This window comes from Monodelphis domestica, chromosome 3 (genome assembly GCF_027887165.1).
Source record: "Monodelphis domestica isolate mMonDom1 chromosome 3, mMonDom1.pri, whole genome shotgun sequence".
NCBI lineage: Eukaryota > Metazoa > Chordata > Mammalia > Didelphimorphia > Didelphidae > Monodelphis > Monodelphis domestica.
Window position 1 is genome coordinate 267,729,713 of NC_077229.1, and position 288,358 is coordinate 268,018,070.

The following is a 288,358-nucleotide window of genomic DNA, read 5'->3' on the forward strand; positions in this document are numbered from 1 at the left end:
TGACTGCTAAAGGGAAATGCTGCCACACAGGAGAACTGCTCTGGGGAATGCTCTGGGGTCTGCCTACTGATCCCTATTCATGGCTGATGGATCAGTCTCTTTCCTAATCTCCTCCCCTCTTTAATCCCTCCCTTCTCCAACCCTCTCCTTCCTGCCTCCCTCACCTCCCAATTCATCTTGAAGACTTTGGCTTCTTCCCGCCCCAGCCCCCCCCCCCCCTTGAGTAAACTAAGATACCCTTTTCTTTTCCTCTTTCAAGTCAAAGGGTTTATTGGGATAACAGGATGGGAAACTGAGGTAAGAGGAATGAGGATTTCCCTAATCTAAAACGAGGGAGAATTTGAAGGTTTGAGAAAGTAGTCCAGTCACAAACTGTGACTCTAAAATAGTTAGAGAGATGGAGGACAATAGCTATTTAAAATCTTCTTTCTTCTTCACGAAGTCAGCAAAATCTCTCAACTTAATTTCTGAAGCCCCCCACCCCCCCCAAGGGTCCTTCAGTCTGAGATAACTGCCTCAAGAGAGAAAATAAAGTCCAAAATCTCTCCTTCAGCCTGGCTTGTCTCCAACTCTTGATCAGTCAAAATCTCAGAAAGAACAGAGGTTTCCCCTTGATTAGAGAACTCCCCCCAAAACAAGTCAGTCCCAGAAGGGTCTTTCAGCCAGCCTCAACCTCCAGAGAGAGTGACTCCAAGTCCCCTCCCCCTGGTCAGCTCAACTGCCAACTCCTGGGAACCCTTTGGAACCTTCTTTTTGATTGACAGGCAAGTCCCCAGCGTTGGTTCTTGCACCTTGGCTTCCAAGTCCTCTCTCTCTCTCCATGCCTCTACCATAGAAAGGAATCTGCCCAACTTCTTCTGGAATGTTTGTAGTGTATTTTAAAATGTAGCTTTTATTTAAAAAGCTAAATATAGTAAGCAATAAACAGTAAAGTAAATAATTCTTTTTTTAAAAAGCGTTTTTCCATGGTTACATGATTCACGTTCTCTTCCTTTCTTCTTCCATCCCTACTTCTGGAGTTGACAAGCAATTCTACTGGGTTATACATGTATTATTATTCAATACCCATTTTCATGTTATTCATTTTTATAAAAGAGTAATCTTTTAAAACCAAAACCCCAAATCATATACCTATATAAACAAGTGATAGATCGTGTGTTTTTCTTCTGCATTTCCACTCCCACAGTTTTTTCTCTCAATTTGGATAGCATTCTTTCTCATAAGTCCCTTAGAATTGCCCTAGATCATTGCATTGCTGCTAGTAGAGAAGTCAGTTACATTTGATTGTCTCACAATGTTTCAATTACTGTGTACAATGTTCTCCTAGTTCTACTCATTTCATTCCACATGGAAGTCTTTCCAGTTCTTATAGAAATCAAGCAGCTCATCATTCCTAATAGCACAATAGTATTTCATCACCATCATAAAACACAATTTGTTCATTCATCTCCCAATCGAGAGACATCTCATTTTCCAATTTTTTACCACCACAAATAGTGGGGCTAAAAGTATTTTTGTACAAATATTTTTTATCTCTTTGAGGTACAAACCTAGTAGTGGTATTGCTGAATCAAAGGGCATGCAGTCTTTTAAAACCCTTTGGGCATCATTCCAAAATGCCTTCCAGAATGGTTGGATCAATTCATAACTCCACCAACAATGCACTAATGTCCCAATTTTGCCACATCCCCTCCAATATTTATTATATTCCTTTATTGTCATATTGGCCAATCTAATGGGTATGAGGTGATACCTAAGAGTTGTTTTGATTTTCATTTCTCTAATCAGGAGGGATTTAGAACACTTTATCATGTGATTATTGATAGTTTTTATTTCATCCTGCAAAAACTGCCTTTTCATGTTCCTTGACCATTTGTCAATTGGGGAATGGCTTGATTTCTTGTACATTTGCCTTAGTTCTTTATATATTTGGAAAATTAGACTTTTGCCAAAGAATTTTGTTATAAAAATGTTTTCCCAGTTTGTTGCTTCCCTTCTAATTTTAGTTGCATTACTTTTCTTTGTACAAAACCTTTTTAGTTTAATATAATTGTAATCATTCATTTTACACCTTATAATGTTCTATAAGTCTTGCTTAGTCTTAAATTTTTCCCTTTCCCATACATCTGATAGGCATACTAATCTATGCTCACCTAATTTACTTACAATTTCCCTCTTTAAGTCATTTACCCATTTTGAATTTATCTTGGTACAGGGTGAACAATGTTGATCTAAACCTAATCTCTCCCATTACTGTTTTCTAATTCTCCCATCAGTTTTTGTCAAATAGTGGGTTCTTGTCACAAAAGCTGGGATCTTTGGGTTTATCAGACATTAGCTTCCTGAGGTCATTTACCCCATCTATTCCACTGATCCACCCTTCTATTTCTTAGCCAGTACCTTATTGTTGTGATGACAACTGCTTTATAATACAGTTTATGGTTTGGTACTGCTAGGCCACCATCCTTCACATTTTTTTCATTAGTTCCCTTGATATTCTTGATCTTTTGTTCTTCCAGATGAACTTTGTTATAATTTTTTCTAATTCTATATAGACATTTTTTGGTAGTTTGATACGTATGGCATTGAATAAGTAAATTAATTTAGATAGGATTGTCATTTTTATTATATTAGCTCATCCTACCCATGAGCAACTAATATTTTTCCAATTGTTTACATCTAGTTTTATTTGTGTGAAAAATATTTTGTAGTTGTGTTCATATAATTCCTGAGTTTTTCTTGGCAAACAGATTCCCAAATATTTTATATTGTCTAGAGTGATTTAAAAGGAGTTTCTCTTTCTAACTCTTGCTGTTGAGATGTGTTGGAAATATATAGAAATGCTGATGATTTGTGTGGGTTTATTTTGTATCCTGCAACTTTGCTAAAGTTATTCATTATTTCCACTAACTTTTTAGTTGATTTTCTAGGATTCATTACGTGTATTGTCATATCATCTGCAACGAGTGATAGTTTAGTTTCCTCCTTGCCTACTTTAATCCCCTCAATTTCTTTTTCTTCTCTAATTGCTACTGCTACCATTTTTTTTTAAATATTTTATTTGATCATTTCCAAGCATTATTCATTAAAGACATAGATCATTTTCTTTTCCTCCCCCACCCCCACCCCCCATAGCCGATGCGTAAATCCACTGGGCATTACATGTTTTCTTGATTTGAACCCATTGCTATGTTGATAATATTTGCACTAGAGTGTTCATTTAGAGTCTCTCCTCTGTCATGTCCCCTCAACCACTTTATTCAGGCAGTTGCTTTTCCTCGGTGTTTCTATTCCCACAGTTTATCCTCTGCTTATGAATGGTGTTTTTTTCTCCTAGATCCCTGCAGATTGTTCAGGGACATTACACCACCACTAATGGAGAAGTCCATTACATTCGATTATACCACAGTGCATTAGTCTCTGTGTACAATGTTCTCCCGGTTCTGCTCCTCTCGCTCAGCATCACTTCTTGGAGGTTGTTCCAGTCTCCATGGAATTCCTCCACTTTATTATTCCTTTTAGCACAATAATATTCCATCACTAACATATACCACAATTTGCTCAGCCATTCCCCAATTGATGGGCATCCCCTCGTTTTCCAGTTTTTGGCCACCACAAAGAGCGTACTGCTACCATTTCTAATACAATATTAAATAATAGTGGTGATAATGGGCATCCTTGCTTCATTCCTGATCTTATTGGGAAGGCTTCTAACTTATCCCCATTGCAGATTATACTTGCTGATGGTAAAGCAAATAATTCTTATGCCAATATAGTAGTAATCATCTGGTAATACCCTGATTTGCTAACCTGAAACACTTGCCACATCCTTGGACATAGAAGTTAGAGTACATCTTGAAGGCTTATTTGGGATGTGAGGGTTTTTTTAATCAATCCCAAATATTTTATATCATTAGAAGATCCTCACACTTTTGACATTTATCTAACTTTCTTTGACTTCTCTTTTCTTTTTTTTTTTTAAACCTTTACCCTCTGTCTTAGTTTCAATTCTAAGACAGAAGAGAGATGAGAACCAGGCAATTGGAGTTAAGTGACTTGCCTAGGGTCATCCAGCTGGGAAGTGTCTGAGGCCAGGGATTGAATTCTTTTCAAATGAGTCTGCTTGTTCAAGAGCTTGGACCTTCATTTTGAATGTAACAGAGATCCACTGAGAAATTTTGCTTTTCTATTTGTACTTTAAGGACCCATTGGAAAAATGTTTTGTCTAGTCCTTGATCTGAATTGTCCTGTGTATAACATGGATCTTCTAGAGAAATTCATGGTTTACCCTATGTACTGAAGGTATCTACTGGAGTAATTCTCACTTTGAGGTGGGTGGGGCCAAGGTGGCAGCTTAGTAGTAGCAGAAAGCTAGAACCTCTCCAGGAATCCTCCCAAACCAGGAATTTGGTTTCTCACCTAGGGATAAATAGGAGTTTTTGACTTGATTCCAGTTCCCCAGTCCCTGCTATGAGAGCTCTATGTGCTTTGGAAGTTCATCACAAACTAGACTTTCCCACTGAGGGTTGTTTATTTAACATTTCTTTTTCATCTTTATTTATTTATTTGCTATTACTACTTGTTTTGTTTTGAATTTTATTCATGACTAATAGTTTTAGGTTGGGACAGTCCCTTATAAGCACCAAGACCTAAAGTAAATTCTAGGACTTTTATAGAATATTCTTCATTTTGTGAATTTGTTTAAGTATGTATTTGGTAATAAGTACTCTTTAGACCCATCGACTTTTTTTCTTAAACCCTTACCTTCCATCTTAGAATCAATACTATGTATTGGTTCCAAGGCAAAAGAATATTAAGAGATAGGCAATGGGATTAAATGACTTGCCCAGAGTCACAGCTAGGAAGTGTGTGAGGTCAGATTTGAACCCAGGACCTCTGGTGTCTAGGCCTGGCTCTCAGTCCACTGAGCCACCTAACAGCCCTGTTAACTATTAGATCTGAGCCTTCAAAAGAGACCTAATTTAGGGAGTGTCTGAGAATTATGTTCAATAGACTTTGTAGATACGATTTGCCTGGCACACACAGTCCTTCTTGGTCTTCTTTGCTGGTTCTTCATTCAGTTCATGCCCACTAACTGTGGGTATCCCCTGGGCCCTCTTTTCTATGTTCTCTCCCAAATTGACTTCATCAGTTCCCATGAGTTCAATTAACATCTCTATGTAGATAATTTTCACAACAACCTGCCCATCCCTAACCTTTCTTCTGATTTCCTGTCTCACTTCTTTAAGTACTCATTAGACCCCTCAGACTAGATGCCCCAAAGATATCTTGAACTTGACATGTTTAAAACTGCACTCATTATCTTTCCCCCACAAATCTTCCCTCTTCCCAACTTCCCTATCACTGTCAAGGGCATCACCATGCTCCCAATCATTCACATCCGTGATATTTAGACTCCATATTCTCAATCCACCAACCCTATCTGTTGCCAAGCATTGTTGCCACTTTCAATGCATCTCTCCAATACATCCTTTCCTCTCTACCTACATAGCAACTGCCCTGGGACAGGCTCTCATCCCCTCACAACTGGATGATGGTGATAATCTTCTGGTTCCATATTCGGCTTCAAATCCCCCCTCCCACCTACCCCCCATGCCAATCTATTCTGTTGCTAGCTGACAAAGTCATCTTCCTAAAGTACAAAACTAATAATGGCATGCCCCTACTCAAGAGACTCCAGTGGCTCACTATTACCCTCAAGCTTTTCAGACCTTCCTCCCATCCCAATCTTCTTACACTTTATTTACTTCCATGTACCTTCTAAAAATAAGTCTTCTTGCTAATCTTAGATGGCGCTCCTTCTTTTCACTGATGATGCCACACAACTGAAATATTCTCCTTCCTCAGCTCCTCCCCTAGATTCTCCAGCTTCCTTCAAATTTCAGCTCCAATCCCATATTCTGCAAAAGGCCTTCCCACCTCTCATGTCCTTCCTGTGCTAATGCCTAACCTCTAATATTAGCTCTCATTTGTATTGTATGTGTCAGTGTATGTACATATACTTTATATATATATATATACATGCATATGCATATATATAATGTTCATAATTATTTATATATTGGTTTCCCTGTTATAATGTGAGCCCCTTGAGGGCAAGGAGCTTGTCTTTGCAGGGAAGGGAATAAATTTTTATATAGTACCTCCTCTATATCAGGAGCCCCCCCTTTTTTTAAACCCTTACCTTCCATCTTGGAGTTAATACTGTGTATTGGCTCCCAGGCAGAAGAGTGGTAAGGGCTAGGCAATGGGGGTCAAGTGACTTGCCCAGGGTCACAGAGCTGGGAGGCTGAGGCCAGATTTGAACCCAGGACCTCCTGTCTCTTGACCTAGCTCTCAATCCACTGTGCCACCCAGTTGCCCCCCCCCCTTTTTAAAGCTAATATTATCTCATTTAATTCTCACAACTCTAGAAGGTAGGTGCTATTATCACCATTTTACAGTTGAGGAAATTGGGGCAGACAGAGGTAAAGTGACTTGCCCAGAGTCACTGTGGTAGAGGCATGGAGAGAGAGAGACAACCAACTCCAAAAGCCAAGTTTCTGCTCCTTCTCCTCTCTCTGTGGCCAGAAACATTCCCTTTGGAACCTTCCTCTTGATTGACAGGCAGGTTAGGTCCCCAGCTTATTTCTTGCATCAGGAGTGGCAATTGGGGGTTTCTGGCCACAGAGAGAGAAGCAGAAACTTGGCTTTTGGAGTTGGTTGTCTCTCTCTCCATGCCTCTACCACATCACCCTGCTAGTAAATGTTTGAAATTGGATTTGAACTCTCCTCTTCCTGACTCCTGGCCCAGTACTCTATTGGCTATGCCCCTCAGCTGCCTCTTTGGCTTTCTCTGTATCTTAGATCTTAGCACAAGCCATGGGACATTGTAAATATTTAACAAATGATGATTGATTGATTAAGAACTGCATCAGGTAGATTTGCCTGAGACTGTTTAGTATGAGACGGTGAGCAGGAGATACTACAAAGGACAATACTTCTGCCTCCACAGGTCCCCAGAGAACTATCCAGAATTGGAGCTGTGAACAAATGTGCCCACGGCATCCTAGTTTGATTTCCTCGAGAGCAAATATTTAATTGGAGAAGGGAGTGTAGAAGGAGTAATAAGCTGAACCACTTAATTGTGGGACTGGGATACCTCCTAAGAAACTAGGCTTTTAAAAAAATTGCACAGACCATATGCTTTTATTTCATGTGAAGGCACAGCTAACATTCTGACTCTTCAAATGCATGTTAATTATTTCTGTTGTACTTCTTTGTACCAGCTCATAAAAAATACATATGCAAGCATTACAAAAGACAAATTAGTACCTTTCTAAGGAATACATGCCTGGCTGCGATGACACAGGGAACTCCTGATTAGTCCTCAGTGACTAGAGCTGTACTTTGAATATCAATGATGAACACTTGTCAGGAGACGCTTCTTCTTCACTACTCTCTATGAGGAATAATAAGAAACAATCCTCCTTTCTCTTGAGACTTTTTTCCCATCTTTTTTCCTTTCTCTCCCTTTGATTTCCAGCAAAGGAAAGGGGGGTATTAATTTTTTTTCCATGACCCCCTAGTTGGAATAATGACTTGCAGTTTAAAAATATGGTGGTGGCATCTGTGTACTTGCCTGGGTGAAGTCCAAATTTCACACATCTTCCATCAGATGTGTCCAGAAAATTAGGGGTTCTCTTGATGACCCCTACTGCATGAACCTTTAAAGTAAATCCATCAGAGGTATAGCTAAGTGTTTATAAGTTCCACCCTCAATTTTTTAAAACTGTTATAAGGAGGCAGAGTGTTACAGGGGAAAGAAGCCTGAACTGAGTTAGAAGGCCAGAATTTTAGCTGGGTTTCTGCAACTAACCGGCTGTGCGACACAGGGGAAATCACTTTGAACCTCAATTTCCTCATCTTTAAAATGTAGATATTATGTAGTATAGCAAAAAATGCACCGGACTTAAGAGTCAAGAGGGGTGCCTTTAAATCTTGACTCTGGCTCTTGCTAGATGTGTGTCACTTAATTCTCTGAGCTTCAGTTTCCTACTCTGTAAAATAAGGATTATACTACCTTCCTTAGAGGGTTGTTGTGAGGGAAAGGCTCTGTAAACTTTAAAGTGTTTTATAAATATGAATTAGTATTTCTTTTTTTAAAAACACTTCCTTCTGTCTTAGAATTAATACTAAGTTCCAAGGCAGAAGAACAGTAAGAGTTAGGAGGGAAGGAGGATGGACCTTAATCACTTAAGGCCCAGGGTCACAAGTATCGAAGGTCACATTTGAAGCCAAGACCTCCCATGTCTGAGCCTGATGAGCTTACCCAGGTGTCCCCTACTGTTATGTTGAAGCCATTCCATCTCTGAAGTTCTATAGTTCCATTAATCATATTTTAATCTAACTTGTTTTATGCCTATATGTTCCTTTTAAACCTGTCTTTGACTGTAAGGGTCACAGGACTTCTGATACAGGCAAACCTACAAGACTAGAGAAGGTTTCAGAGGTGTTGTCAATGATACATCTATCCCTAACCCCATGAGGTAGCTTTTTCCTTCCTCCAGAGGCTCTTACGTGTTTTCAGTGTCTAAGATTTCAAGCAGCATCTCACCTAGCTCAGACTATGAGATTTTCCTAGGAGTCCATACGTGGGAATTCCAGCAAAGATGAAGAGGCACCTTGGAACAGCAGGCTTATGGGTTGCCCTCCATATCTACAAAGAGGCAGCATCTCTAGGCTCTCACTCACACAATCAGCTTTATTTACTACAGTGAAAGGTCAAGTAAGGACCCCCAGCCCAGAGGTGCTGTGGCTCTCTGACCTTATCTCCAATCTGCAGGCAGCCCCAGAGCCAGAGAAGGAACCTTGTTCTCTTCATTAGAGAATATTGTCAACAACTTTCCTCCCATAGCTCAAGCATGCTGCCTAACAAAAGTTAGGTTGTGCTAAGGGACTATTTCCTAGATTATTAGAGGGCTCTTGGGCTTTGAGACAGATTGATGTCAACAGACTTCTCCAAGTGAATTTTATCAGCTAAAGACAACTTTGTTTTCTCTAATAAATATGATTCAAGGAGGCAGCTAGTTGGCTCAGTGGTTAAAGAGCTAATCCTAGAGAGAAGAGGTCCTGGTTTCAAATGTCACCCTAGTTGTGTGACCCTGGACAAGTCACTTATCCCAAATGCCTAGCCCTTCCTGCTTTTCTGTCTTGGAACCAACACTTACTATCAATTCTAAGACAGAAAGTAAGGGGTTTTAAAAACATAGTAAAAATAAATATTATTCTTTCTGTCTAAGACTTCTTTCTGTTAATTACAAGAAAGCCCTTAGTTTACCATCCCTAGCAGTTGACTCCTGAGTTATCGTCTCTTTCTGTATAAATGTAGAAGAGCAATTAATCAACAAAAATTTATTAAACATTTACTATGTGCTGGGCGTTATGCGGGGTGCTAGAAATAAGTGAGAAAACGAAATAGTCATTGCCTTCAAAGAGCTTACATTCTAATTAAATCTGTTTTCATGGATGGAGGTAATAGATCCATATATACAAAAAAAAAGGTAATTGTTTTTTCAAACTACAAAAAGAGAGAAACAAGGCTGTCCCTTACACTGAAAACATAAAACCCTCACAACTGGATTCTTTCTACTCAGAAGACAGTGTTCTGTCACTAAAGGGAAGCAGTTTCTTCCTATGAGCTACTTCTCTATCCAGAAATATGTACTTCATTTAAACCCAGATGTCTTAGCAAAGGCCTAGCAGACATGTAGCAAGTGGCAGCATTTATAGACTATCTTCAGTTAGGGTTTTTCTGAAACTTTTTTCTGAAATTACTCTTACAAAGAATGTTTTTGAAAAACACATTTGAATGGAAATTAAGCAAGGGGATTAAAAAATTTAGGTGCAGTTAGGAGGTTCAGTGGATCAGTCCTGGAGTAAGGAAGACCTGGGTTCAAATGTGGCCTCAGAAACATCCTATTGGTGTGACCCTGGGCAAGTCACTTAAAACTAATTGCTTTAGCCTTTAACACTCTTCTGCCTTGGAACCAATGTTTAGTATTGAGTCTAAGACAGAAAGAAGGTAAGGATTAAAAAAAAATTACTAGTTTTTTGATAACATGGAGGAAGTCAAATGGTTAGAATAGAAGACTGAGTTAAAAGACTTTATTTTAACAGGTAAACACATCATAATTCACAAATACTATAGCATTTACTAGGTAATTTTAATTTCATTCTTCACTACAAAAGTCATTTTCTGACATAATAATATATAGGGTATTCCCCAGATGGTTTTACTGTCTCAGGGAGGGTGGAAAGGAAGGAGAGGATCTAGAGTTCAACATTTTTAAAAAATGAATGTCAAAAAAATTTTACATGTAATTGGGGAAAAATAAAATATTATTTTTTTAAATATAGAATAACAAAATATTTAAGTTATGTAGAATAAATGTATTTAAATGTAAATATATTATTTAAATTATTCTTTAAAATTCATATATAGTGTGCCCCAAAAGTTTTCATTTTAATAATTTAAATTTAATGCTTTGAAACTGCATTAAGACTTTTGGGACACTGTGTCTAGGGGCATCTAAGTGACCAACGGATAAAGCATTAGACGCATTCAAATTAGTTCAAACTAGTTCAAGTCTGGCCTCAGATACTTATTAGCTGTGTGACCCTGGGCAAGTCATTCAACCCTATTTGCTTCACTTCTTCATCTGTAAAATGAGCTGGAGAAGGAAATGGCAAACCAATCTGGTGCCAAGTACAAGGAATTAAATTTTATAGTTGGACTAAATATGTGACAATTTTAAGATAATACTGTGGTCATCATTTTTTAAAATTAATACAGCCCAAGTCAAAATGACTTTCAGTAGCTTTATTTACAAAGAAGTAGAACAAGTGAAAGTAGAGAAATGTGATAGAGGGTAGAGTAAGAAATCTAACTTATCACCCTAAATGTTGCTCTGGTTCCCAATTCAGTCCACATAGGGATCATTAACCCTTCAGCCAGAGGACTTAAGCAAGGGTTCAATCCATGCGGCCTCCTCCAAGAAGGGGAGGCCTCTCTAGAACTAATCTCTTCAGAAGCCAGGAAAGGAAGGTCAGCTTTTCACTCACCAGGAGAAGATCCAAAGGGAAAAAAGATCCAGGAGCAGTCTTACCAGAAGCAATCCAAGAGCCAAGTCCCAGTCCAAGCTCCTTCAACCTGAAAATTCAGGACAAAGACTTGTTGGACAGGAAGTTCATCACCTTTTATAGTCCTTTTCTTACATCATTTCCTGTCCCTTCCTCCACTTTACAGGGACCAATTGCAGTCTAAATTTGCTTAGCACTGCCCAGGGGGTGGTCAGTCATTTCTGAGTTGTCACCCACTTTAGCAAGTGGCTTGCAAACCTCCCCTACTTAGTGTCTCTTTTGATTGATTAAATTGAAAAGCAGGCAAGGGGAGAGTCAATCCCATCTTCACACAAGAAAACCCAAAATGGGATCATGAAGAATCATATGAAACAGAACATTAACAACAGTGTAGTACATACTTTGAAATCTGCAAAATTCTTTTAAATTATTCCTTCCCAAATTCATTAAAGTAACAAATTCTCTATTAAAATCTCAAATTTCACAGTTCAAATTTCACCTCTTGTCTGACTGGCACTGTGTTAGATGCTGAGTGTACAAAAACAAAAATGAAAGTCCCTGGCCTCAAAAAATTTACAATCTAATAGGGATCTACAACATGTACATACAGAGAGGGATAATTCAGGTGAACACCAAAGTATCAGTCTCTCTAACATAGACATAAGTACATGTAAGGTAATTTGAGAACAGGAAAAGCATTAAGCTGAGCAGATCTTGGAAGAAGAAAAGGATTCTAACAAGTAGAGTTGAGAAAGTGGTGCATTCCAGACATATCAGACAGCCAGAATAAATACGTGGAGGCAAGAAGTGGCAGGTCAGACTTGGAGAAGAGCTAGTCATCCAGGATGAATTAAATATAGGGTCCATGAAAAGGAATAATATTAAACATGGCTAAAAAGGCATGGTGGAGTCAGCTTGTGGAGAGTCTAAAATGTCAAGCTGAGAAATTGGAGGTTTTATAAACCTCCTAAAGACATTAGGAAGCCACTGAAGATTCTTGAGCAGGGTAGTATAGTGATATAGCCAGATTTGTGCCCTAGAAAGATGACTTTGACAGCTCTGTCAAGAATAAATTGGAATGAGAGAAGTTGAAGACAGGGAGACCAATTATGAAAATATTATAGTAGTTGTGGGGGTGATGATGGCCTAAATTCGCAGTATGCATGAATGCTGGGAAGGGAATCAGATTGTAAACTCCATGAGGGAGGAACTGTCTTTTGTCTCTTTTTGTATCCTCACATAGTGTCTGGCACATAGTAGGTGTTTATAAATGTATTGAACTGAATGGGAACAAGTGTTTTTGAAGTAGAATCAACAAAGTGGGTAACTGCCTGGGTATAAGGAATGAGGGAGAATGAGAATCAAAGACCAGCCTGCAGAACTGAACCAGGGTAACTGGGAAGATGGCAATACCCTCAAAGATGTTCAAGACTATTCTGAGGATACTAAGGAGGGAAAAAATAAACTATCTCTGCCCCCAAGGGACTCACATACTACTAAAGAAACAAAACAAGCACACAAGTCCATAAAAACAAAATACAAAAAGGTTTGGGGATGAGAAAATCATCAATTACACTTTGGCCAAATCTAGCAAAAAAAGATATCCAGTGTTATATTTAACTAGTCCTTTTTCTACGTCACAGAGAATTTGCTACATTTAATTTCTATTACATCATATAGTTTCCATAGATGTTTTCTAATCCTTTTCTTCTTAATTACATAAAGATAAATTTAAAATCTAGTTTCCATTTTCGAACAATGCTGGGGTAACTTTTTTCCCATGAGAAATGTAGGTCATGATTTTCCACTGACTTCCACAAGTACGGTTTTCAATCTCTATCAAAGGTTTTCAACCCAGCTCTTAGTACACAGGAACCAAAGTCCATGCCAACTGGTTTTTGTTGTTTGACAAAGACGGGCTCCCCTTTGCTCTATACTTTGCCTTTACTCCTACCCCCTCCAATTGACATAATCAGGACTTTTGCAAAGACAGAATAGAACCATAGAAATCACAAATAATGAACAAAACCCCATTTTGAGCATTTGGGTATCTGAACTCAAGGTATTAGCATTTTAAAGCTCTACTCTTTTGACCTCCCAAGGTCAATATGTGATTTTCCAAGGAAGCAAAGTCAGAAAAATCTTTAAATGGGAAAGGCTGAAATATGTAAAACATGAAGCTTTCCCTCTATTCTTTCCAGGCTCAACACTTTATATGTGGGAAATAGAGGTACAGCTGCTTCTTGTTTTCTGTAACATTGTACATATGTTCCTGAAGCTATTTGCAGATATAAATAAAGACACAAACAAATAAACAAAATGGTAGTTTGAATCATTTTAGTTGCACTAAAAGAAATCACTATTTGATGGCATTGCTATGGATCCCTTTATAAAGCAAAGATTCTGTTCAAAGTCAATACAGTCATTCATTAACTTAGTCTGTTTTTTGAGTTCTTTCTTTTTTGTTCTGGGTTAAATGAAAACCACATTTTATTTTTAGGAGTTCACAACACTGTACATACAATAATCTGGCTGTGATTTTTGCCAAGGTTTTATAATATCCCTCCCCTTGATTTTTTGGCGATAATGGCAGCATCTTTGAATTCTTGTAGCATTTCCAAAATAATTCATAGGCTGAGGAAAATGCAAACTTTTGGAGAAGCAGTACATTTTTCTTAAACCCTTATCTTCTTTTTTAGAATCAATACTAAGTATTGATACCAAGGCAGAAAAGTGGTAAGGGTTGGGCAACTGGGGTCAAGTGATTTGACCAGGGTCACATAGCCAAGAAGGGTCAGGTCAGATTTGAACCTTGGATCTCCTATCTATCTACCTAGTTGTCCCAGTACAATTATTTCTACTACAAACTTCAAACTGGGAGAAATGAGAGAGGAAAGGATGAAGGCAAATTCTGATATGTTGGTAAATGTAATAATCAGCTCCCTAAAAAATAAGAATTAAAAATATGCCCTATACCCTTAAGTCTGCATTATTAACATTTTCTCTATTACTTTCTTAAATCTAGACAATTAGCAAAACAATAAATCAAACCCCAATTGTAACATGTGTTGATTTGGGAGGCTTAAATGCTCACACTGAAAATTTTAAGAATTAGCTCTTCAGAATCTGAACAAGTTGTTTCCAGTACTTCTGCATCCAACCTGCCCCTTTGGTAAGTTTTTGGCAGCACAGGGGATGTCTGTGAGTGGTCATAGCCCTGTCATACCATCATCAGAATGAAAGATGTTGATAGGAACAATAACCTTTTGTCATCAGCCAAGGCATAAATATTTCCTGAATGCCTTTTACCTGTGGGAGATTGAGCTATGTGGTATTGATTATCATTTAATTCAACAAATATTTTTAAATTTATTTATTAATTTGATTAATTCAACAAATATTTATTAAGTATCTGCTAGGTACCAGGCCACTTGAAAAGACATAATCATTGGAAAAGACCCTGATGTAGGGAAAGATTGAAGACAAAAGAAGAAGGGGATGGCAGAGGATGGAGAGAGATGGTATCATGGAAGCAACAAATATGAATTTGGAGAGACTTCCAGAGACAGTGGAATTTAGAAAGTCTTGATAGGCTATCTATGGGGTCACAAAGAGTTAGAATGACTGAACAACAAAAACAACACAATGTAACAGCTGCCATAGAAGCTTCTGAGGTTACAAAGACAAAAATTGAAATAGTTCTGTCCTCAGGAAGTTTCCATTTTACTGAGAGATATGACATGAACACAAGTAAAATACACAAGGTAAATAGAAAATCATACCAAATAATTTCCAGGGGGACAATTGGAAGGGTGACACCTGGGATTCATTTAAGAGATGTTACCTGAGATGTTTTTTTTAAGAAAACTGGGGACTTGGTGAGGAGACAAGCCATTTTGGGGAGCCATTTTTTCAAAGATGCAGAGGAAGAAGATAGAAAACTAATCCATCAACTAACAATGTATCTGGAACTGGAAATACAACAACCTTGATACATTTTAAAGAGCTTACAGTTAAGATGTGGGGGATAACATGTGCATATATACATATGTACAAAATATACAAAATAGATACAAGATAATGGGAGAGAGGGGCAGCAGCTGGGTGGCTAATTGGATTGAAAGCCAGGCCAGGAGACAGGAGATCCAGGGTCAAAAGATATTTCCTGTCTATGTGACCTTGGGCAAGTCACTTGACTCTCATTGCCTAGCCATTACCATTTTTCTGCTTTGGTACTGATACTGAGTATTGATTCTAAGACAGAAGAAAAGGGTTAAATAATAATAATAACAACAACAATAATAATAAAGAGGAATGGTAAGTACCAATAATGTGGATATCAGGAAAGGCTTGATGTAAAAGATGGTACTGGAGCTGAGTCTAACACTGTAATAAGTATCTCAAATGCTAACTTCAGAGAAGGCTGGAGAACCTGCTTCTGGGAGAGTAATGAAAAGCGTAAGAAAGTGCCTTTAGAGAGATTTTTGGGTCATATGTAGACATTTTGTATCTGATTTTCCTTTACAAATCACAGAGTTAGGACCAGTCTTTTTGATTGTTTTTATAGCAAGAACTGGAGATGCCTTCAAAGGGTACTGGCTAAGTAGAGCCTCAGGCACTTTCTGGCTGCTCCTTGTTTTATTCCTTCACTGACAACATCTGGTAAGAGACAAAATTCTAAGGGAAGAAGTCTTGGGTCTTCTCTGTCTGAGCCAACATGAAAATGAGCTGTGGTCCTTTAATTAGATGTTGTTCTTTTGTTTGGGTAAAGGAGGTTGGTCTGGGAGGCTCCAACCTTGTCAATTTTGAAAGTCAAGAGAATGAGCCATTGGGAGTTTTGTGGCCAGCCTGCATCAATGTCCTGAGGACTAAGGAACAACCTTTGGGAGATGAGGTCTCATCTGGCAGCCATATTATAGCTATGTCTACACTCTCCACAGAAATCAAGGTGCTTTAGGAGAGAGTATAATCCTGAAGTATTCAGAGGAAATGTTTGTTCTTTTGACATTATAATATCTTTCAAGTTCATATTACTTTTAAAAAGTTAATTGATGTTAGTCTGATAAATGGAACTGAGATGCTAGTTATCATTTAATAGGCTCAAGGGTTAGTATAGTGAATAGAATGCCTAACCCAAAGTCAGTACAAATCTGGCCTCAGAAACTTACTAGCTGGATGATCCTGGGCAAGTCACTTAACCTCACTTGCCTCAGTTTCCCTATTTGCAAAACAAACTGGATAAGGAAATGGCAAACCACTCTAGCATCTTTGTGAAGAAAACCCAACTAGGATTAGATATGATTGAACAACAACAAACATGTTTAAGATGATTTAAGATAAGAGACACCACAAATCTTCCAGGTTAGGATAGAATCTAGACACTTGGCTCTGTGAGAATGAGCAAACATATATTTGCTAAGGAGGAAACTAGAGAACTAGTCTGTATTCTAGGTATGGGAGACAGTCAGTACAGAAGCTGAGACAATAGCAAGTAAGCTGGCAAAGGGCTATAAATGTCAAAAAAGAAATTTAGATTTGATCCTAGAAGAAATGGGAGTTACTGAGGTTGATTGGATAAGGGAATGAAATGGTCAGAAATGAACTTTGGGACAATCACTTTGGCAACTGTGTGCAGGACAGACTAGAGTGGGAAGAGACTTAAGGCAGGCAGGCAGAAAGACCAATTTAGAGTCAATTGCAATCCTACAGGTGACAGATGATGAGGGCCTGAATGAGCTCCAGTGGTAACTATGTGAGGAGAGAGAAAGGGACACATTGAAGAAAAGATAATTATAGAGACAGAAATGACAAGATTTGGCAACTTCTTGGATATGTGGGATGAAATTAAATGAGGAGTCAAATGCAACTCAGATGTTGTAAATTTGGCCTAGAAGGATGATGGTGCCCACAATGTAAATAAGAATGCTTGGGGGGGGGGATGAATTTGGGAGCAAAGACAACGAATTCTGCTTTGGATGTGTCAAGTTTGAGGTTCTTGTGCAACATACAGATAGATCAACATGTCTAATAGGGCAATTAGGGCAATTCAGTGGTGCAGTGGATAGGATACCTGACAGGGAGTCAAGAAAGACCTGAATTCAAATCTGGTCTCATATACTTCCTAATTGTATGACCTTGGGCAAGTCATTTAACCCTGTTTGCTTCAGTTCCCTCATTGGCAAAATGAACTGAAGAAGGAAATGGCAAATCACTCCAGTATTTTTGCCAAGAAAACCTCAAACTGGATTATGAATGAGTCAGACACAGATAAACAACAACAAAGAGGATGATTCCTGACACAGGACTGGAACTCAGCAGAAAAATAGTTTGGATATATAAGCCTGAGAATCATTAGCAGAGATGATAATTCCACTCCTTTGTTGAGAAAGAATGTAGAAAGAGAAGAGAGCACAGCACAGAGCTTTGTAATATACCCAAAGTCTGAAGACATGATGTGAATGATGATACAACAAAGGAGAATGAGAAGAACAATTAGATAGATAGGAAGAAAACCAAGAGAGACCATTTCCATTTTCTTTTTTTTTAATCTTCTGTCTTAGAATCAGTACTAAGTATCAGTTCTTAGAAGAATGTTAAGGGTTAACTGATTGTGACTTGCCCAGGGCCACACAACTAAGAAGTCTCTGAGTTCAGATTTTACTCCTGGTCCTCCTGACTCCAAGCCTGGCACTTTATCCACTGAGCCATCTAGCTGCCCTAATGTCACTTCCCAGAGTGAGAAAAATTGAAGTCTACATCAGAGGTGTCAAAAACTTACATGTTGCCCAAAACAGATTAAAATGCACTTGGGAAATATTTCTCAAAAAAATTAAAATGTAATAAAATATAGATAGCACTACATTTTAAAACAAAGTCAATATGCAGCCCACAGGAATCCATATGTACAGATGAGTGGGCCCCCATTTCTATCTGAGTTTAACTCTACTGTTGTCGGTGATGGAAGAGGGGAGAAGGTACAGACATGTGAAGTGACTTTTTTCAAGGCTATGCAGATGGTAAGGCTTAGTTGTTGGGGGAGCAGGACCCATAGATAAAACCAAAATTAATTTAACAGAAGTGCAAAATTAAAAGTAGAAAAATTAAGTGATACAGAACTTTAGAAAAGGTAATGATTACCAAAGACTGGCAGAGTGAGAAAATGATTTAAGGAAGAAAGAGAACTAGAATTGGGCCTTGATGGAAGATGAGGACTTAGACAAACAGAGAATAAGAGGATGTCACTCTAGGGAAAAGGGAGGACATAATTAAAGGTTAGAAGGCAGGACTGAGAAAGGCATGTTCATGAAGCAACACGCTGATCAGCTTGACTAACCAGAGAGCTCATATAGGAAAGGAGGGGAGGAATGTTTGATAACTCTGGCAAGCTGGGTATTCCTTGTACCTTGGTAGTGTCCGAAGTACATTCTGGAGCAATTAACCTCCTCTCCCCACCTTCTTTTTCTTCGCTTGGTCTGCCTGTTATGTCACTGGTGTCTAAATTTATCTTTGATCAAGATAAAGGGAAGCTGCAAGGTCAACAGTACAGATGATACTGTTTTTTTGCTACGTGTATATAGCAGCTTTATCATTGTTTCTCCTAAAGTCAGTCTTGCTAGAGGACATTAGGTGGGTTAGTGGATAAAAAGTAAAGTCTGGAGACAGGAGGTCCTGGGTTCAAATCTGTCCTCAAACTCTTCCTAATTGTGTGTCCCTGGGCAAGTCACTTAATTCCACTTTCCTAGCCCCTACCATTCTTCTGCCTTATAATTGATACTTCTAAAATGGAAGGTATGGGTTAAAAAAAAAAAAAATCAGTCTTGTCATTCATTGGCATTTGCCCACAGAATTGCTGCTTGATAGATCTTTGGATCACTAATAATTTGTTTGATATTCAATATCATAACAATAGTTCACTTTTAATAGTAGCTTAGTGTTTATTTATTACAAATAACATATTATAACAGATTTCCACAAAAGTTTTCTGAAGTTATATGATCCAAATTGTCACCCTTCCTTCTTCCCTCCCCTCTCCCAGAGCTGACAAGCAATTCAATCTGGATTATACATGTATTATCACACAAAACATTTCCATATTGTTCATTTTCGTAAGTGAATAATTTTATATGAAATCAAAACCCCCAAAATATACCCAAATAAACAAGTGATAAACACTGCAGGGACTTTGTACTGAACAGAGCCTTAGAAATTACTTAGTTAACCTGAGCAGAAAGTAAGCAGGGAATACACCATTTTTTTCTTTGTATCCCATATGACAAGACCTGTATCCAATGAAAAGACGCCCAGGAGACTCTTCTCCCTCCCTCCAACGCAACATAAGTTAGGCTAAGTTTTTTCTCTAAAAGAACAAAAGAAAATTCCCAAGAATTTTAATGATTCAGTGGTGGGGCTTCATTCAAGTCCCATCTGCCTTGATTCCGCTTCCTTGTAGTCTCTGGTTATATAGATGGAGCTTCCTACTTATCTAAGGGCATAAAATACCTAATCACCTGGAATTGGAGTCTTTCAGACTTGATAAATGTCTGAAAACCATTTGAGTTACTGAAACTTACCCTGCTGATCAGATGTGTTTCTATATGTGCTAGGAAATCCTTGTTGACTACTCTTTCTATACTATGGTTATGTTCTCCTCCTTTTTTTAATGGCTGAATGCTTGAGAGGGTGTTATCCTGAGTCAGGCCTGCCCCCTAACATATCCCCAACGCTTGGCATGGTACCTTTCTTATAGCAAGTGACAGACTGGTTGAATTGAGCTTCATTTTATAGATGAGTAAACTAGGTCATGGACAAGTACAATGAATTGCTTAAGCTCAAGCAGGTAAGAAGTAGCAAATCTGGGCTTCAGACCCAGGAACCTGATTGCAAAATCCAGTACAGTCCAAATGAACAATGAAGAACTGGAGAATAGATAATGAAATGTGAATGGCTGAGAGGGAAGGGAGGGGAGCAGTATGCCAAAACATTGTATACATTCTCAGATACTGTCTTTGTAAATGATGTTTTTCCATAATTATTTTTCTTTGTCACAAGAGAAACTTCTGTCTAGGGGACTGGGACGGGAAATTGATGTGGTGATAGGACAAAAGTCATCAATAAAATGTATTTTTTAAAAGTGTTGGAAATATGTTAAATTTGAAATGTACATGTTTTCAAAGCTGTATAATTGGAGATTATCAATTTTAGATGTGGTCCTCTTTTTTCTGTTCTTTCAATGTAGAAATACACATGTTTATTAATGCTTATCAAATTTGTAGTAATGAAAGACAAAAAAGTTTAAAGAACCCCCAAATAAATTCAGCATCATTTCTGCCATACCATAATGCTATATACTTAAGAGATAATGCCAATGTTAATACCTCTTATTTTTGTAGGAGAGGAACCAAAGAAGTGGAGATGTCACATATGATGCTCCTCCCTGTCTATCCCCTTGCTTAGAATACCTTACCTCCACCCCTCCTCCTCAGAATCCTTGCTGTTCTTGTTCAGTCATGTCTGACTCTTATTGTCCTGTTAGGGATTTTCTTGGCAAAAATACTGGAATGATTTGCCATTTTCTTTTCCAGCTCTTTTTTTTTTAGAAATTAAGAAATGGAAGTAAACAGGTTTAAGTGACTTGCCTGGAGTTGTACAGCTAAGGGTCTGAGGCCAGATTTGAACTCAGCAAGATGAGCCTTCCTGACTCCAGGCCATGCACTCTATTACTGCCCCAACTAGCTGCCTTAGTTTCTTTCAAAACTCACCTAAAGAGCCACCTTCAACATGAAGCCCTTCTGATTTGCTAATGCCTTTCTCATAAAATTACCTTGAGGGCTTCTAGGTGGCTCACTGGATTGAAGGTCAGGTCCAGAGGTGGGAGGTCCTGGGTTCAAATCTAGCCTCAAATACTTCCTACATTTGTAACCTTGGCTGAGTCAACTTAGCCCCCATTGCCTAGCCCAGTGATGGCAAACCTTTTAGAGATTGAGTGCCAGACCCCACCCCCAACCCACCCTCAGACCACATGCCACACCTCTCCCCTCTACTCCACACAGGGGAGGGAGGAAGTGCTCCCATTGGGCTGCTGGGTAGAGGGATGGGTGAAGTAAGGAATGTCCTCAGCCAGTGTAGAGAGGGGAAAGGAAGCAGAGCACTCAGGCTCCCCTCTAGCTCTTCTGCCTGTGAGCCACCCACCTTACCCACTGTGCACTCCCATTGGACTGCTGGGTGGAGGGATGGGGGATGTGAAAAAAATGTCCTCAGACATGATGGAGAGGGGGAATGGAGCAGTTCTGCCAGAGTCCCTCTGCATTTCTAGTAATGACCTCTGGGGGTGGGGGTGGGAGGGAGGGTGGCCACATTCCTAAAGAGAGTGCTCTATGTGCTATCTTTAGCACCCGTTCCATAGGTTTGCCATCATTGCCTAGCCCTTATTGCTCTTCTGCCTTCGAACCAATACTCAGTATTGATTTTAAGAAGGAAGATAAGGGTCTAAAAAAAGTATCTTGTCCTTATTTTGCACATATTTTACATATATTTACTATACATATGTATATGTTGTTTCATCTGATAAAATGTAAGCTTCAGAGACTTTTGTCTTTGAATCCCAAGCCATAAATATCTGTTGTATTTATGTATATTTCTGACATATGTATAATTCTGACAACATTATCTCTGAACTAAGTACCTGACTTTTCAGATGCCTAGAATTGCAAAACATAATCTTACTCCTTCAGGCAAAAATAGACTAGCTTAATGTTGCCACTTAAAATGTCAGGAAAGGCTTTTCAGTCCCTTTATAGTTAGTATATAGCATGATCTAACTTTAGACTTACTTCTGAAAATAGGATGGTAGACTAAGCTATCATTTCCCTTCCGAAGTCCTCATTAAAGCCTCCAGCAATCCATGTTTTCTTAGCTTCTTGAGTTACTAGAAAGACTTTCACACCCTAGCAGGCAAACATATTCTTCTGTTGCCACGTAGTGAACAGTCATGAAATAGTATTTGCCAAAAAGGGGGTCATGGGGAAGTTCTAAGAGTGGTGAAAAGGCTGAGTAGGAGAGTTCTGGAGGGCAGAACAGCTGTTGGATGGTAATAGCACTGACCTCTTGGGAAAATCTTCTATTCCACAGATTATCTTCTGCTTTCCTTTTTCAATAGCTCAGAAGTCAGCAAACAAAATAAAAAAATCCTGATTAGTTTCTAGCTGGGTGGCAGAGGTCTGTTACCCCTTTATTTTATCCACTATTACCTTTGGAGTCTGCCTTTTCTTACTTTTAGTCCTCTTTCCTCTGGGTTAAAATAGGACAAATATTACTCTCTTTTTTTTTTCTTGATGAAAGCCCAACCATGGCTTTCTTGTGTATGTGCATGTGTGTTCACATGTATGTGTATTCACTCATGTTTTGGAGAAAGATCAAAGATCAAAGGAGTCCGTGTTAAAGAACCTGTATTCCAATATTTTCTCCTTGACCTTTTTGGATCTACAACCTATTATAATGACAGCTCCTAGCCATCAAGTCCTTCAAAGGTTGCGAGATCCTTCCTCCCCATATCTAACTTCAGTGTTAGGTAGCACAAATAGGGGTACTACATCTCTTACAGCTTCGGTATCAAGGAGACCTGGATTCAGTCTTAAGGGAGCCTAACTCCCTCCTCATCTCTGCCAACTGGCTTCCTTTAAATTCCAACTGCAATCCCATCTTCTAAAGGAAGATTTTCCCAATTCCTCTTAATTCTAATGCCTTCCGTCTCTTAGTTGTTTTCCTATTTTTCCCATAGTTAGCTTGTCTGTCTGTACTTTTTTGTTGGTTTGTTGTTTTCCTCCATCAGCTTGTGAGCTCCTTGAGGGCAGGAATTTTATTTTGTCTCTTCTTGTATTGAAACTGCTTAGCATAGTGCCTTAGCACAGAACAGGGGATTAATGAATAATTATTGTCTGACTGGCAGAAAGAGAAATGGAGATTTTCAGCCTCTCCTTGACATCTACAGAGTGGAAGGCTGCTCCTGGCTCTGTCAAAAGTCTTCTTTGGCAGAGCTCCCATTCTCATCACAGGAATAAGGGCCTAACCTGGAAGCTCTGGTCATGCATGCCCTTTAGCAGGAGATCAGAGCACCATTTGTTTTCTCATGGAGCCGACGTATGAAGCATGCATGCCTGCTTCCATGGGCATTGTTCCAATAACACCCTCCCTACAGTCTCACCTTTTACACTGATAAAGAAACTGAAGCTTTAAACCGTTAAGTGGCTGGCCCTCCATCACATAGCCTGCAAAGGTCAGAAGCAGCGGGACACTCAGAACCCGGGTCATCTCCCTCTAAGTCCATTATGATTCCACTGGTGCTATAGCAATCCTCAATACCACCTACACGGAAATTCGATTCTTTCTCGGGTCATTCCAGAGTCAATAAGCACTCTCTTCCTGGGGAGGAATGAGATAATGCTAATATAGTTATCTCTTCTAGAAATGAAGTCATTAATTACCCTGTGGCATTCTGAAACTTTTAAGCAATTCATAAATCTTGAGATATATTATTTAGGGAAAGGAAAATTGTCATATTGTAAACATAGCAATCCTAGTGGTAAAAGTGGCACTTAACCAATTTCTCTGACAATGGGAACCTAAAATTAGAAAAGGATAAAGGGGGACAAAGAAGAAAATGCCTCTTGAGACCAAGAAAATTTGTTTGGTTAAGAAAGCTCTCATTAGGGGAAAGATGGAGATGCGGGGGAGGAGAAGAAGAGATTATTAGAGAAAATACTTTGGGCTCTGCTGAAACAGAATCACTGCCCTAAAATGATTTAGCTAATCATGGCATCTAGCCAAAGAAAAACATCCCAAAGGGGAAAGCCTATAGAAGAGTGTTACAAAAAAGCAGAGAAAGAAAAGAGCAGAGTTTTTGAGTATTTCAGTCCTTGATGACAGATGAGACATGCCCTGTTTAATAGTCCAGACATTCCTTTTCAAATGAGAGGCTGTTCTGAAAGCAAAAAACTAAAACAACAGTAGGTGCTAAAATAACCCATTCTGGAAGCTGGGGAAGTTAAAATTCACATATGGGAAAATTTCCAACCACTGTATTGTGAAAGATACAGATTACTGAGGACTTCCTAAATAGAATGAGAGACACAGACAGAGGCAGAGAAGGAGAAAAGTAAAGAGAGAACTTCCTACAAACTACCCAAACCAACAACTACTACTCACTTATGGCTGTTGTGTGGGCACCATTGATAACACCACTAAGAACCTCAAAAATCACTAAAGATTTTGAAGTCTTAGCAAAAAACTGAAAAATATATGGGCACAGATTGTGTTTTCCTCATCACTACTTACTGAAGGGGTTCAATAAAGAAAAGCACTTTTAGGAATAAATAGTGGGTTTGGAAAATGCTGTCTGAAGTTAAGATTGAGGTTTTGGGATTCCAGATTAAACACAAGGATGACAGGCTCCTGGCCTGGGACAGGGTATACCTCACAAGGGGTGGTAAATATGTATTTAATTGAAATCTTGCAAATCTAAGCAAAAGGGCCTTATATTAAAAGAGAAAGGGAAGGAGAAAGCTGACTATGTTTATCTACCAAATTAGATGCAATAGCATAATTAAAATGTAGGAATTATAACAAAAGAGAAATTCAAAGGAGACTGAGTCAAAGAAAGGAGCAAGTAAATAAAACTCCTGTGACCTAAACTCAAACGAACAAAGACAGGATAGCAAACAGGATATAGTGACCCTAATGCAAGGAGGCAAATGTGATCTTGTAGCTAATTAATACTGAGTGTGGTGGAATGATGGGATTGAAAATCCCTAAAAATACCTTAGAAATAGGACAAGTAAAAAGTAGGTAAGGGAGTAGAATTATATTGAGAAGCTATGGAAAGAACTAGAAACAAAGTCGCCATCATTTGGGGAATGGTGAGAAACGTAGTATACAAATGTAATATTATTCTGCTATAAAAAATTATGAATACAGAAAAGAAAGAGAAGACAGATGGATGGATGCAAAGTGAAGTAGAACCCTTAGTTCTTAAGAACCAGAAGAGTTTAAATAGAACCAGGAAAATGGTATACAAAACATCTACAATAATATAAATAGGAAAAAAACAATAAAAATGGATGCCATGAACTCAACCTAGTCCTAGTGAAGAGATGTGAGAATGCAGCACTTTCATTTTGTAGGCATTGGGTACTCTGAGGGCAGAATTCTGCATATATGCTAAATTTCATTGTTCTTTTTTTTTTTAACCCTTACCTTCCGTATTGGAGTCAATACTGTGTATTGGCTCCAAGGCAGAAGAGTGGTAAGGGCTAGACAATGGGGGTCAAGTGACTTGCCCAGGGTCACACAGCTGGGAAGTATCTGAGGACAGATTTGAACCTAGGACCTCCTGTCTCTAGGCCTGGCTCTCAATCCACTGAGTTATCCAGCTGCTCCCTAAATTTCAATGTTCTAACCAAACCTTCAGTCTGGAAAATAACAAAACTCAGAGCCACAACCCTAAGGGAGTCAGAGAGAAGAGGTTTCTGCCAACCCCTTGCTGAAAGAACAGTCATTGTCCAGTTGACAGAAGTATGGTACTACATAGACAATCAAATAGATGTGGGTAGTAAATTAATGTGGCTAGCCAGTGATAAAGACACCCAAGGAATTCAATGGATCGACAGATGATCAAGTGTGACAAGGAAATCACTTTTAAAAGACTGATATATATTAATTTAAGGTCGCCAAGGAATTCAGCTATGTAATTCCTAAATGAAAACTCAAGTCAGCCGTCAACCTTTTATAGAGTTTAATTACAAACAGGAGGAAGAAAGGAATTGGAGATAGAGAGAGAGAGGGAGAGAGAAAGGGGAGAGAAGGGAATAGGGCTTAAATACCCCTTCTGTTTAGGCTGGGCCAAAGGGCCCAAGCCCTTAGATAGCTGGGGCAAAGAAAAGAGATCAGTCCCTATTACTCACGTGACCAAATTGGAGAAACAGTCTCAGAGGCCCCCACCTTCAGCTTCCTTCAGAGCAAGCTTCTCAGAGCACCTCTCCAACCACTCAGAGCCAAAACTCTCCAACCCCCCCCTCAGTCCTCAGACCCCCCTATCTTTAAGGAAACCATCCAAGTTCCCTCCCCTCAGTTCTCACATCTACCAATCACTGTCCATCAATTTCCCTGTGCCAATGGTGGCTCTAGCTTAACCCAGGACCGCCCAGAGGTCTGTGGCTTTGCACATGTCTGTTGGAGGTCATATTCTCAAATAATTAAATTTTGATCTATCCTGTAGCCCTTCCTAAATCCTGTTAGGACTGAGTGGGGTGGAAATTGTATTTTCCAAGACCTGATTCTGTCATTCCAAGTATCTCTATTGTATCAATTCTAAAATCAATCATGACTCAAAGAAATTCCTGTTCTGTGCTTAAGCATAGGTCAAAGCCCTTTCCATTGTTCAGCAAAAGGTTTCTGTCCTAAAGTAATCTTAAGAAGGGAGGAGAAGGAACCTCCCAAGCCAATGGGGTTCACATTCCAATAGACTATCAGTAAGAAATTTTCCAAGTATGAAATTTCCCAATGGTGAAATTTCCAACATTTATAAGTCTAAGAAATTTTAAGGTTTACACAAGATGTATCCTGGGAATAACCCCATAGCCAAGTTAACCAGGCTGACAGCATCTCAACAACATAGCCCACTCCAGTAGTGAACTGACCTGAAGTACTACTCCCTATGAGGTTGCTGCCTGAGCAACAAAATGAGTCATCTTTTACTGAAGCTATGTCCAACAGAAAACTTTGTGAGGATTCTACAAAGAAAGAAAAGAAACCAGGGTCTTACAGTTCCAGGTCTAGGAGTTGCCTTGGTCATGTGTACTCCCTACATGTTACTTCCACTTGCTTGTTTAGTAGTTTTAGTCATGTCTGATTTTTCATGACCCCATTTGGGATTTTCTTGGCAGATATATTAGAGTGGTTTGCCATTCCCTTCTCCAGCTCATTTTACAAATGAGGCAACTGAGGCAAAAAGGATTAATTTACTTGCCCAGGGTCACATAGCTAGTTCATGTCTGAGGCCAGATTTGAACTAGATATTCCAGATTCCAGACTGGGAACCCTAGCCACTGTGCCAGCCAGCTGCCCTAGGCTTGTTGTAATTCAATCCTTCAGTTGTGTATAACTCTTTGTGACCCCATGGACCATAGTTATCCATGGAGTTTTCTTGGCAAGGGTACTGGAGTGGTTTACCATTTCCTTCTCCAGTGGACCCAGCTGCCCTAGGTACTATTTTACTAAATGCTTGTGTCCTTTCTTCCCTCCACAGAATCTATGTGTTGTTGAAGAATGTAGCCAAGGTTTTGTTTTGGGGCTTTTTTTTAAGGGAAATTTGTTTGAACTACCTCTCTTCTTTGATAATTATATTATTACAATTCTTAATAACACCAAATAAGATAATCATTTTCATATATGAAATAGAACAAAAGAGGATTATAAGTGACATCATTAATCTCTTCTTTGCTGCTTACTTTTCCTCTTAAGTATATAATAAGTTCAATATGGATTTTTCAAAGTTGTTCTGCTTATTTGTGATTCTGGACTTTTTCTCTGTTCAGTTCTCTGCATTTTAAAAATGGTTGAATGGCCCTCTTTTCTTTTTTGGGAGGCAATCCTATTTCTCCTTCCTACCTTACTATTCCAAAATTTAAAGAGAAATCATACCCCTTTAAACAACAATACATAGTCAAGCGAAACCACATTGACTGTTAGAGAAAATATATGTCTCATTCTGCACCTTGAATCCATTACATCTGCCAGAAATCAAATAGTACACTCCATCAGTCCTCTGAAAGTATTATTCCCTCAGACCTCCCTCAGAGGTGCTAGTCTTCCCTGAACTGCATTTACTTTTGGTGTCCTCCTTTCACCCAACTCTTACCTCTGGTTCCAAGAAACTGTAGCATGCACATTGGCTACAACTTGGTAAAATCATCTTGACAAATGAACTAAATCAAGTTGAGAGTAACCCACAGGCCTCAAACCCGTTGACAGGTGGGGGGGATGTTTATCCCAAGATCCCAAGCATTTGAAGAATTCTCCTGGCAGAATGGGCAGATGAGAATAATTTGTTCCATGGGCCATGATAGTGGCTGAAGGAGGCATAATGGAGCGCTTAGAGTTTGGTCAGACATCAAAGATACCAAGATCGTCCACCACATCCCAGGTCATTACAAATCATCCTGACTTTTATCTTACAACTGGACTTGTATGACTGGAAGAGATACTAAGCTTGATGACTGTGTAACTCTGCCTTACTTAAATCCAATTCAGGTACAAGTCAAGACAGTGCTTCAGGATGTCATTGGTCCTCTTTGAAAATGAAGGACAAAAATTTACAAAGAGTTAAATCAATTGTACAAAAAATCAAGCCATTCTCCAATTGATAAATGGGCAAGGGACATGAACAGGCAGTTCTCAGCCAAAGAAATCAAAACTATTAATAAGCACATGAAAAAGTGTTCTACATCTCTTATAATCAGAGAGATGCAAATCAAAACAACTCTGAGGTATCACCTCACACCTAGCAGATTGGCTAACATGACAGCTATGGAAAGTAATGAATGCTGGAGGGGATGTGGCAAAGTAGGGACACTAATTCATTGCTGGTGGAGTTGTGAATTAATCCAACCATTCTGGAGGGCAATTTGGAACTATGCCCAAAGGGCGATAAAAGACTGTCTGTCCTTTGATCCAGCCATAGCACTGCTGGGTTTGTACCCCAAAGAGATAATAAGGAAAAAGACTTGTACAAGAATATTCATAGCTGCACTCTTTGTGGTGGCCAAAAACTGGAAAATGAGGGGATGCCCGTCAATTGGGGAATGGCTGAACAAATTGTGGTATATGTTGGTGATGGAATACTATTGTGCTAAAAGGAATAATAAAGTAGAGGAATTCCATGGGAACTGGAACGACCTCCAAGAACTGATGCAGAGAGAAAGGAGCAGAACCAGGAAAACATTGTACACAGAGACTGATACATTGTGGTACAATCGAAGGTGATGGACTTCTCCATTAGTGTCAATGCAATGTCCCTGAACAATCTGCAGGGATCTAAAAAACACTATCCACAAGCAGAGGATAAACTGTGGGAGTAAAAATACCGATGAAAAGCAACTGCTTGACTACAGGGGTGGAGGGGATAAGACTGAGAAGAGACTCTAAATGAACACTCTAATGCAAATACCAACAACATGGAAATGGGTTTGAATCAAGAACACATGTGATACCCAGTGGAATTGTGCATCGGCTGTGGGAGAGGTGGTGGGAGGGGGGGAGGGAAGAAAAGAAAATGATCTTTGTTTCCAATGAATAATGTTTGAAAATGACCAAATAAAAATTAAAAAAAAAGGAAAAAAATGAAGGACAAGCATCAGAATTGTTATTGGTCATTTCACTGAACCGTGTTCTTAGGTCTTTCAAAGTTGTTTTTAATGACAATTTTGTTGTTTGCCTTGAATTTTATATTCCGAATCTGTTTTGGTAAATAACTTTACTATTTTTTGACAAGTACCAAATATTTTCAGTACTGTTGTTACTAGGCCCTCTTCTTTCCCATTTCTGCCTTTCTCCCTACCTCTCTCATTATTTTCCTCAAGATTCTTGATTTTTTGTCCTCTACACCCAACCTCCTATATTCATCTTGGCAGAAATCAAAGTCTGTCTTGGAGAAGGGGAGGAGGAGGAGATGCTCGAGATTTCTATTTTTGTCTCTCTGAAAGCCAAGTTTAAACAGACCTATGTGGACAAACTAAATAGAACTTTCTTCATTCTTTTTTTTCTTTAGAATATTTTTCCATGGTTACATGATTCATGATCCCCCTCGTTTTCCCCAAAACCCCAGAGCTGACAAGCAGTTCAACTGGGTTTTACCTGTATCATTGTTCAAAACCTATTTTCACGTTATTCATATTTGTAATAGAGCGATCTTTTGACATTAAAACCCTAATCATAGCCATATCAAACTACATGATCAATCATATGTTTTTCTTATGCATTTCTGCTCCCACAGTTTTCTCTGAATGTGGATAGCATCTTTCTCATGAATTCCTCTGGATTGTCCTGGGTCATTGCATTGCTGCTAGTAGAGAAGTCTGTTATATTCGATTGTGCCATAACGTATCAGTCTCTGTATTCAACATTCTCCTGGTTCTGCTCCTTTTGTTCTGCATCAATTCCTCCAGTTCATTATCCCTTTCAGCCCAATAGTATTCCATAACCATCAAATACCACAATTTATTCAGCCATTCCTCAATTGAAGGGCATCCCCTCATTTTCCATAAATAGAACTTTCAGCAAATTGCTATGTTGTATTCAATATTTTAATTTCAATATCCCTTGTGAATATTGACCAAAGGTTTTATTTCCCTATCATTTCACTTCCTAGTTTAGGCATCTAAACCACATTTTTATCTCTTAGGATATGTGGAAAGATTCTTTCTTTTACTATTTTTGCAGATAAGTAATATAATATTAGGATTAATTGTTCTTTAAATATTTTATAGAAGTAAATTGTAAGTCCATCCAGTTGAGCTTTATTTTCCTTTGGAGTTTATTTAGAGCTGTTTCAAATTTTCTTTCAAGTAAGCAAGCACTTTTTAAAATGTTGACTATGTAGGAAACATTGGGCTAAACGCTGGGAATGCAAATAAAAGCAGAAAGAAAAATAATCCCCGTCTTCAAGGAACTTATACTTTGAGGGGGAGGGGGGGAGGGGAGAGAACAAGACAATATAAAAGGAAGCAAGAAAGCTAAAAAGCAAAAAGAGTGGGGAAAGGTACCCATGTAGGTGTATGAAACATGGTAGAGACAATCCAGCGAGTACAGAACTGAGCCAAGAACAAAATGATGTGCCTGACCTGGGCATTTTCTTTAAAAGGGAGGTTCGGGGAAGAATCAGCCAATTAGAGGAAGGACCACAGAGGTGGAATCTACCTCTAATTCCAGGATTAGAGTGAACTTCTACAGTAAGGAGGTTTCTGTGGCATGGTAGAAAACAGGCAAAGAGTCAGGATTGCCTGAATTGTTTCAAATTTGCTATTTCTTATTCTGTTAATTGAAGTCTTTTATATTTTTGTAAATAGTCATCCATTTCACTTAAATTATATGTCATTTCTATATAACTGGGCAAAGTAATTTCTATTAATTTCTTACATTTGCTGTGAATTTCTCATTTGTTCATTTTTGATGTTGGTAGTTTGGTTTTTTCTCAGTTTTATGAGATGAATTAATAACATAAATTTTATTAGTTTTCTATCCTTTCTTTGATATTCAAAATACACATTTTTGTAGTTATGTGGGTTTCATGATTTGTTGCTCTTCCAGGGTTTCTTCAGTTACTTTCTCATTTTATTAATCAGTCTTTTTTTCTCCTTCTTTTATGAAAGTAGTTAGGGATATAAAATTTCCCCTAATAACTGCTTTAGTTATATCCCAAAGGTACTTGTATGGTAACTTACTGCTATCATTTTCTTTGGTGAAATAATCTATTATTTCTCTGGTTTCTTTGACTCATCAATTCTTTTTTTTTATTTTATTTTTAATTTCATACATTGTTCCTTGGATACAAACATCATTTTATTTCCCTCCCTCCCCTCTCACATCCCTCCCATAGCCGATGCGGAGTTTGACTGGATATCACCTATGCTCTTGATCAGAGCCTCTTTCCATGATGTTGGTATTTGCAATAGGGTATTCATTTGGAGTATTTTTCTCCATTCATATCTCCTTTGACCCATGTCATTAAGCTGTAGTTTTTCTTTAGTGTTTTTAAGCCTACAGTTTTTCCTCTGAATGTGAATAGTGTTTTTTCTCCTGTGCCCCTCTAGGTTGTTCAGGGTCATTGCATTACCACCAGTGGAGGAGTCCATTACATTCGATTGTACCACAGTGTATCAGTCTCTGTGTACAATGTTCCCCTGGTTCGGTTCCTCTCACTCTGCATCACTTCCTAGAGGTTGTTCCAGTCGCCATGGAATTCCTCCACTTTATTATTCCTTTGAGCACAATAATATTCCATCACCAACAGATACCACAATTTGTTCAGTCATTCCCCAATTGAAGGGCATCCACTCCTTTTCCAATTTTTTGCCACCACAAAGAGTGCAGCTATGAATATTCTTGTACATGTCTTTTTCCTTATTATCTCTTTGGGGTACAAACCCAGCAGTGCTATGGCTGGATCAAAGGACAGACAGTCTTTAAGTGCCCTTTGGGTATAGTTCCAGATTGCCCTCCAGAATGGTTGGATCAATTCACAACTCCACCAGCAATGAATTAATGTCCCCACTTTACCACATCCCCGCCAGCATTAATTTCTTTCCTTTACTGTCATGTTAGCCAATCTGCTAGGTGTGAGGTGATACCTCAGAGATGTTTTGATTTGCATCTCTCTGATTATAAGAGATGTAGAACATTTTTTCATGTGTTTATTAATAGTTTTGATTTCTTTAACTGAAAATTGCCTATTCATGTCCCTTGCCTATTTATCAATTGGAGAATGGCTTGATTTTTTTGTACAATTGGTTTAGCTCTTCATAAATTTGAGTAATTAGACCTTTGTCAGAGTTTTTTGTTATGAAGATTGTTTCCCAGTTTGTTATTTCCCTTCTGATTTTGGTTACATTGGTTTTGTTTGTACAGAAACTTTTTAATTTGATGTAGTCAAAATTATTTATTTTACATTTTGTGACTCTAAGTCTTGCTTGGTTTTAAAATTATTCCCTTCCCACAGGTCTGACAAATATATTATTCTGTGTTCACCTAATTTACTTATAGTTTCCTTCTTTATGTTCAGGTCATTCACCCATTCTGAGTTTATCTTGGTGTAGGGTGTGAGGTGTTGGTCCAAGCCTAATCTCTCCCACACTATCTTCTAATTTTCCCAGCAATTTTTATCAAATAGTGGATTTTTGTCCCAAAAGTTGGTGTCTTTAGATTTGTCATAGACTGTTTTGCTGAGGTCCCTTACCCCAAGTCTATTCTACTGATCCTTCTTTCTGTCTCTTAGCCAGTACCAAATTGTTTTGATGACCACTGCTTTATAGTATAGTTTGAGATCTGGGATTGCAAGGCCACCTTCCTTCGCATTTTTTAAAAATTATTTCCCTAGATTTCCTTGATCTTTTGTTCTTCCAAGTGAACTTTGTTATGCTTTTTTCTAATTCCTAATTCCATAAAGAAGTTTTTTTTTTGTGTGATATTATTTAAGTGGGCTGTAACTCCTCTCATGCTCTCTTTACTCTTGACTGGGCTGAGTTCAGGTACTTGCTTTGATTTTAGTTATAATTAATAAAACCTTTTAAATATAATACTTCATTATTGAATATTAATTTAAAAACCCACATTTATGGCTTACCATGAAGAGATACAAATTCTAAAATTTTTTAATTCAGATAGCCTTGCAGTAAAGATAGGAAATTTGCCTAGTCTCTGCCCATCAGGAGGGCTGGTGGCTGGGTCTCCCTGTGTTCCTGCCCATCCCCTTGGTTTTTCTACCACCTACTTGAACTCCTCCTGCTACTGCTGATGCTGCTGCCACCACCAACCACAAGAGCCTGGGGGTGGTTTCTCATTCCCTTGTGTGCTCTTGGGGAAAGCTGCTCTGCTGCTGTCTCCCAGTGCTATCTCTGAATCCAGTCTCTGCTAGAGGGTGAGATATCCCCAATCCTTTTGGCCACCCCTCAACAACCCCCCCCCAATTCCACATGGGTTTTGTAGCCTGCCATAGCCATTTTTTAGTGTGTAGAAAAGAAACGTTATCCCTTCTAATTTTCAAGCAGATTTTTTTAAAAAATTTTAAACAATATTTTATTTGGTCTTTTCCATACATTATTCACTGGAAACAAAGATCATTTTCTTTTCCTCCCCTCCCCCACCACCTTTCCCTCTCCCATAGCCGACGCACAATTCCACTGGTTATCACATGTGTTCTTGACTCTAACCCATTTCCCTGTTGTTGGAATTTGCATTACAGTGTTCATTTAGAGTCTCTCCTCAGTCTTATCCCCTCCAACCCTATAGTCAAGCAGTTGCTTTTCATCGGTGTTTTTACTCCCACAGTTTATCCTCTGCTTGTGGGTAGTATTTTTTAGATCCCTGCAGATTGTTCAGGGACATTGCATTGACACTAATGGAGAAGTCCATCACCTTCGATTGTACCACAATGTATCAGTCTCTGTGTACAATGTTTTCCTGGTTCTGCTCCTTTCGCTCTGCATCACTTCCTGAAGGTTGTCCCAGTCTCCATGGAATTCCTCTACTTTATTATTCCTTTTAGCACAATAGTATTCCATTACCAACATATACCACAATTTGTTCAGCCATTCCCCAATTGACGGGCATCCCCTCGTTTTCCAATTTTTGGCCACCACAAAGAGTGCAGCTATGAATATTCTTGTACAAGTCTTTTTCCTTATTATCTCTTTGGGGTACAAACCCAGCAGTGCTATGGCTGGATCAAAGGGCAGACAGTCTTTTATCACCCTTTGGGCATAGTTCCAAATTGCCCTCCAGAATGGTTGGATTAATTCACAACTCCACCAGAAATGAATTAATGTCCGCACTTTGCCAAATCCCCTCCAGCATTCATTACTTTCCATAGCTGTCATGTTAGCCAATCGGCTAGGTGTGAGGTGATACCTCAGAGTTGTTTTGACTTGCATCTCTCTGATTATAAGAGATGTAGAGCACTTTTTCATGTGCTTATTAATAGTTTTGATTTCTTTGGCTGAGAACTGCCTGTTCATGTCCCTTGCCCATTTGTCAATTGGAGAATGGCTTGATTTTTCGTACAATTGATTTAGTTCTTTGTAAATTTGAGTAATTAAACCTTTGTCAGAGGTTTTTATGAAGATTGTTTCCCAATTTGTTGCTACCCTTCTGATTTTGGTTACATTGGTTTTGTTTGTACAAAACCTTTTTAATTTGATGTAATCCAGATTATTTATTTTGCATTTTGTAACTCTTTCTAATTCTTGCTTGGTTTTGAAGTATTTCCCTTCCCAAAGGTCTGACATGTATACTATTCTGTGTTTGCCTAATTTTCTTATAGTTTCCTTCTTTATGTCAAGTCATTCACCCATTTTGAATTTATCTTGGTGTAGTGTGTGAGGTGTTGATCTAAACCTAATCTCTCTCACACTGTCTTCCAATTTTCCCAGCAGTTTTTATGAAATAGTGGATTTTTGTCCCAAAAGCTGGGATCTTTGGGTTTGTCATATACTGTCTTGCTGAGGTTGCTTGCCCCCAGTCTATTCCACTGATCCTCCTTTCTGTCTCTTAGCCAAATTGTTTTGATGACCGCTGCTTTATAATATAGTCTGAGATCTGGGACTGCAAGACCCCCTTCCTTTGTATTTTTTTTTTCATTATTTCCCTGGATATCCTTGATCTTTTGTTCTTCCAAATGAACTTTGTTATGGTATTTTCTAAATCAGGAAAAAAATTTTTTGGAAGTTCCATGGGTATGGCACTAAATAGATAGATGAGTTTGGGTAGGATGGCCATTTTTATTATATTGTCTCGTCCTACCCATGAGCAGTTAATGTTCTTCCAATTGTTCAAGTCTAGTTTTAGTTGTGTGGAAAGTGTTTTGTAGTTGTGTTCATATAGATCATGTGTTTGTCTCGGGAGATAGATTCCTAAGTATTTTATTTTGTCTAAGGTAATTTTGAATGGGATTTCTCTTTCTAGTTCTTGCTGCTGAGCTCTGTTGGAATTATATAGAAATGCTGATGACTTGTGTGGGTTTATTTTGTATCCTGCAACTTTGCTAAAGTTGTTGATTATTTCGATTAGCTTTTTGGTTGAATCTCTAGTCATCTGCAAAGAGCGATAATTTGGTCTCCTTGCCTATTTTAATGCCTTCAATTTCTTTTTCTTCTCTAATTGCTACTGCTAGTGTTTCTAATACAATGTCAAATAATAGAGGTGATAATGGGCATCCTTGTTTCACTCCTGATCTTAATGGGAATGGATTTAGTTTATCCCCATTGCAGATGATATTAGTGGGTGGTTTTAGATATATACTGTTTATTATTTTTAGGAATGACCCTTCTATTCCTATGCTTTCTAGTGTTTTTAGTAGGAATGGGTGTTGTATTTTATCAAAGGCTTTTTCTGCATCTATTGAGATAATCATGTGGTTCTTGTTGGTTTGCTTGTTGATGTGGTCAATTATGTGGATAGTTTTCCTAATATTGAACCAGCCCTGCATCCCTGGTATAAATCCTACTTGATCATGGTGGATGACCCTTCTGATCACTTGCTGGAGTCTTTTTGCTAGTATCCTATTTAAGATTTTTGCATCTATATTCATTAGGGAGATTGGTCTATAATTTTCTTTCTCCATTTTTGACCTGCCTGACTTTGGAATTAGTACCATGTTTGTGTCATAAAAGGAGTTTGGTAGAACTCCCTCTTTGCTTATTATGTCAAATAGTTTATATAGTATTGGGATTAACTGTTCTCTGAATGTTTGATAGAATTCACTGGTGAATCCGTCAGGCCCTAGGGATTTTTCCTTGGAAGTTCTTTGATGGCCTGTTGGATTTCTTTTTCTGATATGGGATTATTTAAGAAAACTATTTCTTCTTCTGTTAGTCTAGGCAATTTATATTTTTGTAAATATTCATCCATATCACCTAGGTTGGTATATTTATTGCCATATAGTTGGGCAAAGTAGTTTTTAATGATTGCCTTAATTTCCTCTTCATTGGAGGTGATATCCCCCTATTCATCCTTGATGCTGTTAATTTGCCTTTCTTCTTTCCTTTTTTTAATTAGATTAATCAGTACTTTGTCTATTTTGTCTGTTTTTTCAAAGTACCAGCTTCTAGTCTTGTTTATTAGCTCAATAGTTCTGTCACTTTCGATTTTATTAATTTCTCCCTTAATTTTTAGGATCTCTAGTATGGTTTTCTTCTGGGGGTTTTTAATTTGTTCGTTTTCAAGTTTTTTGATTTGCATTTCCAATTCCTTGATCTCTGTCCTCCCTAATTTGGTAATATATGCACTCAGGGATATGAATTTTCCTCTAAGTACTGTAAGTAAGGTTTGAAAGGATGTTTCGCCGTTGTCATTTTCTTCAACGAAATTATTAATTGTTTCTATGATTTCTTCTCTAACTATCCGAATTTGGAGTATCATGTTATTTAATTTCCAATTAATTTTTGATTTGGCTCTCCATGTACCCTTGCCGATCAATATTTTTATTGCCTTGTGATCTGAAAAGGCTGCAGTTATTATTTCTGCTTTTCTGCATTTGAGTGCCATGTTTCTATGACCTAGTGTATGATCTATTTTTGTGAATGTGCCATGTGGTACTGAAAAGAAGGTGTATTCTTTTTTGTCCCTATTTATTTTTCTCCATATGTCTATTAACTCTAATTTTTCCAAGATTTCATTCACCTCTTTTACCTCTTTCTTGTTTATTTTTTGGTTTGATTTATCTAAATTTGATAGTGGTTGGTTCAAGTCTCCCACTAATATGGTTTTACAGTCTGTTTCCTCCTTCAATTCTCCTAGTTTCTCTATTAAAAATTTGGATGCTATACCATTTGTTGCATACATGTTGATTAGTGATATTTCCTCATTGTCTATACTCCTTTTTAGCAGAATATATTTACCTTCCCTATCCCTTTTGATCAGGTTTATTTGTGCTTTGGCTTTGTCAGATATCATGATTGCAACTCCTGCCTTCTTTCTATCAGTTGAGGCCCAAAAGGTCTTACTCCAACCTTTAATTCTAACCTTGTGAGTGTCAACCCATCTCATATGTGTTTCTTGAAGACAACATATGGTAGGATTTTGGGTTCTAATCCAATCTGCTATTTGTCTACGTGAGTTCATCCCATTCACGTTCAAAGTTATGATTGTCATTTGTGGATTTGCTGACATTTTGATATCTTCCCCTAGTTCTGACCTTTCTTCTTTAGCTTTCTCCTTTTGAACCGGTGATTTACTTTAGGTCAGTCCCCCTAGTCCCCTCCCTTGAGATGCTTCCCTTTCTAGCCCCTCCCTTTTTATGCTCCCTTCCCCTCCCCCCTCTCCTTCCCTCCCTTTTTATACTCCCTCCCCCCTCCCCCTCCTTAATTTTCCTTTCTTTCTTGCCCTAATGGATAAGATAGAATTCAGGATCCCACTGGATCTAGATGTTCTTCCCTCTCAGATTTGATTTCACTGAGAGTAAGGTTTAAGTACTTCCACTTCACGTTCTCTTCCTCTCCTTCTCATATGAGAGTTCTTCCCCTCCCCTTCCCATGTGTATCTTTATATGGGAAAGTTTATTCTATTGATTCCCCCCCTATTTCTTGAAGTTAATCTTAGTATTATCACGGTTCCCCCCTCCCTTTTCCTTTTTTTGCCCCAACTTTCCCCAAATCTTCTTGATTCCCCAATCTTTCCCTATGCATGTTTCTTCTAACTACTCTTATGATGCTACAATTTATGAGAGTTACACAAAACATTTTCCCCACATATTAATATATATAATTTGATGTAAATGTAGTCCTTATAGAAGAGAGTTTGACTTAAAGAGAAAGATAAGATTTATCTCCTTTTCCCTTTCTTTCATATTTACCTTTTCATGTTTCTCTTGCTTTCTGTGCTTGGATATCGAACTTTCCACAGAGCTCTCGTCTTTTCTTAGCAAATGCTTGGAAATATTCTATTTTGTTGAATGCACATACTTTCCCCTGGAAGTATATAGTCAGTTTTGCTGGGTAGTTGATTCTTGGTTGGAGACCCAGCTCTCTTGCCTTTCTAAATATCGTGTTCCATGCTTTGCGGTCTCTTAGTGTGTTAGCCGCTAAGTCGTGTGTGATCCTTATGGGATCCCCCTTATATCTGAAGCTCCTCTTCTTGGCTTCTTGTAGGATTTTCTCCTTTTCTTGGAAGCTCTTGAATTTGGCAATTACATTCCTAGGGGTTGTCTTTTGGGGATTTAGTATAGAAAGTGTTCTATGAATCCTTTCTATTTCTATTTTGCCCCCTTGCTCCAGAACGTGGGGGCAATTTTCTTTTATAATCTCCTGTAGAATAATATCAAGTTTATTGTTTATCTCTGGTTTTTCTGGGAGACCAATAATTTGGAGGTTTTCTCTTCTCCCTCTGTTTTCGAGATTGGTGACCTTCTCAGTGAGATATTTTATGTTTTCTTCTAATTCATTAATTTTTTGTGTTTGCTTTATTGATTCTTGCTGTTTTATCATCTCGCTTTCTTCGAGTTGCTTGATTCTGGTCGTTAGGGACTGGTTTTGCTTTTCAGCTTTGTCTGCCCTTCTATTGGATGCTTCGAGTTCTTTTTCCAATTGAGCAGTCTTATCTGTCAGATTGCTGATCTCTTTCTCCCATTTTTCTTTCCAGGTTTCCATCTTTTGGATAAGTTCCAGTTTGAGATCTTCCAGAGCTTGTTGATAGTTTTCATTTTGGGAGGCATGTTCTGATTTTTTTTGGATTTCCTCCCCATTCTCCTCTTTTCCTTGGGTACTTCCACCATAAAAGTTTTCAATAGTCACTTTTTTCCCTTTCTTCCTGGAGGCTTGATTTTGGGCCATGTGAGCCATCCCTTTGTTGGTTTTATTCCCCTTTCCTTTTTGGTCTGGGGTCTAGGTTATATGGGTGGTTTTTCTGTGAATTTAGGTTGCTTCAGACTAGTTCTTCCCAGCCTCTGAGGTTTCTTAGAGCACTGGGTCCCTGATCACAGCCACACTGCCCAGGTGTTCAGCTCCGCCCAGATAATCAGCGTGTGGTCCACCCCTGGTGTTTAGCTCCAAGGAGATGTTCAGTGCAGCCACCCCAAGTATAGCTCCTTGTGCTCAGGGCCGGGTTCTCCAGTGAAACCGCCCTGAGATATTTTTTCCTGGCAGTCCCCAGATCCCAAGGACCCTGGAGTGCCCCCCCTCCCCCAGACAGAGACGTTCCCCACTCACTCGCTGTCCTGGTGAGCACTCAGGTAGCTCACTCTGGTTTGGTGGGGGAGGTGAGGTGGGGGAAGGGCGGCTCAGTTCACTTTTCTGTGCAAGCTTTTCCTCCTTCTTATTATAGTGTGGAAATGTTCAAGCCCCACGTACCTTCGCCTCTGTGGAGTACTGGGAGTACTGGGGTGTCCGTCTGTTCCTCCAAAGGTGATTTTTATGCTCCTTTGATGTAGTCTATTTCGTTCGGTGCCGGGAAGAGGAAGCGTATGGTGTCTAGATTGCAGCCATGATTACCTGGAAGTCCCAAGCAGATTTTTTTTTAAGCTGACCCTGGACTCCTAGTTTAGAAGGCTATTACTAAATGTTTTTTACAGGTAGGGCAAATAGTCCAAATCAGTGAATTTAAAGTCAATTTTGGGAATTAAGCCTGTTTTTTCCTTCTCTCTCTCTCTTGACTCAAAGCACCAAACCAAACCACCATTTCTCTCATATGCAAATAGGCTACTGTTTTCCCTCAAAGTATTGCTTCTTTCTGTTTACTCTGTAAACAGCCCACATTCAGTGTCTCTCTCTCTCTCTTTTGAAGAATAATGCTATTTAAAAGCATAACTCAGTTTCTTGCCCACCTCAAATAGCTTCCATTTCCACAGAGCTTTATAGAGCTCATCCACCTTATGACTTTAGACTGTGTTTTCTTACTTCTGATCCTGAAGGTTTTTGTGTTGATTTGATACCTTGCAGTCAAGAGTTTGACTAATCTTAAGATCTGAGGGGGAGATGCATCTCCCTATATCCCATTGTCATTTTGGCGTGTCCAGTTTCTGCATCACATCCCATATGGGATTTCTTTACATTCTGTACAGTACTTCTATAAGAAAATTCAGAGCTCTGACAAAAGAAATCTAAATTAATAATAAATATGGGAATAGGGGAAGAACCTTACTGATATTTGGTGGTGAATTTTAAACCTTTTCCATTATTTTATTTGCCAACCCTTTTCAGTCTGTTCACCTCAAGATAGTAAACAAGTCTATTTGGGATTGGTGAAAAGAATTTTAACTGCACAGCCTGCCTGTACCTTGTCATTTGCTCATATTATTGTATTTACTGATTGCTTTAAGGTTTAAATTTTTTTAAGTTTATCTGTATTAATCTAATCTATATATTTCTGTTATACTGAATCATTTTAATCTATTATGTTGTGCCTATATTGATCTTTATTTTGTACCTCTGCTGAAGAACAAAATATCATTGTATAAGCCCATAACATCTTGCCCAAACTCTTGTCACTAGTTTCATTGAAGATCACATGTTGCCTTTGTTACTTGTCACATAGATGATCATGGATAGACTTCATTGAAACTGGTTACAACTTGTTTATGATCTTTAGAGAATTTAATAAGCTAAAAATTCAATTGAAATTTTAAGAGGTCTTCAATATAATTTTAGATAACTAGTGGTTTCTGAATGGATTTTTAAAAATATTATAAAGAATGTTGTATTAAAGGTAGAGAACCAAATAGATGTTCCTACCAAGAGTTTATATAAAGCTGGAAGTCAAAAATAGCTTCTGTGCATACATAATAATTTAACTCTTCAGTTTAATTTGCTTCCACCAGAACAATCTAGATTTCTTGGTGATGTTCTAGACCCCAATAATTTTTATTTTGTTTAAAAATATCTTTGCCAAAGTTGAAAGATTTGCTACATCTGTTAAAATTGTGACAAATATGCATCAGTTCATAGGTTTTTAAAAAATGTCACATAGCAACTCATGTAAAATATGATACTGTATTTGTTTTCTATTATCATTAACTGGACTACTGTGAATTTTGGGGACTTTGGTACTTCTTTGAATGTGCATTACCTATTGTATTACTGTTTTATTCTGAAAACCATTTGTACTCACACAGTGGCTCATGGCCAAGTTAAAAAGGAAATGTATCTCATTGTTTTGGTGAGAAACATTTGTATTCTACCTCTCCTTGGCTGAAACAGTGTGTCACTGATTGTAAGCTATATATTTTTGATTTTTAAAACTTTTTTATTATTGTTTTTCCTTGCATGTGCAATATAGTATTTCAGTTTTAATTTTTCTCTCCTTTTTGAATTTGAAGCCCATGTCAACAGTATTGAGGTGATTCTTCTTTTTAACTTTTTTGATTTTACAGTAATATAAGTTTAAAATATATTTGCTCTAATGTCAATGCATGCCCAAAAAGCTTTAGACTGTAAAAATGAAGCCATTGGTTGTTTAAAAATTATGGGAATTTGCTTAATGATTCTATCTGATTCCAGAAGGAGGGAATAACAAAAGAGCCATTATACAGTGCCAAGGAGCACAAGCTCAAAAAAAAAAAAGGACCAAACCAATACAGGTAAGATTGATGAACTTCTAAGCCAATATGAAATGACTTGAACCTAGTGTGAGACTCAAGGTTGCAGTGCTTGACATACATTAAGACGCAGGATGCCTTGTACCCACACTCCTTATGAAATACTCCCAGACAAGTACCGCAGTTTCGCTGCCATCCTGGCTCCCATTTGCTCCTGAAATCTAGTCCCTTCTCTGTCTTTCATGGTGTGGCAAACTTTTTGTAGTCTTGGCTACTGATTGGGTAAGTGCATAATTGCTTAAATCTTTTTAATTGGGTCCTGATTCAAGGACCTGTTATAGGTTTGTTTTCACCTTTACTTAGATTTTTTTAGACACGAGACAGATATTTTATATTTTATCCACAAGTTATTTTTTCTTTTTTGTTTGGATTTTTTATATTTTGAATTTTCTTTTGCAAATTGATTCATATACCTCATAACTCAGCCATGTATCCCTGTGTGATTCCTATGTGTATCCCTGTATCCTCCTCAAGGGGGAATGTATTATTATTCACCTCTAGGGGGTCTGTGTTATTGTTTGAACTTTGATTTAAATTTGAGCAATTTTAGGATAAGAAACTTGCTACCTCCCAGTGTACAGAATATGCTATGAAGAAGCCTGCAAAGACCACATGCTGCACAAGAAGATCCAGAGTGAACTTTGGGATGTAAATTGAACTATGGAGGGTTGAAATGCCTTTGTTTTGAATGTATACTCTCATGCCAAAGGGGACTGCCCCCAAATTTTTTTCTTTTTTGTCAAGCTAGTAATCATTGTTTTTGTTCTTTTTTTTCCTTTTCATCCACAAATTATTGCAATTTATAAGTTAGTTATATTTCCATGATCCTGCTGGGGAGACTAGTCTCCCCAGCAGGATCACAGGGGGGGAATGTATAGTTAGAAATTCTTGAACCCCTAAAACTACATTACTCAAAGTTGCTTTCTGTATTACCTCGAATCCTTTTCCTTTTTCCTGCATCCTTGCATTTTGTGTGATGGTGTTTAAGTGGGCTGTAACTCCTCCCATGATCTCTTTACTCACAACTGGGCTGAGTTCAGGTACTTCATTTTACTTTAGTTATTATTAATAAAACTTTTTAAATATAATAGTTATTGAACATTAATTTTAAAACCCACACTTCCCTCCCTTGGAGTCCATTAAAGATAGTAGTATTAGAAAGGAATCAATGCCTCTTCTCTGCCTATTAGACTATAAGAAGTTCATTATTATTTACCTCGTTCCAATTGTTGAAATGTTTTTATTTTTCTAGGTTTCTCTGTGTTGCATTTTACAGTTTTTACTTACCCTTGATTCTTTAAAAAATTTTTAATGAAATTTTCAGTTTCAGACCCTAGAGACAGGTAGTTTTTTCCATGCTCTCCTAGGGTAATTATGACATCATTCTTTTTGTCTAAATCATTTCCTCATTTTGAGCTTATCTTGGTATATGGTGTGAGATGTTGATCTATGCCTATTTTCTTCCAGATAGCTTTCAAATTTTACCAGTAGTTTTTAAAACTGAATTCTTGTCTCAGTATTTGAGATCTTTAGGTTTATCAAACATTAGATTGCTATTCTAATTTGTTGTATTATGTACCTATTGTATTCCACTGAACAATTACTCTATTTCTAATCAAGTAGCATATATTGTTTTAATGATTACTGTTTGGTAGTATTGTTTCAGATTTGGAACTGCTGGACCCTCTTTCACATTTTTTCATTGATTTTCTTGATAGTCTTGATCTTTTGGTCCTTCAGATGAATTTTATTATTTTTTTCTAGCTCAATAAAATAATTCTTGGGTAGTTTAATTGCTATGGCACTGAATAAGTAAATTAATTTAGGCAGTATTGCCATATTTTTCTTTTTTGTTGTTGTTCTCCTTAGTTTAGGTTTCAAAATCGTATTTGTGTTAGAGGAATTTGGTAACATTCTTACTTTGCCTATTTTAAAAAACAATTTTAATACTGGAATTAATTGTTCTTTAAATGTTTGGTAGAATTTGCTTACAAATCCATCTGATATTGGGAGTTTTCTTTTAGGGAGAAGGAAGAGATTTTGACACTAAAATAAAATTTAGTAATTCATTTTTAGAAAAAGAAGAGAAAGAATAATTTTCTTTTTTCCCATTTGAATTAGATTATTTAGTCAATTTAGAACATTATTCCTTGGTTACAATAATCACATTATTTCCCTTCCTCCCCTCTACCCACCCTTCCCACAGCCAACGTGAAATTTCATTGGGTATTACTTGTGTCTTTGATCAGAACCTATTTCCATGTTGTTGATGTTTGCACTAGGATATTCATTTAGAGTCTACATGCCCAACCATATCCCTTCGATCCATGTATTCAAGCAGTTGTTTTCCTTTGGTGTTTTTACTCCCACAATTTTTCCTTTGAATGTGGATAGTGGTTTTTCTCATAGATTCCTCCAAGTTTTTCAGGGTCACTGCATTGCCACTAATGGAGAAGTCCATTACATTTGATTGTGCCACAGTGTATTAGTCTCTGAGTACAATGTTTTCCTAGCTCTGTTCCTCTCATTCTGCATCATTTCCTGGAGGTTGTTCCAGTCCCCGAGGAATTCCTCCACTTTATTATTCCTTTGAGCACAATAGTATTCCATCACCAACATATATCACAATTTGTTCAGCCATTCCCCAATTGAAGGGGAATTTTCCATTTTTTTGCCACCACAAAGAGTACAGGCATGAATATTCTTGTACATGTCTTTTTCCTTATAATCTCTTTGGGGTACAAACCCAGCAGTGCAATGGATGGATAAAAAGGCAGACAGTCTTTTATCACCCTTTGGGTATAGTTCCAGATTGCCCTCCAGAATGGTTGGATCAATTCACAACTCCACCAGCAATGAATTAATGTCCCCACTTTACCACATCCCTGCCAGCATTAATTTCTTTCCTTTACTGTCATGTTAGCCAATCTGCTAGGTGTGAGGTGATACCTCAGAGTTGTTTTAATTTGCATTTCTCTGATTATAAGAGATTTAGAACACTTTTTCATGTGCTTATTAATAGTTTTGATTTCTTTAACTGAAAATTGCCTATTCATGTCCCTTGCCCATTTATCAGTTGGAGAATGGCTTGATTTTTTATACAATTGGTTTAGCTCTTTATAAATTTGAGTAATTAGACCTTTGTCAGAGGTTTTGTAATGAAGATTGTTTCCCAATTTGTTGCTTCCCTTCTACTTTTGGATGCATTAGTTTTGTTTATTCAAAACCTTTTTAATTTGATGTAATCAAAATTATTGATTTTACATTTTGTGATTTTTTCCTGGCTCTTGCTTGGTTTTAACGTCTTTCCTTTCCCAAAGATCTGACAAATATACTATTTAGTCTGTGGGGGAGGGGTGTTGGAGTTCGAGCTTCCCAGTCCTCTGGAGCCTTTTGGTTGGATTAAAGTCCAGCAGTCTGTGAGGGAGGGGTGTTGGAGCTTGAGCTTCCCTGAGCTCTGAAGACTTTTGATGGGATTAAGTTCAGCTGCTTTGGGCTGGATGTGCTCTGAGACCAAAACCTCCTGTAAGGCTGGAGCAATATGGAGGGTTTCCACTGCTCTGACCTGGCTGCCCACTCTGTGCTCCCTCTCCAGCTCCTTCCCCACTACCAGTGTTCGATGCTCTGAGCCTAGCACAACCCTGCCCCCAAGGTACACCTTCCAGACCAGCGTGTTTGTCCTCCCAGAGGTACCCGCTGCCACTGGAGGCTTAGCACTCTAGGTGTGGGGGGAGGGATCCTGGGACCTTCCTTTTACCTTCCCTTTAAACCCGAGTGTTCTTGGATTCCGGCTTTTGGCAGGGTGTACCTTTTGAACTGAGTCCAGCAGGAGGGTTCCTTGGCTCTGTCTTTTTGTTAGGTTTGATTTTCAGTCCTCTAGGAGCATTCAGTTTGTGATCAGTAAGGAAGGGTATTCAGAGGTCTGAACTTTTGCTGCTTCTATGCTGCCATCTTGACTCCACCTCCCAGGACTGCCAAAAGAATAATTTTCCATAGAAGTTATAACCTGATTTGAGCCTTGAAGTACACTAAGGATTCTGAAGTGGAGTATGAGGAGATAGTTCATTCCAGGCAATACATGGAGGTAGGATCTAAAATGCTGAGCTTGGAGAACCACTACTAGGCTAGTTTTGCTGCAATATAGAGTTTATGAAATATAGTAATGTGCACTGGGCATCATGATACAAAGAAAAGAACAATAGACCTTGAGTCAGAAGACCTGATTTCAAATTCCATTCTTGGAATTTGACTCATCCATTTAATTATCCATTTAAAAAACTCCAGGTTTTAATAGTGGTGAGGGAAAAGTGATTGAGGAGGCACTGCTCTTCCAGTCCCAATTCAAGTCCCATTCTTAGAACTTACTACCTGTATAATATTGATCATCATTATTTCTGGGCCTCAGATTCATCTGTAAAATGAAGTTAGTGTAGACCAGTGATGGTGAGCCTATGGCACATGTGCCAAAAAGGGCATGCAGAGTCTTCTCTGTGGACACACATACAGTGTGCTGTCAGTTCCTTACTAGAACTAGAGAGACTTGGGGGGAGCTGTTCCCCTTCCCTTCTTCCTACACCTGAGGACATTCCTTACCAGCCCCTCTGTCCAATAGCCCAATGGGAGCATTTCCTCCCTCCCCCGTCTGGGGTAAAGGTGGGGGGTGGGCTGTGTCACTCTGTCTCTGGGGGGGATGAGATGTGACACTCAGGCTGAGGGGGCAGGCACAGTGTGGGGGGGGTCTCTCACTCCATCTCTAAAAAGTTTTCCATCACTGGTATAGACAGTTTTTAATGTCCCTTCCTAGTCTCAGACTATGAATTCTTCTTTTTTTTTTAATCCTGAAATAACAAATCTAAAAGTAATCTGGGCCTAGTCTCAGACTATGAATTCTTTTTTTTAAAATCCTGAAATAACAAATCTAAATGTAATCTGGAGACAGGGAGCAAAAGGTTTTAAATGCTAAATTGACAAAATTTATATTTTGTCACAGAGGAACTAGTCACTGAAAACTGTTAAGCAGGGAGGTGGCATGATCAAACTTGTGCTTCCCTAAGATTAGTTTGGCATATGGGTAGGGAATACAGATTATATATGTGGATTATTCAGATAAATACTGTAGGATACTTGTATCATTAACCTATAATATAGAGGTGATTTACTGAAGATTTTTCATTCATAATCTTAAAAATTATAGAGCTGGTTGTAAAAAGAATTCAATTTCTTCCTTCAGCAAAAGTACTAATTTCTTCTGACAGGCACAGTGTTAGATAGTGGGAAAAGAAACGAAAAGACTGTCTGTGTCCTCAAGCTTATATTCTACTGAAGGGAAATTGTGTACATAGACAAATAAGTAAATGCAAAGCAATATGTATGGGAGAACGCCAAAAACTCTGGGAAGGGGAATCAGAAAAGGCTTCCTGTAGATAGTAGCATCTGAAGTGAGCATTGAAGGTAAATAAGGATTTTTTAGAGGCAGAGGTAAGGAGGGAATGTTTTCTATGCCTAAAGAAAGAACCTGGCACTTTTCAAAAGGGGGAGGGGAAAGGGAACAGTAGGACCAGTTTTAATATTTGGATTAGTCTTGATTTTTGTAAGTACTCCCTCAATTTAGACATATCAAAACCCTATTATTACTTAGTAGATGCCTATGTTGCTCCAGCTGAAATTCATCATTAGTCACCCTGGTGATAAACCTATAAGATTCATCCATTTAATTATCCATTTAAAAAGAAACACTCCAGATTGTAATAGTGGTGAAGGAAAAATGACCCAAAAGGAGGCACTACTCTTCCAGTCCCAAGGCTTGCATTCAAATTACATGTCATTTATTAGTTGTGGTGTGATCTTAGGCAAGCAACATTCCCCTCATTTTTCTCATCTATAAATGGACACAATAATGCTTGCACAACCTACCCTTCGGGTTGTGAAGGACATGTCCCATGAATATGGGTTAGATGACACAGGTAAGATAGGGGCTTGGAGGAGAGGAGGTAAAAACTTTGCCCTTTTTTCTTCCTTCCATTTTACGCACTACTTCTCAGTAGGGTTGCTATGGGTACCAAGGCACTAAGAGCTTTAAAAAAAAAAACACACTTTTTTTTTTTTTTAAAGTAACGCGTAGGCTGCCGTAGACCCAACCAGGCACCGACACCGTAGCCACTTTTGACCACCAGGAGTCTGCCGAGCCAGGAGCCCAGGAAGCAACTGGCCTGACCCCACAAGAGATAAGCAGCAGCAAAAGAAGAAAAAAAAAGTGCTCCTGCAGCCGCCCTACATAGCCTGGGCCGCTGGCTGCTTTTACCTATTAGTCCCGGGGTTCTATAGGCACGTCACAGGAGAGGCTTGGGGAGCCGAGAAGCCTCCCAGCCAAGCAGCAGCAGCTACCGACAGAGCTCCGGGTGTCAGAAGGCGGAGGGAAGCAGGGGAGGAGGAAGACGAGGAGGAGGAGGGAGAGAGATCACGTGCTTGCGGCGGCTAGGCTGAGCAGGAGGAGCAAGAGGAGGAGGTCGAGAAGGAGGGGACAGCGGGAACCTCTGGGCTCCACGATCGCTAGCGAGCCCTAGCCCAGGGCTGCGTTCCATTCATGAAAGCCGCCTTGGCAGCCGCGGCGGCTCCAGAGGCGGCGGCGGCAGCAGCAACAGCAGCAAACGCCTGCTCCCCTCGCTGCAGCAGCTCAGCTAGGGGCCCCTCCTCCTCCCGAGCTACCCCCCACCTCCTCCTTTCACCTTCATCTCTCGCCCGAAGCTAGACGAAGGTAGACCAAGGTAAGCAAGCTAGGGCGCACGAGCGCTCTTGTGCTGGTGGTTTGGAATTTTTGTGCCCTCGCCCTTTACGTTCGTAAGTTTGGCTCTTTCTCCCCACCCCTCTCCTCCCAGCCTGCTGCCCCCGCCCCTTTTCTGTTCCCCCAGGTCTGTCTCCCACCGACTGGCTCGCCACGGTTGCTCACTTTTCGGGCTCGGTGCATATCTCGCCTCTTTTCTCCTAGGTGGGGGGCCAAGGATAGAGAGGGGATAGCCTCAGTCCAGCCTCTGGCTCTCTTCTGCCCTGCGGGAGGCCATCTGGCCTGGGGGGCCCTGCGGTGACTCTGGGGGGCGGGAAAAGGAAGGGAAGCTACTGCTTAAAAGGCTGGGCGTGTGTGTGTGTACGTATATGTATGTGTGTATACACGCTCGTGACAGAGGGCGAGAGGGCTTCCGTGACCACTGGTCATCTGTATCTCGAATTGAGAGCTCAATAGCCGCGGTGGGGGGAGCGCCCTGCCGGTTGCTTGGGCTCCTGAAGAAACCCGGGGCTCTGACTGAGAGCTCCTTCCCGAGGAGCCTGCCACCTCACCAGCAGAAGCAGCCGGCTTATCCCGGCTCCGGCCCCGGCCTCGGCCCCGGCCCGGCTGGAGCGCGGAGGCAGCATCAGCAGCGGCGGCGGCGGCGGAGGCAGCAACAGCAGCAGCAGAGGCGGTGGCGGTGGGTGGGTTTTTCAGACTGCTGCGCCGGTGTTTACGGGAAAAGGGTTTTCAAAATTGTCCTGGGGGTGGGAGAGTGAAGGTTTTCCATTTCAAACCCTCCTCTCTGGGATTTCCGGGGACCAGAGGCTTGAATGGTGGCTGACTCTTTGCCAAGCAGGTCACGAAAGAGGAAAGAGCTGCTGGCAGACCAGACCCTGGAAGCGCTCTCCCGCCTCCCTCCTTTTATTCTCTGTCCAACGAGGGTACGGGCATGTGATGGCAATTGAAACGCTAGTACCCGAAGTTCTGGCTACTTGGGGCCACTTGCCTCTCAGTGCTGCTTTGGTCATCTCCCAATACTACTATCCCCTCCCTATTTTAACCTTGGGAGGAAGGAACGTGGTGGGGCGGCAGTTTGAGGATTAAAAATACCCTTGCTAACCAACAGGTCTCATGGACCAACCATTCCCTCCCACTCCCAGGGCTTCTGCCTCCTGTGGAAAAACTTAGTTCTATTAGATATCTAGTTTCAGAAAGGAAGAACTGTAAAATAAGCAATAGTAATTTTGGGGGGAGGGAACAGGAGAGGTAGGTAATCTCCAAACTGCCTCAAATCTCCAAACTGCCTCAAATTCTTCATTTTGTTACTTTTAATTACATTTGAAGATGTATTATATTATAAACTTCCTCCTCCCCCTTCCCGGAAAGGAGCTATTGAGGTTGTAGGGACTACAGAGTTATAGGGACTCTGAATGGGTCCAGCCTCCTTGTGGACTGTTTCCTACTTAAAGGATCTGTGATTTCATTCATGTATATACCGACTCTCTCCACCAGTCCCAACTCTTCCATCCTTCATAGATAACTGAGTGATTTTATTGTGGCTTTAAACACAAAATCATCAGGTGCCCATCCTTCTTAGCTGTGAAGGTCCAGGATGAGGCAAATGGGCAAGATTTTAATTAAATTTAGGTCTAGATTATTGCAAACAAATGTGGCCTATATACTAGTGGAGTCATCTGGGGCTAGGTGTGAATGTATCCACACCTTCAAGATCATCTCTATATTCCACTTTCCTCTTTAGGTCTGCAGCATACTTTCCCACCTCCACCTCCATTTTAAACTGATATCCACAGACTGAAGTTAACTGTGGAGAGAACTGAAAGTTACTAGAGGCAACCAGATAATCAAAGATTGTGTATAAAGTAAAATTAGTTTTGCTTCACTGAGGGTCCCTGAATTAGACTATGACTTGAAAAATGGAGATGCAAAGCTTATTATTGAGAAAGAGCTCGTTCTCACCAACTACCTCCTTTTATCCCAATTCCTGACATCACCAATTAAGAGTTTCTTTTGGGTAATAGCCAGCTTTGAATCTTAAAATGTAAATGCTCCCTTAATCTCAGTCATTGAATAGTGTCTGAATACCTGGGTTTTGGTTCCAAAATAATTGTATGTATGTATGACCTTGCTCAAATTCATTTCTAACCAGTTTCTATCTCTATTATATCAGAGCATTGAGCTTGAAGAATCTCTTAAGGATTTGTCCAGTACCACACTTTAATAATCAATATTTAGTCAATAAGATAGTCCTAGGAGATGGATAGGTACCAAAAATATAACTTATTTTGAAATTTTGCCTGGAGCCAGCTCTATCAGGAAAAAAGAAGGAAATTCTTATTCCTCATTCCTATAATATATGAGTGTCTATTCTCAGAATTTAGACCACTATAATTAGTATTATAGCTCAGCAACATTATTCACAAGATGATGGGATCATGGATTTAAAACTGAAAAGAACTTTAGAGGCCATCTAGTACAAACCTTTCTTTTTTAAAAATGAAAAAATTGAAGCCCAGAGAGGTTTTGACACTTAAGATCACACAGCTATTAAGTGGTAGAACTGCTTCAAAATTCAGTGCTCTTTCTATGCTGCATTTAATTTAGTTTAACAAATTAAGTGCCTACCACATGCAAGATACTATTAGTATTAGGTGTACAGATTATTCTTCCTTCTCTGGTGTCAAACCAGATCCCTGTTGGGAAGTAGTCAGCTCATTGACATTATTGGAAAAGTAGAGTTTTGATTATTTATAAACAGTTCATTGTAAATATGAATTTTAAAATACATAATTTTCACATTTATTGCTACATAGTCTTGTAGTTTCTCTGGCACCTATGGGGGCACTGATTTTTCTCTTAATTGATTAGAAAATAAGACATAGTCTTAAAGAATTCATGCTCTCAACCTATGGCATTAAACCAAGGAATAGTTCTTAACTAGAAACAGGATTGTGAATATTGATAATTTGAATTTTCAGTCAAGTAATTCAACAAATATTCATGTGACTATTAAGTTCCAGGGATTTTATGGGAGATAACAAAGAAGGTTGATCTGGTTCAAGCACCCAAGGAATATAAGTGGCTTCATTATTTTGTTTGAAATGTGATTTTTCTAGAGTATATTCAAATAAAGTAGGAAAGGATCGGTCTAAGCTAAGTTTATTATCTATCATCACTTGTCCCTTCCACTGACACAGTTGATTAGTGGGCTTTAGGAAAGAAAATTAAACTAATATTCTGACCTAAAGTTACCAGAAAATAAAAAATAGTATCATTTAAATGGTAGATTTTGTTTTAATATTAGGTCAGTACAAACTAAACTTAATTCTTTTAGTGTTGGAAAAAAGTACATTGGGAAATGGTCCATTTTAAAGTAGGCCACACTTAAACAGAAAATGGAAGATCAACTTGGTTCCTTATAGATTTCTGAAGTTCCTCTTGTTGACCTTCCAAAATTTCAGGAGATAAGATAATTTAAGAGTTAATTAAGAGGAGAGGGCAGCTAAGTGGCTCAGTGGATTAAGAGCCAGGCTTACAGATGGGAGATCCTGGGTTCAAATTTGACTTCTTAGCTGTGTGACCCTAGGAGTCTAAAATTGATTGATTTTAAAATGGAAAGATTTTTTTTTGAGAGTTAATTAAGGAAGGTAAATTATTCTTTGGATTTCCTTGTATGGTTCCATTCAGGTTTCTTGAATTTATAAATTTTCAAATACTCATGGCAATGTCAAACCCTAATAATTTGAGTTGCTCTCATAAAAAAAGGTAAAATTGAGACTGTAACAAAATTCACTGTGAATTACTCTATATTTTTTAAACTATTGTATTTCATTAAAATTTTTCACAGTCATTTCAGGTTATGTCAATATCAACCTTTTCTGATATATTTTTGTACACATTTCCTCAAATAGCAATATCAAAATCACATAACTGGAAGAAATTTCTAGAATCTATGCAGTTCTGCTGCTTCCAGGCAAACTTAGCCTAAATTATTCAAGATAGACCACTTTGGTTGATAAATTATCACAATGTTTAAAAATCCCTGAGCATTAGAAAGGTTTTGCTGTTATTTAAGCATTTAATAAATTTCTACTAAATGCTCAAGATGATACAAAGATATTAATAAAACAAACCAGCCTTCCAACTTGGTTCTTAAAGTCTAGAGTTAAATCTAACAATTTCCTTCTGCTGTAGTTTAAACTTTTTTATGTGTTTGGTTGTTGTAGTTAGTTATGACCTATTCTGTATTCTTGGCAAAGATATTGGAGTGGTTTGCTATTTCCTTCTCCAGCTCATTTTGCAATTGAGGAGGAAACTGAGGCAAATAGGGTTAAGTGACTTGCCCAGGGTCATACAGCCAGGAAGTGGCTGAGGCTGGATTTGAACTCAGGAAGAGGAGTCTTCCATACTACACTGTGTCACTGTATTTGGTACTTAGTTGAAATAGATTGCTTTCTTTTGCCTTCCTCTAAGTGTGTGTACACATTCACATATGGTTGTATGTTTTCCCTGGGCATACCTAGCTCTAGTGACTTTATACCCTGATTTTGGTTTTACATGTATATTCTTTACTTAATAAGTTCATAGCTAAGCCATTTTAAAAGGAAGTCTGTGTGTTTATGAAGTAACTAACTCATTAATGAGAAACAAGCTTTCTCCTGGACAGAAAACTACATACTCATGAATATTTTTTTATTAAAACATTTGAGAAGATTTTCCAGATTCAGTGGTTTTGATACAATGTTTGACTTTGTGGCTTTTTCTTTGCATTCTATCAAAAAAGAAGGCAGTTACTTCTATTTAATTAATTTATTCTGCTACTGACTCAAGTGTAGGATCTTGACTGTTCATTTAATGGTGCCGATATTGAGTTTTTTCACCTCTAAAATGAGAGAATTTGAACTAGATGATCTCCCAAGGTCTTTTCCAGCTACAAAAAAAAAAAATTTGTTTCATTTTTTCCCAATTTACAAAGGGAGAGGGAAAGAACTAAAAGACAGACAAGAAGTAATATTGCTCAAAAAGATGTTACCTTTTTGTCTTATTTTTAATAGATTTTATTAATAGCTTTTGCTCTTACATTACCTAGATTTTCCCCTAGTTTCCCCTTCCTTCCCCTTTGAGAGACCTATAACTTATAACAGCAAATTTAAAACAGAAAAAGAGGAAGAAGAAAAAATGGACAGCAAAGCCAATCAATATATTGAGAAAAAAATCTGATGTTATGCATGATGTTACACATCTGTGGTACTTCACTGCACAAAGGATCAGTGGGGTGGGGGAGAAGAGATGTCTTCTATCTCTAATTTGGGGCCAAGCTTAACTTTTATAGGTTTGCAACACATTTTAAAAATTATTATTTTGTCATTATTATTCTTGGTCCTTTAATATATTGTTCTCCTGACTTTGCTTACTTCACTTGGGATTAGTTTCCATCTTTCCATACTTCTCTTTTATCTTATAGCACAGTAATATTCCATTCTATTCTTGTACCATGACCATTCTTATTTCCCTATTACTCTCGTTCATACTCTCTATTCATTCTCACTGGCCTTCTAGCTGTTTCCAGTGCACAGAATTGCAGAGGTGGTCTTCAATGTTTATAATGCTCTTCTGTGGTACTTCTGCCTCTTAGATACTCTAGCCTTCTTCAGAGTACAGCTTGGTACAACTTCATACATGAAATCTTTTCTTGATTACCCAACCTGTGATTGTTAGCAGTCCTTCCCTTTTGACACTACATGTACTTTGTATTTACTTATGTATTGTATAGGTTGTATCTGCCCTCTCCCTCAGTAAAATGCAATCTCTTTTAGGATAGAGATTATTTAAGGCTTGGCTTTTTTGTTTTCTTTTTTATTTTGTCCTTCCATCCCTGGCACCAAACACTGTTTCTTGCCCTTAGAATGTGCATAATAAATTTTTGTTGAATTGAATAGAAATCCTTAATGGGACTAATATGTGGGGAAAAGGAAATGTTCATTTTTTTCCTAAGTAGACTCAATGGCCACAATTTAGAAGCTGAAAAAAAAGAAAGAAAAAAGGGAACAGAGGTGCTGCCTTTGTTTTATATTCAAACTGTTGTGAAAAGGGAAAAAGCCAGAAAGCTACTGAACAGAATTAACTTAACTGTGCAGCTGCCTGACAAACTGGTTACATCATCAATGTCTTTTCTGCCTTTTATTTTTAGATTCAGTACAGTGAGAATAAGAGCAGGAAAACTGACAATGTACATGGTTATTGGCAGACCTTTTAGAATCTATAAGTCTCATATCATTTTGGAAACTGCAGCCTCTGTGATATATGAAAAAAAAGAATAGCTCAAAAGTGGGAGAAAAATGTCACTTTAAAAGGTTCTGTTTTATAATACTTTTGTAAAGTCTAGAAAGATTACCTAGAATTTATAACTGGATATATTTTATATAGCATATTTTATAGTTTCCAGTTTTTTCCTATTCATTTAATTTTCAACATCTCTATAAAATTTGACCACAATATCCTCTCTACTTTAAAGGAAAGTAATTACCTTTGTAAAAACAAAACAAAAATCATGGCATGTGTATAGGTGTATTTCTGTGTGGGGTGTGTGTGTATTCATGTATTCATCTGTTTCTTAGCCTATCTATCTTATGCTTAATAGTCAGATCTAAGGGGTTTAAAAAGTCATTTATTGCTATAATTAATATTATAAAGTTATTGAAAACAAATGTATTGTTACAATATATAAGTAAATATAATGCATTTTAATTATGTTGCATATACTTTTAAAAATTTTGTCACTTCTGTGATAAAAACTTGAAGCTAATAATGTTGCTTATTATCAAATTGAAATTCCTTCTCTCAATAGGTCAAATTCAACTGCTTCTACTCCCTGTACTTATCTAATGATACCTCCATTTACTGTGCTCCAACTAGGCTAATTTGTTTGCTTTCTCAAATTTCTTCCTCTCTTCTTTTTCTTTTCATTTCTCCCTAATGGTTTCTCTTCTCTTGCCTCCAGATAATCAACATTAATCATCTCCTTTGGGATTGACTTATTTTGACTACCTTTTTCTCACCATTTTTATTCTTTTATTCTGTAGGCTGTCAGCAGTTGAGAATTGTTTGTCATATAGTTTTGTCCTTGGTTTGATGCTTTATATTTGTTTTGAAGTAATGAACAAGCAGCTTACACTTGATAAATACTGAATGTATGAATGTCTTCCAAATTAGGTAAACAACTTTATGAGTCAGGAATCATATTTTGCAATTTCTTTTATTTATTTCATCTCCTAGTTTCTCCAGCTCTTCTAGGCTTACCTACCTTGGTACTCTCCAGACTCTTGGTATATGTTTTCTGAAAGGAGGAATAAATGATGATGGCAACACAATGGGGATGGGTTAAATAGTCCAACAGAAAAGGCAGGCAATATTAATCAGAAATTACCTTGGAAAATTCTTTTCTGTTTTGGAGAATGTCTAGTAGAAGTGAATTTGAAGATGTATTCACCAATCCTACCCTTCCTCCAGATTTTCCTCAGTTGGTTGATAAATTTACCATTGAGAGATGATAAAGGGTATGAAGAGGGAGGGAAGACAAGGAAAGTTCTTCATCTGACTGTTGTATTGAATAAGAAATAGAGGCAAAGTGTTCTTTGTAGGGGATCACAGACACTTAAATATGACCTTGAAAATGGAGAAAAACTTGACACTTGAAAAAAAAGTTTCAAGGACCACATAAATTCTGTAGAAACTAGAATAGTAAGGAGGTGTTAAAGAGGGGAAAGGTAATAGTTAACTCTGAAAAACTTCAGGGACTCATTTTGAAGGGAGAAGATAGGCATTAGGTTCCAGGTAGACTTCATAAACTGTGTAAACTTTTTATCAATGTTTTCTTTGATGACATCAAATAATTAGATCTTGGAGGTCTCTTCATTCACTCTGAATTGGTTTAACTTTATTTTTTGTATGTTATCTTTTTTGAAGTATCTTTGAAAAAAAATACTCTGTCTTGGTAACAATTCTTAAGAAAGAAGGGTAACGGCTAGGCAAACAGGGCTAAGTGACTTGCCTAGGGTCACCTAGCTAGTAAGTATCTGAGACCAGATTTGAACCCTAGTCCTCCCAACTCCAGGCCTGATGCTTTATCCTCTGTGCCAATTAGCTGCCCTTTTGAAGTATCTTTTAGTTCAAGTATACAAATAACTCTCAGATCAATGTATTCAGCCCTATTTTCTTTCCTAAACTATTTTCTACAACTACCAGTTAGATATGTCACACTGTATTTCTCACAGGTGTCTCAAATCTGACATACTGAAGACAGAACTCATCTTCACACCAACAAACTCATGATCTCTAAACTTTCCTGTTCCTGTTAAAGGTTCCTTGATCCTTCAAGTTACTCTGGTCTACAACCTTGTAGTCAATTTTGACTCTTCCCCTTTCTTCAGTTCCCACATCCAATCAGTTACCAAATCTTGCTGAGTCTCAAATTCATCTTTCCACTCAGATGATCACCACCCTAGTTTAAGTCATCACTTCTTGCCTGGATTGTTGCAATAGTCATATAATTGTATTCCCAGTTACCACTTGCCCCACATCATCCTCCACCAAAAATAATCTTCCTAAAGCACACATTTGACCTTCCTTGGTGAAGAACCTCCAGATGACTCTATTGCCTAGTAAGATAAAATACAAATTCTTCCATCACAATGTGTCTCCAGCCTATGCTTCTGGGTGTTACACATTATTCTCTGTCATGAACTTTGTGTTCTAGTTGCACCAACCCAGTTGTTGTTCCACAAAGTTGGCATTCTATTTCCTACTTCCATATGCTTCTTCGCCTCCCTGGAATGTGCTCTCTCATTTATACCTCTTAGAATCTCTCATTTCCTTCACAGCTTAAATTCATCTACCACCACTTCCCATACAAAGCCTTTTCTGATCCCCACTTGTTAGTACTCTCTTCCCTCCTTCAGTAATCATGTCTACATTTATGTTTGAGAGGCAGAGGCAGTAGGGTAGGATAGAAGAGAGCTATGAATATGTGTGTGTATATTTCTAGCTTAGCATATTTTGTGAAGGGTAGTGCTTAATAAATATTTGTTTATAATTATAAATAAAATGATACATATCACAGGTACACCAACATGAGTAAAGTTAACTTTTTACCTAAAGCAAACATAAGCACTGTGTGTATGTATGTAGGTGTATACATACAGACATAATTATGTGTATAACTAGATACACATGCACATGCATGTATATTGTGCATATATATATTTGGAGAAGGAAATTGCAAGCCACTCTAGTATCTTTGCCAAGAAAACCCCAAATTGGATCATGAACAGTCAGACATACCTGAAAAGACTCAATCACAACAACATATATGTAGATATAGAGACTGATATATATAAAATTGAAACCTGGTTTGAGTTTTTCTCTCTCAGTTTAGAAACATTTAGAAACTTTCATGGCTTGCTAATGAGGCTATTGTAGTAGAAGTGTTTCCTCATAAAAAGGAAAACACAAGTTAACTGCTAGACATCAGGTTAGTATTGAGACTTTCTCTTACTCTAAATTTATTTTTATTTCCCAAGAAGTGTTTATTCTAATGTCTAGCTCAATATCTAGTACCTCCTAGGTATTTATTTAATAAGTGCTGCTGAATTAAATTTGTGAATTAAAGGAACTGACTTTTTTTGTTTGAGGTTTCACCAGTGCCTTTACTCTGGATCTGACTATGCTTGAGTCTTATTGAAAGACTGTGAGTGATTTCTGAAAGTCAAAAAAAGTCAATAAGTTTAAGATGAAAACTGAAGACTTGCAGTTTGACCCTGGGTGGCCTTACTGCTTTCTCAATTTTTTATTTTAGCTTGGTATCTGAAAATAGTGCAGTGCAATGTTCTTAAGCTCAGATTTTCATGTATAGAGGGTGGTGCTTGTGACTGTAGAAAAATAACTGAAATGTTTTGTGATTAATTCAATATTAAGTATTATCTATGCAGAACTATCTATTGGTTATCAGCAACTGTATATAATCTTCTGGGTAGATCTTCAAATGTATGATTTCCTGGTAAAGATTTCCTGTTCCTCCCTACTTGGCCTAACTGATTTTCTTTTCAAATTGCACATGCAATTCTTGAGATAATTTTCTCTCTTTTTTATTTTAGTCCAAAGAACCTAATCAAAAAAGACATGAATTTTTGCATAATGGAAGTACCTTGACAAAGTCCTAAGGACAAATATAATGGTAAATCTGTTGTTAAGCAAAGTTTTCTTTACACAGAAAAAAACGAATACTTGTTTAATAATTTTGAATGATGAAATAGCTTTCAATCAATCAGTAAACATTTATTAAGAACCTATGGGCTACTGTGTAAAGAACTATGGAAACAAAGAGTCAAAGATAGTGTCTGCTCTCAAAGAGATTATAATCTGATGAGGGATGCAATATACAAATGAATCTGTACAAATAAGCTATATACAGGATAAATAGGAAATTAGTAAAAGAGAGAAAGGTGGCAGCAAGATAGGACAATGTATAGGGCACCAGGCCTGAAATCAGGAAGAGACCTGAGTTCAAATCAGATACTTATTAGCTGGATGACTCTGGGCAAGTCACTTATCCCTGTTTGCCTCAGATTCCTCATCTGTAAAATGAGCTAGAGAAGGAAATGGCCAAGCACTCTAGTATCTTAACCAAGAAAACCCCAAATGGGCTCTGGAAGAGTTGGATGTGACTGAAACAACTGAGCAACAATAAAAAAAAGAAAACCCTGGAAATTAAGAGGGGTTAGGGAAGCCTTCTTACAAAAGATAGGATTTTAGTTTTCGGGAATTAAAGAAAGCCAAGGAGGTGAGTAATTGAAGTAGAGGAGGGGAAGTGTTCCATGTATGAGGACTGGTCAAGAGAAAAAGTCTGGAATAGAGAGAATGTCTTGTTCGTGGAATAGCCAGAAGGCTAGTATCACTGGATCAACAAGTACATGTTGAGAAGTTATTGTAAGAAGACTGGAAAAAGGTTGGGGGAGGGAGGTTAAAAAAGGGTTTCAAATACCAAAATGCCAAGCAAAGCATTTTGCATTTGCATCTGGAGGCAATAGAAAGCCACTAGAGTTTATTAAGTAGGAGGTGTCATGATTGGACTTGCATTTTAGGAAAATCACTTTAGTGGCTGAATGGAGGATGAATCAGAGTGGAGAGAGACTTGAAGCAGGTGACCCACAGCAAGCTATTGTGGTAATCAAGGTCCTGCACTAGAGGGGTAGCCATGGCAGAGAATAAAAGGGGAGATGCTGTGAAGATGAAATTGACAGTCCATGGCAACAGCTTAGATATGCGGGATGAGAGACTGAAGAATCCAAGATGACTCCTAGGTTTTGAGTCTGAGGGACTAAGAGCCCTCTTTGGTATTAGGGAAGGTGGGGAGGGAGGGAAGGATAACAAGTTCCATTTTCATCAATGATTTTAGACTATCTACTGGACATCCAGTTCAGGATGTCTGAAATTGGGCTGAAAGGTAGTTGGAAATGGGGAATTGAAAGTCAGCAAAGAGATTGGGGAAGGAAAGATAAAAAGGTCAATACTCTAATGAGTATTAGGGGAGAGTAAATATTATACAACTGTTGAGGGAAGAAGGTGGTGGCTATTGCCACTACTGTTGGCTTACCTTTATTGTGCTGAATTTATTTCACTCTTTACCTAAAAGCCTTCCCAAAGAGAATGGGGAAGGTTCTTCTGTTTCCTCTAAATGTTGAATGGGCTGTACTGTTGCTATGTAGTGGGGTCTTTCCTCCACAAAAATAAAATAGAATATGAAACTAGGTTTTATTTTATTTTATTTTATCATTAGAGATGGATAGATTTATTTTTTTCTCAATTTACATATTCACACCTTACGGGCAACTATGTCCATTTACAAGAGGAGTAATTGGAATTAAGAAATATAGTCAGCTGAGATGAAACTACCCTTTGTGGGAATTTGAACCCCATGACCTTGGCCTCATTATCATATGGCTCTATTTACTTGTGATTACCAGCCAGTGACAGCAACTCCAGTGAAGAGAGAAGTCATTTGGAAATTTATACTGGCCACTTGTTGCAGCATGCTTCCTTAGTGGCTTTTTGATTGCTTTGAATCTGGGTGCCATCTTTTTGAGGACCGAAATATGGTGACCATGGTATGTAAGATGAGCTGCTCTTAGGAGGTTGAATGTATACAAGAAAATTGGGAGGCTTTTCTGCTAAGGTCTTTATGGAAATCTTGCTTTACAAACAGGTCCATAGTTGTTCTATTTGCATTGTCTTGGGTTGTTTTAAATTAGGCTATATCTACTAATTCCTCCCCTGCTTTCAGGCTTCTGGTTGACCAACAAGACTGCAGAGATCAGGGTTTCTTCAGGTTTGGGGACTGGAGTCTTAATCAATTATAGGTGCACTTTATTTTGTGTTTGGACCATACCCTACATTTGCTCACTATTGTTTCTGTTCTTGCTCTTCTTTCTTTTTGGGTTTTTTTTGTTGTTGTTATATTTAGTGGAGGGTAAAAATCTGCTAAGTAATGGCAGATCATTGTTAAAATGTCCTGCCATACAATCAAAAGTTCCCAGAACTTGGAAAACTGTTCCACTAACAGGGTCTTTGTAGAGAGATCTTTGCTATACATAAGCCATGATATCCTGAGATATGACAGACTAGGTAAGTAGGTCTTCCCTCTTGCTGCTGTAATATTTATTGGGAAAGGAAATAAGAAGATTGGAAAATGGGGATAAATGGGACGTTTGTATGGGGGTAGGGAGGAGTTAAGGGGAGAGAGGGAACACTGCTTGATGAGGCAAGGGAGGGAGATGCCCCCTGCTGAGAGGAAACAGCAGTGGTCCAATAAGGACGGTTTGTCTTTGAATGACCGAAACTGAAGTTCAGCTCCCTCTATGACCATAAAAGATAGTCCACTTATCTGACTGCGAATTCAAATAATATAAAGTTTAATAATTCAGTTGGAATTGGAGTTTTTCCATAGCTTCAGAGTATAGGGCCAGGCCCTAGAGGCTGGCAGAGAGTTTGTCCCACTCCCGTCTACTCTCGTTGTTCTAATTCAGAATCTTAGCAGTACACAGAAAGCAAACAAGAACAATTCTAACCTTTAGAAGCCTGTGTCTTTGGGCTGAACCAAGAAGAGCATGCCACTCCAGACTGGGCTGAACAAGCTCCTCTCTCCTCCAACATCCGGAAGCCCATCCCCAGCCGGCAGGAAGGAAGAGCTAGTCACAAGACCCAACTGCCACACCCGGCAGGAAGGAAGTGCTAGTCACAAGACCCAACTGCCACTCCCAGTTGGCCCCTTCCCCCACAAACTGTCAGTCTTACTTCCTTTCCACACTGCATTATCCCTTAGTCATTTGGAATTTTTGAGATAAAAAGTTATTAAGAAGATGAGAAATGCAAATCTTTATTATAAAAGATTGCTGACAGCCTACTTAGTTTTAATTCTCATTTTTTCCTATATTCATTCATTCCTATATTTCCTATATTCATGAATAGAAAGGATTGGAAATATTATACTAGTATAATACTCCCTTTATAAAGGCATAGAGAAATATGAAGAGTGAAGAAAATGTATATACTGTATAAGTGACTATAAAGTAAGGTGCTTTTAAAACCAACACATCCAAATAAATCTTGTATCTTTCACATTACTCACCTTAGGAGGATCTGCTCTTGGTTGTTCCAGTGATGCTGATGTTACTCAAAACACATTCAGAATTTCTCGTTGGTAATTGCCTTTAGAGCCTTTGGCTTATAATTTTTGGCATCATTAGTGGCAGCAAATTGTCCTTTGGGGTGGCTTGATCTTTGGAAATTACCAAAATACACTTGGACTTAAGCCAAGTCTGGTTTAAAAAGATGAGTTGGGCAATACCATTTAGTTTTTATTATAAATTAATGCAAAGAAGCAAAGAAGGTGGTATAACAGATTGAGTGCTGAGACTGGAATCAGGAAGATTTATCTTTGCGATACAAATTCAGCCTCAGATACTTCCTACCTGTGTGACTCTGGGCAAGTCACTTAACCCTGTTTACCTGAGGTCCTTATCTGTAAAATGAGCTGGAGAGGGAACTAGCAAACCACTAGAGTAGCTTTACCAGAGTGGGGTCAGAGAGAGTCAGACGCTATTGAAATGACTGAATAACATTAGTGAAACTGATTTTTCTTGCATTAGTTATAAACTTGCTATGCGGATACTGCTAAAAAAAGAGTTCCCAATTTCTCTATGACCTATGGCCACTTTAGGCCATATTTTTTTCAGCTATCAAATGAGGTATTAATAGCATCCCTTCTAACTCTTAACTTCTAACTCCTATGATTTGCTCAGTGTAGGAATTTAAACATTAAAGTAGGATCATACATCTTTGGAAATAACTTATCTGCAAAAAAAGAATCAGTAACTTTCTTGTGCCTAAATTCATTTGACCCTAGATAAGGGGCAAGATTCTTTTTGCGTTCATACCCACATCAAAATGAAATCGGGGAAGGGGCAGCTGGGTGGCTCATAGGATTGAGAGCCAGGCCTAGAGGCGGGAGGTCCTGGGTTTAAATCTGGTCTCAGACACTTCCTAGCTGTGTGACCTTGGGCAAGTCACTTAACCCCTATTGCCTAGCCCATACCACTCTTCTTCCTTGGAGCCAATACACAGAATTGACTCCAAGACGGAAGGTAGGAGTTTAAAAAAAAATGAAATTGGGATAGAACCTTTAGTTTTTTCCTGAACGGTTGTTAGAACACTCACTTGCCTAGTGAAAGCTGTGTCACAGGAAAAAATTTCCTTTTTATAATTTCAAGGTATAATGTATGTATGTTTGTGTTTAGTATGAAATAATTGGATTTGAGAGCTAGAAAGGGCCTTAGAAATAATTTAATCCAATACTTTTATCATATAGATTAGAAAACTGTATCTCAGTAAAGCCAAACATTCTGCTCCAAGTAAGATAGCTGTTGACTGCGATAGTGTTCTTCCCACTGTATCATACTGTCAGACAGACTCATGATTTGGGCAAAGAACATGTCATTTCTTTTTTTTTTTTCAGTTTTGTATTTCACTATAATTACAACTGTGCCCATTAGGCTGGCTGTTCAGTTGTTTTTCAATTGTTTCAGTAGTGTTTGACTCCCACTAGGGACAAATTGAATCCACAAGGCTGATTGAATCCCAAATTTGAATTGTAAGTTGCAAAATAAAACTTCTTGTGAATATTTAATTTACTTTAGCTTTGCTAAAAGAAAATCCTTAGGTTGCAACTACAGATTAAATTTAAAATATGTAAAATTAATTTGCTATTCCATGGGAGGGTGGTTTTCCATCCAAATTAAATATGAAGACACTAAACCTGGGAATGAGGGGCAAAGGAATTACAACATTACAACTATGAGGGAACCTTTTGTTTCTCATTAATATTGTTATCTCTTAGGAGATGGAAACATTTCTTCAAATATTTCAAGAGTTGCTCTCATTCTTCAGAGACTAAATATATCCTATCCAGCTAAAATTCAGACATTGTAAACATTTAACCATTAAGAGTAACATAAATAACTTTTCTTTACCCTCACATATGCTATTGTGTGATTTTTGTTTTTGTCTTTTTCCCAGGTAAAGAGGTGATAGAGAAATAGTGGGTAGAGTATTGGAATTGGAAGTACCAAGCCTTGATTCTGCCTCAGATACTTACTTTGCGACCCTGGGCACTCTGCTTCAGTTTCCTCATCAGTAAAATGGGGACAACAATAGTACATTCCTCCCAGGTTGGGACAGCTAGATGTTAAAGTGGATTGAGTGCCGGGCCTGAAGTCAGGAAGACTAATCTTCCTGAGTTCAAATGTGACCTCAGACACTTAATAGCTCGGTGACCCTGGACAAGTCACTTAACTTTTGTTTGCTTAGATTTTCTCAAATGTAAAATGAGTTGGAGAAGAAATGGCAAACCACTCTAGTATCTTTGCCAAGAAAACCCTAAATGGGGTCATGAAGAGTTGGACAACAATGCCTTCACCTCTCAGGGTAGACATAAGATTAAAATTATATAATGTTAATGCTTTGCAACCCAATGATAAAAATTATTAGTGACCATTATTGTAATTATGTGCTTATTATTTTATTAAATTAAATATTAAATTTGCTTTTATTAAAACTTGTCAAATGGCAACCTCTGCCCCATTATAGGATGATAGATTTAGAGCTGGAAGAGACCATAGAAACCATCTCATCCAACCCCCTCACATGTTTCAGATGAAGAACTGAGGCCCAGAAATGTGAAGGGTCTTGTACAAGGTTACACAGATAGTAAATGGCAGAACTATAACGCCAAATCTGGTGTTCTTTCCACTGGGCACACTGCTTTTAAAAAATGAATTAATGTGTTGTTACATGAAAATTCCCAGATCTCTCCCACCTTCTCTCCCCTCTCTCTACTAGAGAAAGCATCGTTTAACAAACAGTTATATGCATATTTGACACACAGTAGACACTTATTTAATAAATGCTTCTTTCTGGGCATCTAGGTGCTTAGTGGATAGAGCCTAGAGACATCTGATACACTTATTAGTGATTCTAAGACAGAAGGTACTGAGTTAAATAAATAAATACATAAATAAGTAAATGCTTGTTTCCTTCCTTCCTTCTGTTATTAGACATTCTAGCACTTAGGTTCTTCTGGCCTGGAATGAAAGTAATATCATCCCTAGGTCATAGAAAGACTCTAAAAAATATCTTTAGAACTGCATCCAGGAATGTGAGATATTTAACATTCTAAAAGAGATAATGTGATTTTTAGGAGACTATGAGTGCATTTCTGGCTCTGGATAGTTAATAAAAATAGGGTTTTCAAGAGTCAGAATGGTTTTATTTTTATCTCTGTAAAGTAAAGGAGAAGATCACCAGCTTCTTAATTACAAATAGTCCCAATCTTTCTGAGGTTCTCCTTACTCCTCAAGTATAATACCCTTGAGCATCAGGTAGCTAACTGGAAGATATGCTCTTTCTTGCCATCTGATTTGGATTTTTTTCCCTCCTCTATCCCCTTTCCTTTGCCAACTTGATATCTAAAACTGCTTTTGCATCCTCAACAACTCACTCAACTGTTCCCAGCCTCTTGACACAGGGCTGGTGCAATATGACAATGTCATAGTGGGAGTATAAATAGTGCCCAGTCTTTACTTCTTTGTAATTTCCATGACTTTGGGGGCCAAGGAGAACAAATCTAATCCTTCTTTTCTATATGGTAAGTTCAATCAGGGTCCTTTCCAAAATGTAATATACTAGACCAAAGGTTCTTAAAGTGGGGCCTGCAAATTTGTTTTTGTTTTTTTTTTTAAACCCTTACCTTTCATTTTAGCATCAATAGTGCATATTAGTTCCAAGGCAGGAGAGCAATAAGGGCTAGGCAATGGGGGAGAGGGGTATTAAGTGACTTACCCAGGGTCACACATCTAAGAAATGTTTGAGGCCATACTTGAACCCACCAGGCCTGGCTCTCAATCCACTGAGCCACCTATCTGCCCCTTGCAAATTTGTTTTTAAATACATATTTTGGATAATTTTTTTCAATACATTTGGTTTTCATTATAATTCTATGTATCTTGTGCCTTTAAAAGCTGTATTCTAAGAAGAAATCTGTAGGCTTCACCAGACTGCCCAACAGGTGTAGGTTAAAAAACAAAAAAGTTTAGAATCCCAGCTTTAAACTGAGGTGCCCCATGAGTAGCTTGGAGCTTAGAATTGTCTCTATTCCCACTGGGGAATCCAGAGTTTAGTTCCTTGCCTCTGAAGGTGAAACTCTGAGCTCATTTTCAAATAGTAACATTGTTACATGGAATAGTTAAGTTCTATAAGACTAATAATATACTATTTTATTTCAGGCCTCTATGGGTTGAATAGACTTTTGTGGTCAGGCCTGGGAATCATCTGCTTAACATTGTTTCCATGAGAAAATTGAGTTTTATAACTGATTTACAAATAAGCTTCACTATGTTGGGAACTCCCTGTATTCGTGAAACCATACTTTTTACGTGCTTCCCAGCGCAAAGTAATTATTGGAAGAAGATAACTACAAGAAAGTTTTGCTCTAGGCTTGTATCACCAACTGCCTGTTAGATATTTAGAACTAGAATACCAGAGGCATGTCAAATTCAGCATGTCCACAACAGATCTCAGTGCCTTTTCCCTAGTCTCTCCCCTTCTGAATTTTCAGATTCCTGATAAGGGCACCACCATTTTTTCAAGGCACTCCTATTCATAAGTTTCTTTCATTGATCACTTTCACTTATTTTATATATCAAATCAGATGACAAGTATCGTTTCTTTCTCCATGAGATCTTTCCCATTTCTCTACTTACAGTCACTGTCACTGTTCAAGCTCTCATCGCCTCTCACCTTGGACTCTTTCAGTAGCTTCCTAATTGGTCTTTCTGCTTCAACTGTCTCCACACAACAGGCAAAGTGCTTTTTCCAAAAGCTCAGGTCTGACTGTGCTACCCTCTCTCCCAAATTCAGAACACCTATAGTTCCCTCTTATCTCTGGCTTTGAATATAAATTCAGGCATTGAAAGTAATTTGAAATCTGGCCTCTTCCTGCCTCTCCAGTCTTCTTATATGTTATTCTCCACCAGACACACTACTGTCCATCCCTACTATCAGATGAGATATTTGTAAAGCACTTGGCTCATAGCAAGTAGGTGCTTAATAAATGTTTATTCTTTCCTTCCTTCTCCCTCATTGCTACTTGCTCTTTCTTCTGACCAATGCTCCATCTTGGTGCCCTTGCCCTGGCGATTTTCCATGCCCGGAAGGGCTTTTTTTAAGAAGATGCCCCTTAGATGCTTTGGCTTATTTCAAATCTCAGCTTAGTAGTGGCTGTTATTATTATAATTATGTGCTCCTATCATTATCAAAATTTGCATTTATTGAAACTTGTCAAATGTAGATCTCTACCCTGTTTTAGGATGATAAATTTAGAGCTGCCCCACCCCAAGTTGATAGTGCCTTCCTCTCTAATGTTATCTTGGGTCTACTCTATGTATTTTTGTTATAAACATGTATTTTTTAAAATAATATTTTATTTTCCCCCAATTGTACATAAAACAATTTTTAACATTTGTTTTTTTAAAAATTTGAGAGGCAAATTCTCTCCCTCTCTCTCCCTTCCTCCCTAACTCAGCCCCTCCCTGAGACAGAGAGCAATCTGATATAGATTTTACATGTAAAACATTTTTCCATATTAGTCATTTTGTATGTATTCATTTATGTATATGATCATTTCCTCCATTAGTACATTAGCTTCTTGAAGGCAGGAACTATTTTTACTTTGTGCACAATACTTAGCATTTAGGGATAGATATAGGGAGGGAATTTCTGATTTCACTAGTTTAAAGATCTCCCTCCATATTGGCACCTTCTCCATGAATTAGTCTTATAGAATGCTTAGAGCATTGAGAGATTAAGAGCCACTCCCAGACAGGAGCTGGTAGGTGACTTAGTTGATAAGAGCCAGGCTAGGAAATGGAAGGTCTGGGTTCAAAGCTGGCCAGATACTTCCTAGCTATGTGACCCTGGGTAAGTTACCTAACCCCCATCCCCTAGCCCTTAGCACTCTTCTGCCTTGGAACCAACACATAGTATTGATTCTAAGACAGAAGGTAAGGGTTTAAAGAGAGAGAGGTAGACAGACAGACAGACAGACATGCCTAGGTTCACACAACCAATATTTTCAGAAGGTAGAACTTTTGAATCCAGATTTCCTGACTTTAAGGTTAGCTCACTCTTTGCTTTGCTTTGTCTTTAGGGGGCCTACCATATAGGAAGTGCTCACTGTTGGTGGATTGATTTTGTGTTTCTCAAATAGGCCAGAAAACAAATTTTTTTTTCACTCCGAATAAAACAGAAATAAGGATGCCTTACTATAGGGAAGTGAAATTCATTTTGAGTTGTCATTCCTTGGATAGTTATGAAGTATGAGAAGCTTAATTGTCTACAGTTTTGTATACTTTGTAGTTTGCATACTATATATAGTATATAGTTTGAGTATAGTTTGTAACTATCTTTAGGAGGTTCTTTTCTTTGACTTGCCCTGGTGATAAAATCATTCATGATTATGTCTTTGCATCTTATCTACTTGGGGATATCTCTGGCAAGTTTTCATCCTTCATACTGACTTTACAACTTATTGTTGAAACCCTAAAATACTTTGGCATTTTATTCTCAAGAAGAACTCTAACCTTTTTCTTATCACAGATTCTCAGGAAAGTTTTTTTTTTTTTCCCAGACCCTTACTTTCTGTCTTAGAATCAATGCTGTGTTTTGGTTCCAAGGCAGAAGAGCTGTAAAGCCTGGGCAATGGGGGGTTCAGTGACTTGCCCAGGATCACACAGCTAGGAAGTATCAGAGGGAAGATTTGAGGTCAGGGCCTTCCTTCTTTAGGCCTGGCTCTCAATCCACTGAGCCACCTACTTGTCCCCTCTCTTGGAAAGACTTTAAACAGAAACAATTATATGTGTAATCCCTTCCTTTAGAGAAAGGACAAACTAGAAATCTTCATCAAATTCTTAACCAGGATAGCTTGGCTCAGGATATTGGGTCAAGATTTGATGGGTAATTCCTTTTATACTCTAGTGCAAAACTTCTTAACTTTTTGTGTGCCATATAGGTCTTTGGCAATCTGTTGAACTCAACGAACCCCTTCTCAGAATAATATTTGTAAATAAAGGAAACATTAAATTAAAAATGATTAAAGGAAATGCTAAATTTCAGTTAAAGCGTGGTGAAATAAAGGTGTATTTTTTCTCTTCCCTGTTCATGAACCCCTTGAAATCTATCCCTAGATCCTTTAGGGGTTTGTGGACCCCAGCTTAAGAACTTCCACTCTAGGTCTCACTCAGTGATAGCCAGCAGCATTTTTAGGTTACATTGGATGTTTCCCCTTTTTTTTGCTTCCTTCCTTTCCTCTGCCCTCCCCCACAAAAAGAACTTCCTCTCTTAACAGTTGGGGAGAATAGAAGAATTCTGAGGTAAGAGATAGAATGGAGGAAGCTGTATAACTTATTAGTGTGACTTTTTTATGGATGCTTTTGGAAATATCACAGGATAACTAAGTAAAATTTAGAATAGGTTTTAATCCCAAGGTGATAGTTTAAATGTTCTTGGTCATCTCTTGATCATTGTTTCAAGTTGACAGATATTTCTTAAAGTGTTAAGATGCTTCATTAGGTACTAGAAATACAAAGATTAAAAAATTGAAACTAGTTCCTGTCTTTGTGAACATTGTTTTCCTGGGAGGTATTGCTGGCATGTTGATAAGTAAAAACATACTAAATTTTGGAATAAACACTCACTATAGGGAACTTGGAAGAGAGTCATGTGCAGATGAAAAAGGCTTTCTGTTAGAGGTAGTCTATGAGTTTTGAAGTAAGTTAAGAATTCTGAGAAACCTAGGCAAGGAGGTACTATCGAATTGGGGGGCAGCCTATATAAAGCCTCCCTCCTTTGGATTAGGGGGAAAGAAAGAGTTTTATTTTGGAGAGCATATGAGATTGGGATAAGATTTCCAGGTGGAGATGTCCAAAAAGCAGATAGTATAACAGGCTTGGAAGCTGAGAGAAATTTGGGATTTAATTTATACTTGAGGAGTTATCTACATAGAGGTGGTAATGGGCGTCAATGAACTTACCAAAAGAAATGGTACAAAGGAGAGGCAAAAAAAAGACCTAGAACAAAGATTTGAGGGAAACTATGGTTGGGAACTTTCAGATGGGTGATGATCCTATGAAGAAGAATGAAAAGGAGCAGTCAGGCAAGTTAAAGGAGAATTTGGAGAAAACAGTATCAGGTGTAAAATCTTTACACAGGGAAGCTAAGAGAGGAGAGTGTCTGTCCACTACTGTCTCTTCCTGGACAGTGTCAGAAACTCCTGTGAGGTCGACTATGAGGAGAACTGAGAAAAAAACTATCCATCTTCATAGTTGAAATACCTTTGATAAGCCTATAGATCATATGCAAGGAGTTGAGAAGTAAATGGGAGATGAGTAAATTGGATGTAGCAGTAGCAAGGATAAACTTTTCTATGAGTTTGGTTGTGATAGGAAATAGAAATAAAGGCACTTGAGTGTTTGTCATGTTCAAATGCTTTTCATTTAACTTTCTTTCCCTGTGATCTCATCCTACCTTGACAAGATCCAGTTCTCCATTTCACTTCTTGGCCATCTCCACACCTCTTTTTCCCCTTTAGTTGTTGCCATTCCTCATTAGAATGTAAGGTTCTTAAAGGCAAGAACTATCTTGCTTGCTCATACTTGTATCTTTAGAACGTAGCATAATGCCTGGCACATAGAAAGTCTCTAATGAACTATGTGATTTATTTATCAGTTGTCCAGCAGATGGACAAGATTATTCTTAACTCTACCTCTGCTGACTTTCCATTAAATATGATGAAAAATAGCTCGAAAAGTTTGGGTGGATTATAGAAGGACCTTAAAGAGTTATCAAGCCCAATCTTTTCATTTTACATGCAAGGAAACTGAGATTAAGTTACTTGCCCAAATTGTATAGTAGATTACTCATAGGGAATGAAACCTTAATCTCTCTTATACTGTGCTATGAATCTAACAAGAGTGGTTTCTGGAAAAATATCAGACCATGACTTATTGATAGTTCATCAGCTAGTGCCATCTTATACATACAGGGAACTAAAAATTATTACAAAAACACATCAAAGTATTATAATAGGATTATCTTTGAATCAGAAATGTTCAATGTAACCACAGGTCAGATGAAATAACATGGCTGCTAGTCGTTCTGATAGACAATAATAGGTTTCCTATATGCTGTGACATCTTAAACTTGGATAAAAACAGGATAAACTGGTAAGGTGTTCTCCCATCAGCTGGTGGATGAGTGCTTTAAGGACACATAAATTTAGTAGTATGAAACATTTTCTTTTAGCTTTGGAGAACATTTTTCATCTTTTTAGGAAAAAAATCAAATTAGTTATATATTTTTTGAGTTTAGAGATCGCTTTCCATCTGTTCTCTCTTTTTCTTTTTAATCATGCTTGCAATTTAATCAGCATAGGACATCTTAGTAAAGAACTCTCACTACCAGTTCAAATCTGCATTTTCTCTGAAACTTCTATTCTTAGAACAATGCCTGAGGCATTGAAAGGTGAAGTGATTTGTTATAGGACACACTGTCAATATGTGTCAGAAATGGGATTTAAACCCCAGGCCTTCTGATTTTGAGGCTAGCTCTTTCCCCCCCCAATATCTTACTGCCTCTCACTCAATTGTTATGAAGGATAAATAATTTTATCCTCCTTCACAAAGATTTTGGAGATACAATTTGACAGGAGATCCATTTTAGTAATAAAAGAAAACTCTGGTACTAGAACTGTGTCCTTTTTATCCCTCCAGAGTGGAATAGGAAAAATATGTCTAGATAATTCCTTCACTGTTGGGTGAGCATGGGTATCTCAGAATCACTAATGTTTTGGTTTATGGTCCGGGATGGGAGAAGGAAGCCTTGGGGAGAAACCTTGGAGTCTAAAACACTAGGTTTCTTGGGAGAAAAGAGCCCTTGGTATCTTGGGCTAGAGGAAAGTGAGAAGAAGCTCACTGAGGGTTGGAATGGAGAAGCCTTTCGTCAGGTAAATTCCTTTTTTTTTCTTCTCTTCCTCTTATTTTTCCTTCTCTCTTTCTCTGTCTCTCTGTCTGTCACTGTCTCTCTTGGTACCCTGAACAAAGCTCTGATCACTCCATTCCATTCTATTTATGACTGCCTCTCAGTTCAGGACTATTCCTATTAGGTGATTAAAAAAAAAAAGTCTAACTGAATTTTAAAAAATATACCATAGTAACTTGTAATGTCTCCACCTGAGCACTTATTCTTATCTAAACCAATTCATATTTTTGTGAAAATCTAGTATATGCTATTTTTCTTTAATAAAATTGGTGCAAACTCCAGAGAATACAAGTATAATGGGACACTCCTTACATCAAATGAGACAGTAATTATAGAGTACTTAGCACTGTTCCAGGCACATAATAAATTATATATGATAGCTATTATTACATTTAGAAGGACTTGAACCATAGTGGACAAAAAGATAGAAGGATTGGGAAGAGTTAACCACAAGTGACTTTTCTTCCAATGAAGCTTATCATTTCTCATCTAACTTCCTCCTCCTTTCTTTCTCATTCCTAACCTGTCCAGTTGTAGTGGTGGTGTTCATGTATTTGAACATAAGATTATAGACTAGGGGACCCTCTACTACTGGGTGACTTGGGCCCAACATTTAACTCATCTGGGCTTCAGTTTCCTTATCTGTAAATTGAGGTAGTTAGCCTAGGTGACCTTTAAATTACATTTAAGTCTATACACTTACTTCCCTTTCATAAATGCTAAAATTCTAAGATCTATTCCATTTTCTTACCTTTGTTTCACTTTCCTCCTTTTGTATTTTTATACTTTCTCTTTAGCATTTTCTTAGAATCAATAGTGTGTATTGGTTCCTAGCATTAAGGGCTAAGCAATGGGGGTTAAGTGACTTGTCCAGGATCATTCTAGGATCAAGGGGGTAAGTGACACTCCCAGGATCAGCTAGGAAGTACCTGACATCAGGTTTGAACCCTGGACCTCCTGGCTCTGGACTTGGTTCTCAATCCACTGAGCCACCTAGTTACCTCCCCAATTCTCTTTTATTCTAGCTATCTATCCTTCAGATTTTTCCTTTCTTCTTTAATTCTTTTTTCATACAATCATAATTTAAAGTTGTAAAGGACCTTTGAAATCTTCAGATTCAACCCTTTCATCTAGTGTAAACAAAGAAACCAAGGCTCCTAGAGTTTAAATAACTCCCCAAAAATCTTGCAAACGGAAAGAATCAGAATCAGAATTTGTTTTCTGACTCCAAATTCACAATACTGTTTTTGTCCCTAATATACCTTTGGTTATATTTTCTCTTCTTATCACTAATTTCTCTTCCCTGTTTCCCTTTATGTCCATCCCCCCCCATCATTCAGTGGATTACTGCCACCTTATTCCTTATGTCCTTTTTAATTTTCTTTCTTTTCCAAAGAAATTTTTTGCCCTCAATACCCCAAATTGGGTTTTCTGTTACTGCCATCTAATGTTAGAGATAAAAACTACAGCATTGCACAAAGAAAGAATTTCAACTGTTTTTAAAAAAAAATTTAGTGTATAATCATTTATTTTTAATGATCATCTTTTCTTCATGTGAGTGAGATTTTTATGCTTTCTATTTTTCCTTTGCTATATATTCAACTAGATTGCAATTTTCTAGAGGGAACGTTTGCGTCTACTCTTTATCGCCTACATGTAGTAATTCTTAAAATATGCAGGATAAAATGAGACCTCAGCAGATATTTTTGATTGACTTTTTGATAATTTTCCTCATATTGACTTGTTTTTAGTAGTGATTTGTTGATGTCAGAACTGTATGCTTTATTCTATAATTCATCCTCTTGGTGTTTGTGATATTAGGGGCAAAAATTTTTACTACTTATTTCCCTTCCAAATATTTAGTATTTAATAGTAATAATAGCTAACACTTATATAGCACCTGCTATGTGTCAGACACTGTGCTAGATATTTTACAATTATGATGTTATTTGAGCCTCACAACAACCCTGGGAGGAAGGAAGGTACTATTATTACTTTCATTTTACAGATGAAAATGAGGTACACAGAAGCTAAGTGACTTACCTAGGATCACAAAGCTAGGAAGTATCTTAGGTTGGATTTAAACTCCAATTTTCCTGACTGCACGTTCTATTCACTGTGGCCACTTAGTTGCCCTAATTTTGTCTGTCTACAAAAATGTATTGGGATATATTAATAGAATTCTTATGATGTGTCAAGTAAAAATGAGGCAGTGCCTCCATTATAGAATGTTGTGGGTTGTTTTTTGTTTGTTTGTTTTTTTAAGAAAATGGATAGATGGTAGATGGTAGATCCATAGTTACTTACTAACTTACTTACCTTGGGTGAGTTAAACTAAGTTCTCTCAAGCCCTTAAGTTTCTTCATCTGCAAAATGAGAAATTTGGTCTTCAAGATTTCAAAATCCCTTCCTAGCTCTAAAGTTGTATGATTCTTTAAGTCTTATATTATCATTAACTCTATGCTAGCTGGAGCTTTTCTGTAAAATTCACTTTTTTATCTTAGTATGGAATCTACATCTAACCTCATTATACTGTCCTCTGTGAATACTGAGTGACTACTGATAAGGCATAGATTTCATTGGAGTTTGAGTTTGCTTGAGTTACATTATTTTAAGTTATTTTTCTTCATTGGGTTATCCTTTTTAAAGACATAGATCCATTTTTTCAAAGTCAGAATTGAAAAAAAAATCCACTTAAGAGTTTAAAAAAGAAAATCAAGGAGTTTTTTCCTCTAAAAAACATAACCTGTTTACTAGATGTGTGACCCTTGACAAGTAACTTTGCTTCAGTTCCCATACTTGAAAATCAAAGGTTTCAGATCTGATGACTTTTAAGTTCCCTTTGAGCTCTAAATCTCTGATCCTATGGTCTACTCATCAGACTCAAACTCGTTTCCTGCCGTATTTGCAGGAACGAGTGGCCGCAAAGCTCTCATTCATAATTTAGACTAGATTTTGGACCGTAATGACATGACACATGTAAATGGTTCTGTTTGTTGTTAAATACATCTTTATTGGGCATATGTAAACATTGCTCAGCTCTTTGGAAACCCAGCCCTGTTCAGAAAGTGGCTGCTAATCATTTTTTTCCCCTTAGATAATTCATTTGTTTATTTCTTCACTTATGTAGGGTATTTTTTAAAGAGTACATGATAAGTTTAAAGAATTATTAACTAAATCCCTGTTAGCTTAATGGAGGTACCAGTGGATGTCATGTGATTGGGTAGGACTGAGTACCTATCAGTATAAACATGTGGCAAAGTCTATCCCATGCCACTGCTTATCTTCTACTGAGGGAGAACGGCTGAAGCAATTTAAGCAAATCTTATTGGTGAAGAAGTCTCATGTATTGACTTTTTTAAAGAGCCATTTCCTTTCAGTTTTAAGCATATCATTGTGTCTGCAGGGCAACAACCTTCTTCCAATCTGGATAATAGCTGCAAGTTTCTGTATTTCTGATTCAGACTTGTGTTTTCATCAATGTAAAAGACATGGTTGAAGAGCTAGTTTAATTTTAAAATGTTCTACTTAGAAGATAATAATGAGGAGGAGGAGGAGGAGGAGAATGTTAATGATGAAGGCACATTAAATAAACCTGAAAATATTTCTCTTGGGAAAACCCCTTCTGGTATCCTGGTAAGTTATCTCTTCACAGGTATCTCTGTGTGTGTGTGTGTGTCTCCTTTGTCTAGTGATTCAAACTGTGAATGATACAGGGAGAAAAATAATGTTTTTCTCTTGAAGTTTTATGTTGAGGGGGTTTTGTTTGGTTGATTTTACTTTATAAATGTCAACAATTCAAAAAAATTCTTTAGGAATATATAATTTATGTGGTACTTTGCCTAGGTAATCTTAAAGACCTCTTCTTTTTCTTGGTTGATACCTTGATCTCTAAGCTTTTGAATTATGTCAGAGCAATATTTAGCCATTGATCTTTCCTTCTCTTTTCAGTATGACCTTTCTTTCCTTCATCATCTATACTTCTTTGTTACTTCTTTGATTATCTTACCAATTCTTAATTCCTTACATATACTACAGTTCTCCCCAATTAGCAAAAAATCGTATGTACTGTAGTTGTGTTAAACTTTGTGATTCTTAAAAAACCTTTTGAAGGAAGTTTGAAACAATACTAGTTTCACATTCAGTTTAGTTCTCAGTCAGTAGTTGAGGTGTGGGTAAAAAGACATAAACTTGTGTGGGAAGTTAGAATGTGGAAGGAGGACACAAAGTATATTTAACTTAGACCTCAGGCTCTAAGTGGGGCTAAAATTTACCAGCCTGGGAATATTAGAATGATGTGTCTAGGTTTACTATCAATTTTGACATTGCATGGAAACTAGACTTTTCTTCAGTAAAGATAATTTTTGCAAGAAAAAACTGAGGAAAATATTTGTTAAATAAATCCTATCTGCCCTTTCCAAGTATATTTTCTTTGTTTTTTTTTAAATGTATCCTTATGTTTAAAATTATGACTAAGGACCTCAAAAACTGTTAGTGGCCTGGGCCCTTATGTGCCTAAGAGAAAGACCGTCTTATTGACTTAAGTAAACTTTAAGTGTTTATAAGGCAAATCAGTGTTTTGAAATTGAGTTTCATTGAATTATATATTGTAGTGAAGTGTGAAAGGTATTGACTACTTTTTTCCTTTTTCTATGATTCAGAACAGAAAGTGTTATTAGTTTAAAACATGCAAGTGAAGTGTTTAAATTTGTTTCTCTTTTGCTATTATTGTTATAATATATGACTAATATAAGTTATAGCAGGAAGCTAATTAGCATTCCAGAAGTCTACATTAATTAATATAGGATACCTTAACACTTAGAAGAACTAGGCAATCATCAATCAAAGTAAACATTTTAATACAATTTCATTTTGAAATAAAAATTTTCATTCTGTTTTTTGCTTTATGAATTTTTTTTGAAAATGTACTTCCTCAATCAACTCAGCTTGATTCTTTGAGATATTGTCAGCTATTGGATATACCAGTGTTAACTCTACTTGGGTACATATACTTCTTTAAGTAAAATGAAATGCTATTCCCTTTAAACTTAAAAAGACAGAGATCTAAGTTGGCATGCGACCTTTCTTTAAAAACAACAAGCAGACAAACAAAAAAGCAACCATTCCTGAGTCCTTTGTTTAATAGCCAAGTTGACTTTAGTTTTAATGTTAGTTTTAGTTTAGTGAGTGCTTTCATAGAAGTTTTATTGCTCCTATAAACCTGCTATCACATTGGCATCAAGATTTAGACACTTCTTAATTTCAAATCCTTTGGTCCAAAGGCATACTTGGTTTAGTGTTTTCTTACTAAATTAGATGCTTCTTATCTATGTGTGAGCCCAATTTGGGAACAACAAAGAGGGATATTTTGTTTCTGGAATATCCTTTAACAAAGTAAAAATAAAGATTATAAGGAAATATAACAGTATGCTAGTTGGTTACTTTATATGTAATTAAAAAAAATTTTTTTTAAACACTTACCTTCCATCTTGGAGTCAATACTATGTATTGGTTCCAAGGCAGAAGAGTGGTAAGGGCTAGGCAATGGGGGTCAAGTGACTTTCCCAGGGTCACACAGCTGGGAAGTGTCTGAGGTCAGATTTGAATCTAGGACCTCTCGTCTCTAGGCCTGGCTCTCAATCTACTGAGCCGCCCCCCCATTTTATATGTAATTTTTTTAAAAGCTTTCCCTTCTGTCTTAGCATCAATACTAAATATCAATTCCAAGGCAGAAGAGTAGTAATGGCTAGGCAACTGGCGTTAAATGACTTGCTCAGGGTCATATACCTAGGAAGTGTCAGAGTTCAGATTTGAACCCAGGACTTCCCATCTCTAGGACTGGCTCTCTGTCCACTAAGCCACCTAGTTGTCCCTTAATATGTAATTTTTGCTTATGCAGTAAATAGTACATCTATACATATAAATGCACAGATATATGTAAATAAGCAACGAATAGCAAAAACCAACCACAGGAACTTCTTCCTCTTGCTGTTGATATTTTCTGAGTTGTCAGGTGATATCTGGTTAGAGAATTCTACCAGAGTTCGCTCTTATATCCTTTATGTAATATGCAGTTTGGAATCATGTGATTCCCCCTCTCAAAAATAGTGAGGAACTTGTGATTTTTGAATGGCTTAGAGGTATAGTAAAGGTATTAATAGATGTTCTGCTTATAAATTAAAATTTTTTATAGATATTTATAGATTTTGTAGTCCTTGTGTATTACATAAACATTGTTCAAATCAACTAACATGCCTTCAGAATCTAGATAACGCATGCTCCTTCTGTCTTTTGCCTCATCATACACAGGTGGAAATGTAATCACAGTATCATCTAACCATCAAATTCTTATGTAATTCAAGAATGAAAAGAGCTTAGACTTTTTTCTTAAAAATTATTTCAAGATATAATAAAGATCACATGGTAAAATAAAACATGAATTAACCCAGTCATTTTTTTAAATTGGGGAATTTTAAGAAGATAATTCTTCGGGGGCAGCTGGGTAGCTCAGTGTATTGAGAGCCAGGCCTAGAGATTGGAGGTCTTGGGTTCAAATCTGACCTCAGCCACTTCCCAGCTGTGTGACCCTGGGCAAGTCACTTGACCTCCATTGCCTAGCCCTTACCACTCTTCTGCCTTGGAGCCAATATACAGTATTGACTCTAAGATGGAAGGTAAGGGTTTTAATTAAAAAAGAAAAAAGAAGAAGAAGATAATTCTTCATACCTTTGACAATGAAACTCCTTTGCTCCAATGACCAATTAATGTAATATTCAAATGAAAATATGACTTGCGTAGGTCCCCATCAATAGCCACCACAATGCCTTGCCACATAGTAGATGTTCAATCAGTATTTCTTGAGGAATCATAGGAAATGACTAATGGAATCATACAATGTTAGAGCTGGACATCTTATTCAGGATAATAGAATTTCACTTGAAAGTGACCTTAAAGGCAATCTAGTCTAACCTTCTCATTTTACAGATAATGAGACTGAAACTAAGACATCATCAAACTTGCTTGCTTAAAGTCATACAGGTTGTAAATGGCAAATCCAAGATTTGACCCCAGGTATTCTGATTTCAAGTTCAGCACTCTTTCCACAGTCATCTTACAAAATGAGAGGTGAGGTATTTATCTATGCAAAGTCAAAATTAGATGGGCAGAATCTACGATAGTCCAGACCTTTCTCCCAATCAGATTGCAGAAATCCTGTCAATTTGCTCTGGACAATGATGCTGACCAGCCACTTATCCCAGGGGGAGTCCAGTTGCTCCACTTCCCATTGAACAGCCACTGCCTTGTTTCATCTTCTCCTCAGCTCCTGCCTACAACTCAAGCCCCCCTTTTTCTTCCTCAGGCTCTACACACTGTCCAGTCTTGAATCTCCAATTCCAAGTTGGATGTTTTGTTTCCTCTATCTTTTCCCAGGATAATGTGATGAAAGGAAACCACAATTCCCAAAATGACTGGCTATCATTCAAAACATTTTCCCTAGGAGGTCCACAGCCCTGACTGTCCCTGTGGACAATGGACAGTTTTACAGTTTAAAAGCTTCACATTTTTTTTCTCTATAACATTTAGTGGTAAGATTTCTGGAAAGGGAATGGTGACACTAACCTGGCTATTTATATCTGGGATTCTCTATATCACCAGACATTTGGAAACAGTTATTTAAGGACTTGTGTTTATTGATGTAAAACTTGGATATATATACTGTTGGTACTAGAGGTTATGGCTTAGAATTGTGTCTTTTAATGATATAATAGAATAAAAATTTTGGCCTAGGGAAAATTACTGTTAGTATCTGAACTTTTGTTTACATTAATTTAAACTTTGCTGGTGCCCTAATTCCTGGCCATTCCCTTGCCTTGGTCTGTTCATTTTGATAGAATGTAGTATGAAGGAAGCCAAGGATATATATTGTTCAGGTATCAGTTAGCTTTGAATAGGACTTGGGTGCTTTTGGGTGGATTCAGCAAGATTAGTGTGCTGTCACAAACTTTGCCCTTAATCCCAGTTAAACTTATTGCTTGTCAGTGTAAGGGGATAGAGTGTGAAAGGTCTGAGTAAGTCATGAAAGGTAGAGCTGTACCAATTATTAGAAACTCTTCATTCTACTTTTTATTAGCATCAATACCATCCTCTTCATCTATGATAGTAATACTCTTTTCATTTATATTGTGCTTTGTATTTTGAAATCTATTGTTGTTGTTGTTGAGGCATTTCAGTAATGCCCAACTCTTTATGATTGCATTTAAAGTTTTCTTGGCAGAGATACTAGAGTGGTTTGTCATTTCCTCCCCCAGCTCATTTTATAGATAAGGAAACTGAGGCAAAGTGTGGGTAAGTGACTTGCCCAAGATCACCTGGTTAGTGAATATCTGAGGCCAGATTTGAACTCAGGAGGATGTCTTCCTATCTCAGGTCTGCCACTATCTACTACACCCTCTTACTGCCCATCTATTAGCAATCCTTTCAGTTTTCATTTATATACAAACACTGTTCAGAGAAAGTCATTCACGGAAAGAAAATTGGAAGCACAAAATCTTAAGTTCTTTGATCAGTGACTTAAAAATAAAGTATTTTCACTCTTTTTAACTCAGTGGGAAATGAAGAAAAAATGTTATTTTTTGTCTTACATTCTTTACTTCTGACCAGGAGTTTTCTCTTTTTTTTCCTTGACTTCTCTTTTTTTTTAAAACCCTTACCTTCCATCTTAGAGTTAATACTGTGTATTGGCTCCAAGGCAGAAGAGTGGTAAGGGCTAGGCAATGGGGTTCAAGTGACTTGCCCAGGGTCACACAGCTAGGAAGTGGCTGAGGCCAGATTTGAACCTAGGACCTCCCATCTCTAGGCCTGGTTCTCAATCCACTGAGCTACCCAGCTGCCCCCTCCTTTCCTTGACTTCTTAAAGCCAATGCTATTCCATAAAATTGAAATAATTTCCAAATACTCTGATTTTTGAAACCCCATTTGTGAAATATCAGTTTTGCTGAAATAGAAAAGAAAGCAGTAAACCAATCTTACCTTGATAAAAGAAATTTTTTACTTGAAACACAGGTAAAGAGAAGAATCTTGTAGAGCTCATGTTTATGAGAATTTAACTTGAGCTCAGACCTAAAAGGAAAAAACTTGCAAAAAATGGAAGCATTTGCTATTGCTTGAGCCAAGAAGCAAGAGCTCTAGAGTTTTTTAAATTGTATTTTTATTGTCATGAAAACATACTTACATATTGGTCATTGCTGTAAGAGCACACTCATACATAACCAAAACCCCCAAATAAAACCATAAATATGCTGATGTGAAAGAGGACTACAGCAGTTCTTTCTCTGGAGGTGGAGAGCATTCCCTGTCACAAGTCTTTCTAGATTGTCCAAGATCATTGCATTGCTGAGAGTAGCCACATTTTCACAGATAATCATCATCCAATATTGCTGTTATTGTGTACAATGCTCTCCTAGTTCTGCTTATTTTGAAGAGAATCTTTAGGTGTTTATCCTTTTCTTTGAGCTTTCCAGAACTCTCTTTTAAACACAGATAGATAATACTCAGAGTTTATGGATTATGAGATTGTGAGAACTATTTTGATCACTTTTACATATGGCACATAGTAGGTACCTAATAAATGTTTATTGATTCATTATAGAATAAATTAATATTTCATCATGTGACTTAAAAGCTGATTTAAGCAAATAATCTTTGCAAGGAAGTTGGACAGGAGAGGGACAGTTAAGTAACAGGAAATACACTCCACCTAAATTCTGTGGTCTTTTTTTCCCTGCCTTTAGACTTGCCTCTGGAAAAAACCTTCGAGTACATCATAAGTAAAATAACAGCCTGACTAGAATCAGATGAACAAATTGCTTTTACAAAAGTTTGCAAATTGTTTTCTCTTTCAAAGGGAAACTTGCAAACAGAAGAATTTTTCTCTGAAGTCAGTGTGAGCTCCAGTCTAAGCATTGGAAATGACTAAACTAAGCTTGGGGTCAGAAAGTAGACTTGAGTTCTACCTCTTGAGATTTTTCTTCTTTCATACTTAATATGTGTAAAGCCATACAGCATGGTAGAAATGTCAGTGAATATCGTAAAGCACAGGAATAAGAGATAAAAGATCAGTTATGCGAATATATGTTTATTGGTTTACATGCACAGGAAGACTGGAAAGTATTTAATTTCTTTAAAAAAAAACTTCTAAACTCTAGAATTTTACCTTCATATTCCATTTTTGTCTTTTTTTAGGATCTGTTGGATGCTCAGCATCATTTTTCTCATATATAGTTCCTTTCTAAGGCAGATAAAAGTTTAGACTTAAGGATTTCTTCCCTTTCCCTCAACTGCTACCTTTCCCCTACTTTCCTTCATAATAAATACTTCACTCTGAGTGCCCTTGGTAGCTAGACTAAGCTTTTGACTGGTATGTCCTTGTTAGCCAAGGTTAATAAGGTGGGAGTGGGAATCCCTGTGACCCTTTAAACAGTGATCAGATTGGCCTTTTCTAAGCTGAAGTTCTTCAGGAACTATGAACTGAAAGTTTGAACACCCACCTGCTGTTTGGAGACTCCAGGCTACTAAGGAAAAGTTTAACATTCCAGCCTAGCTTATTTTTGTTGGGGAATTTAGTGATGCTTGGGGAGGAGGTAGGGAGGAGAATAACTTTCAATATATGTTTCCTGTTCCCACAGCCTGTCACATTAATGTGAGGGTTGCTTCCCTTTGTAGAGAAATGGTAGTCTCAGAGATCTATTTCATCTTACACCCTGGCTTTTGTTTCTTTTGCTGGATTGTCACAAGTTACCATCTGTACTATCCCTAAATAGGTAGGAAAAGCTCCCACAGCTTAACATGTTCCAAAGAAATTATATTCTAGTAATTTCTATGCCCCAATAAATACTAGTTGCTAAAATTGTATACTGGTTTATTAAAAACTTGCCAAAAGTGCATCATCCTTGTGTGAATAATTTGATGCTATCATCATATTTCCTGGTACAAACTAAAAGTTCCTTACTAGTATTCTAGATTATATTAAGTGTGCTAGACATCTAGTGTATAAGAGTAGAAAATATACAAATACACTTGATTGAGCATGTTAGTGAAATTTTCATCAGAAGAAGCTTGTCTTCTCAAAATCCCAAAGTAAATAGTTACATTTGGTTTGTTTCAAATATTAGTGATTTCATCTCTGTGAGTACTTCCTCTTCCAGTGAAGAATGCAACACTCTTCACATCATGGTATGTGTGCTATGACACAATTAAATAAAATAAAGTCACTCCTCCATGTTTGAAGCTCTTTGTCAGTGAGTTAAGACTAGCAAGAAAAACTGACCACACTGTCAGGGACTGCCTACTTCTCATGGAAATTATAAAAAGGAGCACAAATTACCTTCAGATCTTTTCACCAGTTCTAGGCATAGACATTTCTTTGTAATGCCAAGCTGTTTCATAGGTGGCCATAGTAAAAAATAATTCTTTAAGAAATGATTCATCACTAGCCTGCTGTACTTAGTTAGGAAAGCTGGTCCTTGGAAATTTGACATAATGTATTACAATGACAGCACTCAAAGCAAAAGGCACTTTATTAGAATTACAGAATCTCGTAGTTGAAAGGAATGTCAGACCTAGTGTTATATGTATCATGGAAGACCTCTAGTTATGGGGACCTCAGAGCCCTTAAAGGTTATTCCTCTTGGAGAATTATTAATGTTAGGAAGTTTTTCCTCATATCAGGTGGGAATCTGCCTCCCTGAAACTTCCACCCATTGTTCCTAGTTCTTCAAACAAGTTTAATACTGTTTCCAAGTGACAGAACTTCACATACTTGAAAGTTTCATCTCCTCCACCTTTTCTAGATAAACATCCCCAGCTCCTCCAACTAGTCTTTGTATGTTATGGTTTCTATACCCCTTACATCCTAATGGCTCTCTAGTCATCTAACATCCTTGCTAAAATAAGGTTCTTAGAAATGAATATAATAGTCTTCATGTGATGTAACCAGGGCAAGGTACAGAAGGACTATTTATATAACTTCCTTCTTTCTGGTCACTGCTTCTAGTAATGTAGCCTGAGATCAGAGTAGCCATCTTAAACTATTGGTTCCTACAGATCTTGGAATCAACTAAAATAAAAGCTCAAGATCTTTCGTATATGAACTATTATTTAGCCATAAAAACCTTTCCTTTTTTTAAAAAACAAAATCTAGTAATTTACAAGTCTTTATTTTATATGTTATCTTAGTAGATTCAACCTATTCTTCTACCTTGTCATATAATCAATACCCAGTATTAATTCTAAGAAGGAAATTAAGGGTTTAGAAAAAAAAGATGATGATGATGATGATGATGATGATGATAACATTTAACAGTTTTCAGAGTGCTTTATTTCATGAAAAATTTCATGAAAAATACTCAATAATATATCTTATTTAAATGTGTTTTTTTCCTCTACCACTGAGCACAGTGCTCTATGTATCATGGGCACTTATTAAATGTTTATTGAATTCACTTTGTTGGATTGAAAGATATTCTAAGAGACTTTGACTAATTCTTTGTTGCTATGGGCTCAGTTTTGTGTGACCTGCCTTTAATGTATCCATAATGGTTTGTGGTAATCACCACTTCCCTTTCTAAATGCTCAGTTTTTAATAACTTGTTCTCAAATATTTCCAGGTTCACTGAATCACAGTTTGGAATAGAACTTTCTTACTTTAAAAATTACAATATTTGTCCATCTCCAGGCCTTTGGTACCCATGTGGTTTCACCAAGATTTTTTGTAGGCAACAATTCAGCATCATCCTTGCGGGTTCTTTCATTGGCCTGGAATAATAGCTTGACCAGACCTCTGGTAATGTGAACTCACTGAGGTTGGCTAGATGTTCTCTTATCATCTCATTACAGTCTCAATTTTCTGTCAACCAGTTTTTGTTATTTTCTTCCTCATCTGAAGGCCATTTTTGCTGATAGAGAAAAGAAAGTAGAAATTGAGTAATTCCACCTTTCTGCCTATTATCATATGACCCATCCTAACCTATCCTTTCATTTGTTATTTTAATAATAGAATAATAATAGCTGACATGTAAGTAACATTTCAAGGCTTTCAAAGCACTTTGCCTATATTATTACTTGAGCCTCACAAGAACTCTGTGTTCGTTATATAAATAGAACTCTTCATCTCTGCTAAGCAAAGGCCAGCCTGTATTTTCTACATTTAAAAAAATCACCATTTTCACAATGATTTTTCCTTGCATAGGCAGTATATCACTTAGCCATAGCATTTTAAAATACCTTGAATGAACATAAGGAATTTTAACAATCTTAATGAAAGATCCAGTGTGCCTCATATTCATGTTATATACATTATTTATGTCCTTAGAAACTCATATTTTCTTGTCCATTAGGATGTAAGCTCCTTGAAGGCACTTTTGTCTGTATCCCAGTGCTTAGCACAGTGCCTGACATTTGCTAAGCATTCACATATGATCAGTGACTTGATTAAATACTTAATAGACTTGGAATGTTCTTGCAGTTCTAATTGTTGCAGATCAGTAAAAAATTGTGATCTAACTCCTGCTTCTTCAAGCAGGGCCTCCTCTGCAGGTGATTACATGCCTTTCCCTCAAATATGTCCAAGAGCAAAGCTCTCCTTTCTGCCTTATTTGTATTTTGCCAGAGTTATTTGTTTTTCATCATTACAATATAGTATATATTTTTGTATGTCTGCCATTACATTTGTTCTTTCATTGTTCATTATATAAACAGAGCTCTTCATATCTTCTCAGTGAAGGCCAGTGATTTGACAGCCTATATTTTTCTGTATTTAGAAACCCACTTACACAATAGTTTTTCCTTCCATAGGCAGCACATCACTGAACCATAGTAATTAAAAGTATCTTGAATGAACATAAATGCTCCTAATTAGGGACCTAATGTGCCATTTTCACTGGGATCCTGTCTCCCAAAGCTTGTATCTTTTGACTTAAAAGAAGAAAGTAAATTCACAATGTTAAGAGATTCACTAATAATTCAGCTCCCTAAGCTTATAGATGAGGAAACGAGAGAGGATGTGATCTGCTGATATGCCTACAGTCACCTAACTAATTGGGGCAAAATGGGCATTGGAATCTAGCTCTACTGATCCAACTCTGATGTTCTTTTTTTTTTCATTTTATTTTATTTTTAAATTTTATTTAATTAGATGATTTAGAATATTTTTCCATGGTTACAAGACTCGTGTTCTTTGCCTCCCCTCTCCCCACCTCCTTCCCGTATCTGAGGCACAATTCCACTGGTTTAACATGTGTCATTGATCCACACCCATTTTCATATTATTAATATTTGCACTTGGGTGATCGTTTAGAGTCCACTTTCCCAGTCATAGCCCCATCAACCAATGTGATCAAGCAGTTGTTTTTCTTCTGTGTTTCTTTTCCCACAGTTCTTCCTCTGGATGTGGATAGTCTTCTTTCTCATAAGTCCCTCAGAATTGTCCTGGATCATTGCATTGCTGCTAGCAGAGAAGTCCATTACATTCGATTGTGCCACAGTGTATCAGTCTCTGTGTACAATGTGCTCCTGGTTCTGCTTCTCTCACTCTGCATCACTTCCTGGAGGTTGTTCCAGTCTCCATGGAATTCCTCCACTTTATTATTCCTTTTAGCACAATAGTATTCCATCACCAACATATACCACAATTTGTTCAGCCATTCCCCAATTGATGGGCATCCCCTCGTTTTCCAATTTTTGGCCACCACAAAGAGCGCAGCTATGAATATTTTTGTACAAGTCTTTTTGTCCATTATCTCTTTGGGGTACAGACCTAGCAGTGCTATGGCTGGGTCAAAGGGTAGATATTCTTTTGTCGCCCTTTGTAGCCACTATATTATATTGTCTGTCTGTAGTACTAAATTTACTTTTTCTGTTTCAAAAGAGCTTTTCTAGAAGTAAATAATAAGTGAGTTGATCCCTTATAAAGATCAGAATGCTTTTTAAAAATGCTCCCATTATATGATTTGGGATTTTGATTTTAAAAGATCACTCTGTCACAAAAAGAACAATATGGAAATAGGTTTTGAATGATAATACATGTAAAACCCAGTGGAATTGCTTATCAGTTACAGTTACAGGAGGGAAACAACATGAATCATGTAACCTTGGAAAACTTATGTGTAGATTTGTTACTGGAATAAAATAAAGAAAATTTAAAAAAATTAAAATAAAAACAAAAAAAGCTCCTATTGATCAAGCATCAATTAAAGCAGACTACTTGGCAGATGCCTATTTAATTAATAGATTTATAATCTGCTGAGAATGAAAATTTAAAAGATAGTATAATATAATTGAAAAACACCAGTTTTGTATTTAGGAACCTTTACATTTCATATCTTTCACTAGCTGAGAATTTGACTAAGGTGTTTCTTCTAACCCTGCCCTGATCTCCTAGAATATAGGCCTTAAATACAATTTATTTACATGGGAAATCTTGTTGCTTCATTTTTCTGTTTTAGGAGACTAGAACAGATTTTTGTGGCCCACACAATTTTGTGACACAAAAGTAAAAAACTTAGGAATCATTAATGAATTTGTATTTGTTTGCTTTTTTACTGTTTTTCAAGATGCAGATTCAACAGAAGTTAAACTTGTCAAATTAACTACCTTTTGAGTTAATGTAATGGAATGTATAAAACTTAAATTCTCCCTGTAAACTAGACTGGAAACTTACTAAGGGCAGGTACCTTATTTTATCTAATCTTTGTATCTCACTGATCATTTAGTATATTGTTCTGTTATACAGTTGGCCTTTAGTTAATATTTGTTGAATTTATTGCTCTTGAATGAAAAACTGTTATCTGATGCCATAAAACTCTTAATAAATAACAACCCTTTCTTCTAAGTAATTGGCATTTAGAACAGCAAGGCAAAGAAACTCAGGTTCAGGTGACCTGGGTTCTTTTACTCATTTTCCCAACAATTTCTGCTGAGTTTTCCACATCTGTGAATTTGTTGTGATGATCTTAATCAGCTAAGTGTTAAGCTGCTCCCAATTCTTTTTTCTTTTTCTGTAACCCTAAATGAGTCTTTCAGATCTAAAAGAGAACTAATTAGGTGATATTTATTTTAAAGATCCATGGCATACAGAAAGAGTATTTTTTAGACTGAGACATTTTAAGACATTGAGACATTTTCCCCATCTGCCTGTAAGTTAACTGGGCCCTAGCTACAGTCATGTCACAATGACTGTGTGGAGAGGCAATGAGTCACTCATTGAGGGGGAGGGTAATAGGGAGGAGAGTCAGTGTTTACCCATTAAAGCCAATCACTCCTAGCTGGAACAATGGGGCACTTCTTAAGGATTGAGGAATCCATTTGGGGTGGGAACAAGGAAACTATAGCCAAATTAAGGTCCCCCCCCATCTTTATCACAGATTTTCTGGATATAGTCCACTTTAGCTAGCTTCTGGAGACCTCCATCACTCTTAACCTCCACAAAATCCTTTGAGACTTTTCTGTAGTCATTTAGGGATCCCCTTTTGGGTAATGATCTCAGGTTGGAAAACCAGTAAGAGGAGAACCCTTATGTATTTTAAAATGATTTACATTAAATGTCTTTTCTTAAGGAAGGTACTGAGAAAGAAAACATGTGCTAATTTCATTTAGTTTATGAAACATAAATATGTCATCCCCAGAAGAATCAATTAAATTTCAAAACTGTTTGCCAGTTTGTTGTTTTGGAACTTGGAATGCCTTTTCCCATAGAAACAATGTTATAAAAATAGTATCAATATTATAAGAGTGTTTAGGTTTTTAGACCAACTGGTAAAGGACTTTTAAAATTGTGTTGTAGCTAAATTATGTTACACTCCCTCATATTTAGACCTTACTATGGAATCTAACCACCATGTATAATATTGTTTCTATGGGAAAACTTATTCCAAGTTCTATTTTAGGACTCTAGGCAGTAGAAGAAGGGACATCTCCCTCTTCCCTCTCCAGTACTGGCTACAGTAACTAAAGTAGGATTTCTAGGGGTCTGAGGATAACAGGGAAAGGGGATCCAGGCAGGAGGAAGCATGGAAGGTGGGGAGGGAGGGAGGGAGGGATTGTTTCTGAGGTCAGTTGATGACAGTGAGGGATCTAGGACTTCAGTGAGTGTTGGCCACATCTAGGGGCAAACCAAAGCCATGTAGGGTCTCAGCCTTAAGGGGGTAGTGGTTGTGGTCCAGATCTTTGGCAGTGGTAGCAGTGAGGAGCTGGTACTTTGTGGTGGGGGGAAGGAGGAATATCACGTGGGACTTGAATGGCAAGTATTTTGAGGGTCCTGATCTTTGGTGGTGGGGTGGGTATTCTAATGTACATCATATATGTAAGTTATAGACTTCTGGGTATTAGAGAATAGGCATTGCCAATGGCCAAATAAGGGGAGAGGGAGAGAAAGGAAGAGAAAATACTGACAGTTGGTTCAGGGAGAAAAGAAGTAGATCTATAGATATAATGGAAGAGGCAGAGGCCTTTATAGCAACAGTCAGTCGTAAATAAAGCTTTTTAGTGGGCTTTCCAAGTTAGGGAATCCTGGAAAAATTTGGCAAATTATAAAATCTTGTTACCTGGAGTAGCACCTCCATTCAAACTAGATTATACTTATGAATTTTGTTATTAACAGTTCACTTAATTTCTATTTTTTCCCCTTTTTTTCAGTCTCAAACCATGAATTATGTGGGACAGCTGGCTGGGCAAGTCTTTGTCACTGTGAAGGAGTTATATAAGGGCATTAATCAAGCCACACTCTCTGGATGTATTGATGTCGTTGTGGTCCGGCAACAGGATGGCACCTATCAGTGTTCTCCATTTCATGTTCGGTTCGGGAAGTTAGGAGTCCTCAGATCAAAAGAAAAAGTGGTAAGCATCACTAGCAACCAATTTTTTTAAATAACATTTTAATTTTCCCCAATTACATAGAAAAACAATTTAAACATTCTTTTTATTATTTTGAGTTCTAAATTCTCTCCCTCCCTCTCACCTTCCTTCTATCCCCCCAGATGGTGAGTAATTTGATATAGATTTTACATCTGTATGTAATCATATAAGACATTTTTTCATATTAGTTTGTTTGTGAAAGAGATCTCAAACAAAAAAAGAAAGAAAGAAAGAAAGAAAGAAAGAAAGAAAGAAAGAAAGAAAGAAAGAAAGAAAGAAAGAAAGAAAGAAAGAAAGAAAGAAAACGTGAAGCATAGTATGTTTTGGTCTGTATTCAGACTCCCATCAGTTCTTTCTCTGGAAGCAGATAGCAGTTTTCATCATGAGTCTTTGGGATTGTCTTAGATCCCTGTATTACTGAGAATAGCTAAGTCATTCACAGTTGTTCTTGTATGATATTGCTGTAACAATGTACAGTGTTCTTCTAGTTCTCCTCAATTCATTTTGCATCAGTTCATATGTCTAAATTTTTCTGAAATCATCCTGCTTATAGCCAAATAATATTCCTTTACACATCATATACCACAACATCTTTAACCATTCCCCAGTGGATGGACTTCCCCTAAATTTCCAATTCTTTGGAACCATATATTTGAAAGGAATAAAAAAGAGGGCTAATTGTCAAGTATTTATTTTCTTCTAGATTTCCCTCTACATAAGCTAAATTAATGACAGTGGTGTGACTAGGCAAAGTTAACGTTAAAGTTTTGAGGGGTTACAGAGTGCTTGTTTACATACCTTATCTCATTTGGTCCTCATAATTAACATGTAAATTAGGCACTATAGCTATTATTAACATTCTTCCACACATTTAAAAACTGAGACTCAGATACACAGATTGAAATATCTCTTAATCACCTTACAGATGTTGTAAGTGTGATGTAAGCTCAGTTCTCTACTGACTTTAAGACTAGTATCATACTGTCTCCTTAAAATGTTTTCATTCAGAAAAAAGTAATATTTGAAAGTGACTGACCTTCATAGTGTGAATATTGTGTAAGAGGGGATATGCCTGATTTTTGCCTTTAAGCTGAAAATTCTCCCTGCCTTTTTCAACTTACTGTATTCTGAAGGAAACAAAGAGGAGGGGACTACTGGCTTTGCCAATCAAGGATTTTTTTTTTTCAAACATGTGATTTTATTTCAAGGTGGTGGTGTAACAAAGTTAAGTTTCAATTCAATTCCCCTTCCATTTTCCAGAGGCAGCAGGATTAATGTGGTCTGGCATCTATTCACTGCTATGTTAAGCTAAAGGTTTAGCAATTGGAAACCAAAAAGCAGTGTTATTTACTTGCTGACTGAGAAACTTTCTGTTTTTGCAAAAGTGGCATTTGACCAAACACAGTTTTCCTACTCTTTGTTTTTTTGGTTTTATTCCCGGTAATACTAACCCTTGGCTCTTATTTTGGAATTTCCATGGTGACTGTGACACAGTAACCTGCCCTACTTTTACAAATTTCATTTTTTTTAAGTTGTTGGCTATGAAAGTATATGTGGAGGATAATTTTTTGCATAAAACATTTTACTTTTTTAAAACTCCTTTTGTATAAAGACTTAAAACATGAAGATGGGATATATCAGTCACCAAAGTATATACTTATATACAAATACTTTTGAATGACTCAAACAATAACAAAAAAAAGAACAAATTGGCATCTCATCTGTTGCTTAATTAATGGTGAATATATTCTACTGGCCAAGAAGAATGTAGTAATAAGCACATTATATATATAACATGAACTCTTCAAAGAATAGCATTTCTGGATCTCTGGGTTGCCCAAAAATGTTGAAGGGAAGTAGAGAGTGCAAATACAAAAGACTGAAAATCTTACTCATTCTGGCTTCTGTATCTAGTCAGGAGTTTCCCTACTTCAATTTTAGTTTCTGACTAGAAAGTTTCATTAGTCTTCATGCCAAAAGAAAAAGCTTTTTTATTTCAAGATGTAGTCTGTTGCTTGAGATTCCATTTGTTGGCCTGTTATAACATGCTAATAGGTAGATAACATTCCATTTCCAAAAAGGAAGGATAATGTGGGAGAGAACGCATGAGGATGTTAATGATGAAACATCCTCCCACACAAGATTATGCCTGTAATTAAATTGTTCTTGTTATTCTCTATCTTGGGATAAGGCAACTAATAAGATTTTTGTATAGGGGTTCAGAGACCATGCTAAGTACTCATATATATTTGGTATCATTACCATACTAAGGCTTCGATTAAAATCCTTTCTTAGTGTCAATAATAGAAAGCAAACGAGGGAGATAATCCTAATGATGTTTGGGGAGGTATTGATTTCCCAAACCACTGGCATTCATTTGTGTAGAACTAATTAGGGCTGACCTGGTACATTTTTGAGAATGTTCTTCATAAATGTAATTTCAGCCTGTTGATTCCAAACTTCCAAATATTGCTATTCTTGTGAAGAGTGAACTCAAATCAAACCATTGAATAGAAGCACTAATTAAACTGCACAGTAGAAACATATAGCTTTCCCCTTTAGATTGTGAATTTATTGAAGGCAAGGACAATTTTTTGCCTATCTTTATAACTCCAGAACTTAGCAAATAGCCTGGTACCCAACACAGTTTGGGGCTTAATAAATGTTTATTGCATTATTAATTGACATTTCTGTCTTAGTAATCTTTCTAATGCAAAGGCAAGATTATATCACTCTTTTCTGCAGAAAGTTTTCATAGGGATTCTTATCTGTGCACCGACTTTTCCACTTAAATCTCTTTCATGCACAAGTATCTTTGTGCACACATGCACAAAGACAATCGTCATTCTCGGCTTCCGAGAGACTACTACCACCACCACCACCACCATAAAGTCTTGCCTATTAAGGCACTTCACAATCTCATTCCAACCTTCCCAGTCTTTTTTTTTTTCTTTAGGCATTTAACTTCACACAATAAACAGCTTGACATATCAACAAAGAGTTGGCCTTGGAGTCAAGAAGACTAGGGTTCAGTTTCTAGCTGACACACATGCTAGCATCATTACCCTGAACAAGTTACATAACTATTCAGTTATTTAACCAAATCTTTAAGACTTTCAGGTGCAGAGAAATGGTTGACCTACATTATTAGAAGGAATTTCCTCTTTTTTCTTTTAAAACCCTTACTTTCTCTCTCAGTTACAACTCTTAAGACAGAAGGGCCAGGGCTATGCAAACAGGGTTAAGTGACTTGCCCAAGGGTCACACAGCTTAGAAGTGCCTGAAGTAAAATTTAAACCCAAGTCCTCTGGTCTCCAGGCCTGGCATTTTATCCACTGAGCCACCTTGCTGTCCGAGAAATTTCCATCCACTAATGAAATATCACAGTTTCAGTCCCTTTCTCTATCCCATCTTTATGCAACCTATTTTAGTCAAACTAAACTTCTTATTGCTCCCTTAATGAGTATTTTCCTGATTTATTCCCTTTCTTGAGATTGGTCCTATAGTTTGAGAAAAGTTCTTCTTTCTCCCTCTGCCTTAATTTGCCTTTTGACATCTTCTCTTCCTTCAAAACCCAGTTTAGTTTTTCCCTTTTCCGTGAAAGTACTCCACAAAGCTCCCCCCCCCACAAGAAGTCATATATCAGTCTCTCAGAATACATTATTTTTCTCATATATCAGATAGTGATTTGAGTTATTTCACCTCCCCATTATCTTATAAGCTCATTGAAGATAGGGACTGGGGTGTTCTTAGCCTTGGATCTGGTAGACCACTTAATAAATGAATTTTTATTGTATCAAAAGCCAAACTATTACTTTTTTTAAAGAAAACAAAAAGTTTACACATTCAAGGCATCTTTGTTCAGCAAATATAATTATTCAACAAAAAAAGAATATCTACTTTTGAATGTTTAATGATTCTGGTCCCAAATATGGAATATAAATGAAAATTGAATAGATTATTTTAGGTCAACACAAGAAACTAAAACTCTTAGATGAAGCTACTTTTATAGTCTTTTTTCTTAAACTTCTTGATTAGAATTTTTTTGTCTAAAATTTCAAAGTATTTCTCATTTTAAAATAAGTATTACTAAGGAAGAAAACATTCTTTAGCCAAAGAAACCACTATTAAGAACTCAGTTATTTCATGAGTGTATAATAGACTCTGGTGAATTGTTTGTTCACTCTTGGTATCTTCTTTGATTCTTATCAGCAGATATATTTCATAAATGGTTCACTCTTGGGTCTAGAATGTATTCATGTATTTAATATTAAAAAGAATGACTGCCACATGCTAATAACATGCCTAGTCCTTGAGTCTCTATCTACTCTAAGCAATCTTTTATTCAGTTTTCTGATTAATTTCCAAAAGCACAAGTTTGATCATGTCAGCACTCCCCTCACACACACACACACACACACACATATACAATTATTCAACTTCAGCAGCTTCCTTTTGTCTCTAGAATCAAATATAAAATCCTCTGTTGGGTGTATAAAGGCCTTTCTAATCTGGTACTTTCCTACCTTTTCCACACACACATACTCTGATGCAGTAACACTGACCTCACTTTTCTTTACACACAACACTCCATCTCCTACCCTCCAGAGCATTTGCTGGCTATCCCCCAGGTCTGGAACTCTCTTCCCTTTCATCTCTTCCTCCCAGTTTTCCTGTTTTCCTTCAAGTTACTTTTCCTGATCTCCCTGAAATTCTTGTGCCTTCTATCAATTGTCTCCAATTTATGCTGACTCTTCTTTGTTCAGATGTTGTTTGCATGTTGTCTCCCTAATTAGACTGAACAGTTTGTGAATGAAGACTGTCTTTTGCCTCTATATCCCCAGCATTTTAGTACAGTGCTTAGCACCTAGCAGGCCCTTAATAAATACTAGTTGACTGACTTCAGGAAATACAGAAAAGCCCCTCTACAAAATGTTAGTGCTGCCAAGAGAATGAACTAGAGCTAGCCAATGATCTATTTATAGAATGCTTCTAAAAATTATCTATATCTGTTTTAAATATTGTTGTTCAGTCATGTCCAACCCCATTTGGAGTTTTCTTGGTAAAGATATTGGAGTGGTTTACCATTTCCTTCTTCAGCTCATTTTGTAGATGAGGAAACTGAGGCAAACAGAGTTTAGTAACTTGCTGAGGGGTTACACAACTAGGAAGTGTCTGAGGGCAGATTTGAATTGAGGAATCCCTAACTCCAAGTCCAGCACTAGACTACCTAGCTTCCCCTGGTCACTTAGCTATATGTCTGTAATACATAGAAATCATTAGCATAAAACAAGATTGTTTCATATGTTTAAATTGAGTTCTTAACCATGGGGTCAATAAACTTTTTTACCAAAATATTTTGTTTGTTGTATTTAAATATAATTGATTTTTCTTATACTCCTATTTTCTGCCAGAAGGACTTAAGACAAAGGGGAAAAAAAAGGTTAAGAACTCCTGTTTTAACATAATATAAACTTTTAGTGTAGTTATTTAGAATACTTTAACAAAAATGATTTAAACTCTGATTTTTTTTTAATTTAAATTTAATATGCCTTTTCAATTAAAAAAACAACAACTTTAGGGTGTTTTCACCACCTAGTCATTGCCTGTCTGTAAGCAGTACTTGAATAAATGCTTTACTTAAAACCCTCTTAGGGTGCCTCCTGGTGGTGTAGAAGTGACCTTGGTTTTTAAATGACTGGGGTGTAGAAGTTCTTTGAGAACCAGAAAAACTTTCCAGGTACAGATCCAGCAGCAGATTATGGCTTTTGTGTGAAGACCAGCCAAACCAAAATCAGAGGGACTTCTCATTTCTCAGATGATGTCTCTTTCTGTCTTTAGTATCTCATGAAAACAGTCTCTTAAGATGTGGGGAAAGGGTGGCTCAGTGGATTGAAAGCCAGGCTTAGAGATTGGGAGGTCCTGGTTTCATATCTAGCTTTAGTCTCCTCCTAGCTATGTGACACTGGGCAAGTCACTTAACCCCTATTGCCTAGACCTTTTGGTTCTTCTGCCTTAGATCCAATATCCAATATTGATTCTAAGATGGAAGATAAGGGTTTAAAAAAAAAGTAGGTCATCATTTGGCATGTAGGAAGGTGTTTCTATATCTACAAAAACATGGGTTCCTCAAACTGTAGTTTGGACTGCAGATCTATTTCAGTCCAATTTTGGAACACCCAGAACTGGTCTTGGATTTATCCAGGAACTATGGTATAAGCCAGCCTTTTAAAGCATAGCTTTTTAGGGGATTTGGATTCATCTAGAGATATGATAGGGTTAGGAGAAAGAAAGTTACTGTCAAGGAAACATTTGCACACTTCCATGGCATTCCAAGGTTTATGAAACTTCATGATTGTGGATATGGTTACATATAATTTTCACATAGATTTAATTTTTATCCGTCTTTGAACATTCATGGTCACAACCCTGGTAAATTCACTGATGAAAATCTGTTTCTATTGCAGATAGATATAGAAATCAATGGCGATGCTGTGGATCTCCATATGAAGCTGGGGGATAATGGAGAAGCCTTCTTTGTTGAGGAGACTGAAGAGGAATATGTAAGTTTTCAGAACTTCAGTGTCACAGTAGTGAAACTGCTATCTGCCTCATCCAAGTCATCACCTAGTATCAGTGTCTGAGGTTCCCTTCTTCCTGAAACTAAAATGACAAACGCTTAGCAGTTTTTAGAACTAACAGAATTTTTTAAAATTTTATGATAGAATTTTTGCTGATTAAAGAACCTTTAGGTTTCACTGCTTATATCTGAGGTAGTGACCTTGGCAGCTTACCCAGCCAGTAGAAATCTTTTCTATTGATGAATCTCTGTTGTATCTTTGTTATACAGAGATTTGGGAAAGAGTTTTTGCACTCTTTCCTTCCTGTGAAGGCAGGCACACATATTTCCTTTTAACTCAGTTGAACTTTATTTATAGTTCATCCCAGGTAAACTTGATCATCAAGGCAATACAGTTCCATTTAGGTAGTAAAGCTTATCTCTTTATGGTGTTGACCTCTGGACTTAGAAAACATGTTTACCATTTTGCTTAGGGACATTAAATCTTTAACCTCAAACGTGTATCAGCAACTAAATTCTCATGATCTGATTCAAGAAAGTAAAATAGTGGCCCGAGCTCATTCAGCAAACAGGTATTATGTATATAATATGTACCAAGCATTGTATTCAGTGCTGGAGCATACAACAAAAACACTGCCTGTCCTCTGCAAAGGATGGAGGGGACTACAATGTGTATGGATAAAGAAATACAAAATATATACTTAGTAAATATAGATATGATACAAATGGAAGGAGAGCTCTAACTGCTGATGAGATCAGGAAAGTCATTGTATAGGAGCTACCATTGAACGAAGCCAGAGATTGATTCTAAAAGGGAGGGTTGAGGAGTGGGTGTGTTCCAGGCAAAGTCACAGGGATACAAGATGGAATGTTCTGTGTGATGGACATTAAGGAGATCAATTTGGCTGTATGTAACCTATGAAGAGGACGTATGTGCAATAAGCTTGAAAGGGAAACTAAAACCACATTGTTAAGAACTTTTATATTCTAAACAAGTGGTCCTTGAGGCGATAGGGAACCCCTGGAATATGTTGAGCTCTCATGATTCTTGGTTTTATTCTTCCCTTATAAAAACCTATAATATTTTAGACCTCTGTGAAGACTTTTATGTCATTACAAACACATGTCAGTTGATAAACAAGCATTTATTAAACACAATGCTAGGAGAGTTAGGGCTGTTAGATGGCACAGTAGATAGAGTGCCAGGCTAGGAGTCAGAGTTCTCTTCCTGAGTTCAAATCTGACCTCAGACACTTTCCAGCTGTGTGACCCTAGATGAATCACTTAACCCTCACTGCTTCTTCTTCCTCTCATCTGTCAAATGAGCTAGAGAAGGAAAAGACCCACTACTCCGGTATCTCTGCCAAGAAAACCCCAACTGGGGTCACAGAGAATCAAAATGTTACTGAAAATGAATGAACAGTAACAAATGATGTGCTAAGAACTATATGCTAAGCACAAAGAAAGCAAAAACACAGTCTCTGTTGCAAAAGTGCGCTTGTGGTACTTTATTTGATTATTCCAGCAACTGTACAAATTAGTTACTATGAATATTGCTAATATTGCCCTCATTTTAAGGATGATAAAACTGGGCCTCAATTAAGTTGTGATATGGTTACACAGTTAAATGTCAGTGTGAGAATTACTTTCTTGACTCTTAAGTGTTAAGTGCCATTCTACAGAATGCTATTGGTGAAGACAATCTATAATTTCATTTTACCTGCAGCTTTGCAAGCTTTTTGTATCTATTAGTGGATTAGCTTTATCTGGAACTAGTGTTTTCTTAGCTCTATGAGTACCCCCCCCCTTCCTGATTTATTTTCTTCTACAAAAAAACTAATTTTTCATTTGGCAAAAACAGTAGGTGCACAAATAATTTTCCAAATGCTATACAGGGCTTGTTTCATATTTTGCCTTTCCAGTGCCTAAATTGCTTTCTCTTCAGAGAACTCACTTTTCACTATGATGAATTAGAAGAAAAATTGACACAGAAAAAGAAATTGAGAGGTACAGCACAGAGTTCTAGTACTGTGTTCTAGTTCTAGCACTGCCACTTACTAGCCCATGTGACTGGGAAAAAACATCTAACCTCTCTTGAGTCTTTTTCCTCAGTCATAAAACATCAAATTTGGATGAAATTATCACCAAATTCTGTGAATGATGTAGGAAAATTGACATTTCTCTTTCTGGGGTTAAAGAAAGTCAGTAACTTTGTTCACAATATCCAGTGTTACATAAAAATCAGTTTTTCAAAGAGAGCCTCACCAGATCAAGAGAATTCCTTGTACTTTATCTACGTGCTCATGTTACGTCACCATGACTTATGTTTATTTGTCTTACATGCAATTCTTTCAACTGTCTGTGCTGAAGGCAAAAGCCAGAAAATGACAGTTGAAGTTATAGTTGTCATAATGACTAATCATTTTTGAATTTTAAAAATAACATCATATACTGGAAAAGGGTTTCATGATGAATTGTGCACCATATATGAATAAACATGTTGAGAGAACTGACTTACCAATACTTATTGGCCTGATTCTATTCAGACTCTGAGCAAAGGCAACTCCAGAAGTGCAGACTTTCTGATTTGGTGCTTCCTAATAACTGAGCTAAAAATATGCCATATTTCCTGTTTGTCATTCAACAAGTTTCCTTCTGAAATTGTATGCCTCTTAAAAATCAGTTGCATTACTTCAAAATATAATATGATTAAAATGCAACTTTATTATTCAAACAAACATGATTTTCTTTAATAAAGTACATCAAATTAATAATGTTCTCAACACTAAACATTTTCAAGGATATGTTAATATGTATCCTTGAAGAAGAGAGCTGTATTATTTTACTGTTTTGGGGGGTAGGGAAGGGTACGATGTCTAAACCTTTTAATTTGAATATTTTCTTTTTCATTGAAAGTGGAAATATTTCCAGCAAATATAACTTCTGCTCTAATTTCATTGAGTTGTCAGTGATTTATTGATTTAGAAATACTATATGAGCGTATCTTCCAGTTTGAGTCTGAGAGTGGGAAAGATTAAACCTCTGTATGTAGCATATTCACTCTACCTTTTTTTTTTTTAAACCCTTTCCTTTTGTCTTAGAACCAGTTCTAAGAGAGAAGTGTAGCAAGGGCTAGGCAATAGGAGTTAAGTGACTTGTCCAGGGTAACACAGCTAGGAAGTATCTGAGGCTGGATTTGAACCTAGATGCCCCTAACTCTGGGCCTGAAATTCTATCCACTGTGCTTGCTTCTACTCTACCTTTTATAAGATTTTATTTTTTTAAACCATTCTGTCTTAGAATCACCCCTAAGGCAAAAGAACAATAAGGTCTGGAGAGTTGAGGTTAAGTGACTTGCCCAGGATCACACAGCTATTAACCCAGGTCCTCCCAACTCCAGATCTGACACTCTATCCTTTGCTACCGAGCTACCCCTTAAGATATCCTTTTGAATAGTGCTAAACTATTCAACTAAGAAATATAAAAAACAACTGACATTTAAATAGCTCTTTAAAATTTATTAAGCACTTTAATCTACTATCTCACTTGAGACATACATATATCCTTAGCCTCAACTCATTTTGTTTCCATTATCTCTGGCCTCTTTTTTTTAGTTAGTCCCTTTGTGATTAGGGATAGCTAGATGTTAATGAATAGAATCTTTTTTGAGGGGGGAATCACCTAGATTTTGATTCTGAAATTTAAAAACATACAAGCAAGTTGATTTACTCTATGTGACTTTCTGTTGCATTAAAGGCAGAACCAGGGGGCAGCTGGGTGGCTCAGTGGATTGAAAGCCAGGCCTAGAGTCAGGAGGCCTGGGTTCAAATCTGACCTCAAATGCTTCCCAGCTCTGTGACCTTGGGCAAGTCACTTAACCCTCATTGCCTAGCCCTTTATAGCTCTTCTGCCTTTGTACCCATACACAACATTGATTCTAAGACAGAAAGTAAAGGTTAAAAAAAATTAAAGTAAAGGCAGAACTAACACAATTTATAATTTTCAGAATTACCAAAACATCTTTGACAATAAATACATTGCTTCCTAAATTTTGCAAATTAAGTAAAATGACCATTTAATTGACATCTAAGTATGAGTAACGCATTTTTGGGAGGAGGTATCTATCACTGGGCAAAATATTTGGAGGGACTATAATTTCATGAATATTAGGAATTCCTATTGATCAAATTCTGTCTTCCAATGCAGGTTGACACTGGTTCTGCAGCTTAATAGTCTTAGAAGATTTGCTTTGTTGCCTTACCAAGGAAACACAAGCTATTTCAATGATAGTTTTCCTACCCTCCACCCCCAGTAGTTTTTAATTTTTGTTTTAATGAAAAAAATATTTTTAAACCCTTTTCTTCCATCTCAGAGTCAATATTGTGTATTGGTTCCAAAGTAGAAGAACGGTATGGGCTAGGAAATGGGAGGTTAAGTGACTTGCCCAGGGTCACACAGCTAGGAAATGTCTGAGGCCATATTTGACCCCAGAACCTCCTGTTTCTAGGCCTGACTCTCAATCCATTAACCACTTAATTGCCCCAATGCAAAAAAAAAAAAAAGCTTCAAAGCTTAAGTGAATAGAGTACTACACTCGGAGGCAGGAAAACCTGAGTTCATATCCTGCCTCAGACTCTTAGTAGCTTGTGACCCTGGGCATATCACTTAACCTCTCTGTTTCCTCCCAAGACTGTTGTTTGGATCACCTGAGATAATTCTAAAGTACTTTGTAAACCTTAAAGTAGTATATAAATGGTGGTGGTTATAATTATTAATAACAATAGTTGAGTAATATAGAAGGGGCAGGAAATGTTTTTGTTTTACTTTTTTTTTTTAACTCTGAAGGGGGATTGCTATAAATAATAGTCCACCATTACTTAAAAGCTCTTCTTTGTCTTCTCTGTGTTTCCTGTTTCTCTCTTAGACTTCCTGGCTTATCTTTCTTGACATAAAAACCTACTTTATTTAAAGTAAAGACCTAAGAAGCCAAGCAACTACTCATTCTTTATATTAAGAACTAATAATGCTTTATTATGTTAAATGTTTATCTTCATATTATATTTATATTATTAAAGTTAATAATATTTTATCATATTAAGTTAATATGAATTAGTAGTTTTGATTATAGCCATGGCCATACTGTATTTTTGATATTCAAATCTGGAAACAAAGGATTCACAAAATGTCAGTAATTGTGAGAATAGTAGTTCCAGTCACTTAGTGACCAGACCTGAATTTTTAAGATTTATTTTGGCAGCTGAAGAAAGGGGAGAATGGAAGCAGGGAGACTAGTTAGGAAGATATTATAAGGTAAAAAATAATGAGAGCAATGCAGTTGGAAAGGAAAGAAGGAATGTAGGAGATATTTTAGGGGCAGAAATAACAGGACTTTGCATTATAAATCTAAATCTGGAAGTACTTGAGAGGCTGCTTATCCATCTACTTCATTTTATATATGAAGAAACAGAGAGACTCAGGATGCTTCAAGTAATTTGCCCAAGTTTAAAAGGCAATTAGTGTCCAAGTCCAGATTTGAACCTGAATCCTTTGACTCCTGAACTGATTTTCTAATTTGATTGTTTGTGAAAGATGAATAGAGAGAGAAGAATCACAGATATCTCTGAGGTTTTGACTTTAGGTGACTGAGGGGGCCTCATCTCCATTAATTGAAATAAGGAAATAGAGGTAAAATAGGATTAATAGAGATGATGACTTCTGCTTTGGACATATATCATTTTAGGAATCAGTAAAACATTGAAGATGGAGAGGAAGGTAGAAGTGGAGGAGTGGCATTAAGGGGAGAGATTGGCAGAAGTCATTTACATAAAGAGAATGATTAAAGTCATAGAAACAGATGAAATTACTAAAGCAGGAAGTCCAGAAATGAACAGAGATTACTACAGACCTTTGAGCCAGTTTATTTTAGGCCATTGATTGCTCTTTGATCAACACAAGGCTAAAGGTTGGCACAAGCCTTTTACCTTTTTCTTTCATTCCCCTCCTGTAATTGGCTCTGTCAGTGGACAATGCCTTATGAAACTGTGTGTTTTTCCCTTCTCTCATGCCCTGCTATTCTTGGATAAATACATTTAATAAGCTAAAATGCCAAATATTTAAGAAGTATTAAGAAGAATTCTAGAGATTATATAGTTCTGAACTGGGACCTGCAAAGAATTCGGTAACCTTAACTGTAGCTTCCCCATTGCCTTTAGGATAAAATACAATGTGCTTTACCTGATATTTATGGCCCTTTGTAGTGTAGTATTTAGAAAATATCTTTCCAGTTTTGTTTTTATAATATCTTTATTCAATAAACCTTATGTTCCTATCAGATTGGATTATTAACTGTTCTCTAAACTCAGTACTCCACGTCTCCTAACCACAAATTTACCAAAGTTATCCTACATGCTAAGGATGCCCTCTTCCTTTATCTCAGCCTCAAAGACTTGCCATCTTTCATGAGCCATCTTTCATCAACCCCTATTCCATGAAACCTTATCTCAATGCTCTCTCCCTAATTACATATCTTGATTATATATTTGTTGTTGCTATGTGGTTTTCAAATGTGTCCAACTCTTCATGACTCCATTTGGGGTTTTTTTGGCAAAGATAGTGAAGTGGTTTGCCATTTCCTACTCCTGCTCATTTTAAAGATAAGGAAATTGAGGCAAATAGGGTTAAGTGATTTGCCCAACATTACTTAACTAGTAAGTATCTGAAGCCAGATTGGAACTCAGTAAGATGAATCTTCCTGACTCAAGACTTGGCATTCTATCTACTGCTCCATTTAGCAGTGTATATTTCTGTTCCTTCAACCACCATCTTGGTTGCTTTCCTTTGGGAACTCTTAGATTATCATTATCAGTATTTTGAGATGCGGTCTCAATAGAGTAAAATACAAAGTAACTTATCATTGTCCTATTTCATAGAAATTATATTTATATATTCATAATTGTCATGTATGCATTATACTTAACATCCTTACATCTTTCCTTCCTATATAATGTAAATTCCTTGAGTTGTTTGGATAGTTTACTAGAGATAAATAGAATTATGGTAAGATACCTTGGTTGTTTTCCATTTGATTAATTCCAATTATCTGACCCAAGTTACATATTCTAGAATACACACACACATACAAAATAGAATCAGTTCCATCAAGATGTCAAGAAACTTAAACAGTGACCCAAATCAAATATAACAAAATGAAGTTGAATAGAGACAATTCTTAAAGTCTTACTCCTGAATTCCAGCAAACAGCCTCACAAGCACAAAATGAGGAAGATGTGACTAGAGAGTAGCCTATATGGAAAAAAGAAAAAGTCTCAGGTTTTTATTGTACTGAAAGCTCAAAATGAATCAGTAATATGGTGTGTGGTGACCAAAAAGATCCTTTGGCTTCATTAAGAAATATATAATGCCCAGAAATAGGAAGGGTAGTTGCTTTTTTTTTTTTAACCTGTACCTTCCACCTTAGAATCAATAGGTTCCAAGGCAGAAGAGCAGTAAGGGTGTTAAGTGACTTGTCCAGGGTCACACAGCTAGGAAGTATCTGAGGGCAGATTTGAACCTAGAACCTAGAACCTCCTATCTTAAGAGACCTGCCTCTCAATCCACTGAACTACCAAGCTGCCCCTTTATAGTTGCTTTTTATTCAGCTCTCTTCAGACTACATCTCAAGTATTATGTATCAATAATCTAGAGAGTACCAAAGGAAAACAACCAAGATGGTGCCTGAAGGAACAATTTATTTAGCTTGTAGCTGAGAAGATATGGGTCAAGTACATGATAGGTGTCTTTAGGTTTTGAAAGGCTCATTTGCTTTTTCCAGAGTTCAGATTTGGGACAATAAGAAATTTTAGAATTTAATGTAAGACAAAACACTTCCTTTGATGACTCAGAGCCATCTAAATGCATAGTGGGCTACCTCTAGAGAAAATCAGTTCCTTTCACTGGAGTTGAGTATGCCATAGAGAGAACTCCTATTTGTAAACAGTTTGAACTGGATAACCAATAATGTCCCTTTCAGCTAAAGTTCTTTGGGCCTATTCCTGTCATTGTATCCCCAATGCCTTGGATGTAGTAGCCACCTAATAAATGTTTGCTGAATTGGGTTGCATTGAATCAGATTTTTATCTTAAGTCCATACCATTGTCTTTGTGCTTCTGAAGGGTGCAGCAGGGAAATTGTTGACATTAAGTGCTCCAAAAATCCCTTTAACTGATTCTTTTGTCATTGAATATCTGGATATAACCAGTTTAAAAGGGTTTTCCTCATTCTCCTTTTGCCCTTATAAGTTTCTAGTTTTCTTCTCAGGAGAGTAGATTTTTTTAGTGTCCTCATTTTAGAATATATTAATTTCATTATTATTAAGTAGGATCTTTTTGTCTAACCTGCTCCTCGCCACACTTAATTAATTGGGAAAAATCATTCTTAAATTATTCTTAAGGTAGGTTCCCTTGTTAGCTTTATTTAAAAAAAAAACCACCTCGCCTTTTGTTTTAGTATCATTTCTGACACAGAAGCACAGCAAAGATTAGGCAAATCAGGGTTAAGTGACTTGCCAGGGACACACAGTTTCTGAGGTCAGATTTAACCCAGGTTCTCCCAAGTCTAGCCTTTGACTGCTTTAACAGTTTGAGGGGTGGGAGTGAGGAAGGGTTGTTTATTTGCTTTTTTTGCTATACTTGATTTTTCCATTAGCCTTTCATCTGATGTAATTCTTAGTTTGCCTCCTGCTTCTCTTCAGTGTCATTGTTTTTTATAAGGTCCTTTATAAAATAACTGTTTTACTTTTGCAGCAATTTTAATTGTCTCTGTTTTAATGGTGGTGTTTATTATTCCTTTCCTACTTTTCTTCCAAGCATGTTGTGCCAATTTCACTAGATTTGTGCTACCCTTGTACTGACATGACCTAGCACTGAACTATTCACAACTAATTGGAGAGGAATATTACACTTTAAATATGTCTCTCCAATAGTATAAATACTTAAGTATTTAGTTCTTGAGTTCCAAATTAAGCAAGTGAAAAACTTTTTAAGAATCTTTGGATTCCATATGAAATGGATTTTTTCTGCTGTTCTATCAACTTTATATAAAAAGCCAATTGTATTTTGTTTTATATCTTGGTTGTCTTCCTTGTTCTTTTTAAGGAAAAACTTCCTGCTTACCTGGCTACCTCACCAATACCTACAGAAGCTCAGTTCTTTAAAGATATTGAGTCTCATTTGATTAAGTCAGGTGGAAATGAAAGGATGTGTCAAAGTGCTGAAATCTCACACATTATGGATGCAGAGACCGTTTTCAACCCAGGTTCTGTGAAGAAGAAAAAACGGCGGAAAAAGAAGTATAAACAAGATAGCAAGAAGGAAGATCAGACCTCATCTCCTGGAATGGATGATGCCTTTGATATAGACATAAGCTCTGACGATGATAAAGGAACCCAGTCAATGAGGTAAACAAACATCTTGATCATTAAAATGTTTTTGCACTGAAGTGTCCAAATATGACATGCATAGCACTAAATTAAAATGAAATTATTTTCTTTTGAATATAGTTAGTGTTGGATTTAGTAAAAAGTATTCTCCTTTCTACATCCCTTCAAAATATAAAACCTTCTAATTTACTCTAGTAGTAGAATATAGGGCCTTCCAAAGACCAGTTTCATTTCCCCTTTCATTCTGCAGTTTCTAAAAGTCAGATCAACATTACATTTTTCAAGCAAAGGGATTTTCAACTATTTTCTTCTCATATAGTTTCATTGCTAGATTCATAGAGGTCTAATACCATTCACTCCTAAAACAAGAAATTAGTAAATAAACTCAATATGTTCAAAACTGAACTCAGTATTTTTTCTCCCCCACTCCAAAACCTTCCTTTCTTTCTATTTTTTTTTGCTACTCTCAAAGATAGCACCATCTTTCCAATCACCCAGGCTCACAACCTATGTGTAATCTTCAAATCTTTATCCTCTGTCACCCCATATATTCCCATATCCAATCACTAGTTAAATCCTGATTTTTCTACCTGCATATCATGTCTTGTATTCCCTCCTTCTCTGTCCTCTGACATTGCCAACAGCCTGGCACAGACGTAGACTACTTCAATAGCCTGCTGGCTGGTCTCTGGGCTTCAAATCTCTCCCCACTCTTGTGTCTTCTCTGTTTCTTTGTCTCCAATTTATCCTGTATGTTTCTTTCTTTTTTTTTTAAACCCTTACCTTCCGTCTTGGAGTCAATACTGTGTATTGGCTCCAAGGCAGAAGAGTAGTAAGGGCTAGGCAGTGGGGGTCAAGTGACTTGCCCAGGGTCACACAGCTGGCATATGTTTCTTGTTTATACATGGTTGCTTGCATGTCATCTCCCCCATTAGACTGAGTTTTTGAGAACAGGGACTGTCTTTTGCCTCATTTTGTATCCTCGGCACTGAATAGTGCCTTGCAAATAGTTACTATTTAATAATTTAATTTAATTTTTAAAGTTAAGGAGTGAGGTATAGGGGCTGGACTTCTGATTTCTTTGATGTGACAAACTATCATGCAGTTAACTATATCTGCCAGTGCAACTCAACATTTTCTTTGCAAATTAAGTCTTAAAATATTGCCCAAAGCACCGAGCACTTAACTGACTTACCCAGGCTCCCACAGAAAGTATCAAAAGCAAGACTCCAACCTAGATCTTTCTCACTCTGAGATCACTCCTCTTACCCAATATTCCACAGTCTCTCTTTCAAAAATTGGACACCTGATTTTAAAAATGGGGTCAGCTAGGTGGCACAGTGGGTAGAGTGCTAGGTCTGGAGTCAGAATGACTCATCTTTGTGCATTTGAGGAAAAAAAAAGCCTAGCTGTGGCTTAGTGATTAAGTACATTGGGCCTGGAGTCAAGAAGATCTGAGTTTAGTCCAGCCTCTGACACTTCCTAGCTGTGTAATCCTGGGCAAGGCACTTAACCTGTGATCACCCAACAGAAGAAGGATCCACCCTGCCAAGAAAACCCCACAGATAGCGAGTGTGAAGAATTGGATATGACTGAACCAGAAAAGAAAATTTTTTTCAAAAATGTGCTGTAGTTGCTACTTTGTTCAGACTTTTATGAGTAATACTGGCTGATGCAGTTGTTCACAGAGTTGATTTGCGTTGCAAGTGACTAATCAGAACGAAAGTTCCCAAAATGAATTTTCATATCCAAACCTCTATCTGAGCTGGGAGGGGAAACCAAAAGGAACTAACTGTATTCTAAATGAAAATTCTCTCATATTTTTTTTTCTCCACTTGAAAAATCCAAGTATTGTATATTGTCACTTTCTTACCAACTCCGCCTTTTAGATGACCAAGGAGAGGAAGAAGTTTCTTATTAATTTATTGCAATTTTTTCTCTGTGGTAATTGTGACTTCATAACTTCAAAATGTTTAAGAAACAAGACCTGAGATATAATCTTAAGAGTTAACCCAGGCCCATTTTATCACATTGGGTAGTGATATGTCTATTACTTTAAAAAGTTCAATGTAAGAGATTTAAAATCTGAGATTCAAGAGAGTATTTTTCTCTCCTCAATCTTTTCCACCTCTCATTCTAGCAGAATGCATATGTCCTCTTTCTCTCTCACCTCTGACTTTGTTTTTGTTTGCTTTAAAACTCTTACCTCCCATCCTGTAATCAATACTGTGTATTTGTTCCAAGGCAGAAGAGTGGTAAGGGCTAGGCAATGGGAGTGAAGTGACTTGCCCAGAGTCACACAGTTGGGAAGTGTCTGAGGCCGGATTTGAACTCATGACCTCCTGTCTCTAGGCCTGGCTCTCAATCCACTGAGATACCCAGCTGCCCCCTCTCACCTCTGACTCTGTACCAATTCTGAGAGAAAACGGACTTCCTCAGTTCAAAGAATTAAAGATTAAAAGATACAGGGGAAAAGTACTGACTTTGTTCACTGTTTACTCACCATGTCAATGTAAACTGAACAATTAACAAAGCCAGAATAGGTCAATAAATTCTGAGTAATTCCTCTGTCACTTAACATCTAAATATTAAGCTACAAAGAGATTAATGACAAATTTAAACTTTGTACTCTTGGAGTCTGTACCCAGAGGAATTCTAAGTGAATGGAATACTAAAATCTAATGAACTGCTAGTCAAATAAAGAATAGTAATACTCCCATTCCTTTTTCTCCTCCTTACTCACAGTGTCTGCTACAGGTTCCCTGCCTTCCCCAGTATGGTTTTTTGCCCACCCTTTGCTTTTGATTTTTATTGGAGATGGGTACTCTTCAGAGAGTAACTTGGAATTTTAGGTGAATGGATGGATAAGTAATAAATAATTATTCAGAAGATATTTGCATCCATATTCCATCTAAACCTCATTTGGAATAGTATTTCTTATTCATTCCCTTGGGTAAGCCTGCACAAATTAGTCAGAACTGTCCTAGTTCTTACCACTGTGTTTTTCCTACTTGGGTTTCTGCCAAGAATAAAATTGGAAGGTCTCCTCCATCCCCCAAAGTAGATGAGTTTTTGTTGACATTTTGCACTGTTTGTGCATAGGTTTACAGACCAAATGTAGACATGGTTTAGTAGTGTACTAGAGCTAGGAATAGGATTCATAGCCATCAACTTCAGAGCCTAGAGTTTGATCTTGGGGAGCTAATGAGAATCATTGACACCTCTGTAACTGCAGCTGACTGAGTCTACAAGAACTATTCTGCTCAAACAGTCTTTATTAGGGATAAGGACCAGGGCCATAAATGAGGGGATTGGATCCAGTGGGCTCTAAGATCTATTTCAGCCCCAATCCTGTGAGTAAAGGGGAAAAACATCCTCATTAGTCTAAACTGAATGATTGATTAGTCAATCAGTCAGTCAACAAATATTTATTAAATGTTGACTATGTGCCTAGTACCCACAGAGGTTTTTGTAGCAGCTAACCAGAGCCACATTTAAACCTCTAGTGGCCCTTGGCCCTTATTGATTTGACTGACTGACTGCTACAAATAGTTAACTGCTTATCTCTGTAAACCAGAGCCTTGCTGATGATGTAATAAATGGGCGCTGCCAAAAATATACTTTCTGATGTGTAAATTCAACTCTTGTAGCATTACCATAGTGTTTTTCCTTTCTTATTACACTGCTAGTGGATTCTAAAGGAACTACCATTTGAAAGTTTTTTTTCTGTCTTTCTTTGAGAGAAAATTAGTTCATTTCAGGAATAGGGACAGCAAATCACTTTGCAGATTACCAGAAGGCAATTTTTTTTTTTCATTAAAAAATTCTAACCATAGTATAAACCTGCATAAGAGAATGAACTTTCTGAATGGACTCAGAATCAGGGGAACTTGGTTATTATCCCGTTCCAATCACTTACTGACCAGATAATTTGGGTCATATTGGTTTCCCCCTCTGGGCCACTGGAAAATATGGGTCATAAGATGATCAGTGATTCTCAGATTTGTTGATCTCTGAACCCCTTTACATTCATAAAAATTATTGAGGTTCTTTTTTGTGAGCTATTTCTCTTGATGTTTGCCACACTAGGCAATAAACTATCTTAATATTATTCTGATAATTTTGACCTCAGAGAAGCCCACTGAAAATACTTGGGGATGACCAAAGGTCTCTGGAACACATTTTGAGGACTAGATGATCTCTGAGATACCATGCAACTCCTAAATTTTGTTAATCTGAATGAATTTTCAGCATAGATGTCTCATATACTAAAAATAACGAGAGTTGCAATTCCCTGTCCCTCAAAAAATCAGTGGAAAGGAAAAGATACAAAAAGTCATATGATTTCCAAGTGAGTTAGCAATATAAGGGAAAGATTGTAATTTATCCTTTCCTGGAACATGGTATGGGTTTACAAGTACGTAACTGTGAGCTATATTGTCTGTTTGTGTGTCTTAATTTGTTATAAGCTCACTTTATGTGGCCTTCAGTTTACCATGGGTTCCAGGGCCTAAATTGTACATGTTTATAATTCTTGTGCTATTTTCATTGCATTTCTTGTATTTTCAAATGATTTATGTGGCAAAGTCGTACTTGGAATGACACTGGGAGAAGGGAATTTGGTTCAGAGTTGGGGGAAAATTTTATAATAAAGACATACAAAAGTGGGGACCTTTTGAGACATCCCGCTTTGCCCCTTCTTCTAATTTCAGTCAATTCTTCCATTTCCTTTGGCACATCCCTTCCCTATTTCTGTTTTTCTTTAAAAAAAAAAAGAGTAAGAAATTTGCATACAAGATAATCCCTCTTTTTCATGTACTCCTTTTTTCTTTGTTCTTAATATTTATTTCATTAAATATTTCCCATTTACATTTAAAATTTTTAAACATTCATTTTTTAAAATTTTGAATCTGAAATTCTCTCCTTCTCTCCTACCTTTCTTCCACCCTTGAGAAGGCAAGCAATATGATACTGATTATACAGGTCAAGTCATGTAAAACATGTTTCTGTATTAACCATCTTGCAAAAGAAAGTACACATACCTACACAAAATAAGAAAAATAATAAGTAAAAAGCATGTTTCAGTCTGCACTTAAGAGTTTTTCAGTTTTCTCCCTAGTGTTAGACAGCATTTTTCATCATGGGCATATTGGAAATGTCTTGGGTTTTGATCAGAATAGCTAGCTAAGTCTTTCACAGTTGATCACTGTTACAATGTTGTTACTATGTACAGTATTCTTCTAGTTCTGATTGCTTCACTTTGCATCAGTTTGTATCAATTTTCCCAGGTTGTTTTTAACCCATCCTACTTGTCATTTCTTATAGCCCAATAGTATTCCATCACAATCATATGCCACAACTTGTACACCATTCCCCAATTGGTGAGCACATTCTCAATGGTAAATTCTTTGCCACTACAAAAAGAACTGCTATAAATATTTGTGTACATATGGGCCTTTCCCCCATTTCTTTGATCTCTTTGGGATACATACCTCATAATGGTAATGCTGAGTCAAAGGGTGTGCAGTTTTATATCCCTTTGGGCATAGTTCTGCAGTCCCAATTTATTTGTGTTACATTTACTTCTTAAAGAGGTGAGAAAGAAAAAAAGAACCTGAAACCTTGGCCTGTATATGTAAATGGCTATATTAATAGCTAACAAGTTTGATGTGCAAAGGTTTGAGACTTTATGAGTATGTTTAGAATTTTGTAGGTTTTACTTATTCAAGTTCCCCTTGATTACCTTTGCTACATAGTATCATGTTGTCTCTATTTTCATGGTTTCCAAAATTTAATTTTCAACTCTCATTTTATTTCAATAAATAGCATTCTAATAGACTACTTATGTTTTAACTTGGAGAGTCATTTATTGAAGAAAAATTGAGGTTAATTGAGGCTCCTTGAAGGAAATAGATAAAAGAGGACAAAGCTAGCTAAAATAGGTTGCTGCCCTTTCTTCTTAGAAGATTTGAGCCTTGAACTGGCTTTATTTGAATCAAAACTAAAATTGCCATACTCTTTGGATGGTGATCATGTTGGTGCAGCAACCCAGTGTTAGAATAAGTCTCTACTCCTTCCAAAAGAGGACTGGTGAGTATAAACCCAGGCAAGTCACTTAACCCCAATAGCCTGGCCTTACTTCTCTTTTCTGTCTTGGAACCATTGTGTAGATTGTTTTCAACATGGAAGGTACAGGTTTGTTGTTTTGTTTTTTAAGTTGCCTGGTGAAAATTATTAAACATGCAAAGAAACTATTCTTGTTGAACTTTTTGCCACCAAAATTATTTGGATTTTAGACTCAAATGGTGTATGAAAGCTTTGATTGCTTTCCACCAAACAAGTTAGTTGACAGAAACAATAAAAATTATTTCTTGCAATCATAAACTGTTCTTTAAATGTCTGAAATTCTGCCTTTCCTGATTACTGCCTGCCCAGGTAACACAGAGCACATCATCAATAAAAAGAATTTTTAACATCTAGCAACAACATGAATAGAACATAAGAACAAGGAACAGAAAAAGGAGCCTCAACTTAATACTTCTATCCCAAGGTTCTCTCAAAAAGAAGATCAACATATTAAATAAACTGACTCCCTATTATTTCTAGCATAGGGGATTCTAATCTGTTTTTGTGTCTTATGGAGGCTTATGGACCCCTTCTCTGAATGATAACTGTTTCCTCCATTCATAATTGAAAGGAATATTAGATTTCAGGTAATGGTTAGTGAAAATTAAAGTGTAATTTTTTTCTTACCCTCCTTAATCTATCCCTCCCAAACTAGCAAACAGAAAGATCCTATTCAAGAGACCTTAGCCAAAGAACCCCTGCTCTACAAATGCACGTTCCTCTCTTTGGCATTGAAACTCTTCATAACCTGGCTCCAGACTACCTTTCTAATCTATTCTGCATTATTCCCTTTGATGCACTCCTCATTTCAGCTAAACTGGCCTTCTTACTGTCTCCTGCAATCAACATTTATCTTCATCTTCCAGACAAACTGTCCACTAGCCTGAGTGTAATTCATTTCCTCCTTTTACAATCTCCTAGTTTTCTTCAAAACTCAGTTCAGAAAGTATCTCCTAGTGCATGAGGCCTTTCTTGGCCCCCTTTTCCAGCCACTTATTGCTTTCCTCCTAAAAATATTTGCCTTGTATTTATTTTGTGTAAACTTACATTTGTATGTATTATCTCCATATTTACCAGGTAAGCATTTTATTCCCAGTGCCTGGAAAATATTAGGTGCTTAATAAATGCTTATGGGTTGGTTGATTGACCAAATGCAGAGACTTGACAGAGACAGAAAGATGGAGATAGAAAACTGCTCACCAGAATATTTCTCATCATCCTTTAACTGAAGGCTCCTTATTGCCATTCCTATCGTCTGTCCCAAGGCGACCTTAATCTATAAGGTGTATAGCCTGAATCACCCTGTCCTTTTCCACTTCTTACATGGAACAGATAAGCAAATATTGATTAACCAATCATCTGAGTTTTATTTTAGCCAGTTGTGCTGAAAAATGTTCTGTTTCCAAATGTGAATCTTGAGATCTTAAATAAATGGAACAGCATGTTCTCTTTAAGTGCTGCTCTTAAACATGATAATTTTTCTTGAAATTATCCCTGTAAATACATAACAATTAGTAGGATCAAGACCCTGATAGATGACTTTACTTGTGACTTACACATTACTCTTAGAACAAAAGTTTTGCAGGCTTCCCATGTCCTATAATTGCCAGGCAAAAATGGTTGAAATTTCCTATTTTAACTTAGTATTGATTTTTGAATAAGGAAGAATAAGCAATCACTCTATAAAATGATTCTAGATTTGGAGTCATCTCATTTTGTAAAGACTATAATTTTCTATAAAATAGTTCTTTTACAGGTATTATGTTAATAATGGAGTCACAAGACTGGAAAAAAATAACTTCACCATTAGTCATATCTAGGACCTCAAGTTACTATAAATATCTTTCCCTCTTTAGTAGATTTTTGTATCTCTTAGCCATCATGGGATGTTCTTTATGATGTTAAATTTATTTAAATTTCTAAATCAGAGTGAGTACATGCTTTATTTTCTTTCTTGGCTTAGCTTTAATAAAGTAATGATGCATATTCTGTGAACTATAAATATCTGTTCATTTTAGTGTCTAAACATTGTAAACTGCATCTATATCCCCAGGAATGGATAGTGAATTAGGGATGGGGATTAGAGCTATGATTACATTCTGGATAATCTGGGTCAGTACTTTCTCTGCAACTTACAGACTTAGTTGCTTCAAATACTGTGTGTTTAAGGCCAGGGTTACACAGCCGGTTTGGAAGAGTAGTGAGATTTGAACATATATCTTCCTGATTCTACAACCAGCTCTCTACCACTACCTTCTGATCCCTTTTTCCCCCTTAAAAAAAAAAAAGCCTTACTTTCTGTCTTAGATTTGATATTAAGTATCAATTCTGAGGCAGAAGATTGGTAAGGGCTAGGCAATCAGGTTTAAGTGACTTTCCCAAGGGCACACAGCTAGGAAGTGTCCCTGATCAGATTTTGAACCCAGGACCTCTCACCTCTAGTCCTGGCTTTCTGTCCATTGAACCACCTAGCTAGAACCCCTCTGCTTCCTTTCTAAAACCCTATAGAAATGCCTCTCGATATTGGTAAGTTTTCAGATTCATTAGTATTTTCCATTAAGATGGGGATCACCAAAGAAAAATTTTATTTTTTCCACTTAAGTAATATCTATGATATAGGCAAGGATGGTGATTTTTTCACATGTATAGCCTCATCTTTGCAAATGAGAAAAGGTCACATGTGAATTTGATTTAAAACTTTATTATGACTAATAGTTTCCCTCTCTTTGCCCACAAAATATCTACAGGACCTCCTGGAAAGCAGTAACATTTCATCTACTTTCACAGGTTCCTCATTTCCTCCCCTCTCTCATGGAAATAGTGCTAAAGAATAGTGAAATGGTAAATTTATGGGAGGAAGAGAAAGAATCTAGACTAATCCTTGAGCTTAAAATCTGTCTTGAACAATCTATTATTATGTCTAAATTTTTGAAGTGTATAACTCATGGCATGAAATATTTGCTATTTGTTCTTATAAATCAATAACTAGTAAGTAAAACTATTCTTTTAAATCACATTTCCTCCCCTAAATGTAAGTGTCAATTGAAATAACTTGTGAAGTTTTTTTTTCCCCATTGTCACTGGTAAACAACCCCTTCTCATCAATTTTTTCCCTTTTGGAAATCTTTGTTATTAATAATCAGACCTCTTTCTCTTCATTTTGATTGAGAGAATTGTCTGTGGAGACCTGCATGGTTACATTTGATTGTAGTCATTTCCACCATTCTTTTCTTTTTCTTTCACAGAGGAACTTCAAATACAACAGTGAAGGAGGAAGAGTATAAGGAACCTTTGATCTTCCATTCCAGTGATCATTACCCATTGTCTGATGGAGATTGGTCCCCTTTAGACAAGTAAATAATTTTATTAACTTCTCTTTCCATTTATTTAAATTCTTAAAGGCAAGACGGACTTAGGCAGACTTTTCATTGGCTTTTCTCTTTTTCAGCTGGCATCAGATTTCCTTTCTGTCTCTTCCTAGTGGTAAAAACCTGGGATTTCCCCCCTGATATGAATCGGATTCTTTCTCTTACTTTGTGTCTATCAACTTCTGTCTAGTTTGTCTGTCTTCCAAATTGCAATGTGGTGGTATATATTCGACTCTGAGCTTGGGACCTTAAAATCTTGAAATTCTAATCCTAGGTCAGCCACTGGGATTTTTTTTTTTAACTTTGAGCAATAATAAAAGCAGACAAGATGTGAAAATGAAGCCTTCTGACAAGATTTTGTTTTAAGCTTATTCATTGTTCTTAAAGACCTCTGGGGCCTTTCTGCCTTGTGAAGGAAAAGCTGAAACTGCTTCTCATGGGGGTCTTTCTATCTGCAGAGTAAACTTGTAAGTCCACCCTACATGTACCCTCCAGACTTAGAAGAATCATGGCAAACTCAGAAGGGGCCCATAGGTTGCCTGCTTTTTCAATCACTCTCCCATATCTTTCTGTTTCTTTTGACAGTGCCTTCTCCCAGACGGTCTGTCCGAAGAGTGATTCAGAACTTGAAGTAAAGCCTGCTGAAAGCTTGCTCCGATCAGAATCTCACATGGAGTGGACCTGGGGAGGTTTCCCAGAGTCTACCAAGGTAAAACAATAATATGTATGTTGTTGCATATTCTATGTGAGCTTTTGTTTTCAATTTATAAACATTAAACACTTGTAAAGGGTTCATGTGGTCACATAAGAAAATAGGAATTTTGAGTTTTGCTTTCACAAATAAAAAATTACTTGAGTGCCCTCTTGTGGTTACATAACTTTACTTTTCAAACATTTACACTACATGCTTCATTTAGAAATCCAACATTGTTGGGACAAGCGCTGCTGCTCTGTTCTCAAAAATAATTTAGAGGTATATTAAGAAAGTCACTAAATTCTTCATATCCTTTAAACCAGTAAATACCACTATTGGGTATATGTATCAAGGGAAGTAAAAACAGAAGGGGAGCTCTCACATATACAATGAATTGGTATAGCAGCACTTTATTTAGTAATGAAAAACTGGAAACAAAGTAGGTGCTCATTGTTTGGAGAATCTGAATGAACACATTGTGGTAGATGAGTGTAATGAAATTTTTTGATTGCAAACAAAACAGTGAATATAAAGAATTCAGAGAAATGTGTGAGGGTCTGTATAAACTGATACAGAGCAAAGTGAATAGAAGCAGAACAATTTACATAACAGGTGCATAATATAAAAGAAAACAATAATGAAAGGTATCAGAGCCCTGAACAATGTGGTAAACATTCTTGCCTTCAGATGGTGACTCTCTTCTCTTAAAAGAAACACGAGAGACTGTGAGTGTGGAACATTAGATATAGTAAATATATCTTGGTTTGTTTTGCTTAATTATAGGTTTTTTTTTATTATACTAGAAGGTATAACAGGGTGAAGGTGGTCATGGGGAAGTAACTTAGAAGGAGAAAAAGGCATTAATAAAGCATTTATTTAAAAAACTGATTATATTGGTAATATGCATAAGTTTTGAAAAATAACTGAGTAAAATATTCATTTTTAAAAACAGCCTTGGTAGTGTGAATCTTAAAAACTACTCAGACTGTACTTTAGAAGATTTGATTTTAGCTATTTCCTTATTGTAACAATGGAGATACTTGGTCTAACAAGAATCAGGAATGTCTTGGGAACTTTACATTACTCCACCCATACTTAGACATACTTTAGGGCAATAGTTCTCAACCTTTCTAATGCCATGACCCCGCAATACAGTTCCTCATGTTGTAGTGACCCCAAACCAAATAATTATTTTGGTGGCTACTTCAAAACTGTAATTTTGCTACAGTTATGATTCGGAATGTAAATACCTGATATGCATTATATATTCTCATTGCTACAAATTGAGAGGTTGAGAACCGCTGCTTTAGGGGAAGATAAAGTTGTAAACTCCTGATTGAACAATGAAGGTACTTAACTCATACCTTATAGTGAAGCTAGAACCTTAAGCTAAGTCTATTTTTAGATCTAATACAAAAATGTGTTAAGTACCTGTAAAGGTTAAATTAATCACAAAAAGGTCAAGTAACTCACAAAAGGCAAGCTTAACAAAGAAGTGTGAAGTACTCAGAAGATATAATCTAACCAGAGAAGGTGAGAACTAAAGAGTGGTGAGAACTAAGAACAGGCAGTCCTGGAAAGAAGCATCTACTGTGATTGGTAGACATGAAAATTTAGGGGAGGTGACATAAGAGAAAATTTCTTTAAAAGGAGGGGTAAAAAGTCAGTTGAAGCAATTCAGTTCGGAGTGGAGGTTCTGAACTCGGTTCAGGAGATTGAGTTCAGTGGAAGTCTGGAACACAGCTTGAGGACGGTCTTGTGGTGAGTAAAAAGACTGACTCCCTTTCACTTAGGTTCAGGAAGGCCACTTTGGCCAAGGCCTTTAGCCATGGCCTGGCTTAGCCTGGGCCGGAGCAGTTTAAATTAATTCTCTCTCTCCCTCTCCCTCTCCCCCTTTCCCTCTCCCTCTTTCCCTCTCTCTCTCTCTCTCTCTCTCTCTCTCTCTCTCTCTCTCTCTCTCTCTCTCTCTCTCTCTCCCTCTTAATTCCTTCTCTCTATATTAATTAAAATTTCCATAATTCCCAACTGACTTGGGTATTTTATTATTTGGGAATCATCCCTGGTGACCATTAAAAATTAGATTTAAGTCAAAACACTAAAATTATTTTACAATTTGTTGTGGGAATTTGAAGGGGAAAGCTTACGAGGGAGCTTTATTATATCTTAAAATGATCATTTACAAAAAGGAAATTGAATGTTTTGTTCTTGACAGAAATATAAACTGGAAAATGAAAACTGAGTTTCTTGAGAGGAAAATAACATTTCAATAATATGGTATTTTATTTGGGTGGAGCTGGGCATTATGAATTTTATCTGTATCTTGCCCTAACTTTTATATTATATAAAAATAAGTCATAATAATACTATAATACAATGTAAATATGTAATTTTCAACTGCTAATATTAGTTTATAATAATATATAATACCATATTAATAAAATGATATTTGAGTAAACTTGTTAAACTGCATTTCTATGCATGAGTAGACTTTAGCATGTTGAACAAAAAATATTGAACAAATAAAAATACCCACCCTTAAAGCCAGTCCATTGTTTTGGTATTTATCTATAAAAAGAAGGCAATTTTATTCTGTTATAACCAGTCATTAGTGACCACTAATTCCTTAATAAACCCATGTCACTTACCAGACCCAAGTGAACTACATCCTGTTATCATAGTCCTCTACTTCCTTATAGAAAGGAAAGTTTGTTCAATCATCTGTTCTCCCAAATCAAGATTTTTTATTATAATTAATTAGAGTTTGACTGTATTTTAATAAAAACTGAGTTTCAGTGATGTCTTCTTTTATATTGTTATAGTTGTATATATTTCTTGGTACCAGTTACTTCACTCCTTCCATTTATATTTCTTTCCATGGTTTTCTGAATTCCTCATATTTATCAGTTCTTGTTGCCTTGATAATTTATCATTACTGTCATTTGCCACAATTTTTTACCCCATTCCCCAATCTTTGAACACCAAATTCGTTTCCAGTTTTTTGTTACCATAAAAGATGCCACTCTTTTCACTCAAGTTTTGTGGGAAAAATGGAGATATGTAGACTAAAGAGTACAGTTAGGTGGGTTCAGAACTAGTAGAATGTCCAGACCCAAAGAATTTTCATTAATGATTCAGTGTTTAGAAGAAAGACTTTAGTGCTGTGCCCAAGAATTGGTGTTTAGTCTTGTGCCATTTAATTTTTTTTTGTCAGTGAATTGAGTAAAAGGCATACATGGAATTATTTTGAAATTTGCAAGTGACACCAAGAATTAAGTCATAGCTAACACATTGAATAGCAGATAGAATCCAAAAAAACCTTTGTAGACCAGAAAATGGGGCCAAATATGAATATGGTATGAATCATATTCAATAGTGTGAAAATTTTCAATAAATAGAAAGTTTTGCACTTGGTTTAAACCCATCACTTTCCCATTTATAAGATGGGGAGAAGAAGATATAAATAGAAAACAGGTTCTCAGAAAAAAATTGGTGGGATTTCAGTGGATTTGAGACTCGGTGAAAGGCTATATAATGTGATATGGAATTCAGAAAAGAGTCAAGCAGAGTGGGCAGAAGTGGGCAAGTGATGGTCCCTTTGTATTCTGCCCTGATCATAACAGATCCAGAGTTTCTAGTAGAGGAGAAGACTTGGTAGGGGGTAGGAGGAAAAGAGGTAAGGGAGGTAGACTATGAGTCTTCTTCAAATACCTGAAGGACTCTCACATGAAAAAGGGATTAGATGTGTTCTTTTTAACCTCAAAGAATAGGACTCAGGATTAATGAATAGAAGTGACAGGTGGACAGATTTAGGCTTGATATAAACAAATGCTTCCTAAAAATTAGAATTAATCAAAAGTAGCCTAAACTTACTTGGGAAGCTTTGGATACGCACTCACTGAAGGTCTTTAAACAAAGGCTGTTTGACTACCTATCAAGTATGTTGAAAGGTGGGTTCTTGTTCAGATATAGATTTGGCTGCATGATCTCTGGGATCACTTCTGTCTCTGGGTATTATCTGTTCATTACAAGAGCATGTGTCTTCATAATATAGGCCATATAATTTCCTTTTTAAAATGTAGTTTGGAGAAAACTTGAATGTAGTCTGTAATTGATGTTACTTTTCATTGCATCCTAATAATTTCTATTCCTTACAAAACGATCCCATTTCTGGGACACAAGCTATTTTCAGACTAGTATTATATGTGTTATACATCATATAAAGGCAACATGAATTTATTAATTACTTATGGGGACAGGCACTATATTAAGGTCTGGGAATAGAAAGAAATGGAAAAAGCAATCTGCCTTCAAGGAACTCACTTTAATCAGGGAAATAATATTTTTAAAATAGATACATACAAGATATATTCAGGGTAAACTGTAGGTAATCTCAGAGGTAAGGTGGTAGCATTTAAGAGGAAAAGAATCATTCCAGGAAAGGCTTCTTAATAGAAACAAGATTTGAATTGACCTTTATAGGAACCAGGAAAACTAAGAGGCAGAGATGAACTAGCACATTCTGGACATGAAAACAACCAGGGGGAAAAATAGCATGGAGCCACAAGATGGAATGTTACATATGGGGAATAACAAGGAGGACAGTGTCTACATGTTAGAATATGTTAAGGAGGATAAAGTGAAAGAGGACTGAAAGGTTAGGAAGGGGCCAGATCCTAAAAGTAAAAGTAAAATTTTATATTTGATGTTGGAAGAAATAAGGAGCCCCTGGAGTTTGTTGAATAGCAGGCAAGGAGTATTCAGCCTGCCCTGTAGGAAGATCTTACTGGCAATTGAGTAGAGAATGGACTGAAGTGAGGAGAGACTTAAGGATGGAGACCAACCAGCAAGCTACTGTGGTAGTCCAGGCATTAGGCAGTAAGGGCTTGTACCATTATACCTGGGCTGCACCAGTTGAGAGGAGACTTAAGCAAGGGATGTTACAAAAGTAAATGTCAGAACTTGGCAACAGATTGTATGAGGAGGGTGTGAGAAATTGAAGACTCAAGGATGATACCTAAGGATACTTGGGAGAATGATGATGCCCTTATAATTTAGGTTTGGAAAAGGGGAGGGTTTGTGGGAACTGTGTGTGTGTGTGTGTGTGTGTGTGTGTGTGTGTATGCGGGTATGTACAGTTTTGGACATGTTGAGTTTAAGATGTTTATGGGACATCCAGTTTGAGATGTTAAATAGGCTTTTAATGATGGGAGACTGGAGGTCAGAAGAGAGGCATTCTAGGAGTAATACAATTTACAGTTCATTCTTTGTTAATAATTACAGCCCATCTTTTTCAGATCAGCAAGAAAGAAAGATCTGATCACCCTCGAACGGCTACTATCACACCATCAGAAAATACCCATTTTAGGGTCATCCCCAATGATGATAATCTTGTAAATGAAGTTGAAAAGGATGCTTCAGTGGATGATACTGTGTGTACAATAGTAAAACCAAAGCCGAGGGCACTCTGTACACAAATGAGGGAGACAACTGAGACTAATTCTGTTGCCTCTGAAATCCTTGAACCTCCTCTTGAAAGCCCACAAGTTTTATCTCTGTTAGATGCAGATTCTCTCCCTAACTCAGCAGTAGAACCTTCATCATCAGAAATAAAGCCAGTCACTAAACTGGATTCCCCATCAAAGAAGAAAGGTATTAATTTATTCTTAACTTGGAATTAACTGTCCTGAATTTAGATGGTAGATCGATCATTTTGTTGGTCTGGTTTGGGGACCGTATGGTGCTGATCTTGATACCAACACTAACACAAAAGTCATCATAACAAATAGCCATTAGATCAGCAGATGCAAAATGAAGTGGAGCCCTGTGAAATTAGTCATATTATTGAGACTTTAAAAAGAAAAAAGCTTTAAAAAATTTTAAATTACAGAGAGTTAGAGCAGAAATAGCATTGGGCCATTAGGAGGCAAAGGATGTAAAGAAACCATTTCCAGGAGAAATGCAAATTATCATTTACCATTTGGAATAATACTCCAAATATAAGAAAAATGCAAATTAAAACAATACTGAGACTTCATCCTCACATTCATCAAATTGGTAATGATAATTTTAGAAATGGAAGCAGTCATTGTTGGAGAAGGAGTGAAAAGACAGAATACTAACACACTTTTAGTGGAGCTCTGAAGTTGTGTGTCTAGGGAACAATTGAAATTATGGGAGAAAAATCATTCACCTGTTCCTACCCTTTGACTTGATAAAACCGTTACTGAGCATATGCCCAAAGGAGATCAGTAATAGAGAGTTTGCATTCATAACAAAATATTTCTGACAGTACTTTGTTATATAAAAAAAAAACTAAGAACAGAGTGGTTGTCCATTAATTGAAGAGAGGGCAAGTAAATTATAGTATGATTGTAAAGGGATATTATATTGTGCCATAAGAAATGGAGAATAAGAAGCTCAAAGAAACATGGAAAGTCTTTTGTAAATTGATGCCAAGGAAATAAAATTGATCTGAGAGCAGTAGACATAATAATGATAGGAATGCAAATAGACACATCACTATAAAGCAGCCAAACTCAGATTAATTGCAATGAGTAATTGCAATTATGATATTATGCAAAAATGAGTAATAAATGAGTCTTGGAAAACAGAAAAACAACACATATTCTTCTCAAGAGTAAGGTGGGAGACTTTAGGAACAGAGTGTGCATAGTTCCTAAAACTTGTTTGCTTTTTCAGTCAGTTATACTTAATTCTCCTTGTTACCTAGGAAAGAGTTCAGTAAGGTTGAGGAGGAATATGTTAGGAAATAACTTTTTTTGTTGTTTTAAAGACCTTGTGTCAGATCCTCCCTCTGATATAGTCTAGCTCTCTAGCTATGGGCAAGCCACATAACCCCTCTGCCCCATAGTTACCTCCACTATGAAATAGAAAAACAATGCCTGTACTACTTATTTCAAAGGCAATCTGTGAAATAAAGGGAGATATATCATAAGGGAGAACAAAGTAGTGTAGTGAATAGAGTGCCAGTCCTAGAGTCAAGAAGACTCATTTTCCTGAGTTCAAATTCAGCCTCAGACATTTACTAGTGACCTTTGAGCAAGTCACTTAACCCTATTTACCTCAGTTTCCTTATTTGTAAGATAAGCTGGAGAAGGAAATGGCAAACCACTCCATTATGTTTGCCAAAAAAACAAAACAAAACAAATGGGACCACAAAGAATCAGATGTGACTGAAAGCAACCAAACAACAAAATATGTAAAGGACTTTGCAAGCCTTAAAGATACATAGGAATGTCAGTCTTTGAATTATGTAGAAAATAGTAGATGTGGCCAGATTTTTTTAAAGATTCTTTTCTTGTATTGCATGCTTAATAAACAAATTTTAAGTCTTTAATAACAATTTTTGGTTCCTCTGGAGTTTATTTATGATTCTTGTTCAAAGAATCAGTGTAATACAGTGAATAAAGCCTTAACCAGGAAAGAGAATCGTTCTCATGTCCAGATTGAAACATAATTACACTTGCAAGTACAATAACCTTCTTCTTTTGTAATATTAGTTTCTTTTTCTCAAAGTAAAATAATAACCTATTTGCATAGTTGTTCTGTAACTGAAGTACTTTCATGTACATTAGCAATAATCTTGTTTGAGTCATTAAATATTTGTTAAGCAGTTACTATAAGAAAGGAACTGTATTAGGTCCACTTTTGATCCTTGAGTATTATCATTCCCTTTAAAAAAAAAAAGGAGGGAAAACGGGGACTTGGATAGGCTAAACTAATTGCCTACAGTTAGAAAATTATAGAACAAGGACTAGAACCCAGGTCTTTCACATCCTAGACCTGTGCTTTTTCCACCATGCCAACTGTTTGATAAAAGTGTAGAGCTTATTGTCACCAAGGAGATTAGTTGTAACATGACATTTCCATTGGCTGCTTTGTGAAAACCCCTGATCTGCTTTGGAAAAAAGTCTCAATTGTGACATCAGCATGGCAAAACTTTGACAGTTTCAGCCTATTAACGGTATCTGCTCTGCATAATTGCCTATTTTCAGACCTTTTGAGCCCTTTGGAACTCAAAATGTGGGCTGCTTTAAGAAATACAGAATGTAAACACTGTCCTCCTAATTTCACTTTTGACATCCAGTCTCAGTCTATTTACTTTGAAGATTATAAGCAAGTACCAAAATAGTAGCTTGGCTTTTGGCTTAGGACTGAATCTTACAGGGCAAATTAATTCAAAAGTGATTGAATGGACACATTGGGTGTTGATTAGTAGATTTGTGTCACATTAGAAAGAGAACTATTTCTAATGGAGTTACACAAACCTTTCCATGACTCTTGTCTTATTTAATGTTATAGTCAGTGATTTGAATAGAAACATGGTTAGAGATATTGTAGATTGTATTTTTGCTTTGGGTAAGGATTGATGTAATATGATTTTCATGCTTTTCATTTCAAATGGCCCAATTGTGATAACAGGTGTCCACAAGAGAAGCCAGCACCAGGGACCTGATGATATTTACCTAGATGACCTAAAAGTCTTGGAACCTGAAGTTGCAGCGCTTTATTTTCCCAAAAGGTATTGTATTTAATTGTATTAACAGATTACCCTCAAACTACCCAGTACCCCAATTAGTTGTAGAATGAAGTATAAGCCATTCAGAAGGATAAGAATGGAACTAAAAGATATTGGACCAGGACTGATTATTGGGGGGAAAATAAAGAAATCATCATTTCCCCCCTTTGTTTTCAGTCTCTGTATGCTTTTGGAACTCTGTGTTTAGCAAATAGCAAATAAGCACCCCAGAACTGATCCCAAGTGACAGATATGGTCATTCATGATCTCAATAGCCAGAAGTACAGAAAAACCTCAGTAATCTATTATAGCAATTTAAATTTGTACATAGGCCATACTGTTTTTTTTATCTGTTCATAATGAAAATGTTGTTAAATAAAAGTTGTCTCAAGAAAATTAGGTACCTTTGTAAACTTAGTTAAAGTAAACCATATTTTGAATGATTTTTTACCACAAGGGTATATACGAATTGTAACACTTTACCCTTTCTATTTATTAAAACAAGTCCACTGAAGTGGCTGCTTAGAAGCTTTTTTAAGTGATGATTCAGTAGTTCTTTTATGTATTTCAAGATCATTTAGACAAGCAGTTCTCAAATCTTTGGCCTCAGGTCTCCTTTACATTATTAAAAATTATTGAACACTTCCTGAAGAACTTTTGTTTATGCAGGTTATACTAATATTTACGACATTAAAAATTAAAACATTTTAGTATTGTTGTAAAAATAGTTTTGAACTTCCCTGAAAAGACCTTAGGAACCCCTAGTCATACCCAGATTACATTTTGGGAACTGCTAGTCTGGTCCATTTCTCTCATTTTAAAATTGAGTAACCTGAGACAAACAGAATAAAAGACTTGCCTAAGGTCACATAGATATTAAGTGTCAGCAAGAGGACTCAAACCTATGTCCTTTGACATAAAAAATATTATTTCTACTAAACAATGCTGCTTCTATTTCTTCTTCCTTTTCTTATCCCTCTTTTTTAATTTTGAAAGAATATAGGAATTCAAAAATATTTTTTCTACTATTTTAAAATTTTGACATATTTGGGGAATTCCTTCTAACTATATCATTTCAAATCTATTGGAGAAAATGTTACTATAATGAAATATATTAAAAGACTGCTTGTTCTCTCAAGGAATGTTAAATTGTCATGTGAAAATATATCAAGCCATAGGGATAAATCTTTATCTCTGATACTATTTCAGCGTAATTGAATTTTTATATATAGTTTTCTGTTTGAAGCAAAATGTTGATGAGTATTTAAATAATGGGGTTTAATTTGTAAGAAGCATAGAATTTAATCAGAAGACTCATATTTAGCAAAAAAAAAAAAGAAGAAGTTTGAATCCTGGTTGTGCTATTGATGATTATTGGCAAGCTGCTAACTTAGAGCCTCAGTCTCCTCATCTGTACAAATAAAGAGGGCTGATGTTCTTTAAGAGTTCCAAAGCTCATAAATGTATCAAATTTTCTTTACTGGATTTTTCAGTGCTCCATAAAATTGATTGAAAAGTTGCCAACTTTTAATAACTTCATTTCATTTTTGATTATCCAAATCAGTAGTTCACCTCTTTGTTGAGAGAATATTGTTTTGCATAAGAAGGTGAGAGGAGTGTTCAAAGAAATCTGCAAATGGATGTTTTATGTTTCCCTTTTCAAATAAAATGATAACAGCAGAAACCCAAATGTGCATAGGATGTAGTACATCTTACATGTATCAAATGAGATGACACATGTACCACCTTTTGTAACTATGAACTTCTGTGAAAATGATATTTGTAAAAACAAAAGAACAAAAGAAAGAAAATGTCACTTTTTAGTTTGTCCAGACCTATGTCAAATTCCCTCCCTTGCTAATCAGAAATTCCTCTTTTACCTTAAAGAGTTGCCTGGGAGCACTGAAAAGTTAACCCAAACAACTAGTTTGTGTTAAAGGATCACATTACAAATGTGTATTAAAAGATAACACAACTAGTATGTGTTAAAGGTATAACTTGAACCCAGGTCTTTGGGACTAAGGATTACATTGTCCATTAAGCCATATTAACTTTAAAGTATTATTTTTAGACCTAACAAGCTGACTACTGGATCTATGATCCACATTCTTATGTGGGCTTCTCCCTTTAGTAGTATTTCCCAAGTAATAGATGCTCTCTCATTTTCTCTTCTTTCATCATCCAAAATAATAAAGATGTCTTAAATGCTTATTAATTCTGTTATCATCACATAAGAAGACTAACAATTAAACACAAAATTCATTACAAAACATCTCACCGAATGTGTTTGATTCCATTGTTAACATATATGGTTGGCATAGAATATGTTTTACACTCATTTATCCTTGTTTCCCCAACTCCATTGTTGGGTTGGAGATTAGCAGGAGAGATGTATCTTTTGTATTTTGAATGGCCTCTATTACTTCCCTCAAGAATAATTCTATTAATCTGATTTAAGCTTAGTCTTGACTTTCTAGTCAATACTGATTATTTTTTAAAGGAGAGAAACTGGACAATTTTACAATAAAAAATGAGAACTAGAAAAAGAAATACTACTTAGTATAGCAAAAGTTACTTTCTATTTTTTAAAATTTTGATATAGCTATTTGATATACCTGTAAATTTCTAGCAACTTGCTGTTCAATTTTGAGATTTTTCTCTGGTGCCCATGTATTGATTTTATCTATCAAGTATTAAATAATTTGAATTACTTCTATAATAATCACCTTTGGTAAATTCTTTGTAAAATCCCTCTCCAAGAGGCATTTACTTAAATTATCTAAGTCATAATTAGTGGTGGGTTATTTAGTTGTTTGGATTAGACATGTCTGGAGTTAATAGGGTACCATTTGTTGTTAGAATAATAAATATTCCTAAATATGTAAAGAAAATTAAGCAAATTTATTTTTCTTTTATAATTTCCTGCTAATTTACAATTAATTATTTAAAAAACATTTTCAGTAGATATTTCTGTTAGATTCCAGGAAAATATAAGCTCCCTAAGGACAGGGACTGTTTCTTTTTGGATTTAGCATAAGCAATATCTACCATAATATCCTTTACAAATTCAGTTGGTCATCATCTAAATACAGGCCATAGTCCTCCTATATCCCCAAAGTTGAATGTCAGGAAGTAGCCTTACTAACATTAAAGCAATTTTGCCCCAGCTTATTTTTGAAAAATATTTCATTTTTTAAGGATATCTGAACTCCTGGGAATTTTTTCTTTCTCCATCTCCAGTCTTTTGAGATGAGTACAGTTTAGGAAAGTATAGTTTTCAAGTAATCTCTCCCAAACCATAGTAATTTTCTCAGTACATATAAATACCTACACTTTTTCTAGAATTGTAGGATCAAACAGTTTCTAATGACACTGTAATTTTTGTTGTGGAAATCTAAATAAGTACTTCTCCTTTTTTACCCTTTTTAATTACAATCAGAAAGACTGGTAAGGTAATTGACATTTTTTCCTTGCCTTTGAGTGGCTTCAGTGAACATGTGCAATATTTACCTGCCTTCTGTGTTGTAGTGGGTTTTTGCCTTAGTTCCCTTTAGGGGATATTAAAATCACCTATCTGATATAGATAAAAGTAAAGATGAGTGTAATTTTAAACCATTCAGTAAATAAATGTGGATTCAATATTTCATGATCTTATTGAGGCAGCGTAAAATAGTAGAAGACTAACATTGCAATAGGGAATATCTAGATTCAAATCCTGGCATGTTCTAGCTTTGTCACCATGGGCAAGTCACAGCTTCTTAGTGACTATCGACAATTCTCCTAAGTTACACATGAGTTGCTACCTTGAAAGAAGTTTCTACAACTTTTATCCTTCTCACGCACTGATAAAATCAGAGATCCAGATGCCCTTCCGTGGTGTATCTCCCTCTATCTCTGCCTCTGACTCTTTCTCTTCTCTGTCTCTCTGTCTGTCTGTGTGTACATTTCTCTCTGTCTCTTTGTCTCTGTCTCTGTCTCTCTGTCTCTCCTCTCTCTATCTCTCATCAAACAATCAGTGTTTATTAAATGCCTACTCTGCCAGATTAGGGCAGCTAGATAATGTAGTGGGTAGAGTACAAGTCACTTAACCCTGTTTGCCTTAGTTTTGAGCTAGAGAAGGAAATGACAAACCCCTCCACTATCTTTGCCAAGAAAATCTCAAATGAGGTCAGGAAAAGTTGGACATTGCATTGAAAGCAACTAAACAACAACAAATATGCCTGGTATTACAGCACTGGTGATGCAAAAGGAGACAAAAGATAGTCCCTGTCCTCAGGAAACTTACAATTTAATGTAGTCTTCAATCAAAGGTAGTCTAATTATTTATGATACTAAATATGATGTGGTGAATCTGCATGTAATTGTAAATATGTTTTTCTCTTCTAGTGATTCTGATCCAGGTTCTAGACAGTGGACTGAGTCTGATACTTTGTCTGGCTCTCAGTCTCCCCAGTCAGTGGGAAGTGCAGCTGCTGACAGTGGCACAGAATGCCTCTCTGATTCTGCAATGGACTTGCCTGATGTGACCCTCTCACTTTGTGGGGGACTCAGTGAGAATGGAGAGATATCAAAAGGTATGTAACAGGAGTACCCTGTCCTCACTTCAAAAGAAAAACCAGATCTTCAGTTATGCCCAGAATTATAGTCTATTATCGAGTCCCATCTGGGCCTCAGCACACCTGGAATTTTGAGGGGATGACAGCACCTCCCTATGGTAATGGTATAGGGTGCTGCTGCTTCCCTTCCTTCCTTCCTTCCTTCCTTCCTTCCTTCCTTCCTTCCTTCCTTCCTTCCTTCCTTCCTTCCTTCCTTCCTTCCTTCCTTCCTTCCTTCCTTCCTTCCTTCCTTCCTTCCTTCCTTCCTTCCTTCCTTCCTTCCTTCCTTCCTTCCTTCCTTCCTTCCTTCCTTCCTTCCTTCCTTCCTTCCTTCCTTCCTTCCTTCCTTCCTTCCTTCCTTCCTTCCTTCCTTCCTTCCTTCCTTCCTTCCTTCCTTCCTTCCTTCCTTCCTTCCTTCCTTCCTTCCTTCCTTCCTTCCTTCCTTCCTTCCTTCCTTCCTTCCTTCCTTCCTTCCTTCCTTCCTTCCTTCCTTCCTTCCTTCCTTCCTTCCTTCCTTCCTTCCTTCCTTCCTTCCTTCCTTCCTTCCTTCCTTCCTTCCTTCCTTCCTTCCTTCCTTCCTTCCTTCCTTCCTTCCTTCCTTCCTTCCTTCTTAAAAGACCGAATATAAAGCCAACTCTTGATAGAGGGTTAATGAACTTAAAATGCAGGATGAGACTATATTTTTGGACATGGCCATGATTTGTTTTGTTGGATTATTAGATACATATTTGTTTTGAAGTTTTAATTTTTTAATTTTTTATTATTCAATTGAGGGGGGAGTAGGAACAACAAAAAATATATCTTATTTTTAAAATATGTAGTGGTGGGACATGCCTACATATAATATACCTTTAAAATATCACAGCATTACAGCATTGATTAAACACATGAGACTTTAGCAAATTATAGTTTATGGATCTTTACCTTTTAGAATCTTTGAGAGGATAAGGATTGTTGAACAGGTTACTTTCTCATCACATACACAAAGTATCAGCTAGACAACTTTTATTTTTAAATCCATACCTTCATTCTTAAAATTGATACTGAGTATCAATAAACACTAGGCAATTATGATTAAGTGACTTGTCACAGAGCTGGCAAGTGTCTGGGGTCAGATTTGAACCCAGGACCTCCAATCTCTGGGCCTGGCTTTCTATCCACTGAGCCACTTAACTTTTATTAAGTACCTACTATATGCCAAGAACTGTGCTAAACTCTGGGTATACAAAGAAAGCCAAAAGACAGACTCGTTTTCAAAAGCTCACCATCTAATGGGGGAGAGCCAACATGAAAACAACTATATAGAAACAAGACATAAATTGTATAAGTGGAAGAAAATCAATAAAGGAAAGGCACTAGCATCAAGGAGGTGCAGGAAAAGCTTTCTCATAGAAAGGAGGATTTTAGCTGGGACTTTAAAGGAAAACAGGGACGCTAGGAGACAGATTTTAGAGTTGGTCAAGTAGTCAAACTCTCCACCTATCAAGGTATTTCTCAATACCACAGTGATCACTAGGTCATCATAATTTTTGTAATCTTCATCTTTAGAGTGGGAAAGGGAAGGGTATCTTAAAAAACAACAGGCTGGTTTTTCCTTTTTTAAAAAAAATCATTCGTTTATTTATTTTTAGCATTCTTTTCCTTTTTAATTTTTGAGTTCTAAATTCTTTCCTTCCCTCTCACCTCTTTCACCACACACTGAGAAGGCAAGAAGTGTACTTATCAGTTACACATATGAAGGCATGAAAAAAAAATCTATTTCCATATTAGCCATATTTTCAAAAAGGCAAGAAGAATAAAGAAAATTAGACAATTATACTTCAGTTTGTACTTAGAGTTCATTCATTTTCTCTCTTTCTGGAAGTGGGTAAGTTTTTCATCATGGATCCTTTGGAATCTTCTTGGATCATTGTATTGATCAGAGTAGCTAAGTCCTTCTGAATTGATCATCCATACAACATTTTGTTATAATGTTGCTATGTGCAATAATCTTTTGGTTCTTCTCACTTCACATCAGTTCATATATGTTTTGCCTTTGGGGGGAAACCATTCCCCTCGGTATTTCTTATAGCACAATAGTACTCTGTCACAATCATATGCCACCACTTGTTCAACCATTCCTCAATTGATGAGCATCCTCTCAATTTCCAATTCTTTGCTGCCACAAAAGTTTTTGATATAAATATTTTTGTACACATAGGTCCTTTTTCTTTTTCTTTGATTTTTTTGGGGATATAGACCTAATATAGTGCTATTGCTGAGTTTAAGGGTTTTATAACATTTTATGTACAGTTGTATAGTTTTTGGGGCATAGTTCTAAATTGTTTTCTTAAATGGTTGGACCATTTCACAATTCCACCAACAATTCACTAAGTGTACCTATTTTCCCCTCATCCTCTCTGCATTTACTATTTCTGATATAGTTTTATCTTTATGTTAAGTTATAGTAATTTTACCATCTCATACCTATTAGAGTTTTAATTTGCATTTTTCTAATCAATAGTGATTTAGAGCATTTAGCTTTGATTTCTTCTTCTGAAAACTACCTGTTCATATATCTTTTGACAATTTGTCAATTGGGATTGATTCTTACTTTTTTTTTATAAATTTGATTCAGCCCTAAACTTAGTATATGTTTGATAGAAAAGGTCTTTATCAGAGAAACTTACTGCAGAAAATTTTGATATTATTTCATTGTCTATGGTAATATTTAATAAAATGTAGTTTCCTTTATCATCTCGTTTAATTAGGTCTATCTAGTTTTGGTTTTGCTTTATCTCAGAGCAGGATTGCTGCCTCTGCTTTTTTACTTCAGCTGGAGCACATTAGGTTCTGCTCCAGCCCTTTGTTTTAACTCTTTGTGTATCTTTCTGTTCAAGTGTGTGCCTTGTATTTTTGGATTCTAGTTTCTAATCCATTCAAATAGTAGGCTTTGGAAAGAGCAGAAGACCTCCCCCTCTCCCAGGGTCTGTGTTTAGTGGTGTGAAATAGAAAAATAGCTTGGTAATAGCAAGGATTTTCAGTGCCCATCTTTAGAGATTTGATTTCTATTTCCTCCAAGGGAGACTGAGAGTCAAATCCTTATTCATTTACCCATGTGTCCACAACATAGTAGGAGAAAAATGCAGTTCATTTAAATTGAGAGCAGTTTTAGACACATCTAGAAACAGTCTCTTTATAGTCCTTTTCTTTCAAGTCTTTTCATGGCAACTCATGAGTGTTCTTCTCTTGGGGACCAGAACCTGAGGGTGAATCCTCCTTCAAACTCAACCATCCTGATTCTCATAGCAGGTATTTGCACTTTCAGCATAATATAAGCAAGGCTACCATTTCTTTATTACTACTCCTGGATTCCAAACGTCAGTACCCATTTACTGTTTACCTACCCCCACATCATTTCACTCCTCACAAGACTCTTGTTCACATTTTTCAACTTAGGATACTTCCAGTGGAGGTAGCTAGATGGTTCATTGGAGAAAGCACTGGGCCTGAATTCAGGAAAACCTGATTACAAATATGGCCTTAGACATTTACCAGCTATGTGACTAAGTCACTTGATCTGTTATCCACTAGAGAAGGAAATGGCAAACCACACCAGTATCTTTGCCAAGAGAATCTTGTGGAATAGCATTGGTGTGCTGTGGTCCATGAAGTCACAAAGAATTGGACACAATTCAACAACAACACTTCCAGTACCTCTATCTAATTAATACTGGATGACTTCCATGCTTCATGCTCATCTTTCTGGGAGATAATAGTATATAAAGAAGATATACATATATTTTTTATTCAATGAGTGACTCTCTTTGGTCCCAAATAGTTTGAGAAATGAAATTTACAATACGCCTCCTAAACAAGAAATTGCTAGATACTAAATTATTTTATGACACAGCGTATATTTAACTCTAACTTTAGGATATAGTCTACTTTTTTTCCCCAAATGCATGATATCAAGTTACTGAAGAGGTTCTTCTCATCAAACTGTGGCTTAAAGATAGTTCCTAGTCATTCTTTGATCAGGACTTTTGCTCCTCTGGATGGACTCATCTGTGATACATTACATGAAGAGTCTTTGCCATTTTCCTCTTTTTCTTTTATTGGGGTCTAGGATTAGGTCAACAGAGAAGGAGACTGAGATAGGGGTCTTCTTCCTTATTTTCTGTGAAAATGTCTCTGGACTGATTTTGATGAATGCAGAAGTCTAGTAAAAAACCTTTTTCTTTTTAGTCTATGTCTATCTGAAAATCTTCTTGTAGAATTATAATATTCACAAACAGAGGAAATTAGCTTGACTTCTTTTTGATTGTAGGGACTTGGAGACAGACGGTTTTATTCTCTAACCAAAGTGATCAAAATATTTTTTGCATTTCAGAAAAATTCATGGAACATATCATTACTTACCATGAATTTGCAGAAAACCCTGGACTTATAGATAATCCTAATCTAGTGATACGGATCTATAACCGGTAAATACCATTTGTTTCTATGATCTATTTTAATTTTTTAAGTGAGAGGAAATAACACTGAAAGCTTGATGAAACTTTTCCACATTTCTTGCTTTGAAGTACATCATCTAATTTGAATAAGTAAATAGGCAATGACTTTGAAATGCAAATTCAAACCTGAACTTCATTTATTTGAAAATGAAGTGATGAAATGATTGTTATTTTCTTTTCTTATTGAATATTGCATTTCCAGAGCAATTTGGCTTAAAGCAAGTATTACTCATGCAGCAAAAAATTTAACTAATCCTCTTACCTCCCAACATAAATAGGCTGTTCTGCATGTTTTAAAAATTAATTCCCATTGAATTATCTGATGGTTCCTCACCAATCATTTGTCTTTATGACAGGTACTATAACTGGGCCCTGGCTGCTCCTATGATCCTAAGCTTACAGGTGTTCCAGAAGAGCTTGCCGAAGGTAAGTTATCCCAAGACTGTATTGCTTCCTTTAGAAAGTACAATATTGCAAAGCACCCAAATGTACACACAGATCTTTACTGGATGCTTTTCATTCTTTGAGGGTTCTGTTAGATCAATTCTAGGGACAGCTAGGTGGCACAGTAGATAGAATGCCAGACCTGTAGTCAGGAAGACCTAAGTTCAAATCCCGTTTCACTTAATTATGTGACCCTAGGCAAGTCACTTAATTCTATTTGTCTTAAATTTCTCATCTGTAAAATGAGCTGGGGAAGGAAATGACAACCACTCCAATATTTTTGCCAAGAAAACTCCAGATGAGATCAAAAAGTGTTGGACACAACTGAAATGAATGACGACCAAAAGATCCAGATATTTCAAGAGTCACAGTAGTACAGTGTACTACTGTAGCAGTACACAGGACTGCAAAGAATTTAGGAAAATAGATTAAATAATAGCTTGCTAGAATTTTGATAGTGCTTTAACTTTTGCAAAGCACTTTACATGGGTTATCTCAGTTGGTCCTAAGAACAACCCTGTAATGTACGTGTCATTATTAGTCCTATTTTTTTCACAATAGTTCAGGAAACTGGAACCAAGAAAAGTTACGTGACTGGTCTAGGGCTAAGTATCTCAGGCAGGATTGGAACTCAAGATTTCTTGATTCCAGTTATCTGTTCTCTATACTGCCTTGCTATCTTAACTTAATATAATTGACCTAGAAGAAATTTTTTTCAAAAATCTCATCCCTTCTTTTTATTACTTGGCAATTCATAATTGTATACAAAATCTAAGGGTATTTACTGTAGGGATGAATTCAAAATTGAACAACTTTTTCTCAGTCTATTAATATGGATAAATATAGGAGATATGGCTAGCAAAAGAATGATCTCAATGTCAGTAAGACCAATGCAGATTTTATCAGCTGGTGGGATCCTCATGAGGGTCTGGAAAATTTTTGAACTTGTTCACAAAGATTATTTCATCAGCTCAGTTCCCTAAGAAGGATTATAATTCAAGAATAAGGATTTTTCTTTGCCTACTATTAGGCACACAGTTACCACCTCTATATCTTGTGACCAACATCAAATTTTGGGGCCTGTCCCTGGGGAGGGAAACACAGACATAGAGTAGATGAAACAAGTTGCTAAATCCTCAAGAAACCTCTAGCCATGTAATAGCTTTATGATTAAGGAAGAGCTATTGATTTGAAAAGCCTGAATTGTCTGCATAGAAAAAATTTTAACAAGTGGGAAAGAGCCAACTTACCTCCTGTAACAGGTAAATAAGAGAAAAAAGCTGAGTTTCACATTAATGTGTTTGAAATAACTCAGACTGATTGCTTTTTAGGCTACGGTTGAGTCCTGGGTCAAAGATAAAATGCCAAAGAAGTCTGGGAGATGGTGGTTCTGGCGCAAAAAGGAAAATATGGCCAAACAGGTAAGGACACCTTTGCATCTTCTTCTCATTTAATTATAGAGTTTGTGTACAGTATTATCTCCTCTATTAGATAGTAAGTTACCAGGGTAGTCATGGGCTATGTTTTTTCCCTTCTTTTTTTTTCTCCCCAGGACCTTGTATATAATTATGTATTTAAGAAATATTTATTAATTTGATCTAAATGAAACCAGAGCTAATCCTTCTCCCTGACTATTTAAAAAAACTCAACTTCTGAAGTTCACATTGTATCCTAACAGAAAGTAATGGTGCCTTCATACATAACTTTCCCTGGAACGAACCCATACTACTACTATAGACTCTGGAAATGGTTCCTTTTGTAGATTAAAGTATTCAACAGGTTTAGGAGAATCATTATGCTTTTTCTTGGAGATCTATACTTTACACAACAATTTTATGTCCAGAATTCTTCTGGAAAGGTTTCACTGAAACTGAACAATATAGAATTATAATGATCAAATATGATCCCAAGGAAAAAAATGAGATAATGTACCTCTTCTTTCATTAGAGACTCTAGGTGAGGAATATTGCTTATGCTATGAAACACAGGCTGCATGGTTGAGATGTTATTTGCTCTTGCTAAGTTCTTTTGATATTGTTCCTCCCACTTCACCTTGAATCTCAGGTATAAAAAAAGGAAGGCTTACTAAGTTGGGAGGGCAGGAGAAAGGAGCAAGCAAAGTTTAGGCTAGAGAAGATCTAGGAAGCCCAAAACAACACCTTAATTATTTGAAATATATTATCTGTAAGAAAGATTGCATTTATCCCTCTGTAGCTCTGGAGAACAGAAGTAGCACCAATGGGGTAAAGCCAGGAGTATGGGGAAGCCAGTTCATATTTCTAAATTTTCTTTGTTGAATACTGACACCTCAGAAATCAGCAAATGCTACCAACCAGGATTTGGTTTATTGTTCCATTCATTGTCAAGACTTAAGAAAGTGATGACAAAGATACTAATAATGCAAATTAAACTTTATAAAGTATGTCCTGTACATATTGCTTTTTCTCTGAGAAAGTCACTTTTTAAACATGTATCGACATACTGCTGGTAAATTAGAGGGAGGCAGATTTTGACTCACTATAAGGAAAAGTCTTCTCCCAATAAGAGTCCACCTTGGGAATGACTGTTTTGTGAAGGAGATCAGGAAGGAGGTGTTCAAACAGCGAAATAATAGATGCCCACTTCTAAGGAGTGTGATGGAAAACATTCCTGAATCAGGCCTGGATGATGAAGACCTTCTACCGTTATTAATATATTATGCATTATGTGTGCTGTTTGTTTTTTTAAGCCACCAGAGGCCAAGGAAGGGAAATCTGAGGTGCCACCAGCAGGTGATTTGCCAATGAATGCAAAAGAACAAACTAATATGAGGTGAATGCCTTTTCATTATTATTCGAGCATTTTATTTGATTTGTTCCCTCTATTTCTGGACTAAATAATTGACTAGTATTTTTCAAGATTCAGCAGGAAATCATTCTGGAACTTGGGATCAGGAAGATTTTTTTTAATGTCTGTAGTTAGAAATTGTTGCTTTGAATCACTTAGATAGTTGATAGGTGCTCACTTCCACTTCTCTTAAAATATGTGAGGTTAGTAAATAAAAAAGATAGTATACTATACCAGACACTGTTATGGTAACTACTATTACGTATTTGATTTTGAAGAATTGCCTTAAAATAGTCCTTTTTAAAAAGATTCAAAAGAAGAGAACCCAGAAGACTAGATGATGTACTCCTTAAAATGCCACTTCTTTGAAGAAACAAACTTTTCCTCTTGCCTCTTTACAATAGTTGGCATCAATAAAATCAAAGCAGTATGGTACAAATCTGGGATCAGACACTTCCTAGCTGTATGACCCTGGGCAAGTCACTTAATCCCCATTGTCTAGCCCTTACCACTCTTCTGCCTTGGATCCAATACAGTATTGATTCTAAGACAGAAGGTAAGGGTTTATTTTTTTTTTAAACAGTATGGTAGCTAGAATTGAATCACCAGATTATTCCTTTTTGGGGTTCCTGCAGAATTTTCTTCAATTGTTTCTGCCATTTCCCCATTTAAATTCTTCCTCCTCCTTTTCCTCAGTTCTGTAATGTGGTAACTTTAGAGCTTACTTTCTCATTTTCTTATTCTTTCATCTTCCTCTTTTAAGATTGTGAATAAAAGCTTTTAGGTGGTATTCTTGACTTTGAATTAAATAGAAACAGTTAAATTTTCTTTGGATTGTACCTTTTCAAAACTCAGACATTCCTTGCAAAAGGCATCAACTGATCTTAGCTACCTGAACTAAAAATATAATAAGGCAAAAGCAACTCATGGCCAACTTTTAATTACATTCAGATTGTGGGAGTCGAGGAAGAATTTCACCTCATTATCCAAAGCAAATTTCTTGTTAATCATTTAAGATTTCCAACCAGTTAGTTCATAAGTGAGATTGTGATGGTGGTAGGGCAATTTTAGCACTTTTTTTTTTAACCCAGAGCTAAAAGAATCATTGCCAATCTAATGTTGCTCTTCTTGTGAAGGCACTATTTATGTTTCCTGGCTTTCTCTTAAGAAATAAATACATGTAGAACTCAGGAAATGAAATTGTTAATTGCTTGGTCTTCTTTCCATTGCACTCTCTCTGCTCTCAATTCTTTCTTTATGATATTGGCCAGATTAAGCTTCCATATATGAAGATTTCTTCATGTCCCTCCTCTGCTCAAAACCTTCAATGATTTCATATTTCCTACCCAATGAATTTTATATTTATTAGCCTGGCATTCAAGATGCTTCTGCTGCCACTCTACCTTTTCACCCTTATCTCATAGTATCCTCCTGTAATGACTCTCCACTCTAGCCATAGTGATTGCTCACCATTTTGTCCCAGGCATTCCTGACAATGTGCCTTTGTTTATGCTTTTCTCTGTTCTTTAAATTCCCTCAATGCTTTTTGACCTCCTAATTAATTGCCTTTTAAAGCCATCTCAATAATCACCTTTCTATGAAAACATTCCTGATTTTCTCAGTTGGTAATGATCTTGTCAGAATTTTTGTCAAATATTGGTTTACCCTTTGTCCCTCAATAATTTGGGGATCTCGGGGATTTTGTCAGTGAGGGTCCTTGCATCCTTCACCAAAGCAGAGTATAAATCTTTTCTAAAAACCCTTACTTTCTGTCTTAGAATCATTATTGATATTGATTCCAAGGCAGAAGAGTGATAAGGGCCAGACAGTGGAGATTTAGTGAATTGCCAGAGTCGCATAGGACATGCACACACACACACACAGAGGCTCTCAGTACACTGAGCCATCTAGCTGTCCCCCAGAATCCAACTCTTTATCATTGGAAAGGATCTTCCTGAGTTTGCAAATAACCACATGAAATTCACATTTTGGCATTCTGGCTTTCAACTCCATCATTCAACCTAATTTTTTCTCTCCTAATAATCTCCTGATTCCCAAATCTAATGCCCTTTTCTTAATCAAGGTTATTCTTGACTTCCTCTAGGTTTCCATGACATTTCTCTATCCTAGTTCTTCCCCTACCTATCTGACCACTCCTCCTTTGGGTTCTTTGCTGGATCTTCATCCTAGTCTCTCCTGCAAACAGTAGGAGTCCCCCAAAGCTCCCTTCTAGTCCTTCTCTTCTCCCCTAATACTGTTTCCTGTGGTGATCTCATAGCTCCTATGAGCTCATAGCTCCATTTTAGTAGTCATTTCTATATACATGACTCTTAGGTCTGTTCAGCTAGCCCTAACTTCTCTCCTGAACTCCAGTTTTAAATCCCTAATTGCCTGTCCCATAAGCATCTTAAATTCAACATGCTCATAACTGAATTTTCTATCTTTTTCTAAACACACCTCTAATTTCTCAGTTCCTATTAAGTATATCACTATCCTCCCAAGTCTTCTAGGCTCACAAACTAGCACCAATCACCCTATCCAATTAGCTGTCAAGTCCTGTAGTAAACCTTGATAATATCACTTAGCTAAGTCCCCTTCTCTCCTTTTAATACTCCCACCTCCCTAAAGCAGATTCTCATCACTTCATACTTAAGTAGCCTGCTAGTTGGTCTCCCAGCCTTAAGCCTTTCCCCACTCCAATCTATTTTTTGTAAAATTGGTCTTCCAAAAGCTCAATCCTGACGACATAATACCCCACTCTTTAATAAGCTCTGATAGCTTCCTATTACCAGAAGAGTCAAATAGAAAATCCTCTGGCTTTCAAAGCCTTTTATAACATGACCACTTTGCTCCTTGTGCTTTCAGGTTTGGTAGAACCTCTGGAGACCTGGGCTCCACTGGTATAACCTTTCAGTTCCCAAGGTCACCTCAGTGCCAGAGTGAGCAATTAGAGTGGAACCCCCATGGAGATTTACACACTTACTATTCATGGACTATTTCGTATTGTAGTAAATTATTTATTTATTGCATCTCCCTACTCTCCTTGAAGCACAATGATAGCAGGGACAAGGTCTGATCTAATCTCTTGTATATTCCCCGGTTCCTATTACAAAGCTACTTAAGAAATGAAACGCATTTGCTTAGTTTAATTGAAAATGTCTTGGACATTTTTTCCATCCGTGTAATAAATCCGTTTCTAAATTATTTCCTGAATTACCCATGAGGAGCTTAGAGGCATATCTTGACCCAGTAGAAAATATACTAAAACTTAACTTGTTTTTAAATGATAAATACATACTATTCCTCCCAGTAAATTATTTGTATAAAGCCCAGACTTCTTAGCTCAGTATTCCACTCTCCGTGGTCTGACTCCAGCCTATATTTTCTAGTTGGATCTCACTTGCATCTCCTTCATGTATTTGGTTCTAATCAGATTGAACTATTCTTCACCTGCCCTTGCTCTTGTTCCCCCCTTTCCACTTACATTTCCATACCTTTATTCAAAGCCTTCCACACATCTCAGCTGGGTCCCTATCTCTACCTCTTGAAATAACGCTTATTCGTAAAGGGCTCCATAGCCTCATTAAAGCCTTTTTGAATCTCCTTCCCTGAGCCTCCCCCAAAAGGCACATCTCCTTCTCCTTAATTTCTCAAAACCCCATGTCTCTCTCCCCTGCGTGCATGCATTGTCTTCTGAAATATTCCTGGCTTCTTTGGGTCTCTGTTTTATCTTTCTGGCAGACAATTTCTTGAGGGTAAAGAGTTCATCTTACTCATCTTTGATGCCCTACCTAGTACTTACTGTAGTGTTTTGAATATATTAGGGATTTAATACATTTTTGTTCAAGTGCTAAAATGATTTTCCTAAATCACTTTTTTTCTTGTTTTTTCTTAAACCCTTACCTTCCAATATTGTGTATTGGCTCCAAAGCAGAAGAATGGTAAGGGCTAGGCAATGGGGGTTAAGTGACTTGCCCAGGGTCACACAGCTGGGAAGTGTCTGAGGAGAGCTAAATCACTTTTTTTCTGAACCTTGTTGCTCACACATACCCCACTCATTAAACTCCAGTGGTTCTCCCTTACCTCAAGAATCAAATATAAACCCTTCCATTTGACATTTGAAGTTCTTCACAACCTAAACCCTTTGTATCTTTCTCCTTATACCTGAATCCCTTCCACCTACACTATAGTCTAGACAAACTAGTCTAGTTGCTATTCTTCTATTCTCTGTGCCTGGAATGTTATCCCATCTTAGAATCCATGACTTTTTTTTTTTTAATAAACTCTTCCCTTCTGTCTTAGAATCAATACTAAGTAGTGTTTCCAAGACAGACAAGCAGTATGGACTAGGCAATAGGGATCAAGTGACTTGCCCAGGATCAAACAACTAGGAAAATGTCTGAGGTTAGATTTGAACCTGGTACCTCCTATCCCCAGTCCTGCTGCTCTCTCCACTAAACCACCTGCCTGCACCCTCTTGACTTCTTTTATGACTCAATTCAAATACAGGAAAATTTTTCCCACCTCCCCCTTCCCTCAGCTACTGGTACTTTTCTCTTCTTAGGATACTTTCCATCTATTCTTTATCTACTTTGTATATACCTTTTTGTGTACAAAATTGTTTCTCCCTTTAGACTATGAGCTTCTGGAGGGCAGGGAAGGTTTTCCTTTCTTTGTACTCTTTAACACAGTTTAACACAGTGCCTAATACAGAGCAAGCACTTAATAAATGTCAATGTCGATTGATGTTGTGTAGGCCAACTGAGAATGATTCATCTAGTGACGAGGACTCCCAAGAGCTTAAAGATTCCCTCAAAATTGATCCTGTCCCAGTAGAACACCTGAGCCATTCAAGCACTACTTCTTATAAGAAGTCACTTAGACTTTCTTCAGACCAAATCGTAAGTAGTCTGTATGGATTGTGCATAGCTTGATAGTTTGATTTCACATATCGCTTCCCCTACTTTCATCCAATTTTTATACTTTTTAAAGAGTACTGTTATAGTCATAAAGGTATGAAATGCCATATCTTAGTAGCAGTGTACATTTATTCAACACTTTTAAGTTTTATAGAGCATTTTCTAGACAATCACTCTAGGAAGAAATTAGTAAATCATCCTTATTTTAGGGAAGAGAAAACTGAGACAATTGGTTAAGTAAGTTACCTAGTCACATAGTTAATAAGTATCAAAGCAATGATTTGAACTATGGTCTTCTGAGACCAGACCCAGTATTAATTTCTGTCATACCTAGCCGGGGGAAAAAATATACGTGCACACATACACATGTATGTATATATTGTATATAGGTATATATGCATATATAATATGTGTGTATATTTTTTAAAGAAAATTTTATAGGTAATGTATTTAGACATGAAATTCTTCACTCTCATTTCTCACCCCCTTGAATTTTCTTCTCCTGGGTATTTTGTCTAAATAGCAAAGTGATAAACGTGAATAATTTTCCCTTAAATATAAAAATGTTCTTATGGCATCAGGAGAGAGGTGTATGTAGTAGCTGTGATGCATAGATATCCAGGATGGAAGAATGACAGAGAGAGAGAAAGAGAGAGACAGAGAGAGGGACAGAGAAAGACAGAGAGACATTTCATTTTAAAGACTATTTATTTGACCTAGCAAGTATGTATTGAGCTTATACTGTATACTGTGTTTCTCTTATGGTGCTAAGCCCTCTGGAGAATACAAAAGCATAAGAATTCTCAAGGATAATTGAAAAGATGAGACTAACATACATGAAATAATTAGAAATTAATACCAGGGGGCAACAGATAGGTCAGTGGATAGAGGTTATATAGGCCTATAGATGAGCGGTTCTGGGTTCAGATGTGGCTTCAGATAGATACTTCCCAGCTCTGTGACTCTGGACAAGTCACTTAACCCCAGTTGCCTAGCTCTTACTGCTCTTCTGCCTTGGAACTAATACTTAGTATCGATTTTAAGACAGAGGGTAAGTGTTTAAAAAAGAAAAGAAAATGTTACTACACAGAATATATCTAAGTGCCTAATGGTGTGACAGAGACAAAAGATAACAAGAGTTTAAAGAAAGTAGATATTGGTAAGGGTTGGATACTTGGACAAAACTACAGAGGAAAGGTAGGACGTGAGCTGAGCCTTGAGAAAAGATCAACTTTGACTCAAAGAAGAGAGGAATATCGCAGACCATTCACTGAGGCAGAATGTTGTAAATGAGTAAGGAATGGAAAACTGAAAAGACCAGCCTGACAGAATCAGAGTTCATTCCTGCTAAGAAATTGTTGGAAATAAGGTTGGTTGAAAGGGTTACGAATGAATTGTGGATGGCCCTTATATACCTGATAAAAAAAGAAGGCTTGATGTGGTAATAGGGAACCATGGGAAATTTTTTAATACAAAGATGAAGTGATGAAAATTCTAGGGCAAAAGCTTCCTTTTTAGTGTCAAAATTTGAGCTTCTGAGTACATCTCGGGACTTCTGAGCTTTTGAAGGGAGAAATCACTAGGGAGCTGAGCAACAGCTTATCAGCCATGTGGGAACAGAGGAGAAGGAAATTGTTTCATTTAGAAAATCAGTGAGTTGAGCTAGAGAGTCTCTGAGGTTTCTTCTACCTCTGAAAGTCAATGAGATTCTCTTGATCAACTCACTGATTTTCTAAATGAAACCAACCAATTCTCAGAGAAATAAAGTGATTTCCTTGGGTCACACAGCATGGTCAGAGTAGAGCTCATGCTAGAACCAGGGTCCCAACCTCTAGTGAGTGTGCTCTGGCCTCTGGCATATAAATATTGTATTTTCCTATCTTAGAATCTTGTTCTTAGACAAAATTGACTGTCCTCCCCCTCCACCCCAAAAGACAATCACTTCCTTGTTCTAAGGACAGGTAGAGACTTGTTTATTTTGAAGTAAAGTGGGAAATTTATGTTATGAGAAGAAAAATATCACTTCCTCCTCAAACTTAAATAAAGGAAATTCAATGGTTTGAGTAAAAATATGGTATGTTTTTAAAAGTCATCCCACACAAAATGGTAAATTATTACCAGTCTGTGAGTTAGATCATTTAAAGATGGTTGGCTCACAAGAGACAGTGAGCTTGAGTAGCCCAATGTAGTACACAGAGTTCTTGTGCTGAGGCTTATTGTTTTTCTCCCACATTTTTACTGTGGTTCTTACCCACAGCTTGATTTGATTTAGGTCCAGCCTTATTTTTTCCTAATCTTGCTTGGGGGTCCTGCACTACATGGCTGCTATTAACTGTAACTGTCATTTTTACCAGGACTTACACAGTTATGCAGCTCTCATATTCCCATGGATTGTTAATAGTGTGACAAAGACCATTTTTCTTTCAATCAAATCCCATTTAAGCTCAAAATGGGGACACGGATTACAGGGCCATAGATAGAGAGTTGGAAAGGACCCAGACATCATTGCATTCATCCCATTCATTTTGCAGATGAAGGAAACCAAGAATGAAAGGTTTAAATGACTTCCCCAAGGACTCACAAAGGAGTCACAAAGTTACACAAAGGAGTAAGTGTCAGAAGTGGGATTTGAACTCAGGTTCTGTGACTCCAGAATTAATTCATACCACACAGTTTCTATTTCTACTTCATGGCATCATTATAGTGATTTTTGTAGAAGTAAACCTGTACTTTTCCTTTAATAAAGATAATTCCTTTTATATTTCTGCATTGGGCAGCACAACACATATCTTTGGACTGAGGAACTTTTCAATATGCTTTAATGTTTCTAGGATCTCTGATTTTATCAGCTCCCTCCATTATTGCAAATTGCAACCCCTCTGTGGCTTGACAGCTCTTTGAGTGTTACTGTGGCTGCAAAGTTTAGGACTCTCTGTCCAACATGGTGATGAGTGGGCCAGTCTCAGATAACTGACCTGCCAGAGTTTACTTTACCTCCTTCCTTTAAGAACCTCCTAATCAGTCAGTCAGTCAATTAGCATTCCTTAAGCTCTTAGTGCATTTGAGGCACCAGACCAAACACTAAGTGATGATGAGGACTCTAATGAGCAAACAAACATTTCTTACATAGGAAACAGCTCATCTTCACTGAAGTTATTTTGTGCATTTGTGTATCTGAATCTAAGCCACAGAGATAAACTTAGCCACTTTTTTCCCCTTTACCTATCAAATTCTTTTATTGTACTTAAAATGAGATTAAAACAAGTCATCAAAACAAAACATTTTTGGTTGTTACAAAGTAAAATGCCTTCAGTAAAAAAAGTGAAGTGCCATATCTGAAATCCCACATGCTTTTCTGAAATTATTCCATTTCTGCCCTACATAAATCCAGAGAAAAGAAAATCACATTTAGGGCTATTCAAATCTCTTAACATTGTTAATTAGCCATTTTTCCCCTTGCATTGATCAAGGCAAAACTGAAGCTCCAAGATGGCCCAAATGATGTCGTGTTTAGTATTACAACCCAGTATCAAGGTACCTGTCGCTGTGCAGGAACCATCTACCTGTGGAACTGGAATGACAAGATCATAATTTCGGATATCGATGGAACAATAACCAAGTAAGAGAAAGGAAACTGTCTAGGGGTCGGGGAGAATGTGAGCTCTTGTACTTGTGTGGCTTTTGTCCTGGTGCCACCCTGGACACACTGCTAGTAACGAGCAGCACTTTGGAAAGCGATGAAGAATAGAGAAATCACTGATGCTAATCTAATGCATCTAATCTTTTATTTTGAAGTTTTGAAATTAGAGAGATTAGGTGTGATTAGAAAGGATCTGGTGGGAAGTTCTCACTGATATTTAAAATATGAATCTCATGTGTACAATTTCAGGTTTAAAATTGCTTCTTGAGGGCAGCAAGGTGGCTCAGTAATTTGAGAGCCAGAGCTAGAAACAAGAGGTCTTGGGTTCAGATCTGGATTCAGATACTTTTGAGCTGTGTGACCCTGGGCAAGTCACTTAACCCCCATTACCTAGCCCTTACTGCTGTTCTACCTTGGAACCAATAGACAATATTGATTCCAAGACAAAAAGTAAGGTTTAAAAAAAATTTTTTAAAGCAGCAGCAATAGAAGTGATTTTACCAATACCTTACAGATATGAAGAAGTAATTTGTAAAGTACATCCCAACTGAAGCAACTTTATTTAAAAAAAAAAAACAACCTTCCCTTCCATCTTAGAATCAATGCTATGTATTGGTTCCAAAGCAAAAGAGCAGTAGGGCTAGAGTAGTGATGGGGAAGCTTTTAGAGACTGAGGACCCAAATGGCAACCATCACAACACGTGTAGGCCCCCCCACCTTACCCCAGATAGGGGAGGGAGGAAGGGCTCCTATTGGGATGAAGAGGGATGGGTCATGTGAGAAATGTCTTGAGATGCACATGAAGAGGGAGAAGGGAGGACCCACCTCCGGCACAGTACCATAGGTTCACCAACATGGGGCTAGATAATGGGAGTTAAGTGATTTGCCCATGGTCACACAGTTAGGAAGTGCCCAAATCCAGATTTGAACCCAGGACCTCTCATTTCTAGACCTGGATTTCCATCACTGAGCCATCTAGCTGCCTCCCATTGCTTCTTTAGTCCTTATCTGAAGCTGCCAGATATTCCTTAGGATGAGGTGGCTGCCTCAGTAGATTTTTTTCTTGGATGGAGGGAGAATTAGGTGAAAGGAACTAGTAAAATTTTCAGCTTTCTATAATTATGTAATTCATTCTTAATTCTTTGTATTTGTTAACTTTACTTGTTTTCTTCTTAGGTCTGATGCTTTAGGGCAGATTCTTCCTCAACTAGGCAAAGATTGGACCCATCAGGGCATAGCAAAACTCTACCATTCCATCAATGAGTAAGTATTCCTTCTGACAAGGGAAGGAGCTCTAGGAACCCAGAATGGCTTTGATTTTATGATTTAAGGAGTGGAATAATCAGGCTACATATTTCATTTGTGGCAAATGACTCCCCTTTAAAATTTAAGTAGGACTTCCTTCTGCTTTTGGAAGATGAAAAGTACCATAATGCAAGGGTACCAATTCCCCCAGGCTTCCTTTTCATCTCTCTCTTGTTTCTTTCTTCAAGGATCATAGGATCCTGTAGTTAGAGCTATAATGGGCCTTATAGGTTTTCAAGTCCAGCCTCCTTGTTTTACAAAGATCAAATTATTGATCCAAAGTCACACTGATGATAGTAAGTGTCTGAGGCAGTATTTTAACTCATAACTTCTAGACTTTGAGTCCAGCCACCTAGTTACATTTCCCTACACACACACACACACACACACATATACAATCTCTCTCTCTCCCTCTCTCCCTCCCTCCCCTACGTTAAAGCTTTCCCAGGGCAAAGGTTGGGGCCAAGAAATCAGTTATCTGATGGTAGCAATGGCCATGTTTCCTTCTAGGTCCTACCTCACTTTCTTTTCTTAGATTTTATGGTGATTTGTCAGGAGGAAGTAGTTGTCTTACTTTCCATAGCCACACATGCCGTTGAACCTTAGGAATACTATATCAGGGAGCCCTTTTGATTGGAAAGTTGGGAATTCCTGAACATAGACTACAAAGGTCCGGACTATGAGCATTCAGAAGTATTTATGGTGAGGCTTAGGTTTGCACATTTCCACTTCACAGCTCAGATAGCATAAGCTGTGTGTTTTTTCAAAATCTCTACCCCTTTCAAAAAAAAACCCTACATCTGTCCTTCAGGACAGAATCACCAGAAATAAGGACCAAAATTTTCTTATGTTCTGAGTGGTTATGGGTATGTTAGCTCATGATCTGTTATTACTAATATTATTAATTTAATAGTCTTTAGTTTGGGGGGAGGGTTTGCATTCTTTTTTGATTTATATTATTGCTTAAGAAAGGGAAAAAATTTGTGTTCTTAGCTGACTTCTGAGTTCTAGAATTTGATTCTCTTAGTGAGTGATTAGGAAGAAAGAGCTTAATTTGATTGGGCCTTTTTAAAAAATAGAGAACTATATTTTCTCCCATGAGTTATGGCTTATATTTAAATGACTTAGTCTATAACAAATTATGTATTTCTACAGTATTCAGCATTATAAATAAGCTACTTTTAGGGAACTATGGTATTACCAATTTCTTTCTGAAAAATGTGTGTTTTTCTCTAGGAATGGGTACAAATTTCTTTATTGTTCAGCTCGTGCCATTGGAATGGCAGACATGACACGAGGATACCTTCACTGGGTCAATGACAAGGGAACCATCCTTCCTCGGGGGCCTTTGATGTTGTCCCCTAGCAGCTTGTTCTCTGCTTTTCATAGGTAAGTTAAAATGTGGAACATTTCATTTTCCTGTGAGTATGTGTCTGGTTGGCTTTGGTGTTAAGGCAGAAGGGTATCTGTGACTGCATAGACCATCAAAGGTTTGTTCATTACTACAGATAATCCTTCCACCATTGCAATTCAGCCCTTCTGCATCATGGTGAAGTCTTCGAGAATTGCCATGAACCATCCCCAACCCCCCTCCCTCAAGCCCCAAAATTGATAACCTCCTCCTGTTCAGATAAGCTGGGTTAGTCATCAGAGAATAGCCTATTACAGGTTATAGGTTACCTTCTCAGACTCTTGCATGCTTAGTGAGGCCTTGCAATTTAAGGGCATTGACTTCAAGAACCCAGATTCATCTCCAGGTTAGAGCAGAGCATCAAAATGTCACTTCAGGGGCAGCTAGGATAGAGAGCCAGGCCTGCATACAGGAGGTCCTGGGTTCAATTCTGGCCTCAAACCCATCTTAGTTCTGTGACCCTGAGCAAGTTACTTAACCCCCATTGCCTAGCCCATATCACTCTTCTGTCTTGGAAGTGATATTTAGTATCCATTTTAAGACAGAAAGTAAGAGTATTTTTTTAATGTCACTTCAGTGAAGGGATTGGATGAGAAACATTTTAGTAAAAACATAAAATGAGTTACTACATAAGCATGGAAAAATATTCTAAATCATCTAATTAAATTTAAAAAATAATAAAATAAAATGAGTTACTAGTTTAAGGTCATGTTTTTGTTTTTAGAAATCATGCTTCGTTCTCAGCTCCTGGTTTCTTTGGGGCATTCTCAAGATTAGTCTAAATTAGACACTGGTCTTATGTTCATATCAAATAACATAAGAAATCCTCGCTCTAGTCTCTTCCTGGTACCTCTCCTATATGTTGTATATTTATGTTGTAATATTTATAGGTAAAATGGATGGGATTAATGAACAGGGGAGACTGAAGGATTTGTAGCAGGGAATGGAGGAGTTGAAGGGAGAGAGGGAATATGGCTGCCGATGAGGTAAAAGAAGAGAGATGCCCCCTGCTGAGAGTCTATTCTGAAAAATGGGGTTCCTGAGAAATGGCCACTTATGATAGCCTGAGGAGATGTTTTCTCTATTGATTGATGTTTCAAATACCCCAGAGCAGGTAAGCAGGGACCCTTCTGAGGGACAAGCCTCCCCAGACCAAGGTCACCCAGCAGGGGTCCAATAAGGACCATTTATAGTTGAATGGCTGTCCTGAGGTTCAGCTCTCTCTATGTCTCCTGAAATGTTAGTTCTCTTATCTAACTGCAATATGTAAATAAAGATAAATTTTAATAACAAGTTTGGATTGGGGAGGTATCAAGGAAAAGGGAAGAGGGATTTCCCTAGATGTGGCTTGATTCTGTCTCAGCTTTTGAGCTGAGGCCAGGCCTCACAGGCTGGTGGAGGGTTTCTTTTATTCCTGTCTATGCTAATGCTAGCTTTCTTAAGTTCCAAGTCTTAGCAGTAGACAGCAAGATGGAGAAAAGTTCTGATGTTCAGAGCTGCTTGGGCCTGTCTCTTTGTGCTGATGCCCTAAAGACCGGCCTTACAGTCCTTTTGTCTGATGAACACGATCACAGGGATCCAGGTAGAGCACACAGTTGGAAAATTCAGGAAGAGGCACTTCTATCCAGAGACAGGTAGAGAGGCTCCTTCCAGTTGCAGTGCCAGGAAGTGAGAGCCAGTCACAAGACCAACTGCCCACTTCCAGTTGCCCCTTCCCCCACCAACTGTCAATCTTGTCAATATCTTCTCTCTAACACTCCAACTGCTATTAATTCCAACTTGGTGGCAGAAAGTCAAGAACTTGCTTTAGTTTTCCTTTCCACAATGTACAGACATAGTGATCTCTCCCTCATTGAAATGCGAGCACCTTGAAGCCAGGGATGGTGTTTTCCTCTTTCTTTCTTTATATCCCCAGCACTCAACACAGCCTCTGGCACATAGTAAGTACTTAATGAGAACTTGATGGCTCATTGACTAACTTTGTTCCTCTCTCTCCTAACACCAGATTAGCGTGATTAAAAAATTATCAGGCTTTTCTAGGTGGGGTGAGAATAATGTAGGAAATAAGTAAGCATCAGTGAGTGCTTCAAAGGCAGGAATTTAAAAAACAAAATAAGTGAACATTGGAAAACTGAGAGAGGGTGTTTGAACATGGTATGGTGAAAAAACAATGTTGTATATATAGTAAGAGGAGCTTGATTTGAATTCCAGCACTGTGCCTTGGTATTCGCTTTGTAGGACCTATGGCTGTGGCACATAACATCTCTGTTTCCTCCTCTGTGATTATACAGGAGTTGGACAAAATGATCTTGGGGCAGCCAGGTAGCACAGGGACTAGAACACTAAGTCTAGAGTCAGAAGGACCTGGGCTCATATCTGACCTCAGACATTTCCCAGCTATGTGACCCTAATGTGTCCCATAATCCTGATTGCCTAGCCCTTGCTGCTCTTCTGTTTTAGAGTTGTTACTAAGATGGAAGGTAAGAGTTTAAAAAGAAAAAAAGACAATCTCTTAAAATGTCCTTAATCTCTAAATCAATGGTTCTTTGATCACATAATCCACTTGTATACATGTGTTTACATACACACACATATGAATTTATGTATATGTGTATGCCCACTGAATTTCTCTTTCTATACTTAATCTACTATCAAATAAACTTCTGACAATCAGGAAATAGTAGTCATTCATTCAACAAATATTTGTTAAACACTGTACAAGGCATTTGCTGTGCCTATACCTAGGTATTGGATCTACAAAAACAAGATAAAAAACAGCTCTCGAGGAATTTGGAACAGAGTAGTGAGCTCAAACAGTTTAAAATCATTCACATAGGATTATTGTGAAGATCAAATGAGATTATGCAGGTAATATACTTTGCCTGCCATAAACCACCTTATAAATATTAGCTACTATTATCATTATTTTTCATGGAGAGTACATTTGCTAACCCTTAGGCCCCATTGGTATCCATGCAATGTTTAAAAAGACTCAAAGGAAATCCATTTGCATGTTAGATGGGAACCCACTATGGTGTATTTATGAGATGGTGTGGACAAGAGACAGACCAGAAGAGATAGTCTAAGTAGGTTACAGTTTGCATCTCACTGGAGTGATATAGCCACTTAGCTCATAGATCCATCAAAGTATCAATAAAATATTTGATACAGCAGAAGGGTTTATAACTTTTCTTCCCACAATATTTCCCCCCAATTACATATTTAAAAAAATTTTTTAACATTTTATTTTTTAAAAATATTGAGTTCCAAATTCTCTCTCCCTCCTACCTTTCCTCCCACACTCCCTCCCCCTCACCAAGATGGTAAGCAATCTGATATAAATTTTACATGTACAATTATGTAAAATATTTTCCCATATTTCCCATATAGTCACTTTGTGGAAGAGATGTAAAGCAAAAAAAAAAAAAAAAGGAAAACTTGCAGTGTGTGTTCTATCATAGCTCAGACTCCATCAGTTCTTTATCCGGAGGCAGATGGCATTTTTCATCATGAGTCTGGGATTTTCTTGTATCACTGTGTTGCTGAGAATAGCTAAGTCATTCATAGCTAATCATCATTCAGTATTTTCTATTACTATGTATAATGTTCTTCTGGTTCTGCTTGCTTCTCTTTGCATCAGTTCTTTACAGGTTTTTCTGAAATCATCTTGTTTGGCATTTCTTATAGGAAAAGAATTTTCCATCATCATATTCCACAATTATAACTCTTCTTAATGAAAATGAGATCTTGCCCTAGAAGTCTATCCATTTCTAAACTTAAAGTGAAACATCTTAGTTAACAAATATTTTTCTGAGGATAATTCCAAAAATCAATAAGTGAGAGTTCTTTTTTCAAAAGTCAAATGAAGCACCAAACTATGCCAAGAACTTAACATTAGGAGAAGTTATCATATGGCATTCCTTGACAATGTTCCTATTTTGTTGTAGGGAAGTGATAGAGAAGAAACCTGAAAAGTTCAAAATTGAGTGTTTGAATGATATCAAGAATTTATTTGTTCCAAGTAAAGAACCTTTCTATGCTGCTTTTGGAAACCGACCAAATGTAAGTTTATGCCACCTCTCCATATAATGGGCTCTAATCTGTTTGGTTGAAAATGCAAGGAAATTACTGTTTTGTTTTAGGAAATTTACCATGCCAGAATTTTGCAAATCAACTAAATCTCTAAGCAAATTGAATTTTTCTCTACAGAAGTAATCATGTTAGACTTAATCTAATTTTACAAATGTCCAATAAGCTCCTACTCAGTGTAAGGCACTGTGCCCATGATTAGGTTACAAAGATAAAAACAAAAGTCTTTGCTCTCAGAGAGTTTACATTCTCCTAAAATATAAGCACTTACTATTAAATTGGATAATAAAAAATTTTGCTTTTTCTACATTCCTATAGTAATTAAGAACCTGTAACAACTTCTCTGCTTTGGAATTTTAAATTAAAACCAAAGACATCTTTTTCTTGACTTTTGTGATTTCTCTACCTCCCTTTCCCCCATGGGTTCTGTTTTCCTGCTGTGCAGAATTTTAGCCAAAAATGAAATAGCACCAGCATCTCACAGTTGTGAAGCAGAAAGAACATTGAACTCAAGTTTCAAAACCTGAATATTTCTCATGGTTAGACTATTTAGTAGCTGTACGATCTTGCCAAAGTCACTTAAACTCTGGAAACCATTTTCCTCTACTATAAAACTAAGAGTTGGTACTGAATGTTCTCTGATTTTCCTTCTGATATTAATGTTCTATGACATTTGACTACACTCGATCAATACACTTTTATCACATGTCTTTAATATTCCAGGCAATGTGCTATGTGTGAGGGATAAAAATGGGTCCATCTGTGCCCTAAAGGAGCTTATCTAATCTGAAGACAATGTCTATATATGTCTATATATGTACAGAAAAAAACATAAATACAAGCTCATGAGTCAGTGAAGGATAAGGGAAGGAATCAGTAGCTTAGTGTTCCCAAAGAATTGCAGTTCACAATTATTTTCTGGGCTCAGTTGTGATGCAAGAGCTGTTCCCACAAGGCAACTAGCTAGCTCAGTGGCTAGAGAGAGCCAGGCTCGGAGATGGAAAATCCTGGGTTCAAATACGGACTCAGATATGTCCTAGCTATGTGACCCTGGGCAAGTCACTTAACCCCAGTTGTGTAGTCCTTATTGCATTCTGCCTTAGAACCAATACTCAGTGTTGATTCTAAGACAGAAGGTAAAGATTTTTTTTTTAAAATGGTTCCTAGTGTCTAGCCAGTAGTGCTGCTACCTTTCTTGCCAGACCCGCCCACACACACACAGACACATAGCAAGAGTCCCTTTGTGCCTTATATCGCTATTGGCTTTGGCCATTGTTTGGAACTCATGTAGGATGGCAGAACTGAAATGTGCCCGGATTCTTGTATTTTTCTTAAATGGTCTCTCATTTGCCTCATGCTTGCTTGTCCTGAGGAAGCCAAAAGGTTGCTGACAATTTCCTCTTTCCCTGATGTTATTATGTCTTTCTGCAGGACGTGTATGCCTACACTCAAGTTGGGGTGCCAGATTGTAGAATATTCACAGTGAATCCCAAAGGAGAATTAATACAGGAACGGACCAAAGGGAACAAATCATCGTAAGAGCGTTTCCACTTCTCACTAGAGCACACAGTTCCAGGGACTCTGGGCTGGAGGCTCAGTAGTAAACTGTTAACTGCCTGCAGTCCCTGCTGAACTAAGACGGCAGACCTGGCTTGGGGAGACCTTTCTCTCTGCCTAGATTTTTGTCCTTCTCCACACCCCACAAGAAACCCTCCATAAACTAAGCTTTTCAAATGAAACGTTACTGCCCTATGCATCAAAGAATTCCATTTTTCAGATTTTTTTTTTGAAAATTTTATTAAATTAGTTAATTTAGAATATTTTTCCATGGATGGTTTTTCTTCTCCTGTGTTTTTAAGGGGGGGATCCAACGTATATATGGTCAGTCAGTCAGTGAGTCACTAAACATCTAATAAGCACTACAGTGCTGGGCACAATACTAAGCACTGGGGATACATAGAAAAGCAAAAGATGGCCCTTGTTCTCAAAGAGCTGGCAGTCAAATGGGCTCCCAGAGAGCATACAAACAATTCTGAATAAACGTGATTTGTGGGGGCAGCTGGGTAGTTCAGTGGATTGAGAGTCAGACCCAGAGATGGGAGGTCCTGGGTTCAAATCTGACCTCAGATACTTCCTAGCTATGTGACCCTGGGCAAGTCACTTAACTCCAATTACTAGCTCTTACCACTCTTTTGCCTTAGAACCAATACACAGTATTGATTCTAAGATGGAAGGTAAGGGTTCTAAATTTAAAAAAAAAGATAAACATGATTTGTGCAGGGAAAATGGTAAATAGTCAACACAGGGATGGCCCTGGAATTAAAGGGGGATCAGGGGCAGGGTTATGTATGTAGAAGGCAAGACTTTCACTTAAAGGAGCCAGGAAGCAGAGATGAGGAGGGAAAGCATTCTAGATATGAGGACAGCCAGGGCAAATGCCCACAGTTTGGACATTTCAAGCATAATCTCTGGCTTTATTGCTCTTGCTCAGGTTTAAAAATCTGATTTCTGTATTTCTTTCCCACCCCTTCTCTTCCAGGTATCACAGGCTGAGTGAACTTGTAGAACACGTGTTCCCACTCCTCAACAAAGAACAGAATTCGGCTTTTTCGTGCCCAGAGTTCAGTTCCTTTTGCTTCTGGCGAAAACCAATCCCTACAGTGAACATGGACGACCTGGCTTGAATGTTTCCACCCCTACAGGAAAAGGGGTTTGCTCTCTTCAGATGCTCAGGCTCAGTGTGAAGAGTGAAAAAAGCCCTTCCGAAGTGGGGGCACATTCATCTTACTTTAGATCCATAGGTGTTGAGGCACAAACCATCCAGAGCAGTGAAAGGCACAGCCGCCTTTTGATCTTCACTCTCCTGGTTTGACTTGGGGATTGATTGTATCTGGAACTGTAACACTGCCAGAGCCCGTGGTACCAGAAGGTCGAGTGAAGAAGAAGCATTAGCCTTAAGTTTGTAGTCCTATGCTTCTCTTGTTGCAAACCTTTTGTATTTGGTGGTTTGTTTCTGGTTTTGTTTTGTTTTTCTTTTTTTTCCCCTTTTAATTCCTAAAATTAAAAGGTGGAAAGGAGAAGCCAAAAAAAAAAGTGCACCAAAAAGTTATGGAAAGTAGATTGGAGTGGGCCCCAAACAAGCACTTTGGATTTAGTGTTTCCGTGTTTTACCAGGGTATTTTCAGAGGATTAGTTGTTGGGTTAACTGTTACAGGGCCAATTAATAATGTAGGTATAAAATTTGTGTATATCTGTTCTTAAAGACCTTACTCGGAAAATATGAACGAATAGCTGCTTAGATGTATGAAAATGTTTTATCATATGTACAGCAATATTGATATTCATTAACCAGACCCCCATTACCGATTCTTGTACTCAAACTTTGTAATTTTTTTTATTACATTGAGTAGTGACATCCTCTTTCCCCTCTTCTCTAACCACTCCCACACACACACATAACCCCCTTTAAATAAGCAAATCTTATTTGAACCTTAATGTAAGAAGTGGTTTTCTTACATTAAAGCGTTGTGAGCTTTTAGGAAGGAAGTTTCTTGAATTTTATTTTTTCTTCCCTGTGATTGCCCTAGGGGGAGATCTTTTTGTTGTTCCAGCCCAGATTTAGCCAAGAGAGACAAATCACATTTGTGCTTATTTGTTTCCATAAATTTCAAATAATGGGAATCTCAATAGAGAGTCTGTAGGCCAGTAAGTACATGTAAATGCACATAGTTCCAAAAGTTCCTATGAGCACATTCCCAGAACCCCAATTGGTGCTTGTCAGCCATACTTTCTCTTGCCCAATTAGCTCTGGTTTCTCAGGAAAAATAGGCAAGAATGTTCTTGTCAGGTGAACTCTCACCTGGAGTGAGCTTTTTCTGGGTATTAAGGTTGGCATCAGCATCAGAAGACTGATTCTCTTGGAGACGAAGTTTCCAAAATTATGCTATAGATCAGCTTTGTTAAAACAGTGTCCTTTGGATCCTCTGGATCTCCTTTCAGGAGTGTTCACTTGGGCATTTTAATCTGGTCTTATGACAAAGCCAAGAGAATTTGAGTGGGGTTTTTTTGTTGTCTTTTTTTTTTTTTTGAGGAAGAGGAGGGCATCTCACCATGGATTACCCATCCCTGAGCAAAAGCTCCAGGACAATCATTTGGAGTCCTTGTGTTTGCAGTGTCGCAAATCTAGGTTCAATATAGACAAATCAGTCTGTGCAACTTTGGAGTGTGTTCCATTGATGGAGAGGTGGGGTGCACAAAAATGGCTTCATAGGAAGGGTCTATAATGAAGGTGGGGAAGTGAATTTTGCAAACGTAAAATTAAGGTGCTTTTTCCAGAAAATCAATAGCTGGATTTCCCAGCCTCATTGAAAATACATGCGGTTGCTGTTATTGACACACACCACCAGTGGTCTACATGGCCAAATGGATAGCACCATGTTACAAAGAAGTTCAGAGGTTTCATACTCGAGGTTGTTTTTCAGAGGTCAGGTTGGACACTCTACCCACGGTTAGACAAGAGGGACATCCCTTTTAAGGACTGTTACTTCAGTGTCTATTATAATAACTAGTAGAGAAGAACTTTGGAGTTGACTGTGATATATAGGTAGAGTTACAGCCCAGTCACTGAAAAGCACTCTAAACTGTGCAAAGGCACAAAATGGGAGCCACTCGGCATAGTAAAACTGCATTCCAAAAGATCTTTCTGTTTTCCCTAGTTCCTTCCAGGAGGCATTTTGAATGAGAAGCGTTCTCAGTTTTGGCCTGCCTTTCTCATACTGTGAAACTATTGACCTAGAAGTGGGCCAGAGAGAGGGAGCGTGGTATGTGATCAGTCTTCCAGGTCCAAATGACCGGGAGTTCCCATTGTGTCTTAGCTGTCCACCCCAGTTGGTTTGTGTTAATAGGGAGCACACTTCAAATGCAAGGGAGAAAATCTTGAAATGCCTTGGAGGATTTTCAGTGGCAAAACTCGAGTCAAGTGTTCACAAATAAGGGGAAAAGAGTCTAGTTAAAACCTCTCATCTTTGACATCTAGGTGAGTCGACTGAAGTATTTATCCATATTATGTTAGGGACAGTAGATTATATTTATGAAGTTCTACCTAACTCGTGAATTAAAATCATAGTAGAGTGTGTACATATTTGTGTGTATCTAAATGTACACATACACACATATATAAAAAACTTTATTTTCATAAATGCCAAGAGCATGTCATCTACCAAGCTCATGCTTATGAGCTCTAGTCACCTAACCTCCAGATGTAAGGGTGGTTTGTTTTTTTGTTTGTTTTATACACAAGGTACGAAAAATTTCTGAATAGACCCACTTCTTCTTAAGTCCCCCTTAGAAGGAGATGCATCCTTTTGGGAGTTTGATTTGATGGTTTTCTTTCTCTTTAATGAACAGTCTTTGCATTGGACACAGGCCTCTTAGGATCCAAGCTGGAAATTGGATTCTAACCTCTGTGGTGTGATTGCTGTGACTTTTGTGTTAGTGTCCATAAGAAATGGGCTTTAATGTGGTCCACTCCTGGCTTTGTGCTGCAGTCTGATTCCGTGGCTCTGTGTATGCCAATTAACAGGTTATTCTCTTTCCTTATTTAAAAAAGAAGTCTCTTTTACTAGAAGTAGGTGATTTGCTCTGATGATAGTGTTATTCAAGTATTAAGTTTGTGCTAAAATCCCATTGCCATTTGGTACAAATGACTTTTGTTCTTTCTGTGAAAGAGGTGAAATTGAGTGTGTTTGTACACCAGCCCTTAAGATGGTGTGTTAATGAAGATATGTTATTACCCCTTATTTGGAGTCACCTGAGAAGCTATGTGTTGCAGCAGTAATGGAGATATTAAGGAACAGTGGAGTGCAGATTTGATCCGTTGTATTGCACGCTCTCCTTATCTCCAGTGATTCAACAGCTTTAATTTCTTTTGAAAAAAATAAAATCAGTCTTATTAACGTTACCATTTTCTTTTTTATCCATGTGCTTTGAGCTCGTACTTCTGCAAAATGTAAAACTTGTCCATCATTGATTTGACTGTCCTAGAAGTGCAGGTATGGTGGTCCCAGAGCATGCAGATTTAGCCCTTTCATATCCTTATACTGTGTTTAGATGTTCTATTTGCATAGTTTTCAACTTGGGGAGGGGGGGAATTTCTTGCTGTTCAAAAGCCCTGAAGTGACAACTGCTTATGAGGGTGGTGCTTCAGGAGAGATGGCTGATCCAACTGAAAAGTCTGGGCTGATGGTCCAGCGGATGCATCATTATTCCTAGCCTAAGCATTGCATTTTCAGGGGCCCTTGAAGAGTCCTATGAGAAAGGTACATTGAAGATATATATTTTTTAAAAACAAATAGCTTATAAAAGCAAGTTCCTTCTCTTATTGAAAGATGCTGAAAGTGTAACTTTTTGAGAAATTTTATCAGCTTTGAAGTGATATATTTTGCTCTATGAAGCTTGAGTTTCCTGTGTTTGGTTCTGCCTTGTTGGGTGAAACTGGTTCAAAATGGAATTTTTCTTAGAAGCAAGATGAAAACTATATTGTTGGTTTGTTTGGAAGGTCTACGAAAGGAGGGGAACTTTTCAGTGCTTTTGATGATAATTAAGTTGAGATTACGGTGAAGTATTTGATTATTGGACAGCAAAGACACTAGTGAGTTTTTTAGGTTGTCTAAAACGAATCTGAGCATCAGTAGGATACTTTGGGTTTGGTAAAGACTGCATTATCTTGGAATAAATAGCTCACATTTTGGTGCAACGTTTGATGTTCAAAACAAAATGTTCTGATAATAAACAAATACAAACTCAAATACACGGACTGTTTCTTCTTTTCGAGGATATTCAACCCATCGAGATGTCTCTGAGCTCTTGCCAGAAAAGCAAATTGTTCAATTGAAATTGATCATTTCCATAAATTAGCATTCCAAACTTTGTAGACAGATTTATTTACAAAGGAGGACTTCTTTTTTGGTGGTTATTTTTTAAAATGTGTTTCCCAAAGTTAGCACATGCCAGCAGGAACCAGCCTCTCTTGCTTTGTGGATTCAGCCAAGGAATGATTCATTCATACATATGCAATTTCTATTGTTTTCTGACTAGTGTTAGCAAAATTGCCTTCACCTCCTGGCCTCCACTCTTTCACCATTTCTCTGTGCACATAATGTTCAGAATGCTTAGTGCTCTATCCAATTAGTACATTAGATGTTGACCTCAGGCTCCTAATGGGTCTCCAAAGGAAAATGGAAATTCTCTTTCTTCAAAATAAATTTCTCCTATCAGCTATTTCCCTCCTATTATTTGAATTCTGTTCCTTTCCTGAGCTCTTTTTAACTCTTACCAAGGGTGGGGACCATCCCATGCTTAACTATGTTACGAAATTAAGCCACAAAAACAACATATCCCAGTAAGTTTTTGTGTTGATGCGGATATGAGAATGAGTGGGAGCATCTGAGAAACCCAATGGAACTGTGGGAGTCAATTGGGTATAGAAAAGATGAGCTCAAATTAAAAAAGAGGCAGTTTTGAGGAATGATTTGTGGGAGAGGCATTTGAGAGGAAATGCTATAGAGGAAATGCCCAGTAAACTTTTTAAATGGTTCAAGTGTTAGCAGTTTGCACCACTTCCCTAAGCTGCGAACGACTACTGCTAATAACAACCAGACATGCCGTTTGCCGGCGACTAGTGAGACTATATAGAGAAACATGCACGGATCTGTGAGCAGTGCTTGGCAAATAGTAGGCTTTTCATAAATGTTTATTGGTTGATCAACATCCACACACTCAAGTTTCTATCTATTGTGCCGTCTTTAAATATTTTATTTTTAGCTTGCCTGCTTTGTTCCCTTGAAGAGGATGAGCCACCATCAGAAGGCACTTGGGGGTGAGGAGGGAGTGCAGCTAGGTGGCTCAATGGATGGAGAGCCAGCCCTGGTGATGGAAGATCCTGGGTTCACATCTGGCCTCAGACACACAGTCCTAGCTGTGTGACCCTGAGCAAGTCATTTATCTCCCATTGCCTAGCCCTTACTGCTCTTCTGCCTTGGAACCAATACATAAAGGTAGAGGTTTAAAAAAAAAAAGTGGCACTTGGGCACTTATTGTACTTAGACCAGTAGCAAAAACAGGCAATATTTACTTCTTCCCTTTAGCAGTTTCCTTTTTCCATATTGAGCCAGCACTCTTCCCAGTGGAGTATGTGTAAGAGAAGGGCGACTCCCTTGGGAACAGGTTGTTCCTAAAAACTCATCATCACACTTTTGTGTTTTGTGTTTTTATGAGTCACTTTTAGGGCTGCCAGCTGTTCCCGAGCTTGGTGGCCAGTAGGTGGAAACTGCTCTTCTCTGGGTCACATCTGATCCCTACCCTTCTGGGCAGAGCTTAAAAATTCCAAGAATAAGGGGCAGGTAGGTGGCAAAATGGATAGACCCCCGAGGCCTGGAGTCAGAAGGATCTGGGTTCAAATGTGACCTCAGACACTTCCTAGCTGTGTGTAAACCTGGACAAGTCACTTAATCCCATTTACCTTAAAAAAATTCCAAGTACAAAAGAATCTTTTTTTTCCCTCAAAACTGCAATTCTTCTCCTTTGGAGCCCTCCAGATTAAGGTGTAAGTTTGGTTGATGTCATGAGAATTCAGTGAGCAATCCAGAATTAAGAATCAGGGAGGAGAGAGGCACAAATGAAAATGTCAGAATTTCCATCCAAGCTCCTGAAATTTACTTGTTCATTATGGAATCTTAAGGTCAAGGTCATCCTTGCTGTAGATGGCAGCTTGCGCTTCATCAGGTAAGAAAACTGGAGTCCAAACCTGCTTTGGGGAGTGCTTCTGCTATAACCTTTTTTCCCTCTCTTGGAAAAATGGAAACTAACCAAATTATACAACTTTTAGAGTACTAAGCAAAGCATCTGCAAATATCTGATTACTATGAGCTTAAAGTTCAAATCCACCTCTAGGGTTCATCCAGTGAAGAATTAGAATTAGGTGGCCCTCCTTACTGGGGGTGGTGGCAGCTCCCTCATCTCCCAATTAGCCCGGATTCATGTGTCAAATAATACTGGTGTTCTCAGGGAATAAAGTTCTAAAAAAGTCATACATTTAGAACTCAAGAATCTTCTAATGCATTTGTATAAGCCCACCTCCACCCCAACCTTTAGGGGGGAGAAAATCAGATTCCAGAGCTTAAGGGGCTCCTTTCAGGCACCCAGAGAAGTAGTGGAGGGAGGCCTTGCACCAACCAATATCCCGCATCTCCCTAATCCAGAGCCCTTAAAAAGATTATATGGTAGAATTACTCTGTGGAATAGCCCATGTGAGGGACTATTACTCTGTGGAATAGCCCATGTGAGGGACTGTGTGCTGTGAATGATATTTGTATAGTTTGCCAAGTGCTTTACAAAGACCTTGTTTGAGCTTCACAACAACCTTGATAGATAGGAGCTATTATTATCCTAATTTTCCAGATGAGGAAACTGAGGCAGAGAGAGGTATAGTGACTAGACCAGAGTCACATAGTATCTAAGAATGGATTTGAACTCTCGGGGCTATTGTCACTAACCATTGTACCACCAACTTCCTCAATTCGGTCCAATGAGCATATTGGACCAGATGGCCTTTGATGTCTCCTCCTTCCTAAACCTAGGATTCTATGTTTCCTTGACTGTAAAGTAAATTTAAATCACAATATTTGAGGATCAAATAAGTATATCTAAAGTCTAGATCTGTGTTGGTGAACCTATGGCACACATGCCAGAGGGGGCTGCTCCCCTTGCCCTTGCCACCATGCTTGAGGACATTTTCCCATCACCTGCCCCTCTGCCCAGCAGCCCAAAGGGAGTAAGTACATCACCCATGTGGGGTGAGTGTTGCAGTTTGGACACTCAGTCTCTAAAAGATTCACTGTCACTCTAGTTCAGCCTTCTTAAGACTGCTAATAATAGTGCTCAGTCTGAAGTCAGGAATTTGTGGGTTCAAAACCAACCTGTGACCCTGGACAAGTCACTTGACCTGTCTGCCTCAGTTTCCACAGCTGTAAAATAGGAATAATAAAATAACACATGCCTCCAAGAGTCATTGTGAGGATCAAGTGAATATGCCTAAAGTGCTGAGCAGTGTGCCTGGCAGATAATCAGTGCTAGATTGATGTGAGCTGTTTGTTATTTGAGTTAATATTAACTAAAATATAGGGGTATACTGTATTTCCTAGGTGACCTCAGCTTTCAAAAAAGCTGTGACAAGTTTTCTGTTCAGCCTTTTGTTGCTTAGGAACCAGAGGACTTTTCAACCAGTGTCTATTACTGAACTATGCAATGAAGTAATGAGCATTTGATTTCATCAGCCTGGGCAGGCTGTTGATTAAACAGAAATGTAAAATGTCCCCTCAGAGGCGGTCTTCCCTTCAGCTGCAGGAATCATGTGGGGATATTTCCATCCATTCACATCTGGTCTGCATTTACGCACCCAAAAAAGGCAAGAACACAGCTTGACTATTTTTCAAGTTTACAGTTCAGATATTTAAAATTATCCCCCTTTTAGCTCCCATAGCCTTGAAGAATCAAACCTATATGTGTCTCTCATCTTCCGTCCCACCCTCCCCACCCCCTCAGCTTTTCCCCCTCCCCCCTCCCCTGAAACTTCCCCCTTGCTCATCCACAAAGGACACACCAAACTTGAAGTTACCATCACATGATTTTGACCTTTTTTTTATTATCGGTACTCCTTGTCTTTGCACTCACAATGTACACGTCATCTGAGGAGCCCAGCTAGTTTCACAAACACTTTTTAGTCTTTAGTATTCCCCATAGTCAGCTGAGGAAACAAGCCCAGAAGAGAGGGGCAGGGTGACTTGTCCAAAATCTCCTAGTTTCAGGTGGAAGTCGTAAAAAAGAATATTTTCCAAACCCCAGGGATCCTGTTCCTCTGATTGTATCACAGACAGACACCAGTGTTTCAACTTTCCCCATTTGTGATAGAGAGTAAAGGCACCCGTGCTGTGACACTTCCAGAGGGGCCGCTCCTCCCTCTGCTAACGGAGGACAATTCCATCTGCTTCTGCTCTTTGGAAGAGACTCGATAGTCTTAAAGACTGTGCTCTAAAACCAGCTTTCAGACAATAAGGAGCGCCTGGGAAGCGAAAAGCAGCTGTTCCTTCTCTTAGGAGGAAGCATCCCATCTACCGCCTCGGGATCAATTCCTGTCTCCAGCAGCATGGAGTATGGAATGACTCAAGCAACCAGGAGTCTTGGCTAGGGAGACGCAAGAAGGTCTGATAAATACAGCCACTGAGGGCAAATGCTTTGGTATCAGGGAAGATGAGGTTCCAAGTCATAAGCATGAGGAATATGGTAGATTTTCAAGGTGCTCGGTTGGAGGAATAGAACAAAAGTCAGCGTGAGTTAGTGGCTGTGTGTGTGCATGGGAGACCTGTTGGGTTGCCTGGCTTTGAAACCAGAAGTGGTGGTCTTAAAAATCTCAACATTCCTTTGGTGGAGCCAGAGGGGGAGATGTGGCATGGGGTCATGAAAGACATTTCAATTACATACATCGACTGAATATATTAAAGCTTCAGAGTTTATTACAACTTCCTTCATCCTTTCCTTGTCGTTCTAAGCCAGTCTAGATGTGGGAAAGGAAAGGATAGAGGAAAACCCCACTGAATGTGGAGTACATTTCATCAAAGTCTGTGTGGGCCAGCCTGCCCCCGGTCACCACGATGTTCACCTCATCTCCTGCTTTCAAGTGGACGATGAGGTGGAAAGTCCCTGTTCCCCCACAGGTGTGTAATCCCCCTCGGGGTCTGTGATACTCCAAGAGCTCTCTTCTGTATCCAGCTGTGTGCAGCTGGGCCACGCTGGCATTGGAAACAGACAAGACGGCTTCCACGTATTCATCTCTCTCAGGAGTAAGGATGGCAGTGATCAGGTAGCGACCGTCATAAGGGGCAGTAAAGATCCCTGCAAGAAAGAAACAAGCATTCAGTTTCTACAAGCAAAACCATTTTTATTTTTAAGGAATGAGGAGCTAGCAAAAGCAAAAGTTTGGGCAGTGCCAAGTCTCAATCATGGTGTGCATCTCCTTACACTAAGGAGTCATCAGGCAGCTGGGTGGCTCAGTAGATAGAGCACCAGGCCCAGAGTCAGGAAGACCTGAGTTCAAGTCTGGCCTCAGACACTTCCTAGCTGGGTGACCCTGGGCAAGCCATTTAGCCCCATTTGCCTAGCCTTTGCCCTTTAGCCTTGCATCAGAGTTGGTCCAAAGACAGGAAGTAAGGGTTAACAAAACTAACAATTAAGTCAGTCTTCCGAATCCTCATTTGGATCTTTGTCTTCAAAATCCAAGAAGAACAAACAAGCCCAAATCCACACAAAAGGAGTTCAAGCTGCTGGGGCCCACCAGGAAGGGAGTGTGAAATTCCAATATAAACATGAATGCCAGTATAGCAGCATCAAATCACCATGATAAACTTTCCCCTCATACAGGGCTCCTGTGGCTCCCAAAGAGATTAGTTGCATGGCCTCAGTCTCCCCTGCCCTACCTATGTACCATGTCCATTTCAGATACTGAAGCTATTATGACTGCTTCCCCCTGAGTCATTGAAAACAATCGTTTCCTTTTAGACTATTTAAAGATTTCTTTGCAATCCCTTAGTCTTTGTGTTGACTCTAGGGACTCCCTGGAGCTGGAAACACCTAAGGAGCCACGTGTATCATCTGCATCTCTAAGAGAGGCCGCTGCAGTTGTCTCCTAGGTTGCCCTGCAAAATAAGAAATGAGCAAGGCAGAACGTCCTTAGAAAGGGGAATTTAGGGAAGGCATGGTCTGTTCCCCAGAGCACCAGGGGAAGAAGTGCTGAACAAGAAACCCTGTGAGATCACCCATCTGGCGTTCTTCCTGAAAAATGTCGGACTCCCAAGGGTTTGGTCAGAAGGCATACTGCAGGATCACAGCCCAATTGTGTTCAGGTAAGTTGCTGGCCTATACAGAGCACAAACCAGTAGCCCATATGTCCAAAACAAAAAAGGGTGTGGAAAAGAGGTAACTGGGCAAAAGGAAAGTTCGGACGACAGAAAACCATGCAAATTTTGTGAACCCCAAGAGCATTTCTTCCTCAAGCTCTTTATTGTAAGGCAAGCATACATCCCATTCCCCACGAGGCCAGCCCCAAGACTTCCACTCTTTACCAGGGGCCAGGGAAGTCCAGCTGCCTCGGTGGTAGTCGTTGGTCTTGGCCAAGAGGAAGGAGACCTACAGGGAGCAGGGTGAGCTGAAAGATTGAATGTGCTTTGGCCTCCCCATCTGGTAGGACCTCAGATTCAGGGTGGGGCACTCAGCAAAAGGGTGACTAACCCACCCCTGCTTTGGGAGTGCTAAGAAAAAAGTCATTAAGAACCCTGCTGGCCTCATTCCTGGGGCACATCAAGACCAGTTTGCTCACCAACCCCATGCCAAGCAGTGCACCCCAAGAGCACATCCATGAGAGGAAAGCTGCGTAGAGCAGGGGCTTCATTTGGTTTTCCCCCTCTGGATCATCTGCCTACAGGAAGCTTCTTCATCATCGGGTTATAGTGCTAATATTCACTAAATGAACAGTTATAGATCACCCACTCTGTAGCCAAGGGGGGAAGCACAGAGGGCCTTCTCGAGGGGACGAAGCAGACGGGTGAAACCAAGACTGTTCGATGCTAGACTGCACATGGCTTAAAGCCAAAGGGTTGATACTGGCTGAGGATGTAGGTTCGGGAGCGGATGAGTATGTGTTGCCTAAAGGAAGGGAGGAAAGCCTCCTGGGGGAGGAGAGACCCATGTGCAGCCTTGAAGGATGGGCAGACCTAGGCCAGGAAAGACAAGGCAAAGGTTCAAGCAGCGAGAAAGAGGAAGAACATAATCATTTCCATGCTATGAAAGTTCCTTGAGAGTGGGGGTCTTTTTTCTTTTTTGTATCTTTAGCATATGGTGCAATTACTCTCTGGCAGTTGATTGGTTGACTGAAAGAAAAGCATTTTATAAACCTTAACATGCTCTGTGTGCGAGTTACTGTCACTCAAATTTAACATTGGAGAGGGTTGGTACAAAATCTTATATCTATACTGTCCCAGCTAAGTAGCTAAGCCTTGATAAAGAAATTAGAAAAGCAGTCTGTTCATAAGTGGCAGCTAGGTGACTCAGTTATAGATCATGGTGCTTGGGGTCAGGAAGACCCAAACTCAAATCTGATCACAGACACGTAATAACTGTGTGACCCTGGGCAAGTCGTTTAACTTCTGTTTGCCTTAATCCACTGGAGAAGAAAATGCCAAACCACTCCAATATCTTTGCCAAGAAAAGCCTATGGACAGTATGGCCCACAAGGTCATGATCAGACTGAAGGACTAACCAGCAATCTAACAGTGGTGACTAGGCTTAGCTCTTCCAGCACCTAACACAGTTTTTTGGTGGGGGAGTTTTCCACATGGCAGACACTTAATAAACGTTGTTAGGCTGTGCCACTGCCCCTCCCTGAACTTTATAATAGCAGACCTTCTGCTCCCTAAGTGTCTCTTTCAGAAAATGGTTGTTTCTGACTTTTTTTAAGTCACTCTCCCCGATGAATGCTGCCAATAACTCCTTGTATTTTTTAAATTGCTCCCTAATGTTTTCCATTTACTCTTCCATCCCTCTCTTGTGCCCATCTTCCGTGATCAGCTGGACTTGAAGAGCTCAGAAGGCTTCTTCACCCCATGGGAGGGAAGCTTAGGAGTTCAGAAAAAGTCACACATCCCAGACGGGGCCAGAAAGTCAGCCGGCAGCCTGTTCCCACCTAAAGAAGACCAATAACAAATCTCCTGTCACTCTGCACACCCGGGAGGATAAGGACGGGGCTCGTTTGTCCCAAGTGATTTGTGTCCAAACATGTTGACAGCACACGCCATGCAGAGTTCTCATCCCCAGTAAGAAGAGAATCTGGTCCCCTGCTACCTTCTTCCCTTTTCTTTGAATAACACACAGCGCCAGAACGGAAACTGAGCAGAGTGTCTCTCTACATCCGGTACACTGCAGAGCACATGGTGCACGCTTACTGAGTGTCAGATGGAGATAAACAAGGAAGCCTCTGGCAGTTATTGTGGACGGAGGGCCTGTGGGAGAAGCATGGAGAGAGCAGGGCCAAGAGGAGTTCTATCGAACAGTGAGTGCTGCGGACAAGCATGTTGATCTCATAATGAGAAAATGTTATTGCATCTTCGTCTCCAGACTCTTAAAGTACATCGCCGTTTGCTGCATGTGAGTGGGGGCAAAATTTCTTTTGTCAAAACAGCAACACTGGGAAGACTATGCATTATGCAATCCTGATCCTCTTGGGCTCTTGGCATCCACACCTGATGGAGTTGCCAGTCTCTCCCAGACAGGATCCTATTGGGGGACTAATGATCCCCAATATATTACTGGGTTTCAGAGGGTTTCCCAACACTCTCGGGCCAAGAGGGCTATAAAACAGAACTTAGGAGAGGAGGGGAGGCTCTAATCAAAAGGAGCCCTCGCTGCTTTGTTACCCCAACTCCATTTGCCTGCAAAGCTTACCAGTGTTTGGGTTGTAAAAGTCCCCATCGTTCACGAGGACTTTGTTGAAGAGGACCACACCCGCTTCACTGGGGAAAGGTTTCTGAGTCAGACCGGCCGAGAATGACACCAGAGAAGCAGTAGGAATTCCTAAAACAGAGGAAATGAAAGCGATTTGTCAGAGTTCTTTGAGCTAGGGTGTTCCTTCCCATTCCCAGGCTGTTGCATTGTCTGCTTTGGGGTGGTCAGCGGGTGGGGTGAGAGAATGGAGAGTAAGGGTCAGGGCTGAGAACGGGGTGCTCAAATGGAAAGAGCCCTAGTTTGGAAACTGGGGGCCCTGGTTCAGATCTTGCCTCAGTCACTCATCATCTGTGACCCTAGGCAAGTCATTTCCCTCATTTTGATCCATTAGAAAACCTTTTTTAGCCCTAAATCTGTCTTTCTTGCAGGGTCATTATGTGAGTTTCTTGGGCTCAACACCATTTTTCTTCTACCTTGAAATAGCAAGCACTACTAACATCTCACAAGTTTATCAGATTGGTTTTATGTGTTGTAGAATGCCTCAGAAGGCAAGAATTTGGGAGCTGAGGAATCTGGACAGACAGATTCTGGGCCTCCAGTTCTACACAGACCCAGCTGAAAAAGTGTTGACTCGGTCTGGGACCCATAAAGTCTTAACTTGACAGGTTTGTAGCGGATCCATGCACACATGGGCTCTGGGATGTAAACGAATGAGAAAGATTTATGAAGCAAAGGTCTTGGTCTCAGGAATTAATTCCATCCTTCTGGGAAGGAAAGTTTGACCACCACCTGCAACGGATTCCTTTTATCTACTTAGGCTGAAGAGAAGAGTCTGTGCTCCAGGCACAGGATTGCTGTTGAGGACCCATTGTGATAACAGAGAGTCTCCCTGACACCACTATTACCTTGTGATTCCACAGGAGACGGTGGTTTAGGGTATCCTGCAAAATAAAAATTATCAAATGTTACACAATGTAGGAGCAGTTGGGTAGCACAGTAGCCCAGAGATGGGAGGTCCTTGGTTCAAATCTGGCCTCAGACACTTCCTAGATGTATGATCCTGGATAAGTCACTTAATCCCAATTGCCTAGTCCTTGCCACTCTTGTGTCTTAGAATTGATACTATGACAGAAGTGTTTAAAAAACACAAAAAATTCTAACATACAACTTGCTAATAATTTGGACTCCTCTGCCATTGGTAGAAACAATATTTTTTACCTTTATGATTAAATAAACATGCAAAGTAATAATAAAACACAGCTTATCTCAGGCCCAGGGTAATGACTTTCTGTCTATCCCAGCATTCCCAACAACTTCGTTGGGCTTTCAGTTAGATTCCAGGGTTCTCCTGAGAATGAGAAAGTTATCCAGGGGAGACTCTGAGATGGCAAAAACGATAATTAGAGCAATACTTTAAAAGGCCTGTGGCATCACCTGCGTGGGTTCCCTAGACTGGCATAAACCATACACTTTAGATATGATCTAATGAAGTCAATCTAGTGAGACTATCACTTCTTATTTCTGGAAGCTTTGCCTTTCAACACAGATCATGACCAAATTAGCTTTATAGAGGAGCTGAGAGGGCACTAGACTGGAAGGCAGGAAGATCTGGGTTCATATCTGACACTAACTGTTTCGACCTGGGGCATATCACTTAACCACATGGTGCCTCAGTTTCCTCATCTACAAAATGGGGAATCTCTCAGGGTTGTTATGAAGAAGAGAATGAAATAACTTATGAAAGGTTCCTTTTGGCCCAGTGGAACTGCTTGTTAACTTCAGGAGGGGGAAGGGAAGAGAGTTGGGGAAAATCATGAATCATGGAACCATGGAAAATATTCAAAATTTTAAAAAATAAAAAAAAAGAAAGACCCCTTTTGGCCCTAAATCTTATTCTATGACCACATCCTAGCATCAAATCAAATTGAGGTTTGAGTCTACTACGTGCTTTATATATACATATATATGTGCTAAGTGTTTTATAAATATTATCTCTTTTCATCCTCATAATAACCCCAGAAAGTAGGTGCTATTATGATCTCCATTTTACAGATGAGAAAACTGAGGCAGAGGATAAGTGACTGGCCAAGGTCACAGGATTGAGATCTGATGATGATAAAAAAAAAATATATATATATATATATATATACATATATATATATTTCTCCCCCAACACACCAGTGAGAAATTATAAATTGGTAAACTTATTTTGGAAAGCAAATTGGAATTCTGTAAATGAAAGGACTGAAACCCTTTGAACCAGAGACTCCATTACTGGGCTCGCACCCCAAAGAGAGCACTACTTAAAAGAAAGGCTCCATATACACCAAAATATTTACAGCACCACTTTTTATCATAGCAAACAAAATGGAAACCATGTAGAGCCCCAGCAATTTGGAATGTATAAATATATCAGTGGTATAGACATGTAATGAAATATTATTATGCTATACGATTTGATAAATATGATTAATGTAAAGAAATGTGGGAAAATCTGTATGAACTGATACAAAGATAAGTGGGCAAAACCAGAAGAATAAGGTCCACAGTGCCTATTATTATCCCCATTTTACAGTTTAGAAAACTGAGCCAGACAGAGGTTAAGTGACTAGCCCAGGCACATACACCTAGTGAGTATCTGAGGTCAGATGTGAACTCAGGTCTTCCTGACTCAAGCCCAATGCTCTATCTACTGTACCACAAAATAATAGAAACAGAATGTCCTAAGATTATATAAACACCAACTTTAGCCCTTAAGTAGAGATATGAACAGATATCTCTCCCGACTTCTCTGTAGAAGGCAGCATCTCCAGGTATGCAATGTGACATATAAAACCAGATTTTTTTCCAATGGTTGGGTGAGGTTTGCTTTTATTTCTATTTTTTAAGTGTCTCTGTTAGAAAAGATTATTCTCCAGAGAGACAGATGCAAATATTGGTGATGTTACTGTTATGCTATTAAAAATCTATATTTATGAAAGATGGTTCTTCATTCTGAAGGTTCCTGACCTGATTAGTGTTCCCTGTCACCCTCGTGTAGACAATGAGAATATGTTTCCTTTTCCCTAGGAAACTGATGCTATTGACATACCATGGGAGAGTATGTCCTTAGAACAACTCCCCCCAGTAGTGTTCCAGCACTATTTTCTCACCAGTCCCTTCTGGAAACAACAGCAGGAATTTCCCATTTGTGTTAAGAGGATGAGGCCATAGACCCGCTATCTTGTCCTTTGGCAGATCAGACACATAATAACAATGGCAGCACTAGTGGCTCCCTCTGGCTGAGGACATCACAAACTGAGGACAGAGACAACTACTCTCCCTGAAGAGCAGTAAGATGCCATAAAGGGAGCAAGTCAGGAAACTGAGATTCTCATCCCACTTCTACTACTTAGCTGTTCTGTAATGTAAAACCTTTACCTCTCTGTTGCTCATTTTCCTTGTTTATCAAATGAGAGTTGAACTGGGTAATCTCAGCATCCTTTCTGTTGACATTCGATGGGTCAAAAATTCTAAATGAGAGATTCTTAACCTGGGTGGGTTTCCTTTATAATCCAATGTAATTTATACATTTGAAAACATGGAGACAGCTAGATGGATTAATGGAAAGGGATCCAGACTTAGAGATGGAAGGTTCTGGATTCAAATCTGACCTCGGCTAGCTGGACAAATCCCTTAACCCCAATCACCTACCCCTTTCTGCTTTTCTGCCTGAGAACCAATATTTAGTATCAATTCTAAGACAGAAGGTAAGGGTTTTAATAAATTTTTGAAAATCAAAATATGATTCAGGGATATAATACATAGGGAAAAAAAGGTCAAGAGCCCCTGCTTTAAATATTTAGAATTCATACCTAATTCATAACTCACCTGGTGCTCCAGCATATCCTTCAGAGCTTGGGATGGGCCACCGACTGTCCTGGCCATCTACACCATTGGGCAAGCCTCTTCCTGACATTACCATTTTCCCAGGAGGACCAGCTTCCCCTGTCTCCATGATGACCCCTGTAGATCCTGGTAGGAAAGGCAAACCTGTCCACCCAGGTAACTCTGAATGGGGTGGCATCTTTTCTGGAGGTGACGGCTGGAGAGGAATCTTTGGTTGTGAAGGCTGCTGAGGTATTCCAGGTTGGAAGGGTTTCCCAGGAGTCTGGGGAGGCAGGGGGCCTTTTGAATCTGGAAGCTGCTGGGGTGTCTTTGGGTGTGATGATTCTTTAGGAACTTCTGGTTGTGATGGGTCAGGGGAGCTTCCTGGATATTGTGGTATCAGCTGGGGTATTTCTGAAGGGGCTTCCGCTAAGCATTGGGAGAGGTAGAAAGAGGCAGGATTAGAAATATTAGTCAATAGTTTAACTATACTTCTGTTTACACTGAGCAATGGAAACAGTATATTTTGTTTGTTTCCAAAATGTAGAAACTGAAACCCTTGAAAGTTGCCTCTTTCTAATACTATAAGAATACTTTATAAGAAACAAGGAGAGCTTGTGATCCGTTCAATATGAGGCTTACAAATCGGCGCATCTGATTAAAAAATCTGCTCCACATGGCTAGCCAACAACTTCTAACTATGGGTTTGAAAAAGTCATTGGGTAAATGCTTTCTCTTGATACCATGGTGTACCTGAAAACAGAATACCCTCTGGGTTCCTAGTAGCTTCCTACTACCATGTTGTCAAATCTATGGCACACATACCTGCACATCCCAGAGGGAGCTGTTCAGCTCCCCTCTCCATGGTGTCTGAGGGCATTTCTCACATGACCTGCCCCATAGCAGCCCAATAGGATCACTTCCTCCCTCCCCTGTCTGGGGCAGGGTCAGGGGCTCACATGGGTGTAAGTGTTGCAGTTTGGGCACTTGTTCTCTAAAAGGTTCACCATCACTGTCCTAGTGTGTTCAATTTTCTAATAATCCATTGTTATTGCATTCCCCAAGCCTTTTTTGCTACCAGTTCCATGAAATGGATGGACATGCAGGAAGGCAAATGAAAGATAAAAATGGTAGGGAAAATCTGATCAAACAGGTCACTTCAGTCATATAAGTGATGTTTTCTTTTTCTTAGTCATCTACTCAGTTTTAGACATTGGTGTCCTATTATTGACCCTACTCTCCTCTGAGAATGGCATGGCTCCTTAGATGTTTCGGTCCCAGCCTCACTACTAAGGCTTTGACTTCCCAAGGTTATTTTCAGTAGATAACTGATGGGCTCATGGGGTTGACTCTACTCAGGCCTAGTTCATTAGGAGGTCATATGTGGCACTACTAAAGTCAGTCCAATGGCCAGAATTTTCTAGTTAGAATAATATAGATATGTCTCCATTTTATTTAATGCTTGGGTAAATACAGATTTATCAAATCTTTGGCAGCAAAGGTATTTTTCCTACTAAGTATTCTCCCATGAAATCCATATTTTTAATTCCTCTGAAAGATTTTCCAAATGACACACAGAAAAAAGAAAGGAAGGGAGGGAGGGAGGGAGAGAGGGAAAGAGAGAGAGAGAGAGAAAGAGAAAAGAGGGTGGAAGAGGAAGAGGAGGAGGAGAGAGGGAAAGAGGGAAAGAGAGAGTGCTTTATATTTGAATTCAGCTTTTTAGCTTTTAAAGGGTTTTTGTATTCATTGCCTCATTTGATGTTTACAATAACCTATGAAGCATTAAATGAAAAGAGATTGATGGCAGCCTAAAATGGGAAAAGAGTATTGGAAAACTAACAGTGAGTCAGAGTCCTGATGATATGGCCAGAGCCAAAGGAACATAGAAACAGATTCCCCAAGTTGGACAGGACCTTGGGAGATTATCTACCCCAACCCCTACCTACAGCACGAATCGCCTCTAGAAAATCTTGGTCAGATTCTGCTAAAAAACTTCCAATGATGGAAGCTTTTTTCAAAGGGCAGCTGTGTAGAAACCCCAAGATAAGCATCCTTGCCATTCCCTCCCAAGGTAACACATTTCCTATTTAGGCATTTCTAATTATGAAATTATGAAAATGTTTCCCCTTTTGTTAAGCTAAAATCTGCCTCCCCAAAACTTCAATCTATTGGTTCCAGTTATGCTTTGGAAAAAGTTTAAACCCATTTCAACCCTCAAATAGTCAAAGACAGTTATCATGCCACACACCCCTGAGTTCTCTCCTCCAGTGTCTTTACATCATTTCTGTAGAGCTCAGTTTGAAGACCCCTCCACATCCAGGGCCATCCTTTTCAGAAGGAACTCTGGCTTGTTCCTCTACTAAAATGTGGCATCCAGAACTGGACTTAATACTGTGTAAGGCAGAGTACTATGATACTATTGCTTCCTTCATTCTAGTCGTCATGCTACTAAAGATCTAGGGATGTGGATCAGATTGAGAAGAGAACAGGATCAGAATTAGGGTCTCTAGAAGATACGAGAAGCACATAATCAAAGACTCCATTTGCCTCAAACACACACACACACACACACACACATACATTTAAGGGACAGTAAGCCTTGTTTATTGTGGAGTCAGACATATATTTCTAATTAGACTTTAATAATAATGAACTAATAATAGAGTAGAAAGCCTGAAATCAGGTTGACTCTTCTTAAGTTAAAATCTGGCCTCAGACACTTCTGAGCTGTATGATTGTGGGAAAGTCACTTAACTCTGTTTGCCTCAGTTCCCCATCTGTAAAATGAGCTAGAAAAGGAAATGGCAAACCAAGCGGGAATCATTGCCACGAAAAACCCCAAATGGAATCATGAAAAGTAGAACACAACTGAAACAACTGAATGACAACAACAAATAATGAACTATTCCTACCTAATGCTTTTTGTATTCAGGGGCTCTGATTACAGTACTATTATTGCCTGTCCCATAAGAATGTTAAGTCCCAAATAACCTTTGATTACCCTTTTCCTAGGTGACTAAAGCCTGAGATTCTGAGCTAGTGTAGTACGGCTATCAATGACGTTTCCTCCCATTTATCTCAGTGATTCCATGCCTGCTGTTTGAATTTTGGAAGGTTAGCCTGCTCTCCCTAAGGACTTGAGCCTGTGTTAGTACACACGGCTGGCTTGGAATCAGGCAGTTTATTAACATGTTATCTTCTTAAGTGATCCAGTCTTCAGTCACACAAACAAATTCTGGCTCACATAAGCTTCTTATAATTCTTTCCCTAAAAAGTAGCAAATATTTGCCAGCAGTTACAAGTGATGAACCAGAAACTCATCAGAGGTCCCCCCAAACCTAGCCCCAAGATATCGACATGAACACTTACTAGTGCACTCCACTGAATTTATTAAAACTTATCTTCTACTATTGTAGAATCGATATTGAGTATCTGTTCCAAGGCAGAGGAGTGATGGGGGCTAGGCAAATGCAGTTAAGTGACTTGCTATGGGGCACATCGGAAGTGTCTAAGGTCAAATCTGAACCCAGGACCTCTTGCCTCCAGGCCTTGCTTTCTATCCACAGAGGCACCTAGCTAACCCTTCCATAGCATTTTAATTGCCCAAATAGAGAGCTTATTGATGCTTTAACAACAAGCTCCAATTCCAGAGCTGTGAGGGTGAGAGACTGAAAAATTCAGAAAAATATGGAAAAACTTGTATGAAGTGATGCAAAGAGAAGAAATCAGGGCTGAAAGAACAATATATGCAATGGATACAACCATTGGACATTGTAAGTGGAATCAAGGCTAAATTTCAGCAAAACTCAAGCAAAATATGATGTACAATGCTGGTATCTAATGACTAAAATTAAAGTAAAAATCCTTCCTTGTAATGAATAATCTATAAACTTCACACATGGAATATAATATGTACTATCAGCCACAACCACTCTTTTAGTAGTTGTTTTTTTTTAGCCCTTTTGTTATATCTTAAAATCAATACTAAGTCAGTTCCAAGGCAGAAGAATGGTTAAGGACTAGGCAAATGGGGTTAAGTGACTTGCCTAAGGTCACATAGCTCAGAAGTATCTGAAGCCAAATTAGAACTCAGGACCTCCTGTCTCCAAGTCTAGTACTCTATACACTGTCACATTTAGATGATTTTTACTTAACTATTTGGAAACATGTACTTTGTCAGACATTTGTTGGGGCTTTTTTTTTCATTTGTTTATGTGTCTGCTGCATTGCAATAAAATGGATTGATAAAACTTTTTTAAATTAAAAAAGTCTATTTCCCATGGGCCCTTTCCTTTTTCTATTACACTTTCAGTGTAATTATGTGCTCATATCTAAGTGAGGGAATTTCAAATGGAAAATATCCTGATTCATTTTTTCTTAGAATTTTCTCAGAATAGCTTCAATGACTACTACCAGGTCAGGAAGGAACCACCCTTTCCTCCCGTGAATATCATCTTGAAACTAAACTTCCAGGAAGGTGTTCTTGAATGAAGCCAGGACTAGTAAATATAACTAATGCTGGCCTTGATACCAACTGGGATGGTCATAGAACTTACAGACTCCATCTTCAAGCTCTGCGTGACTCTTATTAAACAGGGGCCTTTGGACAAGTGCAATCAAGTTCTGCTCTGAGAGACCCAAGTTTCATATCTTCTTCAACTGTCTAATTTGTGTTTTTATAGTCCACCTGATCCTAGTTCTACTCCTTTCTACTCTAACCCAGCCTTGCTCCTTCTTTTTCCATTTTATTATCGTTATATTCATTCTGTCAGGTAATAATCCAATCATTCCTTCACAAATATTAAGTCAAATACAGTCCCTGCTCTCAGAGAGCTCACAACCCAACAAAGAGAGGCAACACACACACACACACACACACACACACACACACACACACACACACACACACACAGAAAATTAAGAATGAATATATAAAGGGTAAAAGATCATCAGAGGGGGGATGGAGGGTACATTAGGAAAGAATTCTTGTAGGAGGCAGTATACTACTTTGTTGTCTTACTGGTCAAATTGTCTTACTAGATGTGTAAGATTTTATCAGAAGGGTATGGGGGTGAAGAAGACATACAAAGCTCAGAGAGAAAAAGGAATAGAGGTGGAAAAATAAGCAGTGTGTTGGGGGATAGTGAATAGTTCTATTTCGCTAGAGAACACAGGAGGTAAGCCTGGAAAAGTAGGGTTTCAGTAAATTGTGGTGAGCCTTAAATACCGGACACAAAAGACTGGATTTTATTTAGCAGGCAAATCATTTTCCTATTCTTCTTGCATCCTTCACACTCATTCCCTTTAATATCACAATGTTGCACTCTAAAGGGTCCCATAAATCCTTTCCATCAACCACTAAAGTTTGTTGGAATTTTACAACCCTAAGTTTGAATATTCAATCTTTTAAAGAGGTTCATTCACTTTTCAAAATATCTCTCTTATCAGAACATAAGATCTTTATAATATTCCCCACCCTTTCTTTCAGGATTCCCAGCATTTAACTCTCTTTTTTTTCAATCTCTTGCTGTCAACTGGCTCTTTCCCTTCTTCTAAGTCTTTGATATCCTTTCGAATAAAAAAAAAAATAGCTTCCTTGAGCTATAATCCCATCTGTCTCCTTCCTCTGACCCTCAAACAGCTTGAAATATTTGTCTGCATCAATTGCTTGTACTTCCGCAACACTGATTTCTTGATGCCTCCTTTTGTTTGTCCCCATCATTCTACTTAAATTGCTCTCAGAAATCACTGATCACCTCCTAATTACAAAATCCAATGGCTTTTTCTCAGTCTTTAACCTCTTCAACCTTCTTAGCTCACAGGACAACCAACTTGGGACATTGTTGAGCTCCTTGACCACCCCCTCATTCTAGAAAACTCATTTCCTTGGCTTCAGCAATGTAGACTCTTTCTCCTATCTTTCTGGCAACTCTTCCTCTATACTTTTTCACCATCTGTTATCTAAATGGATGTGACCTTTGCCATCTCACACTCTTGCATCCCCTGATTCTATCATTTCACTCTCTCCAGCCATTCCCATGGCTTCAAGTACCACCTCCATGTAGATAACTTCTAAACCAATGCCTCTTTTCTAGGCACCAAACTCAACATTTCTGGATCAAATTTTTCTGCATTAGTTGAAAATCTCCAGCTGGTTCTCTCAACAGGAAACCAACCTCATAATTTCTCCCCACTACAAACCAACTCCTACTGAATTCCCAATTCCTTTTCATAGTAACATCATTTTCCAATCATCAACTAAAATCCTCAGTCATCTTAAATGTCTCTTAATTCTATCAATTATTTACTCAGCATTCATAAGAGCAATCAACCATCTATTTAAGTGCCTCCTTTGTGCTAGGTACTGGAGACAGAAGGGGAAAAAATGAGGGACTTTTAAGAGCCCATAAGAGGAGCTTATATGTGATCTTACAGGCAATAGGGTAAACATGGAAATAATGGAGTTTATTGAGTAAGGTAGTAACATGGTCAGGAAAATAATTTTGGCAGCTTCTCTTATATTTGTCACACATACGTACTCCACTTGTTTTCCATTCCTACTTTCCTCATCCTATTTGAAGCTCTTGTTATGTCTCAGCTGATTTACAGTGATGTCTTCTAACTTTCAGCATCTCTGCTCCAATCTATTCTGTACTCTGTTACCAGATTAATTTTCTGCCTTCAGGTCTTTGTTTATACCATTCTTGTATGGTTTTAGAAAATCCTCTTATTCCAACTCCGCCTGAAGAAATTCTACCCATCCTTTTAGGACCAACCAAATGCTACCTCCTCCATGAAATCTCCCCTAATCCACCTCTTCCAAGTAACCAATCAGCACGTATTTACTAAGTTCCTTTTATATGTAAGACACTGAGCTAGCACTGAAGATACAAAGACAAAAATGAAATAGTCCCTGCTCATATTCTATTGGTATCCACAACATGCAAACACATGAGTTTAGACAACATATTTACAAGATAAATAGGGAGTAAGTGGGGAGGAAGAACTACCATGGGGCAGCTAGGTGGTTCAGTGGATAGGGTTTCAGACCTAGAGGCCAAAGGACCTGGGTTCAAATCTGGTCTCAGATACTTCTTAGCTATGTGACCCTGGGCAAATCACTTAATCCCAAATGTCCAGCCCTTGCCACTCTTCTGCCTTGGAACTGATACTAGTATTGATTCCAAAACAGAAGGTAAGGGTTTTAAAAAGTAAAGAAAAAAATCACTATCAACTGAAGGATCAGGAAAGGTGTTGTGCTGGAGGTGAACAGGGTATGTTTTTCAGGTATGGGGAATAATCATCTCAAAGGCACCAAAGACAGAATCAATGTGGAAAAACAGCAAGGCCAGTTTGGCTGGGCTTTCGAGGGCACAAAGAGGAGTCATAAATAATCAACCTGGAAAGGTCGGTTGAAACGAAGTTGTATGAGGTTCTAACTGTTGATCAGAGGAGGTTGTATTTTGTTCTAAGGGCAACAAGGAGCTGCTGGAGTTTATTGAGGAAGGGTTTCACATGGTCAGACCTGTGCTTTTTGTCAGCTATGTGCAGATAGATTAGATAGGAAGACCAACAGATAGTCTATGACAATTGTCCAGAAAACAGGTAATGAGAAAGTGGTATCCCCTTGAAGCTTTCCATTTTGATGGGGCCCACTGGAGTTTGCTTGCCATGAAACTAAGCGTATGTCTCTCACATATGTGTGAAAAATCGAGGAGGTAGAATCAACAAGACTTGCTTGGCAATGGATTGGATGTGGGAAAGAGAGAGAGAGGGAAGAGATGAGGCTAATAATAAGGTTTCAAGTTTAGGTGACTGGAAGAATAGTAGTGCTTCCAACAGAAGTAGGAAGTTCAGAAGAGGAGTGGATTTTGGGGGAGATGAATTCTGTTTCAGATATTGGAAACATCCATGAGATATAAAGTTCAATAAGCAGTTGGTGATATAGGAAAGAAGCTCAGAAGGGAGACCAGGAAGGAATATTGCTCAAATCATTGCAATTTAATGCCTGAAACTTTAAATAGCATGATATTTTATCTTTTATAAAACGAACTCTTCAGTACAGAATTCAAGCTCTTTGCAAACTAGCCCTGATTTGTCTTATTTCCAGTCTTCTCCTTCAGCTTAAGTATGACATAAAAAGTGGCTATGGAAGTCTCTTCCAAATTTAAAAAAAAAATCACTATCAGTGGTTCTGTGGAATTTAAGTATTTACTATCATTGAACATAAACTGTGCTCTTTGACTTTCATGTATTTATTCATGCTATTTGCTGTATTTGGAATAATTTCATCAACATCATTTTTGCTTATCAAAATCCTACCCATACTTCAAAGGCCATATCAAATACCTCCTCCTCCAAGAATTCTTCATTGGTCTTCTCTGCTAAAAGAGTTCTCTCCCCACCCTGGATTCCCATAATCTTTTGTTGATAACTCTCTTCTGTATTTATGACACAATCCCTTGGGAATCTACCTACCAAGAGCTTACGTGAACACAATTTCAAAACCCTCTGGACACAATTAAATACCTCTCACATCATATACCATACATATCACATATTATCCTTGTGTAATAAGTATTCATGAATATATTTTACTTCTCTTGCATTTATTTTCATTACTCAGTTCTCAAGTTTATCATGACACCTGAAATTAAGAAAAAACAAGTCTCCCTATGAATTATCTTTTTCCTATTATCATGTGCCTTAAATTTTTTTTAAATTACTAATAGTAATCCTATTCAAGTATTTCTATAAATGTCTAAATGCTCCAGAATGCAGGTATGATTTTATACCAAAAGTTCAATAGAAGTACTTTTGCAAATTATTCAGATTCATAGATATATAATTTCATTCATTTGGATGCTCCTTCTATCAACAGTTCACAAATTTTTATTCCTTAGTACAGTCTTCCTGGATTGCTGCAACAACAACAACAAAAAAAAAAAACATCAGCTTAAAATGTGACAAGTCTCTTTGTATTTAGCTATTCCCTGGCCAATGTAAAAATAAAATGGAGAACTGTAAAACTAATAAAGCAATGGATTGATTGTTGATTATAAATTGATTTATATACTCTGCTTGCTGTGCTCACAAAGTATCTTCAGCTTATGTAAATGAAGTGAAGCTCGTAAATGAACTTCTCTTCAGGGCCAGGCACAGGGACACTAAAGAGACTCTTATTATAAAAAATAAAATATTTTTTGAAAATATAAGGATAAAGTGATTTCTAACTCTAAGGGATTCTAACTTTACCCAAATAAAACTCCCTGGTTCCACAAGGAACTGCTTCTCTTGTTTTCACAGGCTATATCCTTCCTAATCTGACTAACCCAAATTTTTACTATTCTAAATTAAACTAACACTATTATCCTTATAATTCTTAACTTCATCTCCAAGTTATAAAAATAACACAGGCTAGCTGGCTGGGTCTCAAGAACCAAGTTAGGACTCTAAACCTTAGCAGACTCAGAGTCCAAAACAAAGACCTGGTTTTTCTTTGGTCTTCTCACATATAAACCAATTTATAAAAATAGCAATAGATAGTCTCTAGTGTTTCCTAAGTTGGAAAAGAAAAACACTTAGCTCCTTCAGATCTTTCTTTCCTTTCATTCTACCTCAGCCAGTGAGAGAAAAAGAGAAAAGATGTTACTCCCTCAGAGTAACTGCCACACCCAAAGTGTGTAACTGTCACAGAAAAACTGTTAAACTGTCAACATTTGAAACTGACACTCTGTCTTATATCAGCTTCAAACTCCAATTCTTTCTCAAGACAGCTTCTCTACTTCTTATTTCTAAACTAATATAGCAAGATTTAATTTCTAATATCATCCTTATACCACCTAATCCTGAGAATTCAACTTTTCTATACTCAGAACTCTCACTTGGGTCCTACTGGTATAATTGGTTAGTACCACCTAATTGGCTAGTACCCTCAGGGCTCACTTTTTTCAAGTGGGCTCAAGTCCATGCTTTACTACATCCTACCTCCCTTTTTCACCAGTTGTTTTTATCTCCAAGGCCCTGGTCTTTTTCTATTTCTGGAACCATAATCAGATCAATACCCATGGAAGTCTTACCTGCCCATTACTCCTAGAAATAAACTCATGGCTTCTGACAACTTAGGTCTATCCGTGGCCATAAAAAGCTGAATCTAGGACACTGAAATAGGATGAACACTTTTGTTTAGAAATTGTTGTAAAACCCTCAAAGAAACTGATGTGCAAAATTCTGGGCTGGACTGGGCTGGGCTTGGCTTGGCTGAGATTTCACAATTTCTAACAATGAACTGTCCCAACAGTTATACAACATATTTCCTCTGCTATGTTCTGCACCAGCATGTTCAATGACTGCAGCAAGACAAACATCATTAGTCAAAGCAGGATCAAGGGAAACAGATTATTGCTCCTGGAAATGAATGAGCAGATGGTGAATTAGAAAAGACTGCCAGATGGGGAGAAATTATTTTCCCCAATGAAGCTAGCTTTGTGGCACATGATTCCCATAGCCTTGTGTGATGGCTCATCAATAAGAGAGAAAAGAGAAGGGAGGGTTAACAGCCTTGAATGCAGACATGGAGGTATGAAAGAGTTCCTTTGTGGAGAATTACTATGAACAGATAATCTGAATTATCCCCTTTGTTAGGGCAATAGTTAAGTAAAATATTTATCCATTCACTGGAATCATTCTAGGCTATGCAAACTAGAGGTCTACCTAATGGTTTTGGCAAGATGCACCCCCCCCATGTCAAAAATATGAGTTGGTATAATCTAAAGAGCATGATTTCTTCAGGATGCAATATTAGGCATCATCTCACATCTTGTCTATATTGAAGAATATGAACGATAGTAAACCTAGTATCAGATAAAAAGGGAAAGCCCAGACACATGCCAATGACAAGAAAAAACCCATGAAGCAGTTCTACCTCTCCTGTCTAGTCACTTCTGAAAAGTTACAACTAGAACACATTGAAATATGTCCTGTCCCCTTATTTGTGAAAAGTTAACATTGGATGCACACAGACTTAAACTTAAACATGATTTATTACCACTGAACTCCCTGGGACATTGAGCTGATTTCCAAGTTGGGATTGGGGAATGCAGCTGTGAATCCATCCCTCGTGCTCTGTAACACCACAGAAGCCAGATGGCAGGGAGAGGAGAGTTTCAGAATTTGTGTGGTTTTACTATATTTTTGTTTATGCAGTTTGTTTGTTTTATATTTAAAAAAATTCTGACTAGTTCCATTATACTTTCTTGGAACTAATCCTTAAATCTCCCTGGCTCCAAACTGAGTCAGTGTAAAATCTAGAGCCAAAACCTGCATATTATTGGCATCAAACTATTCTTTCTTTGCCCAACTTCAATAGCAACTTAGTTATTTGACTAGCTATTTGCTTTTGCGTTATGATACTACTCTAAATTAGTGACTTGACTTATAAAATGGGCATGTTACCCTTGTGACATTTCCATATGAAATCATTATTTATTTGATATAAGAGTGACAATAACCCTTAATCAAGGAGTATAGTGGGAATTCAAATAGGAAGTGATGGTAGTGTCATATGTAAATATTGCTACAACACAGTGCATATACATACATATCACAACATCTTGAACCTCTTTAGGAAGATAGGGCTTCTTTGATCTTTAAGTTCTGGGACCTAGTCCTGATATACTCATCATGATCTATGGATAAATCTGAAAAAAGTAGGAGAATCTAGTAGAAACAATAATGTACTAAGTTAAAATACCAGTTTGAATCCCATTTCTGGTAGTCAGTCCACTCACTGCCAAGCCAAATATGTTGCTTGCATATTCCTACCTCTTCCCCAGTGTTCATACCTTCAGTTCTCCTTTTTACTCTTAGCTTGGAATGTTCTCTTGTTCTCAAATTTCTAAACTTTATTCTTTCTTCAATAAAACCTGCTTCTGAGCCCCCAAATCTCTTTTGCCTCATATATTCCATGCAACTAATCATCTCTATTATGTGCTTGGTATATATCATAAATTTCTTTCTCTTACTATAGTCATTTGTTTATGTCTTTCTGTATCCCTGTACTATAAATGCCTTGAACAGAAGGGCAGATTAATTTTCAGCCCTATTTCCTCTATGTTTTCTTACCTAATGGTACTTAAGACATGAGTTGAGTTCCTTTTTTTAAAAAAAAATATTTAAATTTATTTAATTGATTAATTTTTTATTTATTTAATTGATTAATTGAGAAAATTCTTCCATGGTTACATGATTCATGTTCTTTCCTCCTCTCCTCCCAACCCCCTCCCGTAGCCGATGGCAATTCCACTGGGTTTTACATGTTTCATTGATCAAGACTTATTTCTATATTATTGATATTTGCACTAGGATGATCATTTAGAATCTACATCCCCAATCGTATCCCCATCGACTCGTGTGATCAAGCAGTTGTGTTTCTTCTCTGTTTCTATGAGTTAAGTTCTGATTGCTACATAATTTTTGGTATGTGCTTGATTTGTTACTTAGCTATCCAATCAAAAAAGAGGGCAATAATTGCTGCCCCCAATATAGTCGGCTGGAATGTATGTGGTTCTGTTTTGTGGTGTTTTGTTGTATTGTGTTCCCATATCTGCCAACTCCCTTCATTTCTTCATATGTATCAGGCCCCCTGTAGGTTATAGTAATTCTTTAAAACCACTAGATTAAAATACCAATTTGTAAGCGTAACTCACATGAGTTCATGTAGCTTTTCCCAAGCTTTCTGGTCTGTTAGCTGCTAAGAAACTGGCACAATATAGCTCATTGTGGTATGGCAAAATACAATGAAGACAGCATCCAAGGCATACTGAATTCTCTGAGGATACTGCCAGAGCCTTCCTAGAAGTTCCAGAGAAAATGGCAAGAGTGACCTGGGTGGGCTATAAATAGGATTCTACTCTGGTAGTTTCTGTGATCTAGTTCCTACAGTATCACTTTATATTCCTGAAATACAATTTTTTTTGCATCTTTTTTCAACTCCCTGGAATGGAAGTAGGCAGGAAGTTGTTACTCCTAACTCCATAGGACTAAAGCAGTATTCTATTCTCCAGAAACCTGCCCTTCCTCCAAACTTCTTTATTTCCATTGATGGTATCACCATCTTCTTAGCCCCCTGGCTGAGGGAATAATCTTGCAGACATCCGTGACTCTTCACAGTCCCCATATCTAATCAGTTGCCAAGTTTGGTTGATTTAATTGCTACAACATCTCTCACATCTGTCCCCATTTCCGCCACTAAGCAACTAGATTATTAATCTCCTGACTTTGAGGCTCCCGCCCCTCCAATTCATCCTCCACACATCTTCCAAAAGAGTCTTGCCAAAGCCCTCACCCAAAACTTTCAGTGGCTGCCTATTACTTCTAGAATAAAACACAAATGCCCCATCCTATATATTTAAAGTTCTCCACATTTTGGCTTTAACCTCTCTTTACAGCCTCGTTTCCTATTGCTGCCTTTTACGGTCTCTACATTCTAGTGAAATCAAACTACTATCTTTTCCCAAATTGCCACACTCCATGTCCTGCCTACATGCATTTATTCACTTACCTTCAAGTTACCTATTAGTTACAAATTTGTCTACATGTGCTTTCCTAAAATAGAGCAAAACTTCGTGAGAGGAGAGACCATTCTTTTTTCTCTTGACACCACAAGTAATACAAAATAGAGTAAATGCTAAATAAATGTTTATTGAGTTAAGTTGAAAGGTTCCTGGGACAGGGACAGAAAAAGGGAGAGAATGACACAGAAAGACCAGTCTGGAAAAAAAAAAGGAGAGGAAGTCTAGAACATCAGGGGTAGGTGGGAGACATGTAAGTATGAAGAATTGGGATAACGCTCTTCTCATATCTTATAGTGCAGGAGGTGGTGGGACAAAAGGGGACAGAGAGTCATAGATCTTTGTCACATGTCTAGGGAGTCTATGGATTTTAAACAAATGCTTAATTTCTGTATGCAACTTTCCTCTGAAATAGAATTCTGATGCTTAAATACATTAAGAAATAGTGGCTGAGGGGGCAGCTAGGTGGCTCAGTGGACTGAGAGTCAGGCCTAGAGACAGGAGGTCCAGGGTTCAAATCTGGCCTTAGACATGTCCTAGCTGTGTGACCCTGGGCAAGTCACTTAACCCCCACTGCCTAACCCTTATTGCTCTTCTGCCTTAGAGCCAATACACAGTATTGATTCTAAGATGGAAGGTAAGGGTTTAAAAAAAACAAAGAAATAGTGACTAACAGGAAAGCTCATTCTCACAGGCAGGAGTCACAACTGACCTGCTTTTTACATAGTATGACTCCTTTCGTCTCTACATAAAAGGCTTCCAACTGTAAGAGAAGAGAGCAAATTCATAATGCTGGAAGACCATCTTGAGCGGGGGAAGGGCAGGAAGGAGAGAGAATTCCAGAGAAGGAACAGAGGAACTGAGAAGATCCAAACAATTGAACTGACTTTGGGAAACCCACCAGACAGGATGATCGAAGTGATCGAAGTGAACCTTTGAGCCTGGAGCATCCTCCTGTGAAGCCTGACCCCAGTATCCAGTGGAAGACAAACCAGAGCGAATAGGACTTTGCCAGAAAGCTATTCACCCACAAGATTTCCTCTAAATCCCTCTAGACAGCCTTGAATTTAATATCATATCTAGGACAGCTAGGAATCAGGACAGCTCTCACAACTGACCCCAGAGGGTCAGGCAGGCAAAGCCTGACCCTACAGGACTTGGGGAGAAGGGGTTCAATTGTTATTTAGGGACTTCCTATTTCCCATCTTCCTATCACCTTTATCCCACAACTCACTTGCCCTACCTTTCACGTGTTCCTTTAGAATAAATAACTCTTTATTAGATCAAGTGCCTGCTTCATAGTATCCAAGAAGGGAGACTTGGAGTTTGGGGGAAGGAAAGCTACACTTCTCGAGAAACTGTCTGTCCTGTACCTTATTTCAACCAAGTTTCTGAGGGAACAGTAACCTGTGATTCTGAAGGCAACCAGAGTGGGGTTTACCAGGGAAAGAGAGAGGGAAAACAATCCATCCCCTTTCTCCACGTTTGGCTCCATGCCATCTCTGTCACACTCTGGTCCTGAATTCAGTGATGGGGGACTCCATTTCTCTCCCTCCATTACACAACTTTATTGATCTCAACATCCCACCAGTCTTCGTACACGAAAACAATTAAATCAGTAAGAATTACTTTAAAACTCCCTTAAAAATGAAAAACAACATATAATCTTAGGACAATCCAAAAACCTGAAAAGAAAGAACCAAGCTCAATTAGTTCTAAATTTCATTTTGTCTGAACAGTGGGAAAACAGAAACTTCTGACATCCATTTCACAAGGGATAGAGGAACAGTGCCACTACAATCTGGAAAATCCACATAACATTTTTTGGCCTTCCCTGCATACCAAAGAAGTTTGAATTTTTTCTTTTTCTTTTATGGGGTGTTTATAGTACCTTATGTGCACTTATGAGTTACTAAGTTTTTAAAGCTATCTCTTACATCTTTAGCCATCGTGTGTCATCTTTTTGCTTATTTTAACTTTAAAAGAAATTATGTACATCTATAGTATTAAAAGAAAAACATGTTGACATTATATAAGACTATCCATGTATTTTATGCATTTATGAGTTTCTAAACTTTTTCTGTGTCATCTGCAGGTATGTTGTCTATGGATTCTGCAAACCTCCCCCCCAACTTCCTTTTAATTTCTTTTGTCAAGACATGATATAGCAAAGCCACAATGGAAATTCACAATATGGAAGGAATACCTGTACTTTCTTGTAATAATATTAATAGTAACTTTTTTGCTACTAAATATCCCTTACACCAAAGTTCTTGGTATGGCATACACTGTTTAAACTTATGATATGACTTCTTCTGGTATTTATTTTCCCTGATGGTGTGATAGATGGAGATCTGGGTATGGAGGCAAAAAGACTAGAATTCAAATCCAGTCTTAAACTCTTACTAGCTGTATGAACCTTACTAGCTAGGTGACCCTGGGGAAGTCCCTTAAGCTCTGCCTCTTCAGTTTCCTCAACTGCAAAAAGGATTTAATGATAGCACCTATCTCTTCGGGTTATTAAGATTAAGATTAAATGAGATAATATTTATAAACTACTCAGCCCAGTACCTGGCATACAGGAAACACTTAATAAATGCTGGTTTCCTTCTTTCTTTTCTGGCCAAGGCTGAGCTGACTCCAATAACCTAAAATGTAACTAGTAATAAATGTAATGTCTTATGCTTGGATTTTTTTTAAAAATCAACTTTATATTTGACAAAAACTGTTGAGAAAACTGGAAAACAGAATGGTGGAAACTAGGTATAGACCAGTATTTCACACCCTATACCAAGATAAGGTCAAAATGGACACATGATGTAGATATAAAGAGTAACATCTTAATAAGTAAATTGGGAGAATATAAAATGGCTTTTCTGACATCTATGGAGAAGGGAAGAATTTATGACCAAAAAAGAGATAGAGAACATTATGAGATATAAAGTGAATAATTTTAATTATATTAAATTATAAAACTTTGGTTACAACTAATGTAACCAATATTAGAAGGGAAACAACAAACTGGGGGAGGGGGTTTTATAGCAAATTTCTCTGAAAAAGGTCTATTTTCTCAAATTTATAGAGAACTAAATCAAATTCATAGGCATAGAAGAAATTCTCCAATTGACAAATGGTCAAAGGACATGAACAAGCAATTTTCAGATGAAGAAATCAAAGCTATTAATAGTCATATTAAAAAAATGTTCCAAATCATTTGTGTCGTGACTAGAGAAATACAAATCAGAACAGCTCGTAAGTGCCACCTCATAGCTATCAGATGGGTCACTATGACAATAAATAAAAGTGATAAATGTTGGAGGGGATGTGACAAAATTGAGACACTAATGAATCGCTGATCCAACTGGAGGGCAGTTTAGAACTATGCCCAAAGGGTTATAAAACTGTGCATACCTTTGATCCTATAATACCACTACTGGGTCTGTATACAAAAAAGTGCATAAAAAAGAGGAAAGGGTCTAGTTGTACAAAGATATTTATAGTAGCTCTTTTTGTAGTGGCAAAGAATTGAAAATTGAGTGAATGTCCATCAATTGTGGAATGGCTAAACAAATTGTAGCATATGTTGGTGACGGAATACTGTTGTGTTATGATGATGAGCAGGAAGATTTCAGAAAAAGCTAGGAAGATCTACATGAACTGACGCAGAGTGAAATAAGCAGAAGAACACTGTACACAATAACAGCAATGTTGTCCAATGGTCAGATGTGAAAGACTTAGCTACTCTCAACAATACAATGATTAAGGACAATTCAGAAAGACATGACAAAGGATGCTGTCTACCTCCAGAGAAAGAACTGTTGGAGTTGGATACAGATCAAAGAATATTATTTTTCACGTTAGGTTTTTTTGGGGTTTTATATGAGTATTCTCTTATAGCAATGACCAATACAGAAATATGTTTTGCATGCTAATACATGTATAACCAATATTAAATTGCTAACTATCTCCATGAGGGGGGAGGGAAAGGAGACAATTTGGATCTTATAATTTTAGAAAACATATATTGCAAATAGTTATATGTAATTAGAAAAATAAAACCATCTTTGAATTAAAAAATGAAAAGAAAATCAACTTCATAAATATGATAGACTGCAAATGAGGAAAATAGGCCCAGGGAGGTTTAAATAATTTGTTTATCATAAGTAGTAACAGTCAAAGTTAGAATTTGAACTGAGGTTCTGTGACTCCAGAACCAGTACTATTTTCCACTATGCCACTTTGACAACAGCTCATATGAAAAAGAATTTGAATCAATAGTATGATATAGCAGGCAAAAGATCTAATGAGATCTTAAGATTCCTCTCCATCATTCTTAGAGAATATAATTCCACCAAAACCAGCCCTAATCAAAGCTTATCTGGAATACCGTATTCTTTTGTGGGTACCACACCTTTGGGAGAACAATGACTTGGAGAGTCTCCACAGGGGAGAGAAATCAAGGTGGTGAAGGGCCTCAAGCCCATGCTTTAAGAGGACTAGTTTAAAGAATTTGGAATGAGTCATTTGGAGAAAAGAAAACTGCAATGGCACATGATAGCAGATTTCAAGAATTTGAAGGGTCCGTCACCTGGAAGAAGGATTAGCCTCTTCCTCTGGCCAGATACCAGAACTAAGAGCAATAGGAGAGAGTTTTAAAAAGGGGGTTTTTTGGATGAATATTTTCAGTCCCGGATCACTAACCAGGCATTAGACATTTCAAAATGTATGTCCTTTAGGTATCTCAAGCTCATCACATCCCCTAACAAGAATGTATTACTTTAACAACCTCCACCCCACCATTATCTCCTGGTCAACCTATCTCTCTTCTGAATGTCTCTATTTTTGTGGAAGGTACCACCATTCATCCTTCCTTTCACTCAGAGTCACAACCTCATGATCATCATTGATACTTCATTTTCTACCCCAAATAATTAATCTTGTTATAGCCATCTCCATTACCATCTCTCATATCTATCCCTTCTCTACCAATCTACTCCAGGTCCTCTTTCCTGGACTATGTGGTTTCCTGGTGGTTTCTTTCACTCAAATCTCTCCTCACACCAAAACATTTTTTTAAACCCTTACCTTCCATCTTGGAATCAATCCTAAGTATTGGTTCCAAGGCAGAAGAGCAGTCAGGACTAGGCAATGAGAGTAAAGTGACTTGCCCAGGGTCACATGACTAAAAAGTGTCTATTTTCATATTTGAATCCAGGATCTTTGGTCTTTTGGCCTGGCTCTCAATCCACTGAACCATGTGGTTCATTGTATCAATGTATCAATGTATCAATGTATCAACCCTTTGATACATTCTTTATAGTTTTCCAAGTGGTTTCCTACAGTGCAGTCACTTCTCCTTTCAATAAAATCTAATGGTTCCCTATTACTTCTGGACCAAATCTCAAATACTCTGTTGGTCATTTAAAATGTTTCATGAAAACAAGACAAGATATATTTTATAGCTATGGAAGGGGAGTGAATTGTTAACCAAATAAAGAAAGGTGATTACAAAAGATAAAATAGTCAATTCTGATTACATGAAATTGGAAGGCTTTTGAATGAACAAAATTAATGTATCTAGAAAAGGAAGGGAAGAAGTTAAGTGGAACAAAAGACTTTGTAGCAAATATTTCTGATACTGATCTGATATCCCAGATATAAGACCAAAAGCCATTCCCTAATAAATATGAATAAGTAGTTGTGAAAAGAATTGCAAAATTGTAACAACCATGAGAAATAATGTTCCAAATCACTAATAAAAGAAATGTAAATCAAAATTATTCTGAAGTTTCATATCACCCCTAAAAAACTGGAAGAGATAACAAAAGATGGAACTAATGAGTCCTGGAGGAAGTATGAATTAGACCTACCATTTTGGAAAACAATTTGGAATTGTGCAAAGAAAATAAATAGTCCTTACAGTTTCACTCAGAGATGATGACAATAATAATAACTAGTAATTTTATAGTGCTTTAAGTCTTGCAAAGTGCTTTACAAATACTATCCCATTTGATTCTCACAACCCTGAGAGGTAGATGCTATTATTACCCCCATTTTACAGATGAAGAAATTGGGGCAGAGGGAATTTAAGTGATTTGTTCAAAGTCTGACAGCTAGCGAACTGATAGACTATATTTGAACTAAGGTCTTCCTGATTTCAGGTCCAACCATCTAGCTGTCTCCTGATTGTCCTAATGGACCTCTCCAGCTTTTCATTTTCCTTCCTAAAATGTAGCATATTCCAAGGAAGCCAGTAATAAAAAGAAAGGTCATATCTGATCCCAAAATATTTACAGCTATGTTTTTTTTGTAGTAGAAAAAAAGCTAGAAACAAAGATGCCCATTAATTGGGAAGTAGTGGAATAAGTTACTGAGCTGTGAGATATGAGGAATGCAGACATGTGGGAAGACTTGTATGAAATCAAGCAAAATGAAATAAACAGAGCCATGAAACAATATCAACAATTGACTCTAATAATGTAAAGACACACACACACACACACACACACACACACACACTCCAACAACAACAAGAACAACAACAACAAAACTATTAAAACTGATTGCTAAGAAAGCATAAAGACCAAGCCTGATCTAAGGGAAGACATATATGAGAAAGTATCCTCCCTTCTTTACAAAGATGAGAGAACCATGGGTGTGGAATACTATAGATATCAGACTTTTTTGTTTGATAGATTGGCCACTTTTACTGAACAGTTTTTATTTTCTTTTAATTCCTTCTTATGAGATAGACATTTAGAAATGGGTTGAGGAATACACTAGTAAATGAAGTAAAAATAAATGATAGCAAAAATTACTTTAAAAAATTAACTCCTTATAACCTGGCTCCATTCTAACTTTCCAGCCATTACTATTTATTCAATGGTCCACCCAAACTAGCTTTCTATTGTTCCTCACTTACAACAGTCATAACTCTCATCTTCATGCTGCAGCAGTTTCTATGACCTTGTCTACAATGTACTCTCTCCTCATTTACCTCTCTTGGAATCTCTGATTTCTTGCAAGGAACAGCTCAAACATCACCTTCTGCAGGAGCCCACTTGCTAGTACTTTCCCTCCAACTTCTGTCTTTGTATTGCTTGCAAGGGCAGCTAGGTGGCATAGTAGACAGAGTGCCAGAGCTGAAGTCAAGAAGATTCATCTTCCTGACTTCAAATCTGGCCTCAGCAACTTACTATCTATATGAACCTAGACAAGTCACTTACCCCTGTTTACCTCAGTTCTTTATCTGTAAAATGAGATGGAAAAGGAAATGGCAAGCCACTCTAGTATCATTGCCAAAAAACCCAACAGGAATCAGGAAGAGTCGGATACAACGGAAATAGTTCAAGGACAACAAAAATGCTTGTTAAGGGAATTGCAGTTATCCAATAGTTCAGTGATCCCTTCAATTCACAGATCCTTCAGTTCTGAGTCTCACCCCTCTCCAATCTGGAAAGTTACTTAAAAACGATTTGCATCATACCAGTCTCCTTGGTATGGTAAACCTTGGTATGGTATGGTAAACAAAGCAAACAATTCAAGAGCTCCCTGCTTTCTATCAAATCAAATCTATATTTCTCAACCGTCTTTTTAGGCCTTCCAAAATATGGCACCATCTTATGTCACCAATTTTATTCTACCTTACTTGTTAACGTGCCAGCCAGCCTGTTCTGATGTACATCATGCTGTCATCTTTGCTCATATTGCTTCTCATCTGACCCTGATGCCTTTCCCTTCATCTCTATTTCAATTCAAACAGCCTTTCAATAAAATCTAGCTCAAGTTTTACCTCTCCTGAGGGGCAGTTGGTTGCTCAGTGGATAGAAAGCCAGGCCTGAAGTCTGGACCTAGGTTCAAATTTGGCCTGAGACACATTTTAGTTGTGTGACCCTGGGCAAGTCACTTAACTCCAATTGCCTAGCCTTTGCCATTCTTCTGCCTTAGAAGCAACATCTAGTATCACTTCTGAGATACAAGGTAAGGATTTTTTAAAAAAATCTTCTAAAGAATAAGCCCATACCCTATCTCTGCCTTCTCTGAACTCATTTGGCAGTCAGTTTATAGAATATAATTTAGCATTTAAATTTACACACATAAACTGATTTTGTGGAGTGAAAATCTTTTGTTTACTAATACATTTGCATAAATATCCCAAAGAAACTCAAATCCATTAGAATTGATTAAGTGCCTATTATGATTAAGTTCCTACAACATTACCATTATAATAAGATATTTGAGAGATCAAGACAGCGTCCCCAATTTCCAGGAGTTTAAACCCTCCAATGTCCTCCCACAGTGGTTCCAAAAACTCAATGAAAAGCCTTTCACTCTCAATATTCCAATAGGGAAAAAGGAGTTGAAGTTAGCACCTCTAAAGGTGACTGATGAGAAAAGAAATATGAAAGGGAACCCTGTGAAGAAGAGAAGGGAATATATGAATGATTTCCACATAGAATAGTAAGAAATCCTGAACTATCTGAACGCCTCCCTAAGACCACCCTTCCTCCAAAGGAACCTATCTTATTTATACTTTCTAGGAAAAGAGAGTCTACAACCTTCCACGGTAACCCATTCCAATGTTCTGTGACATTCTTTCTTTTAAAACAACTCGTCCCAAATAAATGCCACTTTAGAAACTATTCTACCAAATATCATATCCCTGGAATTAGCCACATAACAGTTAACAGCATTCCACAGACTCCCAGAGCCTTTAGGTCAAAAGGGAATTCAAATATCATCTAGTCCCAAATCCCACCCAAGGGGACCTTCTATGACATCTTTACCATATGGTCATATATCAAACTTAATTTTAAGAAACATACTTGCATGCAATACATAATAAAAGACATTTTAGTAAACGTGAAGTAGTTAAGGCAAATACCAAAGATTTTGGGCAAAGCTTCAACCAATATACATATTCTCTTTAGCTGGAACTTGTTTTCTCCTAGGAAAATTCTTGGGCTGGTGATAGACATGGCATATAGCAGTAAAGATGTATTGGTAAAAAAGGGAATAATCATATTCAAATTTTTATCTAATAGTCTGACTCCCAAAATAAGCTTCCCCAGACCAACACTACAGTTGTCTGGATTCCATCAAAATAAGATTTCTCAACTACAAGAAATAATATAAAAATAAAATTGTATCTGTCAACTTACATGCTGCTGGTTGACCTTTCATCAGATCCTGAAGGTCTGTGGTAATTTGGAAGACATGACCAGTGATCTGCTGGACAGAATTTTTGAGGCTGTTTATGTCTTTGGAATGGGCTACAATAGTCCCATTCATTTGACTGACACAGTTCCAAAGGTTGGTGACATGCTTGTTCAGCCCTTCCTTTATCCTGTGTAGGCTCCCAGAGATGGAGTCCAATTTGCTGCAAGCTTTCTCAACATGAGACACTCTGCCTCCGACAACCACGATTTCCCTCTGGACACCCTGAGCACTTTCCTTACAGATGTCAAGGTCTGAAAGGACTTGCTTTTGTAGCCCCTGTAACCTCACCTCCAGATCCCGACAGCAATTTCCAGATGGGGCCTGGGAAGGAGTGGGATTCTCAGTGGTCCTTTCTAGCTCATCCAGCCTCCTGGAAACACTGTCTTCTGCTTTTCTGCATGTAGAAATGGCACCAGCAAGTTGCTCTTGGCAGTTGTTCAAACCACCCTCAAGATTTTTTATGTCTTTTTCAGTGTCATTCAGATGAGAAAAGATTAAACTCAAATCTACTTGAACTTTCTGGATATTAAATTCCACTTCTCTGAACTTCCTATACATGGTGTCATTCAGAGCCTTCAGAAGGTCAGAAGTGTCATCCGTCTTCTGTTCACTACGCTTTTTGGAATCAGTGTCTTCTGCGACCTGAGACCCTTGGAGGTTCTGCAGACAAAGGTTCTCCACATCTTGGATTTTATTTTTCAGATGATTAAGTTCAGTAGTAACCTGACCATTGCCAGATCCTGGCAAGACTGACTCCAGGTTAATGACTTTTACATCAGTGCCATTAGCAATCTCTAGGAGACTGCTACCTAGACGGTCCTCCAGGGACTGTATTTTCTGATCCAAAAGTTGCTTCAAGTCATCCACCTCACCATTAATAGTACCACGCAGAGTTTCCTCGATGTAAAAACAATGTTCTTCTGCATTCTTCTCTGTCACATTGATCCTTGCATCCAACTCATTCCATCTTTCATCAAAACTCTCATCTGGTTCTGGCACAGTGAGATGGTCAAATTCATTATCTAGCCTCCCATTTAGCATTCTGGTGGCTTCTGCAACCCTCTCAATTTTCTGGTCTAAATCCTTAATCTGTTGCCCAAAGTCAACAGTTTTATCATGGTTACAGCAATCTGGCTGCTTTGATGGAGTCTGTATCTGAGCTCGAAGGTCATTTATTTCCTTTCTTAGACTTGTTTCCTTTTCTCCAATAAGTTCTATCATGCCCAAGTAGCTACTTCCATAGTCATCACACTGTTGTTGGAGACCAGTCAATTTATATTCACAGGAGTTTTTCAGGTCCGCCATTTTCCTGTCTATTCCCTCCATGAGCTCCTCCTTCAGGGCCTCAAATTTGCTATCTACATAAGCTTGGTAGAACTCGTTGGTGGGGATGGTCACCGTAGGCCCCTGGGCAGCTTCCTGAAGCTGTTTGAGCTGTCCTTCACAACCCTTCACTTTCCCATCCAGCTCCTCCAGCTTGTCACTCTTTGTCTTCAATACATCCTTAACCTCAGCCAACTCAGACTTAATGTCCTTCATTCCTGATTCCTTACCACCGAGGAGCCCAGGAAGCTGAACTGTTTCTGTTTCGCCACCAACGACACTGTCTGGCCCTGGTGGGTTATGGAGACTGTTAAGCCATGATGCCAGCATTTTGCTGGCATCGTCTTGAACAGCATGTTTTAAGTTTTCATTTACTCCTGCGATGGAGGACTGAAGGTCAAGGACTGTCCTTGTAAGACGAGAAACTTTGTCCTCCAGTACCTGTATTTTCTTGTCCTGCTGTTCCTGCAGGCCTGGCTTTGGGCTTGCTGTTTGCCTTGGTTCTGTGGGGTGCTTTGGTTCACTTGTTTTCTTTGGTTCTGTGATGGGCTTTGGTTCGGTATCTGTGAAAGCAAAAGTAAAGTAGGACAAGACTTGAAATTTCCTGGCTTTAATCATCTTCCCCACAGCCCACATATGCATAAATTACATCTAATCCTTCCTTCATAAATATTCTACTACTGGTAAATGTGTTTTATATACTTTGAAAATCAACCAAACAGGGGCAGCTAGATAGCACAGTGGTTGGTTAGAGCAGCAGGCCTGGAGTCAGGAGGACTTGGGTTCAAATCTTCCTGTGTAACCCTGGGCAAGTCACTTAACTCCAACTGCCTAGACCTTACTGCTTTTCTATCTCAGAATCAATACTTAGAAGATAAAGGTTTTAAAAAAGTTACCCAATCAGTACATTTATTAAGTACTTACTGCATGCTAAGCGGTGTATGAAGACATTGTTTCCTACAGTAAAATAATGAAATATAGTCCTTGGGCTGCTTGTTGACTTCACTTCCTAATGCCATAAACTACAAGCTTGGCTAGACCCAGTGCTCTTCTAGATGATGGAATTCTGCTACATACTCTGCTTGTCTAGTCTTTCCATTTTCCTTAGTGTTCCAATGTGAGGAATAACTAACCTCAATATATAGCTGGGGAAACCAAAGACATGAGACAGAGAGCCGAAAGAGGTCTCTTCAAGTTTCTCAGAAGCTGAGTGGCAAAACGAGGACTGGAATACAGATCTTCTAATTCCTATCCTAATCCACTTTCTACAACACCACAGTGCCCATTCTGTTTTCCCTATTGGATTAATAGATGCTAAATGAATGTTAAGTGACTAGATGAATAAATGAAAGGATGAACCTTTCAAGAACTAAAAAACCTCTGTTTTATACCACTCAAAAGAATGTGACAGAGTAACAGATTACTGTACCTCTTGTACTCCTGAATATTGTTCTAGGCAAAAGCCATTGTGTTAGAGTAAAGAGAGAAATCAGGGCAATCTGGGCTCTACAGGACCATTTGAAGCTGATAGGCTTCTAGCAGTTTTCTAGACACTTTCTCTATCTCAGGTACTTACTGAGAAGACTATTAGTAGGGGATAAGGTAGCAGTTTGGAATATACTTTTGGGAAAGGCAGGTTTCAGAAAAAAGGAGACAAGACATCGCCAGAGCCACAATATTGTCTGAAGTCAATTCTTCCAAGTAGATGCAGTTCTTAGGAGTACCTTATTTTCTGGAGAAAACATCGCTCTCCTACCCCCAAACTTCTAATTGTCCTCTACCTGATTGATTGATTTTGAGAGGCAAACTTCTCAGCCTGGCATTTAAAGCACTCCTCTGTATGATCTCAACCCATCTTTCCAGACTATAAACTGGACTCCTTGCTGTATCTCAAACACAAGCTGTATTTTCCCCACCTCTAAGTATTTGCACATGCTGCTTCTGCTACCTGGAAAGGTCCTTCTCCCTACTGTTGTTCAGATGGTATTTCCTTCAGAATGCCTTTGCCAGTTTCTCCTAACCTAAATGTGTTCAGAGGATGGAGCAGTCAGAACTCCCGTGAGCACTTCATCTGTACCACTTTTTCAGCATTCATTTGTCCAATTCAGCCTTGTTTATGATTTGTGACCTCATCTTATGCATTTGCTAGTTTTTATGCCTTTTGAGGGCAGAGACTGTGTCATACTTTTGTAGCTCCTGCAGAAACAAACTTTGTGTTTTGCACACAATTGATGTTCAATAAAATTTTGTTGAACCATGCTGAGTTCAGTTGTTTTTTTTTGTCTTATCTATAAATAATGAGCTTCATCTTCCTGCCTGAGAACCCAAGAGTAGGTTAGAGATATCAGTTCCAAAATGGGGGCAGATGCCAAGCTTTAGGTGTACAAGAAGAAGTTTGTACTGTCCATCAGGGTCTATAGATGCTGTTTCACTTGGTACCACTTAGTACTATTCCCCAATGGCCAGTGCCTTCCCTTCCTAACTACATGGTACTTATTTTCATTTTTTTCTCTTTATATTTATTCTGTATGTACTTCTATCTGTATTTGTTCTCTTCCCCATTAAAATATAAGCTTTTTGTGAGTAGAGGTTGTTTTAATGTATCCCCAGTTGCTAGCACAGTGCCTGACACTTAGTAGGCATTTAATAAATGCTTGTTGGTTGGTTGATTGAGCTTTCTAGGTACACTGGGAAATCTCCTATGGTAGCCAGTGACCCTGTGGCCTATCCATGAACATGTGAGATTCTTATCCTTAACTAATCAGGGAGGTGGTGGAGGCAGAATTCACTTCTTCTAGTAGTTATACAGGTCCCGTTGTTACAGTAATAACCAGTTCATTTACCAAACATCTCATAACTTCACATAATTCCAAAGTTTGAAGAGACCTTGGGAATTTCCTAGGTTAACATTTCTCATATTAGTTTGGCAACAGAAAATTTATTGTTCTTGACATATATTTATGAAACCATAACTACTGGAGGGTTGGGTCATGGAATACTCTTGCAATAAAAAGTTAGGGAAATTTTGGAGCAAATCAAAGGAAATTAAAACTATTATCATTCTGAAAGTTTACTCTGTGCATTTTTGTACTTTTATGTTTACTATTTTGAAAGGGAACAATATTACTATCATTAAAATTTCCTCATAGAGCACCCTATTCCATTGGGTAAGCTCTATGGGTCACAGTTTCAGAAATGTTGAAATGTTTTACAATTAGAAAAGTTGTGGTTCAGAAAATTGTCATTTGCCTAGAGATGGACTGAATGAATCTTAGATTCTACATTTCCTAACTCAGTTCCATTCACCACAGTCCAACCAGTTAGTCACCGCAATTTTCCTTCAATTAAACAAGATTACAACTTGATGAAAATAATCAGGAAACATTTCAGATTTCAAAACTAAAGAAAGTATCAACCACGGAAAGATAGTGTCACTTATGACTGACCTACTTGTATAATTTTAAGAGTTTTATCTTTGTTATGTTTATTATTATATTAAACTTACACACAAGGAAAATAAGCCCAAAAACAAATTGGAGTTCAATGTTTTGAATTACTCTACTAATTGTTAATTACTCAAAGAAATAAAACTTTATGATAGAACAATGACAATTTTATTTTGCTGCAATATTATCTTCTGATTTGTATATTCAGAAAAATTACTAAGACAACCCACTGAATATTTCAGACTATGGGATAATTTAGGCAAATGTCTCAGGCAGGAAGACAACTCAAATTCATTTTCTCCATGAGATAATAGAAACTAATTTTTTCATAATTAACATAGCCTGAATATCCCATATTTTGGAAGGCCTTTTATTTAAGCCTACATGCATGAAATCCTAATAGAAATCATACAAATCACTAGTAAGGTTAAACTTAGACAATCTGTGTCTTAGATCCACAATCACAGAGTGTGAAACTCTGGGATGCGTCTTTGTAGTCCCTTCACAGATGAGGAAACTGGGGCCTGGGAGGGGAAGTAATTTGCCCATGGCCATAATGCCAAGTCTCATGACCCCAAGGCTGGTACTATTACCATTACACCCCATCCAGTTTGAAATAATATTTCCTGCAAAAATGGGATAACAATCCACTTTTCAACTCATTTGAACCTGTTCCTGTTCCTACTATACCATAGGACAGAACTAGGTGCTGAGGGAGATATGAAGATTAGCTAAGACGCAATGTATTCCTTCCTATACTCCTAATAAACAGATGGGTTTTATGACAAATCATCTCTAACAAGTCATGAAAGAGCAGGAAAGTCAATGCTCTAATTAGACCTGCTTTAGTAAATCCAATGACTCCTGTACGTGTGCATTCACTCCCCTACACTTATTTATGGCATACACATTGTTTGAAGCTCTCCAATCGTTAGAAATAATAAATTCTACTGATTTTAAAAAGCCCTAAGTATGCATGTCAAGATCCAATAAAATGTTACCTGTGGCTTTCTTCATGGTATTCCGGGGCCGAGCAGGTGTGGGGAGAGTTTTTGCTGGTTCTTTAGGACCTTCTTGGCAGTCTCCACCTTTAAACCCAGGGCAGCATCTCCATTCCAGCTGGGTGACTGTCTTGAACTTAATGGTATATCTGGGCCTGAAATTAACCCGATACCTGGCAAAGAAAAGGATAATGATTTCCTTTATCATTCTGTTTTTAAGTCACTACCTTCATTCTTAGGGTCTGAAGGAGGGGACTTCTGCTTATATATCCAATATGATCTAGAAGGGGCTCTCACGTTCTCTTTTGTCTAGCTCTGCCTTGAAATCAGACTCCCATGATCTGATAAAGAAGGCCAAACAGTTGGCCAGGTATTAATAGCTGTTATGAGCCTTATCCTGCTTCTCACTGAAACTTTCTATACTCTGGACTCTACTAAAGCCAAAAGAAGTAGAAAACTTCTAAAAACCTTTGATTCTGAACTTCTTTCTGGTCTTCACATGTTTACCCCTTCTCCCTACCATATATCTTTCTCCAACAAAAATTATGGTGTCTGGTGTATGGCTCCACTTCTTATTCACATCTCTGAAAATAAAGCCAGTATCTGGGGCACTTCTATCAAAATAAAAACCTTGCAAACATTTCCCTACTTCTCTTACTAAATGAGAAGATACCAGACCCAAGGGGACTGGCTATCTCCTTCTTGGAATTTATGCGTGATATTAGTCAAAATTATACTGGAGATAAAAAGGGAAAAGAAAAACATTATGGGTAACATGCCCATAGATAGGGGTATATGAGATACATATGAGGTAAATACAGAGGTAACCTTAAAGGGGAGAAAGGCAGAAAGTTTTTGAACTGAAAAGTCTATTATATTGTACTTTGATTGCTATATTCAATCAACCAGCAGTCTGGGCAAGTGATTTAATTCTGACTGCCTAGCCTTTGCTACTCTTCTGCCTTGGGACTGATACTTAGTAAGGAGAAGGTAAGAGGTTTTTATGATTGTCATTTATTGGGTTTATTTTAAAAAAGAATGAAATGCACAACAAATCTAAATTACAACACTTTATTGTAGCATTGGCAAAGGTCAGATTTTTTAAGTCAGTGAAGACTGGGCAGTATTTCCATGTGAAATTTTACAACTTTACAAGTTTTATTTCTTATTTAATTCTATATGCAGAAACTGAAACAGGGGCAGCTGGGTAGCTCAGTGGATTAAGAACCAGGCCTAGAGATGGAAGGTCCTAGGTTCAAATTTGGCCTCAGATACTTCCCAGCTGTGTGACCCTGGGCAAGTCACTTGACCCCCATTGCCTAGCTCTTACCACTCTTCTGCCTTGGTAATGATTCCAAGATGGATGGTAAGGGTTTAAAAAAAAGGGGGGGGGGGGGAAGAAACTGAAACAGTGGTAAAAAGAGAAAAAAGAAGAAAGAAAATGGCTGGAGAAAATGATTTAATCAAGTAATAGCATATAGATCTAATCTTTGACTTAATATACTATGGCTACTAGAAATCAAACAAAAGGCACAACTTTCCTAATAAACAAAAGACTGTCAGAAACCAATCAAGAAACCTCCTTTCTACTTGGGATGGAGGTGGGGAACAAAATGAAAGCTCTGCTTGTTTCCATACTTTGTTTAGAGGCAGAGGCTGTAAACCCATGAAGACCAACAAAAATTTCTGATTCATTTCTTGTTGCTCTTTGTTGTTTTTTTCAAAGACATGCTTATTAATCTATGACACTTATCAGTCACCTACTCTGTGAAGCCATTGTACCAAAGACACAAAGACAAAAATTGTTGATTGAATCTAGATCAGAAAGGTTTCATTAGATGGTGGAGCTTGAGCTGAGTTTTGAAAGAAACCAAAGATTCTAGGACAGAAATGAGAAAGTTGTTCATTCTAGAAAATGGAAAAGCCAGTGCAAAAGCATGGAAATGGGAGATGACATGCATGTGTGAGAAATTGTAAGAATAGTTTGCTGGGATCAGAGCATAAGAAGAGATATCAAAGGACTCCAGATCTAGAGCTGAAAGGAATCTTAGAAGCCATCTAGTCTAACCCCCTCATTTTACATATGAGAAAATTGAAGTCAAATTTACATAAAGGTAGGAAGTATCACAGGTGAGATTTGAACCCATGTGTTTTGACTCCAGAGCAAATGAGGCCAGGTTAAATTAAATTGGGACAATTAAAACTAGCCTATTGCTTCTCAAAGGGTAGTCCTTTCTAGTTATGAGCAGATAAGCTTTCTTGCCTTTCTGCTCAAGACAGATGATGGTCAATTACATTCTCTGTGAAGAGGGGTTAGGCATAGTCAAGACTTGGGATGTGGAACTCTAAGTTTCTTTCTGGAAAAGGTCATTTTTTTTTTACAGAAACCTTAGGATTTGGGAGCATGAGACAAACATCTATAGCTAACTGTAGGATGTGCCTGGGGTCTATAATTAAGCCCTTTCAAGTGATCCATAACCTCATGGGCTTACTCCCTCTGATAACCTAGATCACAACCTACCCAGGCCTTCTTATCCCCTGAGAGTTTGCCCATGTTCCTTCATACATCCTTTGTAGAGACTGTACCCAAATGCTAGAAGGCTTTTTCTAGGTCTTTCTATCTCAAGGTTACCAGTGTAGCACTCTGTCTGTCTTTGTTATGTCTTGTTCTGATACTAAGTGAAAAAAAATAAAGGTGAACTAATAGGATGCTGATTGAATTGGGCTGGCGTATGAGAAGGTGAAGAAACTGGACAGGGGAGGAACCATGGCTTGTCTACCTAGAAGTTTATTTCAGGGTTTATTTCTGCCCCTTTTGGTACTCTAAAGAGAAGGTGGAGTTGGGGACAGAGCCAGAATGTTCTCTAGCAATGGATGTAGGACTAATGCAGGAGGGAGGCAGGCAGCTTTCCTGCTCCAAGCTCAAGCCCGAGCTGAGTGGGACAGGAAAGTTCAGGTCTACATCTCCCAGAGGTCCTACTTAATAAATGTTTGTTGAATGAATGTATAGAGTCAGATGTTCCTAAGGCCCCTTTTAGCCCTAACGACTATAAATTCCTAATTTTACAACTTTACAAAAGGCACCATTTCTATGAAGAACAAACTTTATATCTGTAGATGACACTACTGACAATGATAAGAGCAACTTTGTGTTTAATTTAGTTAAAGAAGTGGCTTTTTCCAAAAGTGCCCCCCCCATAAGGCCTTAGAATCAGGGGCTAAGAGGCCCCTGTCTTTCTTCCCATCCCACCCACTAGGAAACAGGACTGTACAATCTGTTGTCCTGGTATCCATTAAAAGAAAATGGGAAAATTCTGATTTGTCTTTTGTTTTCTTGAAGAAGAATATTTAGGGGATAGGAGTAGCATGCAATTTCATAAAAATTTACTAAACTCAGCCAAGTCTTTTAGGCTGAGTGGGTAAATCTGTTTGCATTTAATACGGCCCATTTAGCAACATTGGAATGATGCTGAGATATCAGAATATAGTAAAGAAAGATGAACCGAGTCAGAAATATCAAAGTTCTTGATGCCTCCTCCTCCTCCAAAGAGAAGGAAAGAGAAGTCTGATCTTTAACATCTCAGACAAGAAGTAGACTAGCCTCTGTAATACTGAGCCTGTGTAAGCTACACTTTGTAAAATTCCTAGCTTTTTAAACACTTCTTCCATTTTCCCTCCCTGAAAACCACTTAAGGATTGGCTTTAAAGTGATATGAATTTCTCCTGTAGTCACTCCCAGTCCTCCCCTTGCTCTAATAGTCTAACTTTATAGCTATGGAGTCCTGGAGAATAGCAGTCATAGCATTTTTTCCCCAAGCCAAACATATGGAAGAATCTTCCCTGGAAAAGTGATACAACCAAGAATGATGAAGAATATACCTCACTCCCAGGGGAAACATTTTCAAATATCACAATTTCTTTTTTAAAAATTAAAATTTTATTCTAGGCCTTGTTGCTATTGTTGTTTACTGATATAATATACAAAAATAAAAATCATGACCATAAATTCCATAATTTAGTGTTTTTAAGACAAGTGTGAATGTTGGTTTTAGCAAGATAATTTTAAAAGTTCTAGTTCCATACCCCTTTCTAAATTATTTTTCTTCTGTATGTTATTAAAGTTTTATTAGTACCTTTGATTTTTAACATGCATTATTGTCCAGTATAATTGCATATAAGAGTGAAAAAGTCAACTGGTTAAAAGTAAATTCAAAAAAGGCCCTATCTGACAAAGTATTCAATATTACTCACTTGAAATCACTCACCTCTCTAAATGAGGAGTGGAAGAAAGTATGTTCTATCATCTGGAGAGTTTTTCAAGATAAAGATTAGTTATACAGTATTATTGTCTCTACACTCAGTGCTTTTATGAATTCCTAGTGTTTGGATGGAACTTTAGATACACAGTTCTGGGATCCTAATTTGGAAGAGAGAATGATAGGAGTAATCAAACCCTACCCTTTCCATCTTTAGTAACTTTCCTAGATCTAAACTGCTTTCAGGAAAATTTTAGCTCCTCTGCCATAATATTGAATTATGTGCCATATCTGCCATAATACTGAATATTATGGATATCCCCTGGGTGCAGAGGAGGGGAAAAAATTGGGCTTACTGCACCATGATGACTGGGTTTTAAAACCAACTTTCCCTCCTTGTCCAGGGAAGTGGAAGAAAATAATCATCTCTACACTTCTAGGGAGTTCACCAAATTGCAGAATTGTGGGATAGTAACTAGAGTTGCCTTAGTCAACAGAAAACTATGAGATAGTGGATGACGTTCATTATCCATTTCAACACATCACCTCTACAGCTTCAGAGGGACTTTAAAGAAACCTATAGAGATTCAGGGAATAACTGAATCAAATGAGAGGGTGCATGTAGCTAATGGTCTCAAGGTCAAAAATTCATGTGATGAAACAACTCTGCTTTAGCCTGGGATCATGTCCCATCCAAAGGATACCATGGACAATTAATTAGTTCCTGTGCCAAACTTTGGGACTACTCAAGATCAGGTTCAGAGAAGCCTTGATTCAAGACTAGATGGCTCTTTGAACCTGATCTTTAGGTTGCCTTGAGCTTACCCTAGAACAGATTCAAACTGTGGGAGTCAAACTCTAACCAATCTAATCTCCACTGATTCCTTCAGGTCATTATAGGCAAAAGGGGGAAAAAAAGGCAAATAACAATCATACCCTTAAGAGATTACCCTGAACTATACCAGGTTGCAAAAGAAGCTAAAACTTTTTTCCTTTGCAGCATCCCTTTTCTCTAAATTAAATACTTCCTGCCTCTGCAAAAACCAAACAATACTGACAGGTATCTTACTTTGCTCATCCGTTCTGCAAATTCTATAATTAAAAATTCATTTTATTTTCTCAGTAGGAAGAATTTTATCTGGATTTCAAAGTAGACCTAAAAAATTATGTATGCAACACAAAAAAGAAGAACTGCATTTGAATCCCACCTCAGACAACTTACCAGCTTTATAATCATGTGCAAGTCATTATTTTGGCCTTAGTTTATCTATGAAAAAGGAATGATAATTGTTATTATTATTTCTATTGTCTTGACTTCTTTCTAAACTGAGGAACAGTTTTACCACAGCCACCACTGGCTCCAATGAAATAAAAGATTCTAATTTACAAAGTCTAGACAAAGTGCTTCACTTTGTAAACTAAAAAACAAACAAATAACAAATGAGACTTATTTACCAAGAACAGACTCTGAGTTATGAAATATCTCTCTCTCTCTCTCTCTCTCTCTCTCTCTCACCCTCTCTCACCTCTCACCTCTCACCTCTCATCTCTCATCTCTCTTCCAGGAAGGGAGTTAGTCTAATTTGATAAGAAATCTGTGATAATTTATTTATCCTTTTCCTTTTGTTTTTCTTATTTTGTTCTTTATGGGTTCTGCAACAGAGTTGCTTAGAGAAACAAAATATCTTATCAGGAAACAGAAGTAATGAAAGCTTATGGCATTTGGGACAACATATTCACCTGATACTTTTAGAACTTGGTGACAAACCCTTCACAAGTCATCTGTTACCTATCAGTCATTGTCTTACCAATTTGCATTTTACTGTATATAATGGCACTAAACTGCTTAAGAAAAGTTGACAAAAGACATGAAAAGCATTTTATAAAGCAATACACAAATATGACCACAAGTCATTATAAACTCAAGCATCTTGCAAGATTTGCTAAACCTGCTTTCCAAGGCATGGCAAAAATGTATTGTAGACAGAATCAGAAGCTTGGGAGACCTGAAGACCCAGAGTCACATGCTGTCTCCACCACATATAGGCTGTGACCCTGGACAAGATATTTACTATCTTAATATATATCAACTTTCCGCACAAGAGTTGCTAATCTGCATTAATAGAGGGACTTTCCTCAGTGAAAATCTCCCTCTACTAATGAAATCAAAGCTATAAACCAAAGGAAAAATTCTCTAATAGGCAAAAAGCATTGTTTTTGAAAACCATAGTTTTATGACAAAACTAAAAACTGAACTCAATATTTATGTTTTTACGTAACACTCAAAATTTCTGACTCAACAAAGAAAAGTCGTGGAATGCTGCAGATTGTCAAATGTTTAAGATTTGTCATTGGGCTTCCCTCTTTTCTGTTTCTTATTTACAAGGGAAGAGTTAATGGATGGACATGAGAAATAGTACTCATATTAAAAAGATATCAAGAACTATTAACTGAGAAAAGACAAGGAAAGGGAAGCTGTCAAAGATATATATTCATTCAATTATTCAAGCAAAGATTTCTGGAATGGCAAACAGGTATAAGGTACTATATTGGACATGTGGTAGGATAGGCAGATTAAAAAGGTAAAAAGGGTAGTGAAGACAAAGGCCAAAACAAAGTCCAGACTGAATAATTGCCAACCTCCACATAACCTCGTGTTTACTATATGTAATGTCTATTGGATTTTCTTGCCTCTTGAAAATGACAATCACTTGTACTTCATCTCCCATTTTCTATTACTCTACATATGATTTATTTTTAAAAGGATTTTTCCTAATTGCATGTAAAAACAATTATTAAAAAGATTTTTTCCCTAGGGGCAGCTGGGTGACTCAGTGGATTGAGAACCAGGCCTAGAGATGGGAAGTCCTGGGTTCAAATATGACCTCAGACACTTCCCAGCTGTGTGACCCTGGGCAAGTCACTTAACCCCATTGCTTAGCCCTTATCGCTCTTCTGCCTTGGAACCAATACACAATATTGATTCCAAGACAGAAGGTAAGGGTTGCTTTTGTTTTTGTTTTTTTTTAAGATTTTTTTTCCTAAATGCATGTAAAAACAATTCTTAAATTTAGTTTTTCAAAATTTGAGTTCAAAATTCTCCTCCTTTCCTCCCTTCTCCTTCATTAAGAAGGCAAGTAATTTGATATAGGTTACACATCTACATATGGTTTTTTAAAACCCTTACCTTCTGTCTTAGAATTGGTACTATTAGTTCCAAGAGCTAGGCAACTGGGGTTAAGTGACTTGTCCAGGGTTACACAGCTAGAAAGTGTCTGAAACCAGATTTGAACCCAAGACCTCCTGTCTCCAGGTCTGGCTCTTTATCCACTAAGCCACCTAGCTGACCCTACAATATGGTCTTTAACTATTATTTTCATCTAAAACTATTATTTCATCTAAAGTCTTTGTTATGTATTTACTATCCTAGCTGTTGCTCAGGGGGAAAAAAGCCCACAAACTACTAGCTCTTTTTTAATTAAAGCAAGTACTTTATGCATTTTATCTTGTCTTCAAATGATACTTTACCACCTGTGTCTTTGGATAAGTCACTTGACCTTCAAGAACCTCAGTTTTCTCAATTGAAAACTGAGATGGTTGGATAGATGACCTCGGAGGTCCCTACCAGTTCTACAGCTATGACTGATCCTATGATGATGTTTTCTAATTCATTTCAAAGATATGTATGACTCTAGGCAAATCACATCACTTCTCAGTATTCTAGACCAAAGATGTTAAAATCAAAGGCCACAAAACTTCCAGCATACAAGAAATGGATTTTTTAAAACTGTACCTTCTGTCTTAGTATCAATTCTAAGCCAGAAAGCAACAAGGGCTAAGCAATCAGGATTAAGTGACTTGCCCAGGGTCACATGGTTAGGAAATATCTGAGGCCACATTCGAACCTAGTTTCTCCTGGCTCCAGGTCTGGAACTCTATCCATGGTGCTACCTAGCTGCCCCTCAAAAACAGATTAAAAGATAACTGGGAAATGTTTAACAAGATAAAGAAAAATATAGCAGAACGTAAATAATGTTAATTTGTGGCATCCTAAATTAATATGTAGCAGGCAGGAACCTATTTCTATTTAAGTATGACACCAATTGTCCTTGACAATTCTCTACAACTGTAAGTTATACTCTGACAAACTTTTAATTTCCCAAATATATAAGGAACTAAATCAAATCTACAAAAAATCAAGCCATTCCCCAATTGATAAATGGTCAAGGGACATGAAGAGGCAGTTTTCACAAGATAAAATAAAAAATATCAATAAGCACATGAAAAAATGTTCTAAATCCCTCCTTATTAGAGAAATACAAATTAAAACAACTCTGAGGTACCACCTCACACATAGCAGATTAGTTAACATGATAGCAAAGGAAAGCAATAAATGTTGGAGGGGATTTGGCAAAATTGGGACATTAATGCGTTGCTGGTAGAGTTGTAAATTGGTCCAACCATGCTGAAGGGCAGTTTGGAACTATGCCCAAAGGTTTTTAAAAGACTTTCTGCCCTTTGACCCATCCATACCACTGTTGTGTTTGTACCCCAAAAAGATAATAAGGAAAAAGACTTGTACAACAATATTCATAGCCTCACTCTTTGTGGTGGCAAAAAAAATTGGAAAATGAGGGGGTGCCCATCAATTGGGGAATGACTGACCAAATTGTGGTATATGTTGGTGATGAAATACTATTGTGCTCAAAGGAATAATGAACTGGAGGAATTTTGAACAACCTCCAGGAATTGATGCAGAGTGAAAGGAGCAGAACCAGGAGAACATTTTACAGAGACTGATACACTGTGGCACAATCAAATGTAATGGACTTTTCTACCAGTAGCAATGCAATGACCCAAGACAACCCAGAGGAACTTAGGAGAAAGAACACTATCTATATCCAGAGAAAGAACTGTGGGGATGGAAATGCATTAGAAAAAAATATGATCAACCATGTTAGGGATATGACTAGAAATCTGATGTTAAAGAATCACTCTACTGCAAATATGAATAATATGAAAATAGATTTTGAACAATGATACATGTATAACCCAGTGAAACTGCTTATCAGCTTTGGGAGGAAGGAGGAGAAAGTGGGGGGAAGGGGGGAGTTGAATCATGTAACCATGGAAAAATATTCTAAATAAAAAAAATTTTTAAAAGACTGTATACTGATCTAAATTAGTAGAAGGAGTTTATTCACTAGCCGTTCCCTTTACCAATTAAATTACAGGTTTGGTCCAAAAGAAAAATTTCCCCTCAAATCAAATTGCATGGAATAATCTCTATTTACTTCATGAAAAGGAGAAAATTCCAGTTAGAGTCAATATTTGTTTTATCTTTGTTGTTGTTTAGTCGTTAAGTTGCATCCAACTCTTTGTGATCCCATTTGGTGTTTTCTTGTCAGAGGTATTAGAGTCATTTGCCATTTCCTTTTCCAGCTCATTTTACTGATGAGGAACCCAAGGCAAACAAGGTTAAGTGACTTGCCCAGGATCATATAACTAATAAATGTCTGAGCACAAGCTACCCTTGTTTTATCTTTAAAACAGTAAAGGCTTTAACCCTTTCTATTTGGCATTGTGGAAGTAGTAAAGGATCTGAAATCAAGAAATCCATGTTCAGATTATTAGTCATTTGACCATCAACAAGTCATTAAGTCTATGTGCCTCTGTTTCTTTCTCTGTAAAATGGAAACAATATTACTTGTACTACCTGTCTCATAGGACTGTTGGGAGGAAGTTGGTTTTGGTTAGAAAATGTTGATGCGTACTACCTCTTGTAATTCTAACGCAACAAGCCTGAGAAGCAGGTTTTAAAGCCCCCATATTTCTAGAACAAAAAAGACATACATCCTTGGACTACACTAGTCTATCTGTCTGGGAAAGCATTTTGGAAACCAAAATTGGATCCTCAAAGTTATTTTCATAGCTTCAGAATATCAATTTAATTGGCTTTTCATTTATCAGTGATCTGAATGATTATAAACACAACTGAATTTTACTTTTTGAGGGCAATTTGGTATAATGAGAAAAACAATGTATTTAGAGCCAGAAAGTATGAGTTTAATTTCCTACTTGGCAAGGCTTTGAAACAAGGTCTTCCTGACTTCAAGGTCACCTCTCTATCTGAGCTGCCAGTAATGTCAAAGTCAAATAGAAATGCGGGATGCTAAGCCACATAGTAATATTATCTGTTTTCTTTTTTCTTTTTCTTTTTTATTATTTCTTTATTTTGTTAAATGTTTCCTAAATGCATTTTAACCAGGGATGGGTGGCACTTAGGAGTGTTGAGGACCATACATGGCATATGGGCCACATGTTTGACACCTCTGCCATGTGTAAAGATTAAAATTTAGGGGAGACGGGGAGACTGAGGCATCTGAAATTAGTTTCTCTCTGCAAGGAGTATTATATTTTTTAGAGGTTTATTAAAGGTTAAAGATTAAAGAAAATACAGGATAAGAAACATGTGTCCAGGCCATAGAGTGGCCTAGACACAACCTCACCTACATTATGAAAAAAAGCCACGCCTGCCCCAAAGTGGAAGTCCAAGAGCCGAGCCCTCAAAAGCCTTTGAATCAGCTTAAATACCTTCTTGATCTCGGCCCAGGTGAGATTACAAGGCATTCTGGCGAAGTGGAGCAAAGGCTTGTGGGAATTGTAGTCCTATATTCGAGTCTATTTTTATACATGTGCCATATTAAGTAAGAAAACATATGCTTTATCTGACTGGTTGTTTTGTATGATTTTGAAATAGAATGACTTCTAGATTATGTAAAAGTGATCAAAAGATGATGTATTTGTTCTTCATGGAAAGTTAATATGTCTTGCATGTCTCAGAAGGTTGTTGATCTAGGAAGCAATAGCTAAATGTTTCACAGAATTCTAATTCAAGATTTTAACCATCATGGGCAGCTAGGCAACACAATGGATAGAGCCCCAGGTCGTCTGGAGGACCTGGGTTCAAATTTGACCTCAGACAATTCCTACCTGTATGACTTTGGACAAGTCACTTAACCCCAGTTTATCTAGCCTTTGCCTTTATGTCTTAGAGCTGTTACTAAGACAGAAAAAGGGCTTAAAAATTTTTAACAGATTTTGACACACATTGGATGCTGAATGGTTAAGGAACTTCAAGAAATGTCTAGCTGTTGTACCCACCTTCATTCATCCAATGTTTACAACCTTTGTTCATCCAATTTGTGCAGGATACTTATACCAAATCTGATGTGAAACACAAAAAGACCAGAACAGTAAAAATTCTTTCAGAAAGGTAAATTGTAAAACTTTTCCTCTCCAACTTCAAATTCTGTTGTAATCAAAATATCACTGATTCCTACCTGTTGGCAGAAAGGTGATAGACTAGAGAAACAGTGTGAAACAGATATCTCCATACACAGCCTATGGATGGATTTTTTTTTTTACTTACTAGATTTGTTACAATTAATCACTTTTGTGTTTCTTTACTTTTCTTTTGGAAGGAATGATTGGGGGAGGGGGGTAGAGCAGTTATTAGTAGTGGTACTAAGAAAAGAATGTTTATGAATCATTTTTTAAAAAAGGAAGTCCAGAAAAGGGCAGAGATAAGTAGGACAGTGTTGGAACTACCACATAAAATTCAAATAATATTTTTAAACCCCAAGCTCTGTGTAGTGAGAAAAATAAAGGCAAACTATATATAGCAGAAGTTCATAGTTCCATAAATGATCTCTTTTTGTTTTACTGTACATTTTGAAGTGGTCATGTTTGTTGGTATTTGTTAAGTTCATATTAAAAAACAGAACTTATCAAACATCATTTTATTTTTTAATGAACATGGAATGAAGGACTAAATGCAGAAATGTCAGATGTGATGAAGAAAAATATTCCATTTTTCCTTATTTCATTTGACAAGTAGGCCAGGGTAGAAGGATCTCAGCAAAAATAGAAAGATCAGGTACCATATTTAAAATTTTTTTCAGAATTATTATTGAATGTTTGTAAAATATACCAACTCATTTTTGTATATACTAGATCTAATCATGGTTTTTTTTTTTAATTTGAAGAGTTGGAAGGGAAAACTGAGATATTCTATAGCAACAGAATCTTCTTCATCAAAATAATTCCCTCCCTTTCCACTGCTTATACAGACTTCTTCAGTTCACAAACTAGAAATATTTTGGTTTTTTTCTTTCTGAATTAGGGTGGGTGTAGTACAGCATAACTAAAAGTGCATTTTTCCTAAAAGGCTGACACTGCAAACAAAGAATGATATTTAAGGAGTATTTTCTAATAGTTTCCAACATTAAAGAAAATAAGAACAGCTGGGTCCTTTTGTAGGACACACACCCCAAATGAGTTTGTCTTTTGCAACATTTCCATATCAGAAGTACAAGCTCTAAAGAACCCACCCTACTTGTGTTCAACACCCATCACCACTGAACAGTGGTCCAAAAAGAGATAACCCAAAAGAGAAATTAATTTTTGGAAATGAATTTGCCAGAATATTTTTTCAAGGGGAAAATGCCATAATGTTTTAAAAACCACACATTTTTATACCCCTTAGAAGATCTCTTTTTCTTTTAAAAATCTTTTAATTCACAGAGATGGCAACTAAGCCAGAACATGGAAATAGTTCAGAGTTCAGGGATGCAATAGGCTTAAATGCTATATCTCCAGAAAAGGGAGCAATTCATTTGGACAGGAGACAAGACATCTAGTAATTAACCAAAAAATTAGAGTCTTTGGATGACTATTTAAAAAGACAGTCCATCTCACTCTAGCTTAAGGTCATCAGTTTTAGACTAAGAATCCATTAGGTAAAAGTACTATGATGCTATAAAGCAATAATAAAGGCCATACTACTCTCCCCTCTGTCATATTGCTTCTCATATGATCATAAAAATGAACAATATCATGCTCTATGTGGTGCCTTCCATGTGGTTCACTCATGCAATAACATTTTAATATTCCACCCAAAGGAAGGAAGTATTCTTTATGCTAAATAAGGAAATGATTAAAGCAATATGTTAACCACTCCATTTAAGGCTGAACATATTATTGGCATTAATTAAACATTACTTATAATGACTGAACATGGATCATGAAGCCCAACTATTCTGTCTTAATTGATTTAATATTGATGCAAGTGTAATAGATGCCAACAGAAGCATTGTTATCAACATACAGTGCACTATGAAAAATTTCCCATCTCCCATATTCCTAGGGGGTCAGCAAGGTGGTGGAATGGATAAATTATGAGACTTGAAGTTAAGAAGACTCATCTTCTTGGGTTGAAAGCTCACCTCATTTACTAGACTGTGCAGGTCACAACCATTTTTGCCTCAGTTTTTTTCATCTGTAAAATGAGCTGAAGAAGGAAATGGCAAACCATTTCAGTATCTTTGCCAAGAAAACCCCAAATGGGATCACAAAGAGTTGGACATAACTGGAAACAACAGAACAAAAAATATATTCCTGTACAGATCATATACCATTAGCTTCTTGTAGATTTTATTTTCTATAGAAATTAAATTATTGATTCTACAGATTGTCATTCTTGTATAATAGTCCATCTATTAGAGACATTCAGTAAAGCAACTATTAATGGAATTCATTTTCTTCTTTTCCTTCCTGTCTCTCTGTCTCTGTTTCTCTGTCTCTGTCTGTCTCTTGGTCTGTCTGTCTGTCTGTCTGTCTGTCTGTCGGTCTGTCTCTCTCTCTCTCATAATAAGTGATTAGTATACAGAAGGATCAACCAGCAAGGCATGCCCTTGTTAAGTATTGGAAATAGCAATCTTTGATAAACTTTGTAAAATATTCTTTTTTTTGTTGAACCTACATTAACATGCATCTTATCTTAAAATATTAAGACCTCTTCCAGGGTTAAGGACAGTTAAGTGCCAAAATCTGACTTGTTCAAAACCAGAGCATGGCCTACACTCACATTCTAAGTACACGAGGTAACAGAGATATGATTTATGAAGAGATCTTTGAAAACTCCTCAGAACTTCAAGGTAGTTCAGTAGTTTCTGCCCTTCAGAAGTGATAGATGATAGTAAAGATGATGAAGGGAAAGCTGTAACTATAGCGATGAAAATAAAGAGAACAGTAATGACTAAAATGAATTTTTTTTTGGTCTGGACATGTGATTTCATCAGTAGAGGGGAATTCCTGTTATGAAAACAATTTTCTTTCATTTAGATCCAAGCAATCTGTCTGTAACTACAGTATTAGGGAGCTGTTTAGGACATTGACAAATTAAGTAATTTCCCCTATATTACTCAGTTAATATATGTCTGAACCAAGACTTCAATCCAAACCATCCTAATGTCAAGGCCATCCTGTTCTCTCCTCTGTCATACTGCTTCTCAAATGATAATAAAAATGACACAGCATCTTTGCTTGTACTGAAAGAAATGCTGGGAGATAAAACACTTTAAGAGTAAAATTTTACATGGTCTTCCTGTATATACCTATATTGGGACTACCTATACATTTTTTCTTTAAAAGAAAGCTAACTTTAGGAAATAGTCCATAGATTGCCTAGATAACTACTGAGATCCCTTAACTCTAAATTCTATGTGATTCTATTCAGGAGATGTCTATAATCAATACAATAATGTTTTGCATAATAATATAAGTATAACCCAGATCAAATCGCCTGCCAGTTTTGGAAGGGGGGAAAGGGAGGGAGGGAGGGAGGTAAGTTCAGTCATATACTTTGGGAAAACTTGTGTGGAAATTTGTTATTACATTTAATTGGTAAATATATATATATATAATAAAATATAATCAATCCAATAAGGTTGTTCATCATATTGCTTCCCTACAAACACCTAACTGAGATCCTCAGTACTGAAAGAGTGAGTTTTCATTGGAAGAGAGAATTTTGAAGGAGGGAGCATAGCGACATGAAGTCACTGGACTCTTGAGAGAATAAGGGCTTCCAAGCAAAGGAGAGTAGTAAAAGCCAGGGCTAGAATCCAAATGTCAAAACTGGTCATTCTTACTTTGTTGGTTTTATGTCTTAGAAACTAAAGCTAAACATGACCCAGCCACAGATATCCTGTTATCCGTGCTTCCACTGTACACCAAAAATGTGTAAATTATTACTTAATCTAGAAACATAAATGATTCTAGAAAAAGAAGTATAAAGGGCAGCTAGGTAGCACAGTGGATAGAGTTCCAGGTCTGGAGTCTGGAAGTCCTGGGTTCAAATTTGTTCTCAAACATTTCCTAGCTCCCTGACTCTGGGCAAGGCTCTTAATCCCATTTGCCTACCCCTTGTCCTTCTGTCTTAGAGTTGTTACTAGGACAGAAGATGAAAAGAAAAAGAAAAAAGTTCACAAAATGCACTGCTCTGAGAAGCCAAGAGACATAAGTTCTAGACTTGATTATGTCATTAACCAGTTCTATGACATTTTGGGGGAAGGGCGTCAGTTTCCCTCATTTGCAAAATGAAGGGATTGGACTACATGACCTTTAAATTCTCCCCTCGTTCCAAAAAGTTACGATTCGAAATAATCTTTTAAAATATGGAATAAATGGACACCTGGATTATTTTCTCAAGGTCTTTGAGTAATTTTAGTCTTCTTTAAATACATTTTGTTTATAAATGTACTCTTTTGCCTCAAACAACAGAAAATAATGGTTTTTAATGTTTTATGCCTTTAGCAGTGGTCTGGTAAGAGAAAAAATAGTATTTTAACTCATGTACTAAATGATGAGAAAGGATATATACGTAAGGGACAGCTAGGAAGTTTAGTAGAGAGAACACTGGGCTTAGAATCAGGAAGAGTCATCCTCATGAGTTCAAATCCAGTCTTATACATCAGCTGTACAAAGCTGAGCAAGTCACTTAATTCTGTCTGCGTCAGTTCCTTGTCTGTAAAATGTGCCGGAAGGGAAAATGGCAAACACTGCAGTATCTTTGCCAAGAAAACCCCAACTGGGGTCATGGAGAATTGTACATGACTGAAACAACAGAACAATACGTATGTATACTTGTGTGTGCCTATAGGTAGGAGAAGTGTTCCCTTTTTTCCCAGTCACCTATTTAGAGACATTTATAAAGTAGAACCTTTGCATTCTGTTAGCTATAATGTTTTTCATAGAAGTGTTAGAGGTGAGGGGTGAAAACAGGCTTGCTTCCTTCATATTAGAAATCACCTAGTTCATCTAGAGGGCCACAGTGAATTAAAGTCTGGATTTAAACCTAGGTTCTTTAACTCAAAATCTGGCATTATTTCATGATCCCATAATGCCTTCTTCTATCAAGAAGATTGGATCAGAGGTAAGTGGGGCAGAACAGAAGTGAGAAGCAAAGGAAAAAGTGAAGAGAGAACAACAAAGATCACACTATCTACTATAATGCTGTGCAGTCAAGAAGAAAAAAAAAGAATTCTACTACATTATTTTACAATTCAAAGCTCAAAAATGTCAACACATGAATCAGGCAAATAGCAATTTGTTTTTCTCTAGAGATAAATTAATCTTGTGTCCTCCCAGGCATTGTCCTCAAGAGTTATTTTTCTTTGCCACTATTATAATTTATTAGGAAATATTTTATCATGGTAGTTAACTATTATTTTCAAGATTCTAATTTATTGTCTATGGGGACCAGGTGTGTGGTGAAAAGGAAAGAAGAATGTGGTCTTATGATGGTAACTTTCCTCCAGAAAATGAAAGCAATTGGGAAAACTTGGCAAATGGCTATAACTGGAAAAGATTTTGCTATTGTTCATATATTCACCATTCAAAACATTGTCATCTTCCTATACTGCTCAATTCCATTCAACACCTATTTCTTGAGTAGATACATGCCTCGCTAGCATTGTCCTAGGTACTGTGTCAAAGGCAAAGGGTCTATAATAAATAGTCTGTCTCCATTCCTGAGATGGTTATAGTCTAATTTTATTTAAGCTTCTATTAGTCTTAATTCATTACCCTGTTAACTCCAGATTTATACTCACTCTCACTAAGGTAAATGGGAATTTTATGGCTAATACTTTATAATAATAGATGTGGACAACATAAACAAGGTATACTGATTTAAATAATTCTGAGAAGTTACTACAAAAGCATTTGTTGTTTTCTCTAAATCTCAAAATATGGGCCCAAATTCTGGAATCTCAGTGGCATATAGATATCAACCTTTATGGAATCATAAATTTAGTCTACAGATGGGAGGTCCTGGGTTCAAATCTGAACTCAGACATTTCTTGGCTGTATGACCCTGGGCAAATCACTTAACCCTCCATTGCCTATACCTTATAGCTCTTCTACCTTGGAACCAATACATAATATTGATTTTTAAAATAAGAGAAGGGTTAAAAAAAATGAAGGAACCTTAAACCCCTCTCATTTTACAGATGTAAAGAACTTAAGCATCTCTTTGGAGTACCTGAACATTAACATTCTGTGAGCCAAAGTTACACTACTGTACATGCCCACAGAATAACATTCAAAACACATTTTTCACTGATCTTCACCAATGAGGCCAGCAAGTTCCAACATACTTGGTTTCCACTATATCTTGCAGCTCTGGGGATGCTCTAGCAGTCATGGAATTTCCCAAACCACCTCACATTAAATAACCTGGGGCTCCAAAATACCATGCCACATACACCACATCTCTTTTGGTTTCCAGTTTTAAGTTAACTGTGGTTAACTCCCAGTAAATTATGCTGCTGCCAAATACAATGGGTGGTTCTGTGGGAAAACACCCCAGGGAGGGTGTTCTAGGGGCTAGCTTCCCTGGCTTAACCCTCAAGTCCTTTCCCCAAAGGATTTCTTTCTTCTCTATTTCTAAGTGTTACCAGCCTTAATAAATGCTTGTTAAATTGAATTGACCCTATTAGAAGATGTAAAATGAATAATTTTGATTACATTAAAATTAAAAGCTTTTATAAAAATAAAACAAATCTAACCAAAATTAGAAGGCAAACAACAAAATGGGGCAAAAAAATTATAACAAATGTCTCTGATAAAGGTCTAATTTCTCAAATTTATAAGAATTAAATGAAATTTATAAGAATACAAGCCATTTCTCACTTGACAAATGGTCAAAGGATATGAATAGGTAATTTTAAGATGAAGAAATCAAAGCCAGCAGTAATCATATGAAAAAATGTTCTAAATCACTCTTGATTAAAGAAAATGCAAATTAAAGCAATTCTGAAATACCACTTCACACCAGTCAGATTGGCCAATAAGGCAGTAAAGTAATAAATGTTGGAAAAGATGGCAAATTTGGGACACTAATACATTATTAGAAGAGTTGTGAACTGATGCAACTATTCTGGAGGACATTTTGGATCTATACCCAAAGGGCTATAAAACTGTGCATACCCTTTGATCCTCTAATACCACTACTGGGTTTATATCCCAAAGAGATCATTAAAAAAAAGGAAAAGGACCTACTTATACAAAAATATTTATAGCTGTTCTTTTTGTGGTGGCAAAGAATTGGAAATTGGAGGGATGTCCATCCATTGGGGAATGGCTGAACAAATTGTGGTACATGTCGGTGATGGAATATTATTGTGCTTTAAGACATGATAAGCCAGATGATTTCAGAAAAAGCTGGAAAGATCTGCAGGAACTGATGCAGAGCAAAAGAACATTGTACACAATAATGGCAATATTGGACAATGATTATCTGTGAAAACTTGGCTAATCTAAGTAATACAATGATCTGGGACAATCCTGAAAGACTTGTGATAGGGAATGCCATCCACCTCCAGGGAAAGAACTTTTGGAGTTGTCTTTCACATCACTGTATTTTTTGTTTTAAATTGGGGTTTTAGTTATGTATGACTTTGCTCTTACATCAATGATCAATATGGACATGTGTTTTGCATGACAATAAAAAATTAATTAAAAAATTGACACCTCCCCCCAAAAATCTACTTCCTGTCTTCTGGGCTCTTGAAAGTAAAAGGTACTATAAAAAACAAAGTGGCTACTCTGGTGGTAGTGGTGGTGTATTCTGGTCACCAGGAAATGGACATACATAGAGGAAGGAAAAATGGGAATAAGCATAGGATATCATAAAAGTTGGAAAGACTCTTAAAGGCCAGGAAATCTAACTTCCTCACTTTACAGATAAGGGACCTGAGGCACAGGGAAGTTAAGTGATTTAGCCATTAGTCACCCAACTAGTAAGTATTTTAGGAAATATATGAACTCAGGTCTTCTTGACATCAAGTTAATTACCTTATTTGCTATACTACTTTGTCTCTCAAAGATTCTAAGAAAATGGCAGAAAGCACAATGAAAAGGCTCAGGATAAGGGTAATAAACCAAAGGATAAAATTAAATAGAAACAATTTTATACTGATGGTATTTTTTGTTTGTTTTGGTCTAGACTTGTTATTTCATCAATGTGAGGAACATTTATCAATGCAACTCCTCAGTAATTTAAGTCTTAAATTGGAACTTCCTGAGGAAGATAGCTAGGTATTATAGTGGCTAGAGAGCCAGGCCTGGAGTCAGGAGATCTGGGTTCAAATTTGGCCTCAGACACTACCAACTTGTGTGACCCTGAGCAAGTCACTTTAACTTCATTTACCTAGCCCTTGCTCTTCTGTCTTAAGGTTGTTACTAAGACAGAAAGTAAGGAGTTTTAAGAAAAAGGAACTTCATGAGGGCACTAAAAAATTAAGTAGTGGGCCAACTAATATCTGTTAGAAGCAGGACTTAAAACACAATTCATTCAGATCTAAAGACACCCATTATGATATGTTCCCTTTCACTGAGAATATTATCAACAATATATTCAATTCAACAAAAATTTACTGAACACATGCTACACATAAGGTACTGTTAGGTCAAATTACTATATTAACAATGATGATGACCCAATCTCTGTCCTCATAGAGCTATAGGCTCTGTTCACCATGTATACTCAAGCTCCCAGCAGGTATTGAAGCCACCATAAATACCATGGCTCTTAGAGACAAGTAGGTGATTTTGCAATAGAGGTATCAAGCCAGAGCAAAAAAAAAAAGTATTTTTTTGAGTAAAAAAGATTGGGAGACTCAAAGGAACAAATCAATGTGAAAGCACTTTGAAAACTGAAGAAAAAATACAGTGTATGAGTTGGTATCATTATGATGTTTTTACTTTGACACTTCAACACCTTCAGGATTTCATCCACATGGACACTACCACCACTAGCATGGGTGGCAACTTCTTTGTGTTATACTTTAGGAGGGTTTCAAGACTTAGTGATAAGAAGACAATCCATCACCTTCAGGGAAACCTCCCAAAGATAAACATGTCTAAACTTAATTAGGCTGTTTCATTAAAGCAGGCCACGTCACTGTTCTCTACCTTCATCTAGAACTGAAGGATGAACTTGGTGTTCCTGGGCTCTGACTGGTCCGTATTTGACTATATCTTATTTTGTCTCTGTTCCACCATGACATTTCCAGCCATCTCCATGCCCTGCATATATTCTCTATATCCCTCTGCCCTCACCATCCCACTTTTACTTCCCTGGATCTATGAACAGTAATCAAATCAATAATAGTATGTTGCTGATAATAAATGGTTCTATTGCTCCAATCATTATTCTCTTTGACTTCCCAGTCTAAAACATTCCACTCTGGTCACCATTTCCCTATACAGTAAAACCTCAAGTTAGACAACAATACATTCCAAGACCCTTCAAAGTTGAAAATCACACATAATAGTGAACCATATTATTTAATAAGTATTGCTTATACGAACATACTGAGATACTTTACAACTTTCCTAGGTTTATCAGTCATCAGCATCACTACTCTTGTACTTTGTAATACTCATCCAAGTAATACTTATACTGTATTAATAACAAAATAGCGATAATGCAACAAAGAGAAGAACTGCTCTGACACAGACACAACTTGTTCCAAGCAAGAACTTCAGACAAAGACTGATCAAGGAGCTAATATTTGACAAAAAAAAAAATGTAAAGATTCCCACAAACACATCTAAGTCTTAGAATGAATCCGATTGGGCAAACTGCTGTGAGACTATGCTGCTTGGGAAAATGGCATGGATTTAGCATGTAATTTAAATTTTTTTTATTTTATTTATTTTTCTGTCTTTAATTTTTCCATTGCCAATTGCATATACTTGAATTTGCATGAGTTAAGTTCACATAAAACAAGAATGTATTGTATATATTGTTTTTTGCTATTATAATGTAAACTCCTTAAAAGTGGGTACAATTTTGCCTATTCATTTGTATTCCCAGTGTGGCACAGTCCATGGCACAGAGTAGGCACTTAATGAATGTTTTTTCATTCATTCACCTGTTGTGACAGTTCAGTACTACCATTATCATAGGTAATAGTGTCAACTTTACCTCTGAATGATTTCTGCCAAGAGAGAATTCCTAGAACTTCTGTTGTATTTATCTAGTCTGAGTGCTATAGTTGGGAAAAGGCTAGAGACAGGTTAAATTCCAGGTTCATGTTAACATTAACTAGCTGGGTGACCTTAACTGGCTAAAGTTATTTTGTGTCTTTTGGCCTCACTTTCTTCATATATACAAAAAGGGGGAGAGGAGGATTGGACTTCCAGATTCTGGTCCCTTTCAGCTCTAAGATCACACAAAGAAGTTAAGCTCAAATTGTCTCCTGAATTGTGTTAGTCTTCAGTGTTTCCAAGTAAGATAATATTCTCATTTTTCTAGCCCAACATTCTTATACACGATTTTCTTCCTGACTTCAATGAATAATTTTCTTCAAAATCTAACTAGGATGAGAGAAATGCTGGCATTCATCTCCTCCAAACACCCCCTACTATAAATTCCTTACTCAGTGTTATTATCATTGCCACAGAGGAGCTAAAGCTGACTCTAGCCCAGAGCCTCTAATCTTTCTTTCATCCTCCCCACCTCTGCTACAGTTTGTTGTTTTAAGCCTAACCAAAAAAAAAAATCTCTGAGATATCAAAGACACAAAAAAAGAAGTGAAAAACTAATATGATAGTCTCTATCAGTTTGTGATGACTGAAAAATCCTGCCCTTTTCCAACTGCAGTAGAACCATAAGTAGTTCCTAAATGTCAATGAAATATTCCTGAGGTGCCTGTAGCTTTGTTTGAGTGTGCTTTTCCACAACAATACTCATATAGACAGCATTGTTTGCTGCAAGCTATAAACCAAAATATTTATTAGAAGGAGGGAGCCCTCCTAGAAGCAACAGTTCTCATATATACACTTCTTCACCGCCCCTCATAGAGGGTTGGGAACATCCTACATTGGTCTATGATTGCTCGATGTCAAGCAGAAGCAGTTCATATGAGACCTCGGCAATATGAATATGGACACTAGGGCAAACCTCACAATATTTTTGGCAATTTTTTCCTGCCCAAGACATTCAGAGATTTGGGACACATTGGGCTCTCAGCCCAGAGATTGTATAATTTTATATGCAATCAATAAATATTTGTCGAAAGAATGAATAGTGCCCTTCCTCTAATGCCACCACCTCCTGAATCTCATGCAGTTACCCTTGGGAAAACACAAAAGCCCCTTGAAACAATATCCCCAATCTGGGCAGAGAGGAGGCTTATTTCAAATCTTTGTGACTTTTAGGACATCAGGCACATACTCCCAAGCAGTGTTGCTGGTGCCAGCTGTAATTGTTTGTTAAATTTTCAGTGTGTACATTTACATGTCCAAAATGGTCAATCGCTACAAATTGGAGCTGTGCTTATTTTGTTGATTGTCAAGATTTAAGAAAATGTTAATAATTCAGATTAAACTTTAATGTATATGTTCAGGAGGCAACTAGGTAGTTAGGTGGACTGAGAATCAAGTCTAGAGATGGGAGATTCTGGGTTCAAATCTGGCCTCAGACACCTCCTAGCTGCATGACCCTGGCATGTCATTTAACTCCCACTGCATAACCCTTACCACTCTTCTACCTTTAAACAAATACACACTATTGACTCTAAGGCAGAAGGCAAAGGTTTTTTTTTTTAAAGTATATATTCATATATTTTTGTTACAGTAGAGCTCTAGTTTTTAGACATTTATCTGCATATAAAACATTTCTTGTTTTATACCTATAAAACATTTCTTGAGCTCAGCAGTACAGTAGAAAGATCAGAGAGTAAAATCATCACCAATCTGGAAACCTGGTGATTGGAGGTTAATGCTAAAAATAAATAATAATAACTTGCATTTACATAGCACCTTGTTTGCAAATTGCATTATATCTATTATCTCATTTGAGCCTGATAACAAGCCTTCATATTCAAGTTCAGTTCTGCAAACCTATGTAAGAACTAGAAGTGGATTCAGGGGTCTACTTTGGATCAGCCAGAAAGGCTCCCCCAGGGTCTTTATTCTAAACAGGAAAAGGCTGTATGAAAAAAAGGCACAAAAGGACACTGCAGGTAGATACTGAGTCCCTACACTCCATATGTAATGGTTTACAAAGTTAATCCTATAAACCCATCATAAGGATGAATTGCTTTCAATGGGATTAGGCCTTTTAGTGTTTACTAAAAGTGGAGTGCTTACTAGCATTTACATGAAAAGGAAATACTCCAGAAATCCAACTTAAAACCTGCCCCCTACTTTTTTTTTTTTTGAGTCTGGGTCTCCCTATCTCTTCTAGGCTACAAAATACTAGTCCTACTGCAGCTCAGAACTCCCAAACAAAATCAATCCACTAGCCTCATCCTCTCCAGTAGCAGTAATTCAGGAATATTCTGCCATAAACAACCCAAATCCTAATTTTAAGGAACATTTGCTGAACTGAGTTGTTCCAAAGGATTTTCAAACATAAACTACTCCCATATAGTATCTAAAAACCTTCTCAGAGAAAAAGCCAAATTCAAAACAGGAGAGGAATAAAATTGTCACAAAATATGTAAGTTCATATGACTCTCACACACTTTACTTGAGCCAAACTGACCTACTTCCAGATGTACACACAGTATATTCCATTAGAGTATGTGCTGAGGGAATTTTATTTTGTAAAAGTCAAGTCAAGTCTTCAAGAGTTTATTAAACATGTACTAGGTACCAGATACTGTGCTAACTCTCAGAATAAAAAGAAAGGCAAAAAGAAGGTCCAGATCTCAAAAAGTTCACAACCTAAGGGATCCTTTATTGAATAATTAGAAAAGATGTTTTTATTCATCAAACTACATATTACTACAACATCTGTATTATGTAATTCAGGACATTGCATAACAATAATCCATATTTTTAACTAAAAGAAAATAAATCATGTCACTTGATTTAAATGAAAAGTCACTCTTAAAATTTTTTTTCAGTAGAAGCACTGTAGAATCTGTGGGTAGATTCAGAACCTATGTCCATGCACTCTGATTTGGTCATCCATCTCTTACTGGTATACTTACCTATTCCTGATTGCATTCTCCCCTCATCTCTGCCTCTCAGAATCCTTACCTTCCTTCCAGGCTCAACTCACAGGCCACCTTTACTGGAAGCCTTTCCTGATCCCCTAAGTTGAGTTTTTGTTTTGTTTTGCTTTGCTTTGTTTTATTAAAAACCCTTACCTTCTGATTTGGTATCAATTCTAAGACAGAAGGGCAGCAGGGGGCTAGGCAATCAGGGTTAAGTAACTTGCCCAGGTTCACACAGCTAGGAAATGTCTGAGGCCAAATTTGAACCCATGTCCTCCTGACTTCAGGCCTGAATCTCTAACCACTGATCAATCTGCCTATGCTTATATATCCTTGATTTGGTTCTTTCCCCATCTGTGCCTCTCAGAATCCTTAGCTTCCTTCCAGGCTCAACTCACAAGCAAGCTTTCAATGGAAGTCTTTCCTGATCTCCCAAGTTATTAGTACTTTCTTCTTCCTCAAATCATTTTGAACTTATTTATCCATATAAATATATCTATGTAAATGCTCCTGTGATAGAATGTAAGCTCCTTGAGAGCAGGTCCCGTTTTTCTCAGTTTGGAACATAGCAGGCTTTAATAGATGCTTAATACATTAATAATTATGAAATTAATTGGTCAATAAGCATTAATTAAAAGCTTAGTATATGCTGATGACTGTTCTAGGCTGAGGATATAAAGAAAGGTAGAATCTTAGCCTGTCCTCTCAAAGAGCTCATAGTCTAATGGAGGAGATAATCTACGAACAAATATATGTAAAAAAAAAATATGTACAGGATAAATTAAATGGTCTCCGAGGGAAGTCACTAAGATTAAAGAGGACTGGGAAAGGGTTGTTGCAGAAGGTGGGACTTTAGCACAGACTTGAAGGAAGCCAAGAAGAAGAGGTGAGGAAGGAGAGAGGAATGAAGCACAGACAATGAAAAATATTCAGGGTAGGGAGCTATACAATCTTATTCTAAGAAAAGCAAGGAAGTCATTGGATTGCAGAGCATGTGGAGTGAAAGAAAATGTCAGAAGATTGGAAAGGTAGGAAGGGGCTAGATTATTAAAGGTTTTCAAAGACAAACAGGAATTTATATTTGATCCAGAAGGGACAGGGAACATGGGAACACTGGCATTTACTTGAATTGGGGGAGAGGCATGGTGTGAAGTGACATGGTCAGATCTGTGGTATCAGTGTCAGAAGAAGAATATGAAAGACATTACTAAGATAGAAATGACAAGACTTGGCAATTGATTGGATGTGGTGGATTAGAGAGAGTGAGGACTAGAGGATAATATTTAAATTGTAAGTCTGGGTCTCAGAGAAGATAGTAACTGGAAAGGCAGTAAAATAGGGAAGCTAGGAAGAAGGGAGAGTTTAGGAGAGAAGAAAATAAATTTAGCTGTAGATATGTTTAGTTTAAGATGTCCAGATGATATAGAGCTCACAATGCCTAATAAATTGTTGGAGATGTGAAATTAGAGGTCAGAAGAGCGATTGAGGTTGGACAAATAGATTGGGTAATCACCTGCATAAAGCTGATAACTGAATTCATGGTAGCTCATAAAATCACTAAGTAAAATTGTATAGTGGGAGAAGAAAACTGGACCAGGGCAGAGCCTTGGGGGACACCCCAAGGTGATTAGTGGAAGGGACATGGATGAAGATCCAACAAAGGAAAGGTCAGACAGGAGAAACAGAGGAGATCAGTGTCTCCTAAATCTGGAGAAATAAAAATATCAAGGATTATAGGAAGACAGTAGCAAAGGCTGCTGAGAGGTCAAGAAGGATGAGGACTGAGAAACTGGCATTAGCTTTTGTAATTAAGAGATCATTGCTAATTTGGGAGAGAGCAGTATTCTCCTTTCTGTTCTCTAATATTGCCACTGCTCTGGTAAAGATCCTTGTCTCCTCATGACTGGGATTAAGGAAATAGCCTTCTGGTTGCTCTCCCTGCCTCAATTCTCTCCCCACTACAATTCATCCTCTACTCTGCTATCAAAGTGATGTTCCTAAATAACAGATTTGACAGTGTCATTCCACTGCTCCATTCAAAAAACTCCAATGACTCCCTACTTCCTTCAGGATTAAAAAAAAAAATCTTGTTTGGCTTTTAAAGCCCTTCATAATTGGCCTCTTCCTCCCATTTCAGCCTTATGATACCTCACTGCCTTCTAAGATCTAGCAATTGGCTTTCTTGCTCATCTTCAAACAAGACAATCCAACTCCTGACTGTACGCTTTCATTGTCCCCCATGTCTGGAATTCTCTCCCTTCTTGTTTCTATATCTTTGACTCCAAGGTCTCATCCAAGTCCCAGCTCAAATTCTATGCTTTGCAAGAAACCTTTCCTGTTCCTTCTCGGCTGATCGTCCTCAATTTATCCTATATATACACCTTGTTTGTTCAAATTTATTTGCATGTTGCCTTCCCTCATTAAACTGTGAGCTCCCAGAGAAGAGGAGCTATTTTTGTCTTTGTATCTTTAGGAATTAGCACAGTGCCCGGTACAGAGTAGACGCTTAATAAATGCTTGCTGATTTGGCTTAACTTGGTAAGAAAATCCTGAACTAGGGCAGGAGGAGAAACAGATGTGAACTATTACTATATTTCAAAATTAAAGAAACACTTTTCACAAAGCAATTAAAATTACCTTTATACAGAGTAAATATTCTATTAAGATGCCTTTAACAGGCGGCTGAGGACACAAAATTACAAAATTTTTGTTGAGTCACAGCCAGTAATTGCTTTCTAAGAGAATAACAGACCTTTAAAATAAACAGAGTTTTATGGAAACAGGGCAGATAAGACAGAGCTGTTGCCCAGAGAATAACACAGAGAGCCAGGAAAAATCAGGTCTTCTCATCCAACTGAGTGACAAAGGCCAGACTTTGAAGAAATCTAATGAGTGAAGATTACAGCTGTAGCCAGACCTTTGTTAGAGTTCTACCTTTTTTTCAGCTATTTAATCTTTTTATTTCACCTCAGCCTGATAAGAGAAGTTCATGAAATAAACAGACAAGCTTGAAGACTAGCCAAATGGCAATGCTACTCATGGCATTAAAGTACCAAAACAGCTTTTAAATAGAAATCAATCATTTGAGATAAGTTTGCAAAGAACAAACTATCATTATCTACCCATCACAATTTTTACATCCTATATAGTACAGATATACTGTCAGCACTCAACAAGTGATAAAAACTACTACTGATAAAGAAGACTTTTACAGATAGGACACCTTCTACACTTCCTTTAGGCTCATTCACTAAAATGGTTAATAATCAAATTGATGAAATGAATTCAAGTATTAATATTTTTTCAGAATCCGGATTTCTTTTTTGAACAGTTTGCAGTGAACCAAGTTGATATAAATAAGCTATCAACTAATCTTAAATGTTAATAATGCTATTTACCTTTATATTTATCTAAATTGATTTTAAAATTATATTTTCTTCTATTAATAAAATTCGCTGCTGAATTCTAAGTACTTATGGATTGTATTTGCTATACAGAGACATACATTTGCAAAATAACACTGGGTGGTAGAAACTGTGCTTCTCCCAAAGCACCCAAGTCCCTTTGGGCAATTTAGGCACAGAATTTAGCTAGCTTAAAATCATTCTAATTAAAAACTCAAACTACTTTTAAAATCCTAGGTGGTGGTAGTGGCATTTTATTTTGATGACAAGGGTTTAGGAAGGGGGGTTGTTGCTATTATTAACAAGTGGGAAAACTTTTGCACTATGAATGATTAAAGTGCCATCATTTATATGAATATTGTGCCATTGGCCCACTGGCATTAGGTACTGGGTATGAGTTGCCCTAGTAATGGGTATAGATTTGTTCTGAGTTTTTTGCCCAGTCTCCTCGTGACCAGTGGCACACATTTCCACAACAGCTGGCAATGGTTATGTATGAGTCCTCTGGTAGCCCTGGAACACAGTAACGCTATTATAATGCTCACATGCAATGGTGACCTTCAACTTTAGCCTTGTGAACTTGCTTCTTCTTTCCTCCTCCTGACTTTTCAATTTCTGTTAATGAACCCCCCATCCAAGCTCAGTTACTTGAAACCTTAAAAAGTCATTGCTTTTGATCTTCCCTATCCTTTGCCCTCCACATTCAATCTGTTCCCAGTCAGTTCCATCTCTGTGCTTTTCTCTCAAATCCATGTCTCCTACTGTTGTCTGCCCCCAAGTCAGCCTCTCAATAGCTCTAGATTACAACCTATTGCAGCCACCTTTTAATCACCCTCTCCCAATCTACCCCATTGCCAGATTAATCTTGCTTATAAACATCTCTGATCACAACCGTGACTTCTTACTGACTACAAAAAGAAATCCAAAATCCTTGGGCTGGCAGTCCAGGTTTTCCAGCTCTGGTTCCAATCCACCTTTCCAACTTTCACAGTTCAGCCAAACTGGACCACTGGTTGTTCCTCAAATACATAGCTTACACTCCATTCTCAAATGGAGAATGAAATGCATTCATTTCTCACAGCTCAGCCTACTGAAATCCTAGTGATAAATCTAGTTGAAATCTAAGTGATGAGGGCAGTTAGGTGGCCTGGTGGATACCAAGAGGTCCTGGGTTTAAATGTGAATTCAGGCATTTCCTAACTGTGTGATCCTGGCTGGGCAAGTCACTTACCACTCCCCCATGCCCTCTCCCCACTTGTCTAGTCCTTACCTGTAAGATTTTTGGCCTTAGAACCAGTAGATAGTGTTGATTCTAAGACAGCAGGTAAGGGTTTTTAAGGGGGAAAAAGGCATAGTTTGAAATGTCTTATGCATTTGTAAGCAAATGCCCTAATGATGCTATTTTAACATGAAAACACTAAAACCTCATCTTGGTTTCCAAAATTTTGTGAGGCAGTTTGACTTTTTGGATTGATTTGGCTGGATGTCTTCATCTTATTAAGAATGTCTGCACTTCCATACCTAACCTTCTTCTCAAAGATTAAGGCTGTATTATTTCAAACACATTCCTTTTAACATTCATCACTGAACGATTATAAAACAATGGAGATAAAACATGATTGACAAGGGAATGAGACAGAATACAAACAGTCAGTGAAGTACAAGGCAGAACCACAAAAGTAAATTGTATTAGAAGGCAAGGCAAGAGATCTTTTGTTGTTGTCTTTCAGTTCAATAGTATCCAATTCTTTGTGACCCCATTCAGGGTTTTCTTGGCAAAGATACAATTGTGATTTGCCATTTCCTTATCTAGTGGAGTAAGGCAAACAGAGATTAAGTCAATTGCCCAGGGTCCCACAGCCAGTAAGTATTTGAAGCCAAATCTGAACTTGGGGCTTCCTGATTCCAGGTCTGTCATTCTATCCACTATGCCACCCAGATGTCTCCTCTGAGGAGATCGACGTCATGTCAATTTGAAACATGAGGCATCAGAGAATTACAAAAGAATGGTGTATCAAAACTGCAAAAAAATCTCAGAGAGCAAGAATGTATTCCAGCTCCTCAGAGAAGTGACTTACCCAAGGTCTCAAAATAAGTGGCAGAGGTTGCACTCCAGATATTCAACACTGCCCCCACCCCAGGATAATACAATTCCCAGCATTCAAGACTGCCTCTTCACAGTCTTTGTCTCTTTCCAACAGAGATGCTTTCAAGTGTTGTTTGTTTAACTTAGTTAAGTCACAGATTTTGAGAATATGGTGTTAGCTGAGGTGAGAGACATTCTCTAAATGAATTCCTTACCACTCTGATCACTTTTACTTTTGTCAAGTGTTACCTAAGGGGCGAAGTAGATAGAATGCAGGGCTTAGAATCAGGAAGACTCATTTTCTCTGAGTTCAAATCTGACCTCAGATACTTCCTAGCTGTGTGACCCTAGGCAAGTCACTGAATCCCATTTGCCTCAGTTTCCTCATCTGTAAAAGGAGCAGGAGAAGAAAAGGCACAATACTCCAGTATCTTTGCCAAGAAAACCCCACACAGGGTCACAAAGAGTTGGACACAACTGAAAAGACTGAACAACAACAAAAAGAATCTCAAAGTTAGGAGACCTTAGAAGCTACCTAATGCAACCTAGTTCAGACACTTAATAAATGCCTGTTCTATTCTCTATCTGAAGTGACTCCCTCATAAGTGGTCATCTAGCTTCAGTCAAAATCTCTGCTGACAAGGAAACACCACATGCACTAGAAGCTCATTCCATGTTTGGGTGGCATTCTTATCAATTATTCAGAAATTCTACTGATTAGAAAAATCCCTCCCTTTCGCTTCCACTCCACTGGATCAAGTTCTACTCTAGATTATGAATAAATCTAATAATCTTATTTTTCTATGATAATATGCCAATATCTTAAAACAGAAATCCATGCTAAATCTTCCTAGTTCTTTCAACTTGTTTGTGTTTGGTATGGTTCTTCATCATACTAGTCCCTCTCCTAAAAACAGTCAGAAAAGGAAATCTTTACCATCAAAGTCCTTGGCATTATCAACATCAGAAATCAATTTCATGACTGGAGATAGCACAAAAGAAGACACATAACCATTTGCTTTTCCACTGCACCTAAGGACCTCAGCTCTTCCATCTGAATTGAGGTAAAACCTCCTTTATGTGTTGTTTCTTGCTATTAGAATGTTAGTTTCTTTAGAGCAGTAACAGGCTTGTTTTCCTCTTTTTATTCCCAGCACCACTATAGTGTTTTGTATATTCTAAATGTTTTTTTCATTCATTTATTGCCCAGCTTATCAATTTCTATTCTAAAATATCACACCCACAATGGCACATAGACGTGGCTCAACCAGAGAAGCGCTTAATGGGACTATAACATTTCTCTCCTCCTGGACACTATACTTGTTCTAATGTAGCCTAAGATTATAACAATTTCTCTTCAGCTCATAATCAGTGTTCAGTCTTCTAAAACCCAGGGATCTTTTTCATATGAACTAGCTAAGTGTTCCCTATCTTCTAGGTGAGCAGCTGATTTAGTCCAGCTTTAAAATTCTATAACCTGTGATTTATTATTTGTATAAAAAGAATCTATTGGTAACTTCAGACAAGATTGGTAAAAAGGACACTGACTGGAATCAAGAAACCTGGATTTTAATACCAACTGTCATCCCGCTGTAATCACATTCTATACCCCTCTTACCTATAATAGTCTAAATTTTATTTTGCTTGTTATTTGTATATATTCTATATCTCTTCTGAGCCCTAAGCTTCTTGAGGGTGAGAGTATTCATTTTTGTATGTTTCTTAGAATCTAGCACATTGCTTGCACACAGCAGACCCATAAACAGCTGATTACCCTTTATTTAGCTTAACATTTACATTCATTTGCTTTAAATAAAATACATACTAATTGTAACAACCCATTTGATATGATCAATGAGGTCTTTGGAGACATGTGCTACAGGCATCCAGAATACTATAATGGAAAAATCTTTTACAGGTTGTTTTTACTAATTGGAATTTTTTAAACTACTTTCTGTAACATAGTTATATGGTTTTTTCTTTTGGTCTAAATTCTATTGATATTCATTATAAATATACAAGAAAATTTTAAATATTCTTTCTGATCATATATCCAATCAAATCTGTCAGTGAGTAAGGAATTGCATAAGTCTAGGCATGTTTCTATATTTATTAAGGTAGAGTAGGATTTTGTTGCAAGATTTTCTGCCTAATAGGATGCTCCTTTAAAATATGAGATAGGCAAATAAATTCCTATTCAATCCTTTAATAATAGTCAATTCAGTGGTAGGTCCTATAATCACCCAGTCTTATCACCAAGTCTGACTTTGGGCAAAACTCTAAGTTTTTGTCTTAAGGTTTTGTTTTGCTGAAGAAGTATTATGATATAGTTTAGAGCACGGGTCTTGGAAGTCAGGAAAACTTGAGTTTGAATCTTTCCTCAGATATTTAGTGGCTGTGTGACCCTAGTGAGGTCACACAAAGTTTCTAAGCAGGAGTGGGGGGAGGCAGGGACCTTGGAGTCTCCTGTTAAACAGGAGGACTAAATAGCCCCTAATATATCTTCCCTCTCTAAATCTATGATCCTATAAGTAGTAAAACTATCCCAAATATGGCAAAATAAAACACTCAGGAGCATATTCTCTTTGCCTAGAATTCTGTTATGAAAATTATACATTCAAACTAATTATTACAAGAAAAATTACATCTGTAAGGCAGATAGCCACAGCTGTTATATATTCATATCTACTCTTATTTTATATCTGAATATAATAACTATAAAAACTATATTGACTAAGACAAAAACAACTCATGTTCATCATTTCCCAAATGTTTTATGTATATCATCTCATTTGAATCTGATGACAATTTTGGAAGAGTATTACTATCATTTCCATTAGAAATGAGATCACTAGGGTTCCAAGTAGTTTGATGACTAGTTCTTACAGCTATTTCCACTTTTGATAAACTATGGCTACTTCTCAGTGCCATGGGGCAACTTTTTGAAACTACAAAGTTGCAGAAAAGATGATTTACACATTGGTATGGGATGGTTCGAAAGCTAGGAATGCCCTATGTCAATGAAAAAACAGATCAAACGGCTAGTAACAGTAAGGACTTGAACTAGTGGAAGCTTTTTCTACTACATCTGTTGTTCCTAACAGAACATAAGAGTATGTGTATATGGTACATTTAAAATTGGTGCTTTTTCTCTACTGGAAGGAACTGAAATCTTCACAAGACAAAGCTAGTTAATTCTCTTATTTTAAATGCCACCACTGACAACAATTTGCTCTCATTTGTAAAAATACCCAACTGTAAAAAGAGAAAAAAAATATAAAATTTAAACAATGACTTTTTCTAGGTGGAATTTGAAATTGTAATAAATGCCATATCGATGCAATGAGGTGGAAGTTCTCTAGAATAAAATATTAATACAAAACTCCCATTTCGATCTGTATTATACAATCCAGGAGTACTATACAACAATTTCCCCAAGATTTTAACAATATCTATTTTAGAAACTTGTGCTCTGTGCTCTTGCCCCACAGTTCACAATATGGATCTAATTAGCTTCAGTTGCCTTATGTTACTAATAAAAAAGGGAAAGCTTTGTTCATCATCTAACATGGTCCAGTAATCATAGGCTCAAAAATCATACATATCCTTCAATTCCCCTACAAAGAATTAAACTTTTAAAATATCTCCACACCGTGCGCAACCCTGCTAAGAACGGTAACTTCCCGACTCTTGGGTTTTCGTCAGATCTGGAAGTGATTTATTGATGGAATGGAGACCCAGCGCGCCCCCTACTCCTCCCCACTCACCCCCGCCCAGTTCACTCGGCCTCACAAGTACTTACACCGGCGTGGATGGACAGGGAATCTGGTTCCAGGCACATTTGTATTGAGCCTGAATAAAACTCTCAGTTCCCTCCAGTACAGAGCAGCTCACATTCTTGTTCACTATGTAGGCGCACCAGTTCCTGGGGTGGGGTAGAGAGAAGGATTAACTGTAAAATTAGCGGACAATGAGAAAAATAAAGCAAAGGATGAACCGATAGATATACAAAGCCTTTTTGGCTGAGGGCACGTGTGGAGGGGATTCCATCTCTCACTCTCTCTCTCTCTCTCTCTCTTTTAAACAAAAATTAAATAAGAGCATGAAAGAACAAGAATGAACTCCAAGGTGAGCAGCTCCAGCATCTATTAGCCTTGGAGCCGTTTCCGAGAGCCTCCACCCCCTCCCCCCGAGGCAGGAGACGCTCCCCCTCCTCCATTCCCGCGCCCCCCGGGCTGGGCAGAGCCGGAGTTCAGTGTGCGGCCGGCCAGTTTTGCTCGTCTCCAGGCCGCTGCTGTTTCGCCTGAGCTTCGACTCCTCTGCCTGACCAACCAGTTCACTGCTGGCCGGGCAAGCTCCCCAAATCAGCCCCCAGCCCAGGCGATGCTCACTAGGTTAGGCATGGGAAGTCTACGTGTCACTGTGCAGCACTCCGGGGGCTTCTTGCTGTCCCTAGCGGGGCTGGGGCTGGGAGCGAGCTCTGGGGCTCTGAGGGCTGGGGGAGTGGCAGGCAGGCAGGGAGCCCGCGCCTCCAAGGGGACTCGCCCCCGCCAGGGAAAGAGTAAGGGGCGAGGAGGCACTTACTTGTTCCGGACACCGGGCCGGCTGGTCTGCCGCAGATGCGGGGTGGCTTGGGCGAACCAGTCCCCTCTGAGGGCCAGGAGCACCAGCACCCACGCCCAGCCGCGGGACCACATTCCGCTGCGCCCGGGGCTCGGATGGCCCCGCTGCTCCAGCTGCGGCAGCCGGCGCAAAGCAAACGAGCGCGCTCCGCCGTCCGGCCGGACTGAAGGTGCTGGCAGATAGGGCTTTGGGGTGGAGGGCAGGGGGCAACCACCCGGAGCCCGGGCCACCAGGTCTGCGAGGTGGAGGCAGCAGGCTCCGCTGCTTCGGCCCCTTTTCCAGCGCCCCCCGCCCTCCCGTTCCGTACCCGGCCTCTCTGTCTACTTTCTCACACTTCTCCTTTTCCGGCTTTCCTCACCCTGCTCTTCTCCTCTTCGGGTCCCTCAATGACGCACAGGTCCCCCCGGTTGCCGCCCTCCTCTTTATTTCACTTCCCCCTCCGAAATGTGACTCTTCCCTCCACCCGGGCTCCGTCTCTGTGTCTCCAGTCCCCTTCGCCTCTCTGCAGGGGGTTAGGGGCAAGAGGTTTGGGAGAAGGGTCTGTATTACAATATTTCAAATTACTCATTCCTTTGGTCTCTTCCCAGAAGCACAGGAACTCCGCCTTCCACCTTCTAGACACACACACACACACACCCCAGCCCCTCAGGAGCAGCAATCCGCAGTCTGAGAGTCTGTTCCCACAGGCATCCCTGGGTGCTGAGCTCTGGTGGTAAGTCCAGGGGCATCTTTATCAGTCCCTTGGGGAAGGCACTGATCTGGATTTCTTCATCTGGCAAGAGACATGCATTCACTCCCTTTTTCTTAAGTCCATTGATTCATCTCCACCACTTTTATGGGCAGAGGGGAGATAAGAGGAAAGCTAAGAAGATGGTGTCTTTTCTTTTTTCATCTTTACACAATACAGTTACACAAGTCTATAGTACTCATTTTCCAAATCAACACTGCAAATCTCCATTGATTTTGATAATACTCAATACACTTTTTCCCCCCATTGAAAAGGGACAAGGCTACAGCAATACTGTCTCAGCCATGGTTGAGCCTTTTTGTCTTTATGACCTTCATAATTAAGTTTGTGGTCTCTTTAACCAGAGATTTTCTTGAGGGCTTTTATGTCATCCAAAGAATTGACTAAAATAGGTTCTGGGCATAGAACTGAGGTATAGTATAGAATGGTGTTTAATTTTTGGAAGGTAAATCAAAGCCCCTGCCCTTAATAATTGCTAGAATTTTTTTTCTTGATTTAGCAACCTGCCTTCAGCATTCTACCAAGTCTAATAATTACTGAAATTCTTACAGCTTTAGACAAGTTAATAGGCTTTTGTTTGTACTTTGTTTTTCATTCATTGTCTTTTGATTCCTGTCCTTTTAGCTTTTTCTTATCTTCACTACCTCTTCTTCAAAAGGAGGCAACTACACCTAGGGACTCCTTAGAAGTTCTAAACAAAGAAAAGAATTTTCAGAAAGTATTTTAATGAGAAGTCATTAATTAAAGAATAAACTCATTGTATATAATGTAATGTGTGATATTGCCATGTTTTATATTTTTAGCAGCAATATAAGTTAACTGTGGCATTATTGGATGTAGCAATTTAGCCCCCAAAACAAAGCTAAATTGGAATATATACAAACTAAGGAAATTAGTCTAAGTCAAAAAGAGACTCTGATGTTGACTGACTTTTCCTTTTTTTTAATATATAACACCAGTGAAGGAAATTCCCCAACAAGGAACTTCCCCCAAGAGTTAAGCAGCAATTTCTACCATGTAAGGGTATATAATCTATCCATAGACTCTAAAAACATATCATGAAAATGATGTATGACTGATGTCATCTTAGCTTTCAAAAAAGACCATATAGGGGGAAAGAGATTTTTTAAAAACTTAGTTGAAAGGGCCAAAAATCATTTTTCTATTAGGTAACCCTGCCTGTATATTTCTAGAGCCTTAAGCATACTTAAGTAAAAAAAATTAAAAAAAAAAGATAGTGGGAGAAAGAAAAGGAAGCATACCTTTCATGTCACAATAATAACTTACTACTTTTTCTTTAAAAGCAATCTTCAAATATATGATGGATTATTATTTCATGGAAATAAAGGTAAATTGAAGTAACCTAGCAAACATTGATTAAGCTCCTGCTATGTTCAAGGCTCTGTGCTAGAATCTCAAGGTATGGGTTGAGGATTACAGATAAATAATTGTGAGGGAGGTCAGCTAGTTAAAATCCCTCACCTCACAGATGAGGAAACTGAGGCCTATAGTGAAGAAGTGATTTTTGCCTTAGGTCACATGAGTAAAGTGGCCAAGCCATTTCCCTTTGATGACAAATAAAGCTTTCTTTTCCAATTCACTTCAACATATATACAAATAATATGAAGTAGAATATAAGAAAAATGGTGTATCTAGACAATGATTTCTCTTTTTTTAAAATTCTTACCTTCTGTTTTAGAATCAATACTAAGTATCTGTTCCAAGGCAGAAGAGTGATAAAGGCTAGGAAATTGGGCTAAGAAGTGTTTGAAGCCATATTTGAACCCAGGACCTCCTGTCTTCAGCTGTCTAGCCACTGAGCCCCACTCCATGAAGGGGCTCCTTTAAACAAAATGAAACTGAAAAGAGATGCATACAAAGCACTATACTTTGGTTTAAAAACCCATCGCAAAATTACAATATATGAGAGATGTGACCAGGTCACCTAAAAAAGAGTTTTCATTGTCTACAAACACAAAATGAGTCACTGGGTATAATGTAGCTGCCAAAGAAAGCTAATATGATGAACTTACAGAGGCAGAAATCCAGATCTAGGGAGGTAATGGCCCCACTGTACTCCCTCTGAACCAGTGTGACCACATCTAGAGTATTATATTCAGTTCTGGGCACCACATTTTAAGAAGGACATTGACAAGCTGGAGTTCATCCAGAAGAATAGATGAGGGCACTTGAAACCATGTCATATGAGGATAGGTTGAAGAAACTGGGGGTGTTTGTCTAGCAAATGTGGCCCATGATCGCTATTTCTACTTTTTAAAGAACCATCATGTGGAAGAATTATATTTACTTTGAGTTTCTGACTTAAGGGGTCAGAACTAGAGCCAACAGGCAGAAATGATAAAAATCCAAATTTTAGCTCAGTGAAAGATGTCCAAAAATAGAAGAGGACACCTTGTGTGGTGAGTTTCTTTATTTTTAAACTTTTACCTTAGGGGGCAGCTGGGTGGCTCAGTGGATTGAGAGCCAGGCCTAGAGATAAAAGGTCCTGGGTTCAAATCAGGCCTCAGATGCTTCCTAGCTCGGTCACCCTGAGCAAGTCACTTAACCCCTATTGCACAACTCTTGCCACTCTTCTGCTTTAGAACCAGATGAAATGTGACAGTTTGAAAAATGTATATTTTTAAAACTCTTACAATACCAAGCATTAGTTGTAAGGCAGAAAAGTGATAAAATTGGGATCAAGAGTCTTGCCCAAACAGCTAGGAAGTATCTGAAGCTAAATTTGAACCCAGCATCTCTCATCTCCAGGCCTGGTCCTCTATCTGCTATGCTACCTAGTTGCCCCTTCCAGTGAGTAGTAGATTTAGAGTTGGAAGACCCTTAGAGATCATCTAATCAACAAGCATTTAATAAGCACATACAACACTGGTGCTAGAGATAAAATAAAAAGAATGAAACAATTTCTGCTCTTACTAGGCTTACATTCTGGCACAATTCCTTCTTTTAGTGAGGTCCAGAAAAGTTAAGAGATTTGCTTATAGTCAATGAGGTCAAAGGTGACAAAGTTGGGATTTGAACTCTGACTAGAAATCCGCTTCTTATTCTACTGCAACAATACATTCCAGCAGAAGCTGGATGAATGCAATAGATATGAAGCTGGACTAGATGATCTTTAAGGTCCTTTCTAGTTCAGAGGGCTAATCCCCAAGGGTAAACAACGTTTTCTTAACCCTTACCTTCTGTCTTAGAATTGGTACTAAGTATCAGTTCCGAGGCAGAAGAGAGGTAAGGACTAGACAATTGGGATTAAGTGATTTGTCCAGTCACACAACTAGGAAGTGCCTGAAGTCACAGTTGAACCCAGGACGTCCTGTCTCCAAGCCTGACTCTCTATCCAGGGACCTGTACTTACCTGCCCCCAAGGGTAGACTACTTAATACAACTCCTTATCCATTCACTTTATTACCATGATAAAAAAAGGAATCATGAGATATTAATCGATGCTTAATAAACGATTTTTGTTCTTTCTTTGTATCCCTAGCACTTAACCTAATACCTGACACAGACTTAGGGAACAGAAATCAGGTTCTTTTTATGCTTAATGAACAAATAAACTTGATGGTCTTTTGAGGAGAGACTCAGAGTTAGTGAAAGGAAATATTATGATCAGTTTTGTCTTAAGAGCTGTGAATTCATGAGCATGGGGAACTCCCAGGGTCAAAAGCTGCTCTGTGATTGGGAACAACAGCTTAACTATAATTTACTGTCTTAAAGAATGGCTGCTGTCACTGAGAATAATATCAGAGGATTGTAGATTTAGTGGTCATCAAGTTATGAGTTCCAAATCCTCATTTTATAGATGCAGAAACTGAGCCCTAACCAAGTTAAATGAGTTGCCCAGGGTCAAATAACTAGTAAAGGAGGCAGTTGTAGGCAGCTAGATAGCTCAGGGGGTAGTGACACTAAGCTTAGTGTCAGGAATACCTGAGTTTAAATCCAGCCTCACGCACTAATTAGCTGGATGGCCCTGTGACATTTTACCTCTATCTGCTTCAGTGTCCTAAACTTGTCCTACTTGGCACTTACTGTTTATTCCCTACCAAATCTTATTGACTTTAAGAATAGCCCCTTCTAAACACTCCACCATGTTGCCTGTCTTCTGATTGCTAATTTTTTAGGGAAAATTGACTCTTACTCCACAGTCATTTGTGACACATTTCATTGCAAAATCGCCTCTCACCACAATGACCAGATTTGCATGTCTCAGCATCTCTTAAATGAAGTTACACAGAACAAGCTGCTTTCTTTTGTCCATGTTGGTCTTCAGATGTCATTCCTGACCTCCTTTTCTCACTTTTCAAAAATCCTCCCTAGCAATTTCTGAGCATGCTTTCATTGTGGGAGAAACACATCCAAGTTTGTAGCAGGGTCTCACTCCAAGAAGGGAAGGACTCAATCATTCCAGAAGTATGAAAGAATTTTATTTGAAGAAGAAGAGGTTTTTAAGACAATATAACAGCTTAGGCTGGTGACATGGCCTCAGAGGGGAGGGGTAGCTCAAGGTTTTTCTATTTATTAAGGATCTGGAAACTTGTCTTCTCCCATCCCAGGGAGATCTCTACCTTTTCCCAGACTAGCCCACCTCTGGATGTTCTTGAAGTTTGACATTTCATAGGTGAATGTGGGGATACCAAAAAGTGAATAAGGAGCAGGGTTTGGGGTGGGGTTCTGCTGGACTGCCAGAGCCCTTAATGCACATGTTCCATGTTCCCCCCATTGTCCCACTTGCCAGCATTTGTCAACGTAGGAGACATCTCGCCACCTTCTGGAATTTTCACCTTCATAAAAGATGGGAACAGAGGGAGGATATTATACAGTAGACAACCATTTTAGGTCATTGATAAAGCTTAACAGTTGAGAACTAAGGTAAATACAGAACAATACGAGCAGTTAATAATACAGAACAGCACAGAGCTGGTACATAGAGAGAATCGGTATACAGAACCAATACAGGTGATTAACCATGCAGAATGGTTAACTGAATAATACTACAGATTCTTCAATTTATGCTTGACTAATGCTGAAACTGCAGATTTTGTCATTTATCCTTAACTTGTGCTAACTACTAAGAAATTCACAATTTCAGAACACATCCATCACTTTTAGGTTTCATTGTTTTTGTTTTGTTCTAAAAAAAAAAAAGTGGACAGTTGTTGTCAGTGTTTTTATATGTCCAAACTAACAGGCTTGCCTATTCACGAAGTTTATGAAAAGTAGTGGAATGTGCTTTACTGTATACAGCAACAAGCCCCCCCCCCAAAAAAAACCCAAAAAGTAACCAAATCAGGACATGCAAACAGAGTTCAAATAGCAACTTAAACACTGATTCCCAATGTGATTCTGGGCAAGCCATTTAACCCCTGTCAACCTCTGTTTCCCAGTTAGTAAAATGGAGATAATCAGAACACCAGTATATATACACTGTCATTGTGAGGCTCAAATGAGGTCATGTATTCAAGACATAATGCAAACCTCAAAGTAATATATAGATAGGAGCTTAGTGGGGGAAAAAGAAAGTTCAGAAGGCTTTTACTAGTGTTAATACAAAGCATGACCAGAAACAACCAGGACTACTTGGTTAGGTTGTTAAAGTTAATTTATACATCTTTTCTTTAATAATAAATCAAAATTGGTGAGTAAAAGGAACCTATGAATATACAATCTCTTTTGTTTCAATTTTTTGCTCACTTTTCTTCCTTTCTTATGTTCTTTTCTATCTGAATCATTTTACTCATTAATAGAAGTTTAAATAAGATTTATTTTTACAAATAAAAAAACCATTTCTAATACCTCATATACTTAGAAAATGAAATTTTCCCAATTGTCACCAGATGATATTCAAAAATTCCTTTGATAGAGTACCATAGTCAGAAATCATTGCGTGCTGAAAAGATGACTGCCATGCCTTATCATCCAAGTAGTGCTCGAATTCCATAGTGCTAGTGCTTTAAAATAAAACAAAGAAGTTCTCATTGATGTGAAATACATTGGCAAGGTTTCTTCAATACTTCTATATTCTATTCTTCCATTTTAATTCTATGTTGAGAATATTTTGGTAAGGATACTCAAAATTTCAAGGAATTGATAAAAGTCGGACAGGTTGTGATATTAAAAGGCATTGGTAATAGACAAAATCTGTTTTAATTTTTTTTTTTTAATGCTCATGTGCTTCTAGTATTTCTTAACCAACAGATATACCCTGCTGTAGCTACAATGAGCTCTTCCATCTCTCAAGTTGCTTGAAGTAACATAAGTTTGGTGCAGGGCGATGAGATGTGGGTCTTAAAAACCTTGTAATGTAACCAGAGAATTTGAAAATCCATTCTTGTGGGAAATTTAATAGTGTAAAATGTAAAATAGTCCTCAGAAAACCATCCTGTAAAAACAAGGTGCTAAGAAATAATACAAATGATGTCTCTTTCTATTTAGAGTTTAATACTTGAAGATTAGATGCTTAGATTTATAGTTTCATTGGTATATGGATTGTCCCTCTCCCAGGTCACCTGTGGTCAACCTAGTGTTCACTCTTGGTGAACTTAGACATGTCAGTCCTTGAACAGTCTACAGACTACACAGTCTATAACTAGACCTATATTCAAAGCCTTCCCTGCTCAGTGAGATGACACTAATTCCCATCTGACTATTTTCACTGGCCAACATCCCCCCATGCCTGGAAAGTTCTTCCTCCTCATCTCTATTTCCTGGCATCCATGGTTTCCTTCAAATCCCAGCTAAAATATCACCTTCTGCAAGAAGTCCTCCTCAATTTTCATGCCTTCCTTAATGAGCATACCTCCAATTTATCTTGTACACTGTATTTTAATTTAAAATCTAAGAATTTTTGAATTTTTTTTGTTTGAGATTATATTTTTATAAAAATCCAAGACTTTTGTTTAAGATTTTACTGTTATAAAAAATTCAAAGACTTTGATTTTGTTTGAGAAAAGATCTTCAAGAAAGAAGCTTGAAACTTTTATATCCAGAGAATGAACTGTTGCAGAAAGATGCCGAAAACCTACACTTCATCAAGAAGATCAAGAATGAACTTTGGATGTGATTGATTGGACTGAACTTTTGATTGAACATTTATTGTAACATTTATGCCAAAAGGGACTGCCCCTAATTTGGCTTTCTGTCAATGCGCCTAGCAAACATTGGTTTTGCTTTCTTTTCTTTTCTATTTCCTCTCTCACTATTCTAATTTCTCTTAGAAAATTGAATATTGTGTATATCTTTAGTTAGAAGTGAATTTAGAACTACAAAATGATTATGTTAAATGATCAATGGGGAGACTAGTCTCCCAATGATCATCAGGGGGGATTGTAAACCTGAAATTTCCTTAGACTTATAATTGTTGAAAATTTCACCATTGGGATATTTCTTACTTGGAAAATTTCTTACTGATAGTCTATTGGAATGGGAACCCCATTGGCATGGGAGGTTCTTTCTCTTCCCTTCTTAAGATTACTTTAGGACAGAAACCCTTTGCTGAACAATGGAAAGGACTTTGACCTATGCTTAAGCATAGAACAGGAATTTCTTTGAGTCTTGATTGATTTTAGAATTGATACAATGGAGATACTTGGAATAAATCTCCACCCTATTCAGTCCTAATAGGATTGAGTAAGGGCTGCAGCCTAGATCAAAATTTAATTATTCCAATCTCTACCATACTCAAGTTAACAGGATTTAGAAAGGGCTGTAACAAAGGAGTAAAGATTTAATCATTTGAAAAATATGACCTTCAACAGACATGTGCAAAAGCCAGAAACCTCTGGGCAGTCCTGGGTTAAGTGAGAGCCTCCATTGACAGGGAAATTGATGAAGAGTGATTGGTAGATGTGAGGACTGAGGGGAGGCAACTTGGATGGTGTCCTTAAAGATAGGAGGGTCTGGAGACGAGAGGGGGGTGAGTTTTTGGTCTGTGTGGTTCCTGGGCTCTGAGGAAGCTTGCTCTGAAGGAAGCTGAAGGTGGGGGCCTCTGAGACTGTTTCTCCATTTTGGACACGTGAGTAATAGGGACTGATCTCTTTTCTTTGCCCCAGCTATCTAAGGGCTTGGGCATTTTGGCCCAGCCTAAACAGAAGGGGTATTTAAGCCCTATTCCCTTCTCTCTGTATATATATCTCTAATTCCTTTCTTGCTCCTATTGTAATTAAACTCCAAAAAAGGCTGACGGCTGACTTGAGTTTTTCAATTAGGAATTACATAGCTGATTCCTTGGCGACCTTAAATTAATATATATCAGTCTTTTAAAGTGATTCCCTTGTAACATGGTACAATTGAATGTAATGGACTTCTCCATTAGTGTCAGTGCAGTGATCCTGAACAACCCGGAGGGATCTATGAGAAAGAAAGCTATCTACATTCAGAGGAAAAACTGTGGGAGTAGAAACACCGAAGAAAAACCATTTGCTTGGTCACATGGTTCATTGGGGATATGACTGGGGATGTAGACTCTAAACGACCATATGCAAACAATAATATAGAAATAGGTCTTGATCAACGATACATGTAAAACCCAGTGGAATTGCTCATAGGCTATAGGAGGGGGGGGCGGGAGGAGGTGAGAGAAAGAACATGAATCATGTAACTATGGGAAAATATTCTAAACTAATTAATTAAAGTTTAAAAACAAAAGAAATATCAGGCAGGCCAACACAGATGCCTCAAAAATGCTGTCATTTTAACCTTTGATTTATCTGCAGGAAGTAAATGTTAAATGCAAATTTGAAGGATGTTTTTAACTTTACAAAGCTAAAAAAAAAATCTGTTCTTTAATTTGATCCTCTCAGTGACACTATAAGCACAGTCTACAGTAATACTTCAAAGGATCTGTGGTTGTCTTGATGTCAATATTCCCTTTATTGATGTATGTTGTTGTTGTTCTTTTCACTTGTATCCAATTCTTTGTGACCTCATTTGGGGTTTTCTTGGCAAAGATCCTGGAGTGGTTTGCCATTTCCTTTGCCAGATCATTTGACAGATTAGGAAACTGAGGCAAACATAGTTAAGTGACTTTCTCAGAGTAACCAACTAGTGAGTATCTGAGGCTAGATTTGAACTCAGAGTATGTTCTTGACTCCAGGCCCAAAATTCTACCCACTGCCATCTCTCTGTCTCAGTGACACATATCACAACCTATCTTTGCTTGTCCAACCTATGCCCTTGTCTAGGTCACAAATCATTAAACAAATTGCTACCATATTATCCTTGTGTTTATTTCTTACACATTACAGATTTAAAAAAAAAAGAAGAAGCCAAGAGAAGTTTACCATTTTGTTGAAATGTCAGTCCAGCATCAACATGAGAGTTCAGACTAAAAAATAAGCTTCCTAACAATTGAATGTTCTTCCCATTATAACAAAGAAGAAAATGCAAGCTCAGCTTTCAGTACAGAATACTATTGCAGACATTTTGTCAAAAAAGGTTTGGGGGAGGGGGCAGCTGAGTAGCTCAGTGGATTGAGAGCCAGGTCTAGAGACAGGAGGTTCTGGGTTCAAATCTGACCTCAGACACTACCTAGCTGTGTGACCCTGGGCAAGTCTCTTAATCCCCATTACCTAGCCCTTACCACTCTTCTGCCTTGGAAACAATACACAGTATTGATTCCAAGATGGAAGGTAAGAGTTTAAAAAAAGTGTGGGGATTTTGTAGGATCAGTTTACCAATGAATAAACATTAAATGCCTACTCTGTGTAGGCATTGTGCAAAGTGCTGGGGACTCAAATATGAAAATGACAGACCCTTACTCACACACCTCCCCCTCAATAAAGACAGGGGAAGATAATATAAAAGTGACTTGCCAACTCAATCGAGGTCAACAGAGTGACATGGCTACTGTAAGGAACAGTACAAGAGGGAGAGATGGAATTTCACAAGAGGAGTTTAAGTGACAACTACATAGGTTGGAAAGCAAGGCACCCTGGGACAGGAGGAGAGACTTGGGAGGGATCCATATGGAATTCTTTGCTTTTGGAGCTGAGATCTCAACCTAGCAGGATGTAAGTTCCTTGCTGAGGACCTCACCAAGAGGCATAAGGAGACTTATCTGTCCAACGTTCAAAGCTTCTTCTGTCTAACAATATCACCAGTCTGATACCTCAAAAAACATCACAAAAGAGGATCGGGCCCTTCCAAGCAGGGAGTCATGGACTCGCTATCAAGGAGAGCCTGCTCCACCACCCCCACCATCCCCCTGCAGCCCTCTTGCACCTGTTCTGCCATTTCCTAGCTTAAATATATAAAAGACAGTTTGGGAAACTTCCGGTGGGTTCCGAACATTGAAACCCAGGCTGGCTCTACAGCTACCTGGGCGAGAGACTGTGATTAGGAAACAATTAAGGACCGAGTCCCTCTTTCCATTTCCCCTACCTGCCTTTTACCCAAGTCATTAAACTTTTGATTTGTAGTCAGATTTTTTATCAAGTGATTTGGTTTGGGAACCTTGAAGAGATATCAGAAATCAGCTTTAATAGGGAGCAATCAAAATCCTCACCCAATGAAAGTCGCAGGGGGGTGGAGGCTTGTCTCCGGGTCCTCCCCGTGCCAGGGAATCTGGGATTATCCGAGGGTCTATTGGATGGCATAAGACAAATCTTATGCCCAGGGAATAGTATTCCATCATGGGGAAGCGAGCTCCAGGTCCATTAGCAAAAGGTCCTGTTATTTTTTTATTAACCATTTCATTAGATACTTTTCCTTTGAACGAATGGTTTATTAGGCTGATGAGTGCAATCAAGGCACTGCAGGGAGAAGAGGTGTCCCAAACTTTGTTTTTGTTCTATTTTGTGGCCCTGTGAGCTCCTTGATTCTGGGGCATCTCCTCTAGCAGGGAAGCTGTGAGTGTGTGTGCCCTTTGGGACTATGCTTTAAGGTCCAATAAAATGGCAGACCCTTGAGGGCAGGGGCTCCTTGTCCAGCTTCCATTTTGTCTTTGTAACCTCCAGGGCTACAGTGCAGCTCCTGGCTATTAGCCCGTCTTCTCAAAGGAATAAATGTCAAATATCCTTTAATATCACCCGTCAGAGTGCTTTGAAGCTAGCTAGAGATGTTTGCTCTTCTAATTCTCTGTCTACTGGGATTGAATAATATAAGGATAAATACAAGTACAATTATACATAATTGAGGGAGAGTATTACCCACAGTGCCAGCTACATGCATTCTCAGGGGACGCAAGGAGGGAATGAGTCTGTCAAAATCTTCTAGTTCAAAATCCCGGTACGTGCCCCAGGCAGGCAGGGAGGGATAGAGAATGGGATGTTCTTGGCACAGGACCCCCTAGAGGCTGGAGGAAGCTTGGTCCTTAGAATCAGAAAGCAAGCCAAGGGATGGTCAGAACTTGAGAGAGTGGAACAAACCAGGGCGATCTTGAGCCCATGAGGGCAGGAGATGCAGGCATCTAAAAGTTCAGAAGGAGTCAGTGACTCCTGTGCCAATGCAGAAAGCTGGGCACCAGACAAGGGTACATCATAAGACGGAATGAGCAAAAGCAAAGCCCAGAGGACCAGGGCAGGAGCCCTATGAAAATCAGGAAATGGAGAGTTTCCCAGCTCAGGAGAGACCTATTCACATGTTGGAGCTCAGAGGTTGATCCCTTCTGGGGCAGAGAGATGGCACAGCCATTCAAATGTGTTAAATTTATTGTGGTTGGACTTGAACATTTAATTGGTGGTCATCAGGAATTTAATTTCTAAATCCCAAAATGAATTACTAAAGTAGAATGGAATTTATGGTAGTAGCCTTCAGGTCATCGACCCCTAGTGATCTAAGGCTTTGCTCACCTAGCATGTGAAGACTGCTTCGGCCGAACGGATGTAAGAAACCAATAAGAAGGTTCAACGGCTGAGATGGCAATGCAGCAAAGCACTGTGGAGTGCTCAGGGCGTGTTGAAGCACAAAAGACAACACGGCCATCCAATGCAGCTGAGGAAGTCTCCAGGTGTAACGACCTTTCATGCCACTGGCCCCAGGCTTCCAATGCCGAGAGAGTGGGACTGTCTCTGTACAACGACTTTTCCACTTAAATTTCCTTCACTCACAAGTGTCTTTGTGCACACTCATCTATCATAGATGAAAATGCACAAAGACAATCGTCATTCTCCGTTACTGAGAGACTACTACTATCGGATAGGAAAGAGATCCCTTCAATTTTCCATCACCCTTTCACATCAGGAAGCCCCTTAGTACCCGTGCAGCACCTCTCAGCAGCCTCACTCAGGAGAGGAAAAAGAATAGGAGCCAACTCATCTTGGGTCCTACCTCCTCCACATTCAGTTCCTTCTCAACAAGCTCCCCTTTGACTCCTCTAAACTATCATCAAATATAATGAGGAAGTACCCTTATTATACTTCTAAGAAAGTCGTAGTCTAGAATTTTTGACCAAAGACTGCTTAAAAGGAGAAATCCCAGCTAGATCCCATTGACCTTGTCTAGTAAAACCCTGAAATTCTCTCCAGACAGAATAATGAACAAGAAATCCAATAAGAAACTATAGTAAGTGACTATTTCCATACCAAGATTTCTTTTAAACTCTTTCCTTGCATCTTGGAATCAATACTGTATATTAGTTCCAAGGCAGAAGAGTGGTAGGGGCTAGGCAATGGGGGTTAAGTGACATGCCCAGGGTCACACAGCTGGGAAGTGTCTGGGTCCAGATTTGAACCCAGGACCTCCCATCTCTGGATCTGGCTCTCAATTCACTGAGCTACCCAGCTGCCCCCTCCAAATAATTCTTGGTCAGAGAAATGCAAATTAAAATAACTCTGAGGTATCACCTCATACCTAGCAGATTGGCTAATATGATAGAAAAGAAAAATAATAAATGTTGGAAGGGATATCAGGAAATTGGGACACTAATGTACTGTTGGTGGAGCTGTGAATTGACTCAGTCATTCTGGCAAGCAACTTGGAACTACGTCCAAAGGGCTCTAAAACTGTGTATACCCTTTGTATACTCAGTAATGCCATACTCAGTAATGTCATGACTAGGTCTGCATCCCATGGAGATTTTTTTAATAGCATGTATGTACAAAAATGTTTATAGCAGTTAGCTTTATGATGGCAAGGAATTGGAAACTGAGGGATGCCCATCAATTGAAGAATGGCTGAACAAGTTATGGTATATGATCATGATTGAATACTATTGTGCTCTAAGAAATGATGAGCAGGATGATCTCAGAAAAACCTGGAAAGATCTCCATGAACTGGTGAAGAGTGACCTGAGCAGAACCAGGAGAACATTTTACACAGCAACAGCAATAATGTATGATGAGCAACTGTGAATAACTAACTATTCTCAGCAGTACAGTGATCCAAGATAAGCCCAAATGCTATCCAGCTGCAGAGAAAGAACTGATGGAGTCTGAATTCAGATAGAAGCAGACCATTATTTGCTTTATTTTCTTCATGGTTTTAAAAAAATGTGTCTTCTTCCACAACATGACAAATATGGAGATGTGGTTTGTATGATAACACGTGTATAACCAATAGCAAATTGCCTAATGTCTCAGGCAGGGGTAAGGGGAAGGAGGGAGAGAATATTGAATTCAAAACATCAGGAAACAAATGCAAAAAGTTGTTTTTACTTGTGACTGGTAAAAAATTAAAAATTACTATAATTATGCAAAAAAAGAGAGAATTAAAGAAAAAGAAATCTAAAGAAGGGACAACCTAATCCAGGAGGAGGAGATTAGTACAGGAATCCAGGTGAACCAGGATAAGACCAAATCAGGCCAACTATTCTAATCAAAAATGCATAAGGCAGAGCCTACCCCTGATGCAAAACCACAGGTCAAGAACTAAAACTAGAAAGAGGAGTAAACTGAAAAGACACTGACCAGTATAATAAAGTATTATTGATCTAGAGATCTCCAAAAATCCGGCCTAGAAAGTGAAGGAAATTCTGTAACCACAGCAAGTAGAGATTCAAAGGGGGGGGGGGCGGTAGGGGGGGGAATTTTTTTCCAAAAAGACTTAGATGAATATCTAAATGAAATAAGAGAAAAATGAGTTAAAAAGCTCTGTAGGAAAAAAATGGAATAAATATCTTAGAAGATAAAGTATAATACCTTACTTAAGTAATAGGCTCCCTGAAAACTAGATCAGATTACTAAAACTAGATTAAATCACTAATTCTATAAGACAGAAAGACATATTAGAACAAAATCAAGTGATTTGTGAAGGAGAGATAATTTAAGAACTATTGAAATTACTAGATTTTTTAAAAGCCCTGTACATTATATTTCAAGAAAGCATCAATCAAAACTGCCCAGATCTATGAAAACCAGAGGGCAAAGATAAAAATAACCCATCACTCAGTTTCTTAATGAAATCACAAAAGGAAAATGTCCAGAAATGTCATAGTCAAAATTTGAGGCTCACTTATTAAATAAAAAAAAACACTATGTAGCCAGAAGAAGTAGTTTTAAGTAACAAGTCAGGATCTCAGGAGACCTGGCAAATTTTGCCTTTCAAAATTAAAAGGATAAAATCACAAAATACTCTTTACACAAATAAAGACATCTAAATAATTGGAGAGATAAATTACTTATGGATAGAATGAGCCAATATAATGAAAATGAAAATAATATTAAATTAACTTATTTATTCAGTGTTGCACTAATCAAATTACCATAGGGTGATTACCTTATAGAGCTAGAAAAAACAATAGGAAAATTTATCTGGAGGATAAATCTCAAGGAAATACCAAATAAAGTGAGAAGTGGGCCAGATCTTAAAATATAACACAAAGTGATAATTATCAAAATGATTTGGTGCTGTTTAAGAAATTGAAAAGTAGATCAGTGGGACATTTTAGTATACAATATATGAAAGTAGTAGCCTAATAATTAATAAACCTAAAGATTCTAGAAATTGTGGAAAGAACTTACTATTCAACAAAAATAGCAGGAAAACTGGAAAGTAGTAAATTAAAGACTAGTTACAAACCAACATCTTACACCATATATAAAGACAAGCACCAAAAGGTACATGAATTAGATATATAGAGGCCAACATGGTAAGCAAATTAGAAGAGGAAAAAAGAAATTACTTGTCATCAAAGGTGAAGAGTTCATGACCAAACAAGGGATAGGGAGGAGCACAGAAGGTAAAAAGAGAAATTCTGAATATGTCAAATTAAAGTCTTTGCACAAACAAAACCAATGCAGCTAAAATTAGAATAGAAGCAGATAAAAAGAGGGGAAAGTCTTTGCTTCAAGTTTTAGAAAAGTCTCATTCTGAAGACACAAGGGAACTGATCAAATTTCTAAAAATAGAAGACATTCTTCAACTGATAGATGCTCAAAACACATAAATGCGCAATTTTCAAAAATAAAAAAAGAAATCCAAGCTATGAAAACAGATATGAAGAAAATGGCCCCAGTCACCAATAATCATATTTATAGCAAATTAAAACAACTCAAATTCCATCTCACATCTATTAGATTGGTAAAGTTGGAAAAAAGGAAAATGACTAATTGCTTGAGGGTCTGAGAAAACAGGTATATTGATACACCATTAATGTAATCGTGAATTAGTCTAGCCATTTTTGAAAGTAATCTGAAACTATGCCTCAAAGTTATGTCCTTTAACCCAATAATTCCATTACTAGTTTTATACCTCAAAAATATTGTAGAAAAGAGATTCATATATGTTCAACAATATTTATAGCAGCTCTTTTTGTGGTGGCAAAGAATTGAAAGTGAGGGGGAGACCATAAATTGAGGAATGGCTGAATAACATATGAATATATGATCATATTTTATATGAATGTGATATAATACTATTATGCTATAAGAAATTATTAAAGGTATAGTTTCAGAAAAACCTGGGAAGAGTTGTCTGAGTTGATGCAGAGTGAAATGAACAGAACCAAAAGAACAATTTATACAATTAAGAATAGTTTAACTACATACTATAAATGAGTGGAAAATCTTAAAATATAATATTCTAAAAGGCAAAGGATATAAGTCTACAACCCAGAATAACTTACTCTAATAAACTAAATGTAATATTACATAGGGAAATTAATTTTTAAGGAAAATAAAAGATTTTAAATATAATAATATAAAATAATGATAATTTGGCTCAAAAGACCATTGACATAGGACATTCCTTATTGCTGACATCAATTATGCAGTATTTCATGCCTATGAGAGGCACAGAATTTGTGAAAGCTGGTGAGAAGAGATATCCTGGCCTTTAGGCTTCCAGTTTCAAGAAAGAAGTATGCCCTTCTAGATTCTTCAGGTCCCTGAAGGAAAAGACTCTGGGAAGAAGCCAACCTGAGAGGAGCTGGCAACTTCAATCATGTCCTTACCCCGAGCTTGCTACACTAAAGACTTTGAGGAAATTCTCCATGGGTGAGATCTAAGGCTGTCTCTCTTATTTGATCTGTCATTTCACTCCTAAGAGGAGAGCTCATTCACTGTGTTGTCTATTATAAAGTATACTTTCCCTGATTTCTATTTTGCCATTACTTACTATTTGCTATGTGTGTTCATTATGAAACTGGCAGCTAGGGGGAAGACAGTTACGCTTGTATTCATAGCTTGAAGCACTCTGATCATTAAGGGATAGTGATTAGGAATGCAAGAACCTAAAAATTATTTCCCCTTGACTAATAACATTTAAGGGAGTAGATAAAGAGAAATCTTTAACCCTATATCCTTCCTTTCTATGAGGAGAACAAAGTAAGCAACCTCTGCTTCCAACATCCTGCTTCCCTTCCCAGAAGGAATCAAAATCTCCCTTGGAGAAAGGAAGGTAGGGGGAAAAGATTCTAGAAATAACTATTCTTGCTTCCCTGTGAACCACACTAGATCCTGCTGGACACATATAACCTAACTGGGCAGAACACAGCTCAGAGATGAGTAGAGACACTGAATATATAAGCCCAAGAAGCAAGAAAAATTACAGAAAGACAAAGTTTTTCACACAATTGGAAGAAACAATATTACAATGTAGTGATAACATTCTAATGGAGAAAAGAAACAAGTATTCCTTCAAAATTTTAATTATTTCAAATTACTACTTGAGAATTCAATGGGAAAAGAAGGTCCTGGGTATGGATTTCTAAGTTTGCAAGATAAGAAAAGGAAGGTAAGACAAAAGGAAGACTACACTACTGTAGAAATAAGGATCTGCTAATAGGTGATAAAAAGCAGTGCCATGGATATAGTACAGAACCTGGAGTCAGGAAGACCTGAGTTCAAATTTTACCTCAGACACTAACTATATATAACCCTGGGCAATTCACTTTGTCCTGTTTGCCTCAGTTTTCTCATCTGTAAAATGAGCTGGAGAAGAAAATGGCAAACCACTCCAGTATTTTTGTTAAGAAAACCCAAAATAGGATCAAAAAGAGTCCTAGCTAAAAAGTGACTAACAAGAAAAAAAGGAAGTGGAACTTGCTATTTATGAAACCTGGGGTGATTGGGAAAAGCAAATAAACATGAAGGAAGGAATCAAAGGAATGGCTATTGTTTGATTCAGTTCAATAAACCACACCCAAAGTTCATTCTGGATCTTCTGGATGTAGCTTGTGGTCTGTGGAGGCATCTTCATGGTGCCTTTTAAGAAGAGTTCATTTTCTGGATTTGGAGAGGTAGCATGTTTCTTAACCTAAAATTACTCTCAAAAAAATTTTAAATTTGCAATTTAAAATAATAGTACATTCCCCCTGAAGAGGGTGTTGAAAAATACAGGGATCACTTAGGGATGCATGGCTGAGTTATGAGGTATATATATAAATCAATTGGTAAGAGAAATAAATAATATTTTAAAAATCCAAATAAAATAAAGTTCTGGATGAAATATAGACTATCAAAGTCTTATGTGTAAAAATTCTAAGTAAAGGAAAAATAAATCCATAAGAGGTCCTTGAATTAGGGCCCAATTAAAATGATTTAAGCAAGTATGCATTTACCTAATCAGTAGCCAGGACTATAGAAAGTTTGCCACACCATGAAAGACAAAAAGGGGACTAGATTATAGGAGCCAGGTAGGAACCAAATTTGAGGTACTTGGTAGAATGTGGGACAAGGAAGACCTACCTTTAACACATGTTAAACAGCCACAACCTTGAACCCCAAACAAGTTCAAGTCCTCTTATCTTGGCTCAAAATTTTCATCAATTCCATTGGGATTGGTTGGTCTCTGATCTTATGCTTGATAGGCACTATGCAGTTTAGCTTTGTGCTTCTTTGGCACTTTGCTATGGTTCTTTTTGTATTCTCTTGTCCTGTAATCTGACAGAACCATTAAGCAAAGTCTCATAATTTTTTTAAACACTCAGTAGCATCATTTTTATAGTCTAAAGCTTTTGGGGGCATGCATTGACATTATAGCAAATATATTTTAAACTTATATTACTGCAAAATCAAAAAAAGTTGAAGAAAATCTTCTCAATACTGGTGACATGTGCTAGTAAGTGACAAATCAGAAACAACTGACAGACCCCCTGGGCTGTCTGAAGTCAAGCTTAAGTTATCATTGGTACATGTGAGACACAGGAAGTGATGTAAAAAATGGTCTATATATTTCACGTCACTTCTCTCAGGCTTTTTTTGTAGAGAGGTGGCTCTGGTGCTTGTGGTGGAGAGGTGGCTGGTGGCAGCATGTTGAGCATCTTGGTATCTTGGTGTGGCTGCAGCTATTGTCCAGGTTTGGCGGTGAATGTTAAAGAAGCTTAATAGCCTAGTTCAGGTGAGGCATCTTCACTGAGCTCTCTCAGAGTTTAGGCTGATTCTTTTTTTTCTCCTTTAGTTTTCCTAAAAACGCCGTCCTCCTAGGAGGCCCCTCATCATGGAGGAGGCCTCATGGCTGGAAGGTCTCTGAACTCCCCTTGACTCAGGCTAGACCGGAGAAATCCTATACCCTTTTCCCTCTCTCTTCTTCTTAATTCCTTCCCTCTATATTAATTAAACCACCATAAAATTTCCCCCCAAAAAAATTAATGTAAAAGTTAAAATAAATCTCAATAATAACATCATATTAAGAAATTTATTAGTGATCATTAGAAATCAAGGAATAAAGAAGATGCAAAATAAAGACCATGTGCCCATGACTGGTTAGCCATTTTTCAGTCAATTCCACTCACCACCATCAATGTTGATTCTACATCAGAGAGAGGGAGCCTCCAAAGCCCACACCCTTTATCCTCTGTCTACAGGAAGTATGTAATGACAGGAAGTCAGTGGGCTCTTGGGATATGTAGTTCTTTTTATAGGGTAACAGATTTTCAATCAAACACTTTCAGATGAACACTCTTATCTGTACTGGACAAAGAAGGGTTGAAAATGCACAGGTACATTTAATCTGGTTTAAAATACATCAAATTTCAATAGGAAAACAAAGGTATGGGGTAACAAGGTGATTCAGAGGAGAGAATAGTTATAAGTAAAATAAACTTCCTGATTTTGAAGAGGAAATTAAAAAACAAAAAAGGAAAAGAATTATAACCTAAGAGGGTTCTCATCAATGGGAAATAGCAAAATGATTTATGGTATATGAATGTAATGAAAAGTTATTGCATGGTTAGGAAATGATAAAGGAGATCATTTCAGAGAATGCTAGTTGCAAACTAATGCAGAGTGAAGTAAGCAGAAGTGGAACAATTTATGCAAGGATAACAATTCTGTAAAGGAAAACAATTATATAAGACTTAAGAACTCTGATGCCTGCAGAGAATCTAAGATGAAGCATGTCACCCAACTCCTGACAGAGCTGAGAGACCTCAGGTTTTAAGAGATTCACTTTAGGATAGGGCCCATCTTGTGGATTCATTTTGCTTGTCTATGCATATTTGTTTCCAGAATTTCCCCCTTCTATTTTAAATTGGGGCAAGAGAGTGAGGAAGAAAGGCAGAGTGGGTTAGCAACAGTGATTCAGAAAAGAAAAATAAAGAAATTTTCTTAATGTGCAGCAAATATAGAAGGAAACTCAGAAAAATCAAAAACAGGCCAGTTTTGAAAGCAATACATAGCTTTATATATACATGTATATATTCAAAGTAAGCAGTATGAAATGGAGATTCATAATTTCATATACAATTTTCTTTTGTGTTCTGTGTATGTGGAAATGCTTATTTCTTGGTATTTAAATTCTTTTTTTCCCTTTTAAACATTATTTTTTTGGGTCATTTTCAAACATTATTCCTTAGAAACAAAGATCATTTTCTCCCCCCTCCCTTCCCACCACCCCTCCTATAGCTGACACATGATTCCACTGGGTATCATATGTGTCCTTGATTCGAACCCATTTCCATGTTGTTGGTATTTGCATTAGGGTGTTCTTTTAGAGTCTCTCCTCAATCATGTCTCCTCAACCCCTGTAGTTGAGCAGTTGCTTTTCCTCGGTGTTTTTACTCACACAATTTGTCCTCTGCTTGTGGATAGTGTTTTTTCTCCTAGATCCCTGCAGAATGTTCAGGGACATTGTATTGACACTAATGGAGAAGTCCATTATGTTTGATTGTACCACAGTGTATCAGTCTCTGTGTACAGTGTTTTCCTGGTTCTGCTCCTCTTACTCTGCATCACTTCCTGGAGGTTGTTCCAGTCTCCATGGAATTCCTCCACTTTATTATTCCTTTTAGCACAACAGTATTCCAACACCAATATATACCACAATTTGTTCAGCCATTCCCCAATTGAAGGGCATTCCCTCATTTTCCAATTTTTGGCCACCACAAAGAGCACAGCTATGAATATTCTTATACAAGTCTTTTTCCTTATTATCTCTTTGGGGTACAAACCCAGCAGTGCTATGGCTGGATCAAAGGGCAGACAGTCTTTTATCACCCTTTGGGCATAGTTCCAAATTGCCCTCTAGAATGGTTGGATCAATTCACAACTCCACCAGCAATGAATTAATATCCCCACTTTGCCACATGCCCTCCAGCATTCATTACTTTCCTCTGCTGTCATGTTAGCCAATCTGCTAGGTGTGAGGTGATACCTCAGAGTTGTGTTGATTTGGATCTCTCTGATTATCAGAGATTTAGAACACTTTTTCATGTGCTTATTAATAGTTTTGATTTCTTTGGCTGAAAACTGCCTATTCATGTCCTTTGCCCATTTTTCAATTGGAGAATGGCTTGATTTTTTGTACAATTGATTTAGCTCTTTATAAATTTGAGTAATTAGACCTTTGTCAGAGGTTTTTGATATGAAGATTATTTCCCAATTTGTTGCTTCCCTTCTCATTTTGGTTATATTGGTTTTGTTTGTACAAAACCTTTTTAATTGGATGTAATCAAAATTGTTTATTTTACATTTTGTGATTCTTTCTATGTCTTGCTTGGTTTAAAAGTCTTTCCCTTCCCAAAGGTCTGACATGTATACTATTCTGTGTTCTCCTAATTTACTTATAGTTTCCTTCTTTATGTTCAAGTCATTCACCCATTCTGAGTTTATCTTGGTGTAGGGTGTAAGGTGTTGATCCAAACCTAATCTCTCCCACACTGTCTTCCAGTTTTCCCAGCAGTTTTTATCAAATAGTGGGTTTTTGTCCCAAAAGCTGGGGTCTTTGGGTTTGTCATATACTGTCTTGCTGAAGTCACTTACCCCAAGTCTATTCCACTGATCCTCCTTTCTGCCTCTTAGCCTTCTGTCTCTTACCAAATTGTTTTGATGACCACTGCTTTATAATAGAGTTTGAGATCTGGGACTGCAAGACCACCTTCATTTGTTTTTTTTTTCATTATTTCCCTGGATATCCTTGATCCTTTGTTCTTCCAAATGAACTTTGTTATGGTTTTTTCTAAATCAGTATAAAAAAATTTTTTGGAAGTTCAATGGGTATAGCACTAAATAGATAAATAAGTTTGGGTAGGATGGTCATTTTTATTATATTGGCTCATCCTACCCATGAGCAGTTAATGTTTTTCCAATTGCTCAAGTCTAGTTTTAGTTGTGTGGAGAGTGTTTTGTAGTTGTGTTCATATAGTTCCTGTGTTTGTCTCGGGAGATAGATTCCTAAGTATTTTATTTTGTCTAAGGTGATTTTGAATGGGATTTCTCTTTCTAGTTCTTGCTGCTGGGCTGTGTTAGAAATATATAGAAATGCTGATCACTTATGCGGGTTTATTTTGTATCCTGCAACTTCGCTACAGTTGTTGAAAAGTATTAAACATGTATTTAAAAAAGTATTAAAGTATGAAACATGTCTGCCTAGCCTACAAAGTCAGAACTGGGAGAAAAGGTGGAAGATCGACAGATTTCCACTTGAAAACAAGGACATTTTCCCAAGCAGTTAAAATTCAACCAAAGTGAAACAGGCTACCTTGGGAGGTAGTGGGTTCTTCCTCCTTCCAGCAAAGGCAGAATGATCCATTTTTGAGAGTGTGGTAGTGAGGATTCTGGTTCAGGTATGGAATAGACTAGATGGATTTTGAGGTTCCTTGCAAATTTTAATTGTGTGAGCCTTATTTTTCAGCTCATAAGAAAGTGGTTTTGAATACATTTAATAAGTTTGGAATACTAAAGGAAATTTTATTGCTTTGTATAAATTAGTGCAGATCCAGGAATAGTCCTATAATAATTTTCCCTTCCCTGCCAGAAACAAAATTGTTTACTAATGCCATTTTCCCTTAATTTTTTATTTATCTATTATTAGTTGCTATTTCCTGCAACTAACTAGATTGCTATGCAGCAAAATTGGTAATTAATATCAATTGTATATATATCGTGTGGTTTAAAAATGCATAATAGGAAGCATCTATTAAGGGGGAGAAAGGCTGCTGGGGCTGGCTTTTTAAACTTCTTTATTAAGCTATAATAGTTGTCCAACAGAAAAATCTTCGTGTACATAAACCATATCAAGCTAAATTTTATTTCATCTTCGTCACTAAGGACAAATTTTTGAAAGATCAAATTTTTCAAAATATCACAAATCTAAAAAAGATGATTGAAATTCAGCACAACCCTAATGCAAATTAAGTTCTCTAATAGAAACAACTGAGGCAATACATGAATAAGCATTTATAATAAAAAATATTTCATTTTAAATAAGCTACAAGATTCATTTGAAAGCCACATGTTCAAATTGCTGTGCAGTTGAAGGGAGAGGCAAGCTATATATGGTGGACTTGCCCAGGGTCATACAGCAAGGAAATGTCTGATCCTGGATTTGAACTCAGGTGTCAGGAGTGTTTAGGAAAGACTGGTACATTTGGTGGATAGCATTTTCATTGCTATCCTTCAATGTCCACTTGCTACCCAACTCTCATCTGTGGCTCCAAGAAGCTACAGTATGCACAGAGGCCACATCCTAATAAACCATTTTGGCGGATGCACTGAATCAGGTTGAAAATAACTGACAGGTCTCAAAGCTGTTGGTGAGTAACTGGGGTGTTTACCCCAGGGATGTAGAGACTTCCCCTAGTAAAATGGGCAGATAATAGCCATGGCAGTAGAAGGCCATAGAGCACTTAGAGCTTGGTAGGATACTGAAGGAGCGAAGATCATACACGGCATTCCAGGCCATCACCCGTTATCTTGACTGAAGTCTTACCACTGGACTTTGATGGCTATGGAAGAGAGAATGAGGCTGACAACTTTGAGTAACTCTGTCTCACTTAAGTCCAATATGTGCATGAGTCAAAGACAATATCCTGTGATGTCATTTTGGTCCTCATCAAGTACAGAGACAACAACAACAGCGTTGTTGAATAGAAATGGAAATTTCATGTGCAATCTTTTTCTATTCTACTATATCAGGTCACACAGCTGTCTGAGGTCAAATTTGAATTCAGGACCTCCTGCCTCTAAGCCTGGCTCTTAATCCACTAAGCCACCTAGCTGTTCCCATCACCATTTAATTTCCTCTTGTTAGATTTGGTGCAGCTCATCAAGATCTGTATGGATCTTCATTGTTCTCCAACGTGTAAACTAACCTTTCCAGATTTCTGCCATCTGACTGTTTAACAAAGATGCCACTTGTATACAGTTACACTCTGTTTCAGGCAATAAATCAAGATCTGAATGACAATGCTGTTGTGCATCCGCATTTACTGACTACTTGGAGTAACTCCATCCCCTCCCAGGGTTCTGTGTTCGCCAGAGTTGGAAACTACAGCTCCAAGTATGGCCCAAGCAGAGCAGAATGAAGGGGAACCAACATTTCCTCCTCATTTGACTACAACTATCTTTTAAAAAACAGAACCCCAAATGTCTTATGTTCCAAAGTGTGAGGGCATGTACTTCTACAATGTAATTTTCTGAGGATGCCAGGACCCCCAAGAACAGGAAGGGAGGAGATGCCAGAAATCTATTCCAACAGGTTCTAGCACAGAAAGAGCCCTTCACATTACTAGTTATCAAGTCACATTTATAAAAGTGTTTAAAAATATACATTTTCCAAGAAATAAAAATTATGTATATGGAACGATAAATAAGACATGTTGGAGTCCCTCTCCATACATCAATTTCCTTTAGTGCAAAGGTATTGGCTATATAAAACAGTGCTTTGGGTCAAAGTTTTGATTCCGTAACTAAGCCAAAGATTTAATTTGTAAGTCATATGAATAGAAATATAAGGAAGAAGAACTACACCTATGTTTTTCCTGATCTAGGGAAGTCCTCAGGGGAGGAAACTCCCTCTGTCAATGCAAGTTGGCACAATATCTTCAAATTATAGGCTTTGCAATTTCCTAGAACCAACAAGTTGAGTGACTCCCCCTGGAGTTATACAACCCATATATATCAGAAGCAGGACTTGAGCCCAGGTCTCCATGGTTCTAAGGACATCTCACCATCCACTCTGCCATGCTGTTTCTCCTAAGATAAGCCTCTCCTCTTAAAAATACAAGATTCCTAATATGTAGCTTCCACCTGAAACAGCCAAATTAAGGACTTCACAGCCTAAGAAGACAGAGCAGCACTCAGTAGAGACCTGGGATCAATACAGCTGATGAAGAAATAGAGTTTGGAGCTCTTAGTCCCATTAGCCTTCATGTGAACAGAGAGCAAAACAATTTTTGCTTTGACTTACTTGTTATTTCTTTTAACCAAGTGGTATGGCTTATATAAATGTGAACTTCTTCGAAGTTTTCATTGGAACTGTATCAACTCTGCTGTCATAAGAGCTTTAGTTATTTGGTAGAGTATGTCCAGGGATCTTGTGTTTCTCCTCTTTTCTTTTACTAAGTGAATTGATATGATTACTCCTAACTGGATGAAGTGAATTGGAGGGGGGAACCTCCCTCCAAGTGAGGCTGACAAAAGTGCCTTTTTTATACTCTTCCCCTGCATTCCAAACTCCAGGCAAGTCAGAGCACCGAGCAAGATGGGCTTTCTTCCTGGGCTGAGCATGTGATATCTATCCATGGCATTGTCTCACCCTGATGGATGAGGTAATGAGGGGCCAAACAAGGATTCTGACTTACATCTTCCCTGTTACAGCTGCCGTTATTTAACTGTACTTCTAAATAGCTAGCTGTAAAAATCCCAACATTGCAAAGTCACTAAGTTTATTAAGACAAACTTGCCACCTTTCCCTACAAAAAAAGAAAAAAATGCTTCCTCTTTGCAAATCATTTTTAAACAGGTAAAGATCAATTAAAAATAGCATATTTACTAAACTTTTTGTTAACATGTTGATGAATTGCTGCATTGGGAGGAAGATGGATTTACTCTGAACGTCTAGTACATGATTAATAAATGCTCACAAGATTTAACAGAAGCCTGCAAAGTTCATCCAAATAAAAAAGCAGACATCAGCATGGTCAAAACAATGCTATTTAGGACAGGTTTTGCCCTTCAAATAGACCTCGCCATATTTTCTTACTTAAAATAAAACCAATAAAGATGTGATATTCAGGTTTGCATTTCCCACGTGAGGGAAATACATGAAACACACTTTGTAGAAATGCTATGTAAGGGCTTGGGGAGGGGAGTTGAGGGCCAGACTTGTGATTTTATTAGTGGCAGGGGTACCTCCACCCCAGTGATGAAACTCCCCATGAATGCAATTCTCTCTGTAATGTATAGTTTTAGAGAACTTCTGGGGACACCACTGAGTGGTTTAGCCACACAGCCAATATGGATCAGAAGCAGTACCAGAATTCACTTCAATCAGACTCCTCAGGCCAGTTAGACACTCAACTATGATGTCTCTCATATCAAAATTAAAAAAAATTAAAAAGCAAGACTCTCATTCATAAACACATCAGAACATGTGTCTTATTTGTTCGGTAGTTTATTTTTATAGATTTGTCAAGATTCTTTACTGTTGCCAAAATAAAGGCTGGGGGAAGAAAAACAATGTTCGCTATTCATTAATTCATTCAACAAATATTTACTAATCACTATATAGTGAGCCAGATATTGGAAGAGACACTTAGCTTGTAAACATAGCTAAGCAAAGATGGGGCATGCCTAAGAACATTACCACTAAAAACAAATGTTTCAGCTATAGCCTTTATGTAATGCAAACCATTATCTGCTGGCACCTTGTGCTGTTTTCTCCATAATGTTACTTATCCTGTTTCTCTCTCTAGCTTTACCACTCTTCTGGCCTTTCTCTCCTAACTCTTTCTTCCTCTTCCTCTAGAAATTATTAGCACTAGAAACTGGTGAATTATTTTTGCTAGATTCCAGCCCAGAGTTCTGATTGAACTAAGCCTTTTTTCTACCCCAAGCATTTTCTTTCTTTGATCTCTTATTAATTGCCCTTAAACAATGTCATGTTTATGGGGCTAAGAGGATTTTTTTCCAGGAGGAAATGGCTTTTCTTCCTTTTCCAAGAAGAGGTTGTCTGACTATTTGTCAGGATGTTGTAAATACAATTCATGATTTTGGTACAATTTTGATTAAACCTCTTTTACTTCAGCATCCAGCAGTATTTAGCAGAATTCTATGATTCTTTTCTCTCTACTTTTCTTGTTAATAATAATGATGCCTAGCATTTATATAGTGCTTTAAGGTTTTCAGTGTGCTTCACAAATGTTATATGATTTTAATTTCATGTGGTCTGTGCAACATCCCTGGAGGTAGGTTCTATTATTATCCTCATCTTACAGGTGAGAAAATGGAGGCGGGGGTTAAGTGACTTATACAGAGTCACACAGTTAGTAAGGCTCTGAGGATAGACTTCCTAACTATACTGGGCCTTTTGCTCAGGTATCAGTCTAAACTTACTGACGAATAAGAGGACATGGCATGACTTATAGCAAGCCATTGCACACAATTTTTCCCCTCTTACCATTTGCCTGTATGATGGGGAAATTTGAGTGTCAAAAAGAGAAACAGAAACCCGCCCTTGTTTTTGAAGTCTCTTTGAGATTGTTTCCCTGCAGAGAATGTTAGGAGCCTAGCCTGGGGAATAACTGGAAAGTAAGTGGAAAAAAATGCATTCAATTATTGAAAGGAATAATTTTAAATGTCTGAAAGTCGAAATAAGCTTGCCGAACAAAAGCATGATCGTGACCTCTGTCTCGCTGTACTTTCCACAGAGCTCTCCGCATGGTGATGCTTGACAAGTGGCTGACGAATGGCGAGGACTGCTGGTAAAGACCAGAGACAGAAAGCTCATGTAGTGCAGGCCGTACCTCGATGAAGGGATAAATCTAAACTGGCCCTTTCTATGGATGCCCTCCCTGTGGAGTAAGCAATCAGGAAGCAGTTACTGAGAACTAGCTAGGTACAAGTACTTTCTACCCATAATAATGCTAGCTGACATTTATATGGCATATTACAGTTTACAAAGCCCTTTACCTAAATGTCTCATTTGATCCTCCCCAAAGCCTTTTGAAGTTAGTAGCTGCTGGCCTGTGGTGAGGTGGCACAATGGACAGAGCATTGGGTTTGGAGTCAGGAAAACTCATCTTCCGTAACTCAAATCTGGCCTCAGACACTGACTACATGACCCTGGCAAGTCACTTAACCCTATTTACCTTCGTTTTTCTCATCTGCCAAATGAGAGAAGGAAATGGCAAACCACTCGGGTATCTTTGCCAAAAACACCTCAAATGGGGCTGCAGAGAATTGGACACAACTGACGCCTGAATAGCAAGTGGATGGCTGATACTTACGTGTTGTGGGGCAAGTTACTTCACATCTCAGACGGAGTTTTCTAGTCTGGCATATCTGAAGTCTCCTCAGCTCCTAATCTATGTGCTCATTTCACAGATGAGGAAATTGAGGCTTAGTTAAGTGAGGTAAGTTGCCCAAAGTCACATAGGTAATGAGCAGTAAAACCAGTTTCAGTGTTTGATATCAATGCCAAATTCTCTCTTAATTCCCTGCTTCCCAAGCTAAGGGAAAGTGGATTTTGATTCTGGGTTAATTCACAGGTTGAAGTGATGACAGGTAGCACTTTTCATCTCTTATATTCAACTTCTAAAGTTCCTTCTAGTCCTAAGTCTGTAGTCTTTTGAGGGGAGGGCAGATTTCCTATATAAAGGTATTAACAAATAATCATATCATCTTAGGATTTAGAGCTGGAAGGGATTTTAGAGGTCACCTAGTCCAACTCCTTCAATCTGAACCTGAGAAATCAAACACAGAAAAGTTAAGTGACCTGCTAATGGTTCCCCAGGAAGCAATCAGTGGAGCCAGGATTTGAACCCAGATGCAGGCTCTAAGGTACAATGAAAAGAGGGTATTTTCTGAAGCCCCTGAATTCAGTATTACCTTTGGCATTTCCTATCTGTAAGACATTGGGCAGGTCCCTTAAGTTAACAAGCATGTATTACTATGTACCAGGATTAGCGATATAATGGAAGGCAAAAGCACAGCCCCTGCCCTCAAAGGACTCAAATTCTGATGCGGGAGGCCATATATAAACAAGAAGGTAGATAAAAGAGAGAGAAAATGGGAGGCATTAGCAGCTTTGAGAACTGGAAAGGCCTCCTGGAGTAGATGAAACTTGAGCTTAGTCTTGAAAGAAGTCAGGGAGAGGCAGCTGGGTGGCTCAGTAGATTGAGAGCAGACCTAGAGATGAGAGGTCCTGGGTTCAAATGTGAACTCAGACACTTCCTAGCTGTGTGACCCTGGGCAAGTCACTTAGCCCCCATTGCCTTAGCCCTTACTGCTCTTCTGCCTTAGAACCAATGGCAGAAGAGTAGTACTAATACACAGTATGTGTAAGACAGAAAGCAAGGGTTTTAAAAAAAGAAAGAAAGAAGACAGGGAAACTAAGAGGAGGGAGCCAGTAGAGAGAGCAGTCTCCAACCGGGAAACTAAGCAAGGGTTTTAAAAAAAGAAAGAAAGAAGACAGGGAAACTAAGAGGAGGGAGCCAGTAGAGAGAGCAGTCTCCAACCGGGAAACTAGGGCAAAAGCAAGGAAACGGGAATACAAGGAGAGCAATGTGGCTGAAAAGTAGAATATATGGAAGAGGATCAAAAAAAGGGTAAAAAGATTGAAAACATAAGGCGAAAGATTATGAAGAACTTAAGATGATATAGTCTTTCCACATTATATCACTAATCCAAATCTGGTCTCAGAAACTTACTAACCAGGTGACCTTGAGCAAGTCACTTAACCCTGATTGCCTCAGTTTCCTCATCTGTCAAATGAACAGAAGAAGGAAATGGCAAACCATTCTAGTATCTTTGCCAAGAAAACCTTATAGTTCATCCTGGGGGCATGAGGGAGCCACTGGAGATCCTTATGCTTTAGAAAACTCATTTTGGCAGCAGAGTGCAATCTGGCATGGAAAGGGGAAAGAGGTAAAGCTTGAGGGAGGCCAGTTAGAAGGCTCCTGCAGTAGTCCACCAGTGAGAGATGAGGTGGTTCTGAACCATGGTTATGACCATGTATCTAGAGAGAAGGGGATGTAGATGGGATGTGTGGTGAAAATGGAAATGATGGGACTGTCATGGAATGGCTATGTGCAGCAAATGTGAGGGAGGAATTGAAGTGACAAGCCTGGGGGACTAGAAGGACAGTATAATCTTCAGGAGCAATAAAGACATAGGGAAGATGGGAAGGTTGACAGTCATGATGAGTTCTGTTTCATACATGTTTAAGATGCTTAGTGGATACTCAATTCAATATATCCAAAAGTTAATGATGCAGGACTGAAGCTCAACATAGAATCTGGGAGTGGATATTATAGATAGAAATGATCATTAAACTCAGGGGAGGCAATGAAGTCTCCAAGAAAGTATAGAAGGAAAAGAGAAAAGGGCCCAGGATAGAACTTTGACATATCAAGCACTAGTAATCTTAACCATTAGACTGTAAGCTCCTTGAGGGCAGGCACTATCTTTTGCTTCTTTTTGTATCCTCAGCATTTAACACAGGGCCTAGCGCAGGTAGATGCTACAAAGTAAATGCTATAAAATAAAACATTGCCGGACAACAGAATAAAAAGTCAGCAAGGGGGAAGGAGAAGGAGCAGTAAAGACATACGTATGGGAGGAGAATCAGGAGAGGGCAGTGCCATGAAAATTTAGTGAAGGGAGAATTAAGGTATGACAAGAAAACAAAGGTGATCAATAGCGCCAAATACTGCAGAAAGCTCAAGAAGGATCAAGATGAAGAAAATGCCATTTGCTTTGTGGCAAATAAGACATCATTGATAGTATCTGGGAGGGCAGTTCATGCAAATAAACCATTGAAAGAGAATGAGGGGAGAGGAAGTGAAGGCAACAATTGTAAATAATGGTGTTCTTTTTTTTTTCCTTCTTCAGACTTTAGCCATAAAGGGGAAGAGAGATGTAGGACAAGAGCTAGCGGGGATGATAGGACCAAGTGAAGATTCTATTTAAGGATGAGAATGTTTGTAGCCAGTAGAGAAGTCTCAGTTTCCTCATCTGCAAAAAAAAAAAAAAGAGGGGGGATGAATTAGATGGCCTCCAAAGTATTTCTTGCTCTAGACCTATAATTCTATAATTTCCCAACTCCAAGTATAGTGCTCTTTCCATGACATCATCTTACTTTCCCTCTCCTTTTGAACATTGATATTCCCTTTCCCCACAAAGGCTATATGGGGAGAGGAGAGTAGCAGATCTGGTTCTATTAACATATTCCTATTCATCACAATTTAGACTTTTTAATATTTTATGGATATCTTTTTTCATATCATCTTCATTTCCAAATATATCACTGTCTGTCCCTTTATAGTGGGTCATCTCAAAACAAAGAATAAAAGAGCAAAATTAACCAGCACAAAAACTGAATATGATAATATGGACTATTCCATATCCATCATCTCCCATCTCTGAAAAAGAAGGGAGATAGGTGCATTTTCTCATTTTTTCCCTCTAAGATCAATATAATTATTTCACAGAATTTAGGGTTTGTTGTTATTGGGTGTTTTCATTTGTTTGTTCTTTCCATTTGTATTGTGGTAGTCATTTTTTGTAAACCATTTACCTGGTTTTGCTTTCTTCACTTTCCACCTGTTCCTATGTCTGTCCAAGCTTAGGTACCACAAATGTCATCATTCCTCAATTGATAGACAGCTCAATTTTTCAATCAATCTAATAATATGCACCAGATCAGTCTATTTTGGTTTTTTTATGATCTTTCCAGGTCACACTCCTCCTTTGGCATCTGTCCTTTTGCAAGGCAAACATCAAGAGAAATAAAAGTATATAGCCTAATAAGATACAGAATTTACATTAAAGCAACTATTTCAAAGAGACAGAAACTGAAGAATTAAGATTCAAGTTTTCTTTATAGAAAAAAAAAACACACAAAAAAGATAGTATATTGACTGAACACACCACCTTATTTCTTCTAAATACAATTCCTTATTAACCAGGCGTGAATTGCTTTTGTGTCTTTTTCTTTAGTTAACAAAATTTTCCATCTGCTGTCTTGGGTATTGCTTAAAGCATGAGGAATGTTGGTACATTCAGTTCCAAGAAATTTGGCCACTGCCTTGAGGAATGAGATAGGGCATAGGAACTGAAATCATGAGTAAAAACCTTCCAGTGGCTGCCTGAGAAAGGTTTAAGTTATCTATACCTAACTGCAGAGGCATTGCCCATTGACTAGGAAACAGATACCTACACAAACAACAATATTTGTTTACAGACAAGTGCATTTTCTGCAGTGTAGCTCTTTCCTTATTTCAGAAGGCCAAATCTTCTCCTTCACTTCCCCCTACACCAACACACCCTTTCTCATTTTGGCAAAAATAAACAACTAGATAAAGTCTTTTGTTTCCAAAAGCCAGCTTTGTTTTTTTCCCCACAGTGAGATCTAGACATTTAAAAACTTGGTATGATAAGGCATTTCAAGTGTTATCTTGGGAGGGAGAAAAAAATTCATTAAATTCTTTCCTTGTCAGAAAGTCTATACAGTTCTTTCAACAACTCCTTTGAGCAGACCTATGGAAATGGCGCTGCTCAAGGAAGTCATGTAAATCTGGGAGCTCCAATGAAGAATGTCAGCCTCTTTTAGAACTGGATGATCCAAACTCACTGCTGTCTACATCTAATCAGGAAACATTTTTTTTAATCAAAGAGAAAATGTGTAAACCATGAGTTCTTCTGTATGTTTTAGTAATAATTTTGGTTAATAATATAAATTTCTCCTTTTGCTTTATTTCTAACATATGCTAGATCTAATATTTACTTCCTTGTATATTTGGTATTGGTTTAAATCCAAACTGGACAAAGTTAATAGGCCCTGAAAATTGAACACAACCCCCACCTTGCTTTCCTTATATTAAAACTATATTGGGGGGAAGGGAGCTGGGTGGCTCAATGGATTCAGAGCCAGGCCTAGAGGCTGGAGGTCCTGGGTTCAAATTTGACCTCAGACACTTCCTAGCTGTGACTCTAGGTAAGTGACTTAACCCTCATTATGGAACCAATATACAGTACTGATTCCAAGACAGAAGGTAAAGGTTTAACAAAAAATCCCTATATATGTAATGAATAGTTGGGTATGAGTATGTAAAAATAACATACTAGCCTCATATTAAAAATTAACCCTCATATAAGGATTAATAATAATAAAATAATTACCATAATGATAATTACATCAGATATGACATAAAAATATACTAATTTTTACATTAGTCTCATATGAAATTTAAAATCAGTTGTCAGTTGAGAAGTTGGAATTTGCTTTTTAACAAAGTTTTTTTTTCCCTAAAGCACAAGTCTGACCCACCAAATTCCTATTCTAGAACTTTCTATGTTTTCCTATTACCTTTCAGATAAAAGACAAACTCCTGAGCATGGCATTTAGAGCTCTTCACAATGTAGCTCCTCTTGTGGTATCTGCCAGCCAAATTGGCCAATTTCCTATTCCCTGGCCTCTTGGCATTCCATCTTTCATCTCTATGCCTATGAACAAGCTGTCTGTGCCTAAAATGTACTTTCTTCAATTCTACCTCTTAGATGCCTGAATATCTTTCAAGGTTCAGATCATGTGACATCTTCTGTGGGAAATTTTCATAATGCTCCTATCTGTTAAAGCATTGGTCCATTTACAATATGAGTTCTGGGAAAGCAGAGGCTTCTTCCTCCCACCCCCAACATTTTTTGTGTTTTGAGCATCTAGAGAGTTCCTTGCATATAGTAGGCATTTCATCAAGGCTTGACTGGATTGAGTCCCTGGAGAAAAATCTTCTGAAAATGTTCAATCATCCACTCTGTCCCCCACCACCCTTATTAATTTTCCATTGCCTCTACCCAGTATATAGGCTTCATGTTAACAAGGAAAATGTCTCAACTAATTTCTACAATCCAAAATAGCTGGTGCTCAGGAGAATACCACAGTGGGAATTAAGACCAAAAAATCTGAAGCTAAATCAAAAGCTTATTTGCTGTTAAATAAGAATCAGCCAAACCCTATTTGTTTAAATAGTGAGGCATTACTCCATGATCTCTGGAATCACAGTTCTAAAATTACTCATCCTGGAATGGAGGAAAGCCTAAGATGAACTAGTGAAGGAGGTGGAGAAAGGGAAGGAGCCAACACCATTCACTGAGGTGTGGTTAATAATTTCCTTGTGATAGTGACTGATGAGAAGGATGCTGTAAAACCCTATGGAGCACATGCATATTCCTTATGGAATGACAGGAAAGTTATGTACTTGCTTTCCTCTGTAGCTGATAGAAGTGAATCTTGTTCATTAATAATCACACAATAGCTCACTAAATTCAAAAAGTTTGCCCATCCCTTATATAGACATACACACATGTGTGTGGGCTGCAAAAAGGGAATTTGAAAATTCTGTACTTGAAAGTCAGTAGTATTTCTTAGAATACTTACAGCTTCCTGTTATTTCTTAAGAAAAAACCACTCCTTTCTATCTTCTGTTGGGGTAACACTAACTTCTGATATCATGGAAGAAACATGGTAACATTTTATCACCCTTCCCTTCATTGGTGAATGGGCAGTTCCCCAACTAGATAATGTTTCACCAAATAGATGATGCTTGACCTGGACAAGAGAAGAGAAGATGATGGTATGGGACAGCCTTTCAAATCCTTGAAAAAAATTTTCTCAGTGAGTGAAGGAAGATTTGTCTCATTCTGCTTGGTCCCAGAAGGTAGAACTAGGCTTAACAGGTAGAAGTAATAAACTGAGAAAGAAAAAGCTTCCTTAGGAAATTGTGTGCTTCCCTTCACTAGAGTTACCTTTATTTATTTATTTTTAAACCCTTACCTTCCATCATGGAATCAATACTGTGTTTTGGTTCCAAGGCAGTAGAGCGGTAAAGGCTAGGCAAGTCAAGTAACTTGCCCAGGGTCACACAGCTGGAAAGTGTCTGAGGCCAGATTTGAATCTAGGACCTCCCATCTCTAGGCCTGGCTCTCCATTCACTATGCTGTCCAACTGCCTTAAAGTTATCTTTAAGCAATAATATATAAGCCTTTGTTAGTAATAATGAGATTCTTGTTTGGGCATGGGTTATACTAGATGGCTTCTAATGATCCTTACAGTTCTGAGATTTTAAAAAATCTGATTCTGGAAACAGAATTGATTTATTCCTTAAATCCTTAAATTATTCCTTAAATAAAATTCCTTAAAAATGGGGAGACATTCTTAGAATTACACAAATTTAGCACAGAAATTGAAATAAAGAAGATAAAATTTTATTTCTAACTCTTAAGAAGAGCTGAGGAACAAGCTATAGAAAAATCAATCAACAAATATTTATTAAATGCCTCCTCTGAGCCAGGTATTATGCTTGGTACCAGAGATTAAAAATTAAAAATGAAGCAACAGTTACTTTCTAGAAATTTACCACTGACTTGGAGAGACAAGTATAGAATACACATAGATTTATAAAGAATAAATACTATGCCTAGGACAGGAGATCCTGGGTTCAAATATAGCCTCAGACACTTCCTAGTTGTATGACCCTGGGAAAGTACTTTAACCCCCATTACCTAGCCCTTACCACTCTTCTGCCTTGGAACCAATACACAGTAGTCATTTGAAGACAGAAATGTCATATAAAGAGAATAAATACGAGTATAACACTCTCTCTAGGTTGCTCCCCAGGTCAGTACTTGTACTTGAGGTTTGGATTTCCAGAGAGTAGATGCCACTTGAGGTTAAAGGGATAGCTGTGAGGGTTTACAGTCTTCTAATGCTATATAACTCACCAGTAACTGCTGTGGTGTGCTTTGAAATAACAGAAACTGACAGACACAATAGCTCTGAGTAAAGCATTTCCTAAGATAGCAAGATAAAAACAGTAGCTACAAAATATCCCCCATTCCCTCTTAGAGTGGCCCATATTCTCCCACAAATGCATAGCATCCTTCGGCAGACTGGGCTCAGGCTTAGAATACAATGTTGGTGAGGCACATGTATGGCAAAGGAAACTCACAGCTCCTAGTACTGTGGGCAGGGTGTGGAAGTTCTCTTTCCATAGATCCTTAGAACTATAGTGTCTTTCCTGGGTCAGTTGCTTGGCTGGATTCCCAAAGACTGCTCCTCTCTATACTTGGTTCTCTTCTCAGCTGCCAGGGCCTGGCTCCCTCAGATGACTCTTTATATTTGCAGGTTATGGTTCTGTTCCCCACTGAGTTCGGGGTTTTCTACCACTCAAGTAGCTCTACTTCTATGTGATTATGGAGGATGGGAGGGGAAAGAGGAGAGGCAACCTTCTCTCCACCAAGAGGGATTTCATCTCAAGGTCTTGGTTCTTCCTCCACTTCTCACTCCTGAGTTGGAACTACCTTTAATTCCCAGAGGCACAGTTAAGTTGTTTTCTTAGCCAGAGCTGTTCCCTTTGAGTCACCCAAAGGATTTATTGCTACTTTATAAAAGTATGGTCACAATTTTACAGTTAATTTAATACCTTGTTATCACATCAAAACCTTATTATTCATGACCAAATCTTGTGACTACATCACATCCTCACCTCCCTAGAGGGAAAAAAAAAATTAATTCATGGTAGAAAAGGAAGGCACAAATATTGGGAAGCTTAGGAAAGATTCCATTTAGAAGATGGTACTTGAGCTGTGTCTTGAAGAGAGGGATATGAACACAAAAATAAAACAATCCCTATTAGGGGAAGACAATGCATACATATAGAAGTATATAAAGAATGAATACAAATACATATGACAGTTAAATCCAAGACAGTTGGAAAGGAAGGGCATTAGCCCTTTTTGGAATGGGAAAGGCTACATGTAAATGGTAGTATTTGGTCTGGGTCTTGGAAAAAGGGATTCATTCTATGACATGGAGGTGAGGAGAGAGTGAATTCTGCTCATGGGAATAGCCAATATCAAAGCAAGGAGATAGGGGTGGGCCTGTCCTGTGTGAGGAATAGAAACATATTAGAGCAAAGAGGGGAATGATAAAGTATGGTCTGAGCTCAGGAAAATCACTTTGCCAGCTATGGGGAGTATCAGCTGGAGTGGAAAGAGATATTGGCAGGAAGCCCAATTAGGAGATATGGGACAAGGAGGCTCTGAACTAAACTGACAGACATATGAGTAGAGACAAGGGGTCAAATGTGAGGTATGTTGTAGTATTAGAAAAATTTGGCAACTAATTAGTTGCATGGGGTAAGGAAGAATGACAAAGTAGTGATAATAATGAGTTATAAAATGAGGAGATTGGAAGAGTAGTGATGCCTTCAACAGAAGTAGAGAAGTTTGGAAGAGGAGTAGGTTTGGGGAGAGAAAGAAAGGTTCCATTGTGGACATGTTGAGTTTGAGATTCCTCTAGGATATCAATATTTGAAATGTCCCAAGTTGGCTAGTAATTTGGTAATGAAGTCCAAGGGAGAGACTGGGTCTGGCTTCATCTGAATAGAGATGATAATTAAATGCATGGGAGCTAATAAGACTACCTAGTGAAAGAAAAAAGAATGATCAAGCTAAAGCTTCAGCGAACATGCACATTTGGAAGGAATGGCATGAATGATGAGCCAGAAAAGGAAACTAAAGAGTGATCAGAAAAATAGAAGAACCAAAAAAGAATACTGTTATAAAAACCCAGAGAGGAGACAGTATGATTTGGGATGATCCAGAAAGACTTATTATGGGGAATGCTATCCACCTCCAGAAAAGAACTGTTGGAGTTGTCTTTATGATTTGTTTTGGGGTTTTGGTTGTCTATGATTTTGCTCTTACAACAATGACTGATATGGAAGTGTGTTTTGCATGACAATAAAAGTAAGATTTTTTTTTAAATGTCAAATATAGTAGAGAGATCATGAAGGATTTATCAATTAAGAAATCATTAGTATTGTTTAAAAGTAGAGTAGATAAATGGAACGGAGTAGACAATGGAGAAATAATGAAACTCAATAACCTAGTATTTGATAAACTCAAAAACTCTTTAGGAAAGAACTCCTTATTTGAAAAGCATGGGGTGGGGGTGGGGGGAGGAGGGAAAGCAGTATTGTAAAAATTAGACTTCAAAAAATACATTATACTATATTCCAAAATATATTTAAGATGAACATGTGATTTTAATATTAAAGATCACACCAAAAAATAATTAGAAGAGATAACATGTCCTCTACCTTTCACATCTATAGGGAGGAGATATGTTCATTTTTTTTCATTTTTCATTTTTTCCAGATTACATGTCAATACAATTTTTAATAATTTTCTGAGATTTTTGTGATCCATGATATCAAAATGTTCCCACATGTTCTCCCATCCCTCCTCTCTTCCCAAGATGGCAGCTAATATGATATAGTTTGTACATGTATTATTATACAATACCTATTTCCATGTTCATCATTTTGTGAAAGAAGACACATATTGCTTACCCCAGATGAAATTCATGAAGACAATAAAGTGAAGAATGGCATGCTTCAATCTGCATTCAGACTACATCAGTGCCTTCTATGGCAGTGGATAGCTTTTTTCATCATGAATCCCTTGTGGTTGTCCTGGATCCCTTAGTTCCAATTCTAAGACAGAGGAGTAGCAAGGACTAGGTTATACAGGTTAGGTGAGTTCCTCAGGGTCACACAGCTAGACAGTATCTGAGGCCAGATTTGAATCCAGATCCTCCTGACTCCAAGCCTGGCACTCTATCCATTGTGCTACATAGCTGCCCCATGGAACAGAAATTCCAGAGGGCACAATGGAAGGCATGGGGAAAATTGAAGTGGGATATAGGTGGGATGGAGTTGAAGAGGATGAGAATGAAAAGAATAAGAGGTGTGAATCAGAGATAATAATTTTATTTTAGATGACTAATGATTAGAGTAATATAGGAATAGAGTAACACCAGGTAGGAGTTGGCTAGATATAGGGACAGCATTAGGTGGCAGATAAATAACTTTTGCTCAGAGTCTCAAAGGCATATTCCCTCTGCATGATCCTTTAGGCCAGCTGCTCTGGGTGGGTGGAGGGGATGGCAGGAGGGAAAAGTGGGCATTTGAAGCTTGGTCCATTGAAGCAATATAGATCCATCAAGCCACTGTAGGCATTTATAGAAATGTGTATTTTTTTTAACAACTTTGAATGATTATATTAAGCTAAAAACATTTCCACAAACAGTCCATATATAAGTCCTCATTTAATCTTGCTCTTAAGCAAAATGTATGCATTCAGTGAAGTAGTACTTAATGCTGCAAAGAGCACTGGGCTTGAGAGTCAGAAGTATTGACCCCCAATAACTCATTCTTATGACAGTTTCACTTAATGTCTCTGAGCCTCAGTTCCCCCTTGTAACATATTTCTTCAATCTACTTTAATAAATCATTTCTGGTTATTAATTGACATAGAAAATTCTTAATTTGATTAACAATACTCCCAACTCAAATAGTCTAAGCATATTGTTGTTGAGTTCAGATAAAGAAAATGAATCTTGATAAAATGTAATCCTTCCCATTGAATGGTTGGTTTCATTCCAAATCATTTCCCAGGGTATCCATAATGGAATTCCATTTGTTAATTAGAAGGCAGTCCACAAATACAAGGAGGGTCACATAGCCTCCTATTCTGTTACTGTTACACTAGGCTTTTTCTCAGAGGTCATCTATACAGATAACTCTTCCCTTCAGTGATACAGATTACTATTCTCATTCATTTTTGTCCATCCCTTGTGACTCCAGGTCTACACCCAGTTTCAGAGGGGTTCACCCAACATATGAAGATCTTCTACTTCTGTTGACTCTGTATGAATACCAGTAAACTGGTTATCTCTCCAGCCTCATTATAGGACTGGCACACCTTCTTTCTCAAGAGCCATTTTTTCTGATGATATTATGAATGCCACTTCTTATACAAAATTCTTGGTTATTGATATGTAGTAGCTTTCTCATTTCTTTTTTTTTTAAACCCTTACCTTCCATCTTAGAGCCAATACTGTGTATTAGTTCCAAGGCAGAAGAGTGGTAAGGGCTAGGCAATGGGGGTTAAGTGACTTGCCCAGGGTCACACAGCTGGGAAGTGTCTGAGGCCACATTTGAACCTAGGACCTCCCATCTCTAGGCCTGACTCTCAATTCACTGAGCTACCCAGCTGCCCCCAGCTTTCTCATTTCTATCATACATTTCTTCATTGCCTGATAGGTAACTCAATTTTAATTCTTTAGCTACTGTGGTATTATATTACTTGCAGTCAAAGAATATAAAACCATCTATGTCTTAGTAGGGAAGACATAAGAGGATTACTTGTGATAAATAGAGGTAAAATAACTTGAAGAGCATCACATATCTAGAAATTGTTAGAGTTGGAATCTAGGGCTTCCTAAATCTAAGTTAAACTGCTTGTCCAGAATATTGCTGTAAAAAAGGGTTGATTTTCAGAGAGAAGCTTAGGGCTTTTATAAGTGCTGTGAAATGATTTCATCCTGCTTTACTTTTAATGCTCCGTTCTGACTTTAGCTCATTGTTTGTTTTTAGTGTCTGTTCAAGATGATACAAAAGGGCCAACTTTCAATATTGCCCATCTGATTACATATCATAGTCTTAACCAGGAGTCTCTAAACCTTTTTGATTATATGTCTGTCAGTAAACATTTTTGAGCATGTTTTACAAATGGGTAATTTATTTATATGTAACTTATATACATGAAGTACTCTATTAATGAATTTTATGCATTATAAACCAGATATGAAAGTAGACATTTAACAGGATGAGAAAAAGATAAAATAAGCAATATTTTAAAAGTATGTTAAATTTTATTTAATAACAGTACCAAAAATCTTTTTTGTTCTCACTAAAAATATAATTAGTAATAGTATATTTAGTAAGAGTAATATGATTGATTATGCTTCACTTTTTAAAAATCCTGTCTGTTTTTGAATTGGAAAATATTATTATGAATAATTATTAGCAAATAACTACTTTGATGAATATATCCAGTATAAGAATTTAAATTTAGTTTTATTCTAAATATGAGAATTCTAAAGTAATATTGTAGTAACCAATTTAAAAATATTACAGCTTAAGTCAAAATGACTTTTAGCAGCTTTATTTACAAAGAAATGGAAAGAGTGAAAGTGGAAAAATGTAGATAAAAAAGACAGAAAGTACTCCCTAGCTACCAATACCCTAAATTTAATCCTAATGTCTCCAGACCACAAATGTGAATCTGAAAGTGAATCTCTCACCAGAATCCAAAATCCTATTTAGGAAGCTTCACAGGAGGTTAAGACTGCCAAGAATCTCATCAGAACTCACATTGAAGGGAGTGTCCCACTGAAGTACCAACCAGCAGAGAGGGTCTCCTCACTGAAGAACCAAGGAAGGAATCACTCCACTCACCACCACAGGATCCAAGGAAAGAGTCTCCTCCTCCAGTCCAGAGCATCACTGAATCCTTGAGCTGGCCTTTTTAAAGCAGTTTTCTAGATGTCATTTCTTGTCGCTCCCCTACTTTACAGGAATCAATTGCAATCTTTCAATTTTCTTAGTACTGCCCAAGGGGTGGGGCAATGACCTTTGGAGCTGTGAGCTTACTCTAGTAAGTGACTTGAGAATTCTCTTAGTGTCAAGTAGGGGTACATTAAATTCTTGATATGTTTAGGTAAAAATAGGCAAGGGGAGAATCAATCCTATCTTCACACCAGTAAACACTGAGGAATTCCTTTTCATACTTTTCCTTGAAGTACACAATATAACCAATGTAATGTAAAAATGGAGATTTGAACCCTGGACTTCAATCCCCAGAAGTCTTTGCTCTAGTTCCCAGGATGCCCTCTAATCTCACTGAGATCCTCACCTGGACGAGATCAAAATTTCTATTTAAACTAGCTGTAAAGCCTACTGAGCTCTCTTCCTACTTCCATTTCGGAGCACACGTGGCTCTCTACCTACAAGGCAAGATGTGAGTGGTTGTGAATGGGCTCTCTGGGCCTAGACACATGCTTTCTTATTTTGTATTTTCTTTATTTCTTAATCTTAAATAAACCTCTAAAATATAATACTTTTAGCAGAAAAACTAATTTTTAACTACTACAGTTTTGGCGAGCCACATTGGTTGATGAAATACCTTCAATCTTCTGATCTACTGTAACTAAATTCAGCCTTTAATAGCTAGTGCCTAGTTTTGTTTTGTTTTTTAAGCCATGTTTCTCTGGCCAAGGTTTTTTACCCTTCCAAAGCTGTTGCTGATTCAGCTCATTCCAGCCATTAGATAGCTCACTGGCTCCTGGCCTGGCCCGGCCCTGCCTGCCTGCAGCCATCTGCTCCAGACCTGTTTGCTGTTTCACCCAGACTGCCTCTCACCTGATGCCAGCCCTGGCCTGCCATGCTGCCTGCAACTCCATCCCAGATGAACCGCCCAGCCCAGCAATTCCGACTCATCTCCCAAGGCCCAGAACTCATTTCTATCAGCTGGTAAAAAATTGGGGTGATTTTCCCTTAGGCTACGATTAGCCTCCACGTGGCCTGGGGGCAGGGATCACAGGAGAGGAGAAAGAAAAGGAAAGAAGGAAGATACTTTTCCCAACTGGAACTTAAAGTATGGCTACTTTAAAAGTATATCTCTTGACTGTACTTATAATTTCATTTATTTCACCTGCGTGGCAGGGGAAAAATTCAGCTTCCTGCAACTCTTTAGCTGAGTTTGAAATTCCTAAAATCCACTCTTACTATGGGGAAGAAACTCAGCGGCTCAATGAATTAAGAGCCAGGCCGAGAGATGGGAGGTCCTGGGTTGGAATCTGGCCTCAGACACTTGCTGGCTGTGTGGCCCTGAGTGGGTCTCTTAAACACCATTGCCTAGTGTAATAATTAAAATAGGTGTGGCCATAAAATTATAGTGATTAAAATAGTGGAAGATATAAATTGTAGTAGATATAAGAGTGGATGAGTAAGTTGTGACCACAGGAAATATGTTTTCACTACAGTGTCTTGTTTCAAATAAAATATAAGGTGGTCGCCAGGGAAATATTCCCAATTATGAATATACCCAAGTCAACTGGCTTTTATAGAGAATGTAATTAATAATGCAATGAGGAATTAAAGAAAGTGAGAAAGAGAGAAAAAGGGGAATAATGAGAAATGGATAGGCCATCCCAGGGCAGCCCTGGCCAGCCCATGCCTAAGCCCTTAAGAGAAAAGATCAGTCAGTCCTTAATCACTCACCACAAGATCTGTCCAAGCAAGGATTCTAGTGACACCAGGCCAGCATCATATCAGCTGCCTCCACCAGCTCAATCCTCAATCTGAATGAAATGAATGAATCTGAGCTCCTATTTAAAGGGCATTTTCTCCTATGTCACCTCCCCTAAGTCCTTATATCTACCAATCACAGTAGACGTTTTTCAAAGGACAGACCATTCTTAGTTCCCACCTGAGTAGCCTAATCTTTTGAGTAATTTACACCAGGAAACCTCTGAGTAAGTTTCTCACCTCTTTGTTCCTTGTAAAATTTGCAAGTTGCTTGACCTTTATAGGCACTTAGCACCCTTTTTGTATTGGTCCTAAAATAGGTATGGCTTAAATATGGGTTTAAGTACTTTTCATTGTTCAGCAAGGAGTTTTTTTCCCTAAAGCAGGCTTAAGTACGGGTGGAGTAGAGGTCTCATATTCCTGATCTAAGTAGAGTTCTCACATTCCTGATCTAAGTAGCTTCACTGCCCAAATGGGGAATAGTCCCAATGGGGAATTTTTAAAGTTCACAATAGCCCATACCAACCTCCTCCCTTCTGATAATAGGCATCTAAATGGATAAAAACCCAAGGAACTTTAAAGAGACTGGAGGTTATATTTTTAAGGTATTTCAGACTCCAGTGTTTTATAAAAATCTCTGTATTCTATTGCATTAGCTGATTGTTTTGTTTAATATTTAACTTTATGATTTTAAGTTCATATATGACTGCATTCCATACTATTCTGCTATACTGAATCATTTTAATGTACTGAGTTTTAACTATTGTTATATTCTGTTGTCTTTCCCCTATAACCATGCTGAACAAACATTATTTTTTTTATTCAAACCTTTTTGTTTTTTATTGTTTTAAAACATTATTTTATTTGGTCATTTTCATACATTATACATTGGAAACAGAGATCATTTTCTTTTCCTCCACTCCCTCCTCCCACCACCCCTCTCCTAGCCAATGCACGATTCCACTGGGTATCACATGTGTCCTTGCTCTAAACCAATTTCGTTGTTGTTGGTATTTGCATTAGGGTGTTCATTTAGCGTCACTCCTCAATCATATCCCCTCCACCCCTGTAGTCAAACAGTTGCTTTTCCTCGGTGTTTTTACTCCCACAGTTTGTCCTATGCTTGAAGATACTGTTTTTTTCTCATAGATCCCTGCAGATTGTTCAGGGACATTGTATCGCCATTAATGGAGAAGTTCATTACGTTTGATTGAACCACAGTGTCTCAGTCTTTGTGTACAATGTTCTCCTGGTTCTGCTCCTTTCACTCTGCATCAATTCCTGGAGGTTGTTCCAGTCTCCATGGAATTCCTCCACTTTATTATTCCTTTTAGCACAATAGTATTCCATCACCAATATATACCATAGTTTGTTGAGCCATTCCCCAATTGAAGGGCATCCCCTCATTTTCCAATTTTTGGCCACCACAAAGAGCACAGCTATGAATATTCTTATACAAGCCTTTTTCCTTATTATCTCTTTGGGGTACAAACCCAGCAGTGCTATGGCTGGATCAAAGGGCAGACAGTCTTTTCTCGCCCTTTGGGCATAGTTCCAGATTGCCCTCCAGAATGGTTGGATCAATTCACAACTCTACCAGCAATGAATTAGTGTTCCCACTTTGCCACATCCCCTCCAGCATCCATTACTTTCCTTTGCTGTCATCTTGGCCAATCTGCTAGGTGTGAGGTGATACCTCAGAGTTGTGTTGATTTGGATCTCTCTGATTATAAGAGATTTAGAACATTTTTTTTCATGTGCTTATTAATAGTTTTGATTTTTTTTAACTGAAAACTGCCTATTCATGTCCCTTGCCCATTTTTCAATTGGAGAATGGCTTGATTTTTTGTACAACTGGTTTAACTCTTTATAAATTTGAGTAATTAGACCTTTGTCAGAGGTTTTTGTTATGAATATTGTTTCCCAATTTGTTGCTTCCCTTCTAATTTTAGTTACATTGGTTTTGTTTGTACAGAAACTTTTTAATTTGATGTAGTCAAAATTATTTATTTTACATTTTGTGTCTCTTTCTAAGCCTTGCTAGGTTTTAAAATCTTTCCCTTCCCAAAGGTCTGACATACATACTATTCTGTGTTCACCTAATTTACTTATAGTTTCCTTCTTTATGTTCAAGTCATTCACCCATTCTGAGTTTATCTTGGTGTAGGGTGTGAGGTGTTGATCCAAACCTAATCTCTCTCAAACTGTCTTCCAATTTTCCCAGCAGTTTTTGTCAAATAGTGGATTTTTGTCCCCAAAACTAGGGTCTTTGGGTTTGTCATAGAATGTCTTGCTGAGGTCATTTACCCCAAGTCTATTCCACTGGTCCTCCTTTCTGTCTCTTAGCCAGTACCAAATTGTTTTGATGATCACTGATTTGTAATATAGTTTGAGATCTGGGACTGCAAGGCCACCTTCCTTTGTTTTGTTTTGTTTTTTCATTATTTCCCTGGATATCCTTGATCTTTTGTTCTTCCAAATGAACTTTGTTATGGTTTTTTCTAAATCAGTAAAAAATTTTTGGAAGTTCCATGGGTATGGCACTTAATAGATAGATGAGTTTGGGTAGGATGGTGATTTTTAATATATTGGCTCGTCCTACCCATGAGCAGTTAATGTTCTTCCAATTGTTCAAGTCTAGTTTTAGTTGTGTGGAAAGTGTTTTGTAGTTGTGTTCATATAGTTCCTGTGTTTGTCTCGGGAGATAGATTCCTAAGTATTTTATATTATTTTGGGTGACTTTAAATGGAATTTCTCTTTCTAATTCTTGTTGCTGAACTGGGTTGGAGATATATAGAAATGCTGATGACTTGTGTGGGTTTATTTTGTATCCTGCAACTTTGCTAAAGTTGTTGATTATTTCGACTAGCTTTTTGGTTGCTTCTCTAGGATTCCTTAAGTAAATCATCATATCATCTGCAAAGAGTGACAGCTTGGTCTCCTCATTGCCAAATTTTAATACGTTCAATTTCTTTTTCTTCTCTAATTGCTACTGCTAGTGTTTCTAGTAAAATATTAAACAGTAAAGGTGATAATGGGCATCCTTGTTTTACTCTTGATCTTATTGGGAAGCTTTGAGTTTATCCCCATTGCAGATGATGTTTACTGATGGTTTTAGATATATACTGTTTATTATTTTTTGGAAAGGCCCGTCTATTCCTATACTTTCTAGTGTTTTCAATAGGAATGGGTGTTGTATTTTTATCAAAGGCTTTTTCTGCATCTATTGAGATAATCATGTGATTTTTGTCAGTTTGCTTTTTAATATGGTGAATTATGTGAATGGTTTTCCTAATATTGGACCATCCTTGCATTCCTGGTATGAATGCTACCTGATCATAGTGGATAACCTTTGTAATGACTTGCTGAAGTCTTTTTGCTAGTATCCTATTTAAGATTTTTGTGTCTATATTCATTAGGGAGATTGGCCTATAGTTTTCTTTCTCTGTTTTCAATTTGCCTGGCTTTGTGTTTGTGTCATAAAAGGAATTTGGTAGAACACTCCCTCTTGGCTTATTATGTCAAATAGTTTGTATAGTATTGGGGTTAGCTGTTCTTTGAATGTTTGATAGAATTCATTTGTGAATCCACCTGGACCTGGGGATTTTTTCTTAGGGAGTTCTTTGATGGCTTGTTCAATTTCTTTTTGTGATATGGGGTTGTTTAGGTAATTTATTTCTTCCTCTTTTAGTCTAGGCAATTTATATGTTTGTAAGTATTCATCCATATCATCTAGATTGCCATATTTGTTGCAATATAATTGGGAATAGTAGTTTTTAATGATTGCCTTAATTTCCTCTTCATTGGAGGTGAGGTCTCCTTTTTCATCTTGGATATTGTCAATTTGGTTTTTTCTTTCCTTTTTTAAATTATACTGCCTAATACATTGTCTATTTTATTTGTTTTTTCAAAGTACCAGCTTCTAGTCTTATTTATTAAATCAATAGTCCTTTGACTTTCAATTTTATTGATTTCTCCTTTGGTTTTTAGGATCTCTAATTTAGTCTTCATCTGAGGATTTTTAATTTGTTCACTTTCTAGTTTTTTAATTTCCATGCCCCATTCATTGACCTATGCCCTTCTTAATTTGTTAATATATGAACTCAAGGATATAAATTTCCCCCTGACTACTGCTTTGGCTGCATCCCATAGGTTTTGAAAGGATGTCTCACCATTGTCATTTTCTTCAATGAAGTTATTGTTTCTACGATTTGTTCTTTAAGTAGCCAGTTTTGGAGAATCATATTGTTAAATTTCCAATTCATTTTTTATTTATCTCTCCATGTACCCTTACTCATTATTATTTTCATTGCACTATGGTCTGAGAAGGTTGCATTTATTATTTCTGCTCTTTTGCACTTGTTTGCAATGTTTTTGTGCCCTAATACATGGTCAATTTTTGTGAATGTACCATGTGCTGCTGAAAAGAAGATGTATTCCTTTTTGTCCCTATTTATTTTTCTCCACATGTCTACTAATGCTAATTTTTCTAAGATTTAATTTGCTTCTCTCACCTCTTTCTTTTTTTTTTTTTGGTTTGATTTATCTAGTTGGGATAGAGGAAGGTTCAGATCTCCCACTAGTACAGTTTTTCTGTCTATTTCATCCTTGAACTCCTCTAGTTTCTCCTTTAGAAATTTGGATGCTCTGCCTTTTGGTGCATACATATTGAGTACAGATATTTCCTCATTGTCTAATACTGCCTTTTATCAGAATGTAGTTACCTTCCCTACCTCTTTTAACTAGATTTATTTTTACTTTGGCTTTGTCAGATACCATGATTGTGACTCCTGTGTTCTTTTTATCAGTTGATGCCCAATAGATCTGGCTCCATCCTCTTACTTTCATCCTATGCGTACCTACCTTCCTCATGTGTGTTTCTTGTAGAAAGCATAAGGTAGGGGTTTGGATTCTAATCCACTCTGCTTTTGCTTGCGTTTTATGGGTGAGTTCATTCCATTCACATTCAGAGTTATGATTACTAGCTGTGTATTTCCCAGCATTTTGATTTCTATTCCTGGTCCTGCCTTTTCTTCTTTCACTATTTCATTTTACACCAGCGTTTGTTTATAATCAGTCCCCCTAGTTCCCACCCTTATTTTACTTCCCTTTCTACCCCCCTCCCTTCTTATTCCACCCCTTTTTTGCCCTGTAGTCTTTTTAAAATCCCCCCCACCCTCACCCTCCCTTGAACTGCTTCCCTCCCCACCAGTCTGTTTTTTATCCTTCTTCTCCCCTATATGGCACAAATCTATTCTCTGCCCCAATGGATTGGATTGTTTTTCCCTCTTTGGGTCAGTTTCAAAGCATGTAAGAGTTGAGTATTTCCTATCTCCAACCTCTTTACCTTTCCAGTGTATTGATGTTCTTCTCGATCCCACCATGAGCTACTTTGTGACATATCAATTTACCCCCATTTGTTTCTTTTCCCATTTCTTTTAGTATTAGCCTCTTTTTTCTTAGTTCTGATTATGTATATATATGTATATATATACATATATACACACATGTATATGTATTTATGCATGCATATATCTATATACCTATTTATGTCTTGTCCTTTCATCCTATGCAGTTTGCCACTGTTTCCTCTAAGTATTATTCTTCTAGCTTCCCAGGTGATAGCAACAGTTTTTAAGTGTTACCGTTGACCTATTTTCTTATAGGGATACATATTTTAACTTATTGAGTCTCTTAAAATTTTTTTTGTTGTTGTTTTGTTTTGGTTTTCTTTTCCCCCTCTTTTTAAATTACCTTTTGATGATTCTCTTGATTTCTGTGCTTGGACATAAAATTTTCTGTTCAGGTCTGGTCTTTTCTTTATGAATGCTTGGAATTCTTCTATTGTGTTGAAGGACCATAATTTCCCCTATAAGAATATAGTCAGTTTTGATGGGTATTTGATTCTTGGTTGTAGACCTAGTTCCCTTGCTTTCTGGAATATCATATTCCATGCCTTTTGGTCCTTCAGTGTGGATGCAGCCAGATCCTGAGTTATCCTCACTGTGTTTCCATGGTATTTGAATGGCTTCTTCTTGGCAGCTTGTAATATCTTTTCTTTGGTCTGATAGTTTTTGAGTTTGGCTATAACATGCCTGGGTGTTGTCAGTTGGGGATTAAATTCAGGAGGTGATCTGTGGATTCTTTCAATCTCCACTTTCCCCTCTTGTTCTAGGATATTGGGACAGTTTTCCTGAATAATTTCCTGTAGTATTATGTCCAGGCTTTTTCTTTTGTCATGGTCTTCTGGTAGACCAATTATTCTTAAATTGTCTCTTATCGAACAATTTTCCAAATCATCTGTTTTGAGAATGAGATGCTTCATATTTTCCTCAATTTTTTCATTCTTTTTGTTTTGTTTTATAGTGTCCTGCTGCCTTGTGAGGTCACTTAATTCCAGTTGTTGTATTCTGGTTCTTAAAGACTGGATTTCATCCCTGGCTTTTTGGTCATCCCTTTTCTTCTGGTTTGATTTTCTTTGGAGGTCATCTTTCATCCTCTTTACCTCATCTTTCATCTCCTTTTTCTCATCTTTCATCTTCTTCATCTCATCTTTCATCTCCTTTGCCTCATTTTCCAGTTGGTTGATTTTGGCTTTTAGGACTATTTTCTCGTTTTAGTTCAAGTGCCTCTGTTTCCAGATGACTTATCTTAATTTTTAAGTTCTTATCCCAATTGTCTTCAGCCTCTCTTAATTGTGTTTTGAGTTCTGCCACAGCCTGTATCCAATTTGCTGGGATTTCTGATTTATCATTTGCTGATCTTTCCCCCTCTGTTCCATTTGCTGAGTAGAAGCTGTCTGTTTTAGTTTCTTTCTTCTTCTTCTGTTGTTTGCTCATATTCACTCCTTCTTTCCTCCCCATATTTGTCTGTGTTCTTGCTCCTCTCATTTTTTTGATTTGGGGGCTTCTGTCAGTCTCCCCTCTTGGAGCTTTAACAGGAGATCTCTCAGTGTAGTCTCTGGTGGAGGTTTGTTGGGGTTTGAGCTTCCCTGTCCTCTGGAGGCTCCTGATTGGATTAAAGTCCAGCAGTCAATGAGGATGGATGTGGAGTCTGGGCTTCCCTGAGTTCTGAAGACTTTTGATGTGATTAAGTTCAGCTTGGTTGGGCTGGGTGTGCTCTGAGTCCAAAACTTCCTGGAAGGCTGGAGCAAATATGGAGGATCTCCACAGCTCTGGCCAGGTTGCCAGGTCTATGCCCCCTCTCTATCTCCTTCCCCACCATCTGTGTTGGACGCTCTGAACTTATCACAGCCCTGGTTGCAATGTACACCCTCCAGACCAATACCTTTGCCCACCCAGAAATTCCCGCTGCTGCTGGAGTCTGGGAGTCTCAGAGCTCTGGGTGGGAGGGGGAATGGGTCCTGAGACCTTCCTTCTGTCTTCCCCTTAAACTTGAGTGTTCTCGGATTCCGGCTTTTGGGGAGGTGTACCTTTTGAATTAAGTCCAGCAGGAGGGTTCCTTGGCTCTGTCTTGTTAAGTTTGTTTTTCAGTCCCCTGGGAGCATTCAGTTTATGATTGATTAGGAAGGGTATTCAGAAGTCTGAACTTCTGCTCCGTCTAGACCGCCATCTTGACTCCACCTCTGAACAAACATTATTGAATAAACCCATATAAAAAACAGCTTTTTTATTTTGACTTTGTAAATTGTCACATAGAGGATAGATGGACTCCATCAGAAACATTGCTACAACAACCTTTGGAAAATTTAAAGTGCTACATATCTCAAATCGATATTAAGGGTTTTTTAGACTTGAGTTTTAGAATTTTCTTAACAATCTCTGGTCATTTTTGCCTGCCCCTAACACGACGTAAGGCCCATTCTAGCAGCTGAAGTGAAATACAATTTAACCCTTAACTCCTGCATTTCTAAAAATGTGAATGGAAGTTGGGCAATTAATCTCAGGGCATTTGTACCCCTAAAAGCCTCCAAAAAAAGGAGCATCTCTCATTCATAACTCTTCAGCTCACTACTTTACTTCCACCAGAATGATATCTAGATTTCTTGATGATATTCTAAACCCAAAATGAGTTTTACTTTGTTTAAAAATATGTTGACCAAGGTTGAAAGATTTGCTATGATTGTAAAAAATTGTGACATATCCATCAGTTCATAGTCTTTTAAAAAATGCTATACAGCAACTTATGTGAAATATAATAATGGGTTTGTTTGCTATTGTAATTAACTGGGCTATTGAGAATTTGGGGGATATTGATATCTACATATTTATACTACTGTTCTTTATAAAAAATTAAAAAAAAACTGTTACCTTGTGAAATTCACAGTGGATCATGGCCAGAATTGAAGAGGAAATGGATCTCATTTTTGGTGAGAAAGCCTTGTATTCTATATTTTCTTAGCTGACACAGTGTGTCAATGATTATAAGCTACATTTTTGAATTTTTTAAACTCTTTTATTATATTTTTCTTGCATGTGCAATATACTATTTCAGGTTTTTTTTTCTCTCCTTTTTATATTTGAAGCACATGTCACCAGCATTAAGAATCTTCTTTATCCTTTTTGATTTAGCAGTAATATAAGTTTAAAACACATTTTCTATAATGCTAATGCATGCCCC

The 288,358-nt window shown here is 37.7% G+C and overlaps 2 protein-coding genes across 5 annotated transcripts; one reads left to right on the plus strand and one right to left on the minus strand.

Moving 5' to 3' along the window:
• The first annotated feature begins 49,404 nt into the window (after positions 1-49,404).
• On the plus strand, positions 49,405-160,149 carry LPIN2 (lipin 2). Of its 4 annotated transcripts, none has more exons than XM_056823750.1 (20): positions 49,405-49,951; positions 90,657-90,857; positions 97,343-97,438; positions 106,608-106,909; positions 116,263-116,370; positions 116,971-117,094; positions 122,374-122,728; positions 125,522-125,621; positions 130,005-130,192; positions 134,586-134,679; positions 135,066-135,135; positions 136,485-136,574; positions 137,882-137,964; positions 142,736-142,880; positions 146,369-146,517; positions 147,715-147,801; positions 149,080-149,232; positions 153,202-153,316; positions 154,775-154,878; positions 155,883-160,149. In XM_056823750.1, exons 1-20 carry the CDS (start codon positions 49,637-49,639, stop codon positions 156,025-156,027), a joined length of 3,024 nt encoding a protein of 1,007 aa, XP_056679728.1. In that variant the 5' UTR covers positions 49,405-49,636; the 3' UTR covers positions 156,028-160,149. The 4 variants fall into 4 exon arrangements, with proteins under 4 accessions (XP_056679728.1, XP_056679729.1, XP_056679731.1 ...); XM_056823751.1 differs by lacking the exon at positions 49,405-49,951 and adding an exon at positions 76,221-76,604; XM_056823753.1 differs by lacking the exon at positions 49,405-49,951 and adding an exon at positions 89,693-89,974.
• Positions 160,150-164,014: 3,865 nt separating this feature from the next.
• Positions 164,015-236,659, minus strand: EMILIN2 (elastin microfibril interfacer 2). Its single transcript, XM_056823754.1, has 8 exons — positions 236,007-236,659; positions 235,225-235,347; positions 201,317-201,489; positions 195,489-197,432; positions 172,760-173,185; positions 169,795-169,830; positions 168,890-169,018; positions 164,015-165,289 (listed from the first exon to the last, which is right to left on the minus strand). The coding sequence occupies exons 1-8, from the start codon at positions 236,117-236,119 to the stop codon at positions 164,952-164,954; spliced, it is 3,282 nt and encodes a 1,093-aa protein (XP_056679732.1). The 5' UTR covers positions 236,120-236,659; the 3' UTR covers positions 164,015-164,951.
• Positions 236,660-288,358: the final 51,699 nt, after the last annotated feature.

What these genes read in the sequence shown, in the direction of transcription:
- LPIN2 (XM_056823750.1), top strand. Translation starts at nt 49,637, where the DNA reads ATGTATGTGTGTATACACGCTCGTGACAGAGGGCGAGAGGGCTTCCGT. An exon ending in AGCAGAGGCGGTGGCGGTGG is followed by an intron (nt 49,952 to 90,656) that starts GTGGGTTTTTCA and finishes CCTTTTTTTCAG; the next exon opens with TCTCAAACCATGAATTATGT. An exon ending in TCAGATCAAAAGAAAAAGTG is followed by an intron (nt 90,858 to 97,342) that starts GTAAGCATCACT and finishes TTTCTATTGCAG; the next exon opens with ATAGATATAGAAATCAATGG.
- EMILIN2 (XM_056823754.1), bottom strand. Translation starts at nt 236,119, where the DNA reads ATGTGGTCCCGCGGCTGGGCGTGGGTGCTGGTGCTCCTGGCCCTCAGA. An exon ending in GAAAGGTCAACCAGCAGCAT is followed by an intron (nt 173,186 to 195,488) that starts GTAAGTTGACAG and finishes CCCAATGCTTAG; the next exon opens with CGGAAGCCCCTTCAGAAATA. An exon ending in CTTTTACAACCCAAACACTG is followed by an intron (nt 165,290 to 168,889) that starts GTAAGCTTTGCA and finishes TCTTTCTTGCAG; the next exon opens with GGATCTTTACTGCCCCTTAT.